The 288358-nt window shown below is 34.9% G+C and overlaps 1 protein-coding gene across 5 annotated transcripts; it reads left to right on the top strand.

Annotated features, from left to right (window-relative positions):
• The first annotated feature begins 78934 nt into the window (after positions 1–78934).
• Positions 78935–265889, top strand: LOC145692382 (fibroblast growth factor receptor 3-like). 5 transcript variants are annotated; one of them, XM_081767687.1, is made up of 26 exons: positions 78935–79469; positions 129191–129355; positions 163214–163337; positions 206035–206188; positions 208447–208646; positions 210193–210381; positions 212143–212338; positions 215109–215506; positions 217081–217269; positions 217591–217767; positions 218340–218522; positions 221457–221617; positions 222888–223026; positions 224971–225153; positions 227019–227207; positions 230326–230361; positions 232155–232342; positions 239819–239957; positions 241266–241383; positions 247859–247982; positions 250257–250491; positions 250945–251249; positions 251930–252123; positions 252502–252642; positions 257216–257321; positions 259543–265889. In XM_081767687.1, the coding sequence occupies exons 3-26, from the start codon at positions 163250–163252 to the stop codon at positions 259639–259641; spliced, it is 4131 nt and encodes a 1376-aa protein (XP_081623813.1). In that variant the 5' UTR covers positions 78935–79469; positions 129191–129355; positions 163214–163249; the 3' UTR covers positions 259642–265889. The 5 variants fall into 5 exon arrangements, with proteins under 5 accessions (XP_081623813.1, XP_081623817.1, XP_081623810.1 ...); XM_081767691.1 differs by lacking the exon at positions 129191–129355 and having other exon boundaries at positions 206038–206188; XM_081767684.1 differs by lacking the exon at positions 129191–129355.
• The last annotated feature ends 22469 nt before the right edge of the window (positions 265890–288358 follow it).

Below are 288358 nucleotides of genomic sequence, written 5' to 3'. Positions count from 1 at the left end.
CTCAGCTGTAAGGTGGTAGTGGAGCCCTACAAAGGCTCAAAAATCTTACAGTGCTACAGATGCCAGAGAGCGGGACACTCTCAAGCCACATGCTTTGCCACATCCAGGCGCTCATCTTACGAAAGAATGTCCAAAGAAGTCCAGAGGCACACCGGCTACCTGCGCGAACTGCAACGGCAGCCACCCAGCAGGCTACAGGGACTGTGAGTACTTGAAGGCGGGGAAGGCGAAAAGAACCGGACGCCTCCCAGCAGCGCAGTCACCAGAAAATCAGAAACGTCGGCAAGCCAGTGTACACAAAGCAAACAACCAACCGACCCCGCCCTCGGGAGCAGCAGCCACAGATAACATAAGAGCCCCTCAAGATAACATAAGACCAAAGAAACATCGAAAAAGCCTACGGCATCAAGCAGCAGCCGCACACCTAACCACGAGACCACAACAGGCGCGAGCCCCGGTCCATGTCAACAAGAGGCCAGCCAAGAAGAAGACAACAGACAGGAAAACACGAAGACCGCCACGACGCCATCAGAACCCTCACTGGCCTCCACTATTAGAGAAATAATGCAGCTGATCCAGGGACTAAATCTCCGCAAGTTCCTGGAAACACTAAAATCTGGTCTGCGGAAGATTCAAGTCTCCACCGATACAGTAACCAAAATGACCACAATAGTAGATATAGTAGCAAGTCTCCTTGATGATGACAAGGCCTAGATTTCAAATCACCAGACAGACACGACTAGCATGCTTTAATGCAAACTGCATAATGAAACAGAAAGCAGAACTAACGGATTTCCTAATAAGGGAGAATATCGACGTGGCCTTGCTGAATGAAACGCATCTCAAGCCGTTCAACTCACTAAGGGTGCGCAACTACATAATATACAGGACAGCTCGCCAAGGCCCCAAGGGTGGCACGGCAATACTAATTTAGCGAGACATTGCATACGACAGTCTGACTCTAACACCGCTTACATCCATAGAGGACACAGGGATCACGATTCATTCGCCGGACGGCCCTATACATATAGTAGCAGTGTACAAGAAACCGCCCATCCAACTGCAGTTTCAAGACCTAAAACTGCTACGGCGATTGGGACATTGCATCATCCTGGGAGGAGACCTCAACTGTAAGCATCCTGCTTGGAACTCCAGGGTCTCCAACCACAATGGAAGGCAGCTGCAACAACACCTCCGTCGGATCGACTTACTGGTTAGCACACCGCCGAATTCCACACACTTTCCCAAAAATGGAGGACTTCCGGACGTACTAAATATGGCACTGACTGTCAACGTAGCCACCTTGAATGGGCCACATGCAGTGACAGCACTCAACTCGGATCATATTCCGATGACATTCACAGCTGCTGTAAGCACCCAGGTGCCGACGACGTAGCTAATGGTCATCAAGGACACAAACTGGGACATGTACACAGCCACTCTTGCAGCAATGGTTTATCCAAGACTCCCTCTCAACACCCCAGCTGAGATAGAAGCAGAGCTAGAGTCACTCACCGCATCTATGCAGACAGCCATGAGACTCTCCACCATCACTGGGAGACCACAACCAGAGCAGCAAACCCCGGAGGATACCCGAACTTCTGTGTTGGTACACATAAAAGTATGAGAAAGAAGAAGATGGCAGACCATCCGTCACCCTGGATATAAGGCACTTTGGAATGCCTTGACCAAGAGAGTCAAAAACCGTCTACTCCGCTTCCAGCTGCAAAAATGGAATCAACGTCTCCAGGCCAAGGACAGACCGTTGAGGAACTTCTGGCGCCTACTTCGGAACCTGAGAAGCACAAACATTCCGCCCCGTGCGCAGCCAATCCGCGGACCGCATGGCCTAGTCTACTCTCCAGAAGACCAGGCCAACATCTTCGCAGACCACCTTCAGGACACCTTCACGGAGAAAACGACACCAGCGGACCCGAACACACAAGCAGCAGTGGGCCAATGCCTCCAAATCATCTATCAGATGCAACCAACCCTCCCGGCAGCAGACCCGACAACTCCCCTTGAAATTCAGCACATCATCAAGAGACTTCACAGACGACAAACAGCAGACCCGAATAAAATTCCACCCCTGGCACTGAAGCACGCCCCCCGGAAGGTTACGGTACTGATCAGAAAAATCACAAATACCTTATTCAGAACAGGACACTACCCACCAACATGGAAAGAGGCTCGGATTATTCTAATCACCAAGCCAGGAGCCAAGAAGACAGAAACAAAAAGCTACAGACCAATTAGCTTGCTGTCCCACATCAGCAAGATAGTGGAACGAGTTCTTGAGTGTCGACTCATGAAACACGTTGAGGATAACAGCATATTGCCAGACCACCAATTTGGATTTAAGGCTGGGCACAGCACCACGTTACAGCTTGTCCGAGTCACTGACCTCATTACCTTCCAGTTCAACGAAGGTGGTCATACTCTTGGGGTCCTCCTCGATGTGGGAAAGGCGTTTGACAGAGTATGGCATTCAGGACTTCTGCATAAAATGCATCGCGCTAACTTCCCAAGCTACCAGCTCAGAACGATCCAAAGCTACTTACGGAACCGGACCTTCCAGGTCAACCATTCTGGACACCTAACAGATACAAGGAACATAGAGGATGGAGTTCCCCAGGGATCATGCATCTCGCCGCTTCTATTCAAGATCTACACGGATGACCTACGAACCACAATCAACCCGTCACTGCAACATACGCAGATGGCACTGCAATTTTTGCTAGCCATACCAATCACAGATACGCCGCTCTCTATCTCTGCTGCCACCTAGCGCTACTGGAAGACTGGACTAGAGCCTGGAAGATACAGCTTAACGCGGAGAAGATTGCACTCGTGGATTTTACCCAAAACATTGCACCAAGGGACCATGCACTTCAACTGCAAGGAGTACAGCTTAGGCCGCAAGAGTACGCCAAGTATCTCGGAGTCATTCTTGACCGTCGCCTTACCTTCGAAAAATACCTGCCAGAAACTGCCAAGAAAGCACTGACTCGCTTCAGAGACCTTCTCCCTGTCCTCCTAATCCCGCAATTTACCCATGAAATCCGAAGACACATCCATCAGATGTGTATCCACTCAATTCTCATTTTATGCTCACCCAGCCTGGCAGCATACTTACAAATTCTACCTAAGACACCTCCAGGTAGTTCAGAACAGAGTGGCCCGCCCAATCACCGGACACTCCATGGAACCAGAATACAGCAACTTCATGAAGAATTGGAGCTTCCACCCTCCATGAGTTAAGACAACTGCAGTCTACCAGAGTGTGGAACACAATTCAAAATTCAAGAAACCGACTCATCTCGTCAATTGGCTCCCTAGAACCACGACAATGGATCTACCCCATGCCAGGGCCTTGACAACTGAACCCAAAGCTGACAGGACAACATCAAACGAGTAAGCGACAGTAGCTACTCCACAACACAAATACGCCAAGAGGCAACACAAACCGAAGCCAAGGTCACACGAAGTGCCCGACACTTCATGCAATAAAAAACCGCAAAGAAAATGCTCTGCTCTGCTGTGCTCAGGACAAAGGGCGTGAGTGACCTTGTTGGTAATCGAATGACGGGAAAATGGCTAAACCGATTGGGATAATTTTATGGATGTAGTTATCATCTACCTCGAACTTTGTGTTTATTATGTTACTTTGATTCAATTGCATATATTAAGAGTAGAGTGAGGGGGGTCATAATTTATGAGAAAAATTGAGTATCTGTCAATGACCTCAAGCTAGGAACATGGAACTCAGCGTATAAACTCCTCATTAAAAATAAACGAAAACATGTCTTATTATTTTTGAAAACTTTTCTTTGAAGGGGGAGAGAGCAAGGAGAATTTTATATCTATATTATACGTATATAAATGTATTATATGTGTATGTTCCAGTATAATTCTGGAAATCTGGAGTAATTTCCCAAACTTAGTACGCTTAATGGTTGCAATCTGGAAACAAATACTGTGGGGTAACACACCCCAAGAGGATTGAAAGGAGATGGCATATAAAAATAATTAAGAAAAAAATGATATTGATGTGGAATCAAAACTTTTCGAAGCCGCTGAGATGAATAGTGACACTCTGATGCTGTTAAAGTCCAAGTTCAGCTCCTTCGGCATAGAGGGTAAGAAGGAATGGCGGTGGAAGGGGTTACATTATGGATTTTTATCATTATGCTTTCACTGGAATGCGTATCCTAAGGGGGAAAAGAGGGTTCAAATGCTTTCCTTAAACCTGTTCTCTTCATCCGAAAAACGTACATTTCGAAATGTCATTTCAGCTAGTACATCGTATTTCCTATACACGATATGACCTCGAGGTTTATTACAAGTACTGTATGCGTCGCTGTTGGAACTATATCTGACATTGTTAGAAAAATGTATGTCACCGTTAGAAGACAGGGAATTTAATATAGTGAACATAAATGAATAAACAACCTACACTGTAAGAAAATTCATAGGTAAACTTACAAAAAATGGTGGCAATCTGTTTGCCACTTCACTATGTAAATCAATTTGCTCCTATAAAGTGAAGTTATTAATATGAAATGGTGTAAAATTACATTTCTATCAATAAAAATATCATATTTTCTTATAAATTTAATCTAAGAAATAAACTTTGAAATTTAATCTGAGGAAATGTATATCAACTTACAAAATGAAGGATAAATCATTTTACATTAATGTTTGGCAATTTAATTACAAAATTTTTTTCAGCGTATTTCAGCAGAATAAACATTATCAATTACTATGAAAGTGACAATGTTTATAACTTCGTACCTCTTGAACCTCGAGACCGATCTTGATCAAATTTTCAAAATAGATTAGCTCGGGCCTGTGATTCGGGTTTTTATCGTTTCATTTTGACAGTGGAACTTAGGGGAGCAGAAGGGATATATATACAGTGTGTCCATAAAGTCCGTTGCCACCCCGTATATCTTCGAAACGACTGCGAATATGGGAAAACGCAAAAATACTTCCATCATTATTTTAAGACGCTTAAATTTTGAGCTATAAAAGGTCCACCCCGGACACCCCCATATAGGGGCACGTGGGGTCAATATGAACATTTTAAATGACAAGGGGGTCGTGTTATGTATCGTTGGAAAGGTCTCAACAAGAGAAATATTTTCTAGACCGTTTAAGTTCCTATGTTGAACCCATACAAAATGGAGGGGGTTCACATTTTGTGAGCATGAAGTCCGTTGCCACTCCGTGTATCTTCGAAACGACTGCGGATATGAGACAACGCCAAAAACACGTCCATCATTATTTTAAGGGGCTTGCATTTTGAGATATAGGTTTACCGCAGACACTCCCATATAGGAGTACGTGGGGTCAACTTAAAAATTTTAAATGGATACGAAATATGAACCATATCATTTTGGATGGGGTCAACATAGGGACTTGAAACTTTCGGCAAAATATTTTTCTCTTGTCGAGAACTTTCCAACGATATATTAATCCCCTTTGCCATTTATATGGGGATGTCTGGGGTAGACCTTCTATAGCTCAAAATTCAGGCCCGTTTTGAGTTTTCTCATATTCGCAGTCGTTTCGAAAATACATAGGGTGGCAAGGGACTTTATGGACACGAAATGTGAACACCGCCAATTTTGATAGGTTCAACATAGAGAATTGAAACGTTTCACAAAATATTTTTCTTGCCAAGACCTTTCTAACGATATATTACTCGATTATCTTTGCTATTTAAAATTTTGAAGTTGACCCCACGCACTCCTATATAGGGGTGTCTGGAGTAGACCTTCTATAGCTCAAAATTCAAGCCCCTTAAAATAATGACGGACGTGTTTTTTTCTCATATTCGCAATCGTTTCGAAGATACAGGGGGTGGCAACGGACTTTATGGACACCCTGTATATATATATATATATATATATATATATATATATATATATATATATATATATATATATGTGTGTGTGTGTGTGTGTGTGTGTGTGTGTGTGAAAGGCTCATCCCTGCTCGTATGTAGAACAGAGGTGATACAAATGCTTAGTCCATTATGTATTACTAAAGAAGAAGGGTGCAGACTTAAGTATGCGTGTTGCATTATAAATAAATTTCCTTTGTAAAAATCATAAAAGTCCTCGCGCCTCCCCTGACAACCTTCGGCGCTTCCCCAGGGAGGCGCGCCGCACAGTTTGAAAACCCCTGTTCTAACCAGTCTTTCTAAATATAAATGAAAGTAGGGCACAATTAGAACTTTTATCCTGTTTCTATCCTGGATACATGGAAATAGAATAACATTGGCAAAAGATAGAAATGTTGAAGTGATAATGTCAAGTGAAGCGTACAGTTGACAACATCGCAGATTGCTCCATTTTTTCTCCTGTCCAGGTTGTCTCTTTAGTGATGGATGGATACAGTTCACAACAGTTCATCCATTTTGTGTCTCTGACAGAAGGGGAGGAGATACACATCCTCCTTCCTTCCTGGTTCCTGCGACGTCTGCAAGTATGAATGTGGTAAGAAACGGAGACGTATGTTGGCGACGACGAACTTCCCCACGTGGTTCATCAAGCATTCAACCAAGTCACACAGCGTCTACCCATTTTTAAAAAAAATTAATGTAGTATTCACGTGTACTGTACTGGAAATATTATAGACTTTTTTTCGCTTTTCATTTTCAACATAAACAGACTAAATTGATTTTCGATCATTTTAGACCCATTTCGACTAACAGTGGGCACAGTGGCTCAGTGGTAGAGCGTTCACCTCTGGTACGTGGAGTCCCTGGTTCGATCTCAGCTCGCGCCAAGTGGGTTTTGTGGTGGACAAATATCGTGTTCGTGGGTTTTCTTGCGAAACTTCCGTTTCCTTCCACTTCATTCATTCCACAATTGCATTCATTTCTCATTGGATGGATTACTGTCTCCTTTAGCCTAGTCGGCATAACCGTGAAAGATTTCATTTAATTTCATTTCCAACTGTAGTAACATGCATATCTGTATATTAAGAGATTCGAAACCATCATACAAAGTATAAAGCAGGTACTGTTACTATTGTTATTGCCTTTTCTCTCAGTTTACACGCAGAAAAAAAGTGATTCTAATAGGTCGTCTATCTAAATATTGTAGGCCCAAGTGACTGCTTTCCATATCTCTACAATAACAAATCCTCCGAGTAATTACAACTGATTGTTAACCGCCAACATTATAGCCAAAATGAAGTTAGATGTTCCATCTTACGGGGGCAGTTGAAACTTACTCTTTAGAGTTCATGGTTTTACCCACAAAGTACTGTGCAACTCTTTTCATATTTTGTGCAAAGTTACCCCTGCAGTGCAGTTACCCCGTCTTACGGTACTATTAATGATGTGATAGGCATTGAAAGTGAAATCAGCGAGTTCACATTTCCCCAATGATGTTGATTTTTCTATAATTATTCATTTTGAGATTTATGAAATGTTAAAATCTATTAAATTTAAATATCTGGAAAATTTTGGTTTAGGAATATCAGTATCAGTATTATCTATTATATTGCAAATGGGAACAGTGTTTCTGTTTAAGAGTAATTTAAAACCTATCTTGAACTATTTTTGTGATACTGTCAGTAGTATATACTTAGGCATATATCCACCGCTCATCAGAGATTGGTTCAGATTGCAGGTTGAAAATTTCCAGCACAGATAATATGGCTACAAGCCTAGTTTATTATTATTATTATTATTATTATTATTATTATTATTATTATTATTATTATTATTATTATTATTATTATTATTATTATTATTATTATTGATTAAATCATTACATGGAGTTGTGCAATTTATATTCTAAAGGGTAGGCGTAATAAATGTAACCAAAACACTAGCATTTTTTTTTTCAAAAACAGATCATGGATATTTCCTTTTTTGAAATAATCGTATATTTGCGCTTTCTTACTTGTGCCTACTCTAGTCAACCTCACATTACAAAGTTTGTATTCTGTACGTGCATAATTGTTTTTCCTTATAGTGGATTACATGGTTATAGCACTAGCGTTAACTATGCGATTTCTATCTTATGACTTATCTAGAGGAACGTCGCCAGCAGACGTTAGTTCCTTAGATGTTACACTTTATTTGTGAGTTACTAGATTTTTCTCGTAAAATTTCTAAATAAGGGTCCCTTTATTCCAAATCTCTATCTTCTCCACACCAACTTTAGTTTGTTTTCAAAATGTTCTATTATTTTGAATAATTTTATAGCCTTTGTTCTTATATACAGGGTGTTTCCGTGATGCTGTGTAAAACTCAGAGGGATAAAAAAAATGATGCCAAAAGAAGCAATTTAATGATTTGGAAATAGAGGCCGCCGACAATTTGTCGCAACGGTAAATAAATGGACATAGATAGAGAAGGAAATGTCGGATTAAGGTCAAGTCAAAGGCAGTGTGCATTATTTTTAACTGTAGATTTCATTAATGTTGGAATGGATTAAAGCAGGGACGACGCAAAAGTAGCCCCCAAAGAAATATAAGATAGTTCAAACATCTGCAACAAACATGCTGCGAGAAATTGATAACTGTGTTCATTACAGATGTTTCGGATTGTCATGATGCCACTAGCTTAATTATAAGCTGCACACGGGAGTATGCTGTGAAAGAAAGAGGTACGTACGTGATGGTGATTGTGCACGTACGAAAGATGGAAAGGAACGGTGGGCAAGCACAAAAGAAGGAATCCGAGGTGAGGAACTACTACTAGCACATGCGACAGTACAATAATTACACGGTAGGAGTGTGAAAGAAAGCCGTAACAGGACGGCAGTAAATGTACCGATCAAAGATGGAGTGGATCAACGAAAACGTGACCCATGACCCACTGACCCACCACACACCGTGACCTACGATCCACTCTGACCCACCATAACTTATAAATCGACTGACCCAGTCTGACTCACGAATTTAACATTGTACGAGTGGGTCAGTTGTCGTGGTGGGTCATGGGTCATTGTGGATTGCGTCATTTCTCTGGTTAGTATTATTCCGTTGTGATTCGTGGGTCATAGAAGGACTTAGGTTCTCGTGGGTCATCGAAATGAGTCACAACCCACCGACCTATGCTCAAATTTGTCTTATGAAACCCACGGCTACTGACCCACTCCAACTCTCCGCGCAGACAAACACAAATGATTCTGGTTAGTTGCATGTTGGTCTACTTGAAATTAGTTAATGTATCACAAAAGGTAGAGACGACATTTATCGTGTGTATCGACAAAAGCAAGTGATGCAATTATTTACTTACACTTAATAGCTGTGAAGACATTTTCTGTTTGAAACAAGACAAACACAGGGAGAGTAAGTAAAGGGCCTGTAGACGGCGTGCCAGTTGACTCCAACGAAAGCACGAATGCAAGCACGCCCTCTCTACTGCAATTCGAAAGATTCTCGTGTCTCTTCAGTAGCTGTCAGTTGCCTGTGAGGTGTTTCGTCAAATGCGGTTTATAAAGCGTGTTTTGAGTTGATTAGTGTTGTTAGACTGGTATCGTGTTCGTCCGGTTGTAGTTTGTGTGAATTACCTTTTCAGTGCAGAGGAGTTTGCGTTTGACGAGCTTGCAGATATGTTTTTTACATAAGGAATGGCAAATGGAAACAGCCTTGAAGCGGAGAGGTTATATAGTGCACGATTTCCGCAAAGAAGACATCCCACGAGTTTCATGTTTTGCACGTTTTCCAGCGTTTGCTGGAAACGGGACAGTTCCACAATTCACGACCGAGGGGGGACTACCAGGACGTACTCGAACCATAGCACATGATATGGGTGTGGCACACAGTACTGAGTGGAAGGTACTACTTGAACATGAATTACATTCCTACCATCCACAAAGAGTACAAACACTGAGTGCAGCTGATTTCGACTCTCGTGTCGTATTTTGTGAATGGCTTGTGCAACGCTGTGTGGCCGATCCTCAGTTTCATGCCTCGGTATTGTTCACCGATGAAGCCTATTTTATCAGAGACAGTGTGTTTAATAGTCGTAATAGTCACGTGTGGGCCGCCGAAAACCCTCATGCAACAATTGTATGGAGCCATCAAGAGAAATTTGCAGTGAACATATGGGCAGCATCGTTGGTGACTACTTACTAGGCCCCTATCTTCTTCCTCCACGCTTAACTGCACCAGTGTACGCGGTGTTTCTGCAACATACGCTTCCAGAACTATTAGAAACTGTACCGCTTGTTGCTCGACAGCAGATGTGGTTTCAGCATGACGGAACGCCAGACCACTTTGCTGCTGTTGCTCGAGCTTATCTCGATGAGACATTCCCAGATACGCAGATCGGGCGAGAGGGTCCTGTTGCATGGCCCGCTCGTTCGCCTTACCTCACCCCACCTGATTTCTTCTTATGAGTCTATACGAAACGTCTTGACTACGAAACTCCTGTAGAGAGCGAAGAGGACCTCCTGGCATGCATCCTCGCTGCTAGTGACATCATCCGAACCACTCCAGAGATATTTGCGCGTGTACGACAAAGCTTTCTCCGACGCTGTTATGCATGCATCGATGACAGGGGACGTCAATTTAAACATCTACTATGAACCTGCACATAGTAAGCACAGTTTCTATGTTTTATGTACAATACATTTACAGTGCTTACACGGTGTAGAGTTTATTTGGCTTTGTCTTACGAGCAGTGTCTAATGACTTTTTTCTGTGTCCCAAACGTATTCGCCTTCCTTCGGTACAATACACAAGGGATTTTGCAGCCATCTTTCTTTGTCGTCTTATTTTACGTTCCCTGCACACATTTGACGTCCTGCGCCGAACCAGTTTCCCAGAATCATTTGTGTTCGTCTGCGCGAGCCGTTCTTCTACAGCTTTCTTTCACACTTTTACCGTGTAATTATTGTGCTATCGCATGTTCTAGTAGTAGTTCCTCAACTCGGATTCCTTCTTTTGTGCTTGCCCACCCTCCCTCTCCATCTTTCCTACGTGCACAGTCAGCATCACGTACGTACCTCTTTTTTTCACAGCATACTCCTGTGTGCAGCTTATAATTAACCTAGTGGCATCATGACTATCCGAAACATCTATAATGAATACAGTTACCATGTTTGTTGTAGATGTTCGAAATATTCAATATTTCTTTGGGGGCTACTCATGCGCCGTCCCTGTTTTCAGTTCATTTCAACATTAATGAAATCTACAGGTAAAAATAATGCACACTGTCTTTGACCAGATATCAATCCGACATTTCCTTCTCGAATTATGGCCATTTTTGTACCGTTTGGGACAAATTGTCGGTTGCCTCTATCTCCAAAACGACGCATTTCCTGATACTCGTTCCTATCCTTAAATTGCTTCTTTTGGCATCATTTTTCATCCCTCTGAGTTTTGCACAGCATCACGGAAACACCATTTATATTGAATAACCTATATTTATTCGAGAATTTAAATATATATATATATATATATATATATAGGGTGTTTCAAAACAACACCGACAAAGTCTGAGAGGTGATTCCTGACACCAAGATAAGACAAAAAGTATTGACTAACCTGGGTGCACAAATGCTTCCTTCCGGAGTTATAGGCTACCAAAGACATAAGAAAATGGACTTGAAAGATTCACAGCTCCAAAACTATGAGACCTACCATAGTCGGGTCAAGACTTCACTTAGGAACTAATGTATGAGCTATCCAGAAATACATGTTTCAGAAACCTAAGATACTTACACAACAATTTTTATGGAGGCAGTTTGGATACGGGCATATAGGTTTGAAGTAATCACTAATTCTCTTTATAAAAAATGTTCCCGAAGTACCGCAGGATTCTGAAACATGGATATTTGGATAGGGGACATACTCACGGCATCTGTTAGCATCAATAAAGTTATATAATGCAAGAAAAACACAGATAGAGTAATATACGGTGTACATATGTAGTGAAAATGATTTTACCGCTTTTTGAGTATCACTATTTCGGAATTTTGCGTACTTTTATTCCTGGTAAAGCATGACCCCAAAATTCTTATCCATGTTGCCCGCCCTATGAAAATGTCTGCCCGTACTTTCATTTGGGTCGTTCAGAGCACAAGGGATTCAAGTCCAATTCCATACATGGAAAAGTAAGCATTGTTTTGCACAGTAGAAAAGTTATTTACAATATCTGTACGTCAATCTTTCAAGCACTGCAAGGAGCTTCTGCAAAATAAGAAAAAAAAGTGGATTTGACTCCATTGTGCATTGAGTGCTCCATTTAGGAAATGCGGCGAAAGATTAGAATTTAATTCTCTGTCTCTCTCTCTTTTTTTTTTTTTTTTTTTTTTTTTTTTTAGGTTGTACTATGAACCCTATAATAATTCTGTGGAGTACCCGAACTCCGGAACACTTTTAGAGTCAGCGCCCCTGTTTCGTTCAGACATAAAGTTTCTAATTCATCTGCACTAATTTTAAAATTATATTTTCTTTTATAAAATTCAGTTTTTCCACTTGTAATGAACCGCAAGCTTGAGACTGTTGTGCATCCTTCATAAACAAACAAACAAAAAAAAAAAAACACTGGTTCTAATGCATATATATGCATGTAGGATGCACATTAAGCTGTCATATATATTAGTTTAACATCCCACGATTATGCACCGAGACTAAGAGAGGCGAGTTTGAAATGTAAATTAAGAAAGTGGATGGAAATGGAAGAGCCTATGTACAGAGTGTTTGTCCATCACAAAGTTCACTTGGCGCAAGCTGGGATTCGTACTAGGGGATCCCACGCATCAAATATATGCCAATGGAACTTTAAGGAGTATGCGTAGGATGGTAAAATGAGAATTAGGAATAAATGTAGATTCTATAAAATAACTGAATGATCGTGGCTTCAATACACACTAATTTCTACTTTATTTCTGGAGTCTTGAAAATAAACTGCCTTTTAATATCAATAAATGTATTTCAATAACCTTTTCAAGAAAAAATAATCCCACTTATTTTGATTATAAGATTAATAACTTAAATATCAAAAGATGCCAAGAGGTAAATGATTTGGGAATTATCATCAATAATATGCACAGCATCACGGAACATGTGCACAGCATCATCTTTTTTTTTAATGAACATGTTGAGAAAGTATGTAATGAGGCTTTTAAGCTTTTAGGATTTGTAATGAGGAACACCAGAGACTGCCACAATTTCACTGTATTTAATACCCTTGTTAGAAGTAGACTTGATTATGCTTCTATAGTCTGGGCTCCTTATTACAAAAACTATATTAACAAAGGTTAAAGTATTCAAAATACATTTTTGAGATATCTGTATTATAAGGTCTTTAATATTAATTCTTATGAAGCAAAGCTATCGTACAAAACTCTTCTGAGTATTTTTGTTTGTAGTTCATTGGCAACTAGACACGAGCGCTCTCAGTTAATTTTTCTCTACAAATTAGTGAACGGAATTGTCGACAGTTCAGAGTGTCTAAAGTTATTGAATTTTAATATAAAATCAAAAAAATTAAGAAATCGATTACCTTTTATCTACAACAGAACTCAAACTATGGCACATTTAAACTCGCCTATTACGAGAGTTTGTCAATTATACAACAAGTTGATACAGGGGAATGTCGACTTAGATTTTGCTATGCCTTATTCAGTCTATGTAAAAAATCTTAAATATAATTTTTGATTATGAGATTTTTAATTCGATTGACATTGATTATGATTTTTTAAAATTAAAATAGTATTTCTATTACGTAAAAACATTTGTGCTTTTTGATAGAAATCTTATTTAAACATTTATATTTTGGATATTTATATTCTTGTTATGTTCTATTTGTTTTTCTTTCATTTTTGTCGTGAAGGACTGGGTTTATAGTCTTTACTAGGTTCTATTTGTATATTTGCATTTCTTATTGGAGGAATTAATACAATACTCACTTACTTGTGTTTTCTCATGTTTGTGCTGTAAATTGCATGTTCATTTTATTTTTTATTTTTGTTGTATCTTAATATTTATAAAGCTTGTAATTATGTAAGCCTATTGTAAATGGGAATATTCTTTTCCTGTAATAGGTGTCCAATAAGTAAATAAATAAATAAATAAATCAGTTAATAACGCATTATTTATATAAAGGAAACAATTAATGGATACAGTAAGGAGTAATATTAAAGAAAGACGGGAAACTACTGATACATCTCAAACCTCGAAGTTCAAACTGATACATCCAAAGAATTTATCTTCTTCACCAGTAATATTCGACTCTTTTATACATTAAGCAACTTCTGTAATTTCTAGAGTTATTTAGACACAGCTTATTCAATAACCTCAATTAGTGAATTTTCCTTTTCACAAAGGTCGTGTCTAATAATAATAATAATAATAATAATAATAATAATAATAATAATAATAATAATAATAATAATAATAATAATAATAATAATAATAATAATAAAAGCGGACCGTACTCAAAAATATACATTATATCAAATACGCTGCTAGACAGCGTTTAGTTAGATTATACATGGTGGACCAAAAGTAGGTATACAAACCTTCATCGATCAATTTAATAAAATGAGGGAATTTATTTGCTTCAGTCTGTTCCGAGCTTAAGGCATAACTGAAAAGAAATTAAGAACGAATAATCACTTCAATATTAAGAAGAAACTAAATTAATACATATATGGATAATAATACATAAATGATATAAAATGCCGTGAGCCGATCAGTACGGGACTGTATATCTACTTTTGGGCCACCCTGTATATAGTGAACATACGATTCTCATCGCAATTATTTCTAAATTGTTGAACTGGCGTTCGCTAAGTCCTATAGGTCCAACTCTAGTACATGTACAATTATCTCAGGGCGCTGGGTTAACGACAAAAAATTTGTGACCCATACTTTGAAACGAGGCTAGAATTGCACTCACTTAAGACAAATTACAAAAGAGCACAATGTATTTTGCGTAAAAACAAGCAGCAATGTTAATTGTACATCATGTAAAGGATTTTGGTTTATATGGCGATATATATACTTTCCCAATCAAAATTGAAACCGAAAGTGGTAATAGTAGATTTCTACCACTTCCACCCTTAGTAGAAGGTTTAATGCTATTTAAGTTCTAACATGAGTAGCAACTGTAGTTTCTAACACGGGAAGGTCCCACAAGTTGTAGTTCAAATCTAAATGCTACATAGCACATCTGATAGAGCATCATGAGAAACAAAAATGAGCAAAATTTAAGGTACTATGGAGCAAAAGGATAGGAGCTACGGGGATTCACCATCGCTTCGCGCCTGTTTCCTACATGCTAGGGATGGCCTTTTTCGAAAAATCTGTTTTTCGATTTTCGGAAATTTCATTTTTCATTTTTTTTCGCTTTTCAGAAAAAAAAATAGTTTTCCGGATTTTTTTTGTTTTTCGTTGTTTCGAAAAAATTTTCATTTTCCAAAAAAAATTTCGTTTTTCGAGAAATTTTTCGTTTTTCGTTTTTTCAAAAAATTTTTCGTTTTTCATTTTTCACTTTCGAAAAATTCATTTTTCGAAAAAATGTGGCCATCCCTACTACAGGCACAGCCCTGTACATTCCTGTCAGTTTCGTGCTGTCATGAAGTGGAATATGTACGATTATTGTTTGTAGTAACAATCTTGTAGAGGTTGGTGCATGCTTTTAAAATCAATAATCTTTTAAGGTACATCAGTTTGCAAGCATATTATTAATCTGCGCACTATTATTTAGACATACACCAAGATAATATTAGGGTATTATTTTAAGCAACGAAAATGAAATCAAATAAAGTAATAAAGTAGACGACAGCTCGTAAATTGCATACCATGCTGCTTAAGTAGTGATTAAATAAAAACAATACTCTTCTGTTATTCTTAAAACTGTAAATAAATAAATACAAATTATAAATTTAGTGTGTGTTTGCTACACTTAAATATACGAATTACATGTTATTCTCCCACACAAAGTACGCCACACTGTTCTTTTAATGTATGAGTTTGTAATGTATAGACATAAGTTAACATAGTTACCTAAGCAATAACATTATATCCATTTACTTCTGTAATTTCCATTTATGTGGCAGTGGAGTGGACATATTGTAAGGAGAAATGATTATCAATGGACCACAAGAAAATATCCTTATACAATGTGGTGTGACGAAATCAAACAGAACTACTGAGCAACGTGGAAGAGTTACCCAAGATTGCGAGGAAGAGTTGGAGAGACCTTCATCCAGCAGTGAATAGACAACGGTTGACTATGATAATAGTATATATACTCTAATATGAGACTACCATCTTGTTGGTAGATTATATTAGACTACAAATCAACTATATGAGGATACAGGACTTGGTCCAACAGATTAAGAAATACAGGGGCATATAGCTCTGTAAGGAAAAACAGATTTTTTTTAAAAAAAAATCTTTCATTACGATACACCAAACCTTCACTTCAGGGCATCTCAGCAACTTTTGTCTGTAGACATTTAAGCGTTTCCGAAATTCGTACTTATGACGAGTGATAAACTCTTGACAGATGAAATGCGGTCTGGTCTAGAAAAAAGATTGTGTTAATAAATTAAGGGTTCGATTCTCTATTGTTTTGATAGCAAATGCTTGGATGTGTCTGTGACTTATGTCGAACAATTATATGGGCCCTTATGTAGCACTAGACACATGCATTGTTCAACACGTAACATTTTCTTACTGATTGAAGAATAGTTTTGGCAAGGCTTCCCTCAAAGGCTGTTTGAGTTTTTATCATCAAAAACTCTTCGAGGAGTTTCACCCAATTGTTTAATTACTCTTCCAGTTATTAGAGACTTTTCAAGTCATTCCTTAATAGTTTTCCCATCAAGGGTGTCTCCTCCGTAAAATTGTCGGTAATTTCCTTGCTCTGCAATCACCATTTTGTCTGTTAAGATGCACGAGAGAATAACCGAAATTAGTCAGATGATCACAAATTATCACAGTTTACGTACTTCTAAGTACTAACTCAAATAATTGTATGACCCATGTTGTACATTGCGAACGTAAAAAAAACATATATACCCTATGTATTGAAATGAATTTTTAATAAATTTTCATGTGACGTTTCATTATACATTAGAAGTTTTACATTATAATTACCATCGGCACAAATCTTTCTTCAACGTTGGGGGGACGGATAAGACCGTTCCCATAATCTTTTCTTCTCTTTTTAAAGCGATGTTCAAAATATTTATGAAGTTGAAAAGCAATGCTGTGGACACCAAATCATCACATTTCTCTCTGAAAAACACATTTCAAATCGGATTATTAGGGAGAAAGTCGCCCCCAGTTTCAAGATTGGGGAACATGTCCCTTTCTCCTCCTCCGGGATTTCCGCCAGTAATAATTACTATGCCCTGGACCAAGACAGGTGAGATCGTACAATGTTGTGCTAATTCTTAATATATGTTTCGTTATAAACATCCGAAAGTTCATGGTGAGAATTAGAAATTACCTGGATCCTAACGATTGATTACAACAATATGTGATTAGTCTTGATGGAACATTTTTTTTTCTAATGCTATCAATTAAAGTTGCTCTAGTATTTTTAACTCACTAATTCGGTAAGGAGATTGGTCAAAGGTTTTCAAATGAAAAAGCTACAAATGAACAAAATTGATATAATCAGCTGTGTATTTCATTTCTCCATTTTATGCAAATAACATAAAATCTATTTTAAAATTTTATTGATTTGCACAGAAGCTGAATACAATGTGTGTAGAGAAATGGGGGTTGGGGGTGGAAGAAGAGGTGGATGAACCTTCTTCCGCATTGGAACACGTGCGTGAACTGAACAGGCAGCTGCAAAAAGATGCAGCTATCCTTGAGATCGAGTCTTTGGGGAAGTAACCTGATCATCTCAAGGCTCCCAGGTGCCTTCCTTTGAAAATACCATCGAGAAGTTGCATGGGGAAGAAAAGGGAACGAGAATCCGCTATGCACACCCCTTTTCTACTGGGGATTTCAAAGGAAGAAATTTACGTCGAGGAGGAACGTTCTATATTTTGCTTGCTTTCCCCTTAACCCTGATGCCATGTAGTTCACAAATAAACTATCATTCTTTGCAATTACCTTCCATCGAACCAAGTTACAAAGGAAATTTTTTTAAATGCACTAGTAAATTTGAGTGTCCTTTATTAGATGTATTCGAATTCTGCAGATTATTCGAATAATGCATGAGTACCATTAAATTCCGAAACTGATCATAAGTTAGGCCAGTGGTTCTCAACCTTTTCTGACTGACGACGCACTATATTGAACATCCAGGGCATCTTGACATTTTTGTTAGAAGTAATAGTAATATCTATTATAATAGTGAAACCAATTCATTTGACTGTACAGCACTCAGCATTATCGCTAGCCCTGGAGGTGTTGACTGGTGCAGTCTGTCTCGATTTTTAACTATTATTAAATTCTTCATGATTTTTAAATTCTTAAATTTCACGACACACCTTAGGGACTGCGTGGTACATTAGTGTGTTGTGACACATCGGTTAAGAACCACTGAGTTAGACAATAAAAAATACATAGCAAAGTGTGAGTTTTCTATTGTATACACATATTGAAAAAAGAACTCTTAGCATCAATACTAATTCAATATGTTTCAAACAAGAGGTCTGAAAGACATATGCCTCAAAAATAACATATATTCTATATTTTGATAATATTGATTGATATTATCAATAATATTACTATCGATAATATCAAATCAATAATATTGATAATATTGATTCATTTTATATTTTTAAAAAGAAAATTATCAATTGTTATGTTGTTTCAATGAAGAGTATAAAATTATATACGTATATAGACTACAACACCAAGTATTTGTAATTTTAAACTAATAGATTTTAAAAAAAACATTGAAATTTTGTGCGATGGAAATATTGACAAGTAAAAATTGTTTCATATACCTTGTTATATCATCATATTAACAGTGTTACAACCCATCATAAAGATGTATTTTTTAAAGGGACTACATTAATTTTTTAGGCCTACGTATTTCAAATCAAGCCCTATAAAGTATTAAACGAAAACTTACAATGCCACATTTATCATTCAGAGTTACAAACTAAGAATCAGTGCTATCTCAAATACAATAAAATATTACGCCTCAAATATAATCAAAAGAACTTTAGTTGATAATGTGCAGTCAAATTCATGTTTTGTAATATTCACCTACTTTTTACAAGAGATATACTCGAGGCTGTAGATGAAAATATGGGGAGGAAAAGATAAATACGTACCTCTTAGGAGACAACGAAGAAATTGGATTGAATATTGTAATTGTGTAAAAGAGTACGCGGACTGCTTTGGTCATATAAGTAAGGATTTCAAAATTTTCGAACATGACTATAGAGCAGCTTCCAAAGTTATTAAAAAAAAAAAAAAAAACGAACATTAGCAGAAAAATTTGATATGGCTCTCCTGGACTTCCTCTTTTACACATGAGGACAGTGGCGTAATTAAAGGCTTGGGGGCCCTCTCGCAGACAGCGTGGAGCTGGGCCCTTCTCTCCGTCCCACTTCACTATTTGGGGAGCCCCCGATGGCTTGAGGTTCCCCCGCAATGCGGGGTCTGCGGGGCCCTTATTTACGCCCCTGCATGAAGAGTATCATATATCAAGAGTTCGTGCTTCAAATCTTCAGTTCGTATACACTTTTGTGTTATGTACAATGTGCAACTTACAAGTTAGTGTCAAGTTTGTGATCTCAGACTCAATATGAAACTTGAAGTTTTCGATGTCCCCCTTCTCTCCACCCAAATAAGAACAATATATGGAATTTATCGTTATATAGTTAGGGTGACCAGATTTTTTTAAATCCAAAAGAGTATATATATTTAAAAAAACAAATAGATAGTAAGTATAAAGACAAGATGAATTACAGTATTTTATCCAATGCGCATGCAAATGAGTTAAATACTTCACCATCATTCATACTTCTGCGACGATCTTGCTTTCTTGTGTAAGTTAATGTCATCCTTTATGGTCAGTCTGAATGAACACTTCACAAGTCATGCTTACATTGAACTTCACTTTCATCACTTGTTCCAGTGTCGACACTGTGAGTTGACTTTTTCCTCACTCCAGTAAGTGTTAATAGCATTGAAGAGCCTATCACAATCAACATTAGTTCCCGGTAAAGTAAACAAGAATTGCACGAGTGGCACAATCACTTTTAAATTTGACCCAGCCCGCACTAAATCTTTGTACATTATTTTCCATTTGCCCATCATTGTCTCTCTTTTCTCTTCCCATTGTTCAAGGTGTTCTTTAACACATCTGGATATTGCACAGTAAGTGTCAAAAATATCATTATCACTGAATTCCAACGAACTGTCTACATGTTTTACCTGCTTATAGAAAAATGCAAACGGTTCCAGAAATTCTTCATAGGTAACTGATGTGTCAAGTAGTAAATATTTCATCTTGTTTACTTCTCCGAAAAAAAGTTGTGACCACATCTAAGTATGTTATCACTTCAAAGTAAAACCTTCTTGACACTGAGTAGGCATATTCCTCTTTTATATTCCCTTCTTTTACAAGTTTCGTAAGTAAATTTCTTGCAGAAAACGGAAAAAAGTTTTGTTCAATTCTATCCTTGTATTTCCTCAGAAGTTCAAAATATTCAACAGAAACTTCAGTCGCTGTTATATCCTCCCTTTCAATTTTTGTAATTGTTTCAGTGAACAAGATTAGCTGAGCATGCAGGAAATACAGCCACAACTCACTTGTTTCGTCTCGAAAGAAATTGACTATAGTTATTGGAGCATTTTCATCACTCAAAAAGTACCCCTTAGGTGGTACGTATAATTTTTTGACCACCATACTGACGTATAATTGTTTCTACACACGGAAGCAGAGACAAGAATCTCGTCTTTGAGTGATACAATAGATCCTCATAATGACAGCTAATGAACTCTCAAAAGTTTTTCAAATTTTCTGTCCTTACAGTAAAAATACTGAAATGGTTGTATATTTTAAAAACCAAATTCTCAACAACCAACAAAAATTATCCAACTTACCTGCTTCGGAAGTTGATGAGCATTCAGTGTCCGACTTAGATTTTATTTGTTGTTGTTTTTCATATTTGCCTTTATTTTTTATACCGTGCACCATACTTTGTAAACATCGTTACTGTGGGCCCTTTTAATGCAAGGATAGCTTATTTCAAACGCTTGATTATACTGACATTTTCCTGTTAATAAAAATAAATCCTTCCAATCCTTGAGTATACGTACGCACGTTAATTAGAATAATAATCACTGCGCGATTCCCACTACCAAAAACTGACTTACTTTGAAAGGAAAACAAAACCCCGTGCCATGAACTGTACGAATACCAGATATAAATTCCGAAAATATAAATCATTCCAGGTACTCAATCAATTTAATTAACAATTTTATAATTAAAACGTTCAAAGTTTGGATAAATCTATCACTTTAATTTTGCCGTCTTTACTATAGTTTTAGTACTAACTAATAAAAACAGTTTAGTTATATTATTATTTTTTCTTTTGCAAAAAGAAAATCTGGCAACCCTACAATGCAACGAGGACGAGAAACGCAGCACGGCGCAGCGGGTCTGCTACTACGAAGTACTAAACAGTGCTGTCAACGTCCAAGTTTTTACAGGAAAAAGAAAATTGCGATTTTCAATGGGAAAATGCATTAAACGTTAAATGAAATTGAAAATACCACAAAAGAGTATAATTCGATATTTTTGGGAAGAGAAAAGAGTATAGAGTATATGAACCTCGAAAAGAGTATAATACTCTTAAAAAGAGTGTGTCTGGTCACCCTATATATAGTATTTACGACAAACCCCTAAACCGTATTCTGGGGCCCCTCACTTTAGACGCTTCGCCTCTTCCTCACCGAGAGATCACAGGAACGCGTATCCTCTCCATTTCTCCAATCTCTAAACGTAATAAACTACTACAATTTGTTTTCTTTCCGTCCGTCATTCATTAATTAATTTATCACTTGTTTAGGCTTATTTCCATATATCATGTTTTAATTTTATTCAGATTAACCGAATGAATCATTGTGAAGTCAAGACCAGCAGCGAAGTGTATTGATTGCGTTGCTTGCTGCTTCGGTACCTCAAATCTTAATACAATGTATTTTTGTTAGTCGTAATGCTATAAACAAGTGTTACGTTCGATGTTGGCAACACTGAAATTACAAAAATAGCTGTAAAAAGTTCTGCTCCATTGATGTGTCGAATTTCTCATGTATTTTCAAGGTAAGGTCGTGTTTGTTATCCTGCTTTAAATTCAATGAGTTGATCCACTGCAGGACGTTCGAGCTACCTATGAATGTAATTGAAAACGAGAATGAATGGAATCTTTTGTCCACAAGTACTTCTTCCTCTGGAGGTATAGCAAGCGTTGCTGTATTTGTACTTATTACCTGTGATGCAAAAGGTCTTTAGAGGCGTCTTCAAAAGACACTGCTGCACCGCCTTCTTCCGGAATGTCACGTGCGCCTCTGACCTCTTCGAGCATGCTGCTTCCGTTTCTTTGGCGTTGTTGATTGCTTACGTATTGTTGAGGTCAAGTAGACGATGCACAAAAATACAATATGAGATGGCTATAGAAGACCAAATTGTTTTGAACCTCGTTTCTTCATCTTAGTTATTCACTTATTCCACTATTACATTTGCAGTCATACGAGAGAGTCTGGTGTCGCATTCAAGGATGCTTGAGTTTTGTTTCTAAGTGGAAAACACGTAGTCATTTTCAATACCATTAATGAATTGCAGAAAAAGATGCGCCAAAAAAATTAATTTTAAAATTTAGATTTACTGAAATTTGGACCACTTATTCACAACTCGTTCTTTCGATTTTAAGCAAAAATAGTCAACGAAATAAAAGTTTAAAATGCTTAAACGGTGATAGTTTGTCAATATTACGTTCCAAAACTCTTATTATCACACGATCTGGTTTAGAATAAAGACTTATTCAAGTTTCTTCACTGCCTAACTAGAAAATTTACGGAAATATTCACGGAAAAATCAAATCAAATGAAGAACGAAAATCAAGTATTATTATTATTATTATTATTATTATTATTATTATTATTATTATTATTATTATTATTATTATTATTATATTATATTATATTATATTATATCTATATATATAAAAGAGAACGTACAAATCCTTTGTCCGCTCATCACGCTAATACGGCTGAACCAATTTCTTTCATTTTTGGGGGGTTATTAGGATTTGGACCCTAGATGGTTTTTATCATATCACTTTAATTTTCAATTACCAGTGTCTTGAGATAATTGACCATTCAGGTGTCCATTACGTACAAATCCTTTGTTAGTTCATCATAGGTATAAAAATAAACGTATTTATATGCAACCCGCATGACCGTGTCACTCGGCGGGTTAACATAAATGACAGGCGTTATAATGGTTTTTATCATATCACTTGAAAGCGAAAAAGTAAAAATTATCTAAGTAACAAAGTTTATTGCGTTCGGGGGTGACCGCAGCGAAGCGGGGCGGGTTAACATAAATGACAGGCGATATAATGTTAACATTTACTGCAATCTTCTATGGTTTTTATCATATCACTTGAAAGCGAAAAAGTAAAAATTATCTAAGTAACAAAGTTTATTGCGTTCCGGGGTGACCGCAGCGAAGCGGGGTGAACGCTGCTAGTTATATTATATTATATTATATTATATTATATTATATTATATTATATTATATTATATTATATTATATTATATTATATTATATTATATTATATTTATTGCTTTTTCTATTTATGCAGCTGCAAATTACAAGGGGATTATTTTTAAATTAGAATTTCAGAAATTATTCAGCTCCATTTGGCCAACATGCATACCGGGTTCCATTCCTGGTGCTGACACTTACCTAGGATGCATATGAGTAATTCAGATTCCACTTGGAAAGTAGAGTCTGTTTCATTTAGCCTTAGTACTGAAAAAAGACATTAAATCAATCTGCCGACCGAGTATTCTTCGGGTTTTTAAGTAAGACCTTACAAAACAAATAAATTATGCACTCTAAAATGTTAATATATCCCAATCCCAAAAAGAAATGCATCAAATAATGCACTTTCCTTTCTTTCTTAGAAAACATAGCATTGTAGGAAGGAAATACTTTATTTCATTGATTACTATATTATATTATTTACAATTAGACACATTTGAATCTGTTCTTATTACGTATTATTATTTTATTCAGATCAGCAATATTATTGAATCAAAAGCAAAACTATATATCAGCGTAATTTTACATGGCAACGTACTACAAAGCACGTATATATAACTTTATATTCTATAAACACGATATTAATGTAGGCAACATATTGGGAGGTTATTATTATTATTATTTTAATGTTTCACGATTATGCTTCGATTCTAAAGAGGATAGTGATGATGATAATGAACGAAATAGTGAAATAAAGAAAGTGAATAGAAACAGGAGAATCGCGAGAATCGACGCATACGTGTTTGTCCACTATAAAGCCCGTTTGACACGAGCTGAGATCGAACCGGGGACCCCACACACCAAGAGGTGAGCAGTTTACCACTGAGTACTAAGAACTACGGCCTCATTATGAATTTATTATCATAAATCAAAAAAAAGAGAGAGAGAGAGTGTGTGTGTGTGTGTGAGAGAGAACAAACCGATTTCCAAGGCTTCCAATAAATGCATGTATTCGCTGAAATAAAGTTCTATGTAAATCATTCTTCATCGCTCGGTTAGTGCTTCCTAATTCGCTTAGTATGTAGCGTGTGTACATCAACACCTTTCCGTGAATATGCAATGATAGATGCTAGTATACACTTCATACTAATGAAGTGCGGCTTTTTTGGCGCTTTGATAGCTTCTGTGAAGACGTGACAACACGCTCCCTTTTCGGTCAACGATTGGACATCATCGAATGCTGCCAGGCGACTCTTTATGAATGACAAATCATCATCAAGCTCCATCCAATCTCTACCTTTTATGGCACTATAGTACAGCCTTCCTGTTGTGATGAGAAGGGATCATGATTTATTGGAAGTTCTACTAGAAGGATTGGTTGGAAACAGCGCATACAGGTGTACTAGTGGATACCTTGCATCGGCACTGTGGTTCAGAATTACTCGGCAATACTTTTTTTTTTTTAGTAGATACACTTTTTTTCGGTAGCGAAATTATTGCCGAAATAGGCTCATAGGAGGGAAACAAGCGAAAATACGTAATACGCTGAAATTTTAAAACACTGTATATCCCAAAAAGCATAGGTGTCGCATCTTGCATCTATTACGAAAAGGCACCCGGTAGTCAGTGCTATAGCTTCCATCTCTGTGTGAAAATACTCTAGCACATTCAAACCCAGAGAGTGTGTGCATGTGTGTAGGCATGTTCTCTCATCTTTCTCTCTGTCCTTTTCTACTTATGTAGGGTCAACGTTTCGGACGAGTGTTCTCCATAAAGCCCTGTCCCGGAATTTTCCCTCATTAGAACTTTCTCCCTGAAGTCATTCTTAACCATATCTATCCACTTCCATCTTGGTCTCCCTCTACTTCTCCTCCCATCCACTTCTGTTGTCATCACTCTACTGACCACATAATCGTTTGTTATTCTCATTAGATGACCATATCACTTCAGTCTTCTTCTTTCTTGGATCTTCTTAGATATTTATACTACCTTAGTCAATCTCCTTCCTCTTTTATTTCTCACTTTGTCTCTTCTTGTTATCCCACACATCCAGCGCAGCATTCTCATTTAGGTAACACTGAATCTTTTTTTTCTGTGCTTTCTTTATTGGCTATGTTTCTGCTCCGTAAATGATTGCTGGCCTAACCACTGTTTTAAGAATCTATTATTTACCGTGATTCTGCGGTCACAGCAAAACGCCCCTGTAACTAAAATATTAATTACTTCTATGGTACCGGAGACCCAGGTTCTATGGTTCGGATTCCACGTTAATCAGCAGATCCTAGCTAGTCTCATATAGCCTCGGTGTTGACAGAGACGCTAAACTCCAATCTATGTAACGAACGAAAATAGTAACTCTAATAAAGAACTATACTCCAGTTTGGTGCTATGACTCCTATACTCCAGTTTGACACATTGCATTCCATAATTCTATTAACTACATTCTACAGGAGCCCAAAATGGTTATTACAATTTGTGGTGATAGAATCAACATCCCATCCTCAAATCACTTTTATTAATACGAGTAATTATTTTCAAGCATAGTAAATACCGACTATCCAATATTTTCAATCAATTCGTAAGTAGCCAAAAATGGCTGACGATATTAGCTAATTTCAGTTGTAAGCGAAGTGGTATTGATAGTCTTATGTTGAACCTCTCAATCCGTTTAGCGAAGTGTTGATATATATATATATTATATCAACACTTAGTAAATATATAAATACAATATACAATATATACAATAAGTACTGAACACCTATGGAATTATTCTTTTTTTCCTTTCATATTGGATTTTTTTTTAAAAGATGCGGTTCCTTTCTGAATTTCTATCAGAAATATGTTTTTAAAAAAACTAAAAATATTCACTATTTATGATATGATAAATCAGATACGGGAGCCATTAAAAAATTCTGATCTGATCTTACCTGTAAAGGAATCAAATTAAAGGACTAATACTTCTTTTGTGGGCCATTACATTGAACATTGAATTGGTAAATATATTATAAAAAATATATATATTCTACCCACCACAGGCAGTCACCGTAAGGTTTTTCCTTCCATATCTCAAAGAACACAAACCAAAGACCGCCCTTGTAAGTGGAAGATAGATAGAGATATTATGTATGTTTGTTTAGGATGGTTTTATCATGATTTTTTTATTATCTGGCAGTAAAAAAAAAAAGTACCCACAGACAGAAACATTCTGCAGGCTAGGTCGTGGCAAACTGCAATCACTCAGTCCAAATGTCTTCACCTAACAAAGACTTTAAAACGGAATTTTTTTGTAGCTCATCTTTCTTCCTTCGCTGATCCTTGCTTCCAAGACAGACTCATTATTCTGGACCCTGAATCTGACAGCACTCATTGACAGCACGGACGGAATTCAGATTCCAGTTCTCGCTACTTCAAATAGATATTATTGTTATTATCTTACTGGCAGTTTTTTTTCTTGGTGTGAACAAATCATCAAGCTTTCCAAGACTGTAGGTAAATCAGAATAGGAATAAAAATCTGAAATGATTTGTTTCTGGGTAAAGAAATTAGGAAGAAAGATTGTCTGAGTTCAATTTAAAATAACATTGAAATGTTCGCCTGTCCTTAAAGTGACATTCAATACTCGTATGTAACAAGAAAAAAAACTAGGATAACTTCCGTGAAAATGGTCAGAGAAAAGAAGGGAGAGTAAAATGTACAAAATGTATTCGTTCGAGTAATTGTTCATGTTATTCCATTAACATTGTTGGAAAGTTCTTTTTTCATTCTTATTTATTCTAATAATTACAGTAAACTCTCGATTATCCACAAGCGAATTATTGGCGAACATACTTCCCTTTTTTCTTCTTTTTTGACGATGAAATGAAATGAAATTTTTCAGTTTAACGTCCTACCATTATGTCCGTTAAGCTAAGGGAGACGGATAATTAAAGCAAGTGAATGATGGTGGACGAATTAATGGAATGAGAATGTCGGAGGATCCCGAGAAAACCCATGGCTTTTTTTGACGATGTATCACTTTGTAACAAAATGTTCTTTTTTAAGGAAAACCTTCAATCACAAATATAAAGAACAGGTGTTTTAACATGAAAAATAATAGTTAAGCAAATTTTTATTGTAAGACAGAAACCAACGACTTGTAATCATGTAGAAAAATATTGTTTATTAAGTCATCATTGTATGTGTACGCTCCTTACTGTATGTGAAAATTGTTCAAAAGCATTTTTGTGTTGATTTGTGTCCTTTTTCGACCATTTTGCAGGTTATCCGCTATTCCTCCCCACTCAATTCCACGAATATTCGGGAATTTACTGTACAAATAGTATAAGTGTCACAGTTAGGAATGTGTGCGTTACTATTACAAGTTTGTGTGTCACTATTGATTGATTGAGGGTTAATGGGGACGTTATTGTGTGTTCTACTATTAAGAATCAAACAACAAGATATTATCTGGTACTTGGCAGTGTATTCTTTTTCATATACAGTGCATAAATAAAAATAAATAAATAAGCTACTCCAGCAGAATAAATAATACCAATTATTATTGCTAACAAAAGACATACGCTACAAAGTCGAGAAAAACGGATTTGTAATAGCATTAATATTACAAATCCGTTTTTCTCGACTTTCTGGAAAACTACGCATGAGGATTCACACTAAGTTTTTTTTTTTTTTAACTCAGTAAGATCTATTGATTGATATATGTCTCAACTTAAACTTTTTCTTTGTCAAACATTAATAACATTATTGAATTTAAGCATATGTTTGTTATTTGTATAATTATTCTAATAACAATTGGTTATTTGAAGAATATTTGAACTATAATTCCATTCCTTGAACAATAATTCGAACTAATGTTCAGTATTTGAAGTAATTATTCAAACATCCGCTCGCTATTTGATACTAGTAATTCGATTAAATAAAAAAATTGAGTAATTCACTAATAACTGTTGCCTATTTTAACATTAATTCAAATACCTGTTTGTTATTTGAATAATAATTCGAAGAATATTCATTGAACAGTAATTCGAAGAATGTTTCTTATTTGAATAATAACTCAAAAACATTCCTAATTTTAAGAGTAATTATTCGAACAAATTTTAGATATTTGAAATAATTATTCAAATATTCGTTCGCATTTTAATACTATTAATTCGATAAAATAATTACTTGAATAATATTGTAATAAAAATTGGTTATTTGAACAACAACAGTTCAAACATCTGATTGTTATTTGAATAACAATTCAAGAATAATCGTTACTTGAAAATAAATTTCAAGAATGTTTGTTATTCGAATTTTTCGTAATTTTAAATAATTATTCTAATAAATATTCAGTATTCGAAATACTTATTCAAACATATGTTCTTCATTTGGATAATAATGTAAACACATTATTCTTACTTAATTATTTGAAGAAGTGTCACTAATTTAATTAATGTTCGTTATTCGAGTAATACGAACAATTATTCATTTGTATCCTAGAACAAACTATGCAAGAAATTATTTTAATTCGAATAAACAAATAACGAATATTAGGAGGAAATGTAGTTGAAATACCGATTATTTGAAATACCATTAGAATATCAGTTTAATACCATTAGAATTGACTACATTTGTGGCTAGTAATTCATACTTATACTTTCGTTATGATGTTCAATAAACTATGCAGGCACACTGTTATCAAATTAAAATTAAGTCTCAGTTTCCTTTAAAAAAAATAATAAATAAATAAATAAATAAAATACATTCAACGAATTCGTTACAAAATCATTCTTTTTAACTTATTTTCCTTAAAATTTTCTAACCTTGTTCTCAAAATATAGTGTTGCCAGTTTTGTGTATAAGATATGTATTATTTCCTTCCGTTTTACTACCTGCTTCATAAGAGCACATGGAATTTTGAACGTAATAAACTTTTAAATATGGATTTATATATATACTCATTTAGTAACTACAAATTTATTTATTTATTTATTTTGTTTATGTTTCTTTGAAAAACGAACGAGTAACCTATTTCGTTTCATAGGAATTCATTCTAGAAACATTCAAAAACAGGACATTTTTTTGTAGACAACTATTCGTACACGAGAAAAGAGGTACTTAAAGAACGTGAGATATTTGTATACGGTCATGTTAAAATAACCACCTTATTTTAAAAGGCCAAAATTTCACTTAGAGAAGTGCAAAATATCAAGTAATCTAAAAAAGTATTGAGCCTTTTGCATACAAGAAGGCGTTAGTGTCTGAATTCTCAGGATGTTTGATTTGCAGAGGGTAAGGCCTAATATTATTAGACAGCTGAAGCTAATAGATGGGCAAAAGATGGAATTCTTTCAGACATCGGATATTGCGCCGTAAAGATGGTGAACTTTCCGCAAAATGCGTTTCATTTACAATTTCATTTCAGTAGAGGCGCAAATGCTGTGCAGTCTGTAAAAAAAATGCTGTTTATAGGTCAGATACGTTATCAAAAGCAACAGCAAAAATGTGGTTCTGTTGCTTTCGATTTCGAAATTTCTATGTCCAAGATGCTCCTCGCAGAGGGTGATCAATACAGAAAAAATGGATGATATTCTGGCACAAATCGAGCAAAACTGGCATATAAGCAATCATGACACATTACCAGTAGCCTAAACATTTATCACCAAGGATTCTTAAACTATTTGGAGTAAGCAAACTATATATATATATATATGGCCGGATTTAGGGGGTGCACCGGAGCACGTGCACCCCCTTCGTTCTGAATATACCCTATCTAAAGTGAGAAACTGGCAGTGGAAATAGCAATACTTTCCTAAAATTTCATGTCATGTTTCCGTTTCGGGTTTAAAAGAAAGCGTTTGCTAAACACAATAGTTTAAGTCAGTTCCTCACATTACAAATGCCTAAAGGCATTTTTTTTTTTTAAAAAAAATAAATAAATTTGATTCAAGTGTACTGATAGTTATTGGTGCACCCCCTCGACGTTTGGTTGCCACGTGATCTGACACAAAAGCATTTACACAATCGAATTTCTATCTGCGAATCTCTACTGAAATGTAACCAACTCAAGCCATTTCTGAAGCGGTAGATCACGCGTGATGAAAACTATCTAACCTACAACAATATGCGAAAAAGATCGCGAAGCGAGAAGCTCCATATTCTGTCGCTCAGAAAGGCTATGCTGTGTATTTGGTAGGAGTGGAAGAGCATCAAGAAAATACCCGACCTTTACTGTCGATAATTAACGCGAGTGCACCTAGCAATTCTAAATAAACAGCCGGAACTGGTCAACAGAAAGGATTCCGTGTACCACGCTGACAACGCCGACCGTATACAAATCTTTAACAACCCGTCAGAACTTGACTGAAAGGTTTATAGAGCTTTCTTTGGAACTGTTGAGTTTCGAAACATCATGTGAATCATAGTACTTTTATCCTAGATATCGTCCATTAGTTTAATCAACATTTTAACATGTTTATAGCTTTGGCCTTCGTGCTATTGAAAGGTGCAGTCAGCTTCACAGAGGTCTTTCGTCTCCTCAGACGTGGGAGCTGTGGAACAGCGGGATTCACAGCGGACAAATCAGCCACCCTACAACAGTAGCCGTATGAGACAGCAATTATATCCATCCGACTCAACGAATCGAATTGAACAAATGAAGGACCATCATTGTGACTTGTAAGACGAACAGCTATCCTCCATTTTAATAGCTACAGAACAGAATACGATTTAATGGCAAATAAATCACTCTACAACCACGAAAACAATTTTTTGCTATATTAGGATGATGCTGGGGACTTGTTAATTGTATTTTTGCTGAGATAATTGGTGAGAAGGTTTCACTATTAAATGAGTGTTTTGTTCATCTGTTTAGATCTCGAAGATAAATCATAATTTTAACAGAGAAGATAAAAGAATTCCTTGACACATTTATAGTAAGAAGCAGAAGATGATGCTAGATTGCATGGTTTATTAGATAATGCCCTCAATGGTTATATAAAACAAGAGAGAGAGGATAGTGATTTCGAGGAATATCCAGATCGATCACACTGCCTAAAGTTTTTAAAAGCGTTCTTTAGTTATATCGGTTGATACGTAGAATGTCATTAGGAATACTAGGCAATTTTATTCTTCCCCCTTTTCAACTGTCAAAAGAAAGAGATAAACTTGATCTGTGGAGAGGGGAGTTTTCAACAAAGGACATTACTATCAAAATGCTATTATTTAATTGAAAAGTAGACCTGCTTCCTACTTTTTAAAGGTATTCTCTAATCTGCCAATATGTTCCTTAGGAAATGTTAATCAATTATTTCCTCTTTTTCGTACTCCCTCATGATTAAATGATGTCAGTTCTTACTTTTGATTAGAGAGACATTGTTTCTATTTCCGATATGAGTAGATATGTTTTCAATCTCAGCTTAAACGTAGTTGCATGTTTCAAACAACCTCAGTGCTAGAAGAGTGTTAAAATGAAACAAAGGTTCAGCATCGGTGCTAAAAGTGTTAAAGCTAAGCAAAAGTTCTTCTATGCTTTCTTTCTTAATCGGTGGCTTAGTGATAGAGTGTTCACCTCTAGTGCAGGGCGTCCCTGGAACGATTCCAGGCCATGTGAGTTTGTGGTAGTCAACATCATGTCCATGAGTCCTCCCGTTCCCTCCCACATTCCCATTCTATCAATTATTTCAAAATCATTAACATTCACCAATCATCTGTCTCTTTTAGCTACAAGACATAACGGTGGGATGTGAAACTCCAGATTCCATTTCATGTTCAACATCGTACACGTTCAATCTTTAGTTTGTTGGAATCTTTGTTACAATATGTACTTTGGAAATATTCAGTTACAGTTCCTTTTACTAAATCTCAGCCAGATATCAATTAATAGTCTAAATATCAAATAGACCTGACAAATAAATACTACTAATTCTCCAAACAGACTCATTCTTATTTATATTCTTACCTTACCTCCACTTCCTTTATAACGCTTAATAGTGTCACACAAGCTCCTCACTTTTAACACCTCTAACAAATACTGATATATATACAGGACCTCAAATCCTCATCCAGCCATTTGCGCTATATATTTTAATCTCCCAAATAGACAAAAATAAAGCAATGCCATCTCATCATAGTACATGGCAACACAATACATGATGGAAATTTTGATAATGTCTAAACGGCTTAAAACCTATTTGGATGTATACCTTTGATTTAACCTCATAAGAGGTTTATATTGAAACAACATTAAAATTATATTCCGGATTTGCTTTCAACTGGAACTACCAATATCATGAAAGAATTAAGGACATAAATTATGGTCACAGAGAGCACAAGATCGACAAAACTAAAATAAAGCATAATGTCTCTAATAATGTCTGCAAAACTTGTCTTTGCCTTGCGAGTCAATAATACTTAGAAACTTGAACAGATTTGGCAAGACTAAAACTTGAAATATAAGAACAAAGCTCAAAAACAATGTGCCCGTTACTCGTACATCTGCTTAAGATTGTTAGATGCTTTTGACATTAATTATAAAGTATGAACAATGCAATTTTCTTCGGAGTATTAATCAAATGGCTATAGTATTTTAGTTGTATGAGTTCATGGATAACTCTTATTTTTAAACAGACAGATGGGCCCATATATACGTCTTGTACATCGTCAAAATATCAGCACGCGCACGTAATTTGCATGTAGGCTACAGAACAACATTCTGCACTAGAACTTGATGGGTTCTCATTTATCATCGCAGTCTTTTGTGATATGCAGGATGCTTTTGAGGTTTCAGTGCATTAAGACTATACGAAATCGTATTCATATCTTCCATCACGAATAGAACGTCCTGTAATTTTATTTAATGGTGTTGTTGCCTGCTTATTTTATACGTACCACAGGTCACGAGGCTGAAACCACACCAACTAATCCTATCCATATTTTAGTCTTCATACACAGAATAACCTGTCTCCAACTGGGATGATAGACAATCACACTGCAAAATTAACAGCAGCTTTGAAATATTGTTTCAATAATTTGGAGAGATAAATAGATCAAGGACGGGGTAAATGGTATCTGCGCAGAGTTTAAAATAATCAATTGAATCTAATCACTTTAAGATACTTTGAAAGAACAAAGCACAATAGTCTCACATACATTTTGTGTTTTCTCTTATGTTGTACTGCAATCTGCTGTTTATAAGGTTCTATCAAGACAATCGCAATACTAATTAACCCTCCTGAAATCTGTATTCTAAAAATATTCTAATACTTCTCTATTTAACAATTAACGGTACCTAAGTCATGATTATTTTTCTCAAGCCCATAATTTATATGGAGATTATTTTTCTGTTTTGTTTGAAATTCAATTATAAATTCAATTATATGATTTTACTGACTTCTTCCAGTGTAGTTAATGTTTCGTCCTTTTTCAAAATGAATTTGTATTATATATAAATGTAATATTACCTAAATTAGATTTGATTATTAAATACTGAAATTATATATCACGAAATTTAATTTTCTCGAAGCATCATCATAGGTATTCTGCCCTGAGATGGAGTGAGTCAGTGGGTCAACAGCATGTGACCCACTGCGACCCACCACCCACCATGATCCACTCTGACCCACCGATTCACTCTGACCCACCAACCCACTCTGTTCAGTGCATTGTAGACAGCATCTTCTGAACACTAGTGAATTTGTCTACGTTTTACTTTCAAGGCCTCCACTTCCCTTCTTTTTGCATTTGCTTCTGTTTACTTACCTGAGATAAGTATATCTAAGCGAAAAAAGAACTTCAGACACTTTTGGATACTGATATTTGCAATTGTAATAATAGCAATAGGACTTATACTACTACTTGGCTTTCGAGACACACAGCTTGTGAGTTTTTACAGGAGCTACAGCTAACTACTGGAAGAAACACATTTTTGAATCACTGTAATATATAAATTATTATATAAAAAAATTGAATGTAACTATGTATGCCTGATCATCACGGCCAAATTGCAAAGTCAAATGAAATGACTTTTGGTATATAGTTAGTCCAACCTTAATCCAAACTGGGATGTTATCATTTCGCTTTCATTATAATATATATCCTAATCGGGTAGTAGGGATCTGAACTTGCGAAAAATTAAGTATCTTGCAAGCCGTTCAACTTCGGGAGCTGAAAGTCAGTATGTTAACTCTTTATTGAAAATAACAGTGTGTGTCCTTGCATTTTTTTAAATTCTCCTTTATAGGGGCAGTTTCTACATATGGAAAATTGGTAGTGGGTTGGTTTCTAAAAATAATCGAAAACGATCGATATTAGTTGAGAAACAAATTCAGAAACAATTATTAATTGAGAAACAAAAATACAGTGCTTCGCTTCATATATCCATTGCTTTCCACTATAATACTTGCTAAAGCTTGTTTATTATATGGAGCGCATAGAGCACAGGGCAATCAACCCATAAAGTTGCGAGGAAAATAGACATAAAATTTGTACTGTAAACTTAATTACACGAAAATTTTAAGTTTGGACTGTAAGCTTATACACTTTTTTCCCCTTTACGTTGGGCTACTTACCTTGATTTGGGACTTTCAAATTTCATCTGTTTTCCACTGAAAAGTATCGATAATTTAACAAGGCAATTATATCATGGCAATTTAACCGAAATTCATCGTAATTTGGCCTTACCATTTTATATCGTAAAGGTCAGATCCACCGTTATTGTAACAGAGCGGTGGTTGAGCGATTGACCGTAGAAATTCAAACTCCGATAAGTTAGAATTTCATAGCCTGGTTTTATTACAAGTATAAACTCTTTAGTCAGTAGAGAAGAGACCGTGGATCATGTGTCAGAGTTGGTGACGATGGGTTTTGGTGGGCGGTGGGTCGGAGTGGGTCATGTTGGGTGGTGAGTCAGAGTAGGTCACGGTGGGTCGTGGGTCACGATGAGTGGTGGGTCAGTGAGTCGTGGGTCGTTTTCATTGACCCACGCCAATTCTGATCTGCCATTATTAGCAGGTCACTTGCTGCAACTGAGAAGTTTCCATGCTCCACGGTCTTCCGCTAACCTCTTCGTCTTCAAGTATGATTTCTCTGTTTTGATATTGTCCATTAATTGTAGTCTCCTTCGTCTCCTCCCTCTCTTTCCTGTCACCATACCTTCTAGCACGACCCTCATATGATACAGTTCCTCCTTAACCAATGTTCCAACCAGTTTCTCTTCCTCTTATTAATATTCAAAATTGTTCTTTTCTCCCCCACCACTTCTAACACACTCTCATTCGTTTTTTGCTCGACCTACTAATTCTCTCCATTCTTCTCTATACTCACATTTTGAAAGCTTCCAGCCGTATTCCATCATTTTTTGGGAGTAGTGTTCACGTTTCTGACCCATACATTTCAATACGCCACACGAAGCATTTTATGAGTCTTTTTCTCAACTCTTTATTCCAGATCCCACAAAACAGACTTTTCTTCCTCCTAAAGGCTTCTTTCTCTATTCCTATCCTTGCTTTTATTTCACGTTCTCACTTCATTTCATTACTAATAATACTACCCAGGTATCGAAAACTAGTCAACAGTTCTATTTTCTCCCCTCCTACTTCTACCTATATTTGACACCGAAGCAAGAAGCATTTAAATAGATTTGAAGAGGAAATCAGTAAAATCAAACCATTAAAAGTCCAGTACATGTCAATAAAAATAATTCCCTATGTAAGTCAATGTGCTAAGAAAACGAAGATGGCACAGATATTTGTTGCCGTTAAAAGTTAACAACAGAAGTTTTAGAGTAACTCTCGGAAGTGTATTTTTAAATAAACTGACGGATGTTGTATTTATTTTTCCCTTTCTCTCTTTCTTTTATACAATGATTCATTAATCTTGTTTACCTGGAGCCTCCCTACATGAGCTCTTGTTGTTTTATTTAATTAGTTCTACATATAATTCTTTCGTTCGTTTCGTTCTCTTGCGAGGAATCTTCATTTAATGCACGGGCATTCTATCCAAGTTGCCTATATATTCTGAAATTTAAAGAAAATTTAAGATGAGTCAATGATCATTATTGTTGCACTATTGTTGTACGAATACTGCAATCCTGTTTTTATTATTATTATTATTATTAAGATTGAACTTTTTGTTGTTGCTATAGGTTAGTTTGTATCCTTCAACTGTTGATTTAAGTTTTCTTTTTAAGTATTCTGTATTCCGTATGTAAAGCCATGTTGTCACATTACATGAATCTTGTAGCTGTCATAATCAAATCTTGTAATCCGGTCTTTCTATTTACTGTTTACACATTACAACTTTATGAAAGCAAGAAAGATATCTCCATCCATGCAGCACTACACTCTAGTGGACAAATGGTGAACCTCCTCATTAACAACGTGTATTTTGGCGCGCTTCCCTACCATGTCCAAAGAATCCGTCGTTTCGGAAGCGGCAAAACTAGTTTTTTCTTTATGTCAACGGGAGGGTGATAGCAGGTAGCAAGCAAGACTACCCAGAAAGTTGCACATGGTTTGACTCCTTGCAAGATGAAAAAACTGTTGTATGTCCCTTTCAAGACTATGTTTACATGGAGAAATATAGTAAGGTTGCAAGTTTTTTTATCTTTTTTTTATGACAGCTATACAAGATTCATGTAATGTGACAACGTGGCTTAACATTCTTGTTAGTTTAGATCACGGTTTCAAGAGGGTCGCGAGTGGGTTTCATGGGGATCGCGAAGATAAACGGAAGAGATAAATGTAGCCAGACTCTAATACCGGAAAATATTTTTAAATATTTTTAATTTTGTTCTGATGGGTACAACAACAACAACAACAACAAAAAATAGGTCTATTAAACATTTTCAAAAGGTGCAGAGTTGTCTAAAAATCAATTTAAATGAAAGAGGTACGATATGAAACTAATGAAATCTGCATATTGAAATACCAGAAAAATACAAATGCAACAAAACCTGCATATTAAAATACAATTAAAATCGAAAGCTAATGAGATACCTGAGCATGGAGTGACTTCACTAGTGCGGCATGTCCGGTTCAATTTTCGTGAAGCACATACACAACTGTTCAAGTTTATTTTAACCAAAATTAGAAATCACTTTATTTTTTTTATCATATGACCCAAAATTATTGGAGTTATGAACTTTTAAAATTTTCAAGCGGCCTCTATTTTGAAACAGTATGACGAATCGGATTCAATATTTGTAATATAAATGAACTGATCAAATTTGGTTTTCATCCATTCGCTTTTAGGGAAGTTATCGCATCCACTATATACAAGAAATGGATTTTACTATTATAGAAATAGGTGGATATCGTGAGATCTCCTCAATAGGTATATTAAAAAAACCCACACAATCTTATTACAAACCAGAAATTATATGGGGTCACTGGCAAGAGGATGTGATAAAACTGGGGTCGTGGTAGGAATTAGGCTGACAAGGGCCTGATAATAGCATTGCCTGATATATTGATAATAGCATTGCCTAATCAAACAATGCGCAATCGATAGAGAAGTGAAGAAAAGTGAGAAATCCAAATTTTTACGGGTAGACACCCAGAAACACAGGAGTTACAGAGGAAAAAGGATCTAGAATCATGTGAAGATAGCAATAGAAAAGGTACACTCCCACAGAGAGAACTTCAAAATAATTAAAGTAATCAAAATGATATTTAAACAACTATACTGAGCAAACATTGTACTTACAGAGATGCTCAATAACACAATACGTAATATAGTGTTGCCAACTGAGCACAAAATGAAGTTTTGTTAAATGGCATGGAACACAAGTTATAACATCTAGAACCATACCTGTGAAGTTATTCTTTTCAAGCGACCCTCTCTTCATAGGAACCAACATACTGCGGAGCACTTTATCAACAGCAACACTGAAAAACTGACTACCAATAAAGGAGATACAGTATTACGTGCATCAGAAAAGTGAGCCTATTAATCAATTGTCTATCCAAGAGCACGCATCATTTCAGTTTTCTGTGTTGTGGTGTTTGATGCTATTCTACTTTTCCACTTGGGCAAACCTGCTTTGACACTGTGCTTTGTCCCTTATTTTCGTTCTTCAATGATTATATTCTTGTTTGTGGTCTCATATTTTGTTTTTAACTAGTTCAAATCGTATACTGCACGTATGCACTCTTCTGCATCCAAGATTCGTATAGGAATTCATAAAGGCCTATCCTCAAACGTTGGCAACACTGTACATCAAGATTTCACAGGTATGTTTCTACTCATTATTAGATTTTCTAGATGTTATAATTTGTATTCCGTGACATTTAACAAAACTTCGTTTTGTGCTCAGTTGGCAACACTGAATTACATATTATGTTATTGAGCATGTCTGTGGGTACAATGTTTGCTTACTATACTGTTGTGTAAATGTCATTTTGATTACTTTAATCATTTTGAAGTTCTTTCTGTGTCAGTGTATCTTTTACATTGCTAGTGTACGAGGGACATGCGAAAGTTTTTAGCAGCGCAATAATCTAACATCACAGCAACATTTTGATTATTGCATTCGACACTCTGATATTTTGTTACTTTCAGCCATCAATGGCAACAATCAGTCTGTGATAGCATGGTCAGAGATAAGAGAGATAAGGAAGCGCGCGTAATCCATTGTCTAGTTAGCCATGGAGCTGTCAAGACGTGACTTTCGCGCTATGATTTCGTACGATTACAAGAAGGGCTTAACCGCGGATCAGTGCCTTGAAACTTTGGTGAATACTTTTGCGGAATCTGCTCCATCGCGAGCCAGTGTTGGAAATTGGTTTTGGGAATTTAAAAAGGGACGTACTTCACTTGAAGATGAACCTCGTTCCGGACGACCAAACACTGCAGTGACTCTCGAAAACATCAAAACATCAAACATGTGAGGCAAATGGTGAAAGATGATCCCCAAGTATCTTTTCTGGAGATCGAAGCGACTCTCAACATTGGGTCAACAGCAGCGCAGACAATTATGCATGAACAATTGGGTCTCAGGAAAAGGTGTTCTCGTTGGGTCCCCCATTTACTCACGGAAAGGGAAAAAGAGGGTAGGGTGGAATGGTGTGAATTTATGTTGAATAAATTCAACCAAGGGGCAAGTAGTGATGTTTACAACATTGTCACGGGTGACGAAACGTGGATTTATCATTATGATCCGCTTACCAAGCAGCAGTCGCAAGTGTGGTGCTTCGAGAATGAAAATCCTCCAACCAAAGTGAAGAGACCTCGAAGTGCTAGAAAGAAAATGGTTGCATCTTTTTTTCTCACGGAAGGAACATGTTACGCCTGTTGTACTTGGCAATCGGCGTACGGTGAATGCTGAGTGGTACTCAACAGTTTGTCTTCCCACTATGTTCAAGAAGAGGAAGGCCCAACATCCAAGATCAAAACTCGGCCATCTTCTGTTGCATCATGACAATACAAGTGTCTACAGTGCTGCAAGAATTGTAGACTTTTTGAACCAGGAAGGAGTCAGAGTGCTGCCACACCCATTCTATTCGCGGACTTGGCCTTGTGAGATTTTTTTTTAAGTGAAGGAACACTTGCGTGGATGTCGCTTTTTATCGGGTAATGATGCGATTGGTGCTTATTTGGAGTCTTTGGACAATATAGACGAAAGTGTGTGGAATGAACAGTTTTCTAAGTGGTTTGAAAAGATGCAAAAGTGTATTCGTGTCCGTGGAAAGTACTTTGAAAAACTGTAAATGTTTTGTTCCAGATCGATACTTCTTGTGTCAGAGCTAAAAACTTTCGGCATGGCTCTCGTATCTTTTACATTGCTATCTTCACATGATTTTAGATCCTTTTTTTTTCCTCTGTATCTTCTGTGTTTCTGTGTGTCGGCTCGTAAAACTTTGGATTTCTCACTTTTCTTCACTCCTTTATCAATTGCGCATTGTTTGATTCGGCAATGCCACTATCAATATAAGATGTTCCCTTGTGAGAAGCACTGGTGTAGATAATTTTTTATGACTGAAGTTAATTTTATTCTTGTTTGGATTTTCAATGAACTTAAAAAGATGTTTACTGAATTTTCTGTCCCTCTGTGTATGTCTGTTATTTGCGAATTTTTCAATTTTGAGCCCACCATTCGATAAAGCATCAAAAACTATCTAAAAGCAGTGATGGAATTTTTCGCGTCACTCTTACTGTTCCCAAAATATTGGTAAAAAAAAAAAAAAAATCGGATTTCGGGAGATTTAAGGAGTTAAGTCATATCTTGGGAACTATAAGTCATAGAGAGATGATATTTTACGAATTTGAGCCCTCCATTTTGAGCATGTGTCTTCGTAAAACAACATATCGTTGAATATTTTAACAGAACTCTTAAACAAAACATTTGGAAACAATTTTAGTACACAAGGAAACTATAAATGGATAAATATATTACAAGAATTGTTTATTGGGTATAATAGTGAAGTACATAGAACAATTGGGATAAAGCCCATAGAAATTATTAAGAAAAATTAATTCTTTTTAAGTTCGTTCTGGCAATACTCTTGGAGGATTCTCAGTTGGTTTCACATATGGATCTAGGTTTTTTCATACGTAAATGGCAGGAGATTTTTTTTTATATATATTAGTTCTTGGTTTTCAGAGTTTAAAATCGTGTTCACAGTAACTGACAATATGTACATAGTTTTAACGATTTGTTATACTAGTTCTGTTCTATTATTATTATTATTATTATTATTATTATTATTATTATTATTATTATTATTATTATTATTATTATTATTATTATTATTATTATTATTATTATTACGGAGATGACAGTTCTATCGTTGATTTTTAATAGAAATATATGTATTTAAAGTCAACAATATAATCGACTCGAGTACGTAATCATGCATACATACAGTTACTAAATAATTCAAGATGGCGGCTTTTCCTCAAAGATTTGGATGGCGGATTTTGAGTATGTTGGCCTCTAAACGGAACTGTATAATTTGGCACTAGAATTATTTATGGGAATTAATTCCGAACGAAATCCACAAGGGTAGCACATATTATTGCACGCGACCTACAAAATTCACCTGATCTTGATCAAATTTGACGTGGAAGTAAATTTTGACTTCCTTAGTATGAATCCATGTGAAATAGGTGTATTTTATAAAACCTATGTGGAACCAAATTGTAAACCGTTAATTAGACGTTAAATGTTAAGTAAATGCAGTGGATACTTATAAATGAAGATTTACTAAAATTAATGAAGGATTATTGTATTTCGCAATTGAGAAACTCACTGGGAAATAAGATTTAAGAAAAGAAATATTAAAAAAAAAAAAAAAAAACGTCAATACTGCTGTAATTTTTTCCGATATTTCTGGCTCTTAACTATTTTTCCCAGCTTCGTTCTTCAATTATTATTATGCTTCAAATTGCTGTTTTATTTTTACAAAACACGCTACTAGAGTAGTCAGCATTATCACCAGTCCTCATTTGAAAGAGCTGTGTTCATTCCTCAGCGAGATCACACGCGAGTAGAATCGAAGAATTAACTGTAGATGTATGCTTCAGGTAACCTCGGAAACATTAAATTGACCAATCAACTAATAATATATTTGTGGATTTCTAACAGGTGGTATCCTATCAATTTTTCATAGATATTAGATATTTCTTACACTTTCTTTGAATACTTTATGTCCTTGATCTTTTATTTTACACAATCACAATGTTTGACATTTGTAATAATTAATCATTCGATTTGTATTTACGTATGTTGTTCTTATTTTGTTTGGTATTTCTACACAGCCTGGTAATTTTGTATTTGGTGTGGGTATCCCCATTTTCTGCTTCCATTGAGGTCAGTTAGACTATAATACAACGTTCTTGCTAACTATTATGCTATTCGGAACTCCCTTGGAAATAATGTCGTATGTAAATTATAAACTTCCACTTAATATAATAAGTCTCGAAGACTAAGGAAAAGTATTTCCATTTTCTGTAACAACACACACATACACACACACACACACAATTTGCTTTCAAGTGTGGCTAATATAATTTCTATACTAGTTATTGAGGCCATGGAAGTCTGCAGCGGGGGCAAAGGATGGCAATTATTCACCTCTGGATTTTCGAACGGGGTTCAGATCTATTCGAAAACATTATTATTATTATTATTATTATTATTATTATTATTATTATTATTATTATTATTATTATTATTATTATTATTATTATTATTATTATTATTATTTACAATATTTTCAGTTCTGCGAATTGTTTTTCTATCACATTTCATCCTTATGGCTAATGGACAATGTGAGTCCTCTGGAAATCTGTTCTGTAGACACATACATCATAGGTAAATGCACAAAGTATTCAGCTACTGGCGAAAGGAATCCAAGAGCTTCCCTTTTGTTTTTAGATATGTACCATCTTCGAATATTCAATCTAAATTCGTCTTCTTGTTTCCGTAACTACAAATCTGTATGCTGATTCTTTTCCTCCACTTACCCTTCCCAAGAGACAGATCAACTGGTCGCTCCAAATGTGCATTTGCTGTTGAAGTGAAAGTGAGGGGGTCAATGAAGTAAATGACTTGAACGTGCTGGCCCAGCAGGAAAGGGCTTTTGTCCTAATTGTTTTTCCAATAGTGGTGGTTCCTCCAGAAGCATCTGCTAGTCCAGTTGCTGACGATGGAATGTCTTCTGATGGATTAGTGACAATTGATGTTGATGTACTGCTGCACGAACAGAAAGTGAAGAAAAAATAATCAATGTCTGTTGTCCAGATGCTTAAGCAAAACAGAATTCTCGTTCAATACCACGTATTTTGCGAAGTAATTTTTGTCAGTGTTACTATATTTACATACTTCTACTGGGCTTAGAGTTAACGAATCATCTCACTCCATAAAAGTACCCTCCCTAACCAGACACACAAAGCTAATGTGTAACTATAGTAAACTTATAAATTCCCATACAACTTTATAAATTCTGTATATCATTTTCCACAACAAAATAATTATACGAGTATTTATTTAAGGTATTTATTTCACTGTTTTACGCGGACATCAATACACTAAAAATATAAACAACTTTTGTACATCAGAAACAAATAAGATAATAAAAAATAAGCAGAGAATAATAATGACAAAGAAAATAAGAATTATTGATATATAGCTCTTTTAATAGAAAAGTAACACAAGTCAAAAATTACCCTTATTGAGACATATAATGTTGAAAATGGTCCTAAAAGTAAGCACTTTTGTGTAAAAACATTGCAGGTAAAGGTACACTCATGTCCAAAATTACTGTCGCATATCTATAACTGTCTTCTTGTAAGAATATAATATAATTTGATAATGATTTTGCAGGGTACTCTTAATACTAATACTATGTGTATAATCGGGAAATGTATATTTGTGGTAAATTTCATAGGAAAAGAATTATAAGTACGAAAATTAGAATGAGTAAAATAAAATGTTGCTAAATAGACAAGAAAATTTTATTTTCGTTTTATTGTTCTTATTTGCTGCTCTTTTGACACGAAATTTGTCATATACATGTCTTTGCCGATTATACACATACTAACATTGTAAGAAATACCGGTCGAATTCGTCATCAAATTATATTCCTACAACAACATATTTATAGACATCGACAATAATTTTGGATATGGGTGTACATACCCTCTACCAAGGTTTGAAAAACCCGGGTATTTTTGAAAAACCAAACCCACCTGAGCCAATATAGGTTTTTTCGGTATTTTCGGGTTTATTTTTTTTTAATGGTTCAATGTTTTTGGGGTAAAACTGTTAAAATATGATTTATATTTCAAGATTGCCATTGTCGCAACTTGCAACAGTTTTCTGTTCACTATTGTTTTGAAAAAATGACCGCCATTTTGAAATTTTACATTGGATTGCCGAGAAAATCTATACAGCAAATTTCGAATGTCTCTTGCTTCTACCCTCAAAATTTCAACTTAAAAGTCCGAAAATTGCACCCTGTAGCGTGGATACTCGCTAGTTGAAAAATGGCCGCCATTTTGAAATTTTAAGTTGGATCGCCGCCAAAATATATATACAGCTAATTTAGAGTGTCTTGTGCTTCTACTCTGAAAATTTCTACTTAAAAGACCGAAAATCGCGCTTTGTAGCGTGGGTATCCGCTAGTTTGAAAAAAAATGACGCCATTTTGAGGGATAACGTCCCCCGGCGTCGCCAACTCGGTGAACACACTAGTCACGGAAAGTATTTTCTAAAATATAAAATTGCACATTTTACTTAAATAGGCTATAAACACAATCGATACATTAATTTGTTTTATAATTATTTCAAGCTAAGGTAAACTTTTTTTTTAATTCATTCGGTGCATTTAGAACTTTATATAGGTCTAACGTTGAATGTTGTTGTACATACTTTAACATGAAAGCATCTAATTCCACCAAGGAAAGTCCAAAATCTAATAAAAATCACTTTCAATTGTGGATTTTAGTTTAGCGTCCCTTTCAGCAGCAAGGCTATATGAGACGTGGACCTACTGATTAACGTGGAATCCGAACCACATGAGCTCCCGCCGGGAATCGAACCCGGGTCTCCCACACCAAAGGCACTTTCAATTGTGATCTCTTTAGCTGTACCAGTAATATACTAACAAAAAGCACAAAAACCCAAGTGCGTTTTTTCAGGTGGGTCCAACCCGAAGAAACCCACCGGGTTTTTTCGGGCTGAGCCCACTTGGGCAAACCCTGTCCTCTACCCCCTTCACTTTATAACGAAATACTTTGGATAGATTAATAATTACCTGCACCTTGGGCAGAAAGTGCTCATACATAAGCAATATACTTAATAGAATGTTAATTTAATAATAACAAAAGAAGAATGTTTTTAATATATGTAAAAAAAGATATATATTATGGGATAGTGTTATGTAATTAGTTGCTATGTAGTTGTTTATGGATACCTAATCATCTTGTATGTGTGCATGACGTTTTGAATAAGAATACATAAAAGTGTATCAACTAATAAACCATTTGATACCGTTCATCGACGTTATAATTTTGATAGAAAAGGTGAGAATAGTAATATGTATAATTATTAAAGATATTTTTACATGCAAACTATTACTACCACTCAAGATATATATCAACGATCGAACCAGGTTGACGACTACCCTTGGTGAGTCGTTATAAAAATTTTGGTTTACCTCACCCGGGATTTGCTGTAAATTCATATCCCGAAGCAAAGTAAGGTAAATTTACTTTTGTAATAAAGTTAATGAATACAAATTTCACAAGACTGAGAAGTGGTAAAATAATTATAAGAAAAATGAACGGTGAGGCAATAGGAAATGAATCCAATGATGGTGACAACGGTGAACATAGTGTAGCACCAGGAATGACATCAGAAGACCGAATCTTGCTAGCCTTACAGCGACAATTGATTCAGATGTCTACCGAATTAAAGCAGACGATAGAGCAAAAGTCCGAAGAATCCAACAAGCAATGCGAAGAATTGAAGCAGACGATAGAACAGAAGATCGAACAGAAGTTCGAAGAATCTAACAAGCAATATGAGGAATTAAGTAGACGAATGGAACAGAAGTCAGATGAAACGAAACAGTCAATTGTCCAGGCGATGAATGACATCACCTCGCAGTTCGAGGAAAAGTTAAAAAGAATATCCGAGGATTGTCAGGATAAGCACAACCACCAAATCCAAGAAATCAGTGGTGTAAAAAAGGATTTAGAAGTAATAGAATCTTCTGTTCAACAGCAAAAGATTCAGGTCATCAATAATTCTAACAACATACGTGCAAATACGCAAATGATAGCTACTCTACAGGAAGAAATTAGAACGCTACAGGTTAAGGACAACACATACCACGATAATATGGGTAGTGATCGCTTGAATTTTCCCCACTCACCAGAGATGACTTCGCCTTCACCTGTGTCTGATGAGGATATTATTTTGGAAGAAATTCATCCGAAGAGGACAGATGGGCGGAAAAGCAGGGTTGAAAAAAAACATGTTTTTTTTAAAAAAATCATAAAAAACGTTTTTTATGTTTAAAACATGTTTTTTTTGTTTTAAACGTTTTTAACGTTTAAAACAAAGTACTTTGTTTTAAACAAGAAAAAAACATGTTTAAAACGTTTATTTTGTTTAAAACAATAATTTACATAAGCATATATATTACATTTTTACACTCTTAGGTACTGCTTGCCATCTATATTCAACCGCTAGATCAAATTTCGGGAACTTCCCTAATCTCGATCCGCCCAAATGTTCAATTCCGGAGAAAAAATCGGGATTTTCCCGATCTCCGTTCACAGAATATGTAGTTTAGTTTCTTTGTGTTACGTTCTACTGGTCGTCTGCATTCTTCATCTTTAAACTCCCATTGACACAACTGCTGTGTCAGGGCTTTAAACCTCAATGGCTCAGTCTTAAACCACAAATTAAGGCTGGAAGATGGTTTTGGTACTAATTTATTCCTCAAAGATGCAACTTTCCTGGTGTGCATTTTATGTATGTGGGAGGAGGGTCAATATCGTGTTTTTTTTTGTTTTGTTTTCAACAGTTTTTTGGGGGCCGTTCCCCCTCTTGGGGGATAGATTCATAAAAATTGTTACATGAAGCAATGAAGTAGGTTACTACATGGTAATATCGTGTATTTGTACCAGGGTTGGCTGGTTTAAACCAAAAAACGAAAAATGTTCCTAAAAGTGTAAGTGTTTGTAAAATCTTGATGAACACACGTTTGTGGGTTATCACGTTTCACTCCCGTATATTATTCGTATTATATTCAGACCTAAATTCCCCATTCATTACTCAAAAAGATTATACTGCATAAGCAACTTTATATATATATATATATATATATATATATATATATATATATATATATATATATATATATATATATATATATATATATATATATATAAGTTTATAAATGTTTGTTTTGTGATTTTTTTGTAGTTGTTATTATTGTTTTTATTTAATTGCAATCAAAGAAAAATTCTAAATATTGTTTCGTTTCAATGTTTACTATTGATAAAATACATCGAAATGCCGTACTTTTTGTGTGTGGGGGGAGGGGGGTCAGACCCCACGAGAGACATTTAGTGAAATGAGAAGTCTCTTTGGTATTTATTTATGTATAAATGAGTCTGAGCCAAAGTGGACTCAAATAATTCGTATCTTTATTCACTTTTCTTACTAATATGCAAATTAAGTCGTTGTATTTCTTTAATTTGGACCAATAAAAGTTGCTGTTAACTAACTCGAACTAAATTAGTTCTTCTGTACTCCGTAGTACTTTGAAATTGTCCATATGTAATTCTGTATAATGGTTTCACTTGTGCAACTGTTTATCTTTTTGTCCTTCTGAAATGACTCTTGACAGTTATATTAAGAAGCATGTAAAGATCAGTGCAACGTATTTTTATCAGGATTCCTTCGTGAGTGAGTCGGCAGACGTATCGCATTTGTGGCCAATTAGTCCTGGTTCCGAGTTCAAATGGAGGACAATTTCTCTCGGATGTAACTCGAGAAACGATTTTTATTCCGCTTTAAGCTTATGTAATCCCTTCCAGCATAACCCGGTTGTTGCATAATAACATCAAGGCGAAACAAACTTATTTCTGTCCATATATGATATGAATATATAGAGCAAATTATTTAAACCAAAAGAACCTGGTTTAAACCAAAAAAACGGTTTTTTGTTTTTTCAATAAAAACCATGGTTTTTGCCAACCCTGATTTGTACTTCTTGCTTATTATGGGGAGCAGGGAGGGGACAAAGTTAGCCAATTTTTGGAGTTTCAGTTTTTCGACGTAAATTACATTTATTTTTACAACAAGCATCAATAGCTCAGTCCTTAATTAAGCTAGAAAGGTGATTTGGTACCAAAGTATTTTTGAGAGATAAAGCTTTCCGTCACTTGCATTTTATGTATATACGGGGTACGTATGTACGGCCGAGAGAGGGAGGATGAAGTTTTTTTTTTCATCAATTTTTTTTCATCAGGTTTTGGCGGGTATTGCTCCCCTCTGTGTGGTACATCCATAAAAATTGGTATGTGAATCAATGAAGTAGTCCCCTACATGATAGTAACCTGTATGTGTACTTGTTGTTTATAGAGGAAGAGGGGGTCAAATTTGGTTAATTTACATTTATTTTCGGGACGGTCCCGTATAACACAAGATATATTTCACTGAAGTGGTCTAGAAGCATAATTCTTGTTCGTATACATGATGTGTGCAGCAAAAATGATTTGCATATGGACGTGGTACTAGTGGGGGAGGGGAGAGAATGTCTAATTCAATGAATGTTTTTCTGCGCATATTTTTTTAAAAAATATTTCCTACATAAAACGAATTCATTACGCAATGGCAGCAATGGCTACCATTTCTTATATTATTGTCACAAGTATGTGGCCTACACATTAGCATCATTTTGTCAGCGCAGGTAACTGTAAGGGTTGCCAGGGCCCCGCAAAGTCAATATTTTCATATTTTTAATGATTTTTTATGTCTGTTCTTTTTCTACGAATACGGCGGGAATTTCACGCATATTATCTCGTTGGAATTTGTGGTCTATAAGCTTTTCAATGGTATATATCTCATGAAATGTTCAAATACTTCACTTGAACTTCTGTTGGTTTAGTTATAAGCACACTGATGTGCAGAATTTCGTTCAGTAATTGCTGTTATAATAAGAATATAACTCTGCTTGTAATTTACTCCATGCACAAACCCTGCGGAGGATGGGTTGTTTGTTAGAAAATTAAATTAGCTTCTTCAATCTGATATTTTAGTTGTTTTAAACATGTCCAACCAGCATCGAAAAAAAACACGTTTAAAACAATTTGTTTAAAACGTTTAAAACAAACTGAATAAAACAACAGCCCTCGTTTTAAACATGTTTTAAACACTTGTTTTAAACATTTTGTTTTAAACATATCAACCCTGCGGAAAAGGGATGGTGCAACGACACATCAAGTCATGGATAGGAATTGTCACCCAATGAGTACACGGAATGATAAAAGGAAGGTAAAGTTAAGTGTTAAGATGAGTGAAATACGGGCTATGAGTAAATTCAGTGGTAAATGTAATGAGAACGCTACTTCTTTCCTGGAAAAATTTCAGGACGAATGCAATATAATGTGTATAGATAGATCACAATATATGAAATTAATCCCTCATGTATTACTCCCACCATGTTCTTTATGGTTTAAAGCCGTACGTGATCACATCAATACTTATGAGGAATTCAAAGCAGCGCTGATTGCGAATTATGAAAATGACTTTTTGCTTGCAAATCGAGATGCCACCATTAGAAATCAACATTTCAATCCTCGTTTTCACAAATCTGTTGTTGAATTTGTTGTAAATACATACAACGAATTAAAAGTCGTTAATCCTTTGCAATCAGAATCTAGAATAATAGCATCGATTCGAAATTTGCTCCCATTTAAGTTACAACAGATCTTGTTTTCTACACAGTGTATGAGTTTCAACCATTTATTAATGCTTGTCCAATGCTATGAAACTCAATACCATGCTATGAGTCAACAAGCAGGAGTAGGTAAAAGTAAAAATAATTCAGATCATTTTGTACCTGTTCGGAATCTAAATATCAGAAGTGTGAACGATACGGAACACAACCTAAGCCGAGTAAATTCTAACAATCAAAACGAACGAAATAGGCAAAGTTATGTAGGGAATCAGCCTAACCTAATTAATCGTGATAATCCTGATGTCAGATCACCCAACAGAAGTAGACATAAAAACAATCGGAATATAGGTCGAAATTACAAGAATACAACAAGCTACATGGATAGACGTAATTGGAGGTCAAGAGATGGCACTTCGTATCAAAATCCGAATCACGATGAAATACATGTACAACATATTGTTGAACCTAATCATGATTGTGCAGTACAATGTACTTTATTAGAATCATATGCAAGTACGAATGTAAGCTGATTACCGTTAATGAAATTAGGTTAAACCCATATCAGTTATAGATTCTTGTGAACTTTTATTTTCAATTTTATGAGTTAATGTTGATAATGAAAACGACTCTTATGAATACTTGAAGTGCTTAAATATAGTTTTAGATAGACTGGAAAGTTAATTTTCAAATGATTTTTATTTTTTTCTTGTTAATGTGAAGAATCATAATTCGATTCATAATTGATTAAAAGCAAAGATTATTTATACTAGATTGACTTGTGTTGAAAACTTAAATGCCAAAGATTAGGTTAAGTATAAGATTCATTCTATTAAGTTAATTATTCAACGACTATCTTGAATGAAATTCTTCTATATTTTGATGCCTTACTGATCCAATGTTTATTTTAAAATATCACCTAATATAATTATTATATAATGCGCCCTGGATAATGGTAACTCACGTTTGTTTCTTACGATTTTGACTTCGCACCCTTCAAAGATTAAATAAATAGGCGACGACGTTTTAATAATAAAATATAATAATAATGTAATGAATGATAATGAAATAAATATTATTAATGTAATAAAAAAATAAGTATTAATGAAATGAAAGATTTGTTATAAATGTATCTATATCTATGATATGTAATGAAGATACATACGAGGGGCGATCAAAATGTGATGAACATATGTAATGTAAGACCATTATTGTAAACGGACCAGTGGTTCTTGAAGATAAAAGCCAAGCTCGCTTATGACTTTTATATTCAGTCCAATTGTCGGGCGACATTTTATATAACGAAATACTTTGGATAGATTAATAATTACCTGCACCTTGGGCAGAAAGTGCTCATACATAAGCAATATACTTAATAGAATGTTAATTTAATAATAACAAAAGAAGAATGTTTTTAATATATGTAAAAAAAAGATATATATATTATGGGATAGTGTTATGTAATTAGTTGCTATGTAGTTGTTTATGGATACCTAATCATCTTGTATGTGTGCATGACGTTTTGAATAAGAATACATAAAAGTGTATCAACTAATAAACCATTTGATACCGTTCATCAACGTTATAATTTTGATAGAAAAAGTGAGAATAGTAATATGTATAATTATTAAAGATATTTTTACATGCAAACTATTACTACCACTCAAGATATATATCAACGATCGAACCAGGTTGACGACTACCCTTGGTGAGTCGTTATAACTTTTGCTAGGGTGCAATTGTGTTATTAGCTGCTAACTGTAGCGAATGTTTGTAGACAAGTGAAATATCTAAAAATGAAATGAAAACTTTCAGTTTTACGTCCCACGATTATGTCAGCTAGGCTAAAGGAGACGATGATGGTGAGAAATGGATGCAATGGTGGAATGAAGAAAATGAGAGGAAATGGGAGAACCCCGAGAAAACCCACACACGCGGTGTTAATCCACCACAAAGTCCACTTGGTGTGAGCTAGTATCGAAGCAGGGATCCCACCCACCAGAGGTGAACCCTCTATCACTGAGCCACTGCGTGTGAAACATTTAAGTTCCAAAGTTAGAGATATGTTGTGCTGACGAGGAATGCTTCTCAACTCGAAAAACGGAAAGAACGTGTTATTATTATTATTATTATTATTATTATTATTATTATTATTATCATAGTAAGTGTAAACAACGCGATCCAGCATGCAATGACTTTGATTCGTTATTTGGATTTTTTTTTTAATTAAAATCGAAACTGTATACACTTTGATCAATATCATCCGATTTGCTGTGTAGAAAAATCAATAATCAGAGAATATGTCAGAAGATTGCCGATCTACATAGGTTGTTTAGCTTTCAACAAACCTTGTCAGCCAGTTTTCCCTTTGGTTTGCTTTGCCAACGCTGCATCAACTATCTACTGCAAAATAAATGCGTCCTTATCTTTGTTTTACAATCGTTTACTTTTCTCCAATTGAAATAAAATTAGGTTTCCAGCATTTGTCATCGTAACAATTCTTTTGTGGTAGTTATTGCTTTGTTTCTCGAGACCTAAAACAGCGTCGTCGACGACAGCCACTTCCTCCTGTCACGAGACGCGATGACAACAGTCTGGCGCACAACACTATTGTTTCTCGATGTCTCTTGCCCGTTCATTTGGTAGATGCTTTCTATAATTCTGTCTCAGGTTTGTGGAGATTAAAATTAACATCTAGATTTCTTGTACCTTGTGAAGAAGCCTTGAGTCTTTTCTGTAGTTGAAACGAACGCTAAGCTCCAATTCAACTAACCACTCAAGTTCACCAATTAGTCCACCAACATATATATGGTGGAAGCCTCACAAAAAGGTTCCTCACCCTTGGTCTAGCGTATGTCCACCAAAAATTCTATCATTGGATCACTGGGTAACGAATGAAAGAACAAACCTTCTTGATAAAAGAACTTACTCTCTTCATTCTACTTATGAAGGTATGCTTTCACATTAGAGTTATTACTGTATGTACTTCTCAAGTTTTCGATATAAGCTTGCGAGTATAAAAAACTGGCGTTCACCAATACAAGAGAAAGATCATAGAAGAATTTATGGGATGAGAAGATAGAAAGAAACTGGAATATTCTGAGAAAATAATTTACATCAAGATAAAGTTATCTATCATGAACTCAGATGATTGAACTTTTGACCATGAAGAGGTGAGCACTCTTAACTAGACTTGTTAGTGGCAACCGAACAAAAATATTTTGAGTTCCGGTTTCTGAACTTAAATAAATGTTTTAATTAGGAATGCTTTGGGAAGAAAACTGTAATCCACTTCGACATATCAGTCCTGTTCACACATAACAACAATCATAAGTCGGCGAGTTTGCAGAGAGAGAGAGAGAGAGAGAGAGAAAATAAAAACTACATTTTGATGATATAATTTGTTCACATCGTTAGCTCCAGATCGTCACACGTTGCAAATTATGTTGAGTAACTGTGAAGTGATAATTTAAGAGAATCATCTACAGCAGCTCTGTTACAAAACGTATTGACTTTTTCTCAGTAATTTTATATATAACTTCCATTTCAATATCGATTTCCGTTTCAAAATCAGAAGCGATTTTATTTGGAAATCAATTTTGGTTATGTACCAGGCACCGATTGTCCCAGAAAATTGGCTTCAGAAAAATACCTCTTTTCTTTCATTTCTAAGTAAAATCTTCTCCTATTGGCTAACTATAATACAGAACCCATTTATGCCTGTTGATTTCGTTAACGTTAACAACTCCTTTGTATCAGTATAGAGTAAAAACCTATACAAAAGTTAACAATTCTAAGGAGACTAATTTTCATTTGTCTTAAAGAAATTCAAGTCATTCAATAATAAACTTGAAATACTACTGTACATATTCAAATATATATATATATATATATATATATATATATATATATATATATATATATATATATATATAGAGAGAGAGAGAGAGAGAGAGAGAGAGAGAGACGATTGTAATGACTCATTCACAAATGTTGCTGCAGTGTATTGAAAACTTATCATTACGGATGCATCGACCATTCACACAGGAAGCTTGAATGTGCATATGAATTGTGATAGTATCCATCACGCAGAATGCATTTTATATTTATTGTGGCGCCCTTTTCTTCTTCAGTGTTTACATTATATTTTTGTTTTACATATCCAAATGCTAAAATTTTGCCTTTAAAAGGATTTGATTTTGGTTTCGTAGAAATCATAGCGGAAATATAATCTCTTTATAAAATATTTATGATTATTGTTTTCCGTTGTCATAAATTAACTAGTTGTGAATTACATAATAAACATGTAGCAGAACAATAGTTCGTCCTTAAACCAATGGATAATGAATGAATAATGTTTTGTAACAATGTTCTGAATAAACTAATGTCTATATAACAATGTTAATCGTTGGATCATTTGAACTAGTGAATTGGAATATCATTGTATTTACGACTTGCGACTCAGAAAGTGTGCTGAAACTTCAGAAAATATTAACATCATTGTTCAACCCATATATAGATAGTCCTTAAAGTGACCATATATCCAATTTATCAAAAAGACAACACAGAGATGTAGAATTTTGCACCAACATGCAGGACCACTTTACAGCAAGAAAATAAGGAAATTTTTCTAACATGTTTGTTCATCATAAATAAATGTTTCATGATGAATCCTCATTTTGATACGGAGAAATCACAATGAAGACAAAAGAATACATTAGATTATCTACACAACTCACGTTCGGTTCTGGTATTTTTGGTAAGAATGAATTCGAAGCATTTTTTTTTTTTTTTAACATTAGAAATAAAATTTTAAAATGTGTGACACTTTTGTTATAAAGAAGTTTAAATTTTATAACTTGCTGGAGGAATGTAGAACATTTGTTCTCTATGTAGAAACATGCCACATTTGTTGGTATTTTGTTTTTCTCGTTCTTGTGAATAAAATAATGTTTTTTTTTTAAATTGATTCTATTATGCCAATCATTTGCTATTATTTAATCTCGTCCTTGATACTTCTTACAACCTGTTATCGTGTGAGCCAGATCAATGTTAACTCCATATGATTATGTTCATATTAATCATTAGGAACCGGATTTTAAGGTGCAAAAATGTGGTAGGAAAAACGAATAAAAGGTGCTGAAAAATCATTCAAAAAGGTGCAAGAAAGGTGCTAATAGGATATATAGTATACAATAGTGCTATAGTATACAGTTTCGGAACATTCTTTATTTATTACACCAGCAAATATTATTGAAAACTTGGCTTTAAACATTTAACATAAATTGAAAAATTGTTTTATTTAATCTCAAACTTGTACAACATTCAACATTGGTTTCAACCACAACTTTATTCAACATTCATTGTAATAAAGTTGTGGTTAAAACCAACTTGATTTTTTTAAACATTAATTTAGCAATATTGTGACTTGAGAAACCGTTACATATTACATGGGTTTCGGAAACTGGTTATACTTGATTATGCACAACATTTCTATGGTTTCGAATGTTAATTTCTGTCGCTTGGAGTTCAGGAGATCCTTAAACATTGCTCGACATCAATGGAAACCAGTAGTGCATATCTTGTAAGCACATGGACAGGAGGTTCAGTTGACGTTGCAAAGATTTATACATCCATATTGTTTTGCAAATTCAGTTCAAATTTGTCCCTAGCAAATCCGTCAAGATTGCCTCTCAATTTATGGAATATTATGTATAAACCAGATTGAAAATAAAACATATTGTTCTGCCCAAATTTAAAAAATAAAATAGAAAAAAGGGACAATAAAGGTGGTGAAGGCTAAAAGAAGTAAAAAAAAAAAGGAAATTTTATTAATTTAGCAAACAAGGTGCAACATTCACGAAAAAAGGTGCAACAAAGTGCGTTCATTTCAGTTCTTTTCATGCCCGGAAATACATATTTTGAATTTTGGTTGTTTGACAACTATATTTTTAGAAAAGGTGCTGTACCTTAAAATCCCCTCTCTATTAATCACATTAGGCTGTGCCACGATAATTCAGTGGTAAATCGATTACTTCTGATGCGTCGGATCCCTGGTCCGATGCCAGCTTCTGCCAAGTGATTTTGTGATAGGAAACACCGTGTGCAAAGGTTCCCTGGGATTCTTCCATTTTCTTTCATTTTCTTCATTACCTACCATCTCATTATCATTTTCTTCTCTTAATTTCGGAGAATAATTATGGGTCTTCTTAAAAAAAAAATACATTAGAAATACATATATTTTAATTTTACGTATTTTAATGCGGTGTAAGGAATTAAGTGTTCATTATCTCATTTATGGGTGAAAAATGTTTAGCTCTTCAAAATTCTCCATTAACAATTTTTTAAAAAATAATTTCAAATGATTTTTTAGATGATGCATCAAGGCTACGGAAGATGATGGTGACGATCATGAATATACTAAAACTGGTGGAATGAAGGTAGCTTGCATTGGATCGGACTTAAGTTTAGCGTTCCATTCAGCAGCGAGACTATATGAGACATGGCCTTACAGCTTAACGCGAAATCCGCACCATATGAGCTTCCGCCGGGAAGAAACGAAGGAAGTGAAAAAAAAACCGAGAAAATATACGCACATAGTATTTATCTATCACAAAACCCACTTGGTTGAAACTAAGATGGCAACGCTTTTGAAATATGTAAACCATTATAATGTTGTAATATTATCATAATGTGCAAATATATAAATCCGCAAATCCATTTGGTTATTAATCGTTATGGTAAAAATAAAATGTGTCATATGAATCTGATTTAGAATATTGGCCTGGTTGGCATAAAATTTACTTTCGATTTCTAAATTTCCGTGACACATCCTATGAGTCCGCACGGCACACCGATTGAGAAAGGCTGCACTAGCAGTGTTTCTTCCAGACATGTTTTTTGGGGGCAACTGCCTCCCCGGAGCTCTGAGAGTACCTTCCAGAAGAGAACAAAATAATACGTCTAAAATATAATAATATATAAAATAGTACCGTGTGAAAATAGTATGTGTCCCTCCGAATACTAAAGTGTGCCCCGGAACATATTTTCTGAAAGAAACACTGTGTACTAGAGTAAGATTATACACACTCATCTAAAATTTAAGCACATTATGCAATTATACGATCCATTCGATACAATTTTACTCATCATTTTTAGTTTTACAGAAGTCTTTACAGTAACAGATTTTCAATTGACCAGCTTGATTCCAGTATTTCAGTAATAATTATAAACAAGTGTAAGTAGGAAATGTAATTAAAATAAGCCCAATCTTATTCTTATCCAGATCTTTTTCTCTCCTTAGTTTGAGAATTCATTCCTTCCCAGGACCAGCTTTAGGAGGTGAGGGGCCAATTGGGAACAGTTTCGGTCAGAGCTGGGTTCTCAGCCAACTTACAACGTGTTATTTTTACATTACAAATCGAGAATATGTTACATAAACTCTAGTGCGGGGGGTCCCTTAGAAGCGGGGCTGAATTAGGAGCAACCCGTCTAATCGATCCCTTCGCATCGATTGTTTTCAATCTGAAGCAATTCTCAAAACAAGTTCAGGCTATGTTTCTTGAGAACTAGTTCTTTTTTTAAAAGTTACCATTAAACTTTATAATCCCGAGCAATGGAGCTCCCTTTGGCGTGAAGATCCGGGTTCGATTCCCGGCGGGAGCTCATGTGGTTCGGATCTCACGTTAAGCTGTAGATCAAAACCTCACATTGCTTCGGTACAAAAAGGGACACTAAACTCAAAATCATCAAATCCAACCGAATAATAGCGATAGCTCATAAATCATAAAGGAAGAACCCAAATCTTCCACTTTTTCCCTTCTTCGAAATTGATGTTTGATTTTTTTAAAGATAAGAGTAAACTCACCTCCCTTATTCTTGATTGATATGATCCCAAGCACTGGGGATGGTTGGGAAAAATTAAATCTTTAATTTAATGTCTCAAGGTTGTGCTAAAGGAGGCAGATGATTAATTAAAAGTAAATGACCATAGAAGAGACAGGAAACAGTACAACTCAAAAAAAAAAAAAAAAAAAGATATGATGTTGTTCACTAAACTTACATGACCTGGGATCGAACCAGGACTATACCATTGTGCATTGTGCCCCCCAGGGGATGATTGAAAAAGCTCATCAAAATATGCCATATTTAATCAAAATCGAAAAATGTGCAGGAAAACTATTTGCATGGATTTAATCCTTTCCCCCGTCATTCTTATCTGATTCCAATTCTCATTAATGACAAGTCTATTTGAAAAGCATAAAAAAAAGTACTCGTCAAGCTTAATTAAAATTGGACAAGTTTTGCCCACGAAACAAAATAGGCGAACTTATACATACAATTGCTTGTCATGTCGTGTTGAATCAGCTTGTTTGCGTTCGTTTCAATTACTAAGTCCATAGACTTTGATAGAAAAGTGACGTAACTCAAAATCATCAACTTTTCAGGAGACCAATTTGAATATTTACACTGTTCTACTAAAGAGACGGACAAATGGCACAATTTATTCTTGGAGGGGGGGGGGGCATACTTTACACAAAACTCTCCTAACCTCAAAGAACCATTTTCAACATACTGTCTCAATAAAAGTCATTTTTGAGTTGTGTCACTTTTCATTATAGGAGTGATTCTACTCGTATCTTCTATTCAATATAATCAACTGATATGATATGAAATATTAGATTTATTTTGTTCTTGCGACTTCGCCTGAGATAGAATTGCTGTGAAGCGTCTTCCAGACAGAATACACCATGTGAGTTTGAGAAAATCTTTGTGAGAGAAATTTCAAAACATTATTCTTGAAAAACAATAGCCTTAGAAGGAACTCGTGAAGGGAAGAAGTTCGTTGAAGCAGATGACATTGGGAACCATTTAAAATCAGCGCCTGTGGTCTTCTTTGTCCCTCCCAAAATGTAGTCACATGTGTTTCCAATCTACCTCCACAACTGAAAATAGGCTTGTAAATGTTCATCCTCGTATTTTCTGTCGACTGAATGTCCTTTTAGCATAAAACCAATACTGTTTCAATTTCCCCCACGCATTGTGCACACGACGTTGCTTATTCCAAGGAAAGACTATACACTGGAAGAAAATGTACTTCGGGAAGAAAGAGGACGTAAACTTATATTGATGTCAACTGAGACTCCAGATGAATAGTGCCATTCCAACTTTTCTAATTTTAAGAACCATTCCAGTCTCGACATATTGTTAATAAAGGTCATTTTCCCTCTGGAAAGCAGAAAAACTAATACAACTTGTGGGTTTTCACCCTCAGAGAATTACAGCATGAAATACCAAACATGACCCTACAATGGAACAGAGAAAACACAGAGTCACAATGGGTTTTGCAATGTTTGTAAACAAGCTAGAAAATTCCTGTTTTAAACTCCATTTTTTTAAAATTTGGAGTCAATGCGCTTTTTAGAAAACCAATTCATTAGAAATGCTAAATGAGATTTTATTTTAATTGATTCAAGCTTTTCGTGAAGAGTGGTTTTGTAACTCTGTTGCTATATGTTCGTGACGTAGAGATTGACTATACGTTCTATTGGCAATAACGTATATTCTTGTATAAGAAAAATTGAATTTTTGAGAAAATTGTTCGAAAAGAACTCACCTCAAAGTAGAGATGCAAAATAGCCGGCTTTTTTTTTTTTTTTTTTGGATAGAATTTACATATGTAAAGCCGGCTTTGAAAAACAACGGAAAATTTTGCTTTTTTATTACCTTTGAATGTTTTTTTCTTCGAGTACCATCTTCGCTCTCCTGTTTTGGATTCTACACTGTCCCGTTACAGCGTTTAGTATACTTGTGAGTTCTATGTTCAGTCATTGATTTTCAAACTAACATTGCAATGGTCACCTGAAAAGGACGTGCGCAGGGAGTAAGCCCCGGAGGTCCGGTCCCCTCCCCAAAATCCCGCATTTCTGTAAATTTAGTTTAATTTTAGAGATGATTTAAATTTATCCTCATATTGAATTTGTACTTTCCCCGAAAGCTTTGGACCCCCCCTCCCCTCCGAAGTAACTTTCTGCGAAACTCAACAAATCACAGGTACCATTTTCCAGGTGTTTAACCACTTTTCCATATGCCTGAATTATATATCTTATCGTGTATGTTTTACGGATTGCCTAAATTCAAATAGATAAGTAAGAAACATATATAAAAAGATATTTGCTTCGGTACCGGTATACAATTTCGTTCAGATCTTGTTCATTCGGTAAACATTTTACTGTAAGCTTCAGGTACTCCACTAGAAGCTAATCGTATGAGTTCAACTTACAAAATTAGAATCATAAACATCCGTTTTGGCCATGCTGTTAGTTTAACATGGTGTTACAAGTTCAATAAGCACAGAATTTTTTCTTTCTTTACTGTTATATCTTTACTGACACATTTATATTATATAAAAATTGTATTTAGCTCCTAAAACATATTACTAACTTAAGTTTTAACTTATGCATATATTGCAAATAATAATTCTGGTTAGTGAAATTTAATTATAACATTTTCAAAGCAATTATTCCTGTGTTAAACTTTTAACTAAAACACTTTTGTCCTTGAACATTACTACATCGGAATTTTAAAAAGTATCCAGAACATTTCTTACTTAAAGACCAAATGGAATATAATAATAATAATAATAATAATAATAATAATAATAATAATAATAATAATAATAATAATAATAATAATAATAACTAAATATATAATCTTTCATTTTACTTTCAAGTTTTGAAACTTTATCACACTTAGTTAAAGATAAAAATTTAATGTTTTTACATATATGCATGAGTAGCATATATTAAATATTGCTAAAATATAGGTCAGTGTTATAGCTCAATATTTAAATCTTGTAGTCAGAAGAATACTACTGTATTACTTTCAATTGAGAATACGTTGCGTGAATGCTGTTTCATATGAATATTTGATCTATCCCTAAGCTTTCAAAGCTACAGCATTATTGTAATGCAAAGAGACTTCAATTAACGCATGTTGAAAAAAGAAAATATTAAATTTACGTTATGTGAACACTCTAAAAGTGAAAGCTCTAAAATTTTATTCTGATGCTCTCTCTCTCTCTCTCTCTCTCTATTTTTTTTATAATTATTTATATCTATTCAACATTTGCATGTAGGAAGAAGAGCATCAGCCACGTAAAATTTTCCTGCGTGATTTTCTTGGCTTGAAGCCAACATATTCTTATAGTTTATATATATATATATATATATATATATATATATATATATATATATATATATATATATATATATATATATATATATATATATATATATATATATTAGATGATTCGGTTCATCCACGATTTTACGAATCTCGATTTAACGTATTTCGAAAGCAACGGAAAAAATCTGGAGGAGGTGATTCAGTCTGAAATACAATTTTAAACTAACAATGTTGACTTTACTGTATTATAGTGTATATTTATAGTGTACAGTCACCAGCATAAGTATCTCTCTCCTACACTATTTTAACTCCATTAGATCGCATCCATCATATTTGCTGATGCCACAAATTCTTGGACAGATGAAACCCAACTTAAACATAATATTTCTTACCGAAGAAGGGTTGGTAGTCTTGCATAAATCAGAACTTGATGATATTCAGTTGATGATACATAAAACATTTTTCCACTCTTAAGATAAATACCTATTGATTGGAGTGTTATTAATGAGTGACATGTACCAATGTCATTACATCTCGTTGTGTATATAATGTATTATTTCACTTAATACTGCATGTAAGAAGAAAAATAAATACTGATCATTAGTAAATGACTAATACCGGTATCAAATCTGGAACAATTTAAGGAAACAAGTTCGCAAATTTTGACCTGCCTCCATCTTACATTCAAGTTGGGATTCCAGGGTTTACATTTATAGGATTTCTTTCGCACAGTGTTTAAGCTGACGTTAATAACGTGTAGCACCTGATATAAATACACCACTGTAGTTGGCCCGTTTGAGTTGCCACCAGGTCAATGACTCAAAAATGCGATGAAGGAATATAGGTTCGGATGGAAAGAGAACTTCCCGAAAGACGACTGAACTATATGCAGTTGACTGTAATAACCGAATTCAAGGACTGTAGCAACAAACATTATATAGAGTAAATCGGGGAAATATGACCACTTGGGTAAAATGGGCACTTTTAAGGCTTTCCCCTTCATTCTCAGCCACTAAGAAATTCCGTATATGAATACAGTTCGTAACATTGTTGGAGTATGATCTACGTGAGTGCAAACGTGTTATCGGCTGTGTCTTGTTTTTGAAGGAGCAAGGGCATTTCCAAGGTAAATTGTGTTTCAAGAATGCCTCATTGTTGTAGGTAATGTTATTTTTCATCCTTAGGAAATAAAGTTTACCTAAATAAGTTTAGAAGTTGCACAAAAATTAGAAACATGGCCGTCACAACCAAGAGTTTTCAGAAATGTAATTCAAGCCTTGTTGACTCATTTTCGGCAGTGTTGCCAACTCCCTTGGGATGTTACATTAAGGCAAATATGTTCATTTCTAATAGAGGTAAAATGGGCACCAGAATCTCACTTACTGTTAATGGTTTCCAAAGCACTTGTATCTTTACTCTTAAACGAGATGCTGTCACAGATTACACGGTGTATATCTCCTTAGCTGCCCGTAGGTAAATATATTTCCAGATATCAAGTAGTAACATCTATGTCTTCCTCGTCAACAAGATCTTCACAATCACTAACACTAAGCTTGAACCAAGGTTTGCAAGGTGAAAATGAGGTACCAGTTTCATCGAAGGACTAGCCTTCATGTTATTATTCTGCTCCTAATGCAGCTAGGAAAAACCACTGCTGCGAGAAATACAAGATGCTCTCTTAGGAAACTGATGGGTCAAATTGTGCCAATCCTCGCAATTTATAAGCCACTTCCACGGAAAGAGTCGTCGAATAGGTGCTAAAAAACTGATATCTCATGATCACACTCAGGGAGTAAAGAAAAGAAGCTGTTCATCCAAAGAACGCTCGTAGAATTCTGTCAGCAGGAAAACGACTGTAGAGTTGGCAAAAACTTGTATCACGAAGACAACGAAGCCAAGTGTGGATTTCTTGCCAGGAATATTTTACTTGGTACACCCCTGTTCACATAAACTTGGAAATTCGTTCAGACACAAAGTCCAAAAAAGTGAGCCTAGATCCATCACAATTCCTGTAGATCTATACAGAGGGAATTGCATTTTCCCTCCATTCTTTATATAGACACTAGCTGCAAAACGTACATGTGCCGCCGGTAGCCAAGCGTTGTGAGGCACTCAGTCTTCATAAAGAACTTCTAAAACTAGAAGATCAAGGCTTCGAAAATCGATCTGACAAGGGAACATCTTATAGTGATAGTAGCGTTGCCCATCAAGTAATGCGCAATCGATAGAGGAGTGAAGAAAAGTGAGAAATCCAAATTTTTACGGGACACCCAGAAACACAGGAGATACACAGGAAAGTAGGATCTAGAATCATGTGAAGATAGCAATGCAAAAGATACACTGACGCAGAAAGAACTTCAAAATGATTAAAGTAATCAAAATGGTATTTACACAACAGTATAGTAAGCAAACATCGTACCCACAGACATGTTCAATAACATCATATCATCATATGTAATACACTGTTGCCAACTGAGTACCAAATGATGTTTTGTTAAATGGCAAGGAACACAAATTATAAAATCTAGCAAATCTAATTATGAGTAGAATCAGACCTGTGACGTCTTGATGTACAGTGTTGCCAACATTTAAGAATAAGCCTATATGAATTCCTATATGATTCTTGGATGTAGAAGAGTGCATACAGTATACGATTCCAACTAGTTAAAACCAAAATATGAGACCACAAACAAGAATATGATCACTGAAGTACCAAAAGAAGAGACGAAGCACAGTGTCGAAGCAGTTTTGCCCAAGTGGAAAATCAGAACAGTATCAAACTTAATAACCAAAACTTCATATAGGAATTCATATAGGCCTATCTTCAAACGTTGACAACACTGTACATCAAGACTTCACAGGTATGGCTCTACTCATAATTAGACTTTCTAGATGTTATAACTTGAGTTCTGTGCCATTTAACAAAACTTCATTTATGCTCAGTTGGCAACACTGTATTACGTATTGTGTTATTGAGCATGTCTGTAAGTACAATGTTTGCTCAGTATAGTTGTTTAAATATCATTTTGATTACTTTAATTATTTTGAAGTTCTTTCTGTGTGAGCGTATCTTTTCTATTGCTATCTTCACATGATTCTAGATCCTTTTTTCCTCTGTATCTCCTGTGTTTCTGGGTGTCGACCCGTAAAACTTTGGGTTTCTCACTTTTCTTCACTCCTCTATCGATTGTGCATTGTTTGATTAGGCAACGCTACTATCAATATAAGATGTTCCCTAGTCAGATGTTTTGTTAATTTATATATCAAACATGAAGATATGATGAAATAATTAAAAGTGTAATATTTGTTACACATGTAAGTGTCAAATTTAATGTTTTGGTGTTAAAACTGTTGTTTCTTGCTATATTGCTTTTTTTGCTTTTAGTTCTAAAAGAAATACTTATAAGATTTCTCAGTTTGAAATCTCTAGACTAATTAGTTACACTTGGATGGGTGTGAAATTACACTGAAGTAAATGCAAATAAGCATGTAATTAGACATGTATACATCGAACTAATTTTATATTCGATAAAATACGTTTCTACTGCAAATATATTTGATAACCAATTAAACATACAACTCTGACAAATTAAACAATTATATTTTAGATAAAATACACCCACAGCAAGGAAGATAACTTTATTTTCTTACTACCACGAATATAGTTATCCATCGCTTGCTGTCAAACGAAGAGATGTGCTCCCAGCTCGATGAAGAATTTCCATATCCTTTTCGCTTTTAGTTAATAGTCGTCCGTTATGACTTGTTAAAATGTTTGATAATTTTCTAATGAAAAGGGGTACGAAATTTCCACAGATAAGAAACAATAGATCTTTGCTGTGGATTAACGTGTGAATGAAAAGTTTGAGAAACCGTTAAAAATATAAACTGATCATCCTAAATTCAATCAGTAATTATCAACTGCTCTCTTTTCGAAAAGAACGGCTGCCAGGAAAAAGAATCCCAGGTTTTTTTACGTTGATATTCTCAAATTTCACTCACTCATTCTTGAAGAGAGGTATTTTAAATTGAAAAACTCAAGAAAATTAAGTAGGCATATATATATATTATTAATCACTCTCATAAGCAATCTTATGGAATCAAAATGTTACTTGTCTGGGGTGATTATGTGTTAAAGAACGGAACAACAATAAAATTATCTTTTTCGTTAAGTTGTAAATATTGTATGATTCACGAGCCAGGCAGTCCCGTTTTGAAATAACTTGTTTCAGGGCAGGGTGAGAACTAATGGGGCGAAACACGCTCCACAACAAACGTTTCCTTTTGCTATTGTAAATGCAATTATCATCATCAATAAAATAAAAGGAAAATATTCACACAAATAGTTATCACCACATATTTAATAAATGGCACCTCTAGAAAAAGTGGCTAAAAAACGGCCTCTGTTATACTCGCAGTCATACGCACATTACTGTACTTTCATACATGTTTTACTACGCTTATAATTATATCTATTATAATAAGGTTCGAGATGTGGATATGAAGAAGGATAGAAAAATCAGTAGGAAAGAGAAAATAAGACATAAAGAAGTTCTGAGAGAAGTGATTGGACACTGTCTAAGGATGAATTACCTTATAAGAGATACTTTGGAAGGATTAATGTCTGGAAGGAGAAAGAAGGGAAGAAGAAGGTGCCAGCTCTTGGACGATATGAAGATTGAAACTTCTGATCCTTAAAAAGAAACTAAGTATGATTTGTTGTCTTTATCACGATACATAGTAACGCCCTTTCTTTGGGTAAAAAATTTGTATTATGTATGCGTTATATTCATACTTTAACAAAGTATACATACGAATGTAGTAAAGAATTGTTCCTATTTACAAATTTTGGTTGAGCGGATATATGGAACGTGTTAAAAATAGCAAACGAAAATATTATTATTATTTCTAGCAGTAGTAGTAATAGTAGAAGAAGTTGGAAAAGTGAAATCTTTAAGTCTTACGTCCTACGATTATGCCTGTTAGGCTACAGGAGACGGTGATGATAAGCACTGAATGAAATGGTGGGGTGAAGAAAGTGAGAGGAAACGGGAGAACCCCGAGGAAACCCACGAGCACGGTAATAGTCCACCACAAAGTCCATATGGCACGAGCTGGGATTGAACCAGGAACTCCAAGCACCGGAGGTGAACGCTTTACCACTGAGGCAACACACCCCCAAGAAGTAGGAAGTTAGGAACAATTCCACAATAGCTAGGAAACAATAACGTTTGTTTTTTGATCAGACACATTTTTGATTCCTAAGAATGAGCCCTATGTATGCATCGATTATTTGCTAAACACGTTATTTTCTCAGACAGTACGAACCAAGGTTGTATACATAAAACGTCATTTTGTAGACACGTTAGTATTTCCCCTGTGAAGAAAGTTGTTTCAACTCTAAGACCGAGAGAAACTGAAAATTTCTCATGTTATTATACATCAGAAGTATCAATATTGCAAATGATAAAATTTTCCTTAATTACCTCAACAGGAATCGAATCCAGGACCCACAATTCGCGAAACTGATTCTTATGCCACTACGCTAAGACTGCATTATTGGACCACGCACTGTGAAGTCGCATGAGCTAACAATTTGGCTAAGCAGTAGTCACTACTTGATTTAGGAGAAACATAAGAAACAAGTGAGCTTCATTTCAGAGTGTGAAACTACGGCAGACTTCCAAACTTTAAGAATATTCGAACTTTAAGTAACACATTTATAGCTATTGGCTGCTATGGATTAATAAGATCAAAGATAGAACCTGTTCCTTGGACGCAGAATCAATATCAAAAAGTCATTAATCATTATTTCTTACTATTTTCGCTCTATGGCGATAAATATTAAAATTGGAAATGGTTATTTTCAACCACTTTCGGATTTAATAGAGTGTTAAGGGAGGAGATAAAACCTACTCTCGGAAGGATGAATCTATTGCAAAAATCTGCATTTCTATATCTCTTACCGTTCTTGCCCTACGGAAATTATTAAAACTAGAAGTAGTAGTAAATTTCAATACTGACTTTTCGTAGAATGTTTTTGATTGTGGTGGTTTGTTCCCCTGACATCCTGAATCGATTGTAGAAAATAGCTTGTTAATATATATTACCATTTTTGTTCTACGGCGATAAATGTTGAAACCGGAAATTGTTAATTTGAATTATTTCCGGATTGTATAAACGGTTAATGGTGTAAGCGGAACCTATTCTTGGGAAGCTGAATCAATTCAAAAAAAAAAAAAAACATCTCGATATCTCTTACCGTTTTTGTTCTATAGATATCAGTATTGAATATCGGAAATGGATAATTTGAATCACTTCCGGTTTGAATAGGCTTCATGAAGAAAGTGAAATATATTTTTGTAATAATATATTGCAGAAAACCACATCACAATAACTCTTACCCTTGTTCCTCTGTGAATATCAGTAACCATATAGGAACTAATATTGCATTTGAACCACATCCGGTTTTTGTGGAATGTTCGTGATAGTCATTGCACGTTGCCTTGAGACGCTGAATCATTTGCAAAAAATATTTATTGTTATCTGTTACCATTTGTGTTCTATGGCGATAAACATTGAAACCAGACATCACTAATTTCAACCACTTCTGGCTTTAATAGAGAGTTAGCGGAGGAAGTGGGACCTATTCTTGGGGCGCTAAATCGTTTCCAAAAGACCGCATTTAGCTACCACTTATCGTTTTTGTTCTATGGAAATCAGTATTAAGACCAATTTGAATGACTTGTAGTTTGAGTGTTAATGAAGAAGATGGAACCTTTTTTTTTGGGGGGGGGGAGGGACGGGACAATACATCAACTACAGAAAACTGCAGCTCAATATCTCTTACAGTTCTTCCTCTGTGGAAATCAGTATTGAAATCGGAAGGTATATTAAACTTGAACCACTTCTGGTTTAGGTAGTGTTCGGTATAGTCATGGTATATTACTTTCAGACTCTGAATCGTTTCAAAGAAAAAAACTGCTTCTCGCTATCTGTTACCGTTTTCGTTTTATGGTGTTAAACGTTCAAATTAGAAATGACTGATCTGAACCACTTCCGGTTTAAATAGTGAGTAACAGAGGAGATGGAATCTATTCGTGGTACGCTGAATTGATTGAGAAAAAAACACATCTCGATGTCTGATTGCCGTTTTTGCTCTGATACCTGTCGACAAACGGACAAATAAGGCCGTTCTATAAGGCTTCCGAAGTTCCGATTCTTATGCATAGCATAATTTGGAAGTCTAAAAGCAAATAATAGGCACGTCATGGACCATGGAGGGGATGGGCAGCGCAGCATCACTGCTTGACACTGTCGGAAGTCAGAGAGCTTTATATCGGAAGAATACTACTTGAAATGCACAAGCAGCTATCTGTGTAATGAAGCCTTAATCACACAATTCTGGCATATATGGTATCCTTAATGCAAATTCTTAATCCCGTTCATAATTACTAGTTTCCCATATCGCTTTTTGAATCATAGTAAAATTGGAGCACTCCTACCTAGCTACGTAAATGTGCTAGACTGTAAAACATAATCTTTGAACGTTCCAATGCAGCACATTTGTTTGTAACTCATCAGAAACGCGACGTCACACAAAATACAATATGAATAATGAAATGAAATTGTTTAGGTTAACATCCCACGGCTATGCCTTTTAGGCTAAAAGATACGGATAATTAGTGACTGTGAAATTAAATTTTTGAACCTTCCTATCGGGAATCGAATCCTTGTCCACATGCACCAAAGGTAAAGAAAAATCAATATGGCCGCCGGCTAAATGACATTTTAAATAAATGAAATATTTTGTGTGAACTATCAAATGAAACACCTTCAGTAAGGATCCCAAAAATTTCTAGTAAATGAGTGTAAAATAAATAAATAATTTCATTGAGAAAATTAAATGATTCTTGAAAATGCTTGAAGAAATGCCATAGTTTACTTGCAATCTTTTGTTCTAAACTGTGCAGAAGTGTTAACGTTTAATGGAAGAGAAATTTGTTTAAGGTGAGATTGATACATAAACCAATCGATAGATATCTTTCAATTGGTCAATATGATATGGTTAATTGTAAATTCCAATGCGTAGTTTTCGAGAAAATCGAGTTTTTTTAATAAGCCAAAATTGGTATTAGGGTCTATATGGTAGCCACGCCATCCATTAAGATAAAAGTGATGCACTAATCCAGTTTTTCATTAGAATACTAGAAAAATGGCAATATACAATATGAGAAATGAGAGCTCAATATTTGTGACTAATTTCATGGAACTTATTTTTTGATTAACTACAGCGTGGTCCGGAATTGGGAGTAACCTTAATTGGTGTTTTCTGACGGTTTTAGGTTTTACCCACATTTATTTGGCAACATTGCTTGGCATTGTCTGGCAACATTGTTATCCATTTTCATTTGTTTTCTGCGATTCACGTGCGTAATTACTTGAATCAGACGTTTCCTGGCCGCTGGATTGGAAGAGGTTGTGCATCTTTACCAGCTCCCTTTGCCTGGTCCCCAAGAAATCCCGATCTGACGACACCAGATAATGCTCTCTGGGCTTTTATAAAGCAACAAGTAAGAAACACTAGATATCACACAATTCAGGAATTACGAGCAGCTGTGGAACACGTCTTCACTCTCGTGACTCCGGAGTATCTCCACAAAACATCTGCGAGAACTTGGCGCAGAATTCAGCTCTGTTACGACATGGATGGTGATGGTGATCATACCGATGTTTATGATTCTTAAGACTCTTAAGACTTCAAGGTAACTCTGTACAGACATTCTACCATAACTAACACTATACTGTTGAAACTAAAGAAGGGTACGCCCATTTCCGGACCACCCTGTACCATGTTGCTCAAAGATAAGACATCATTTCAATTAGGCCACATCGACATGAAAAAAATGACATGATTGAGAGTAAATGACATGATTAAGAAACTCGAAAGAAAAACTAATTTTTATGGAGTTAGAAAGTATGTCATTCGTTGTCAATTTGAAGCAGTTGATTTTTTTCTTAGCTTAACGTCCCACGATTCCGCTCCGAGGCGAAGGGAAACGGTGATAAGACGGATAACAATGGTGGAATGATTAAAGTGGGAGAAAATAGGAGAAATCTAAGCACATGCACGCACAGAGTCTTTGTAGCTGGGATCGAACCAGGAACATCACACGGCTGAGGTGACCGCTCTACCACTTTTCTTTTTTGAAGAACTCTTATTTTCGCATGCTACCACTGTTCAGGACTACTGGACTCGACAGGGACACGAACACAAAAACATCGAGAGCAATTAAAATTCCACATGTGCTACTACAAAGGGACTCGAACCCCCAATGGGTTTCACCTCATGAATGCCTGAGACAGCTTGGCTACACCCACCGACCACACTGAGCTACAGTAGTCCCGGTCCCCGGCGGATACTTTTTATTCTGCTGAAGTGGAATACTCTTTCATTTATATAGTATACATGATAAATATACTCTTATGCTGATAGGTATCTACTGTTGTTTGGTTTCCCCTAATAGTGAATGACACACATACTCCTCACAGTGACACCATTTCTATCAGTAACGCATATACTACTTCTAGAGTAATTATGTTGTTGTTAATATACTTCAATAGATCAGCTCTTGTAAGACTTCTAACACGATTTGACTATTTGTTTAGTGTTAGAAAAACATTCCTCCTATTCAGTTCGAATTGAAAAAAAAAAAAACAGAGACGGTATGTTTTATTACGATTTTCACTCGGCATACCGTCTATCTAAATGCTGAAATGCAGTGAGGATATGTTACCTAAAAGATGGCATTTCTATTTACATAATGACTGAAAAACATTGGAGAGCTTCTCTGTAGTATCGGGGGAATATGGAAAGACTTTGATCCCCTTCCAATAACTTTCTAAAAAAAAATCCTCTTATGTTTTTATTATAGAGAATTATATACCAAAATGCTCAAAAACCAAATGAGGATATTAACAATTTCCTGAGGGAAAACTCCAGTTCCCCCCACTCGACTTGGAGTATTCCAAACTCCTGGAAGGTCCGCCCCTCACAGCAGACAATCCCTAAATCCGACCATACTCAAAACACGGCATTTATATGCATTAAGGCAAGAACACGCATACACACATCTAACAAAGAAACAATTTAATATGGCACATAAAATACAAACTAGGTAAACTTCTTTGAAGACACCTCATTTTAAAAACAAAAGGTATAAAAAATATAACAGAAATGTTGGTGTAGTCAACTTAGAAATTATTTCGGGTGCAATGACATTGCGCAAATTTTTCTAAAGATTAGATCGTTGATAATCTAAGTAATTTATGTCTTATTAACGAGGAGCAGAAAGTGCTGAAATTGCGCAAATTTCCGCCGCGACGTTGCCAACAACAGGATTTAAGGAATTGTGTGAAATTTTGCATCGAAATGAAATGTATAAAGCTATTCCTTTATGAGATATATTTTATTGCATTCTAATATTTACAAAGCAACATACTTATTTACAGAAAATTTCATTTTACAGTTTGAATGCTTGAAATTTAAATCCTACAGCTTTTAAAAATGTCATACGTGCCTTCTCATAGTTTCTCTGCGAATTCCTGAACTCAGCATACTTCCTCATGACAAACTCGCTCCTTTTGACTTCTGCTGGTCTTTGGGCCTTTGAAATTCCTTTTAATATGGACGTTATTTTCATGGCAGTTTCCGTTTGGATCTCTAACAAAGCAGAAATCACCGTATGAATATCAGGAGCAGGGAAGTAAAATTGACTATTATAATGTCTGTGAAAAGCTTCTGGTCCATTTGTCGTCCGACGCATCGTGGATGGTATAGACGCCCACATGACAGGTGGATACCTAAAATTAATAAAATAAAAAGATCCTTAGTTCATGCACACAATTATTGACAATTTATATAAAACACTAAAACATTTATAACACTAGATTCAAGAAATATTTATAGTCTTGGTCCGTAATTTGTTTACAACTATCAAAACCTGCATTTTAATCTACGTCTTACATGAAGACAGAAGAAAATTTCACTATAATTAAGTTGCATTGAGAGAAAATACCATATCAGCACAACCATTAATGTTGTGTTCAAACTAGGACAACAGTTTTTGCAGTATTAAGAGTTATTGAAGCATGTGCTACTATAGATGAAATTCAAAAGGAAGCTACTTACTTGCAACCGTCTTCTATGTAGTTTTCTAGGACGTAATCGGAAAATTTATGCCCTGTATCATCCGGCGTCATTGATATTAGTTGAGTAAAGGCATCTGATACTTCTGTTGGATGTAAATATGGCAACCCAAAAAATGCCTTTATCCATGAACCTGTAAGAAAAGCAATAATAATAATAATAATAATAATAATAATAATAATAATAATAATAATAATAATAATAATAATAATAATAATAATAATAATAATAATAATAATAATAATAATAATTTGTTAGAATAAGCAAGCATTGGGAAAGTAGTGAAATTGATGGATCTTACTGTTGGCTTTATAATTTCTTCATTTCGTACATTATTAGAACAGCAGTTTATTTGCTTTTAAGAATGGTGACTGAATTAAGATTCTTCAGTCAAACAGAATAAGATTCTATTTTCAACTGTATTCTGTATTAATATATAACAAAACAAAGTCCACATGGTATTATTAAATTAATAATAAAGAATAATAGACCATAATAATATCAATAATACCTAGTTCAGATTTTGGATCCATATATGCTTGTCGCAGATCATTGTCGGCTTGAATCCTCCGCCACCATGTTTGTCCCAAATGGAATCTGCAGCCACGAATGTCACAATTTGGAAACACATTCTTGATGGCTTCGTGAGCAGCTGTTTCAAAATCAACGTAAATGATTTTCAAGTCGAATCTACTGTCTAAGTTTCTTATCATCTTCCACATGGCCACATACGTATTCTTGTCTTTCTTCGGCAAGAAAAATGTATTCACTATTTCACTGGCAAAAATGTTATATCTTCCATCACCTTTTAACAAAGTATAGGTCCAATTGACTGACATAAATACTAATGCAGGCTTACTTATTCACTTACGAAAGTATAGGACAAATTGCCTGGCATAAATATTAAAATAGGGACTAGACACATATTTTAACAAAATATAGACCCAACTGACTGACATGGATATTAATGTAACTTTCCATTACTTAACAAAGTATAGAAGCAACTGAATGGCATAAATATTAATATAGGTTACATCACTTAACAAAATATAGGTCCAACTTCCCGACATTAATACTAATAGTGTGTTACATCTTTTAACAAAGTATATATGGATCCTATTGACTAGCATAAATACTAATATAGGCTTACAGAACTTACTAAAATATAGGTCAAGCTGACTACTGAAAATACTAATGTAGGCTTTGCATAACTTAGCAAGCTATAGGCTTATATACATGCAAAAATTATGTACTACATTAACTTACCTCCAATTTGAGCCTTTTTTTCCTTGGCGAAAGAAACGATACTTAAAGCCTCCCATTAATACACAAGGTACACCTTTTTCTGTTTTCGTCAATGTAAACTCCATTCTGAACAGGGTTGATATGTTTAAAACAAAATGTTTAAAACAAGTGTTTAAAACATGTTTAAAACGAGGGCTGTTGTTTTATTCAGTTTGTTTTAAACGTTTTAAACAAATTGTTTTAAACGTGTTTTTTTTCGATGCTGGTTGGACATGTTTAAAACAACTAAAATATCAGATTGAAGAAGCTAATTTAATTTTCTAACAAACAACCCATCCTCCGCAGGGTTTGTGCATGGAGTAAATTACAAGCAGAGTTATATTCTTATTATAACAGCAATTACTGAACGAAATTCTGCACATCAGTGTGCTTATAACTAAACCAACAGAAGTTCAAGTGAAGTATTTGAACATTTCATGAGATATATACCATTGAAAAGCTTATAGACCACAAATTCCAACGAGATAATATGCGTGAAATTCCCGCCGTATTCGTAGAAAAAGAACAGACATAAAAAATCATTAAAAATATGAAAATATTGACTTTGCGGGGCCCTGGCAACCCTTACAGTTACCTGCGCTGACAAAATGATGCTAATGTGTAGGCCACATACTTGTGACAATAATATAAGAAATGGTAGCCATTGCTGCCATTGCGTAATGAATTCGTTTTATGTAGGAAATATTTTTTAAAAAAATATGCGCAGAAAAACATTCATTGAATTAGACATTCTCTCCCCTCCCCCACTAGTACCACGTCCATATGCAAATCATTTTTGCTGCACACATCATGTATACGAACAAGAATTATGCTTCTAGACCACTTCAGTGAAATATATCTTGTGTTATACGGGACCGTCCCGAAAATAAATGTAAATTAACCAAATTTGACCCCCTCTTCCTCTATAAACAACAAGTACACATACAGGTTACTATCATGTAGGGGACTACTTCATTGATTCACATACCAATTTTTATGGATGTACCACACAGAGGGGAGCAATACCCGCCAAAACCTGATGAAAAAAAATTGATGAAAAAAAAAACTTCATCCTCCCTCTCTCGGCCGTACATACGTACCCCGTATATACATAAAATGCAAGTGACGGAAAGCTTTATCTCTCAAAAATACTTTGGTACCAAATCACCTTTCTAGCTTAATTAAGGACTGAGCTATTGATGCTTGTTGTAAAAATAAATGTAATTTACGTCGAAAAACTGAAACTCCAAAAATTGGCTAACTTTGTCCCCTCCCTGCTCCCCATAATAAGCAAGAAGTACAAATCAGGGTTGGCAAAAACCATGGTTTTTATTGAAAAAACAAAAAACCGTTTTTTTGGTTTAAACCAGGTTCTTTTGGTTTAAATAATTTGCTCTATATATTCATATCATATATGGACAGAAATAAGTTTGTTTCGCCTTGATGTTATTATGCAACAACCGGGTTATGCTGGAAGGGATTACATAAGCTTAAAGCGGAATAAAAATCGTTTCTCGAGTTACATCCGAGAGAAATTGTCCTCCATTTGAACTCGGAACCAGGACTAATTGGCCACAAATGCGATACGTCTGCCGACTCACTCACGAAGGAATCCTGATAAAAATACGTTGCACTGATCTTTACATGCTTCTTAATATAACTGTCAAGAGTCATTTCAGAAGGACAAAAAGATAAACAGTTGCACAAGTGAAACCATTATACAGAATTACATATGGACAATTTCAAAGTACTACGGAGTACAGAAGAACTAATTTAGTTCGAGTTAGTTAACAGCAACTTTTATTGGTCCAAATTAAAGAAATACAACGACTTAATTTGCATATTAGTAAGAAAAGTGAATAAAGATACGAATTATTTGAGTCCACTTTGGCTCAGACTCATTTATACATAAATAAATACCAAAGAGACTTCTCATTTCACTAAATGTCTCTCGTGGGGTCTGACCCCCCTCCCCCCACACACAAAAAGTACGGCATTTCGATGTATTTTATCAATAGTAAACATTGAAACGAAACAATATTTAGAATTTTTCTTTGATTGCAATTAAATAAAAACAATAATAACAACTACAAAAAAATCACAAAACAAACATTTATAAACTTATATATATATATATATATATATATATATATATATATATATATATATATATATATATATATATATATATAAAGTTGCTTATGCAGTATAATCTTTTTGAGTAATGAATGGGGAATTTAGGTCTGAATATAATACGAATAATATACGGGAGTGAAACGTGATAACCCACAAACGTGTGTTCATCAAGATTTTACAAACACTTACACTTTTAGGAACATTTTTCGTTTTTTGGTTTAAACCAGCCAACCCTGGTACAAATACACGATATTACCATGTAGTAACCTACTTCATTGCTTCATGTAACAATTTTTATGAATCTATCCCCCAAGAGGGGGAACGGCCCCCAAAAAACTGTTGAAAACAAAACAAAAAAAAAAACACGATATTGACCCTCCTCCCACATACATAAAATGCACACCAGGAAAGTTGCATCTTTGAGGAATAAATTAGTACCAAAACCATCTTCCAGCCTTAATTTGTGGTTTAAGACTGAGCCATTGAGGTTTAAAGCCCTGACACAGCAGTTGTGTCAATGGGAGTTTAAAGATGAAGAATGCAGACGACCAGTAGAACGTAACACAAAGAAACTAAACTACATATTCTGTGAACGGAGATCGGGAAAATCCCGATTTTTTCTCCGGAATTGAACATTTGGGCGGATCGAGATTAGGGAAGTTCCCGAAATTTGATCTAGCGGTTGAATATAGATGGCAAGCAGTACCTAAGAGTGTAAAAATGTAATATATATGCTTATGTAAATTATTGTTTTAAACAAAATAAACGTTTTAAACATGTTTTTTTCTTGTTTAAAACAAAGTACTTTGTTTTAAACGTTAAAAACGTTTAAAACAAAAAAAAAACATGTTTTAAACATAAAAAACGTTTTTTATGATTTTTTTAAAAAAAACATGTTTTTTTTCAACCCTGATTCTGAAAGTTTCACTTATGTTTCTCCAGTTTATTGCTTCCTGTTTATATTACCCTCCTCACTAAAACTTGCGATTAATTCTCGATCCTGATTGGCTCGTTGTGATTCTCGTTCCTCATTGGCTTGTTCTATTATTGGTTTATTATATCCGCAATTCGTTCGGGGTTTTAACAGAACCTGAGGAGGTCTGACATACAGTTGCTGGTGACATTTGGGAGAGTGCACAACGGAGAAGAATAAGCTTTGCAGAGAAGAATTGCTGATATGCATTGCTTTCCTGAAGAAGGTGTTCCAACCACAACCAACATAGATAACATCAGAGATGCATTAAAACAGCAAAACGTACAGTTCACGAACCTCATTCGTGTCCAAACAAAGGAGGGACCAGCACCCATCTTGAGAATGTTTTCAACATTTGCTCTGGCCATATCATCTCTTTATCATCTCTTTATGACTTATAGTTCTCGAGATATGACTGCTTAAATATCTAGAAATTCGAACTTTTTTAGTCAGTATCACGGGAACGGTAAGTCATAGAGAGATGATATCAGTGTTAATCCCTAATAGAACATTAAACATTTTCGTACTGATATTAATTGATGGCCAGTTGCACAGTGGCCACCGGTTACTATTTGCTACCAAAATATTTACCACCCTTTTAGATATTGACCAACACCAATATGACCTCTCTATGACTTACGGTTCCTCAAATAATGCTCCTTAAATCTCTGGAAATCGGCCATTTTTGGCCAATATCATGGGAACGGTAATTCATAGAGAGACGATATTGGTCTTAATCAATACCTAAGAGGATGGTAAACACTTTGGTAGCAATATTAATTGGTGGCCATTGGCCAAACCAGAACTCTTTAAGTTCGTTGAAAACCGCGGCGAGACACAACATTCGACATGCTGCTTTAGAATTCTAACTGCATGTAGGAGGTACACGTAGATATAAGTTGCTGCATCACTCAAGGGGGCGAGCTTTCTTGCCAAGGGGCCCTATTTATCTCTAATACACTGACCACTCATTCTTGTAACAATTTATACGATAATACCTAGGTAATATATAACAAATGTTTCTCACAGCACCTAAGAACAACTAAGACGCAAATGCAAATCTAAGTATCATTTATAGAAAGGTGAAAGGATAGTTATTAAGATATGTGGTAGACACACCTGAAATATGTATACAAGTGCTTGTTTCTGATTGGCCAAAACTGGAAGATATAGACAAATCTTTATTTCTGATTGGTCGAACGTCTGTTCACGATATTTCAAGAGAACTTCTAGAAATATTTATATATATTGTTTATTTTATATATGTTTGTTTTCCTTACAGTATTTCAAAACTATTTGCTTTCAATAACTATATTCTTACAGTTTTAATCTTACAGTTAGATATGATACGGAAAATGAATGACTGGGACACATTCCCCAGTCACCCTCTCTAACGACGCCATTGCACACATATAATATAGATGACTGAAAATGCTATTGTTATCCATTACTTTGTATTTTTTTTTTTTTTTTTTTTGTTAAAACGACTTGCATTTTGGTGACTGTTTTTATTAGTCGATATACTTATGGTAATGATGGCAACGTTGCACAAGATTTTTTTCGCAATTTCCAATTTTGTTGCCTGCTCATTAAGGCTTTATCTGTGTCAACAGATAAGCGTGGGAAAATTTGCGCAATGTCGGTGCACCGATTATTTCTACATAAGAAATAAAATCTTTTTACGTGGAAAGCTATTCCTCAATTACTGTGTTTAAAAATGGATTTATTAAAGGTATTTAGCATCTACTTTCCAGTGACGGTATGTTTTAATCATTGAAAAACCAAAGACGGTATACCTTCATCACTGTAAAACCAGATGCGATATAAAATACCAGTGCATACCATCTCACTTCGAGTGCTCTTATTATTTTGTTCGCGACGCTGATCGTAAGAGATTTCCCGTAACTTTAGCAAAATAAAAGCAACTTTATTTCGCTTAGACAGTGCCCACTTGATTCGTTGCGTGATGCTTCTCAAACAACCAATAGTGTTCCTTACCAAAGATGACGCGCTTCGTAGAAACTGAAGAGAGCGTGCTGTAGTTCGTGAAATCTCCGTTGAGCGGCACTAGGGTTCGTCTGGATTTAGGAGTATTTTGAGATCTTGTAAATTCGGCTTTCTGCTCGAGCGAAGCGCGGAAGTAGGTTTTAGTGCAGTGTTGCTCCAAAGAAAATTGTCTTGGCGCGATTGAGTATCGGAGACGCGTCTACACTTCCGGAGAAATGTGATCTTGCTTTTGTGAACAGCGAATACAAGTGATTTCTTTCGCAGTGGAGATTAACTGATTTATGAATAACTGAAAAATGAAATAATAATAAAACCGAACTTTTAATTGTGTATTTAAATATGAAAAAGTAACTTTATATGTTTAGATATAAAAAAAGCAGTACTTGTGTGAATAGCAAACTTTTTTCTCATTTATAATTTTAAAAAAGTGTGAAATATTTTTTTCTAGTTCCCGAAAACTGTATAGCTATTTCCTTTCCACAGGATAACAAAGCAAGTTTTTTTAAGAAGTGTTTTGTGAACTTTTCAACTTGAAGAAACTAAGAAGAATTGTTTGCTTTTGTTTAAGGCTTTCGTGAAACAAGAGCTTTATTGGTAAGTTTATAATAATTGATATACTTCGATAAGTTTCGCATCTTATATTGGGATATAATGAATGAGTGATGATTGACGGTTCTACTCTGCCCATCTCTAGTGGCAACTGCCTGCAACTCTGTTTTAAACTCAACTTCGTCTTATTTTATTTATTTTTTTTCTATTTAATGTTATTTGTAAGGTTGTATTTTGTACGATGGACTTTATTTGAAGAAAGAGACTATAACAATTATTTCGATTTAAACTGTAGAATTATCTCAAGCGAATACCTGTACCATGGGTGGGATTCGAAGTCACGACTGATAAGGAACATCTTTTGCAAGTTATACATCTCTCTCTGCCTGCTACTAGTCGTTAAAAACCAGGGCCGGATTAAGGAGGGGCCTAGGAGGGCTATAGCCCGGGTCTCCAGGTGGACAGGGGATCTCCACTCTGATCAAAATCTCAACTAGTTATCTAAAAGGAATCATGAAGATACAATCATGATCATAACATAAAATATGACCAAAAATATTAAACATATTCTCTTAACTTTCCTACTATACTTTTACAGAAATGTAGGTGAAGTCAGCAGGGACCACATATTTTTTGTAACCCCAGGCGTCCAGATAGGTTAATCCAGTCCTGTTAAAAACTATGTATTTGCTTCACATAATTTCTTTAGAATCGAAACGACTTTCAGTGATGCAATGCTAGAATTTTATTGAGGTATACGCTCTAGATCATGTTCAAAAATACAGTGTACACCATCCCGTATATGCTCACCCTTTCGTGAATTTAAGGTGAGTATCGTCGGAACACAAAAATATTAGCTGGGTGTAAGCCTCATCTGCTGTATACGCCCAACTCAATCCCTGAAATTATAGTAGCTAGAGTCACGTGTTACGAGTAAATATTTTATACCAGGGGTGCCCACAAGGGGGGGCTATGACGCAAACTGCGTCATTGAAATATTTGGGGGGGGTTAAAAATCTATATAAATATGTTTGACGGGGGGGGGGGTAAAATTAATCGAAAAGTTTTTTTTTTCATGGAAGAATACCTATGGATAGACAATTGCGGGGGGGTGCGTCATGGACATAAGGGGGGGTGGGCACCACTGTTTATACGATAGATAAATATTGCGTTTCTGTGACTAGAAGCATATTTATTATAATATTAATCAGCTCTGGAGAGACCCAAATTAATCTGTTGTTTTAGTTTTTTTTTTTTTTTTTTTTTTTTTTACTATCAGACTTGCGGTAACTCGGATCGCTAATTTTTTTACTCTGTTTAGGAAGAAAAGTTATAACGAAGAGAGCATATGAAGTCCGTTATGTTTGAAGTGCTGAATTCTACACATACATAGAGTTTGGTTATTGTAATTTTGAATGCAATGCGCATTAATTTTGAAATACTACCTTAAAAATGTCTATTTCAATATTTCAGACGGGAACAATACACGCACTGTTTTTTTGTTTTGTCTCTCGCGCAGTCTGTATGATATAAAGGAAGATGGAAATATGATGGAACTCAATTCATACCCTTAACTTCTAGACTGGTAAAACATTATTAGTAAAACAGCTTGTACTGCAGTGAACCCATAAGATCAGATTGTTTAGGGCCTCAATTAAGACTAGAAATGTTCAAAACTAGGAAGTTCTCGGACTTCGGCTGAATAATTGAGAGTGAACACAAGTACTGTCAATGGGTAGCGAGTCAGGGCCAAGAGAGGGCGAGTAGAAGCTCCGATGATAGTGATCGCGAGAACAAGCCAGTGCGAGCTTTATTGAGAATAGCGAGCGCGAGTCGCAAGCCTCAATGAGGATTATGAATCTGAGCCCAAGTGAACCTCAAATACAAAATGGACATTTCTGGTGGACTGGCTTTTGTTTTAAGTTGAACATCCTATGATTATGCTCCAAAGCTGAGGGAGAGATGATGATGATATGTGAAGTGGTGGAATCAAGAAAATGGGAGGAAACGGGAGAGTCCCTAGAAAACCCATGTATGTAGTGCTGGTTGTTTGCCACAAAGCCCACAAGGTGTGAGATCAAATCGAAGGAGAAACCCAATGCTATCACTAAGCTACTGGTATGGCTATTTTTGTAAACAAAAACTACAATTCGTTTCGTTTTCTTAATAAAAAAAATGGAAGATAATGCAACTGAAATCCATGATAGTTGCCTTAAAAATATATCACACTTAAAAACTCTGCGGCAGTAATATGATTTTTTGAATTGAAAAGTTTCGTTTTTCTTAAAATAGACTTCAGTTGAGTTTGGAACGGAAAGGCTTTCTCTTGATAATATTTGTGTTGTATGGTTAATCCTGTTGTTTGTCACTATAGAATAACCTTGGAATCATCGTGAGTCTGTAAACAACATTAGTTTACTTCTTGGTGTTTCTATTTTCTAAGACTTTAGTGTCCAGTTTGTGAAGAGGAACTTCAGCCTGTAAAATTTTTAAGATTTTAGAATTTTATTTCGCAAAATTACCTTTATCTACTTTTTGTTATTATTATTATTTTCAAGGAACACTGTAGTATAAAATTCTAGGTGAAACTACTAAATGGCGATTCCCAGCTATTTTCCTCTCTATGTAAATGTAGATTCGTTATTTTGATATAAATAATACTAATAATAATAATAATAAGTTTAAGGACTGACAGACATATTCGTTTCATAATATGAAGGAAATGCAAATATCAGACAATAAGCTACTAGGCTGTTTTCTGTTACGAGAATCACACAGGGAAAAGATTTTCCTCTAATATCAGATGCACATAATGTTATTCAAACTTCTTTTTGTGGTGTTTAGGAAGTTTAGTAAACATAGTAGTTTGTGTTTGCCGTGTAAAGCAAAAGGTTTTTTTTACTAAAAATAAATAAAAAAAAGTGGCATGTTCGCCTTGTTTCCATAATTTCGGATTATATTTGAATCAGTTTATCATGATGCTTGTGGTAGGGGAAAATAATGATAGATGAGTACTTATTAGCTTTGTAAATTCGATTAAAATAGAGAAAACTTCCTCTTCTCACATGGAACTTTTGAAAGTAAGCCAGATAATAGATTGAAGAATTACTTTCTTCATCTATGCTTACAGGATCATAACAAGTGAACTGCTAATTATTTTCAAGACTTTTTCATGTTGCACAGAAAAAAAATTGAGTGACTAATTCTTCAACATTATTAGCGTTTAACTGTCCCAAGATGAAACGTTATACCAATCTATAGATATCATTCAGCAGAACAAAATGATATGCGTAAGTGTAAAAATCTCATGCGTAATTTTCGAGAAAAATGGACAAAAGCTAATTTCTTTATAAACTTAAAAAAAATTGATGCTGTAGAATTCTGCCACCCACTTATTGAAGTGAAACTGATTCTACATTATATTACTAGCAAGATGACAGTGTAATAACTCATAACCTAAAATTAACAATAGCTTTTACATTTTAATTTCTGTTTAACTAAGGTATTGACCAAATATTTTTGTTCTGTAAATTACATTGAGATAATGAGGCAAGATTCATTAGGTTAAATTTTCATGATTAGTTCACGACTAAGTCTTTAAAAAAAACGCTAAAAGGTATGTGATTCATCGCCACTTTTTGTTTTACTGGAAGATGTTGCTCTTTATTTATGTTCGTTGTATATATAGCATGTACAATGTTAAATAGGTTCGGATCAAGCTCTTTTACCAGGAGGGGATGTAGAAACTTTTCCAAATAGGAAGATTTTTTTTTTTTTTTTTTTACACAAGTTATATATTAGAATGAAGGAATATTTCTCTGGAAAGAAAGAAAATCCGCTTTGATGACCCGTGGAAATTGCTTGACGAGAGGAGGAAATCCCTCATATCTCTCACTGATTCGAACCCTTCAATCAATGCTTAATTGGAAATTAATTGCAATTATTCATATCATTACATGTAGTGCTTTATTCATAATTCCATAGTTTATTTCTGTCAGCAACTTGCATCCCATTACTCACTCTTCACACGCTCTCCTTCCCAGGTTTCGAACCACTATTCTAAAACTACTTGCCAAGAGTTGTAGTATGATTTTTTTTTAAATTTTTATCGTATTTTCAAGTGTATCCTTTGTTATATCAAAAATAGTTTTGTCCTGTGTTTTCATTTCTGACTTTTAACATTCTCTTCTTAAAGATCTCTCTTTCAAAATCTTTTCTTTCTAATAATTTTTATTTTTATTTATTTACTAGCATATATTACCCGCTTCGCTGGGTTGAAATGAAAATTTAAATGCACAACTCCGTATCTCATGTGTTTAGTACCCGTGAAATATGCTGTTTTCGTTTTTAATGGCATAGATTTAAACAGCTCCGGAACCCCGAAAACCATGGATTCGACACTAATATTGGTCATTTTCGATCATTTCCCCTCCCCATGTTGCGGGCCATGGTATCGGAAGTGTCACCGTTCATCTCAGCGCCCCCCAAAATGTGGATTCAGCACTAATAACAGTCACTTTCGATCATTTTTAAATATCTCTTCCTCCCCCTCCCCCAAGTTGCGGGGTTGAATTTGAATTTAAACGGGATCGAAAGTATCACTGTTCATCTAAGCGACCCAGAAAACTATAAATTCGACACTGATAGTGGCCATTTTCGATCATTTTTTTTATATCTCTTTCTCCCCTTCTCCCAAGTTTCGGTGCTGATTTTGGATTTAAACCGGATCGGAAATGTCACTGTTCATCTGAATGATCCCGAAAACTATGGATTAGACACTAATATTGGTCATTTTCGATTATTATTATTATATATAGCTCCCCCTCGCCCTCCTCCGTGCTGCGGCACACGGCATCAGAATTGTCATTGTTAATCTCAGGTACTCCTAACACTATAGATTCGACACTAATATTAGTTATTTTCGATCATTTTTAAATGTTTATGCCCCTCCACTTCGTTGTACCCTCCATCTCCTCAACCATCAGGTCTGAACTTACAAGGAACCCTAGGTATCTATCAGAGCCCGATTTTCATGAAACTTTGTATATACAGAGAGTACCTCGGGAAACTCGCACAGCCAAAATTCTAGTTGCAGAGTCCAAGACGTTAGGGCACTAGGGCCCGAGAAAGATCAAAAGTGGAACCTCAGTACATTAAGGACATGGTGAGAAAATGCACGTTTTTCTTTAAAACTAATCATTGTAACGACACGAAATGAGCATACATGTATATGAGATGGTCGATATGATCTGTTAAAAGTTATAAAAAGAATATCCGCCATCTTGAAAGAGGCCATGTTGAAACTGGTGCGATTGGTGCAAATGAGAATAGGGCCACCCGATGCATTAATTTGAACGTAAATAGCCACAAATACCTGTTGGTGAAATCTGTTGTGAGATTACATTATTCCTGTGCTTCTGGTAGAGTGGTTTAGGTACAAGATGAGCAAAGTGTATCTTATGACACTCGAGCAGATGCAGATTATGGAGCGCTGTGAGTGGGATCAGTGGAACTAGAAAACCGAGCGAAATATAATTTTAGCACTACATCATTTGTGTCAGAGTCAACATGTAATTGGTGGGATGTGCTGGTATGACGGGTCAAATCTTCATAATAATATCATGGTTGACATTAACTTGTAACTTTTTATTAGACTTAAATTAATTCGAACAGAAATCAGAACGTCATATCAGTCCACCTATAGCGCTCCATACCCTCCATCTGCTCGAGAGTCATAGGATACACTTTGCTTATCTTGTACCTAAACCACTCTACCAGAAGCACAGGAATAATATAATCCCACAACAGACTTCGCCAACAGGTTTTTGTGGATATTTACGTTCAAATTAATGCGTTGGGTGACCCTCTTCTCATTTGCACCAATCGCACCAGTTTCAACATGGCCTCTTTCAAGATGGCGGATATTCTTTTTATAACTTTCAACAGATCATATCGACCATCTCATATACATGTATGCTCATTTCGTGTCGTTACAATGATTAGTTTCAAAGAAAAACGTGCATTTTCTCACCATGTCTTTAATGTACTGAGGTTCCACTTTTGATCTTTCTCGGGCCCTAGTGCCCCAACGTCTTGGACTCTGCAGCTACAAATTTGGCTGTGCGAGTTTCTCAAGGTACTCTCTGTATATACAAAGTTTCATGAAAATCGGGCTCTGATAGATACCTAGGGTTCCTTGTAGAGACCTGCACGGGCCGGGCCTGGCCCGAGGCCCGAAGCCCGGCCCGGCCCGCGGGCCGGGCTTGGGCGGGCCAACCCTGTTATTTCTTTGGGCCGGGCCGGGCTTGGGCGGGCCGACACTGTTATTTATTTGGGCCGGGCCGGGCTTGGGCTGGCCGACACTGATTTCTCTTCAGGTCGGGCTGGGCTGGGGCCGATCAACTACAATTCTTTAATAATTATTGACTTTCGTTAAACGATAATTGGAATAAAGCCAAATGTTGAAGAAGTGTGTCCGTGAAAAATGTTACAAAGAATGCAATAGCTATTTACAGTTTGTGTTGCTTAGCGTCTCCACTTTCACTATAGAGGATTGCAGGCATTATGCGGTAAATTGAGCTCTGACCTTGACCTTCACTGAACTCAAAATATAACAAGAAGGGGTGGGAATGTTTTGCCTGTCGCTAAACAATATTGCCATCTTCACTTTATGCTAAAAATCAATTAAGTTAGATTTTTGTTCAGGGGATGGAGTTTTTGTTCTGTCGGTGACAGGCAAAGTTCTAGGAGACAATGGTATCATTCGGGAGGCAAGCGTCAGGTTGTGAACCAGAGTTTAAAAAATGTTTTTCTGAGGGTTAGGTCAAGTTTAATACTAAATTTTGAGAAACATTGGAGCTCGAGCTAATTTTTTAAAAAAATTTATCGGGCCGGGGTCGGGCCAAAAACTTTTAAAATTTATCGGGCCAGGGCCGGGCTTGGGCCAAGAATTTTAAAAAACTTATCGGGCCGGGCCGGGCTCGGGCCGAAAATCTCCTAAACTTTTCGGGCCCGGGCTGGGCCGGGCCTAGGTACGTTCGGGCTGGATTGGGCTCGGGCCGAAAAATTCGGTCCGTGCAGGTCTCTAGTTCCTTGTTAGATTCAAACGGCATCAGAAGTGTCACTGTTTGTCTCATCGACCCCGAAAACTATGGATTCAACACTAATATCGGTCATTTTTTTTATCATTTTTAAATTTCTCTCCCCCTCCCCTACCCCTCCCGGTATATATAGCTCCTCCTCCCCTATGGTATATATAGCTCCCTCTCCTCCGTGCTGCGGCACACGGCATCAGAATTGTCACTGTTAATCTCAGCTACTCCTAAAACTATGGATTCGACACTAATATTAGTCATTTTCGATCATTTTTAAATGTTAATCCTCCTCCCCTACTTTGTGCCCTCCCCCTCTCCAACTATCAGGCTGGATTTGGATTGAAACAGCATCAGAAGTGTCGCTGTTTCTCTCATCTACCCCGAAAACTATGAACTCAACACTAATATCGGTCATTTTTTATCATTTTTAAATTTCTCTCCCCCTCCCCTACGTTGCATCGTCAAAGTGAATAGCCTAAAGTAATCCCTGTCCCTAAACTCATCTATGTTAAAAATTTGATTGTGATCGCTCGGGTGGTTCAAGAGTGATGAAGTCACAAATGCAGTCATTTTTATTTTAATTTTTTGTATATATCTCCCCCTCCCCCTCCCCTAGGTTGGGTCGTCAAAGTGAAACGATAAAAAACACCCAAGGCCCGATCCTCACATATGTTGAAAATTTGCTCGAGATTGGTTGGGTGGTTCAAAAGTTATTAGGTTTTGTTAGTTTTTATTTATACGTCCCCCTCCCCTAGGATTTACCGTTAAAGTGAAATTACAAAAATGTTTCCTGATCCGAACCTCATGTATCTTGAAAATTTGATTGAGATCGATCGGATAGTTCAAGAGTTATTAAGTTACAAAAATAGTCACATTGATTTTTATATATCTCCCCTTCCTTCTCATCCCCTACGTTGCTCCGTCAAATTTAAATCATAAAAACTATCCCAGGCCTGAACCTCATCTATGTTGAAAATTTGATCAAGATCGGTCGAGTGGTTCAGGAGTTATTAAGTTCTATGTATTTTTAATATCCCCTCCCCCGACCCCTCAGTTCTACCATTATAGTGAATAACCTAAAACCAGCCCAGCCTCGAACCGCATCCATGTTACAAATTTCATCGAGATCGATCGGGCGGTTCAGGAGATTTAAAGTTACAAACATAGTGATTTTCAAATTTATATTTATAGATTTACTTTTTAAATGCCATTGCTGAATCTATTGAAATACTAATGCAAGACTTAGCGCAATGAGAGCTTCACAACTAACCATTTTATTTCGTAAGTAGTCCTGTGTAAAATGTAAATAATAAACCTTACGCATTCCTGTCTGGCGAGTATTTGAGAGTATAGTACCATTCTTTTTCTTTGAAATTAACCTTTACATAACATTTTTCACCCCGAGTTGATGATGTTTATCACAGAAGGCACGTTTGCATGAAGTTATGAGCAAGCACGCGCTGTACTACTATCTTTGTGACAGTGCGGTGCAGTCGTGTATAAGGCGAGAACCGGCAAGCTTTCTGTCATGTTGCATTCTTCCGCCTAGGATTTTGCTTTTTTTTATGTCAACAACTCGTTTATTTCTTGTTCTCTGTTGATGTTGCGATTGTATCGTATTCTTCAATATTCTCTTACGTTAGTACTGGAGTCTCAGACTCACGTCTGCCTTGTATGAAAGGTTGCATTGTTTCGAAACAATCTTCTTGAGTGAATGAGCAATTTTGCGGATTCGTGCATTGAAGAAAGAAAGCGGGTGAACGTGGAATCGAAGGGGAAGTCAGTTGATGATACTGTGCTCCATTTCCCCTTTGTTTTCAGGAAACGTAAGGCATTCTAAAAATAGACCCGTCTGGACATAAAATTTACTTTATAAAGAAGGTTAATACGCAGTGCGGTTAATGCTGTTTAGTACTTTTCCCTCTAATAACCAACTGTAGAAGAGTTTTCATAAGTAGGTCTGTCACATTCCATGCTATCATATTAACTAGTACATTTCTTTTCAGGATTTTACATATATACAGAAATTTGAAAAGCAGGGTGCAAATTAGGAGAAAAATATAACTAACAAAGGCCTAGGGCATTATCAATAACCAAACATTCCCTGAACTTTAATTGCAAATGCATTTTCTTGACATATTACCACAAACACTGAGCTTTGTATTATTAAAAGAGATCACTTGAATGTTTCGGCTATGGAAGGATAGGAAGATAATGGTAGACTTTACAATAACGCTATATACTTCATAATTATTTTGATTTTAAGGAAAATTCGCCTGTTTAGTTGTCGAATGTACACGAAGTTTTTCACCTTGGAGTTAGCTTAGTGCAACTTGAGAAACGCTTTTCTTGGTTTCCTAGAGACTGATGAACCTGGACTTTGTCAGGACTGATGGCCTGTAATTCTATAAACAGCAATTCTTGGATTGTGTCTTCCTTATTCACAGTTCATTTCACTATGTTTAGACAGTTTAAACAATTTGCCGTAGTATCTTGAATATACACTAGTGCTATTAAAATTTCAATTATTCGAATATTTGAATAGTGGATTATTCGAATAATGGATCCTTCAAATTATTCGAATAATATATTCTTCAAATTATTCGAATAGTATTCGGATAGTTAATTATTTGAACAATTCGGATATCGAACAATTACTTGAACATTTATTCGAGTGTTGAAAACCAATGTTCGAATAACAGCAGAAAACTTTTTTGAATACCGTAATTATTCGAAAAACGAATATTTGAATAATAATTCCAATAATTTTAACACCACTAGATTATACATATGAAGTAACCATTCTATGACACCCAATATAATATGAAGGCTAGAGGCCGACGACAATGTTAATCTGGCACTGTTCAGTGGTAAACTTTGGCCACTTTGCTCAAGAAAGACTTTTCAGCAGAGAGTATGTTTTCGGGAGACGAAAAGTAACCCGATCTTGTTATGAACAGACAAGTCGTGGGTGACATTGCATCAAGTGTGCTAATTCCAAATATCCTAAGCCCATAGCTAGGGAGCCGGGCGGATCAACCAATACCACCTAGACTACAGGTGGTAATCTAGGTGGTGTTGGATCAACCCCCTTGCAGTCACCTTCATCCCCCTGAAACTTTCAGTTGCTCATTAGTATGTATGTATGATTGTAAAGTGAACTCAAATATGCCTCCAAAATACTATCTTGCCCCCCCCCCCCTGTCTTAAGAGGCCTCATCACTGCGAAATTAAAATACCGCTAATTTTACAGTAATTATGTGATATCTTCAAATAGAAAAAAGATAATCGAAAAGTGGAACAAGACCTCCCTAGACAATATTATTTTTCGTGAGATACCGTTATCAAGACTCAGTTATCTGCTTTCGATTTGCAGCCATTTAGAAAATCGGCATTTATTTTCGCGTTTCTAAATAACTGCATACGCAAAGCTACTAGATGACTCGTGATAACGCTACCTCATGCAAAATAACGTCGTCTAGGGAGGTGTTGATCCACTTTTCGATTATCTTTTTATCTATTCGAAGATATCACATAATTAATGTAAAATTAGCGGTATTTTAATTTCGCAGTGATGCCTAGTGTTGCCCACGAGACTAGACAAGAAATAAGGTTTTCTCATCTCGTCTCTGTAAATTTATGTACAAAATTTATGCCCTGTTTTTTTTTCTTAATTTCATTTAGAAGTTATCAGAATCCTTCGGCGTCATGAGAGGTACAGAAAGGGTGCGGTATAACAACATTCAACCCATATTTATTATAGGAGTATGTTGTGTAATGACTTAGGTACAATTAAACGTTGATAAATGTTTTTATTATGTTCGTACAATTACTTTATCAACTTATAGGTGTTATACTTGAATAATGTAACAGGAAAACATGTTTGAGATCTAAGAATAAAGTGAGCTAGTGTTGGCCACGAGATTTGAGAAATGTCTCGTCTCGACTCTTGTCTCGTTCTCTCGAGACAAGAAATATCTCGTCTCATGAGCAATACTAGTTGTGGCTACTTCGATAGATCGATTCGTTCAACATTGATTGATTTGTATTTTTCCCTTCCAGTACAGGCTCTTAAGGGAAATAAAACAAAATTCTAAATTTTATCGCTACAAGCTAAGGGAATAAACCTTACATAATGTACTGAGTTAATACTTGTATACTGCTTTCTGAAGCTGTATGAAGCTTTCTTCCCTTACCTTGTAGCGATAAAAAATCTTCACGGATATTATTTCTTTCAAGGGCCACCACTGCTCCCTTACCAGTAGTGAATAGGACGAAACATGTAGTTTAAAGTGAGATTTGGACCACTGTAGTCTGTCCGGCACTCTCCCACCAGAAATCGAATTCGGGACGGCGTGCACCAAGGAAATGCGCGCTATTTACTGTAGATCAACAAGGGGAGCTATTTCGTTCCGGATATTGGAACACATCATATCTGTGAGTTTTCTCGGGCTCGTCCTGTTTCATCCCACATTCTCATTCCACCAATTATTTCATAATCATTAACTTTCATTAATCACCCGCCTCCTTCAGCCTATAGAGTATAATCGTGGGACGTAAAATTAAAAATTCCATTCAAACCGAATGTAAACGGGGCTTCTTCCTTCAATGCGAATGTTGGGACTTTTCCTTGTGGGACTTTTTCCTTCAAAAGGAATGTAAATGAGACTTTTTTCCTTCAAAACAAATGTGAATGGGACTTTTTCCTTCCAAACGAATGTAAATGGGACTTTTTCTTGAAAACGAATGTAAATGGGACTTTTTCCTTTAAAACGAATGTAAATAGGACTTTTTCCTTCAAAACGAATGTAAATAGGATTTTTTCCTTCTAAACGAATGTAAATCGGACTTTTTCTTTCAAAGTGAATGTAACTATAACTTTTTCCTTCAAAACGAACGTAAGTAGGACCTTTTTCCTTCAAACCGAATGTAAGTAGGACTTTTTCCTTCAAAGTGAATGTAATGGGACTTTTTCCTTCAAAATGAATGTGAATGGGACTGTTTCCTTCAAAACGAATGTAAATTGGCTTTCCCTTCAGAACGAAAGTAAATGGGACTTTTCCTTCAATAGGAATGTAAATAGAACTTTTTCCTTCAAAGCGAATATATAAATGGGACTTTTTCCTTACAGAGCCAGTGAAGAATTCCTCTGATAAATCAATAAAATTTTAAACTTAAAAAGATATTTCGATCCGTCGAAGTGTGCGTTCAAGTGTATTGGCCATTACACATAAAAACGATTGACTTCCATCAAAGTGCGTTTCGGCATCTAAGGATCTTTGAAATTTTTGTAAAACAACTCCTGTGGTCGCTTGACAATAAAAAATACGCCTAAACGAAACAGTAGACGTGCAATGTGGATGTTTAGATGAGATGTTGAGGCAAACGTCCCAGTCTTGTGATTCAGCGACGGCACAGGAAGTTACAACATATACCCATGCTGCTCACTAACATAAGAAGAAGAAAGAACAAGAAAAAACAAAGGCGGATAAAAAAACAAGTAGAGGAGGGCTAAGTTTAAACAGAACTAAACCCATCAAGGTGTTCTGTTTTTTGGTTTTTAAAAGTTCAGTTTCTGTTGAACACACATATAAACACATTATACAGTTCCAAGCTACAACTTTTTCTCTCCATTTAAACAGAAGAAGAGAAAGAAAATTAGATTCCTTTTTTTTTATGATGTTATTCTGTGGACTGCACTAACTAGAGCCTGTGTTTTTCAGAGTCTCAGAATTAATTCTGTCTGAGGTAACCAGCCTGCCAGCTTGTTTACGATTTGAGTGTTCAGTCTGTGTGACTTTTCTATGTTTCATTATACTTATTGCTGTTCGGTTAATTTCTAAAAGAGAAATTTATCATGTATATAAAAAGAGAGCTAATTAGGAAGCGTGCCTATTCGTATATCCGTCAACAAGCAGACAATCTCAAATTGATATTCAAGTAACTCGCATATTAATAGTGCATTATGTTCGAAGAGAATACTGACTTATCTTTTATATACACTTTTAAGGAAAAAAGGCTTATCTTTAGTGTAGAAAATCCAGAGCCAAAATTTAGCAGGATTCTGCATTTCACACAAGTTTTTCTGTATCAGATTGCGTACGTACAAGTTTGTTGCTTAGCCATGACCAAACTGTACAGCCGTAAATAGACCGAAATTGAGCATGTCTTCTGTCGGCACTTACAGGATACAGAAAATCATGGTTATGTGTCTCGATAGTATCATACATAACAGATATATAACATTATTTGGTTGAGTACGGACGCTAAAGTCCCATTTTTGTGTACGATTTAGATTTTCCTTCTGGTCGGAAATAAAATAAACATGCAGGATAAGAAAAATGAAATGAAATGAAATCTTTTAAGTTTTACGTCCCACGATTATGCCGGCTAGACTAAAGGAGACGGTTGTAATAAATAAATAAATGAAATGGTGGAATGAAGAAAGTGGGAGGAAACGGGAGAACCCCCGAGAAAACCCACGCACACGGTGTTTGTCCACTACAAAGCTCACTTGGCGCGAACTGGGATCGAACCAACCTCCCCTGCATCAGAGGTGAGCGCTCTAGCACTGAGCCACTGACATATAATTTGTCATATGATATTATAAAAACAGGAAGTTACAGATTATACTCACCGCCAGCCATTAATTAAAAGAAGTACGCTCTGCATCTCATAATTATGAAAAATATGTTTCATCATCACAACCACTGCTCAAATAGCACGTGCTCTTAATTGCGACACGTAATCGCTATGTTGGGTTTAATTTTCATATTTAAAAAAAGAAATATGTATGTAATACGAGAGAAGGGGAGAAATGAAAGTATGTTCTGCTTAGTTTTTGGATTAAAATTATGATGGCTAAGCTCGTGTGCGTATGCTATCCCACGGTTCTTATCTCGTTTTACCAAAAAGGCCGACGATCTTCCCTTTGAGAATCGATCTTAACTGAAATTATAGACACATTTCCACATGTTTTCTAAACAGATTTTTTTCTCTTTCTCCGAAGAAATAAAAAGCTCCAGCAGCAGACATAAGGCGTGTACTTTTCGGATCCGCCCGTCCGCGCTTATACTCCAAACAGATGGCGTTAGTGCGGTTGACGCACGGCTCTGCTCGAGCGGAGGTTCTTTTTCTCCAAAAACTCCTGTCTTCACTTCTTTCTACTTTTTATTTTTTTATGTAGTAAGGGAAACTTAAAATATACATATCTATAATAACAATAGCAATCAACTATTATTAGTATTATTATTAGCGTGGTGCTAATAACTTCAGTCAACCAAGAAGAGCAGTATGACCAAAATTAAGAATTACGTACAGATTTGAGAACATTCAAAATACAAATAATTAATTATTGTTATTATCAGTGCTCTCTTTGTGGAAACGTTATTCTATGCACTATGATTGATCACTTGCGAAGTGTAACATCAAAATTTACATAAATGAAAAACAAATAGTTACGTGTGCATTACGTGCGGGAGTTTGGTTTGTATAGTATTGAAATCGGAAGTGGTAGTTGATTTCTACTGTTTCCGGTTTAAGTACAGATATTAGAGTGGAGATGGAATATATTCTTGGGACGCTTAGTTGATTACAGAAAACTGCTCCTCTGGAATATTACAGTTTATGTTCTATGACGATCAATGTTAAAATTGGAAGTGGTGTGTGCATTATTCAGTTTTGAAAAGATGATTATATTTTATTTTGTGTTTTACACAGAATAGAATACAAATACTGTTTCTTGCAATTTTACTTTCATGGTTGATGGAGTCTTAAGTTTTCCACTGGAAATTGAATCCAAAACTACAGCTCATAATAACAGATACTGTTCTCCGAAGATAGAAAGAGGACAGCTGTAACTTTTCGTCCTCCTAGTTGTTTTGCAAGAATAATGCAAACTGACCTTCCACGTAGAGTCGAACACCGAAGGAAGTAAACCTATGTAACAGTAATGAAAGAGTTGAGTTGATTTTGAGTTTAACGTCCCGTTCAGCAGCGAGGCTATATGAGACGTGGACCTATTGATTAACGTGGAATCCGAACCACATGAGCTCCCGCCGGGAATCGAACCCGGGTCTCCCACGCCAAAGGCGCGTACTCTAACCGCTTAGCCACGACAGTAGTGAAAGAGACGATTAGCTTAACCAATATTACATTAGAATCTGACGTAATGCGGCTTGATAGTTGTGTATACTTACTGATTTGCTCACAGCAGTGGTTAGCGCGTTTCATTATTCTTTCTTGACTTGTTCTGTCACAATAAAATAATAATTTCAGTGGTTACTATAGTTTTCAAGTTGATGTAACATTATAATTATAATTCAATGTGGTAAACACCTGGGCAGTGAGATAAATATCCAGATATTCTGTGGCCAATTTGACAGTACATTTTTCGCACCGCACAATCTGCGAGAGACTTTCTTTTTGTGTTTTAACCAGTAGTAGTATTTCAAACTATTCCAAATAAGATAGAAGTCAAGGAGAGAATAACGAAGTACTTGTACAGTCCACGACAAAAGTTCTTTCCGTTTGATGAAATTAGTTTTGTAAATAACTTCAAAATGGAAGTACGATTTGAGTACAGTTTTCAGTAAATTAAAAAGAATGTAATTTTCTGTATGTTCCAGCCATTAATTCCAAAATAAATTTTACCAAATGGAAAGAACTTTTGTTGCTGACTGTACATTAATGTTGAGGAATGTGTATCTCTGTTCCATACAAAACGTTATCCTCACTGTACAATTAATTAAAAATACAATAAATAAATCTATATATATAAAAGAGAACGCACAAATCCTTTGTGAACTCATCACGCTAATACGGCTGAACCAATTTCTTTCATTTTTGGGGGGTTATTAGGATTTGGACCCTAGATGGTTTTTATCATATCACTTTAATTTTTAATTACCAGTGTCTTGAGATAATTGACCATTCAAATGTCCATACGTACAAATCCTTTGTTATTAGTTCATCATAGGTAAAAATAAACGTATTTATATGCAACCCGCATGACCATGTGACTCGGCGGGTTAACATAAATGACAGGCGCTATAATTTTAACATTTACTGCAATTTGAAAGCGAAAAAGTAAAAATTATCTAAGTAACAAAGTTTATTGCGTTCCGGGGTGACCGCAGCGAAGCGGGGTGAACGCTGCTAGTAAATAAATAAATAATAAAATCACATTTCTACCTATCGTATTTATCGAGGTAAAAGTCGGTTGCTAATGCTTAGAGAAGAATAATGTAAGTGAATTCCTCGTATACCAACATGGAGTGAGAATACTTTATATTCCTATGTCAAAATTAAAAGTGAGAATTTTTACTTTCATTCAGAGATCAACTATAATCTGCAGTCCTTCTTATTGATTATACTATGTATATTTATGGAATCGTGGTTTATAGGTCCAATGTCCAGATCTCGGTAAAATAAAATTTATTTGTTTTAAATCTTACAACAGTAAATTATGAGCTTATTTTTGAAAGATGAACATGTTCATTGTTACAGATTACAAGCTAACATATTCATTCATACGAATTAGTCCTAGAGGCGACAGCCCTATTAGCGACATGAACTGTTATCTGTCCTATGAGCGACCGATTCATTTACATTGAGATGATGGAAGATGATATGATTCCCTCTCATAAAATATGTTTGCCTCTGGCGTTATTAGCGTTCAAACAACCTTGCTATGAAAAACGTACGTGCCAGTGATATTGTTCGTAAAATATAATTTTCCTTTACGGTGAGTCCAAATAAAACATATCTTAATTTTGAGTTAGATTTGACATGAAACATATCAAATATCTTAACGAGACAACAGGGATATTTCCATGAAAAATATATTCCTATGTAATTAATTATTGAAAATCCAATTGTAATTTCTCCTTTTTTGCTTTCTGTACTTAATTTAGTTAAAATCTAATTACTCACTAAGAAAAGCAATATATTTTATTCTGGAAAGCTTAAACTCGTAACAGTTTCGCCAATTATATACTTTTTAGACTGCCTAACATATTATGAATTTCTATAATAAAATGCAGCTTTTGAGATCCCTTGCTTCTGATAGGCTATTCCCAACCAGTCCCACAAATTACAATGCAGTGCACTCTAAACAATCCAAAATGTAAACAAACTCTTTAAATTACCGCCCTGCCTGTTGTAAGCTACCAAAACGTAAACTAATTGCTTAATTCGCCTTCCCTCTTATTTTGAGTGTCCATGAAAGCTTGTCGTATAGCAATCTGATATAATTCGTTTTATAGCTAGATGAACTGTTAAGTCGTGCGAGAGATGAACGAATCGGTCGCTCATAGGACAGTTAATAGTTTTTGTCGCAGATAAGACTGTCGCAAGTAGGACGACACCATGAAAAACTTACCCTTTAAAAAAATCAAGCAATCAGAACCGTTGTCTGTCATTGCAATGCCTAATGCCTTTCTTACTAGTAAATAATGTACGACATTTTCAGTGTACTTTGTTTCCAAGAACAAATTTCTTAAAATATGGATGGATGGGCATGCTCAAATGTTAGGTAGATTCTTTGAAATTAAATCAAATCGAACTTCTTCATTTCTTGTGCTATTTACGTAAAGATAACTATAGAATGTGACAGCACTACCTGTTATTGGATTCAACACCATTGCACAACCAGATTACAAACGCGGGTTGTTAAAATATGACCTTTTAGAATTTTGGGGGGAATTTATCCTTACTTACGAAGCTCGAAATCCGATTAAGTTCAGAGTTCTGCAAAAAATCCGATTAAGTTCAGAGTTCTGAAAAAAAATGATTATACACAAACCAAGATATGTTTACTTATCAATCACAAGATATATTGTGACCGAATAGTATATTTGGAATTTTAACTGTCCTTGATGTTTCTGAAGGAGGCACTGTGGCTCAGTGGTAGAGCACTTATCTCTTGTGCGTGGGATCCATGGTTCGATCCCCCGGCCAAGTAAATTTCTGGGGAGAACATCGTGTCCGTGGGTTTCCTCGGGGTACTCCCGTTTCCTCCCACTTTCTCATTCCACCAAGTCAACCATAATCATTCCTTACCTTAATTATCGTCTCCCTTAGCCCTAAGGGCAAAAACGTGGGACATAAAGGGCAATATTTTATTTCATTTTTCATGTTTCTGGATTTTCTGGATTTGTGACTCTGCCGTGTTGAGAAGAAAATGAAAGAGGATAAAAGTGCAATTTTTAAAAAAATTAGTAGCTAAGGAATAGTTATTGAAAACAAAAACCAAATGTCTAGTGCTTGCGTCTTTGATACATGTGGTCCTGGTTCGACTTCCGGTGGGAGGGTCAAAACTTTTATTTCACAATCATTCATTTCCATTAATCATCCGTGTCCTTTAGCCTAAAGGGCATACCGTGGGATGTTAAACGAAAAAAAAAATTGTGATTAGTCTGTTGGATGTGTTCACAAATAGTTCATTTTAGATTACCTCAAGTCCATTGTATTTCTATCAGGCATGCATATCTAAAATCAAATCTGTACTGGTACATGGTCTTTATACGAGTATCTTAAACAAGTAAGCGTCATCAATTATACTATATAAACAATGTAACAGCTTTGATTTCTTATTTAGTGCACTTAAATTCAGTGTTAATAGTGTATGTCTTATAGATTAACATGATAAGTATCTAAAGTAAACTACTTTTGAGATATCTGTATCAGATTTGTAAACATTTGGTTCCAAAAATTGGCCTAATCTATTTTACCACACAACTTGTGACAAGACATCCAGCACAGAACGGAGGGAAAAAAGTCTCGTTAAGTGAAGATTGGAAAAATAAAAGAACATACTTATCTTCTTCACTAACGACATGAGAAGAAAATTTGAAAATAAAATAAACATTAAAGTACCTGTTTTAGTGTGTTCGAATCGCATGTAAGACGTTGTTTTTGTCTCACTTCTCCTGTGAGCCCTAAAGATAGATGTGTTCCATTTTGTCTTCGGAACTCAAACTCCAATACGTTTTTGTTCGCTAGTCTTCTGTCTTTTTTTGGTGCACATTCTTTTGTTTTTTTCACACAAAGTCACAGGGTCTATCTTAAGTTTAACTCTTCTCTAACTCTCTCAAGTTTTGTGGCAAGTTCTTCCCATTCCGTAGCTGTCTGATAGGGTGGTTGAAAAATTGTCAAGATGCGCATTCTTTCAAAATAAAATTAGCCTTTCAAAATACATGGGAGCTGAAGGTTGCTTTCGTCACTGGCTGATTACTTTTGTTTATTTGTTTACGAATCTCATAAAGTAACAGAATATTACGCTGTCGGACCAAACCGAAGGTGTAGAAATATTACTTATCGATGATTACGATGACAATAAGTGAACTTTGTTTGCTTGTAATGTTAGTACGTCTTCCTGTTTCTCCACACAATGACTCTTGAACCAAAGTTGTTTTTTTTTTTTTTTTTTTTTTTTTTTTTTTTTTTTTTTTTTTTTTAACAATCCATAGCTAGAGCGAGTTCGTGGCATAGGTAACGATGACATTTACGTTCTGTATCATTTAGTCTATGACATTCCCTAGCGTCTATACAACCTGTACAACAGCAAAGTATTGTTGGTTGCTTGTGACCGCAGGATATGCAGCTTCTATTACTGAACAAAAAGAGTTAATTACCCTTCAGTTTTGTGTGATTCTCTTCATTTTACGTATCTAGTAGAGGTTATTATTATTATTAACCTATTCCAGAGGTACGTTAAGAGTTTTCTGTCACTTGGTACTTTTCACTATACACAACAAGCGGAGATCGTTATATGAGTTTCCTGAGTAGTGATGATATGTTTTTTGTGTGTAGTAACGGTCCGCGCGAGATTACAATACACTCTCAGCTTATCTAGCACAAACACTACAGCACATTGTTAGTTGGCTGGATATCTGGAACCGACTAAAATTCCCAGTTCGGCCCAATACCTCGTAAGGCTGCCCTGGAGCGAAGGTATGGTAAAGTAAAAGAGAAGGAGGAGAGCATCAGTTCGCAGTTGGTACGTCTAAACGGATAGATTGAGGAAGAATCTTACTAGTGCATGAAACTTTCTGAATTTATTGCAGTGAATGACCTGTCAGTGAATAGTTATAAAAGAAGGGTGCTTTTCAATATGGTGATGCTGATAAAGTTGGAATTGACATCACAGTACAATGCAGATTATGGTTTTGTTTTCCTGTTAGTTCGGATTTGGTAAAAATTTACATTTTTTTAAAAATCAAATAGTTATGCATCATTCCTTTTTCTGACCCAGTGTTCATGCTTCATTCCTTTCATTCATCTGGGCCTCGATGTTTTCAGTTTCCGCAAAATCCTGCCGATCTGACAGTAAATTGTTCGCATGACGATTTTCGTGTTATCTAATAGATTAGCCTTTGTGGATATTTATCGCTTAAAAAAATACATTATTTCGTCGTAATTTTTCAGTAACGAGAAAATATCAGATGTGATTATATTTGAACAATAGATCTTCACTCTACTGCAGAGATTATGACGCCTTTCCATCTTGAGACTGGGCTTGTAGAATTCACTGCATTCGTTCAAATTCTTATCAGAAAATAGCACCACTGTTGATTCACAGACACAGAGCAAGTTCATTAGAGGGTTCCGATAAATTAACAATAAATATTTTGTTTCACTTCAGTATGTTTGAAAATTATGGTGTAAGTCATCCAGCTGCACTAACGTCACGTGTGTTGATGCATTTTGCCATTTGAGTGCGTGGGTTCATGTCTTCTCAACATAGGCTTTGTTGTTTCATTTGAATGCTGGTTGATTGCACCATTGCTCATTCCTTATTGTGTGCTTTTCATCTTGCTTACTCTTTCTGTTTCATTATCGCCAGTACTAGTATTTTTTTTTTAATGTAATTAAACAGTCTTCAAAACGGAGTTCTTGCTTGCACATTTTATCTGGAAACCGGATGTAAGTGTTTTTCTGAAATTGAATGAAAGCAGCACTGTAGGATATTAAAATCGGTTAGTTACGTATAAACTTCAGAAAAAACTCATTACTGGAAGGGGGACTGGCGATTTTTTTTTGGAGGGGGGATGGAGTACATCTACAGTTTTCCGCTTCCACAAAGAGATGTGATTTCTCGACGCTAGAAAAAACTCATTTTTAGGATAACTGATTACGCATTTTCTCGAAATAGAATTAATGTACCATTTTTGGATGTGAAAAAGAAGTTTACCTCCGCCATCTTAGCCTCGATGAGTTTTTCGGGCAATCAAGACGCATCATGTGATTCGGATATCACATTAAACTGTGAGTCGACATCTCAAGTAGCCCCGGTGCTGAAAGAGACGCCGAAGACCAAATCAACCGAGTTCAAAAGCGCCAAGATGTCCATTTGTATCTGCAAAGAATAAATAGTTTACTATGTTGTTTTTCTTTTCTTTATCCCTTTAGACCAAAAGGAAAGATACAACAGCGCTCACGTGAGATGTTCAAAATGATGCTAGAGAACATTTTACGACCCTGCGTAACCGCACACACACAAAAAAGCGTCGTTATCAGTCAGCTGTGGTTGAAAGCAAATCGGTGTATTTTCTAACCTCTGTTCCAACAAAAAGGAAAACAAGTAGATTTCTGTCGATAATTCAGAAACTCAACCTTGACCTAAATATAAGTGGTTGACGAGTTTCACTCACCAACGAATTATTTATTTATTATTTTCAATTTCGCAAACTCAGAAGAAAAAGTACAATTACTCAACGTAGCATCTTCGTGCTATAAGTGCTCAATATTATAAGATTTTGCAAAAATGAAATGAAGTCTTTCAGTTTAACGTCCCACTATTATGTCATTTAGGCAGAGGGAGACGGATGATTAAAGCAAATGAATGATGATCAAAGAATCAGTGGAATGAAAATATAGAAGGAAACGGGAGTTACCCAAGAAAGCCCACGGACACGATGTTATCCACCACAAACTTCTTATTCGGGGATCGAACCAGATAGCTCATGCACCAGAAATAAGCGCTCTACCGCTGAGCCTTCCTTGTGGATACATTGTTTGCAAACGTGTCTTCGGCATGGGTTTCCAGGCGATTCTTGATAGCAACATACGTGATACATGTCTTTGCGCTAAAAGGAATGCCCGAATGAATTACTCATTTGATTATGAAACAATCGGAATTGAATTGATACTTGTTTCAGTGCATCACGAAAATATTATCGTGTCCATATTTTAGAAATTTATGTATTATACAAGAAACAAAGCACGTTAACTTTTACTATTATTTAGCCTTTGTATCCGTTTCGAATTACACTCATAAGCATGTATGTTAATGGTAGGTAATTGAATGATTTTTACAGAATCGACTCAAAGGAGAGGACGGTAGCTCGCTAAGTGGTAGAGCGATCATTTCTAATGCGGAAGATCCCTGGTTTGATCCAGAGTTTGTATTGGACAACATCGTGTCCTGGGTTTCTCGGGATTCTCCCGTTTTCTTTCACATTGTCATTTCACCAATTATTTAATTAATTAATCTGTCTCTTTTCTTGGTTCGATTCTAACTCGCGCCAAGTGAGCTTTGTGATGGACAAACACCGTGTTTGTGTGTTTTCTCGGTGTTCTCCCGTTTCCTCGCACTTTCTTTACTCTACCATTTCATTCATTTCTCATCATCACCGTCCCTTTTAGCGAAAAGACAGTACCTTGGAACGTAACACTAGAAATTTCAGTTCATTTACAAAATCGATTGAGAAAACTCAATTGAAGAAATACTCGTAAGTGAAGTAGTTTTGGCAGTAACAGGTGTTTTTCAGTTCTTGAATAGGTTGAATTCTTTGTACTGAGCAAAATATGTGAAGTTAAGTTAAATAATTCTGTATTAAGACATACTGCATATAGGACAATAGCAATTTTTTCCTGTAATATTTGTATTTCAAATAAAAATTTAAAGAATGTCTGCAAAGTAAAACATCATTGGAAGCCCAAAAGCCGGGAGATGATTTTGCAACGGGCAGGGGAGGACGTTCAGAGCCAGTTTGACCATTATTGCTGATGTGACTTCTCTGTAGCAGAATTCTAGAGCTCCTACTGTTCTCGATTCACTAATTCATTTAAAAAAAAGGTCCATGTTTCATGGAATCAAAATATTTTCTGTTTATTAAAAAGAAGTTGTTTAAATACATTTGTGCCAGATAAAAGTATTTTCATAATTTTCAATCCTGAAGCAATTGAGATGTTTGAATAAGTTTCAATTCCGGAACATACAGAGATTCGGTAACACTGCGTTCTTTCTACTTCATTTAAAATGTATTCAATTGATATAGTGTGTATTTGTGCTGGTGGCTGTACCTTCACAGCAAAAGTGTGTTTTACAGTTGTACATTCTCCGTCGTTGGGAAATTATTGACATGAGAATAATATTATGTTGGATGTGCTTTCCTTTTGTTGGTAACTATACAGTACAAAAAGAGAAAGAGCAAAGAAGTAAGTTGAAGTGCTTTCAGTTTTATTTTACTCATAATTTAGTATGCGTGAGAAGTGCAAATGGTAATTTTATACATGTTCAATGCGACCTCCAGTTTATTATATACGCAACGTGTGGAAATATGAAGTGGCAGATTTAGAAGGTAAAAACTGATGGGGGAGGAAAAGCCAGAACCTGGACTATGGTAGTTATATTGTGGATACATATATATTTAAACTATGTAATATAAATAATAGTTTAAATTATTTTTGTCACTCGCAAAACTGAGGGGAGACAGGGTCCCTGGCTCCGGTCTAGATCTGCCACTGGAAACATGGTAGAAATACCATGGTTTGGGAACAAGTACAAGTGGCAGTGTGACCACCGCTAGTACTTTCGTACTAGATCTAGTACCTTTTATAATATTTTAGTGTTCTAGTACGTTCACCAATAAATCTAGTACTTTTCTCCTCCTCTTTTCTCATAATTACAGTTGGGAGAGAAAAAAGAATCCCATAAAATTTTGGCAATGTACGAAAATTTCATTGTTCCTGGTAACTTTTTCTGTTTTTTTTTTTTTTTTCAACATTGGTACTTACAAGAGCAGAAGTGGGAGATAGGTGCCGTCCGGTCATCTCCTCCAACTAATAAATGACCGCAGTAAACAATATTACATATTTAGTGATTCGTTTAAACAGTAGGTTATTAAGAAACTAAAACCCGATTTTCTCAATAAGCCCATTTTATGATATTTCTTGTTTTCTCCCGATATCCTCTATATTTATCATACTTGTTTTATTTTAGTGGTTTTACACGGAGTTCTTATACAACAATTAAACAAAGATTCCGCTAGGAGTTTTTGTTTGGGGGTCTAAAGTCAAAATTTGAAGTGTGTAAGTGGTTTGCAAGGTTTGTATCGAATTTTGACTGCAAAATAAATAAATAAATAAATAAATAAAAATAAAAAATAAAGCTGGGTGTTCTTTCAAGAAAGTAGAGGTCACTCTCCCACCCACAGGATAAGGGGAGCTGCCGGAAACCTTCTAATAAGATATTGATATCGTAAAAATGTAATAAATAGGGTGAAACGGGAGCAGATAAAATTTTAGTACGGTACTTTTTCCCCAGATCTAGTACTTTTTCTCTGCATAGTTTAGTACGCAATATTTTTGCTGGGTGGTCACAAGTGCTGAACGTACAGGTCGGAAACTTCGGTTGAACGTGAATTGATCGTAGCAATTTCATAGCGCCCTGTCTTTATTGCTTTACACGGTTATTAGTACAATAGTCGTTTTTGAAGTTGAGCCATAAAAGATGAAAGAAAATAACATAAACTTTCTGACAATATTTCATTGTATAACAGTTGGATTTTTCCTCTTCCCTGAGAAAGTGAAATTCAAACTTCTGAAGATTCCTTCCTCCCTTCTTGAGAATGTTTAGTCGTTGTCCTTGGGAGCCAGTTGGGGGTGGATGGGATTGGATTGAAAGGTCGTTGATCAAAAGCTCCCAGTAAGGGAACGCGGCGGGAAAAGGACACAGAGGGAAGGAAGATTCCTTTGTTCTGTGACGCCTCCCTTCTTCAAATTTCGACAGGGCCATGAAATTTGAGAAACTAAAGGTTTTCCATGTACGATCACTTTTCTCTTCTTCGATGTTTTTGACGGGTTCCTCGTTTGTTTTTCAAGAAATATTACCAGTCTTCCCAAGCGAATAGTATGGTGCCAATGTGATTCGTTTCTGTGTCTTGCCGAGTAGTAAAATTCAACAAATATGAAATGAAATAAACCTTTACAATCTAGAAGTGATCATGGAGATGTTATTCGGTAAAAGGAGTATTCATTTCCTGAATTTGGAATTCGTAAAGTGTCAGGATGTCATTTGCCTGTTCATGTTAACTATCTCTCTCTCTCTTTCTCTTCCTCTAAAAAGTGATTGTATGAATTGAAACTTGTTTACAATTGCAATTGAAATATTTAATCACAAAATACAGCCTGACATTCAAATCCGGCCATGGATAATTCTGTTCTTTCAGATTTCAGGCATGGATTTCGGAGAACGTTTTCAAATTTATCGCGTTGACGCATCACTGTTTTCAGGAGAAACCTATCATGTTTCGAGGAACTGTTTAATTTAGTTGAATTAAAATTCTGGAGAACTATTTTATTGAATTGAACTAAAATTAATTCAGCAGGAATTTCGTCTTCACCCGGAGATTTATGTTTCTTTAATTTCTTTATAGCTGTTAGATTAGGTTCTGGAATATACAGTTCTGCTGTATGTATATATTTCACTTTCTCCACCTTCATTTGTTTTTAACTGCGTGTTGTGCAAATTGTCAAAGAAATTTTTCCATCGGTTCAAAATGCTACGTATCCGTGAGAATTATGTCGTCCGCTTTATCATTACTTTCCTTATTATGCAGACTTCCAGAAACTGTACATCATAGAATTTAATTTTGACAAAGCAGGGGACATGTTAAAAAAGATCTGAAGAAGAAATCGGTAAAAAAAAATCATTAAATTTCAAATTCATTTCAAAGAGAGAATATGAAATTTAAGGAGTCTTTTTTTTTTTAATGGCTTGGCTTGGCAAAGCATATAATCCAGTTATTAGGACTACGCTAGTGGATGTCATAAGATTGTAATGTTAGTACGTGTGACCGTTACTTCGAATGGTTTGTTTATTTATTTACAATTAGACAGCTAACATTAAAACTATTATTTCGGACGAGTTCGTTAATGAAATGGGGGGCGCGGTGGCTCAGTGGTAGAGCGTTCACCTCTGGTGCTTGGGGTCCCGGGTTCGATCCCAGCCTCCGCCAAGTGAACTTTGTGGTGGACAAACATCGTGCTCGTGGGTTTTCTCGGGGTTCTCCCGTTTCCTCCCACTTTCTTCATTCCACCATTTCACTCATCTCTCATCATCACCGTCTCCTTTAGCCTAACCGGCATAACCGTGGGACGTAAAACTTAAAGATTTCATTTCATTTTCGTTAATGAAATCAATCCGTTAACATCTTTACGAGTAACGGTGGCTATTCATATTTAATTCATGGAATCACGTTATTCTCTTTATTGTCTTTAGTTTTTCTTTTTAAAAGGAAGCTTGTTTCACAATTTATTGAATTATTTTAGCTAGGTCTTATACCTTTCGAGATGTACTTCATTTTTTTGCAGATTATATATTTTTGATAGATTATGTCATAGAGCGAAGTAGCTCAAATGGTAGAGCGTTTGCTTTGCGTTCGGAAGCTCGTGGGTTCGAATCCCGTTGCCGGCCATCCTGACTGGGGTTTCACAGGTTTTTCTCAGCCCTACCAGGCAAATGCCGGGATGGTTCCTACTAAAACAGGCCCTCGCTGATAACTTTCCAAATCCTTTCCATTGTTATTGTTGTCATTGTTGTTATATATCCAGTATAAAATGGCCTTTGAGCTGTATCTGGTGATTGTTAAATAAATAAATAAAATGTTTCGTGTGGAGTATTGTTCTATATAGGTCAGAAAAATGATGAAAAACGATTGGGGGCTTTTGAAATGTGGATGTAGAGAAGAATTGAGAGAATTAGCTCGGTTCAGTGGAAAACGAATGAGAGAGTTCTAGAAGTGTTGGGAAGAAAAGGACAATCTTAGACGTTATTAAGAAGAGGAAGAAAAACTGGTTGGAACATTGACTACGAAGAACTGTATCATGATGGATGTACTAGAATGTATGGTGGCAGGAAAGAGAGGAAGGGGGCGAAGGAGACTAGAATGAATTGACGATATTAAAACAGAAAACTCATACGGGCAAACGAACGTCAAGTGATCTGTCAGACAGAATATTTATGAATCTTTTTAGAACTCAAATCAAGTTTACAAACACTCTGTTTTACTAAGTTGTTACCTTAAAACGATTTTGCCATGTATTTTAATATATTGTGTTATTTCACCCAGAATGAAGTGTAGAACGTTATAATTTCTAGTACAGTTTAATGTGTTTCAAAACGGTTTTATGACTAGAGGAAGAACAAGAAAGCAAAAGTGAAATCAGAAGTTTACAAGTCATTGTTTAAATGTTTACTAACACGGTTTGGATCAGAAAATGACGAAGTGTGTTTTCAAGGACTTCGACCACATGGAAGTGATTTCAAGAAGTAAAGTTTAGGAAATAAAGAAGAAGAGGAAGAAATAATAGAAATATCTTTGTTGAAGCGAAGCAAAATTAAAACTAAAACCCAATCGTTTAGTGCTGGTTAATCTTAAATTATTTTTCCTCATTTAAAAATATAAACTATAATCATTTGACTGTAGGATCCTAACCCTTAATTGTTTGCTACTGGCAGCTTTTTTTTTTAATCTAAACTGCATTCATTTCACTTGAATCTTCGTAATTTAATCATTTATTTTATCAATTTTGATTAAATGAGTCTCTAAGCAAAATTACTCGTAATAGTTGACCATTTAGCTATTTTCAACAATTTAGCAATGTACGAAATATATACAAATCATTAATAGTAAGTTTTGAATGTCTATCCATCGTTCAGTTTGGTATGCTATACTCTATGAGATAAGTCCTAAGGAATATCTTAGGATTTAACTGAGGAAAAATGTTTACGACATATATGGTGGGAAATCCTACTCTTTTGTGGCATACACGTAACTACACTGCAAATCGTACTGATATTGGTACCAGGCGCTATATTGCTAAATTGCACACCTCTAAAAATAAAACAAAAATCAGAAGATAAATTAGCAAAATATACCTCATCAGTCCCTGCACCACTCTTCATTTAGTCGAGTATTTTTGCTCTTTCATCCACATACGGCTGGCATGGTGGAGAAAACAAATTTGTTTTCAGTTTCTCTCACCTGAAGTCGCTTAAGTCGAAATCTTACGAATTTTTTCCCGAAATAGAGCGTGCTCTAAACAAGAGAAATCTCATAGGATAATAGGAAATAACATGCGATATGGTGCCATACACGTTGATATTTTGACTCTAGGAAAAATCCTAAGAGATTTCTTAGGATCTATCCTATAGCGTATAGCAGCCTCATTAATTTTCGATTTTACTTCATTTTTTGATTCGACACTTGTCAAATTTTGAAATTTTAAGACTTTTAAAATGTGACCTCTTGTACTTTTCACTAGGTTGACTTGTGGATTGTCGATTTCATTTTCATCATTTGTTATTTTTGTTTTCGATATACCAATTGGATTTCAATATTAGTTATTTATATTGTTGTTTGTTTATCCAATCCGTGCATAATGAAATGCATGACCGTGAAAATTAAAGATCTGTATGTGTATGTCTGCTTAGAATAAAGCTCTTTAATATGCTCACTGGTTGCAGATGTTCACAGAAGAAGCCGCTGAACAGAGAGATTGCTCTACAAATTGGTTCAACGAAGATTGCCCTCTCATGAAATCAATCTTAGCTGATTTCTCGTTCCTGTGACGCAATATTCCAACCATGCAACCCGATTTTGCTCTTATTGATTAAAAAAAAATAAAGACAAATCATAATCGGTCTGGCTGTCCTTGAACTGAATCTTCTGCAATTGAAGACTCCAATAAATATTGCTTCAGTCTAGTGTTACCCACGAGACGAGAAAATTTCTCGTCTCGCCTTGAAAACGAAATGAGAAACACTTCTTTAAATGCGAGAGGAAATGATAAATTTCACGAGTCTCGTGTGAAACACTAGTTCACCCAAGTGTTAGAATTCAAACACTATTTTAAACTTAGTGTTAGAGCTTTTCTATTTCAAGTGTGACCCTTCTGGCGCTGCTGTCGATGTGTGTTTTCCCGTACCTCCCTCGAAAGAGAAGAGACAACTTGTTGTGGTCGAGAGCCTTCAGTAGTTAAATATGGACAAGTTTGTCACATTGAAACATTTCGAATTATTTCATGGGCGTCGCTGTACAGTGTCTTGTTAGCTATTCTAAGTAGTCTACGATATTCACTTAGCAAGACCAAACAACTGAATGACAAACTGGCAACACAGTTGAGGTCATTCACTTCTTTCCCCAAAACAAAGAGAAGGTTTCCTCACTGCAGGGATGGGACCGAAGTATGTTTCATATATTTTCCAAGGGTACACTTGCAATAGGAAGGCTTCTAGCGATCAGACATCCAAGTAGGGTTTGTATTACCTGGGACAAACACGAAATTCGGAGCCCCCAATTTACATACATATTGCCCTTTTAGGCATCCTTCCAACTACACGTTCGGGATACGTGCCGCGTTTGCTTCTTCCAGTTGCGTCCCTGTGCATGATTCATAGTATAAAAACTATAAATTGATAAAATGGTTGTACAAACACAATGAAAAGCATTTAACAACGTTTAAAGGTACGCAAGTAATTACACAATATATTTCAGTAACAAATATGGTGTAAATGTTGTTATTTCACACCCTTCGTGTATATCTCTTGTGGCGCGGAAGAATTCAAGATGAAATTAAGAACTAAATCAAAACATAAATTTACAAACCGAGACGAGAAAGGCTTTTTCGAAAATCGAGACGATACGAGACTTTTGCAGAATATATATGAGACAAAAACACATCATTTGTCGTCTCGAGGGCAACACTACTTCCTTTCATTTCCGCGAACAGTTAATCCCAAATCGAATTAGAAAAACAAGTCGATTCGATGTCTTTTCTGTTCCAAGACGTAGAATCACCTATATGGCCTTGTGTCACTTACTCTTCTTTTGGTTGGATGTCCCAATTCGAGACGTGTTTACAAAATAATAACTATGTTTGCATGCAACCTGTAGCTATCTATGTCCATGAACTTTTAATGTGTCTGCCTACAACTTGCACACTAGTTCTTTCTTTCATGGAGTCGCAAATGGTGATTGCGTACAGAAGCACAAGACCGCTGACACACAATACAATGTATGGCAGCAAGAGGAGAAGGGGGATTAAAAAAAAAAAGCGAAGCCGTCTGCTACAGCTGGACAGTAATAATTAATTGCGCTTTGTTAAGAATCGTTTCGACATAATTCTACAAGCATTAAGTAAATTCTTTAATCGTGTGTCAAGATGACATGGCGACATGTTGAAAGACAAATGATTTGGGAGTCAAGCTTCATTCACTTAGTGAATGAATTAGTTTCGTTGTTTTTACATGTTTGTGCAAAGTGAAAACAGAGATAGTGTTCATCTGTCCATCCAGTTGCCTATAACTCTTGAAGAGAAATAGCTAATAGTTAGTAGTGAGTCTTAGGACAGTTTTGTGTTGTTTTCTTTTTTTCTTTTCGAACTGAGAAGAAACCAAGAAAAGTCATGTTTTCCAATTTATTTCTACCTTCAAGACAGATGCAGAGATATTTTCTAGAAATTCCTTTTATGGTGGAAGTTTCATCTGTCGGAATGTGTACCTAGTTTCGGTACTCGACAGCAGCATTAGTTTCAGATCCCTTTCTCCAAGTAAGTTTGTGGTAGATAACATCGTGTCTGTGGTTTTCTTGGGGTACTCCCGTTTCCTCCCACATTATCATTACATCAAATTTCCCATCATGCACTTGCCTTAACCATACCTTTCCTTAGCCTACGGGGCATAATTGTGCAACGTTAAACTGAAATAAAGATTTTAGATTCCGTGATTTTATGTTAGAAGATTGATAGTAACGATTGGTTTTCCTAAAACAAGGTTGCTAACCTGTACAAAAGGAACAATACAATCCAATGACAGAGAAAACACTAAAATAATAATGATTTCTTGCTGAAGTTATTTGCTGTAATGTCATTGTAGAAGAAGTGTTAGTTTATTTTGTTGAATGTTGGGCTTGGTATAAAAATTTCATATGTGAACTAGAATCGAATCTGCATGACATTTATTTCGAAATTCAGAAGGTTTTTTTTTCTATTATTGTACAATACAAACTGACAATTTATTGCTAAGGATGCATTTGATCAAACGACTGTACAGAGCTAAACAAGTAATTAACGGAAACTGCATTTACGGGTAATCGAGGCCGAAATCATGGGTAAAAGATGAATTGTACTGATTTATGAAGCTTCATTTAGATTTTCATGTCTTGATATACATAAATTCTGTCATGTATTTGATAGATAGATTTTTAAATTGCCTTACTCAATATACCGTCAGATCCAAATTATTACAGTGTTGCTTACGAGATAATATGAAACAAAATACACTACGAAGGAACCAGGTATAAAGACTGAAAAGAAAAATTTTAAAATAAAAGATCATCTTAGCGATAATCATTTAGAATAATTTTGAGAATTTCTAGAAGTGAAAACGATCAACATAGATATTCTGCCATTTTTGGCAGATCACTTGGCGCAGCTGAGAAGCTTCCATGCTCCACGGTCTCCAGCCGACCTCTTCATCTTCACAATCAATCAGTTTATCTTCCTCTTTTCAATTAGCTACTGCTAAAATTATTGTTTTGTTCCTCATTATATCTAATACTATTATACTTCCAATTGAAGACAGACGATAAACAACATATTAATGCAAGACTAAGTGCACAGTTAGCATTTGGTGAAAAATAAAAAAAAAAAAAAGAAGAAAAGAAAATTTAAGTTCTGCATCCTACATTTGAGCCCTGTAGGCTGAAGGAGACGGATAATTAACGAAATTAAGTTACATTGAAAGAACTGGTAGGGTAGGAGTGTGGAAAAACTCTGGGAAACTCCATAGACAAGATGTCCACAAACTTGCATGTCCTGAGATCGAATCAGAGGTGAGCATTTCACCTACTAGCATTCAAGTGCACATAAAATGCTTATTCTTTATCATTACAAAAATATATACTGATACCCATTTAATATACTAACATTTAAAATGGTGCATATTTGGTTAAAATAGTCACGGATCATAGTGAGAGAATATTAACCCTTTCCTTTTAAAACTAAACATGAAATGAAATTATTTTTTCTAGTTTTAAGGTCTATGGTTATGCACCGAGGTTAAGGGAGATGGTGATAATAATAATAAATGAAATGGTGGAATGAGGACGGAGGAAACGGAAGAACCCCGAGAAAACCACCCACACTTGGTGTTTTTTCACCATAAAAAACACTTGGCACAAACTAGGATAGAGCCAGGGACCCCCACCTCCTTTTAAAATTAACAACAGAAAATTGGTTGCTTGGTTAATTGGAGTTGATGTTCTCTTTCAGCACCAAGATTATATTTATACTAGTAAAAGACAAATGTCCCCACTGGGGATCGAACCTGGATTCCCTTTCTCGCTTACCATCGTTCATTTGACTGAGTGAGGGATACTACGTTATCCTAGTAACCAAAACCGTTCTTTTATAGCATTTATTTATTTTCTACGCATAAGAAAATAATAATAGAAAAAAACAGTTACGGGATTTTAGTGGCAGAGGATATCTTCGTAGAAAAGAAGTTTTAAAAAATATTGAAACCATTAAGGTTAAGTGATTTAAGGGCGCATATAGTCCTGTTTCGAATGACTATTTTACTGTAAAAAAAAATCAAAGAATGTGAAGAACGTGTAAAACGATCCTTTCGAGGCACGAGCCAACATTACGATATGCGCATATCGGAAAGTGGAGGGGAAAAAAAGAGGTCAACGTGCGATCTGTCAACAATAATATATGCATAGGGTTCTATAAGGTCAGGTCCACCCACTACACGCTCGTACTACCACTTGGAAACCGAAAACACTCACTCGACATAGAAGTCTCTCACTTGGACGAAATAAAAAGGGAAAAAAAGCAACGTATCAATTACTTTAGTGACTTTTCGAGGTTGCCAATGAATTATAAGCCACAGAAGCCGTTATTCTCTGGTCATTCGCCTTTCTTTCTTCCAGAGTCCAGCTGAGCAGTCAACCAACTCCACTCTTGTCATGTCCCAAAAGTGTGAAATTAATTCCTACGACAAATGGGCTAAGAGGAAGGACCAATTACCTACCACCAGTTTCCGAAACCAAATAAATCTGACGGGAGAGAGAAGGAATAATGGTGTAATACGTATTTGGTCTTACTGCCGCATTTCCTTCTCTGAGAATTACCATATATTGTTTTCCACCTACGCGAAACAAGGGACACACACGGAGATGGAATCCCATAGTTCAAAGTGACACAAACTCATTTTTTTTAAGGAATCCACTAACAGCATGGAACCTCAATAAACAAGTGTTTGAGAGAAGCTGTATATTATTATTATTATTATTATTATTATTATTATTATTATTATTATTATTATTATTATTATTATTATTATTATTATTATTATTATTATTATATTGTGGTTTATTGTATTTTTTGCTTACACCTGTATTTTTCTTTATTTCACCACTGGAGTAATGTAAAGGCATGATCCTGTAATCTGCTCTCTTGCAAGCGAAAAAACCCATCCATATGGTGTGTTTGTCCAGCACAAAACCCATTTGACACGAGCAGGAATCAATCTAGGGACATCACTTACCAGAGGTGAGCGAGGAACAAATGGTTGATTTGGAGTTTAGCGTCCCGTTCAGCACCGAGGCACTATAAGATACATGGATCTACAGTTTAACATAGGATACAAAACACATTCGGAATCGAGCCCGGATCTCCCGTGTTGAAGGCATGTACCCGCATGGGAAATGATCTATTCTGTGAAGGCTGATTTTGCATTACAGTTCCACCCTCCAACATCATCGGATACAATCCCCAGTCGTGGTTCAGGCCCCACTTTAATTGTGGGTCCCTTCCTTTATAACCATATTGCGTAAGGACATTTAAAATAAACTTAAAAGCAGCCGTCCGGAATGGGGTGGTTCATGATTCCAGTCTTGATTCCGAGTGTGATAATGTGGCCCCGCGTAGCGCATTCGATGACGCTCTTTTCTTTGGTGCGTGCAGTCCCGGGTTCGATTCCTGGTAGGGACAGTCGGTGAAAAAATGTAAAAGGTTTTTCAGGCTGCCATCCTGGGCGAGGTTTTCCTAAATTTTCCTCATTCACACCAGGCAAATGCCGGGATGGTACCTAACATACAGATCCCAGCCTGCTTCCTTCCTTCCCCAATTCTTTCTTCCTTTCCTTTTCTCAGAAAATGTGATCACGAGAGACGTCATCCCTCATACGTGAAGTGCTAAAATGGCCATAGACATGGGCGTACGCAGGGGGTGGGTCCTGGAGGTCCGCCCCCCCCCCGAAATCCCGACTTTTTTTATAAATGGGGGTCAATTTTAGAAATGTTCATATAATTTAGCCTCAAATTATATTTGGACCCCCACCGAAACGCTTTAGACCCCTCCCGAAATAAATTCGTGCGTACGTCCCTGGCCATAGATGCCGAAAGCTCAGAAATCTAATTCCTAATCCTAATCTAAGTGTGGTAATTAATGTATCAAAATATCTCTGAGAGCTGCTTGAATCAAGTTAGTAAACTCTCAACAAGTTATAGGATAGGGATGTATTGTGCTAGCAGTAATTTTTTTGGTGTGTAAGACAATTTTGAGAAATTAAACTTGAAACGTAGACTCTGTAACCACCAGTGATCGAATCCAAGACTTTCACATCGAAAGGCAATAACACTAACTATTTAGCCATCCATAAAGATTGTTTTAACAGCGTTTGCTAACCAACTGCAAAAGCGTGAACCAAGTCAAAGATCTTTCTTGGATGTTTTTTAAGCTTTAGCTCAAGACTTTTCAGCAGTGAGATCTTTTTTCAGTTAAAGTCGATCGGAGACGGAAAACTATTTTGAAATGACAATTAAATAAGCTAAGAGACGGAATGATTTTTTTTTTCTTTTTAATTTTTATTGTGTACAATTTGGTAAGACAAATGGCCTCAATTACGAACAGAAGTCATCGTGGAAGGAAAGAAGGAAGACGAAATTTGATGTAAACATCGACTTTCACGCCTGTCCTTTGTTTTGATAACAAATAATAGAAAAAAAAAGTATTTTGGGTTGATCGGGAGTGCCAGCGTATAAATGTCTGATTCTTTTTCACAGCTGCAATTTCACTGATGTGTGTCTCCTCTTCTGTTTTCTTACACATTTCTTTTTAAAACGTTTGTGTTGGCATACAGAACAAACCTCTCCCTTATGTTTGGTGACGTAACGCTTCATTGGCCGTGGTGAAAACGTGTGCAAAACACATACGCGTATAGAGAGGTATGTACGCATTTTTTTCACTCCATCACGTATCGTGGACACCGCCAATAGGAGTGGGGAGAAACAGACATACGTAGTTTACTTTTTTTTTTTTTTTTGCCTACAAAACTTAGGCACTTAAAAAAAAAAGAAAGGGAAAGAAAGAATACCCAAGGACAATGTAAGCAAACATATTTGCAGAGTTTTTGGTAAGCCCTTCCAAGAAATTACGTTTCAAATATAAATTGATCATCAGTTGAAGAGCGTATATCGCAGTTTACCTTTTTGGATACTGTTATTTAATTGCTGTATGTGAAATGCTTTCTCCAGTCTCTTCTAAGGTGAACTTATAAACTAACTACTGTAAGAATGGAGCCCTCAAAAACACGCCGATCTTGTTTTGTTTCAACAAATTCATTAAATGTCTCAAAATAGAATTCTAAAGTTGTCAAATATTGTTCTGTCGAGATTTTGTAAGAAAAGATGAACTGTTCCATAGTCATTCAGTGGACAAGTATGTAAGATCGTACGATATTACTACCGTACTATAAAAAACATTATACATTTTACTCATAGCAACAACTCAATCGACTCAATCGTACAGAAAATCATCGACTTCACTTTCTTAAACAAGTTGAATTGTACACATTTAAAGTATTTTCCAGATAGTTTTATTGCTTTTAGCACTGAGACATTTCTTTTGTAAGTAGACATACATAATGCTGGCTAGCTTTTACCACCACTCCTTTACATAGGCCTAATATACTGCATGAAACGTACGCCATTGAGATCGTATTAACAAACTGAAAACCCACTATTGCAGATGATTCAAAGCTTGAATCATCTTTTGTTGGTTTGGAATTCAGCGTCCCTTTCACGACCGAGGCTATATGAGACGTGGACGTCCAGTTTAATGTGCGATCTGAACCACACGAAATCCCGTCGAGTGTCGAACTTGGATGGGTCTCCTTCACCGTAGGTGCGTACGCTAATCACATAGCAACAAGGAAGCTCTTGAATTACTTTCTGAACCAAGAAGTAAATGCAAGGTATTTCCATCGTGGAAAAGTAAGTGAAGCTTTACTGCCAAATTAAAAGAGCTTATGTCGATTACATCCCGCTTGATATCAAGAACTACCTGTACCATAAAAGACTTATGGAAGATACCTTTTTTTTAAGTACTAGTTCATTTGATAAAGTATGAAGCCATATTGTTTTCCGTACTTGTTTCAAAAGTTTTGAATGAAATGTTGTACAGATGTATGCTTTTTTCTGCTACCAAACGGAAATGGTAGAAGACGTAAAGAAGTATCTTTTGCTAACAGGATGACTATGTCAGGCTGCTGATACATTTGTTGCGAAGAAAGGAATGGAGATCCATCCAGCAAAAACAGATGGAGAACAACAACAACAACGGGTCTTTGCGTGTCGCGGGCTGTCATGAAGTCAGGGTAGGACAACTCGCAACAGCCGTTCCATTTGGAATGAGTGATTTGCGAGTTGTCTTCAGTTTGCCTTCCTTCCTTTCCAGCTTTATACACGGTAGCAACACATATAAAAATCTTAGCACAGGCAGATTGAAAATTTCTCGTAGATCCTGATATCCAGAACGCTTTACACACGCACGCGTAAACTCCTGGTACGCAAAACGTAACATCCGGAGCAGAAACTAAAAGGCAAACAGCCGGTCGATCTTCTCATTTCGTGTGATGTCTGGATGAGATTTTTTGATTCCTTGACACAGATGCAACCGCAAAAGCACAGGCCGAAAACCTAATGTAACAAATGTGACGTCGATATTCAACAGATTGGCACGACAGTAAGGGTCGAGAACTGGTGACTTCTCTTTTAACTTCTAAAGAGAAATGTTTTGAAAAGAAAGAAACGGTGACAAATGCTTGCTGCTGTTTCTGCACAGCTGAACTTTTATTCCGATTAACTCGGAGGCCGGAAGGGCATTTCTGTATAGCTTATTGCTCATCGTCATAATCGAGTTATTAACCTCTCTGTCTTCTGATTAAAGTGATTAAGCATACTGAAGCGCTAATTATTTTCACTAATTTTTAGTACTATTTTCAAATGTATGAACAAAGAACCTCCAAAAGATTTCCAAAAGTGTGTTGGTTTGCACCTTTACACAATTTGTCACCGTTATCATAAATATGACAACATTATTGTGTTTTCTAAGGACTTCCAACAAAACTTTTTATACCAATGTTATTAATCGTTTTAAAATTGTTTTCGCAGAAATGTACTCATTGGACTCTACTCGGTCCGGACCCCCTCCAATCTCTCGACTTAGACTCTCCGAACAAAAATTCATGAGTGTGCGTCTGGTCAACGACAAGAAATATTTACTTTTAAAAAAGTTCAACCATTTTCTCAAATCTTGGAATCTGAATTTAACTCATTTCCCGACGTCATGCAATGAAATTTCGCACAGCGATATAATTCAAGTGAATTCCATTGTTGCTTTATAAATTAGATCTCTTGTTTGATCTTAAATATCGAAATCAGCTTTTTCGTATGCAAAGAGATTTACTCTTGAGCAAAGCTGGATTATCTATTACGCAGGGGTTAAAATTCAGAAGTTCCAACAAAATTTAAAATGTTCACAATCTTTCTTAACACATTTGAAAACAAACCCACTAAAAAAATGCTTTAAAATAAATTTCGCAAACAAAATAGTAAAACGTACTTAAAGAAATAAATTTGTTTTGAAGAGAATTATTTTTTAAAAAAGTTTAATTTATCCATGACTTACAAGAAAAGCATGGAAGTGTTCTTACATGTAACTACTTGATTTACACGAGAATTGAAGAATTTATAAATTGATTGTATATAAGAGTGCTCCCCATGCTTTTCTTTTAAGTCATGCATAAATAGAAATTTTCAAAAAATGCTTTCCTTGAAAATACTTATTTTTCATTTTTTAAAGTATGATTTGTTTTATTTTGCTTGTTTTTTTTAAAAAAAAAGAAAGAAAGAATGTTTTCTAAAAAAAATATGATTTTATTATTCTATTCTAAGTTTATAGTTGCAACAGCTGCATGGTTCTAAAGATTTCACGTACTCTTGGATACATTTGTTTTTCGAATTTCTTCAAAATGAATTGGTCAGTTATACAACTACCTCATGTTCCAATGGATCTCATTTTGCGTACAAATTGCGGTTATCCAGATAAGTCTCTTAATGGGACTATATATCATTCTACATTTGTTCTTAAGAATTCCTATATTTTTCTTAGACCATTCTCGTTTCCTTCCAGCACGCTTATTCTGCTAATTATTTCGTTATCATATAATCCGTTATCATATAATCCGTTTTTATCCATATCATATAACCTATACGAAAAATATCATATTTACAGTAAAGATTTCTGCTCTCTTTCACTTAAAGTTGAAATCGTTGTTGGAAGTTATTGAAACAACGAATTGTATCAGGGAGTGTGTGATTTATACACTTGCTGTACCGTTATTATAAAGCTAAAATTGTGACATAAAACATATGGTTCTCTAGCTTCACTAATATTTATAAGTATACTAGTATTAACATACGCTCAAAAGAATTTTAAAACAAATGATAAATGTGTTCCCAAAGTAGGCTAGAATATTGTGGCCCGTGAAACATTCTGATTAATACATAAGCGATCCTCACTCGAAAAAAGTTCGAGAAGTGGTCTTCAGGCATTAGGCCTATATATATGAAATGAATGAAATGTAGAAAACAGCATTAGCAGTGTTTTAGCAAAATAACACTTTGAATGTCATGGCTTAGATTTTCAGAAAACCCTCTGTTAAAAAATTCAATAAAGACATCTTTGGTATATATAATTATAACTTCTTAAGTATTATAATGCATTTTCCTCTTACAACTCAAGACGTAGATCAGCACCAAAAATAGCCAATGTTTTCGTCTACTTCAACTTAGAGAAACAGATGCAGTATCTGGCCTCGTCCTCCCCTGCCCCAATGCATCGGTTGGATCCTTCGTTCATGCCTGTTCAGTGTCAAGTATTAAATATACATTTCAGACACATACACACACAGTTTTAAGCTATAACCCTTCTTCGCCTTTCGATTCTAACCATCTCTCTCTCTCTCTCTCTTGAAATTCATGGAAGCTTTCTTTCGTCCTATAAACTAAAAATAGCTTTGGAAAATAATTCATAGTTAAGAGCAAACCAGCACACGTGTTACTTAGGATCACCTGTTTCTTCATTATTCAATATTATGTTGTAAATAGTGGGTAACGTTACGGCAGAGGGAGAGAATGAGACTACGTAATGTAAACAAAGGTTGTTTGTAGGTATAGGTACTGTAAGAAGTTGCTCATGGTCTTTCATAGCGTGCTGGTCATGCACAAGTTAGGAAAGAATAAGTCTTTTGTTTATGTTTCGTACGGATCTTTATTTTTACTTCATTTTCTTTAATTTACAATGGTTCAACCGTGTCCTCAAACACTGCAAGTTTAATTTAACTTAACACAACGATGAAATTTTGCACAGCCACTTAACTCCGGTCATAATACAGTATTGCATTATTGTTTTTATAGATAGGGCTATCATGTTTTAAAGTTAGGTCTTTTGTTTGATTTTAGAACCCGATATCAGCCTTTTCGTATGCAACCAGCTTTACTCTTGAGTAAACGGGATTTTCTAGCACACAGGGGCTATCACTTATAATTTCAAACAAAATTTAAATTTTCATGATTTTTCGTAACACATTTGAAAATAAAATAAAGTAAATATTTTATTATTTAAAAAAAATAATAAACAAAATAAATTGTACAAAAAGTAAAAAAATAAATGTTTAAAAAATGTTTTCCTTTTTAAAAAATTAACAAACAGAATAAAACAAATCTATTTATACCTAACTAAAAAGAAAAGCATGGAAAGCGCTCTTATATACAATAACTTGATTTACATGAGAATGGAAGAAGGTATACATTGATTATAGGCTACACATGAGAGCAACCTCCATCCGTTTCATTTAAGTCATGCATAAAGATTTTTTTAAATAGTTACTTTCTTAAAAACAGTTATTCTTCTTATATTTATTAGTACGATGTATTTTATTTATGTTAAAAAAGAAAGCATGTTTCTTTTTTTAAAAAAAATCAACTGTATTTTGAATGGACCAGTGTTCAAAGTGGAAAATTAGCACATAGAATGTTTTTATAATGTTTTACCTAAGCATAGTACTGATTATCATAATGTTAACAATTCAGATGATGTGTTACTAGTAACTTCTCCATTTGCTGGGGAATGATGTTCGTCATATTTACAGAAGCTTTTTTAAATACAGCAAAACTCCATTTACCTGAACTGCAATAAGCTGGATCGTCAAATATCCTGGTTAATAATCAGGAAAAAATATATATTTAAAACACGTATGCGAACCATATGTATTTGTTAGAAAATAATATATATATATATATATATATATATATATATATATATATATATATATATATATATATATATATATATATATATATATATATATATATATATATAGCTTTGATATTCTTATTTAAACCAACATTAAAATTTCCATCTAATTAGAATTTTCTCTGTCTATGTCCTTTATTAATCGTTTGGAAGTGATCTTATGTCCAACATACATTAGGTATACCTTTCCAGAAACTATTTTAGAGAATTATTTTATCTTAACAATATTTCCCCAGTTATCCTGATTCTGCATATTCGGATTATGTTCAGTGGGATCCCGGGTTCCATCCCGGCTCCCGCTAAGTGAACTTTGTGGTGGACAAACACGGTATGCGTGGGTTTCTTCGGGGATCTCCCGTTTCCTCCCACTTACTTCATTCCACCATTTTATTCACTTCTCATCATCACCGTCTCCTTTAGCCTAGCCGGCATAATCGTGGGACGTAAAACTCAAAGATTTCATTTTCATTTTTTTCGGATTATGTTCAGAACCCATTAATTCTGCTAATTGGAGTTTCACTGTATCTCCCCTGTAAATATGCATTTTCCGTATATTATGACCAGCCGTTTAGTAGCGAACGATGCCAAACGCATTCTCCTTCAGTTTGTTTACAAAAACCTTGGCTTTTTATACTTTTGTTCAGCAGAACTCGGTGAAGCAAGTGTAATGATATTATCTTCTATTTTTTTTTCTTTCCCTCCAAGACTGAGGAAGGGGAAGTGTATTCAAGATAGGATGTTTGACTTTCTAGTGAATGCAGTAAATGAACATCGGAAGAACATATGGCTTTGTCCAGTGAAGAGGGATTACTATCACGGTCTCGCCATCACAGTTTTTACAAGAAAAGAACAGCTTGTAAAGGCATATGCAGACAACAATGACACTGACCTGCCCCTCTATACAGAACAGTTGTCCTTCCCAGATGGGCGCCATGTTGTTCCATGATGGATGAAAGATTGTTCTGTGCCTGGGTTCTAGCCTCAGCTCCTGGTGTGCGTTGATGGTTGGACTGGTTGTTGTGAACGTTGATAGTAAAAACTGTCCTGTCCTCCAGCTAGGGCTTTAAAAAAAAAACGGGGGAAGACTGAAGACAATTCCTGTTAACTGGTGAATGGGTGGGGTGTGTGAAGATAACATCGATTGAGGAAAAGAGTTTTTCTGGTTGACCCCACTCTCAACAGTACTTCCAAGTCTTCCATAGTCTTTATAAGCAAGATTGTTGAGGAACTTGGAATTGGTAATGTCAATAATATGGTACTGTATTTATAAACGAAAATTCATTCTCGGTTCATTCAATAAAAGTCGTGAACAGAGAATTTAATGTTTCTTTTCATCTGGACCAAAATCCAAAACAGATTTATATTCATGGTTTGTAGCACGATTCAAATATTAATCACAGTTCATTAAAAGTTACAAACGTGTGTCCACATTCATATAGATTTCTGTATTGCAACGCTTGTGTGCAACACGTGTGTATTTAGTGCACATGATCTCGCCTTCGATATCTAGTGAGCATTTGCGTGACTATGGCGTTTTGCCAGGTAGAAGGGGGTCATGACCCCTTCCAAGAATTGAAAGAACCTTTCAATAATTACAATTTCAGTGCCTGGTCCAATGAATTCCGAGGGAGGAGAACAATAATGCTCTAGGGGGTATGTATCCCTCTAATTACGCCAGTTACTCTAATTAGGAGCACAATTTTAAGTGCATAGTAGTTGTAAAGTTACATTAAGAAATAGTGAATTCCATTCTATAAAAGTAGAAGTAACGGGCAGGAATGGAGTCGATATGCTGGCCATACTGTTAAACTGAAAACGGACTGGCTGACCATAGATTTTCGTGGTCTGTAACATCAGGGCTATAACAAAATCATAGGGCTGTAACACAAGAAAGGAAAAATGAAATGAAATGAAATCTTTAAGTTTTACGTCCCATGGTTATGCCGCATAGGCTAAATGAGACGGTGATGATGAGTAATGAATGAAAATGATGGAATGAAGAAAGTGGGAGGAAACGGGAGAACCCCGAGGAAACCCACGCACACGGTGTTTGTCCACCACAAAGTTCACTTGGCGGAGGCTGAGATCGAACCCGGGACCCCAAGCACCAGAGGTGAACGCTCTACCACTGAGCCACCGCGACCCCAACACAAGAAAGGAGTTCACATTTCTAAAAGATTTGTAAATATTACCTGCAAAAGAATGTTGGAATGTGAATGGATCTTTGCAACACCCAACAAAATATGATGACATCGTAATAATGTGTTTTATTTTAGATATTTTCTTTTTAAAGGAAGTGACTAGTTTTCCTACATATGAAACTGGAAGAAGAATGAAAATCATAAGGAACAAAAATCAGTATATCAGTGTGTAATGATGTTGGAAGTACTGGCGGGAATACGTCATGTTTGATCCATCCATGGGCAAGCCCAGTGGTCCAAGGGACTGATAGATCTCAGTGTTGCAGTATATCCAGCAGTTTAAATGTTGTAAGGAGGCTGATTTCTTTGTGTTTATTAGGCAATATCATAGATTACACATGGTTAGCGTGATTCACTGTAGGGATGGCTCGTCTAGGAACCACCATTAGTGCAATGAGAGGGATGCTGTGCCATTTTCTCAGGTTAGCAATCTTTCGATTCGTTTGACACAATTTTCCACTCTTTCCTGTCGTGAGCTAGACTTTTTATTTCCATGTACCTTTTTTCCTATAAATTGTCTTATTTGGATTTTTCCTATAAATTGTCTTATTTGGAGGTGAGCATGGTGTAGAGCGTTAACATGAGATCTAAACCACGTGAGCCCCCACCGGGAATGATTGATAGAATTGGAGTTGTAGCTTAAGATATTGCACTTTATCTTGTTCCTACGTATAATCCCTGATACAAGCATTCTTAACAAAATATGATATTGGTGTATTCGAGTGAACAATTCAACGCACGAGAGGAATAAATTTTACAGACATTTTAAAAGTATCAATATATATATATATATATATATATATATATATATATATATATACAGGGTGGGCCATTTTAATTAATCCACGGAAATATCTGAAAAATGATAAAACATAGAAGAAATGTTTGAAGTACACGTTATATATTGCTAAGGGGGAAAACCAATTCCGCCAAAAGTACCCCTCCTCGCCCCCCGTAAATGGGGGTAACGGGGGGTAACTTTGAAATGTCAAATGGGAACATGGGTCGAGTAATACCTCGTTCGAAAGGTCTTGGAAAACTAAGTAACGCTGTACCAAAAGATATATTGTGCACCAGTTTCAAAATGGCCGCCATGAGATGGTTCGGAAACTTCAGCACCCGTAGTATGAAAACCATGGAAGGTAAATGAATAGAACAAAATTGAAATACGTAAATATCATAGGATGATCCCTGTGATCCCAGTGGCCTCCCTGAAGGGGTCTTGGGGGCTAACTTCAAAATTTCAATGTCCGACCGGACAACGGTTCGGGCGTACGCTTGACCTACCCAATGCTGTTTGGAAGGCAGACTTCATGGATAGAGAATTGGTGCACTGAGTTAATGCGGATGGCCACAGTTACATTTTGAGTAACTATTAGCGGCCTTTTGAGAACACTGCCATTTCACCTCAATCGTTTTCTCCTGCAAAATGTTTGATTTTGCAAGATTTATCGAACGAGGTACCACTCGACTCATGTTACTATTTGAAATTTTGAAGTTAGCTCCCAAGACCCCTTCAGGGAGACCACTGGGATCACAGGGATCATCCTATGATATTTACGTATTTCAATTTTGTTCCATTCATTTATCTTCCATGGTTTCCATACTACGGGTACTGGAGTTTCCGAACCATATCATGGCGGCCATTTTGAAACTGGTGCACAATATGAAACATCTTTTGGTACAGCGTTACTTAGTTTTCCAAGACCTTTCGAACGAGGTATTACTCTACCCATGTTCCCATTTGACATTTCAAAGTTACCCCCCGTTACCCCCATTTACGGGGGGGGGGCGAGGAGGGGTACTTTGGGCGGAATTGGTTTTTCCCCTTAGCAATATATAACGTGTACTTCAAACATTTCTTCTATGTTTTATCATTTTTCAGATATTTCCGTGGATTAATTAAAATGGCCCACCCTGTATATATATATATAGAAGGACCGACCCAAGGGAGGCTAAGCGGCTATAGCCCTCCTCTTGACGCTCAGGTTTACACTGGATAAAATGGGCTTCAATTCTGCTTTATATATATCATGGGGAAAACTCGCAGAATTATTGAAAAGAAAATTGAATTCAATGACTTCGTTAATTTTTAAAATATTTTGTTGTATTTTCGTACCGTACAACATTTTGTTCAAGTGCCTCTAGCTGATAATCATTGACTTAGAGCAATGGTTCTGAACCTAATTCCTATCACGACCCACATTTCATCACATCCTCTTGCCAGCGATCCCCTTATAATATCTGGTTTGTAACGATATTATGTGGGACTTTTAATATACCTATTCCGGAGATCTCACGATATCCATTTATTTCTATAATAGTAGAATCCATTTCTTGAATATAGTGGATACAGCAACTTCAATAAAAATAAATGGATTAAAACCAAATTTGGCCAGTTCATTCATAATACAAATATCGAATCCGATCCGCCATACTGTTTCAAAATAGAGGCCGTTTGAAAATTTTAAAACTTCATAATTCCCTTAATTTTGGGTCACATGATAAAATAAAATGATTTATAATTTTCATTAAAAAATTTGGACAGTTGTTAAAAAAAGTTATTGAATATTTTAAATTACTTGATAATGTGCGTCACAAAGATTGAACCGGACATTGCCGCACTAGTAAAATCACACCATGCTCACGTACTCCGTACTCATTTCAATTTTAATTGCATTTCAATATTCAGGTTTCGTTGCATTTGTATTTTTCTGATATTTCAATATGCAGTTCTCATTAGTTTCACATCGTACATCTTTCATTCAAATTGATTTTTAAACAACTCTGCACTTGTTCTTAACAGTGTGCATAAAAATAAAAAAAAATACCTATCAGAACAAAATTCAAAATAATATTTAAACATATTTTCTGGTATTAGATTCTATGTTTATGTCTTCTGCTTATTCTCGCAATCCCCAGGTTGAGAAACCCTGAATTAGAGGTAAACATTAAAACTGAGAAGGAGAGTGCACTACTGTTAATGAGTAACATCTTCTGTTCTACACGCTTCCCCGTAGACCAGTCAAGTGGGAGCAGAGTACCTATTGCATATATTCTGCTTTGGCGTAATTTTGGGAGGGCAGTGGGGACTTGCCCCCCTCTCCGAATTAGACAAATGCATACTTTCTAAATAATTATAAACTAATATACTTAAAAAAAAAAGTGTTACTCTTATGTCGTGGATAATTTTACCCCTGCAAGCAAAATCTAAAATGACACTGCTGCTATTCTGCCCCGATGCTGGCATCGAATTGAAATAGCTACCTACGTATAGTCCACAAGTAATAGATCTCTGTCATTTTTTATATAGCGTGGTTCTCACTGGTATACTCGGATAGAGGATATAAAAGAAATAATTCCATGTCACACCTTGTCAGTGAAATCTTATCCAGAGTTTTTCCGACAACAGAAGAGGCGCTTATAATGCCGTACACAAGGGTACTATAAATACGTTTTTAAAAAAGAAGAAGAAAGAAAATATTGGAGAGAAAGTGAATACGGCAATTAAAGAAGATGAGTTTTTCCTCATAAAATTCAAAGTCGAACAAGAGATTTAACTTCACATTCTGGGTGGCTGGTTGATGATGTGCGTGTGCATGCGTTCGTTTGTGTGTCTGCGGAGGGGGTTGGGGTGGATAAAAGCAGACCAGCCAAAGGGGAGATGAGTTGAAAGTTGTTGATAGAGAGCAGTGGTTCTGGTAAAAAGGGTTGGGGATGAAAGAATGTAAACTCCACCGCGTCTAACTCAAGGAGCAAAAAGAGCTTTTGCTTTTAGGTATATATGTATATATAGTTTTGGAGCAGAGCGACACGCTCTCTAACGTATACATACACGTGTGTCTGTATGTGCTGTATAATGTTTATTATTATTACGTAGTTTTTACCTATAACTTACTGGCAGCACGGTAACAGGAGCTCGTTGGTAGCGTCTCTTGGATGAGGATGGTGAGGCATTTCTTTTTCACTCACTGGATGTATAGATAACCTTTCGGGATGTTTAACAGTCAACTGAATAATATGCGTTTATATTTGTGAATGCATTAGCCTCCATTCACCTGATATTTACGGTAAAAATTTAGTCCAAGGCTTTTAGTCTGCTAGGGAATCTGTTCGAGTTCTAAGTAGGGTAAGCTGCTCTAATGTCTTTTACCATTATATCTGGCACAATGAGTTAGTTACTCAAGTCTCGTGTGTTCTTTATTTAGTTTTCCCTCACGCCGTTCTGTTAATGGAAACTATATGAAATATCTGAATGAACGATGGTAAAACAATTGCTAGAGATACGTCATAAAAATGACTCTTTATTCACCAGCAAGCGATCTAGGATCGAACTCGCGAACTCAGTAGAAAAATATATTTTTTTTAAAATTTCGTTACTGTAAAGCAGACGCACATCCAGAAATTTTTGTTGAGAGGCGCCCATTTTTTTTTGGGGGGGGGGGGAATACTACAGGCCACTAAGTCTATGCAATATTGAATGGGTAATATTCTGCACTCGAAACGACGAAATGATTATAGACTTCTACTTATATCTTTAGAAAAAAAAATATGATAGAACTAGATTGTTTTTATAAGAGAAAGAGCACAGATGAAATGGAAGGTCATAATTTTATGCTACATCAATCATTTCACTGTTAAAGTATAGTTTTATTGAGAAACTGTACAAATGTATGTTGAGTTAGGAAACTTCGGGGGTGTCTGGACCCGGTGTTCTATGTCGAAGCCACAACCACAGGTGCTTAAGACATGCGTATTAATTTTACACACTTCTCGTCATTACCTTCTATTTGTGGGCACCCTTGCAATCAGTATTTATCATTGATACAGTGGAACCGTTTAAAAAAGTCTGTTTAAGTTCTTATTTTTTAAAAGTGAGGATAGTCATGGTTCTTTGGTTGCATTAGTATTTAGCGACTCTTTTACCTGCGAGGCTATATGAGACGTGGACCTACAGTTTAACATCGGATCCGAATAACATGAGCTCTGACTTGGAATCATATTTGACTTTCCATGTGAAAGGCGCGGACGCTAGCCATTCTATAGCTACGGGGGAGTTCAATGAAAATAAAATAATGTTTGTTTCTGTATGTGCGTATGTCATCAACTTTTCACATAGAATGAAACCAGCAAATTTTATGTACAGATCTTCATCACATTTAATCCCATATGAAGCCATATCTTTTCTCAATTTTCGGCTCGAGGGGATTGGCGAGGGAGTATCAAAGTTTATTGACGTTTCTTGTTATTTCTTAAAACGCCTTGTCTCTGTGCAATCAGCATTGGGTATTTGTCGTACGGGCTTATATAATAGCAGAGGATAAATATCCGGAGAATGGAATGATTGGTCACCCACATACACGGATATTGTCAGTGTTTGCTATTAGCCCAACCCAATTCCCGTTTTAAGGATGAGAAGGGCTGACATGCAAAAATAATCGAAAACAACCAATATTACAAGTAGTGTCGAATCCACAGTTTTCGGGATCGTTAAGCTGGCTATAGTGATAGGCCCAATGACATTTAAGACCTAGTTTAGGTTAGAAGAGACATGGAAACTGGCAGGGGGAACGCCTGCGTTGCTGTTTATTATGTATTTATTACATTCATATTTACAGTCAGCGAAGACGTTGTTTTTTTTTTTTTTTAATATTTTAACTTATCTTGGCAGGGGGAACACCGAGGCGTTACTCTTTGTTATTTATTTTTTTATTTTTTTACTTTCAAATATTTTGCATTAACCTTATCCTCCCCGTACGAAGAACAGACATTTCAGCTAGTCATATAATTAATTCGTCGATATGAAACTTCTTTGCTGTATCAATAAGCTTTTAATTATTGTCCACTCTTACAAGTGAGTTTTGTAAAGTTGTTCAGCATAGTTCATAAAGAAAGTTGTAACTATTGCCCAGAAAAAAAGAGCTCTCTCGTGGCTAAGCGATTAGCGTACGCTCCTTTGACGTATTAGATCCAGGTTCGATTCCCGGCAGGAGTCCATGTGGTTCTGATCCCACATTAAGCTGTAAGTTCACACTTCATATAGCCTGGCTCCTGAAAGGGAGGCTAAACTCAAAACCAAGTCAAATTAAATATTTGTCCAGAAAGGCGTGTTGCGCAACTTAGTAAATCGCTCCTTTAATAGAAAAGTAAATGACAACTTGAAAATGACCCTTGCTGACATATCATGTTGAGGTTGTATTAAAGTTAAAGAGTAGTATATTGTTGTGTAAAAGCGTTGCAGGCAAAGATACTTGCCGCCTGTAGAAGCAGTTGTGTCATTTGCAGTTAATTGCAGCAGTGCAAATATTCAACTCGCTCTCCTGAAAAGTTGATGGTTTTGAATTGTGTCAGTTTTCTGTTACTTGGATCACTTACGTATTATGCTCAAATGTACCTTGTAAAACGAGTGGTATCCGTATCTTAAAAGATATCAATATGAATTGTAACTTTTGTCCTTTAATACATTTCGTGAAACGGTTATGAATGTGCGTTTAGAATATTTGTTTGTTCTTTCTTATAGGTAAGTTGGGAAGTGTTCTGGCTGGTCCAGTTGCGTAAGTGACGATTACTTTAGAACCTCATATTCATACATCACAAAAAAGAAGTCACATCATAATAGCTAGATATATAGTGGCCCTCAGAGTGAAGCAAGGGGCGATGGATTTTCTAAAGGGATTCGATTCTTGTAAGTACATATCAAAACATATTAGATTTGGTTGCTGATACACTACACTATGTTAATAAAATGATGCAATGTGCGGAAACAATTGTTTCTTACATGAAATATTGTGTGCATCAAGATGGGCGTGTCTGTTCGCGAGTTCGCTTGTGGTCGATCTTTTGCCCCTTCCCTGCTGGAAAACATCCTGCGGGCCTTACTGGCTGGTTATATCGCAATGTTAGCACTGCGAGTATGTTCTGTTTGTAGGCACACAGTATTTGTAGTTCAGCAAAGAAAGAAGAAAAATAAGTAAGGATAACTTTGTTCCTTTAAATAAATAAATAAATAAATAAAAAGTGACATAACTCAAAAATGATCTTTGATGTTGAAAATGGTCCTAAAGACCAGGAGAACTTTGTGAAAACATTGCATGTGAAAATATTTCCTTCATCACCACCAGAAAGCAATTGTGTAATCTGTCCACCCATGTTTATATGCAGCAGCGCCAATCTTCAACTCGATTTCGTGAAGACTTGGATGATTTTGGGTTGTGTCTCTTTTCTTTAAAGGAACGAGTGTGATTTTTCTTTTCTTCTGTCCTTTTTGTTTTTTCTCTCTTTTTATTTACATGTTTTTTTTAAACTTAAAACGATTGAACCGAAAGATCAAAATTTTTAATTTTAATTTCTCATTTCCCGACGTCCTACAATCATGAAAGTTTGCACTGCGACATAAATCGGGTGACAATACAATATTCCATTTTTGCTTGTAAAAAAAATTTTAAAAAGTTAGATCTCTTGTTTGATCTTAACTCTTGGTCGATTGCAGCCTTTTCATAGCGCAACCCGCTTTACTGTTGAGTAAAGCATAGTTATCTAATACACAGGAAGTTTAACAGAAAACGCTTAAAAATAGAATCACTCTCATATACTTACTGTATATTGACAGGAGGAACGCCAAGGCCTTACTCTTTACTATTTAATTATTTCACCCATTTAGACAGGGGCAACGCCAAGAGCGTTGTTCTTCATTATTCATTTATTTCACTTATTTCTTTACTTTGAAATATTTTGCATGATAATTACTTTATTTATATGAGAATTTAAAAATTTATAAATTTAATGTATATGAAAGCGCTCGCCATGCAGTCAGCATACATAGATTTAAAAGAAAATGAGCAAGATTCTTGAAAATTATTTTTTAAAACTTTTTAATACAATTTGTCTGTGTTTATTATTGCATCAAAAGATCCAATATATTTCAATCAAAAATTTTCTAGTAGGCTTTATATCTGGAGAACTACATCTAGTGTAGCCAAACCAGAACTCAGTATGATGTGCTTGTTCCGTAGAAAATACGAAAACTCGATTTAGAGGCCGTTCAAAAATTTTATGGCCCTGATTCAAAAACTAATTATTCGTCAAAATCGCAATCTTTTGATCCATTTTTAGTTTTCCTAAAAGCAAGCAAGTTTTTAAAACATTTTTATTTAATTTTATTTAATGCCACATCCATTCCTTCTTCGATTTTCCAACTTGGTGCTAGTTTAGTTCTGTTGCGCTTCGTAGCAATTATGCAGATACACCAAAATCATTGGTTAATGCTGTCTCCATAAACCAATGAACCCTGTATAACATGATAATTGAAAACTTGTTGAACCACACTGCTATAAATAAACAATATTAAAAATAAATCGACCATTTTTTTTCATAGTGCTTTCTGTACCTAGACCACTACGAATCCCCAAATTTTAGTAGCTACATTTTTTATCCTTTCCTAGTTTAAAGTTTGTAAAAATAATAAGTGTGAATCCAGAGATCTCTTCTTAACTATTTTTAAAATGGAAAACTATTAAAATCTGTAGAGTTGGCATAGTTTTCTTCTTGTCTCTATGTCTCTTTTTGAAAGTTGAACATCGAGTCACGTGCATTCAATCTTGACGTATCCGGTCACGTGACTTGGGTAGCTAAGGATAAATACGAGGAACTTGCTTGAAGTTTGAATCAACACCAAATGCAGGAGACGACGTTCTCTTCCCTACCATCATTCTGATGTCTCTATCCATTTCCTCCGCACCATTTGACAAGCAAGCAACCAGCTACAGCCAGTCATCATCTCAGCAGAGCACACACACACATAATAATAGAATGTATACCAAGAATAAACTGCCCATTTCAACCACCCTCTCACACGAAATGCTGGAGGAGTAGATGGATTGCAATGAGCTGGTGTTTGATTAAGGGGATACTGTGTGATTACTTGCGCTAACAAACACTCTTTTTTTTCAGCTTTTATTGGTATTTTTTTCTTTCTTACACAATTCCTGCACGCAGTTCGTCGCGTCGGACAATGGTGAAAAAAAAAAAAAAAAAAAAAAAAGAGAGAGAGAAAAGCTGGCATGATTACACGGAATCCATCTTCTTGTATAGATAGAAGTGACTAAAACCATGACGATATATAATTAGAATGTCAGAGAGTAAAATCTCCGTGAAAACATTCAAGTACTTTATTGGCCTTTAACGAAATATAGGCCTACTCTATATAAGAAGCGATGTGTTATTAGCTAATCATAAACTTGCTATAGATATGTACGACGATATTCTTTTCATGACGGATGAAGGAATGATCTGACAGTCCAATGCAATATGTTTCTGAAGAAGTAGTTTTTAACCTTCTTGAGCGAAATAGTCTAAACAGTATTTGTAAACGATTAAGGAAGAAAGCTTAGTTTTGCCTTTTGTACAGGATGTCTTAAAAGTCCCCTGACACAGGGTAACTCTGTTATTATCAGAGTTACAACTAAATGTAACAGGGCAAACCGTCTCCAAATATGATGTTTTCAATCTAAAGTGAAGGATTAAAAAAACAAAATCGGACAAGCAGTTTGGGCTGTACATTCTTTATGCGCCCAGTGTTAAATGAAAATGCAATGTTGTCATTTACCGGGAGGTGGATAAATTTTGTAAGAGTATGATGAATGGGGGCTGGCCATCTACACCAGCCTTTCCCAACCGGTGTGCCGCGGCACACTGGTGTGCCGCGAATGGTCCGCTGGTGTGCCGCGAGGAAATCGAAACAAATTATTAATTCTCTAGGAACCAAATTGCAAGACATAGGGGAAAATGTATATTTGTATTTCACATTACTATGAACCCCTACTATAAATCTACAATTTTAAGTTTCATACTTTTCTGTACATTTTTAATGTTGAAAAACGTATTTATCATTGTCATAACCATTATTGGTTCTTTATTGTTGCAGACTATTTCGTAACTTGAAATTTTAACATATCATTCAATAAATTCAGCAAAGCAAACATGCATACAAATGACCTACATTTGTGTTTTAAAGTTACAGGAGATTTGTTTATTTGTTCGTTATTTAGTGATCTTCCTTTTTAGTGAAAGGTTAGATACAGTTTTGGACAGAGAAAGTGGATTTTTAAAAACCCGAGTCCTATATTTCACTGCAATTGTTTTCTATTTTAAAATTAGAATGAAAAATAAGCATAATGATTTACTACGGGAGAAAACCAGTGATCGAGCTTTCTTCTCTGTAAGAAGGAGATCAGTAATCACAGAAAAATACCACGGTATTTTATATTTACAAATAATAATAATAATAATAATAATAATAATAATAATAATAATAATAATAATAATAATATATAATATATAATATGGGTGTGCCGCGAGAATTCAAGTTACACCTGTAGTGTGCCGCAAGTTGAAAAAGGTTAGGAAACGCTGATCTACACGTTAGTGTAAAAGACAGTAACTTTATTCGCTTATGTTGTGGGTCCAGGTAAATGGCAACGTTGCAATTTCATTAAACATTGGGCACATGAAGAGTGTAGAAAATCCTACAATTTAGATGAAAACATCATATTTAGAGACGTTTACCCCTCTTACATTTTGTTATAACTCTTATAATAGCAGAATTACCCTATGTCAGATGACTTTTGAGACACCCTGTATACAGTTACTTAAGAGCTCCCTTGTTGCTATATGTTTACCGAAGGCGCCTTTGGTGCAGATGACCCGGTTCGATCCCTTGCGAGAGCTCATGTTGTTCAGATCTCACGTTAAGCTCTTGATCAACGTCTCAAATAGCCTCGCTGCTGAAAGGAACGCTAAACTCTAACTCAACCAAGCAACTACAAGATTAATAAACGGGAATATTTCTGCGTTTTTTGTGAATTTTTCGAATATGAATGTTCAGTTCATGAACAGCAAATGTTTTGATTGTTGTTGGTTAAACTTGAGGATCTTCACTACACTCAGATCTATTTCTTGGTTTTGAATTTAGCGAATAACTTAAATGTAATTTAAAAAAAAAAAAAATAAAGAAATGAGCCAGATTGAAAATGAGCAAAATCATATTCAACTTATTCAACTAAGAACTGGGGCCATGGTGACTCGGTGGTAAAGAGCTTACCTCTGATGCATGTGGTCCCTGATTTGATCTTCGGCCAAGTAAGTTTTTGATGGAGAACACTGTATTCGTGGGTTTTCTAGAGGTACTCCCATTATTTCCCACATTATCATTCCACCATCACTCACTAGTCTTAATCATTAGTTTCCCTTAGCCTAAAAGGGTATAATCGTGCGATGTAAAACTGAAAGATTTCATTTTCATTTTCAACTAACAACTATTTCCAAATGTGTTCTTATAAACTTGCAATCTGGGTTGATAGTTTCTAATGGCGTGATTATTCGCTACTCAAATTCCTGCACTATACGAAAAGTCTAGAAAATAATTACTAGATTATTTAACATTTTGAAAATAGTATCCCGCTCATTTTCTAAATATTTTATGTTCTTCATTGTCTATAAATTATTCGTTAGAGGATTTTTTTTTTTTTTTAACTATCAGTGCCACAATGTAGCTACATCGCGGGAAGGAGTTTTGGCTTAATTTTTGGTAAATCTAACGCCTTAACAAATTAAATTTTACAAATTCTAGGCTTAAATATAGCATTGTACCTCGACTTAAAATTAAGTATAGGTTAAGACTAATGAATATTTGAAAATAGAAAATAGTTAAAGTTTTAGATTTGTAGAGTAGAAAGTCATTTAGAGTTCTATTTAGCATTGTATTCCACGGACAGATTACTACTTTGTATCCTGAGCATTATACTAACCCGTTAATCTCAACAACACCGTGGGCAGTCTATCAAACGAGGATAATATCTATAATTACTCCCTCAGAAATACATGATGTGCCGATTTTTGATTGTCCATATTTTGGGATCAATTGGATGGATCAAGAAACTAGATTCGTATCTTTTGACCCTCAACATCCTGGTCAAAATTGGTGGTAATCCAAGTAGTTCTTGAGAGTTTGTGTCCTCCGGATACACGGACAGACAGAGTAAATATATGAAAGTGTGTTTAAGAAACTAAACTACTTAAAATTAATCCCTTATGATTGAATTCCAAACGTAACTTCAATTACCCTTTTCAAATTGCATTTAAAACGCTATATCTTCCTGTAACTCCTTTCTGTTACTCTCAAGAAACGGAAACCTAAGTTCTGTATTCATTATTGCATAAAAAACAAAGAGTCTAGTTGTTACTGCTTTATTTTTAGATTTTCATTTCTGAAGTAGGTGTTAGTTTCACTAGCGAATAATGTCAGTCAGCACGTGTCCATTTTATTTTTATTTATTTATTTATTTATTTATTTTTAAGGATGTTACACACCCGTTTTCAAAAGACACTTCCTTCATTGTACGTAGACACAGTAGAGGCATCAAACTTTTTTTGTTTACGTATATAAACGCTTTCGTTTTTCTTTGCTATTACACCCACTTTCAGAATGTCTTAACATATATGCGTCAATTATGTAATATTTATTAAAGCATATCTAGTAACATTTTAGATACTTGTTGGTAACTATTTGAAACAGGGTTTTGCACTGTGAATATCCATTTAATTTGTCCGTGAGAGTTAGATGCTCTTTTTCTCTCTCACATAGAAAGACATTCAAAAAGAATTAAAGGAGCTGCCATATTTGTATTGACCTTGTTATTTACTAATGTTATAAACAAGGCGTGTGCTTTCTTTGTTTCTCTGTGTTTCAAAAAAACGTATATTTTTTATGTTGTATGTATTCTATTTATTACGAAGTTGCTTAGCTGTATTTTTCTTCTATGGTAGTTCACAGTTTGTTTCTGCATGCTGTGTGTTGGTCATAAAAATTAATACGGATTCTGTTTTTTTTTTCTTTTTTTTTTTTTAAATATGAAAACCGGTTTCAGTTTCGACAAATAGTGCTCGGTACATTCCTTTCATTGGTAATTAGCGATCGTTAGAGTATTGTTAGCATCTCGAACAATATAATATTATACGCACAATCGCTGACACTTTCTTTCCTTTCTTTCTAATTTTCTTTGATATTCATTTCAGTTGGAATATAGAACAATTTGTATTGTGGACTTGTGTTGCCGTTCAGAGTATATCCATCGAAGTTGAGAACATCATAGTTGAGAACACGAAAATTTCTCTCAACTGACTCAATTTTTTTCCCTTTTCTTATTAAATTTTTCCCTAGTGTGTTAAGTGTCCAATTCCTATGACGGAAGTTATGTGATAAGATTAATTTAGCTATATTAAAGGAATTGTTAACCATATTTGTTGTATTAATTTGCTTTTACTTCTTTTTTTTTTAAAAAAAATAAATATTTCCGTAATTTTTTACAAGGGACCGCGGTGGCTCAGTGCTAGAGTGTTCACATCTGGTGCATGGGGTTCTTGATTTAATTCCAGCTCGTACCAAGTGGACTTTGTGGTGAACAAACACCGTGTGCGTGTTTTTTCGAAGTTCTTCGGTTTTCTCCCACTATCTTAAATCCAACATTCCACTCATTTCTTATCATCACCGTCTCCATTAACCTAGCCGGCATTACCATGGGACGTAAAACTTGAAGATTTTCTTTCATTTTGCGTTTTTTTTTTTTTTTTTTTTTTTACAACTAAAGAAAAACATTCAGTTGACAATGGTTGCAAATTATGCTTCTTTGAATATACAGACAGACACACACACACAATCTATTGCTGTTGTACAGGTTTGTTTCTGAAGAATAAAGAGAAGTTTAAGCATTTATATTAACCAATCAGTCAGTGCAAAAAATTTCACTGACTTTGCACGTTTTAACGAAAAATTCCCCTTTTATTAAATTTACCTACGAAATTTCCCTAGATTAGGGAAATTCCCTCAAACTACGAACACTGGAACATCACAGTATGTTCTCAAATTATTCAAACCATCGTAGAAATTAATCGAATACATACCCCACCATTATGTTTTACGCAACTGATCTAAACGGGACATTATTTTTGTTTTCTTTGAAATGATCTTAAACTTTAATGGTGTGATTTTACTGACTTCTTCGAATCTAGTAAAATACCCATTGCATTTTGAAAATGAATTTGCATAATACCGGATGTATCAAAAGTTATGTACCATAAGCCAACCCCGTTATGGGCGAAGATAATTAAGAATGGAAAAAGAAGAAAGTTGTAGGAAATATATGGTTTTCACTCTAAAATCATGGACTTTCTCCAATTTTACCAGCCGTTAGGCTTCATACTGGTAAGGCACGCTATGTTAAGTGAAAAAGTAAATTTCCAGTTCAACTAGCTGTTCGAACGGAATTTAAGGGCACTGGAGTCCACCATTTTATGGGAAAATTTCACCATTTTAAAATGAAAACTACACATTTTGAGCGACTCTCTTCTCTTTCCATTGTTATCGTATCTTTCCTAATAACGGAGTTGGTCTATTGTCCTGCACTTAATAATTTATGTATTAATTTTACTTATATTAAACTTGATTAATAAATTTTAAAAGTATGTATATCATAATATTTAACTTTACTAAGTAAGGTACATAAGAAGATTTGAAGAGGAAATGAGTAAAATCAAAGTATTAAAATTCCAGTTCACTTCGAAGAAAAATGAACCCCCATATAAATGAACGGGGTAAATAAAAGTAAGTATTCGACACCGTTTATGAATTACTACAAATAGTATATTGCTATCTTGATTGAGAGCGAGGATTCGTTAATGAGGAAATGTGGGTTCCTTTGGAAGGAAACGAATTCCTTTCGGGGTAAAATTTGGATATTTGAACCAAGAAGCAGTATAGAAGCAAAAATTCTTACAGGAAGACATTTCTTCTCTCTTGTAGGGTTCATATTTCTCCTGGACGAAAATGTCGTTGAATTCATCACTAATTAAGAGTATGGTAATATATGTTGATGAATTTTTACAGGTAAAATCTATTAGTTCATAAAGAAGAATAGTATGTCAGAAGTTAACTTACCCTTACAAAATCACCTATGGAGAAGTAATAATACAATAATCGTAGCAATATAATGTGCGTCAACTACAATGAAATCTGCCTATTTTTAGCATAAACTAACTCCATGGCCTATGGAACCCGGAGGTTCAATGCTGCACTCACAAAAGCTCTCCATTGATCCAGCCATCCAATGTAGTGGATCCATTGTATTTCTTTCTGTGAGATCTAAGTAGCGAACGAGCCGAAGGCTTGAGGAGAGTAACTACTCACATTAATATTAATTCCATAAAAGTGAGTAACTCAACTTAGTAACGAAATAAAACAAAGATCAATACTTAAAAAAAAAAATAAATAAATAAAATGACATTCTAAATTAAGTAAGAGTTATCAATGTAATTAGTTTCGTATAAGTTCGTCGTAGTACTAACGTAAAATATTTTGCATCGAGTAATATCAGTGCTATGTTAACCCGTCTATGTCGAGCATTGAGATTTTGTTCGGTTAAAAGTAAGAGAATGGGCCCGCGCGGCGGATGAATTCGCTGTTACCTTGAAACATCCCTGGTTAGGAACAAGAAAGTGCTAGCATTACATACCGGAAGACATACATCCACATGCTCACCCTGTAAAGCAAATACGTTCATTATTAGGATAGCAAAGAAACAGAAATCATATTTTGAATGAAGACGTATGAGCTATGGTTTCGTATGTTAGTCATGCAATCATAATGTATTCTGATATTAAATATAGCATCCTGTATGAATGGAACAAAGAAAAACAATGGGTCAGGTACGTTGACAACGAGTTTATGGACAGAATGAAAGATGAATACATATTTATTTCTCCCCCTTCCATCAGGTGTTAATTTTGTATTCCTTCCTGGAGATTTCTCTCCAGTAACAATAGTCATCAATAATATACGTAGCTGAATGTTATTAACCCTCATTGTATCAAAAGAAGCGCCTTTCCGACAGTAGTTCTTCACTTGGGTGAGGTTGGTTTGATACTGTATGCTGTACAACAAAAATGGGAAAGAACTCGTAAATAATAGTTACTCATTTCATTCGATACTTCTGTGACTAAAATGCAAGAGATGTATATATATATCAAGTTTTCAAATGTATAGAATGAAATATTGATGTATACTACTAGAAGCTAAACTGTGAAAGACCTAATCATCAAGAGCGCCGATTTCTCTGTAACTTTGCGGGGGGGGGGGGAAGCATTCAGATGTGTGTTTGGTTGCAGAAGGCATATATGAGGATCATAAGACAAATTGAATTGAAATTATGCGAAATATTGTACTCGTATATTCATAAATACAATGCAGGAGCCCACATGAGCATTGGCGGCGGCCCTCCAGCATTGGCGCCGTTACTAATCATGATAAAATAAACAGTTTCCTTTTAATGAATCTTGGTCCTGATGCCATAAGCTGTAAGCATGCTATGGAAATTTTCTTATTTTCATTGTCTGTTAAAGAATTTCAATTATTTCGTCTTATTACGCCGTCAGCTCTTCTCAGGCACTCACTTGACAATGGTGAACCCCTCAGCCATATTTGGACAATGATGAAATGAGAGCCCCCCCCCCATCAGCAAGAACTAGAAAGTAGATGCATTAGTGACTAAGACAACGTGTCTCCTCAGTAATTTGTCGCCAGTTGTTTGATCTGGCGATCGGTACCCAAAGTGACAACCGTCAGTTTGCTCTAGATCGGACTTGTTGCACTGGAAGCATCAGCCCACTGAATACTAATAGTTAAAAGATCTAATCGTTTACATTTAACAAATTTGCTTATTTATTTATTAGTTTGTCCAGCAACCCATATGCGGCTACACATATTAATGCTCCAACTTAGATATAGTTACGAACCTTGTCGTATTTTAAAATAATTAAATAGTCACAAAGATTTCAAATTGGAAAAATCACCTGCACACCAGCGACATCTATTAACGTCAGATAGAAGATAACACAGGTAGCGACATCTATTAGCGTGAGGACTTATTATTAAGAGTAAATGCAACAAATTGAAACAATCCATTCATTAAATAATATTGTCAGCATCTGTGACACTTGGGTAATATTAGGAAATATTGTGTATAACAGAAAGTGAAATATGGTTGCAACAAGAATTACAATATTAATATGTTTCTAGTGGATATAACTGCAAGTACTGTACATTCCTCGTCAGTGATCTCTCCAAAGAAGTGCCTTCTTTCTAAGTATTCACGTGCGTTTCTCGCGTTCTTTCTAAAGTACTCATTTTGCTTTCGGTAACTTTAGAAGGAGCTGACTGGGGCACGAGCCGAAACTATTTCATCCAGTGACCGCAACGCATTATATTATTATCATGCAATGCACTTGTTCATGGCGCCTGCTATAAATCACTTCTATATGAATGAGTATCAAAAAGAACAAACATTCTCCAAAGAAAGTGGTTCTGTTGTTATTTATTATTATTTTTTGTTTTGTTGGAAACATTCTAGGACACGAAACGCAAAAAAGTGAAAGCTGTGTGTGGGTCTTGGAATTAAGGCGCCTCGTTGCATTTTATTTCCCCCTAAGAAGACAAGTCAGCATCATCAGAGCCATATGTTTGCTGATTCATAAAGTAGGCGTCGAAGTTGCCTTTTGTCTTGAAACAATGTTGCCAACCTAATGCCATAATTATTAGGGCGGATTCCAATCGTTGTAAATCATAGTCCTAATTCTCCTTGCCAAAGTTGCCAAGCGATTTGAATAAATAACGTTCACAATGGTATGAGAGGAGTATGTTTACCTTTCAGATGTTACTTTAAAGACACTGTTTTAGGTTTTTACTCAAGTTTTCATAATTTTTATCCTTTTATAAAGGATTTCGTAAAATTGAAGTCATTTTTGATGTAATGACAGATTTGGTAAAATAAAATATTAATTTGTGAAAGCTGTTATTACCGGTAAAAAAAAAAAAATGATCTCTTATTTTTTATGTGATGCTAAACGTTCTATATCGAAATCCATGCGATGCAAATGTAGGTCTATCCTATATGTAGTAGAGCATGCCATTAATCTATGACATTGCTATATGTCTAAGTAGACTAGATGGAACTATGTTTGACCTAGGTCAGGATAGCCTTACATTTACTAAATTTGCTATTCAGTGCTTATGACTGGACTCCTAAAGGGCGACAGTCGGAACTTAAAAACATATTGCAGCTATTTAGAGTGTTTCCTATGCATTTCGTTAATTCTTCCGAGAAATTAACAATACGAGATACCTTATGATAATGGTGGTAGCATTACCTGAAGTACTTTATTATTATTTTGTTTTAGTATCGTTATTTCAGGTTTCGCTGGGGGGGGGGGGAGGAGGCATAACATTCTCTACTATTGAAGTAGAGTTTCACTATTGACTAATATGTATAACTCAGGAGGGCATTTGCTCCTCTGACCTCCCAAAATGACGCCCTTGTTTTACTTAGTTATTTATTTTGATCTTCATGAAAAATTGAAGATAAAAATGTACTTCAATGACCCAAATATTATATATAGTGCATAAAATAACTAATAACTATGATTTAACGGAGAAAAGAAGATAAAGTACAGATTATTAGAAACAGAACGTTGCATATGCCACCAAACACAGTAATGGGTCACCTATGAATATAAACGGATCGTCATTTATTGTTGAGTTACTTTAAAGTTCCAACACGTATAAACTTTCAAATCTGCAAGGAAAGTTAACAAGAAAACATTGACAACATTGTCATATTATAGGCTTAAATTAACTTGAGCTTATCTGATGTGAAATAAAAGTAAGTATAGGAATGGCGGAAGCAGCTTTTAAGAAGAAGAAAAGTATATTTTGTGAGACCATGCATAAAGAGTTGAGAAAAAGGTTCGCAAATTGCTTGATGTGGAGTACTACTGTATTGTATTGTATGGGACAGAAACATGAACATTACGCAAAAATGGTGAGAAATAACTGGAAGCTTTTGAAATGTGGGTGTGGAGAAGAATGGAGCAAATGAACTTGACCGAGCGGAAAACCAGTGAGAGGATGTTAGAAATGGTGAGGGAGAAAAGAATTATTTTAGATATTATTGAGAAGAGGAAGAGAAACTGGTTGGGACATTGGGTAAGAAGACACTGTATCATGAGGGACGTGCTAGAGGGTATGGTGGCAGGAAAGAGAGGGAGGGGACAAAGGAGACTACAATTGATGGACGGTATTAAAACAAAAATAATGTACGTTAAGCCAAAGAGGTTAGCTGAAGAAGACAATGGAGCATAGAAGCTTCTCATTTGTGGCAAGTGACCTAGCAATAATGCCTGAATACCTATGATGATGATGATGATATCTAACAACAACACCAGTACAATGCTTATTAATTTCCTACAAAATATATGTGATTAAAGTACAATGATACGCCAACTCTCCAAATTGAAGATGAAATGTTACCTAGTTTAATATCCAGTGGTCGAAGTGAGACGGTATGCGGTGGTATGCCATACCGCCTCTGGTTTTTCAATTATTGAAACATACCATCACTGGAAGGTAGATGATAAATACCTTCATTGAAAAGTAGATGCTAAATACCTTTAATAAATCCATTTTTATACAAAGTAATTGATGAATAGCTTTGCACGTAAAAAGATTTTATTTCTTATGTAGAAATAATTTCTAAGTTAACAACACCGACATTTTTGTTATCTTTTTCGTACCTTTTGTTTTTTAAAATGAGGTGTCTTCAAAGAAGTTATCTATTTTATATTTTGATGTTCCATATTGAATTGTTTCTTTTTTAGGTATATGTATGTATTCTTTTCCATTAATGCATACATAAATGTCGTGTTTTGAGCATGGGCGGATTTAAGGGTTGTCTGCTGTTGGGTCGGACCTTCCGGGGGTTTGGAATACCCCACGATGTAGTGGGGGACCGGGAGTTTTCCCCACAGGAAATTAATATCCTCATTTTGTTATTGAGCATTTTCGTGTATAATTCTCTATAATACAACATAAGGGGATATTTTTTTTATTTTTTTCAGAAAGTTGTTGGCGAGAAATCAAAGTCTCTATACATCCCCCCTCCCCCCCGTTACTACAGAGAAGTTCTCCAATGGTTTTCAGTCATTAGTAAATTGAAATGCAATCTTTTAGGCAACATACCCTCACTGCATTTCAACATTTAGATAGCCGGTATGTTGAGTCAAAATCGTAATTAAACTTACCGTCTCTGCCTTTTTTCCACGTCGAACACTGTTAATATTCCTTCATTATGTTCTAGTCTTAATTGGGTGTAATGGCTGTGTTGCACTGAAATAAGTAAAGGAGATATATGACTAATATGTTCAAATGATGGAAGAAATTGTGAAGTGAAAATGGTAAGAGGAGAATTCCAAGAAAATCCACAAGTTCGATGTTTTCCGCTACAAGCTTCATGACTTGAATTGGACCAGAATCCTTCGTGCTAGAGGTGAGAGGATTCTATCTAATTCTCTTGGCTCTTTCTTATTTTACTTGCAAAATATTCCATGTAAAAGGCCCTGACATTCAACTTTCAAGTTGAATAGCATGTTAGTGTAACAAGAACACTTAAAAAAACATTAAAAGAAATAAAAAATGTATGGGCTCTCTCGCAGGAGGCAAACACACTTTATGATAAATTAAAAATGTCTGCTGGCAACATTTATCTAGTTGATCTCTTGTAGCAGAAGAATGAATCAAGAAAGCTTCCGTATTCCCGACATCAGTAGGAGTCCTTAGGGAGCGGTTCCCTCCAGCTTCTTCAGCCACGTGACATTTGACCTACTTGAATTTAATCGTCCTGTCATCTTACGTCACAAGTGGCTATAGCTTTTTATTTCTGTGACGGTTAGTTTCTAATGCATGTTTTCCAACGCAACTCAAAACAACCAGCTTTGTTGTTCGGAGTCAACACGAGCTAAGAAAGCAAGTGTCGTCATCTTAATTCAACCCTGCCCTGCTCCGTGTTGAATGTACAGGTGAAATGTGGTAAACACAAACAAGACAAGTGGCACCAATTTGTTTAACTCAACATGTTTTTAATTCCCACATACACAAAAATGTAATGGGGTAGCCTATATACCTACCTAAAGATTTTTATTTGATTTGATTTTTAGTTTAGCGTTCCTTTCAGCACTGGGGCTATATGAGACGTGGACCTATTCTTTTCCCAGCCTTAGAAAAAAGTAGATGTAAACAAACCCACCTGACTACCAGTTTGTCGATGACCAGTGATTGGTTGTTGGTCTCAGTGCACTAGTATCCTACCGCGATATAATCCCTACTAAAATAATAATTTCAAATAAAAATATCTGAATTTATCCTCTACATTTTGTGATAATAAGCGCACTGGACATATAGTATTTACTGGGCATGCGTATGCGTTCACGCGCCTTTCCCACTCATTTAAAATTATTGTAGAATGCAGTTTCGTAGCGACGATGTGTGATAATAATCCATTTTCGTCTCGTGTTATAAAACACAAAAGAGGACAACAGGAATAGAGACAATCTCGTTTTTATAAGGATTTAAGAAAATGCATATCTCCAACATAGCAGTAGTCAGTGTCAGTCCGTTAATTATTTACCAACAAACTGTAGCCTTTCTGGAAATTATGCGACGACAGTAAGTAAGCAGACGATCTTGCTGTTCACGTCTCTCGCTGCCGAAGCACGTATGAGCCGCGGAGTAATTCATTTCGCTTTGTTTACGCCTACTTTGTTCTAAGGCTGGAAAGACTTTACAGCTTAACGTAGAATCCGAACCACATAGACTGCCGCCAGGAATCGAACCTGGGTGTCCTACGCGAAAGGCGCGTACGCTAACCGCTTAGCCACGAAGAGATTTCTATGATTTTTGTAATGCAGTGTATACTCACTTTAACATTACGAAAGAACGGGCTCATACAAGAGTGGATATACGCTATATTTTTGAAAATGGTCGAGTGTATATCTTCCAAAAATTCTAGCTGTGCATCACTGCACATACAGCAGATGAAATGGAATTGTTTAAATCATTACGAGGTACATACTATTAAAACGTTCAGGTAGTATATATAGAGAAAAAAATAATTTTTCAGTTAAATTTCCTTACGAGAACGTTGAGTTGTGCGCTCTGTTTCGTATAGCTAATGTTCGGCTCTTCGCTAAAGTGCGCTTTGTTTCATACAGCTAATGCTAGGCTCTTTGCTAAAGTGCGCTCTGTTTCGTACATCTAATGCTCGGATCTTCGCCAAAGTGTGCTCTATTGCGTACAGCTAATGTTGGGTTCTTCGCTAAAGTGTCTGTTTCGTGCAGTTAATATTCGGCTCTGCGCTAAAGTGCGCTATGTTTCGTACGGCCAATGTTCGACTCTTCGCTAAAGTGCGCTCTGTTTCGTATAGCTAATGCTTGGTTCTTCGCTAAAGTTACCCATCTTTTTTATTATTATTTTTAGTGAATAACTTAAAGACAATGAAGAAGATTTAAACAATGTAGAAATTAAGCCAGATAACATTTACCAAATGTTATTAAATAAACTAATAACTGTTTCCAAATCTTTATAGACCAGAAATTTATTTAGATGCGTAGGTTATGATGATGTCAGCATTGTTGAGCAGCGAAATTTATGCATTATACGAAAGTGTTCCTATCCAACACACTTGTAAAAATAGGTACATACTTTGCCTGCCTGCTGTTGAAGGCAGTAGCTATGCCTGATTCTTTTCCGACTTCAATGTGTTATTGGGAAACAGAATAGACAACAGCTTCTTTCAGTTCCTTTCTCGTATGGCTCTGTGTCCTTTTACAATATTTCCTAATCACAATACAACTATTTCTTACACGTTACATCCTCAATACATATTGATATAATATTCACTTGGTTGTTTTACAGATGGTTAGTTCTTGATTCTTTAGCATGCAAGGTCGACACTCGTTGTATATGCAGGGGAACGGATGGTGATACCTTGAAGACAGGTGCTTGTCTATCTATATGTAAGAAAGGTTCAGAGGGAAGGAACTATACAATTCTTGAGAGGGTGGTGGTGGGTTTTAGCTTGGCTGGAAATGACGGGTGGATGGCGGCGAGGGTTTTCTGTGTCTGGGGGGTGGAAGGAGAAGGAGAGCCTTTATCGATGGTGGTTGTTATTCAGCACAACGAGGGTGAGAAAGGAAGTAAAATGCAAAGAAAGAAAAAGTTTTTTTTTTTTTTTTAATCAGCTGACTGACGTGACGAGCCTTCAGTAGAAGATCCCTTTTAAAAAAATACCATAAAAATGTTGTCTGAGCCGTACACGATTGGCATCTCTATGAGGAAAGGAAATGCACCGTCTACCACTAATGGTCTTTCAACTCAGGTCTTCATCTCTGTCGTCTTCGTGTTCTGTGAGTAGAAACGAAATGACTACCAAAAAGTCAGAGAACAGTGTATCGTGTACGATAGTATTCTTATAACTGTGGTCCTTTTATTAAAAAAATGAACATTAGTACAAAAAGCGCAGAAAAAATAAAATCAAGTAAATTATGTATCACACATTCAAACGAACCTCAAACAGGTATAGTTTGGTTTGATTTGAGTTCAGCACCTGTTTCAGCAATGAGGCTATATGAAACCGGGATTTATAGCTTAAGGTGGGTCCGAACCACATAAGCTCCCGGTCAAAGCAGCGTATGCTATCCATATGACTACGAGGGAGCTCTCGAAAAAAGCATATATGTATATAACAATAATCTATTATGCAATTTAATAAGGGAAATATTATACAAATTCTGTTTTATCTATTAGGATCATACAGTGAGACTTATAATATTTTGTTGTTGTACATCTGTCCACTACTATATACGATAACTCTTGAACGGATGCGAGTTTTAAAATTTTGTTTTTTGCAGTACAGATGGTTGATCCTCCTATATGTATCCGATTTTGACGTCTCACCTACCTTAGGAAAAACCACGGAAACACCATTCGTTGCCCTCAATGTATCTTGGTAATTGCCCTGCACCGTAACTTCCATTGTAGGAGGCTCCATTGGAGTACAGGAACGGAAATCTTGATCCACTCCTGGCAAGCTTTCCAGAGGTCACGGACAATGGCAATGCTACGAGATGCAAATGCTCTTTTTCAATACGCCAAACCCGTAAAAATTGGCATCAAGTGACTTCACTTCACTGGCATGTCTTGGAAAAGAATAGCCTGGATGCCGGTGTCTGTCGCCATCTATTACAGATATCTCTATGTAGAACTAGATGTATGTGATGAGGACTTATCCATATGCACACGTACGTGATTTGCATACAAACGGGGCAGATCTCTGTAGAAAGTGGTGTGTGGATATGTTGGTGACAAAATGTGGATTTGCTTTTCAGTTTTTAAGCATCTGCAGAATCGTTAACTTGAATTCGTAGCAGTATCCCACGACAACCAGAAATCCCTCCGAAAAACTTGTTTTCCGCTGACGGAAGAAGTCAGGACGGGTTTTTGCGTCTCTGGAGTGTACGTTATGGTTCACATTTTGCCGCAATCTGATAGACGAATCCAGGCTTCATTGAGTGTGGCAACAAACTTCCATTTTCTTCCGGATATATGACATTCATAGAGGCGCCTGTAGTGCATCTTTCCCATCCGATGGGCTGCAGTAAAGACATGTCGACGACTTTTAAATACCATCCGGAGATTTAATTTCTCATGTAAGGTTGCGGTTCATAGGTGATTGTACCACATACAACGTCTTGCCATCACACGTTGTGAAGGACGGTTTTCCTGCAGGGTCACTCAGCGCGACTTCCGAACTACATGTGAAGTCACCTGTGAAGGAGGGTTTTCCTGCAGGGTCACTCAATGTGAAGTCACCTGTGAAGGAGGGTTCTTCTTCAGGGTCACTCAGCGCAACTTCCGAGCTACATGTGAAGTCACCGCAGCACACGGTCGCTTTCTACTCTCCTTACTGTGTGAACGAAGCTCTGGAACGTCGTGATATTTACGCGAATTAAATGTGTTCTTGATGGTCGTCGATCTCAATCCACTTTCCAGTACTGTTTTTGAATCTGTCACGGAAAACTTGGTGAGGAAAAGTGCTAGAACGCGGCCTTTCCGAAACCGGTTCACGTTCGGAGCCATGATGCGCAAACGAAATTGGTGCGATACTGGAGGGCTTTGGCATTCTTTTGCTGTTTGAATCATTCAGATCGGTTGATTCTATGAGCACGAACTTCTGCGTGTACCACTGCATTTTATATAGTCTAGGTACTAGAAAGAGACGTTGAACTCTAACACTATTGCAGTAGTAATCGTAATTTGTCCTAGTATTAGTAAACCACGTCAAATATCCAATGTTGTCAAAATATATAAAGTTATAATCATAAAAAAATTCTCGTGTCAATTGATCCTAGATTCTAACTGTAGTTGTGTCAAGTGAGAAGGAACGTATGTGTGCGTTGAACACAGGGAGTCGTGTAAACAGTGGCACCCGACTTGTTCTTTTACTTTTTTTTTCAAGCATGTTGGGGGATTAGAAAGTGGGTGATAAAGGGTAGAAAGAAAAATAACTGTTGTTGAGGGAGAGTTGTTTTGTGGGTCCCATATGGGTTGGTTTCAAACTCAAAAATGCAGTTCGTAGTGTAGTTTTGTGTGGAAGATATAGGCTTGTAAAACTGCCAGTCAGAGCAGTCGACATTTCACACATGACTGTTTGTCTCTCGGGTTGGGGACGGAAGACAAAAGGCAGCGAAGAATGCGTTTTTAGAGTCATGGTGTAACCTGTAACCTTCCGCTTCCATAAAATTTGGAAGGAGTGTTTTCCATCTTGTTAGAATGATTCACTTGCATTGGTTTCGCAAATGAACGTAACACGTAGGCCTATATAGTTTTTCGTACAAATTTCTACAATAATATTAGCATGTAACAAAAATTCTGAAAGGTGATATAGTATAGTAATGGCCAATTCCGGAATATTTACTTTCCGGAATCCGGAAAGTATTAGAAAAACCCGGAGATTGTAAATAAATGTTTTTGTCAGATATGATCTTTTTTTACTTCACGAAATTTGCTAATTCTCTGTCTCTCCCTTTACGTACTTTGCGATGATGGATTACCATTAAAAAAAATACTTGTTTCTGTAGGATTATTATTATTATTATTATTATTATTAATAGAGAAGATAAGTCTAGCCAAGTATACTATTTTGCACAATCTAATGAATCTAGGCAGGGATAAAGGGAAATCTGAAAAGGTTGGGGGACGGTAAGTAGCAGCATGACGTCACGCTGTCCCCCTGTCTATCTTTGCCCATTGTAATTTTTTTTAGGAACTGGGGAGAAGCTGAGCATATTTTTTGGAGTTGGGAAGACGATGTCCTCCCGCGTTCCTCCTCACTTTTAGCCCTGAATCTAGGTCTAATAACGTTCGAGTACAGTTGAGTTAAGCTGGAAACAGTGGGCGCGGTGGCTCAGTGGTAGAGCGTTCACCTCCGGTGCTTGGGGTCCCTGGTTTGATTCCAGCTCGCGCCGTGTGGACTTTGTGGGGGACAAGCACAGTACTCGTGGGTTTTCTCGAGGTTCTCCCGTTTCCTTCCACTTTCTTCATTACACCATTTCATTCATTTTTCATAACCACTGTCTCCTTTAGCCTAACTGGCATAACCATGGGACATAAATTAAAAGATTTCATTTATTAAGCTGAAAACAAATAAGCTGAAATACTAAGAAATGACATTTTCTCCTTTTGTAATTTATGCAGTCTTTACATTTTACTCTTATGATTACTGTTGTTTTCAACTATTACTTTCTTTCTTTTTGCTGTTTTATCCTACGGACATAACCTAATCATCAAATGGATGATGGCCTATGACCTTGATCAGATCACCGAAATAGACTCCTTTGCTTCTTTTCAAATTCTAGAATTTCATTGCATACCAGAATGACTGCTAACAGCGAGAGGTCGTTTTCAACGATCTTCATATACACTTTTCTCTCTCACCCTTCCTTACGTCTGAACATATTTCGTTGTGAGGGAATTTTTTCTTCTTTTTCTAAACTTAAGCATTACGTAATAACACAAATATTTTAATTTTTCTAAATTATAAAAAAATCTGATTGAATTATTATTGTTATATAAAAGTACCCTTTAAATAAAATAATGCAAAAGATTGAAAAGAAATGTATTTTTTGTTTGATGTCCCTTAGTTGCGAGCATGAAACTAGGCGAGGCGGGTGATAAATGCGAATAATGAGAAGAAATCAAATGAAGACGGTGGGAAAAAAAGAGAAAAATCCTGATAAAACCCATAAATATAATTTTCTACCATTAGCACTTAACCTGAGATGTTACAACGCCCCACAATGCAAGTCGATACATTACGGGGAATAAAAATGAATAAAGGAAACTGAGAAAGTGAGAAATTCTTTCATTTATTCCTTGTTTCGGTTTCTGTCATTTACTTAAAAAGTAATATGAACACTATGCCAATTTTATTACTTATTATTATTATTATTATTATTATTATTATTATTATTATTATTATTATTATTATTATTATTATTATTTTAGTGCACTTGTACTTAACATTATTCTATAAAGATCGTCTACTCTTGGAAGTGGAATGATCGAGACGGTTGATAGCTCGAAAAGCCCTTTGACTGTTGAGGGATTCTGTTAGCATGAACAGAGAAATGTAAAACTTAATCTAACATTTCTAACAAATACTTTTTCGCTTGACTTCTTACAACGTGACTTTAACAAAATACATTTCTGGCATAGGGGCTACAACATTTTTGGATTTTTGGCAATTTAACAAGGGTGACTACATACACATGATTACCCACGTAAATTCCAATCATATATTTAAGACAAAGACAGATATTGCAGAGTTGATCTGGCTGGACTCAAGTTAAATGTTTGCAAACGGACACTTAGGTTGTAGCACACGGTGAGTTCCGAGGTCTATGATCCAGACATAGTGATAAATATTTGTCCTAAATCTATTATTAAAATGTAACATGGTCTCCTCATGAGATGGAGACATGGACGTTGATCATGGGAGGCCGAGAGGGCTAGGCTCCCAAAAGTTTTATTGGACCCACCAGGATCTGAATATATTTGCTTGGATCCTTGTTTGAATATCTGACGACGAAATACACCATGCTTCCCCATCCTTCAATTATACCACTGGGTGGAGTTGAAATTCGCGAAGTTACCCAGCGTTAGTAGACGTGCATTTTCTTGGTTTAGTTATGATTTGGTGAGAGCCAAACCCGATATCACATACAGAGCAGCAGTGCTTAATGATAGAACGTTCACCTCTGGCACATGGGGTGCTTTGTTCGATCTCATATTGCACCAAGTGGGTTTTGTGGTGTACAATTGTCTTGTGCCGAGGGTTTTCTCGGAGTTTTCTCATTTTCTTTATTCCACCATTTCATTCACTATATCATCATCGTCCACATTAGCATTGGTGCTTAATCTCGAGATATTAAATTAGAAATTTAATTTAATTTAATTACAACTTCGCTATTTACATTACGCCTTACAATGTAATATATACAAATAATGTTTATTGTTTTATAGTGTATACTAGGCCCGTATGCAAGAAAATACATCGAAGAGGGCTGATGTTTGAAACTGAAATATTAAAATAATACAACCCCAGGGGCCTTATGCAGAGTCGTTCTGACAAATGACTAGTGCCATACTAAAGAGTTCGACTAATATATGCTTCCTGCAGTAGTCAGGCTTTTAGTATCACGCTAATCATACGTCAAAATGATTCTGCATAAGGTCCCAGGAGTCTTATTAATCAGACTTGAAAATAATTTAAAAATTATTTTATCCTCAGGAAACTTGATAATTTAGAAGCAGGGTGCTCTTGGCCCTCAATACATCTTTACCTCTAACTTTTATTAAGTACATTAATGTTTTCGTTAACAAGCAAATGCCCTCCTCCCAATCGTGTATCTATAATGCACATGGTTCCAGGTTTGATTCTCGGTGTGAAAGCATTAATTAAACTTTGAACACATCACAGTAGTTCTGAATCCTCTTAAACGTAAATTGAGATAATGTCTCATATGGCCTCAGCACTGAAAAGAGGCGTTAAATTTGAACAAGCAACAATAACAACAATTTATCTATAACTCCATTTTGAAACAAACTGGAACTCAGAGCCACTCAAGTAATATACCAAAGTAAAAACTTTATAATTAGAATATTGATTTTCCTCAAATATTTATTGGCTGTGATGAACAGAATTTAGTCTTATTAGAGGCAGTCAATGTCTGTATTTTCTTTTAAAACACACCAGTAGTTCTTGCTTGAAAGTTGAACCGATCTGTGGCGGCCTCTGGTAAACATATTCTGAAGCTCCTTATGTTTACATTGGCAAGAGAAAAGTCAGCCTATATCATCTGTGTTTTCTTCCATTTCCATTCCATCGCAGCAGCAGTCAAATGCTTTTTCAGCACAAACGAGCTTCTGCTACTGGTGGTAGTGGTGGAAAATGGGGGAAATGTCTTCGTCTACCTCTTTTTTATTTTTATATCTGTTTGGGAACAGAAAAGAAAGAGGAAAGGAAAACCAATTCATTTTCTCATAACAGCACAAACCTAGGATGTGTAATTTGTGGATTTTTCCAATGTTTATAACAACTGCTACTGGAAGCAAGAAAAAAAAGTATGAAAGTTTCTGTTGATGTGTTAGTAAACACAGCAAGGATTGGACAAATATAAGGATTTGACAGGTTAACTAGTTAGTGTAAAACAATATTGCTCAACATTTTCGACCCTAGCACCCCTCTGGATGAATGCAGCAGTCCTGAGCGCTCCTATAATCTTAATCCAATCCACCTATGCAGAAGGCTGAACGTAAAACTGGGACAAAGCACTCTAAGAACCAAAAAGGCTTCAATTCTTATAAGCAGTTGTTTAAAAATAAAATCAGAACTTTTAATAATTATGCTGATAATTGATAACTATTTGATAATTATAATTCGTAAACTGTATAATAGCTTTTGTCCAGTAATAAAAGAAAAATCTAACAGGTCATGAAGTCTCAAACATCCCCGAAATAGTCTGTCTCCACCCTAATCGTCCCTATTTTTTTTCAGTAAACTCTGCGTGGCGTTAACGCCTACGTTTAGAACCACCGATGTAAATTATAACAATTTTTGATCGGACAAGTATTTCTTTTTCATATTGCTTCCTCGTGGAATGAAATGATATTTCTAATTTAACAATTATGGGGCTAAGAGAGGCTAAGGGTGATTGTAATAAAGAATGGAATCAGGGAATGAAGAAAGTACAATAAACGGGACAACTACGATAAAACTCACGCTCACGATGATTGTTTATCACAAAGCCCATTTCCTACGAGTGTGATAGAACCTGGGACTCCACACATCAAAGGTGAACGCTCTACTACTGAGTCACCGTGGCCTCTATTACTTGCTCGTGGATTAAAGCCATAACGATTTGGGTAGTGTAGAGTAAAGTCTATCCAATAAGAAATATTTTTTTACTGTTCGGATCCTACGTTAAGCTATAAATTCGGATCTCATAGAGTCTCGCTGCTGAAAACATAACACTCAACCAGTGCTTTTTTCCTAACGGCACTCAACGGTTTCGAATACCGGTATGTTTTACGGAAAATAAGACTGCGATTTCTCTAGCCATTTTTATTTTTGTATTTATGCAATATATTTTTCAGCTTAAATTGATTTGAAGTCTGGAGCAATAATACAGTCAATAGTTTTCAGCACGTGCTAATTTCATCCGTTTGTTTAGATTTTGACGCTTGTCTTCGCAGCCGCTAAAATTCCACTTAAGTGAAAGAGAAGCAGTTTGAAGTTTCCGCAAATGCCTTCAGGAAAATAGTTCCCGCCATACTGTTGTCTCTAAAGCACACTTTGACCAGAATTGCAGTATCTTCCAACGAATGTGTAAGACGCACGGGTACCGATCATCCTTGGGAGTGGTCAATGACTACAATGATCCACTCCCAAAGTTTGCTTGGGCCTACTTACGAGACGACACGGATATATTTGCTTGGATCTTTGACGGTGAAACGCACATATCGGAAGCGCCCCTATCTCAAACTTACAGAAATCGGCGTCTCTGGTAAGACGTGTGACTAAATAGTTAATTAAATAAATATTCTGACAAAGAAAAAAAGAGAATTAAGCAAGACTATAAGAAAAGCTACTTATCCTTTTATTGTAGGCAACCAGCAATACTTTGGTGATGTACTGGTTGCATAGAAGATAGGGACTGTGATGGATTTTAAGGTGGATCACTAGATGCTATGCTAAACACTGTTTGAATAGTGCGGCGTTGCCAGGTAGTGTCGAGTGTGTACTGGTGCCAGATAAGAAAGAACGTAATCATGGAATTCTGCTTGAATACTTTCTGGAGAAATTAGTTTTCGACCCATACTGCAATTCACAGCTAAGTTCCACTTCTCGAACTGCAACGCTAGAACCTAGGAATTAAACGTACAAATTTGACAACAACGCATTATGGCGTTCTGCGCAACCTTCTCTAAATCTATTTCCTTAAATGTAAATTAATATTTAAATAAAATGTGAAACATAACACGAAAAACGGTCAAACAATATATCTATTTCGTAATAAGATCGTTACTTATAACGTACTTTACACATTCAAATAAACATTTCATAAAATTAAGACTTCTAGTAAGATCTAACAGCAAGTGCCATGTTGTGAGCTCATTATAAAACGAATCAAATATTTTCTTCTATTTGTTACGTTTTGAATATCAGAAGACACAACCAAATGAACCAGTGTCTTGTGTTGTAGCTGAAACATAACTTCATCTTATAGTACAATATTTATAATATGTAACGCGTCATTGCGCAGTAGTTAAGGGAATGAGCTGAAATATGTACTGACTTCCGGGTCGTGATCCACCTTAAACTATACAGTAGCCTATGTTAAGTCAGTGTTACTTGTGAAAACATTTCCGAATTGACTCTATTAATGAACTTGGCCGAGATATTCGATCTAGTTATCTGTTGAAAAAAATAATTCAAAAATCCGCTTTCGATCAAGAGTTATCGTGTGGAGTAGCGGACGGACAGACGGGCGTGCTAAGACTCACTGCGTAATCCTAATAACAATGAACTATTTTTTCTATATTCGTGTGATCAATCTAAAATGTAGTAAACATACGAATCAAGTGTTTATTGCTATGACAATTACTTGCACAAAAGGTTTAAAACATCTGTTTTAAAAAGAAACGGTAACTTAGTAGTAAAGTATTCACCTCTGTAGCAAAAAGTTCTTTCGATTCTAATCCGTATGAGTTTGCATTAGACATAATCGTTTCTTTCACTTTCTCATTCTACTAATCTTTTTCTTTCATCGGCATGTACTTACTCCTATTTTTAGCCTACAAAACATTTTTTATGTACGTGTGAGAACGAAACACATATTTTTTTTTCTCCTGCATTGATGGATGTCCAAGCTGAAAAGCATAAACAAATTCGTACCGTATGTTGTGTCAACACACTCATCTAATCTCTAATTCTTGAACTGATGTCCAGCGCAATGAAAAAAAAAAAGATAAAACAGCTAAGGGAACGAAGAAGTTGAAGAATGATTATATTATAATGTATGCAAACAAAGTATAAATTACTTTTTTTCCCTAAAGCGTCAACTAAAAAAGAAATCTGAATTCTTCTCGGTTGCTATGATTGTTTTTCTTTTGTTTTTGTTTTTCTTATTTATTAGCTTGCTGTTCCTAACCTACATTAATACAATAGTTGTTAGCATCATTATTAACCATATAAAACAGAAAGAAAGAAAGAAAAATGAGAAACAAGTCTCCTATTAAGGCTGTGTAAAGTAATCTTAAAAATAATATAATAGTAGTATCAATATTTTAAGTTGTAAGACTTATAGCACCAAACGCCATCAGTAGTGTCAGAAATAATTATATAACAATATACGCAGTGGATCATCTATCTTGATACGCCCTTGCAACTTTTAAAACAGAAAGAAAAAACGTTGACATTTTGTAGCATGCAAATATCGGCAGGTCGTCATTGTTTGACATACTCTGCGATACAACGAAGATAACAGTGTTGCCAACTCAACATAAAGTTGTAGGCCTATATTTTAAAATATAACTTTACTACGTCAGATTATTATATATTCAAAGTTATATGTAAAACAAAAACTTACAATCCAGATCTGTTTTAGTTTTGCAATCTGAAGACGCTACAGTATCACAAATAGCATAACTGCATCAGCATACTTCATCCATTCCGGGTGATGATTTCAGATTTTCTCAGGGGGGAGGACATTTCAATTCATTGAGGTGAACAGTAATATCACGAAAATGCTAGAAATTGAGCAAGATAAGATATATGATCAGGGAGGATTTCATGACTGGGAGAAAATTCTCTCTGAGCCACCCTCTCAAATTATCACTGTCTATTCCTGTTGGAACATGCCGCAAAAGTGTTATGTTTAATTTTATATATAAAAGAAGTGAGCAGATAATAATGTAAAGAAGGTTAAGAATCATCAACTTTCGTATAAAGGCTGAAAATAAATAAAGCGTAGAAAGTTTTTAAAAAAATGTTTCACATAACAGCAGAACAACAGTGATCCAAGAATCCACAAATGGTATCCGCGTTTCATAATTTGTATGTGAGCGCAGGGGGGCTTAAATTGACGGGCGTGATCCCAGCAGGACGTCTGCTTCACACAATGGAACCGCCTCCTTATCATCCCCGTCTGACGAATTCGGCGCTTGACCCTGAAACATGGAAACAGCGGGGAGAAAAGAGGTTTGGTTGTGTATGTGAATTACTTATGTATGAACTTCCCTATACATAATTCAATAGCAGACAGAACACCCCCTCCCCCCCAAAAAAAAAGAAAAGAAAAATCATCCATAAATAACAAGTGCGACGAGACAGGGATCAATGCGCCTCGAGTTTTCAACACAACAAAATAACGTCATCGTAATAAATTTCTCGTTTGCTACTACATCTTTCACCACACATCTTCCGTATTACACTTTAAAATATGTAGGGCGGTGCTGCATTTTCCCCCTCTTTAGAAATCCAAAATTAAATAACATACGATTTATATCTGCGAAACAAGGGAAACCGACAGAAGCAAAAGGGTGTTCTTACGGAATGTAATTCCAGGATCTTTGTCTTATGCTTAATAGTGTTGTACGTACTAGAAGTATGCCGTACTTACCTATCTGGTTCGAAGACTTAAATATTTCTGAATGTTGAAAATAAAATAAAAATAAGACTAATAGTAGGTTATGTGAATCCCACTTTACTCAAAAATAGAGATGGAAGAGCTCGGAAACAAACGCCTTTTTTACGTGGATTTTTTTTTTTTTTTTTTTTTTTAACATTTCAGCGTTAATGAAGATATAACAGTACATTTCATCTTTCTTTTCTCATTATAACAAGATACACATTTAACAAGTACATTTTGAGAAACAAAATATATGAAAATGTTCAATAATCAAGATAATAATCTGTCACTTTCCTTTGATAGGAACGAAAAAAAGGACAAATCGATGAACGGAATGGGTTTTCTAGTTCGAGCGGATTGTTAGTAGAGCTATTAGAGCAGTGTTTCTATGACTAAAATATTTTAGTGAAAATTTAATAAAGTTTGCAACTACTCTGAAAATGTACTAGTTAGTCTCAGTAACACTGGCGCAAATCCCGGGGAGATGAGGGGGACATGTCCCCCAATCTTGGAACTGAAGAGACAGTCCCCCTAACAATCTGATTTGAAGTGTGCTCTTTTGGGGAGAAATGTGAAGATTTGTGTTCGACTGCCACTAAGGAAAGTGAAATGAAATTGATGTCCCTTGATGTACAGTACACAACAGGTTCACCTCAGAAATTAGATTCATCTACCGTAATATGTGTCTCATCTTCTCCCAGGCCCGTAGCCAGCCCAAAAATTTAGGGGGGGCCCGGTAGAAGTTAGGGGGGGCCCGACCCAATCATATTATACTTAATAACCATATTATAGTTCATTTGCAAGCCTACCGTGAAACTTTTAGGGGCCAGCCAAAATTTAGGGGGGGCCCGGCCCCCCCTAGCCCCCCCGTGGATACGGGCCTGTCTTCTCCTACCAGAATAAGCCTCAAATCCGCCCGCCTCCCAATGTTGAAGACAACTCTGCTGTCCTGATCCTGCACAGCACTTTTTTCAACTTCATAAATATTTTAAACATTGCTTTAAAAAATTGATTATGGCAACAATCTTACCCATTCCCTCCAATGTTGAAGACAGATTTGCTCTACTGCTCAGTAGAATAAAATGTCATTGAAAACTTCAGTTAGTAACGTTTTAGGAACTAAAGGCAGACACATTTTATACAAGAGTTTACGCAGACCAAGTTCATCTTTCAAGGCCGTTAAAATTCAAGCGGGAGAAGGGTAAGACGGTGTACCTAATTATCACATATCAAACCTATTAATATGATACAGCACTAAATTAAGAATACATTCTGTACTTTTCACATCCGTTAAACTAACATCATACCTAAAATGTGAGTTTATGGCTTTAATTTTGTAAACTGAACTTATAACCGAAGCTTACAATAAAATGTTTCCCGAACGGAGAACGAGAAGCTAAATTCCACACACAAGAAGAAAAAAGATTGTATCTGTTTCTTGGTTTATGATACTTCGTGTTATTTGCCACTTTGAGTTTAGGAAGCTGTAAAACATATATCAAGGTACATAACTTTCAGGCACATTGTAATGTCGTTAGTCAACCAACATGACCGTTGTAGTAAGTTTAGTTGCATATCTTACACTTGCATGCCCAGTGAAATGCCAGAAGTAATGATTGTTGTGAATGTACTTTTTGAATTGTAAAATCTAGTACAGGAAAGCAAAAGGTGGTGCTGGAATAAGAAAATCATAAAATGTCAAAAAGCCGGCTTTTCCCCCCACATCTCGTCAAGAATAAACTTTGTTGCATAAGAGAAGGCTGATATTAATCTTTTAATATCAGACAAGCGATCTAACTTTAAACGATATATAAAATAAAAGATTATATTGTGGCCCCCCCTTATGTTGATGTGCAAAATTTCATTGTTTATGACATTAGGTAAAGTGTTAAAGTTTGCAAGATTTGAGAGTACAATTGATTCATTGTAAATTAAAGAAGCATGTCAATACTCAAAGTCAGAGGTTCAACCATGTGTGGCCGTTTCAGAATCTGGGCTCAAGTTCGTGCTCACTATTCTCAATGATGCTTGCGCTCACTAATCTCAATTAGGCTCACGCTACTGCGGGCTCGCACTCGCTCGATCCCCGGGCTCGTCATGCTCATTAATCTCAATCAGGGTCACGTTAGTTCAGACTTACACTCGTTCGAGCCGGGGCTCGTCATCCTCATTAATCTCAATCAAGTTCACGCCATTTTAGGCTTGCAGTTACTCGAATCCGGGTTTATCATCCTCACTATTCTGAATTAGGCTTGCGCTCACTAATTTCTATCAGGCTCGTGCTCATTAATCTCAATCAGTCTCACACTACTTCAGGCTTGCAGTAGCTTGAGTCCGAGCTCATCATCCACACTAATCTCTGTAAGACACATGCCACTTGAGGCTCACAGTGGCTTGAGAGCGGGTTCAGCATCTCACCAATCTCAATCATGCTCACGCTATTTCAGGCTCACACTTGCTTGAGCCCGGGCTCGTCATCCTCACTATTCTGAATGAGGCTTGTGCTCACTAACCTCAATTACTGAGCTTAAGTCCAAGTGAGCCCGAGAACTACGATAGCAAGTTTGGATATACAGGTCTAATAGAAAGCAATTTTAGATAGGATATGCACCAGAGAGGGTTAAAATTCAAACAAAGGCTTGAAATAAATGTATTTCCTGTATTTGTCTGGTGGTAGTATGAGAGTAGTTTAACAATAGAATATACAGTAGAGCACAGACTATCTGGCCTAATTTGGCGTAAAGATCAGGCCGGATAGCTCAAAATTCTATAGACTCTAATTCTCGCTTCCTGCCCCACTCATTCAATTAAAAACACACACTTTTATACCAAAACCCTGCTCTTATTTATATTTTCTGATCTCTTAGACAACTATTTCGCAAATTCAGCTGTGATTTACTGTACGATTCAAAAATTCATTACAGAAAAAGGGAGTCCAAAAATAACAAAATTATACTAAGATAAATTCCATAATATTCAACTTAATTGTAGGAAACACAAAATGGTGTACACTGCATACATACATATTTAAAATAAAAAAACAAAAACAAAAAAATCACTCCAAAACATAGTCTTAATTTTCTAAATAAGTCTTAATTAATAAACATAGTCTTAATTGATTTAAACTTACTGTTCATTGATACATGTTTATGCAAATGTGAAAGAGTAAGTCTTAAGAAAAAAAGCAATTAAAACACACTTTGAGTTTTTGAAAAAAGTTTTTGATGGATGCATGCTTCTTTGCAAAGTCATGTGTTTGTGAAGGCGTTAAAAGTCAAGTTGATCGTTCAAAAAAGTTATTCCTCTTCTTGCGGCGAAAATTTATTTTGTTTTTATTTTATATTTTTTAAATTTCATTTTAAACTAGACCTGATAGTTGAGAGTCTAGTCGCACTTTAATCACATTTATACAACCAAATCGGGCTTCTTTCTAATTCCAATTTTAGAGGCAGATCACAAATTACAATACCGTTTGGTGATGATACTGGCCCCATTCCAGTTCCAAAATAGTTCTACCCCTTTAAAATAATAGAAACGAGTTTAATCAGTTCTTGGGTGCAACGAACTAGAATTTCCAAAATGATTTTAACAATAAGGATTTTAAGGTTAAAAAATTAAAAATTAACAATAATATTTGAATAAAAATGTAAGTCAATATAATTAAAAATATAAACCTGTATTTGCCTTTAAGGTTGGTATAAAGGGACAAGTTTTGCCAATAGATATCACTACAGTCTTCGTCTCTGTCTTATGTATTTTTTACCTTTCACAAAAATTTATAATTTCTCTTACAAATTTCAACCTAGAGACATGAAATTTTTGGAGAAGGAACTTGATAACCTATCGAAGGCAATAATTTGTGCCGATTTTTTATTTTGAATTTTCTTCATTGTTGAAAGAGTTATATTGTTAAAAGTTTGGATATCCCTTTCAACAAACAAGCCATTTCAGCAATGAAGAAAATTCTAAATAAATAATCGGCACGAATTGTTGTCTTCGATAGGTTATGAAGTTCCTTCTCGAAAAATTTGAAATTTCTAGTTTGAAATTTGTAAGAGAAATCGTGAATTTTCGTGAAAGGTAAAAAATACATGAGAGAGATACGAAGACTGTAGTGACATCTATCGGCAAAACTTGTCCCTTTAAACTAACCTTAAAAGGAATTATAGTGGCACATATAGAAAGTGGAAGAGGAAGACTAATGCGTAAAAGGCGAGTTGCCTTCCGTGATAACATCAAATAACTGCGTTTCTGACAGTTCTGGTGTCTCCTTTCACAATATACTGAATGTTCGGATACTGGGGCAAAATTTTCTCGAATTCCATGTTCCCGTTATGAGGCGTTCGGACTTAGGAATCAATACTGTAAAAGCTGTATGTCCTCAGCTACATCTCGAAAATAATTGAGGATATACAGAATTTCTATTTACACCTTTAGTCAAATTAAAATATTTATTTGAGGTTAATAAAGCCAGTTGTACAGGTCATTGGGAAGGAGATTGGAAGGAAAGAAACTTTGAAGCAAAAACTAATTTCCTCACTGCAAGGCTCCGTCACGAATCTCGTTTGTTTGGATCTCAATTTTTGGAAGCTCCGAACCTCTACAGTCGTTGATTGCTTGTGCGGGAGTGAATGAATGAAGATTCTCAGCGGGAAAGATAATTAATTTTCATGGTAATTAAACCTTTTCACCGTAACTCATTCAGAGTAACAATCTTTTTTAGCCGCATCGTGAGAGTGCGTTCCAATGTTTCCAAGTGCGCACAGGTGGATAAGATGGTGAAAGAAAGATAAGTGAACACTACAAATTCCTTCTGGTGATAGCTTCAACGGCTTTTTTCCCTAAAGCTTTTAACATTGTTGCTATTAAATGAAGTGGGACAACAAACTGATTTTCCGAGACTTCAGCAAGAATTCTCCTTTCGCTTTGCAAGAACCGTGTTCAAATCTGGCATCGAGTCCTTACTTATACGTCTGTATTGGGATTAACGCTCACTAAAGATCTTGATTCTTTAAGTTGCTCTCTCTTGTTCCTTCTATTTTCATCGTTCCGAATATAGCAACAAACATTTTGAATCAAATGAGCTTTAACATTTGTGCAGCTGCAAACCCAGGGTTATGTATTTGTTCCGTGTTGCTGCTGTACAATGGTACAGTAGCTTCGTGATCGACTTGCCACAATGCCTATGGAAAAGCTAGATTTGTTAACTTGTATGAAGGAAGTTTGAATTTAGCCTGTTTCCTGGCCATTTTAATTGATGGATAATCATGTCTGAAACGGGTACGGCACGTTGTAAGTTATGCAGCTTCTTGTCTTATTACGCTTAATTACGTAGGTATTATATTGATTTGATGTTTTGTTTATTAAATTCAAAACAACAAGAAAAGACTCCCATACTAATCTTTCATTTAAGACCAAATAAAGATGAATTTTCAACGTTTGTGGAATGAGTTTATCGCATATTTTCACCCTTTCTGTTAAGAATCTGACTTTTTAGTACTCTCGAGAGGAGTTTAGGGTGTGTTACATCGAAGTAAAGATGAAGTTAGCGAGCATCTATCTGTGTGCAATGAAGCATTAATTACTAAGTCATTCTGTTCCCAATCCTAATTCCCAATTTATCCCTCCACTCCAACTCCTAATTTCCAATATATCGTATACTTTTTAAAAATCACAATTAATATAAAGAAACTGACCAATTTACTACTCTGGTTTGCTAGCGTAGTAATCATACGTATAAAGTGGGTAAAAATCTCCTCTCGAACAGAACGCTCAAACAATATATGTTTATTGTACCATCTTATTCGAAGTATCAAAGAATGAGCAATATTATTTGATTTAGTCACTTCTGTATCAAAATAAATTTTATGGTGATCGATGGGGAAAAAAAATGAAACTGTAATCAGTAATATTTTATTCAGTTTCTGCTCTTGAGGGCAGTCATATCGGTAAAAATTATCACTACAATCTAAGGGAAGAAAGTTTCCCAAATGTATAGAATAATTAGTACATTAGATAAATTTTCTTCTCTAGGTTTGTATAGATACAATTTAAATTTTTACCAATGTGACTTCCCTCAAGAGCTGCCACTGATATTATTCTTTGAAATAATATGAAACAAATGCTTATCTAATGAAGACGTAGAGTGTACGACCCAAGAATCTCGATATAGGATAAAAAAAGAAAAAAGATTAAAAAATCAGATAAAGTATTTTTAGGTAACATTACCCTTTTAGCATCTTTTAATACCGCCTTCAAACTTACAAATGTGAGTAAATTGAAAGTTTTGGCTTAAATTTTTCCATGTCATTGTACTCCTTATTATTCATATAGTTCATTGTTCTGTCTTTTATTCTAGGACCTATACCAAATGAAGCAGTAGGCAGGAGACAGGATGTTGTGTTGTCGTGGTCTAACGCTGACCTTATTAGTTCTTGTGATTCATCAGGCTCGATCTACGAGGCGGAGGGACGGCCTTGAAGGTAAGCCCAAATTTCCAAATAGAAGTTAGAATATAATGATTGAGATTTAAAATGTTTGCTCGTTTGATTGAAGCTTAGCGTCCTTTGTGAGGAGAATGAAAGAGTAAGCAGAACAAACCAAAGTTAAAGAAATGCATCAGAAGATCCAAGAAAGAAGTTTGCAGTGGCATGACCGTCTAATGAGAAGAAAAAAAAAACGGCTGTGTGGCTAGAAGAGTGATGTCAATAAAAGAAGGAAGAAAGTAGAGGAAGAGCAAGAAGGAAATGGATTGGTATGGTTAAGAATTACTTCGAAGCGAAAAGTCTAGACACGGAAAGACTTTCGGGGCAGGGCTTTATGGAAAAGATTCGTCAGAAACGTCGACCTTACATAAGTGATAAAAGACGGAGGAAAGGAAGAAGAAGTCAGTATCAAGGCTATGTGCTCCGAGATGTAATGTTGTATCCAAACCCCTTGTATTCGAGGCTAGCACTCCCACCGGAAAATGAAGCCTGGGCCACACAAATTAGCCATTTGGCTATGAAGAAATGGTGCTTTATTTTCGAGCACTACAAATCTTCAAACCCCATTATGAACACCCTCTGGCCCTTTGTGAACAAGATATTCTAGTTTTGTACTCTTGTTTTGAAGTCAATTCTCCTTAGGACTTTAGCTGTAGAACGTTCGTAAAACCATGACCGCCTTCAGGTACCTGCGACTCGAATGAATGGAAGGGAGTGGAGAGTGGTGAATTGAAAGAGGTCAATACTCACTTATCGGAACAGAGAATTTATTTACTTATTACTAAGAATGTTGTCAACGCTGACATCGATATCATCCACTGTTGACTTCGGAGAATTTAGTAAAACCAAATTTTCTCTCCTCACATTCCAAAATTCCAATCAGAGTTTACACACCAAGTTTTAAAACTGGTTATTTTAAAAGTACTAAGTAAGAGAAATACCACATCATTGTTTCATTTCCGATGTATATTTCTTCTTGTAGACAGTTATATGATCATAAAGCTTGTGGATACCCGTGTGGAAGTCTGTATTTCAGATAGTTTAATTCGGTCATCGGAGCTTTGTAGATATTCAAAATAGAGTTAGAAAATGTTGATTTAGTGTGGATTTCACTTTCGGATGCAAACATTAATTAAAATGGATGAAATATCAGGCGAAGAAGAGTTCGTGGGTTCATGCATCGTGCCCACAGAATGGGTTACTGAATTTACATCATTAAAATGGCCTCAGTAAAAAAACAAAGGCAATAAAAGCAAAGTGATTGTTAAAAAGAAGACAGAGAAATTGAATGATTTATTTTGTTAGAAAGGTTTGAATTTGATTTAAAATGACATATTATGCAATGTAACCTTGAAAATTTTGTGGGATAACTTTGGGTTCAAATATACTCCTGAATGCAACTTTGAATTATATGGGTGAAGTGTTTCCAAGGAATGAATGAATAGCGATCGATTGTCACAAAAAATGAGAAATAACGCTAACATATGGCGAAAGAAATAGATTTTCACGATTTTCTTTTTTATTTCCATGGGATACAAAAGTGACAAGAAAATCCTACACGGTTGACGTAACGAATTAACAACATGGACGCAAATATAAAATAAACGAACGTGTGTTGACAAAATACAGGTAAACAATGGACCAACTTTAATCTGAGAATATTTCAAAGAGCTTCCTGCCGTTATATTATTTACTGTCGGCCTTCACACAATAGCCATTGAATAAACTCGATGGCCACATTATTTTTTTGTTCTTGGAATAGGGTACAGCATATAAACTGCGCTGTAGGGAATTGAGCAATTTTCGAGGGTTTTTAAAAAACAGTATAAACGTCGCCAAGTCTTTTATCTGCTGAACAGACGACTGGAGTGTGCGTGTGGTCTTCCTTGTCTTTCTCTCAAGATTGTGCCTGTTTCTGAATGATGTAAAACTCACAAAAGTTTGGCTTTGATGTATTCGCTACGGACTTTAGACAGTCTTTTTTTTACATTACAAACAAGATGTTTTGCCAAATCATGGTATGAGTTGTATCCGAACAAAGTTTTTTTTTTCCCTCAGACGCTTCCGCTCATATTTTAAAGAAAAATAGCATTGCATTTAAATGTACGGTCGAATTCTTGTTTGGTTTATGATAAAACTCGAATATTTTAAAGGAAAGTGAACAAACATTATTCGATTTTTTATTGCCTTTGAGGAAGGATAATATGAGAATACGACGCTCTCAGAATCTAGGTATCTCCCATCTTTTATCAGCATTTTGTCATTTTCATCATTTTTTCTTTTTACATTAAAATCACTAAATTATAAAGTAATTATTTACAACAAAATCTCACACGGGAGGGTCCCACAAGTTGTCACAAAGATCTGATTGCCATATAGCACATCTAACAGAGCATCATGAGAAATGAAAATGAGCAAAAATTAAGGTGCTATGGACCAGAAGAATAGAAGCTACGGGGCTCCAAATTTGAATATCCAAAAAATTATATCATGGAATTATGTACGTTTAAGGTAAATATTTTGAAAACCGTTAAAGCAATCAAAACAGAAGTTGCACAATTTAATGAGAACAAAATGCCCTATCGAAAACCACAAGCAAAGTTGCTACAGATGAAGCAGTGTTGCCTTCTCAGACTTCTCCATTGTACATTTTCAGCACACGTAGTTCTAACAGTGTGTAATACTGTACCACTACACTTCACTATTATGTTTAGTGATAATAGTGCGTTTTAAATTTGTGAACACTTGTATATGGTACTATTTGAAGCAAAATATTTTTATGCTGAGTAAAATGTAACTTCTGAAGGAGTTTGGTTGATGGAGGAATGGAGAGCTTGTGAAGGAGGAAGAAAGACCAAATCAAACTCCTTCACGTGGTGTACACTGTGACTGTTCTACTTGTTTGTGAAAAGATTAATTGTGAAAAGATTTTAGACATTGTAGAAATGCACCTAATGTATTTCCTTGAGGAATTCCATTCTCTACATCTACTCTGTTTGAATTGATATTATTATGTCATTATATTGGTCCATTGCATTATGCATTTCCTTTTCATTTCGTGTATCACATTGAAATAAGTACATAGTTAAAATTTTGTGGTCTGAGAGTTATGTATAACGGACTTGGTCTTTCGCTTCCAATTGACGTGTAGTAAAGGACAGGCGATCTTAACCGTTTTTGCCCATTATACATTCAGAGGGCACTTCATCCTGATTTGTATGAACATCTGTTCTCGCTTTCTGTCCTTCGTGGTTCGTATACATGGGACGCAGAACACATCTCAAACGAAGAAGGAATGTCAAGTCAATTACATGATGATAGTGATGATTGCGCGTTGAAGCAGTATCAATGATATTAAATGGGCAAATTGAAACAATAGAACATGATTAGTCCAGGCTGCAACTCCCTTCTGTGTATGAGAAAGTTCGTCCAGGGCCTTGGACAAGGAAGACTTCTCACTTACGCAAATAAGACGTAATATATAATGCTTGCTGTTTATGCTTGGATCTCGATTTCTTCTATAATAATTCTGAAGGGCACACGAAATTGCTTTTCAAAAGATCAAAAAATAAAGCCAAATAAAAATACAATATAACCAAAGTAAACACTTACCATTACTAATTTGTCTTACAGTTTCAGTTATATATTGTCAATATTGTGATAATAGAATATGCGTTCTTTGCACGGGGAGAATACATTTCATTTTGACTTAAAAGGGTAAATTTTGATTTAAACGGCATTTGAAGTGTCACTGTTCGTCTCAGCGACCCCCGAAAACTATGGATTTGACCCTAATATCGGTCATTTTCGATCATTTTATATCTCTCCCTCCCCCAAGTTATGGGACTGAATTTGGATTTAGATGGCATTGAAGTGTCACTGCTCATCTCAAAACTATGCATGTTCGTAAACTATGGATTCAACAGTAATACCGGTCATTTTCAACCATTTTTAAATATCCCTCTCTCCCTAAATTGCACCGTCAAAGTGAAATGATAAAAACACTTCCAGGCCCGAACGCCATTTATGTTGAAAATTTGATCGAGATCGGTCAGGCAGTTCATGAGGTATGAAGTCATAAACTTGAATGAAGTCACTTTCATTTATATATACATAGATATTGTATTGGAGAATGATATACAAGTATTACCAGTGGCTTTCAATAGGAATTCAACATTTCGTTTTACAATGTACTTTGCTTTTCTTATGTTTATTCAAATTGTACGTAGTTTCCAAGCTAGAATGAGTAACATTCAATATGGATGAAAATAATTTAAAGATGATTGAACCAAACCAAAGCAGTGATTGTTCACAGGGGCGGATCCAGGACGGACTTCTGGGGCGGCGGTGGGTTGTAATACTGCTACTTAGAGCTACTTTTAAAGAGCTTCAAACTATTGGATCAGTTTTATTTATACATAAAATAAAAAAAAAACTCTCTTCTGGGGGAGGCGATTGCCCCCCTGGATCCGCCACTGATTGTTCATACAATTAAAAAGAAGACAGCGATATTCTAACATGAGAAAAATGAAATGAAATTTTTCATTTAATGTCCTCGTTTATACCCTCTATTCTAAAGGAGACGAATAATTGAAGAACTCGGGGGAAAAAAATGATAACCCTCAAAATCGTGAAAAATGAGTGAAACAGCCTATGCTGTTTAACGTCGCGCCGGTGGATCTGTTATGTCTCGAAGAATTACCGAGTTTGATCAACAGATGACAGAGATATGGCCAATTCCTTACAGGTTTCTCAATAGTGTTCAATACACACCCAAACATTCAAAGCTGTATATCTCAAAATTATATCAGTGTGGGATATCATTATTTTCCCCCGAGGTCTTCAATTAATGAAATAATTGATGAAATGAAAATGTGGAAGGAAACAGGAGAAGCCCGAGTGGTGTTGTCCACCACAAATTGATATCGTCTGGGATCGAACCAGGAACCTTACATCAGAGGTGTTCTGCCACTTTATTTCTAAATTCGCCTCAACCAAGATTTGTCTCCATGGCCTTGGTCTTCAGAGGGCTCATATAGGAAAGCACGTATGCTATACATCTGTCTTACGTCAAAATATTAAATCACATTTTAGACCATTGCATCTTAGCTTATTTTAAAGATGAAAGATGATTCCAATATCGTATCTACAGTACCATAGTATATAATGGCTGGAAGAGTGACTCCGGGGCGTTGCACTTTAGAAATCAAAACTGTAAACTTCCAAAAGTTGTTTTGCCTAAAATAATAGTTAATGATACACATAGAGAGAGAATTTGTGATCGTAAAGAAATATTAAGAACACTTGAATCTTTGATGTGCTGTGGTCTTTATGGGCACATAAACTGGGACTCTTTGCCTCAACTTCTGACATGTCTTATGTTCTCTGTTGACACTTTTATGCGGACTCTTGAGACAGCCCATCTGGTACCCCTGCATCGTCTTCTTCGGAAGTAAAGGCTTCTTGTTGGTTTAGATAAACAACGGTTTTGTTTTCTGATGCTCTTCTGATATTTTGCTCTACAATCAGACAAGTTAATTTGGCATTTACTTAAAAAGTACATGAAGTAAATACTGTATCTGCTTCTGTCTAAGTTAGTAATGATAACAAATAGAGTAAACGTCATGTTAGTCTACCAGCAAATCGAATGTTTTTTTTTTTTTTTTTTCGTTTTTCTATTCTGAAGATTTGTGTATGATCTAGCTTGTTTTGATTTGCTTTGTTCCGATATTGTCACACTACAACTGGAGCAAACTGCAACTTAACCTTCACTTTGCACGTCTATTTGTTTAAACATTTATAGTTGGTACTCAAATTTTCAAATATCTCCAGTTCTTGTTCCGTCATGAGAATAGCTCTAAAATTAGTACTGTAATTTATTTAACATTAAGGTTAAGTTTAAAATCAGCATCCACAAAACTTGCGATGCTTATATCAACTGATCCTGAAATTTCTATAAAATCCAGGCTAATACTTCGTATCTTTTGGCTGTGATTCTGCACTAATTAAGAATCCGCGCGCTCTCCCGCTTATTAATTTTATTGGACTCGGACTCTATCCTTAATTAGATTCCCACGCACTCGAGCCTGGGCTCGCTGAGACTTGGGTTTTGGCCAGGGGCATCATTTGGGGGGGGGGGGGTAGGAGGAGAATGTCTTATGCCAATCATGTTCTTGCCACCCTCAAATGAAGTCTGATATGACGACTCTGGTTTTGGCCCGCTATCCACTTAATAAGCCTTCTGTTTAAATAGGCTTACACTCATTTGTAAAGGAGATATAATTATACACTTACTTGATTTCTACTTGTATGTCAAACCAGGCCCGTATCCAGGGGGGTCTAGGGGGCGCCTCCCTAAATTTTTGCTGGCCCCCCTAAAATTTTCACGGTAGGCTTGCAAATGAACTATAATATGGTGATGAACTATAATATGGTTGGATCCGGTCCCCCCTAACTTCAGCGGCCCCCCCCCTATATTTTTGGGCTGGCTACAGGCCTTTGTCAACCCTATGCTCCGTCAACAACCCATTTTACAGAAACCTATGCCCGCATTCGAACGAGAGTAGAGAGCGAGAAATTCATGGTGATTTCCATAAAGTATGAATAGAATATTTCACAGACAAAAATTAACATTATCTTTTGATTTTTGAAAACTTTATAGAATTGGGGACTTTTGAAAGGATTAATGAACAGTGCAATACTTTTAGTAAGGAAAGATGGATGAAGAATTTGGCGTCCAGCTCTTTGATCAAATAACGAGATATAACAAACAGGAATGTCGCTTTTATTCTTAAAAAAAAATAAAATAAGCTGTAAACCTCGTCATCTCTAAACAATATTAGCGCTTTTAATTAAATTAAAGGCGCTTCCTTTGTTGTTGCGTATTTTGCTTTTTTTACGATTCCATAAAGTGACCAAAATTCTTGCCGACAAACAGCTGCAGTTTTATTGGTGTACAGGTTACAGTTTGTTCCTGGACTCCCAAAAGTTTTGAGGAAGATTTTTTTTTTCTTTTAGGGTCAGGGAACTTCTTGTTATTCTTTAGAGAACTGGAGCCTTTTATCTCTAGGGTGCTCAGTTTTCCGCGTTCCCAGGCCTTCTTTCTCTCCCACATCATGTCTCGTTTCGGATGGGGGTGTTGCACTAGTTTTATGCTGAGACTTCAATCAGTGTAAGCAACTTTTTTATTAGAAATTGTTGCAGTAGTAACTGACGACAATGTTATTATTATTATTATTATTATTATTATTATTATTATTATTATTATTATTATTATTATTATTATTATTATTATTATTATTATTATTATTATTATTATTGGGTAATTTTAACAAGTTAACAAGAACTAAAACATGTAAAAAAAAACGTTAGGTTATAGGTTTTATTTATTTATTTTTATTTTATTTATTTGTGAACAACACAACAGGCAAAACCCAATTATAGTGTTGGCGTACAAAATAAACTTACAATAATTTTCTTAAACATACCACAGTTCATGTTACAGATATCAATTTCTTTGTGTTCGATGCATATTTTGTTATAAGAAGAGCATATTCCCCTGATTGGTGATTTCAATAATACGTTGGTCTTTATATATATATATATACAATAGAACAGGTCAAAGTTCTCAACACGAGTTTTAAGTGTCGCGACATGAAAATTTAGTGTCAATATTAGATCTGTACAATTAAACTCATTTTGTACTATTTTACGGAGAAAAATCAGATCTATCACATTTTGTCTTTGTTCTAGTGTAGGGATACAGAAGTTGTCTATTAATGTAAGATAATTTTTGAAAGATGGATAAATTCCAGTACTCTTGTATATTAAATATTTGATAAATTTGGATTGATTGATGTCGGTATTCTTGTTGCGATGGATTCCAGATCACAGCAGCATATTCCAGTTGTGATCGGACATAAGAGTAATACATTTTATTAGTGTGGTAATATTGTTAAACTCCTTGCTATTTCTAATTATGAATACTAACATTTTAAGAGATTCGTTAACTATGCTCACGATGTGATCATTAAATGTTAATTTTGTATCAACGTAACTCCAAGATCTTTCACCGAATTTGATCTGTTTAATACGATCTGATTAAATAAATAATTAAACTCTGCTTGATTTTTATTTCTAGTGAACGATAGAATGCTATATTTATTTATGTTTACACAAAGTTTATTAAGAGAACACGAATTAGCAATATTTTCTAAATTGAGACAGTCATGATTTATTTTTGAGGTCATCCGCAAAAAGCAATTTGTCACTTAATGATATGTGATTAGGGAGATCGTTAATGACTAAAAGAAACAATAACGGACCTAGATTGGAGCCTTGTGGAATTCCAGAGTACGCAATATAGTCAGTTGATTTAAACTATTTGTAGATAACGTTTTGTTTACGATTGTTTGAATATGATTAGAAGAACTTGATCAAGGGCGGAGGGAAATTATTAGTTGTTTAGCTTATGTAATAATACTTTGTGATTGACTCTGTCAAACGCCTTTTCAAAATCTATATGTATTACATTCACCTGACATCCGACATCTAGCGAGTTTGCTATGAAGTCTGTGATAATTGCGAGATTTGTTTCGTTGATTTCTGTGGAATAGAGCCATGTTGATAATGTAATACAGGTTAAAAGTCTTAGTTGATCAAAAACGGGTTAAAAACTGACAATAAAATATTGCTGTTTTTCTCCTCGTAAATTAAAACCCTCCCAAAAATTATGTAGCTTGAAAACTTGCGAACTTATACGATAACAAAAGGCATTGAAAACATACGATAACAAAAGGCAAACTTGAGAGAAGGTGCGAAGGGTCTATAACTCGATCCCTGACCACACGAATTTGCGGTGTGTTTTTCAGGGTTCTCCCATTTCCTCCCACATTCTAATCCCATCAATTATTTTCATTAATCATTTGTTGTCTTTAACCTTAAGTACATAATTGTGGGACGCAAAACTAGAAATTTCATATAATTTCAAGAGGCAGTATTTTCGGTACTAAGATTTTTTCATGTAGTTATATATAAAATTATCTTCCCCAGTGTTCCTTTATAGTATATGCAATTGATAAAAACTTGTTTCTTTGTTTCTAAAACTTTTAATTAACTTTTTGCAAGTTGTTCTGAAATTATTTTAAAGAGTTCGATAAATTTGTGCAAAATGGTAACACTGATCGGTATACATGCAGAAAACCATTTTCCCCTAGTGAGTTATTTTGCTTCATTTTTCGAGTGAAATCTGCGGGTGAAGAGCTGGTGTATTCAAAATTTCAAAAGGATATGTTTCAAGGGAGGAAAAAAGTGAGCAACGACTTGTTGTAGGAGGTGGTTGTATATTCTACGTTTCTGAATGCCTCAGAAGGAAGACTTTAGACCTTTTCTTCTTCTTCTTCTTTTTTTTTTTTTTTTTTTTTGCTTTACTACCTACGAGCTATTCACTTTTTGTGTAAACTATTCTTTCTATTTTTCACGGAGGAGTTCAATATAAAGCTCCATTCACTATTATTATTCAGTAATAGTGCCTTTTTGGCCACGAAGTTGATTGACAGAACAAAGAAGGTGAAACGCACTTGTTCTGGGTTCAATACAGCGTATTCGACGTTTATTTCACATGAAAATTTATTCCATATCCTTCTTTGCTTTTTTTTTTTTTTTTTTTTAAGTGTCTTACTAAACGCAGTTCAAACTTATTTGGATCTTTCAATAAACGTATCACAATATATTTGTGATCAATTTCATGCTTTGCAATTCTGTTGCATTTGAGGTTTTGCGAGACACTATACTCAGATAATAGACAGGGTGTTTAGAAAATTTCAGTTCTTCTATTTGATAGATCTGATCATTCTTGGTACTTTTTTTCTCTTTTTCTGGTGCTCACCAGTCTTTCATCTTTTATTTGATATTTTCTATACCCATATACTTCAGACTATTCGCTTAAACAACCATTCTTAGGTTTCTGACGTTAGTAAATGCGATAAAGTGCTGCTGGAAACGGAATCCCATAATAAACTAATTTTAAGTTTTCACCACTTTCAGTAAACCAGAAAATTTGGTTAAATTATTCAACAAGTTTAGACTTATCTTTGCTCAAAAGAAAGAAAAAAAATGGAAGGAAACTCCCCAATTAATTAAACTTGCAGATCAAACCTGATTAACGAAAACTCTCGTCCAGGGCAGAGAGCAAAATAAAGTAGTGACCCGGCAAGAATTCTGCGTCCTACTATCTACTTATCATTTTGAAAACATTCGCCCATGAAGGCCTTTCATTTTTTTCCCTTGTCGAGATGTGACAAAATGGTTAGTCTGATACATTCGTATAAGTCGTTACTCTGAAAATAAATTGATTTAAGATTCGAGAACGTTACCTTCCAAAGAAGTAAGGGGAAATATGTGGAACCAGCCGTTTTCTACATTTTAACCCTAGAAATACCAAGGGGGAGTCAATTTTGCCCGCGAGTTATTTTTTATTTAGTTTAAATGGATTAATGTGTATTCAGGATTTTTTTTTTTGTTATTGTTCCTTTTGATGAAAGGTTTATTTTCACTTTTTTTTTCAACCGGAATATACTGCATTGTTTTTCTATAATAATAATAATAATAATAATAATAATAATAATAATAATAATAATAATAATAATAATAATAATAATAATAATTCACGTTGTGCGGGTCTATTTGACCCCCATGATTATAGGTGCTACCCGTCTCTGTTTTCCCCAAAATTCCTCCCATTTGTTATTTTTTATCTACAACTTTTATTACTTTTTTAAAACGTTACTTTTCTCTTTATATAAACGCTTAGGTTTTTATAAAACTTGGCGAGGGTTAGTTATAATACTATAAGAAATTTGGTATAATGTATAAGCAGTTTTACGCACTGTATTTCGCTCGATTTTACAAATAAAAAGCACAAATTCCTTGAAAAGTTTATTTTTTGAAATTCAGTTCAATACGTTAACTCAAATTGAAGAAATATACTCTGAAAGCTACTTAAAACTAGCGCGGGCAAATTTGACCCCTCCTGGTCCTTCACGTAGCAGCGAGCATGGATTTTCTAGGGTTAAACTTGTGCTTCTGGCCATTTTCGCGATCCCTTCGCTATCCCCTGCTGTCGACATCGAGAAGTGTCCCTCTAAAATTTTTAATATTAAATACTTGAGATTAATTTAAATACTTGAAGTAAATAATAATTTAAATGCCAAAGGGAGGGAAAAAAGTTTCATGTGTCTCGCTGTCTATAACAACTCAATACAGCGTCAAAGGAGCATGTTTAGATTTCAATACTTGTTTATATTATGGGCCAAATGCATATTATTTATCATACAACAACGCAAGTTTCACAAAATTGCACTTACATCCTTATTTAAGTTTTCAATTGTAAATAAGATATTGACTTGTACCAAATATAGTTTACCATTTGGTAATATTGATGCTGGCAACACTACATGACCACCTTAGCGACAATTCTTTTTATTTATTTATTTATTTCCTGGGAGACTGATTTTTATAATACTCTTCTAAACCTTTTACAGACATGCAGAGCTAAGTAGCGTTACTTACATTTTCCTAAAGAGATTACTAGCTTCTGTGGGTTGTAACGAAGACGTTGGATTACATTTAAGAGAAGAAGCACAACACAAGAAATTATATTCAACTGAATGAAGAAGAGACGTAGGGGTCGCTGTACTTGATGTCAGATATTGGTTATTCTTCTGCCTCTTAATTTAATGACTTGAACGCTTGACTGTCACTTGTCATTCTTCATTATGGATTCAGAGTTTTAAGATTGGATTTATTTAGCTTTTTTTTGTTCACAGCACTCCCTTTCAAAATATACATTACATATATCTTTTGTCATTATGTTCTTGCTTTGCTTCTGTAAGCCGTACACATTCTTTGGTCTACCACGTAGGACTACGTATAGCCATCATTCAGTGTTGGTAGATGGCAGGAATGTTGCTCCAAACAGTGCGGAAATTTATCATTTGCAGGGATTAGTAAATAAGTTTCGTTTCACGGTGTGAAATTGTGATGGATTTATATACTGGAGATCAAATATTGAAACCAAAAGGTCTATTACTTACGGTTTTAGTAGGGAAACGAAGGTGAATGTCATGAGCGAAGTTAGGAATTGTCTGCTGGGGAAAGACCTTTTTCGTCGGTCTTAGAGGTCTGCACGGGTTCGGCCCGAGCCCTGGGGCCTACAAAGCATATATCTCCTCGGGCCCGGTATATTTCTCGGGCCTAACTTTGTAAATACTATACAAAGTATATTGCACCATTTTTTCTGGAGAAGTTTTAACGTGCAACTGCAAAATAAAACCTCTAATTGCCGTAAATAAAAATACAATTTTGCGTCAATTATTGTTTCTGTAGTTCGGACTTATTTCGGGCTCATTTGATTATCACACGAGCTCGGGTCTTAATGCTAAAACATACTTCGGGCTCGGGCTAAAAATTCTGGCCCGTGCAGACCTCTCGGTCAGCCTCGGTCTCGGACCTGTGGAATACTTCCTAGACGAGTGTAGAATTAATCTCTCAGAACCGAAATTCCTGTCAAAACAACCGTACAGTCTCGCAAATTTTGACAGGTCTTGGTAGGTGACCATCTTATAGGTGGCATTTTTATCTCTTGTCAATGCTCCCATAGCTCCGCCCACGGTGAAGGTGTTGCCAGCTTATTCTCAGAATGCTGAGTCTATACCAGGGAAATATTCCTCAGATGGGGTACCGCAGATGTGCGCATTGATGTTAGAGGTAATATTTAAGGTGACTCAATGAAACCTTCAACATCTTAAAGGCTAATAAAACAAAAAGTGTTGCAGAGGGAAACTTGTTTATTCGAAAATATAAAATTATATTGATAATAATTTGTAATTAGTTTGTTCTAATTTCATTACTCTGTTCTCTTTTGTGTTGAATCGACACATCAATTGACAATACAGTAATTTCAATAATATCCAATAAAAATCCACCACTTCTTTATCTGGTGTAGTGCTGTCAGTGAAAGGGCCAGAGGAGCGGTCATCCTAGAGACGGATCTAGAAGGTAGGGGAGACAACCAGAACCCAGACTATGATAGATAGCCTATATCATGAGTTTACTATAAACTTTCAAAAATATGTAAGTTATAGCTTGAATTATTTTTGTCTCTCAGAAACCTGGGGGCGTAGACCCCCGGCCTCTGGGTCATTCCTTCCACCCACCACTCTCCTGCTGTTTTTGCTCATCATTATGGTTTGTTCTGGAGATTACCGCGAGTATGAAGCCGAAATGTTTTTCAAAAGCAGGAGTTCTGTGATTACTGTGCAAAGAGCTTCTCGCTTGAAATTTGCTATTCGACGTAAGACTAACTTGCAGTGGATCTAGAATTTCTGAACAACGTGTTCAGCGTTAAAATAATAATAATAATAATAATAATAATAATAATAATAATAATAATAATAATAATAATAATAATTAATAATAATAATTAGCCGACTTAAAAGTGTACGTATGTCTGAGAATATCGAGCAATTACAAACTATAGCCTTCAGAAATCGTCTTCATATTTGTATTGTCAGTTGTTTCATTTCAAGTCAGAACGAATTGGTTACAAAATGGTTTGAATACCCTGTTACATTTCTGAATAAACATATTTCTACCTGCTATACTTTATGTTCTATTATTTTTAAAACGTGAGAGGTCATATTGAGTCACCCTGAAAGCTGATGTCCTGATTACATATTGCTACATGAAATGTTATTCCCGCAGTCTACCTAGAACAATAAAAAACTGAGCTGTCCTATTTTAGGTTTGCATACTTCAAAAGTGTTTCTTAAGGGACGAGTTACATTACTGGTTGTAGAAACACGTTAAAAGAGCTTACTTGATATAGGTATAAATACACGTTCAGAGGTATGTTACTAAAACGCCTGTGCAGAAAGCACGAACCAACTTATACTAGGAGACCACTAAAAGCAACAATTGTATCTAACCGAGTCAGGGCAGGAGCGCAGCACGGGAGCCCGCGAGGAAGCAAGTCCTTGGGACAATGTGGTGGTGGATATGAACCAAGTCAGTAGAAAAATAATTCGTTACTATGCCTTACGTGTCTTATACCTGTGGGTGTCTTACAGTTAAGAGATAACTCTATTCTTTGATCCGTGCGTAAGGTGTAATGATTTTACATGTTTCAATGGAAAAGTTTTTTTTTTCTTTTTTCGTCTTACTTTTGAACCGGAAGTGGGGACAGATTGACACTTGGTTAGGAAAACTCTGCTAGTCGAGCTAAACATTCGCAATGTTGGATTCAAGATGGCAGTGACATGCCCAATTCCGGTACATCTACATTTCTCACTATAATTTACAGTTTATGCTTTATGAGAATACAATATTGAAACCGGAAGTTGTTAATTATACAATTTCCGGTATCAATTGAAGGATAAGGACATGCCGGTATCTATTCTTGGGACGCTAAATCCATATCAAACCCGTTTCTCATATCATTTACCGTTTCTGTTTCGTGGAGATAATATTGGAATCGGAAATTGTTAAATCTGTCATTTTATGGGTTCAATAGAAAGATGTGGGTGGAGTTGAGAGTCTATCCTTGGAACACAGAAATATATATAGACGTATATGAAGTCGGAAGTTTCGGATAGAGTTCGGAACTCCAGTAAGAAATAGGCTATAGAGAGTCAAAGTGAGGTTAATTTAATCACTCTATATTATTGTTAATTGCTTAATGTTCTTGTAGCTCTTAATAGTTGTGCAATGACATCCAACATTTATAAAGAACACTTTTATCTTGGAGAAGTCTGCATTTTTTAGCCCTCTGACCATCACGTGAATGTTTGGCAGTAACCCTATAAATTCTGAATTTTTCTAAGACTGGATCCGGTACTTACTAGCCTTACCTTGCTGAACGAGCTTGGTAACCGAAATGTTAAAGAAAGTATTTTCATAGTTAAATCGCAATTCAAGTATATTATGAGGCCAACTATACTCTTCGTGTTACGAATGGAACTCTCTCTCTCTCTGTATATATACAGGGTGTTAATGAACTATACCGACAAACTGTAAGAGGTGATTCCTCACATCAAAATAAGATAAAAAGTTCATATAGACCTATGACCAAAAGTGAATAGTTTCAGAGCTAGGGCTATCCAAAATCGCAGAAAAGCCTAATTTCAACAGACCCTATTTCGAATTCCAGAAACCGTGGATGGTGGTCCTTATCAGCCTAAAGGAAGCCACGCATACACAATCCAAAAATGCATAATTCAACAATTTTTAATAGGTGTACAGGGTATTCACTATATGATGTAATTCTCAAATATTCTCTCAATAGAATTTTCAGATATACAATGATTTCAAGGAGGGTCCAAAGTAGGCAAGATGTAAGCCTTGACAACAATGGATATCCAATGCTTCGGAAGGAAGTTGGAAATGTTAGGAACCGGCAACTCAATGTCTTTTTATGTACAGAGTAACGTATGATGTGATGTATTTCCTCACGGTATATTTCACGTTTCCTTCACTTACAAGCGTGAAAGAAAACACCGTGGCATGCGTTTCCCGAGTACGAGAGACCGTGCTGCTGACGATTCTTAACACTTCCGACATCGCGCCAAAGGATTCCGTGTTTACTGCTATCAAGTGTCTTATCGTTTGCCTACTTTGGACCAATCTTAAAGTCAGAGCATATCTTAGAATTCGGGTGATGACATGTCTCTGAATTTCATTCTCAGAGAATATTCTGTACACCCATTGAACATTAATGAAATGTGCATTTTTGGACTGCGTATGCATAACTTCCTTTACGCTGATGAGGACCACCATCCACAGCTTACCAAATTCGAAATAGGGTCTCTTGAAATGTAGCTTTTTCGTGATTTTGGACAGCCCTAGCTCTGAAACTATGCACTTTCCCCAAAGGTCCATATGAACTTTTTCTCTTATCTTGAGGTTAGGAATCACTTCTTACAGTTTGTCGGTCTAGTTCATTAACACCATCTCTCTCTCTCTCTCTCTCTCTCTCTCTCTCTCTCTCTATATATATATATATATATATATATATATATATATATATATATATATATATATATATATATATATATATATATATATGAATAAATCATACTTCTTATGTATTGGCCGCCATTTAGCCGTCATTGATATAGATGCAGAAGACTGTGTTCATGTTTTTAAGACTTCTTCGCTTTAGAACTTACGTACGTCACTAACGAAAGTGCAGGAAGAGAACATCTAGGGCGGTCGGTTATGGTTAAGGTCCAACACGATTCTTTCGCTTATAAGAAACCTCCGTCGTGTGGACTATTATGTGTTTAAGCCACTCAATTTAATTTCTACAGAATAATGAGCGTGGGTGGAAAACGTTTCTGTGTGTAGTAGCGGGTTCATTGCACAAACAATATTGATTTAAAAAACTGTGTTGTGCTTTGTGTATGGCTTGTTTGTCCCGTGCTCATGTCGTCGTCGTCTCCTGCCAGTTGAGAGTTAAGATTTTAAGAATGGAGTGGGGATAGGAATAGAATGGTCTCAGTACGACCTGGAAAGGCGGGAGGGGGAGGGGGAATGGAGAGTTAAGGGGAGGAATTTTGGCAGAGACTCCAAGGGCCTATTTCTATCTGTGTGACCGTCAAAGATGGCGCAGGATGGCGGATGGGGCAGATCTATTCTTGGCGTCGCAGTGCCCTATGACTGGCATTTTATTAATCACCTGTGTATTGTGTGTGTGGATAGCACTGGAGCTACATAACCAACTCTCTACTCATGTGGCCAGTTCTTTCGGAGAAATTGGCTACTCAGATCAATGAAAAAGGTCACCGATTTCCTTTTCTTCTTTTTTTAAAAATACTTTTCCTTCTATTATTGTTGTTGATACTTAGAATTCGCCCCCATGTATAATCCATATAACGAAACCTATTTCCGACGCCTACGCACAGTTTCTTGGGGAAGTCCTTGCACTGTATGTAGCAAGAATATCGTGATGTCAGCCGCGAAATGAATAGACACAGACCTGGCGCCTTTATGCTTTTATTTTAAGTTTTTATGTTCTGTAGTGTCTATTCTGTACGCGCGCGTGTTTGGATGGTGCCCGCAGAGAGAACTAACTGACGCTAAAGCAGAGTTCTGTTGCTTCTGTACTGAATATTATTACCTACAATGTATCTTGAAAGTCTTTATGCATCAAAGAACTGAACTGAAATGAAATGAAATCTTCAAGTTTTACGTCCCATGGTTATGACGGCTGGCCTAAAGGAGACTGCGAGGACTAGAAATGAATGAAATGGTGGAATGAAGGAAGTGGGAAGAAACGGGGAACCCCGAGAAACCCCCTCACACGGTGTTTATTCACCACGAAGTTCACTTGGCGCGAGCTGGGATCGAACCAAGGACCCCATGCACCAGAGAGGAACGCTCTAACACTGAGCCATCGCGGCCCCTTGCCCCAGGGAGGAATTTTGTAGTTCTGAAATGACGTGTCTTTTCTTCGGCAATATCAGGCATTTTTTTTTTTTCATGGCGAAAAATTAAAATCGAATTCGAGTCTTTAACGGATTTTAAAATGTTTTATGATTCGTAGCTGCTAAAGGGGTAAATTTTCAATTTCTATTTATTTATTTTCGTATGTTTATCCACTCGGCAACCACTGAGTTACTAAGAAAGACATGCGATGCGACTTCCACACTAATTCCATTACCCATGTTTCATTTTAAATGTTAACATCCAGAGAACTGGAGTATAATACAAAAATAGTACTCTTCAAATCTATATTCGTAGGGAAAGAAAAGTTAGATAAAGTTAGAGCTGGGATCGACCCAGGGACCCCATTTCACCAGAGGTGAACGGTATGCCACTAAGCCACAGCGGTCCCATCAAAGAACTGAAATGGTTACCTAGGACCGGCTACTCGGAATTTCAAGAAGAGGGATTTAATCCCCCAAGCTCGTATCTTTCTGGATTTTTGAATATATGTATCATAGTGCGTTAAATGTTGATTTTACGTAATACCTTGTTAAAAGGTGGTTAAAACCAGGACCCCCTTTGTGTACGCCATACCTGGGGCAATCCGGGAATAAAGGCGGCAAACCTCAGTTAGGGTTGGGCGTCCATTGGGTTCAAACCTGGAATCTCGTGATGACCAAACAAGAACTCGAACCACTAGCATATGCATGTTCAGTTTACCTTTACTTACAGTACATATTTGATCATGTTCTTTCGTATCCAAAAGTTCTGCACAGTTCTCCATTCTGTCTATTTTTTAGTTTAACTGATTGGTTCTATGAATGTAATCTCTAAAATTTCATTCAGACAATTATTAATACACGTCGTTCATGAGCCGCTTTTCAACCTTCTTTCTCTGAATGAGCTACCATCCATTTGCTGGCAATGTGTTATTATACATTTTATTTAAATGGCTCTTTCGTTTCATGATTTAAATTAATTATCCCACATTTAGTTTTGATTTCGTATTTTGTCCTTTCTTCTGTCACTCTACTTAGGTACTTTTTCTATTACTTGTATCGCTCGAGTAAATAATATCTTTTATCTAACTTTTCTTTCCCTACGAATATAGATTTGAAGAGTACTATTTTTGTATTATACTCCAGTTCTTTGGATGTTAACATTTAAAATGAAACATTGGTAATGGAATTAGTGTGGAAGTCGCATCGCATGTCTTTTTTAGTAGCTCAGTGGTTGCCGAGTGGATAAACATACGAAAATAAATAAATAGAAATTGAAGATTTACCCCTTTAGCAGCTACGAATCATAAAACATTTTAAAACCCGTTAAAGACTCGAATTCGATTTTAATTTTTCGCAACGAAAAAAAATGCCTGATATTGCCGAAGAAAAGACACGTCATTTCAGAACTACAAAATTCCTCCCTGGGGCAAGGGGCCGTGGGGGTTCAGTGTTCCTCTCTGGTGCATGGAGTCCTTGGTTCGATCCCAGCTCTCGCCAAGAGAACTTCGTGGTGAACAAGTGTGTAGTTTTTCTCGTGTTCTCACGTTTCCTACCACTTTCGTTCCACCATTTCATTCATTTCTCATTATCACCGTCTCCTTTAGCATAGTCGGCATAACCATGGGGCGTAAAACTTAGCTTCCATTCCTCCCTGGGGCAATATTCAATGTGGGTTTCCCAGTACTACTTTTTGTCACCAGTAGCCTATATCGAAATCTCACCGGGGAGATTTTTGAAATTATCACTACATACGAGATCTGAAAGCGACTTATTCAATTGTTTCTGTAGCTTACGAGATAAAGAAAGAAATATATTTTGGAGAAAAAATAACTTGTGCACAATGTGACGACATTTTTGTTTTTAAAACTATGTTTGTCCTTGTAGTTTGGTAATTTTTTAAAAAATATATATCATGGGAATAGGTTTGCAAGCATCTCTAAAACCAAATTTTACAAAATATAGAAGCTTGAAACGAGCAAATAGAATGTTCACACACAAAAAGTAATTAATAAACATGTTTTATTACTCCAGAGGAGAAAAAGAGAGAGAAGGGGGAAGCAAAATTCACGGATATGTTTTCAATTATTTCATCATATATTATTAACAGGGTCAGTGTTCTCATAAACTTGGCAAGAATAGTCGAAATTATACTGTATGCCACAAGGTTGTAAGAGAGAGAGAGAGAGAGAGAGAGAGAGAGAGAGGAAGAAAGAAAGGAGGGTGAATTAGTGAAACTACAAAAACACTTATGACCAACAGTTCGATGAAAGATACATCCTCTTTGTAATTAATTCCAGATTTCTCTCGAAGAAAAACAGCTTCTGGAGAGCCTAGCCAAACTGTTCATAGTATAGCAGTCATTGGCGCCATACTGACTGTGGGGACCTCCACTCACAGTTAGATAATTTGGGCAAGGGCGTTCACCATTACCACCAAGATAAAGGGAAGACACCTGTGACGATACATCGTTCAAGTGATAGTCTTTTTAATTGCGCATGCGCGATTTGATGACAACAACAACAACAAAATAGTGCCAAGATTTAAATGAAGACATTGTGGAGAAGAAGGGAATCGAGAAATTGTTCTTTCTTGGCTTTGGCTTTGGTTGTTCGCTTCATGATTTGCGCACAGTCTCTCTTCTTTTGTATTTTTAGACTTTGTAGTTAATTTTCTTTACTCTTGCTTCTCGGAACAACTTTGTTAAAACCGTTCCTATTGTCTCAAACCAAACGTAAAGATACTACTTTGTAGTAAAGATATGTAGATATTAGTAAAAATATGTAGATTCCTTGAAATTCGAGATATTCAGTAACCAACTGTCTACTCAGCTTATATTTCGTTTATGTGGCCCCGATTCGTATACCTGTTACGACTGTTTCCAGTGTCAACGATAAAACTCCGGCAGACCCCTTTCCTCTGTATAAGGGTGCCGACACAACAAGTTCATCAGAGAATTGTCTAAGGTGCTACTCCATAAACGAGAAATTATATCGTAGAAATTTTTTATCTGATTTTTTTTCTAAGTAAGTCGTTATAATTGTATATTAGCAGTTGCATTCCACAAACTTAAGGTTATCAGTTTCTTTTCTTTTTCTTTAGTTAATGTCTCACAATTATACACTGAGACTAGGGAGAAGGTAATAATGAGATGGAGTGATAATGATGAAAAGAAGGAAGTGGGAGGAAACGAGAAACCCATATACACGGTGTAATTTGTCTTTATATTACGAAAATAGTACATCAAAACAATTTGTAAACTCAGGGACTTCTCCCGGGAAAGGGAACGTTTGGAAACCTTACGCTCTCATCATATTAATTCTTCATTTGTTCGTTTATTTATTGAAGTTTAACGTCCTCTTTTAGCATCAAGGCTATATGAGACGCTCACCTACAGTTTAGGGTGGAATTCAAATTCGGTCATTTTTTTTTTTTTAAAATCTCTCCTACCGGTAATCGAACTTCAGATCCCACTTTAAACTGTAAATTTTGCCCTATATAGTATCACTGGTGACTAAAGATATAAATACAGGGCCGCGGTGGCTCTCGGTGCTTGGAGTTCCTAAAGCCTGTGACAAACATCTTGGCATTTCAGCTAAACGAATAAAACACAAGCTCTGGCGCGGCGTTGCCAAGTAGTAAAGGGTGTGGCTATGACTAAGCAGACAAATTACAGCGCGATCAGCTGGCAGGAGATAGACGTGGATGTGTACAAAATAAACGTGGCAACATCGCTGGCCTCTCATTTGTTAGCAGTATTTAAAGGGAATATGTAGCGCCGCCTTCAGATGCCAAGATGTTTGTCACGCCGTTTAGTTCGATTCCAGCTCGCGCCAAGTGGGCTTTATGCCGGGCAAACACCGTGTGGTGGCCCTTCTGTGCTAGCGGACTCAAGTTCGATTCCCGGTGGAGGCACTCGATCGAAAATGTGTAAAAGCTTTTTCACATCAGCCATCCTGAATGAGGTCTCCCTGGGTTTTCCTCATTTACACCAGGCAAATGCCGGGGTGGTACCAACATATAGATCCCAGGCCGCTTCCTTCCTTCCCCAATCCTTTCTTCCTTTCCTTTCCCCGGATAGTGTGCTCGCCGAGGGACGTAATTCCTCATACGTGACGGGTTAAATGGCCATAGATGTCGAAAGCCCAGAAATCTAAATCCTAAATCCTAAACACCGTGTGCGTAGATTTTCTCGAGGCTCTCTCGTCTTTTCTCACTTTCTTCATTCCACCATTTCATTTATTACTATGATCATTGGTTCCCTTATTCTATCAATAAATTTCATATCTAATTGTACTGTGTGTATTGACTAGTCCAATATTCAAAAATAAATCAGAGATTGTGCTTTGTTGGTTGCGTTGCACCTACGTCCGGATGGCTAGCCAGACTAATAAAAGAGTCAATTTATGTATTGACAGTGTTGTAGATGCAGCTAGAAGTCCAATCTCACGTTGAAAGTATTGGAAGATGATAATGATGTCTTGAAAGGAGTACAGTATTTATACAGAATCATAGGATTTCAACCCTGAATTTTCTGATTGTTGGGCGAAAATATTAACCCATTTTTGCCTTCGAAGTGTTCTGACTCGGATCTACTAGTAAATCGTATCTGGTCATCCTTTTTTTATTTAGATTTACTTTAGAAGTTACGTCATTCTAAGTGCTTTAAATACAAATATTTGTTAAAGGACAAGCTGAAATTGTATAAGTAAGGCAAAGTTGTAATTAAATTGAGTTCCATTACATAAAAAAAAAGGATAAGTGAATTCTCTGTACAGTGATTTTGTAAATCGGAAGATAGAAACGTTATACAGCACGTAGAGTAAGTTAACAATCTTGCTAACTGATGGCGCAAGGTGTCAGATTAACTTCTTTCACTCATACTTTATCGAAGGACATTTAGTTCGTAAAGTGAATACCAAAGACAGTGGCGCTGGTAACAATGGTAGGCTATGCACTGAACAAAGATGCGATTGCACGTATTTGATGCATGTTGTATGTTTTAGACAGATTCCATCATTTTCTTTTAGTAACGCAAGGAAGCTATTGGAATGGAGAAAATATGTGTACGACTGCTAAATTTGCGTATAATCTCCAGCGTTTAGACAGTTATTTTTATTCCATTTATTTGTTGCCTTCCTTACTGGTTTATTGGCTTACGTGCATCTTTGGTGCGTGTGGTCCCGGGTTCAATTCCCGATCATTGAGAACATTGAATACATTACAGTGATTCGGATTATATCTTAACTGTAGGTCCACGTCTCGTGTAGCTTTGGTGCTGAAAAGGGACGCTAAACTTCAACAAAGAAATTATTTCATTTACTTTTTTCGCGAAAGAACACTTTCTATTTACTGTATAGTTCTGTTCTTCGTTCCTTATAATAAAAGAAATTTATCAATAATTATTCCTTCTAACATTTCAGTTTTTAACAAATATAGAAAAACCTATACCCTTCTTGATGAAAGTTCTATTATTGTCACGTGTGAGGTCTCCCTGGGGCTTGGAAAAATGGAAGTGTTATCAACATAATGGAAACATCTGTTGTTTGTAACATGTAATATGTGGTATGAGAACACCGAGGATGTTATATTTGATATTCACTGGCAATATATTCATATATATTATAATTACACGTTTTCATAAATTCTGTTCTTTTCTTGTCAAGTAATTTGCATGCGAATATAAGATGATTTAAGGAACTAACTTCATCGCACCAACACATATCTGTTTTCTTCTTATGTATGAAATTTAACTTGACTGGGAAGAAATCCTATATTAAGCATCAATCTATACAAGACAATATATTTTGGACCTAGACCAATTCGAGATAATCTTCCACATATTTGTATCATTAGTATTACTATAATTTTCCAATAACTTTTACCTGATTTTGTTCTACTTCTAGTTTTCCATTGCATAATTTTATGTTATAGATTCCTTGACGATATCTTTGAAGTTATAATACGGTAACTTAATATAAGAACTCTGTCCCAAGTCGATTGCTCTTTTAGATACAGTGTCAACTACCTCATTCGAAGTTATGGCAACATGAGCCTTGCAGTACAGAAATATAATGTTTCAATTGTTTACGTGTAACACTTGATAGATTTTTTAAAAACCAATAACAGGTTCCAAGGAGTTTTATTTGACCAATGAATATCATTTATTGCGCCCTAGCATATTGCAGCTGTTTTGAATTGAAAACAAGGAATTCAAGACAAACAGTGTAACAACACACTGAGTGATCCCTTTACAAATCCATATGTAATTTGAAGGTTCGCTTCGGTCACAGCCAGGTGATTTTTACGAAGTGGGCATACAAAACCTTGTCGAACGCTATGATAAATGTTCAAACAAATATGGTAACTATGTAGAAAAGTAGCTTAATGTGTAAAGATGAAATAATCAACAGAAGTATGGCATTATGTTTGCTAGTTTTGTTTCTACTGACAATCGGACCTTACTTTAAAAATAGCCCTCGTATATACCAAATTTCATACGTCTAAATCAAGCGAACTCTCGCTTTAATATAGTAAACCTTTCTTCTTTCTTGCCTTCCTAATAAAAAGTGTTTTCTGTCGAAATTTCAGATTTCTATCTATAGCAATATTACCTGGACGTTGCTGAGTATCCTACTTTACTGAATGCTCGCAGTCGGGTTTTAGGGCACAGGTTGCGCCCATGAGATTTTGTGTTTGTGTTTGTGTATGTGTGTGTTAGAGACAGAGAGAGAAAGAGTATATAATTTTTCATTGAAAATGACACAATTGAACTTTAATTACATGATAATGATAATTTTGAAAATGAATAAATGTTAGTCTTCAAAATAAGCTCTCTTAGTTTTATCACAACCAACTCCGGCCACTTTATATATATAGAGAGAGGAGAGGTAGGCCTAATAAATTTGGGAGATTTCGTCCAAGCACTTCACTGCTTTTATATTTATTTATTATGGTGCTGGCAAACTCGGTGAATAAAACGTTACTACGCATTATAAAGTTAGCAAAACACCTGCAGTTCCTTCTGCACTGAACTGATGAGAAATACGGGGAAAGAATTGTTTTGGCCTAAACGTGGATTCCCTTTATGATCTAATAGAGTCGTGTGAGAAAATGAACTCAGAAAGGATTTTTTTTTTTTTTTTTTTTAATGGCAGATGTAGAACCTGTGGTGTTTATCTTGACTCTCATAAAGAAGGCTCTTCTGTGATTCCCAATCTAAACAGAGCAATGTTTCCATTACTAGAACAGAGGCTAGCGGAAGTAGAGGCATCTGGTGGCAAAATCTGCTATAAACTAATAAAATAAAGGACTAACTGTTGAATACAAAGAATCTTGTATAACGTAGCGGGTACATTTAAATAAATCAAGTTATCTTTGCCAGGTAAAAATATTTTACCACGTTTGTTTTAAGACTCTGTTAACTGGGCGGAAGTAGGCATAAATTCAAGCTATAGCAAACATTTTTTTTTTTTCAAAGTACGTGAATTCTAAGGAAAAGTGCTTAAAAAAAGTTGTTGAATTTACTGAACAATAAAAGTTTAGTATCCCCTTGCAGGGCCACAACATAATGCAAGGCCCAATAGTGAGAATACTGCGCTGAGGGAAAATATAAAAGAATTGCACGAACTGTTTTAACCCACAACAGTGAACCAGAAAAGTAAGCATATAAACTATGTAAATTATGGGGCCTATTTGTCATGAAAAGTGATACTTTTTTCGCTTTTATGGTACTCACTAAAATGTATTAGTTAATATAAGCAACAAGAAAAGTATATTTCCTTAAGAATTTTATTGCTCTTGTATTAAGATTTAAGTTAAACATGGACTATAAATTATTCTTGTCTTGAGTTGAATACAAAGTGGCCGAAGTAGCTTGTATTCTGGTGAGCCTCTTGTGTGTTGTTTTGAATTAATTTCAGTTTTATAGTTATTAAAAATAATAATATACAAGCAATGCACCTGCAAGTAACTGTTTTTAATCTTTTAATGACTGATTTATCTTCTTCCTATTATTTTAAGTTGAGATTTGGATATGTCACTCATTTGAACATGTATTTGACCATATCTGAAATATAACTTCAACACTAACTCGGAAAGTATGTTTTAAGCATGTTACATTAATGGAACATTGGGCTGTTACAGTATATTTTATATTGGATTTGAAAACTGTTTTCAGTATCAGTATGCCTATTTTATTTATTTATAACTGCGTAGTAATTTTACAGTCGTATTGATAATGTACAGAAATATGTGATAAGTAAATTTGTTTGAATTCTGACACGCTATGCAGTTCATTTTCGAAAAATTTGTGTATATAGATCCTCATTACATTTACAAAGTAAATAAATTTTACTTTTCCTTTATTGAATTAAAATATTACGACATTATTTTAATTCTGTAATAAACTGAAAACCCAGTATAAACAATAGTGCAAAACAATAAAACGCAAAACAAACTTTATTTTTTGCACATGTCATTATCTTTCACTGTGTTTTCCTATGATACAAAGGAAAGCAGTTTTGATGTGATCTCTTTTACACTCTGCAAAATTTAGCCGTGTTCCCCTTGCGAAAAGTGCATCTTCCTTGTTTTCCCGACATTAGAAAATTGCTGTCAGACATTCTTAGCGCTTTTCGGAAGTGCACTCTTGAGATTGGTATTGACAAATCGTTTCTGATGAATCAGATATAGTGTAATCACTTTGTGAAACTCAATGTGTATCTTGTTATTGTCGCTGTCATGTCATTCTCAATGAAGCAACCATTTGTCACAAGTTATACTGCCATGTTTAGGACATTTGTGAACAGGTTCTGTCATCATCCTTTAACTTTTCAATCTAGGTGTGTATATATAGTGCTTGTTACAGAGATTTCAACAATATTTTCATCGATATTTCCATTTACAAAGACACTGAATCACCCATTTACATTTGCTGAAATTTCTTCTAATTGAAACGCACCGTGTAGCGGGCGGGATTATGCATTGTGGCTTTTATATCAGCCCAATGACTTCGTTCAAACAGTGGCTGATAGTTCTAATGTTCTGGCTGGTCAGTGTACTGTAGTAGATGGTTTTCCTTTAATTAAATGATTTCACCAATGTTCTGGAAAATCGAATTAGTTTGTATTTTATATCCAGAAATCCGTAGGTATTTTAGTACTTAGGAGTATATTAAAGGTCTAAAATAGAAAAAAAAAAATCTCTCGCATGTCCAAATGAAAGGCAGATAGATAATTTGTTACATGACCAACATACAGACGAACAGTCGTCTGGAGTATTGAACAAAAGAAAAGAAAACCGTTTTTAAAAACCTTTAGTGAACATTTGAATAGTCGTAATCGTGTTACGAAGGCGTACTTGCATTTAAATGAATTTTTTTAAACGTTTGTAAAGACAGAAAAGCAAATGCACACATGGACCAAAGGACACTTCCAAATAAACTTTTTTTTTTTTTTTTTGGTTCCGAATATAATTGAAGAATACTTAAACATGATGGCAGATAATTTCTGAAAAAAGTCAATTTTTATTAAGTGAGATTATTAATTAACATGGAAAATATTCTTGGTCTGTGTCTGAGATTTACATACATCAAAGGTCTATGAAGCATGTTATCTCGTGCTTTTCTTATCTCTACTCGTGTATCTGGATGCATTTGTTTGTCGCAGCGAAGCGCTGGGAAAAAGCCAAAAATTCCAACAAGATTCTCAATGGATCCATTCCCGTCGGTCATGAAGGTAACAAACAGCAGGTGTAGCGGCATTGGCTTGTTGTGCCATATCCAAAATGTGACAAATCTCTTTTCTTTATGGAAAGAATAGTGGTTTATGTTCCAAACGGGATAGTCTCGTGTTCAGTCAGCTAGGTGTTAGGTTTGTTACGAAATATATAATATAATTGTGTAATATTGTATGTTATTTCGTTTACTTGTACAAATTCGATTTCCATTACGCAGCACGTGAAGTTTCTTGAGAGTTCGGTGAGCAGACAGCTTCTTATAATGTGTGGAGCAGTGATGGGCACAAAACTGGTTAATAGGTTTTAGAAATACCAAAACCGGTTTTTGAACACTCAAAACCGGTTTTTCAACAACTGTTCAGCTTTCCAAATATCTGTTTCGGTTTTAAAACTGAAGCCGAGGAGAAAACGTGAACCGGTTTGGGGAAAAACTGAAATGCTGTTTTTTCTAGAAACTGGTTTCTGGTTTACTTGCCCATCCTTAGTACGGACAACAAATATAGCCAACTGGACATTAAGAAAAGGAAAAACTGTACCCGAGTGACTACCCTATTTCAATTCTACATTTATTACCACAATTCACATGAAAAACAACAATCTTTATTAAATATGACAAGCGGTTTGGAAGTACTTACATTTGTTGTTGTGAATGCAAGTATACTATCACATGAACTGTTAACCACCTGTCTTGGAAATCACGCACTACTGGTATTTGAGACATGACATATTTGGTACTGAAGTACTATTATGAATGCTGTCCCATTCTTTCCCCTTCGTACAATAAAGTTGCCCTAAATGACGGGACACCTTTATTGCATATACCTCTCAGCTGTCAGAGGTAGAGATAGAACAGGACAAGGTACCTTTGGACAATCTTGCATGATTTAACCTTCATTTCGCCTAACCAACTGTCTCATACAACCGACACAAATTACAAGATTTGTGTCCACCAGTATAGTGTAGGCGAAATAAGGATTCTTGTTTTGCTTAATCTTCACTTTAACTAAAATGACGGCCATTTAAAAAAAATGCAAAAATCATTAGAAATTACATTTTTCTCAAAATTGCGTTTTCCTGGTCTTTTAGACAATGAGAAGTGATCAGTTCCCAATTATATTAATCCTCACCATAGGAAAGTCAGCTTTCAATTAGTTTTCAGTCAAACGGGGACGTTCTTCTATTTAAGATTCTCTGTAATGTTAAAACTAAATATGTGATGTTGTTAATTGAGGTAGCCATCCGTAACGGACACAGAATTTTGGACGAAGGTTGGGGATGAATTAGACACAGAAAAAAATGCTGCATGTGCGTAATATGAATGTATACAGTATGTTTATGCATATACGTGTTTTAAAAGAACTCCATACATAGATACACATAATTAGTTGTAAACTATGAGTGTAATCAAGGAAATATCTGAGAAAATTTAAGTAGTAAGAGTACATATTTCACAACATAAACTACTTAAGTACACCCGGCGAAATTAAAATACCGCTAATTTTACAGTAATTATGTGATATATTTAAATAGAAAAAAGATAATTGAAATGTGGAACAAGAGCGCCCTTGACAATATTATTTTGCGTGAGGTACCGTTATCACAAGTCACCTAGTGGCTTTCCGTTTTCAGCCGTTTAGAAACGCGAAAATAAATGCCGATTTCAAAATGGCTCGAAATCGAAAGCAGATAATTGAGTCGTGATAACGGTATTTCATGTAAAATGATATTGTCTAGGGCGCTCTTGTTCCACATTTCGATTATCTTTTATCTATTTGAAGATATCACATAATTACTGTAAAACTAGCGGGATTTTAATTTCGCCGGGATGAGGTCTCTTAAATTCTTCAATGACACCTTCAATATTGATGTTGATAGAAATCTACTTTTTAACAGAAAGCAACATGAGCCAAATAAAGAAAAGAATAGATATCCAAAACTGAATGAATTGTAGGAAAAATGAAGGCCGGAGTTAATAGGGGGAGAAGCTGCACCTACTATACTATACTATGGTGTGGCCACCGATGGTAGTAATTAAGTGATTGTTATGGGAAATAACAGTAGGTTTCATTTCCAAGAAAGAAAGAAAGAAAAAAAACTAATAGCTTTTTCGTTTAGCTCATTGACAAACATTAAATTTTCCACGAAATTAAAAATATTGACCGGTGGACACTGTGATCAATATACAATTCTAAACATAAGGAATTTTCTTTTGTAATTTCCTTCCAGTTTTATACCCGTGATTTTTTGTTGTTGTCCGCAATTTTAGACGTAACGAGGATTAGCCAAATCAAAACCTTATCATTTCTCCGTAAATTGTATACGATAGTTGGGTAGGCGAAACGATGCGACACGCTTTAGGACAAGTGATATCTTCGCCTAGTATAGCTTACTTTCGGGTAGAACACTCGAGATAGAGTAAGGGAAGTTCCTCTAAGAGCGCGCGGCCTCTAAGAGTACGCTCAACAATTTGCCAGATCTGGCAACGCTGTACGATGTTTGTTTGTATACCTGCAGAAGCGTCGTTGTATGAAAGGTAGTTGTACGCAAGTTGTCTGCTGCCAGCATCTGTGCCCTATGTTTTGTGAGTAAGTAAATATTTTTGACACTTCCAGTGTAATAATTGAGTTCCCACTAATTAGTGTGTGTAGTTGAATACAGATATATTCTGTTTCTAAACTTAGTATCAAATATTAGGTGTCACAATCAAGTTTCGGCATAAGGCAGATAATACCATCATATCTGGAAATTACTGCACACTTGCGATAGATTTGTAAAATGAGTGCGATTCCTCTAAGAATACGCATTTTCTTTCCTTCAAGAGTACGCGCGCACTCTTGGGGACCGATGATGCCGTACTTTTGGAGGACTGTGTAGACAATTCAATTTGACTATCAGAGAAGAACACCTTGTCAGATTCTTTTCCAATTCTGACACTGCGGGGTTACTTTGAGGCAAAATGAATAGGTTTCTCTAATATGAACAATAGCAGTGTGCATCGCTGTTGATTCGCATAGCCCGAGAAAGTAGGTAGGCCTAGGTATGATGTGAGTCGCTGGCTATTTACATGGCTCACTGAAGTAATACTAATGTGAAATCACCAATGATTTACATTATAGCAATGTGAAATTACGCTATTCCTGAAGTGAATGAAGTAGGACAAAATCTCAGAAAAGTAGGTATGATTACTTTCAGGATCAGAAAATAACAAATTTGAACCTACTGCATGCGAACTAACCTCGGAAAAGAGTCAACTAACATACTGCAATGATTTTTTAATGGTTTTTGTTTAGCTACAGTTTCTTTTTTAATTTTTTTTTCCCAGAAACTGTCCCAGCGTCCGTGCGACAGATAAAGCCAACATTCAGCCCTCTGCAAGAACAAGAATTGGCTTAGTACGTAAGGGACCTTGATTCTATGCTTTACGGTATCACATGCCAACAATTGATGGACTTTGCGTTCGACTATGCAGAGAGAAATGAGATCAATACAACTTCAAGAGAGAGAAGAAGAAAGCCGGAAAGTATTGGATATAAGCATTTTGCAAAAGGAATAATAACATTGCGCTCACCGGAGAAATGCAGCCATGGAAAAATAATTGACTTCAACAAAACTCAATACACGATATTCTTCAGCAACTTTCAGGCAGTGTTACAAGACAAACAATTTCTCTCTCATAGAATGTTTAATATGGATGAAAATGGAATTTTAACTTTCCCAAATAAAATTCCAAAAGTACTTTCGCCAATCGGTAAAAGGCATGTGGGTAAAGTTGTCTAGTTAGAGGGGACAGACGATTACTGTTCTCTGTTACATGTCTCCAACTGGAATTTACGTGTCTCCAGCCATCATATTTCTCAGAAATAGAATGAAAATAGTGTTGTATGAAGATGGACCTGAAGGAACTTTACCTCTGGTCTCAGATTTTGGATACATAACCAGCGAACGTTTTTCGGATTGGTTGAAACATTTCCCTCACCTCGTGAAGCCAACTCAGAATGATGAAGTGTTGCTCGTTCTTGATAACCACACCACACACTGCACTTTGGAAGCAGTGCTGTATTGCAGGGATAATTACATTACCTTTCTTTCTCTTCCTCCGCATGCAAGCCACATGCTACAGCCCCTTGTCAAGGGGTTTGGACCTCTGAAGACTGCCTTTGCAGCTGAATGTGACAAATGGATGGTCAACAACCATTGATCACCCGTAGGAAGAATAACACAAAGGGACATTTCCGGCATCATCCACATTGCATACGAATGGATTGCAACAATTGAGAAAGCTTGGAGTTCGTGTAAGCTACAGGGATTCATTCTTTTAATCCTGACGTCTTGAGCGAAGTAGACTTCAATCTTTCGGCACTGATCGATCAACAACTGTGCTCTGCTGACAGCGAAGAGAATGGTGCAACATCAGATGTTCCAAATGAACCAGTAGCAGTACATCGTCAGCATGTCTGCCTCTTCCTAAACACTCAGGTGTACAGAGCAGGGAAGAAGTCTGATATTATGACGTTTCCACCGTTTAAAAACAAACTTGAAGCATCCACAGAAGCAACTTGCACGAGGAATAGGCCTAACGATTAAGTTGATGCCAAGACTGAGGGAAGATATCGTGCTTCTTCAGACCAACCACGATCTTCATCCGAGAATTACTTCTGCCCTGGATGTGATGAGCAGTACACGCAACCCATCATCGAGGTTTAGGTGCAGTGTCATGCCTGCAGGAAGTGGTGGCAGGAGGCCTGTTCGAATTATGAGGGCCTCGGGGTTTTTAAGAGTGACAGCTGCTAATGATCATAAAATGTCAGATTTTAGATGCATAATTTTATTTTAATGTTGTATTTGTTTTATTTGCGCATGTAAGTTTCTGTTTAGTTTGAAAGCAGTGTCAATTATACTTTGGTATAATTTGGCAGTTTTCAATTTTATTTTGTAATTGTAATTGTAATTGCAGTTTTCAATTTTATTTTGTAATCTAGGCCTAGGTTAATTGTAGGCTATCTTTTGGTTTCCCTCATTATCAAGAATTTGAATACTTTTGATGTTACACTTATATTTGTAACATAATTTATATCAATTTCTCGCAATACCAAAAAACTTTGTACCTCTTTTCGTATTTCTGTCATAATTTTCTTTGAATTGTGTAATATCAACTTCGTTTGCTGCCTTGTAATAGTATTATTTTCACATAGCAAATGCGTACTCTTGGAGGACACATTGCGTACTCTTAGAGGCATAGTCCTTCAAGAGTGCGCAACTGCATTGTTTTATAACAATGCGTCTATTGTTGTAACTATTGCGTCACTATCTTTATATTTGCCTCCAATTTTGACCTTAAGGAATGAATAAAGATTTGTGATAGAAATTATCACTCTGGGTGGTTTCCCTCTTCTTCGTTACGTGTTTAAAGACTAAGTGCGTACTCTTTGGGGAACTTCCCTTATATAAATGCCTAGGTAGTTCTATAAATATTTAACCAAATTGAGTTCGTGGAGAAATTAGAGAAGTGGCTAAATCTTAAACAGGTTTTGCTTTACATCATAGTTTAGAACTTTAAAAAGTTATTATTATTATTATTATTATTATTATTATTATTATTATTATTATTATTATTATTATTATTATTATTATTATTATTAATGCATATTGATGTTTCGGGGCCGCGGTGGCTCAGTGGTAGAGCGTTCACCTCTGGTCCTTGGAGTCCCGGGTTCGATCCCAGCCCCCGCCAAGTGAACTTCATGGTGGACAAACACCGTGTGCGTGGGTTTTCTCGGGGCTCTCCCGTTTCCTCCCACTTTATTCATTCCACCATTTCATTCATTACTCATCATCACCGTCTCCTTTAGCCTAACCGGCATAACCGTGGGACGTAAAACTCAAAGATTTCATTTCATTTTCATGCATATTGATGTTTCGTCTGGAAATAATTTTGGATGATTCTTTGGTTTAGTGGAAAGAATAGATGATTCGTCGATTCTTTGATTTAGTGGAAAGTAATGTGTTCACACACTACATGTGGGATTCGGATTGTAAGTCTTTTATACTAATTAGGCTACCTGCGCAATTTTGAAGTAAAAGAAGGCTGCATTTAGTAGGCTATAAGGAGATACAGAAAATATTTCAACCAAGTGCCAGGACACCCCCGCTTCCAGGAAAAACTATGAATTGAGTTCATTAATTAACTAAGTATACTAGGAACAAAATCACAATGGAAGGCCTGGCTATAGAAGATATGCTATATTTTTGGAGTGAAGATTATCTAATAGCTCGAAGAATGTTTGTTAGCATTGTTCCCTGTAGCTCGCTAATCACCTTGCCACTTTCTACCTCATTGTCGACTTAAGCGGAACTTAAACAAAGGTTCTGTTGTTTTCTTAAACAAAAGATATTGCTACTTGATGATGGATAAGTAGTGCATTTCGCTCGTTGTTGAAACAAGAAAGATGTACTACGTAGCTTCATTAAAATGTTCAGCTCAGAAAATAAACAAGAAGGCTACTGAATACATCAAGAATTGTTCCATCGTTGTTTCTTTTTTTACTTTTTTCACTTCAGAATATGCGTAATTGTTTTTGGGCCAAGTCCAAAAAACTTGATTCTTTAGTTAACTTTGGTTTCCACTCGTGGCTTGGTTTAATACTTTAGTCTTCATCTTCATCTTTGCATGCTTCTGCCCTTTCCTTCTGAGTTTTGTGTGTGACATTTAAGCTTCCGGAAGATGAGGTAGCCAGCCACTCACGTTTCGAGTTCATCTGCACTGTACGAAAAACTTGAAAGCTGCTTGTCGTTACGATCCGCTTGAGAAAGTAGGGTAAAATTTCCTAGAAATGGCCACGTGCGAGGGAGAGAGAAGAGCTTTCCTTCCATTTCTAAAGTTCCTGGGATCAACTGCTTCGTTTTCTACTCTGCAGAACACATGAGAAGAGGATGCTTGTGTAGGATCCTGAGAGCCAGAGACAAGAGGTTTATATACATGAACGTGTGTGTGATGTATGCATCAGCTGGGCTATACATTATTGCGTAATAATACAAAAAAAAAAAAAAAAGATTGTGTATGTAAATAAAGAGCCATGTTTCGTGCAACGCAAACGAAAGAAAAATAGCCATATAAAGTATTTATACAGCACTTTGATTTTTTATTTGATCTTAGTTTCACTATAGACTGAAAGGTATAGGCGAAATCAGAACTTTCCATATACGTAGGTGTGCACGAAGGTAGTTCGAACAGAACTTTTTATATGGGTGAGGACAATACAATTAAAGCAGAACTTTTCATATGTGTGTGCACATGGCAACTAAAACAGAACTTTTCATATAGATGTGCACAAGGTAATTAAAGCTTACCCATCCTCTCACGTGCTCATTTTATAGAGTTTTAAGTGCATTAAAAATCAGATAAAATGTTTCAGTCAACTGAAAAAATGCAAATAACGCAGTTGTAGATTGCATAACAATTAGAAAAAATCAAACTTTTATTAGGGTGTGTAGGAATTTCCCATAAGTACGCCTATGATCGAAGTTATCACAGATATGAGCGGCTCGAGTCAATGTAATGGTCAGTACCACTCAGGGGCGGATCCATTTGTGGCCATCGGGGCAATCGCTCCTCCAGAAGAGGAAACTTTCTTCCATCCAAGAGTTTGGAGCTCTTAAAAGTAGCTCTAAGTAGCAGTATTATAACCCATCGCCCCCCCCCCAGAAGTTCTTCCTGGATCCGCCCCTGGTACTACTAAAGCTGAAATTGTATTATTAGTGAAATGGGTTGGGATAGAACCACAGAACACTATGTAGGCGGTTTAATTTTGGAAATCTACTTGCAGATGGCAAAGGAGATTTGGTATGTTTCATAGCATTGAATTGCACGAGAATGTTGAACCTATTTTTCCAGTTTACTAAAAAGTTAGGAAATTTGACATATCATTATGTTCCCCCAATTCATAGTTTTTGAGGTCCCTAAGTTGATTAGTGACAGTTTTGGTGTTCTTTATATCCAAAATTAAACGTATTTTCCCCCGTGCGAAGAACGGGGACTTTGCTAGTATTTAATAAATCAATTTTCTAGAAACAACCCCATACTGTAATATGTCATTCCTCTGAGTAGTTTATTCTTGGTGTAGTTTATTCTTGGAGGTGAGTTTTCCTTTGGATTATTTTCTTTAAAACGACTCAGGTGATTTTCTTCGTATTTCATTAATAACTAGGCTATTTCTTTAATAACCTGATAATATGGCATAATTCATTAGTCGTGAAAAGGTATACGACGGGGGTAGTTTTTTCTTGAGGGTGAGTTCCTTCAGACAACTTTCTCAAAAATGACTGAGGTGATTTTCTTCATATTTCATAAATTAATATATCTTTAATAACATGATAATACGGGATAGCTCATTTGTCTTGAAAAAAGTTACGAGGATTAGTTTATTAGTGGTGTTTTTCGGACAGTTTCTCAAAAAAAAAAAAAAAAAAAAAAAAAGCGATTTTGTTCATATTTCATAAATAAATATTTCATTAGGAACCTTATAACATTGTGTAAATTATTCCTTACAATAATAATCACAAGAGGCAGTTTTCTCTTGGGGATGAGTTTATTTTCGGACTACTTCTCAAAAATGACACAGGCGATTATGTTCGTATTTTATAATCTATATTATAAAAGAGAACGTACAAATCCTTTGTTCCCTCATCACGCTAATACGGCTGAACCAATTTCTTTTATTTTTGGGGGGTTATTAGGATTTGGACCCTAGATGGTTTTTATCATATCACTTTAATTTTTAATTACCAGTGTCTTGAGATAATTGACCATTCAAGTGTCCATACGTACAAATCCTTTGTTATTAGTTCATCATAGGTATAAAAATAAACGTATTTATATGCAACCCGCATGACCGTGTCACTCGGCGGGTTAACATAAATGACAGGCGATATAATGTTAACATTTACTGCAAGCATATTTCACGGGTATTAAACACATGAGATATGGAGTTGTGCATTTAAATTTTCATTTCAACCCAGCGAAGCGGGTAATATATGCTAGTATGTCATAAATAAATATTTCATTATTGTTCTTATAATATTGCATATATCACGTCTATGAAAATATCCACTCTTCGAGTGTTTTTTTTTTTTTTTTTTGACATTTGTAAACTGCGAATTTGCATTATTTTATAAACAAATATTATATTAATAACTCTAACATGTGGCATAAGTTATTTCTTATGGAAAAATCAGTATGAGGATGAGTTTTCTTTCGGTTAAGTTTTCCGAAAATTTATTATGTATTTAGAATTTATTATGTACTAGCGATCTTGCATCGTTTGGCCTAATCCTCGTTTCGCCTAACCAATTATCTGACACTTTTATGACAGATAAATGATAAGATTTGTGTCCGCCATTTTAGGCGAAATAAGGATCCTCGTTTGGCCTAATCCTCGTTTTGCCTAAAACGATGGACTATAAGAAAAATCGCGGAAATAAAACTGGAGGGAAATTTCGAAAGAATGTTCCCTACTATATGAACAACTGAGAAATATTTGATTTAGCCATAACTAATTTGTAATTTAGAAAATGCTTTGAGAGTTGTGTTAGGTTATTTTTCCTTTTCATTTTGAGGACAGCTTATTAGATATACCTCTCATTTAAATTTAATGCTTTCACAGTGTGTATAGTGGCTATATTTGAGATGAGAGAAAACTAATAAGTTACACGTAGTTTATTTCCTGTTACTAATTTCGTTTAAACATGAGTGTTTTAGTTTGTAGTTTGTTTTCAAATATCTGATATTGTTAAATAATACTTACTGCTAATCAATTTCTGAAAGGAAATATAGTTTGCGTGAGTATAAACCGGAATATGTATTTTACATTTCTGTTTGTTTCGTTCTTATGTGGATGTAGAAGATATTTTATTGTGGGTTTTGCTGAGGATTTCATACTGAAAAGGGTGAGTAAGAGGGAGGAAAAATCGAAAAAAAAACACCTCTTACACGCTAGCCGTCAGAAGAAAGAAATGGGGATTCTAGCTCTAGACAGGTACTAAGATCGGACGGCTATCCTCTGAAGGAAAGGCATAATTATCTAGAAGTGAATTCGCAGAAGGATTTCTTAGAAGAGAGAGACTGGGTGAGGGAAGGTGATTAGGATATTGATAGAAATATCCTCATTTCGATGTATGAGATCAAAAGCTGACACTTCTCGATGATCAAGACTGATGTCCACAGGCTCGGCTCCTTGCTCTCTCAATGGCTCTTGTAGTCCGTTGAGAAACTACATAATTTATACGGTTTACTAAACATTCTTAGGATCACCAAATTTAGGAGCCTCGGGTGGGCAGGTCATGTAGCTAGGATGGAAGAAAGTAGGAACGCTTTCAAAGTCTTAACTAGAAGACCAACCAGAAAACGACCATTAGGAAGACCTAGGCGCAGATGGGAGGACAATATTAGGATGGATCTCGCAAAGATTGGAATACAAAGTAGAAACTGGATGCAGTTAGCTAAGGATAGAAGTCAGTGGAGAGCTTTTCTGAACGCGGCATTGAACCTCCGGGTTCCATAGGCCGTAGAGTTAGTTAGTTATTGCTGAAACTATATATTTTGCATTTCTTAATACTTCTAGGGAATTTTCTCTTGTAACTTCCCTCCAGTTTTATTTCCGCGATTTTTTTATAGTCCATCGTTTTAGGCAAAACGAGGATTAGGCCAAACGAGGATCCTTATTTCGCCTAAAATGGCGGACACAAATCTTATCATTTATCTATCGTGAAAGTGTCAGATAATTGGTTAGGCGAAACGAGGATTAGGCCAAACGTGGCAACACGGTACTAGCAGCGTTCACCCCGCTTCGCTGGGGTCACCCCGGAACGCAATAAACTTTGTTACTTAGATAATTTTTACTTTTTCGCTTTCAAGTGATATGATAAAAACCATAGAAGATTGCAGTAAATGTTAACATTATATCGCCTGTCATTTATGTTAACCCGCCGAGTGACACGGTCATGTGGGTTGCATATAAATACGGTTAGATTTAGCTATGATGAGCTAACAAAGGATTTCTACGTTATGGACACTTGAATGGTCAATTATCTCAAGACACTGGTAATTGAAAATTAAAGTGATATGATAAAAACCATCTAGGGTCCAAATCTTAATAACCCCCCAAAAATGAAAGAAATTGGTTCAGCCGTATTAGCGTGATGAGCTAACAAAGGATTTGTACGTTCTCTTTTATATATATAGATTTAACAAGAAAATATTTTATTAGTAATTGCAGCATGATCTGATTTAGTTTTAAGAATTAGAGTGAGAAAATTTAGTGCGGTGACCTGTACCTTTTATTTATTTATTTATTTATTTATTTATTGAAGCATCATATTTCGCAAAGCAAAACTTCTGTATTTATTTATTCTTTTAAGATTGAAAAACATTAGTAAACTAGTAATATTTTGAACTGCAAGAATATCAATTTGTCGGTGTATTTTAATTGAGTATCAAAATATTACTAAGGAAAAGAAATGGATATTTACCCGGTAGACCACTCGATCTGTATTTTGAATAAATGGAAAAAATAAACCAGGTAAATATTTTGTCGTCTACTTCATCTCTTTGAGCCACCTATTGAAAATATCTCTTCTATAGTTAAATTTAAGTATTGATTTTTTTTTAAAAAAAAATCGTTTTTCTCGTAAAATATTAGGTTTTGAAACATACATACCCAATTTGAAGTGTCACATTTTTTGCGAGGGAGCAAACCGTCGATAGGGGGGGCAAATCGATCCTAACCCACGAGACTAAAACCCTAAATTTTACACTCAGGCGCGGATCCAAGGGGAGGCTATAGCTCCCCTTGACACTCAGGTATACACTGGATAAAATGGACTTCAATCCTGTTTTACACTAAAGCGGCAAACTATTGTTTAGTCCCTCCCTTGATCATATCCTGGATCCGCCACTGCTGACACTGACTACGAGATGACGAACATGACAATTCTCGTCTCGTTTTCAAGATCGAGACGCGACGACAACTTTCACAAGTCTCGTAGGTAACACTAGTTCATCCAAGCCTTTGATCTCAAACACTTTTAGTGTAACATAATGCATAGTGTAAAACTATAAATTGATAAAGTGATCGTACGAAACTCTTTATCATTTTACGGACGTTTAAGCTACTTATATGGTGTAAGTCATTACACAATACACTCCAATAATAAGTATTGTTGTTGTATCACAGCCTTCGTGGACCACTCGTGACGTGGAGGGATTGTAATAAAATTATTTCTAGAGAAAATTGAGAGAAAAAAGTTTTAGAATGCGACAGAATGCGTTCCACAAAACTTTCGAGACCAGAAAACCTTATTTCTCGTCTCGTCTCGCGGGGAAGTTCAATGGACTAAAGATCAAAGAAACCGTAAGTACTTAACACCATTAAAGCAGGTAATTCCTATTTTAAGAGACATTCGCTCGGATACATGGAAGCTTCTCCATTTGCAGCAGGCAACCCAAGATTAATGACAGAATATTCATGAATATGATAATGATGATTATCCAATTTCCGCCGAAAAGAGTTAATTGCAAAATTTCTGTATTATTCGTAAGTACCTAGATATATTATTTATAATACAAAAAAAAAAAAAAAACCAAAATACATTATTAAAATTATTAAAGACAAGTGGAAGGTAAGATGATGATGAACAGCAGGAACTGCCTGTTCTGTTAACGTTATTTTCTTGCATAACCTCTGCCTTCAGCAGCGTATATGGTGTCTTATAATGTGAAATGGAGACTGTACATTTTCCACTGGACGCAACGCAACTTCGGGTAGATCGAGATAAACCGTTATCTTATGTATACGCATACCTAGAGTGTTTGGGTCTGGAAAAGCTCCCACTGTTTGCTGCAGTAGCGTTGTGTCATATGGTTGGCAGGTGAAGACGGGCCGAGTGATTTCCTTCCTTTAGGACATAGAGATGGAGAGTTTCCAGTAAGCAAGCGATAGATCTGGCAACCACATGGCCCCCTTTCCATCCGAGGGGAAGCTCTACAAACTTCCAAAGATGAACACGGATAACTGACGAGTTGTTCTCTCGACTTTTTACCATCGACTTTTCTGTTGACGTCAAGCTGCATACTATACAGATATACGGTATTTTCGAACATTGTACACACTTTTAGATTATATATATATATATATATATATCAATAGTCTTCTTAAAATGTAAATTGTTTATTCTAGAATAGTTTAATTTCTATGACACATTGCTCATGGGAATACATCACAATGGAAATAATTGCATCAAATGACATTCTGTTTTATTTGCAACAGAAGGGTCCCTCCATGAATTTACTGATTTTACTTTCACATATTTCATTGTTATTTGTTCCTTCCTACTGAATGTACCGCATTTCTGAAGTGTAAACTTTTCTCATTTTACCAAAAAAGTGTATATTAGGCCGATAAGTGCTTAAAATTTCCTTTTTTCTTTTTTTTTTTTTAGTTTAATGTCCCACACTTTGTTCCGAGGCTAAGGGAGATGATGGTGATGATGATAATGAATGAAATGGTGGAATGAAGAAAGTGTGAAGGAAACGAGAGAAGCTTGAGAAAATTCACCATGTGGTGTTTGTTCACCATAATTGTTTTTGATACAGTCGGCTTTGTTTGTTTGTTTATTTATTTGGAATCTACGTCCTCTTTCAGCGCCAAAGGTACATGAGACGTTAACCTCTACTCGGAAACGAACCCGGGCTCTTAACAAAAGGCAAACATGCTTCTGTTTATTCACGATGGAACTTTTGAACTTTTTGATGGAATCGGTGAATAGAAATTCGTTATTTTTTTCAATTGATGAAACAGGTAATAATTTCGTCACTTCTGGTGATTTCATCCCAATAGTTACAATAATTAGATTTTCAGTTCAAACAGTAAGGAAAACACATTTCATTTATTTTAATGGAACACGTTTCCTTACCTTTTTTAACCCTTAATCGGGGTTGTCTCTATAAAGTTTCTCGTGTATCAGAAATGTAAAAAAAAATTATAGTTCTCCCGTTTATTGTAAGGTTTATACAAGGTCAATACAAAACACAACCACTCTGCGTTCTATATGTAGCACGTTTCTTTGGAATCCATCGGAAACAAATACTGCTGGAGACACGTACGCAGGAATTTATTTCGGGAAGGGTCCAGAGCTTTTCTGGAGGGTCCAAATTTAATATTAAAATTTGTAAAATTTCTCCTGAAATTAGACTAAATTTACGGAAAAATTGAATTTTGGAGAGAGGGAGGTCCGAAGCTCCATGATCCACCTCTTGTGTACGTTCTTGGCTGGCTGGAGGTACTCTAAGAAATGTCGTCGTTTGACCTATCCATACCACTATGAAACATTTTATTTCTGATTATAAGTAATGAATGCTGTAAGACACAACTATCTTTTACTGAACTTTGGTTAATATGTTTCTTGGTGCCAGAGTGTTTGCCTAGGCAGAAAGATTATGCAATAGCCCAACCTTTTTCTTTTTCTTTCTTTCTTTTCTTTTCTTTCTTTTTTTTTAGAATTGTTCAATTGTTTGTCAATGAACCAAAATTAGTTTAAAGCGCTAACAAATATTTGTAACCATTATCATCAGTATCATGATGACTGTTGTTCTATAATTTTGCTGCACTATGGTCAACAGAGTACATCTTCGTCTTCACATAAGAAATACCACCATCAACTGCAATCTTCCACTCCTTTTTTTTTTCCGCTTTCTACCGTGTCTTCTGTTATTGGATCCCTAATGAAACTTCAAGTATTAATAATAATAATAATAATAATAATAATAATAATAATAATAATAATAATAATAATAATAATAATAATAATAATAATAATAATAATAATAATAATAATAATAATAATGTTCATAACGGTTTCTTTTCTTCTTCTTCTTCTTCTTCTTTCTTTTTTACACTATCACCAGTACTATTTTCCCTCCAGTTTTTGCCAATATTTCTTTCTTTTTTTTCCATCTAATTTTCTCCGTTCCGTTCGTGCGCCGATTTCGAGTGTTTCCTGCTATTTTCTGATCACTCTTTCGTAATGTCCAAGTGTCTCCTGTAAACAGTACTATAACAAATTCACACGAAAAAATTCTTTAGTAATTTTCATAATCATTTGTTCAATGACCAACAAAATAAGTCTTTCTTCCTCCTAAATATTTCTTTTGTCATTCCTATTTTTGCTCTTATTTCCCGTTTACCAATTCCAAAACAAAATTGTACTAATTTTTTGCATAATTGAGCATTACCAAAATGTCATCCAATATAATAAAAAGCCTTCAGCTGTAAGAGTATATCATATGCTGTGAGCTAGGAAAGAAGCTAAAAAATAGCTGCGCTAGTTATTATATTGAAATATACCAATATTTATTTCTGAACTGAAAGTATGTAAATGTCTTGAAAGTGTTATCTAAATACATTTGTTATTTGCTTTAATTTCAGCAGAGGACCAAGATATCCATGAAGTAGAAATTGGGAATAGTTTCAAATTCATCTGTGTTAACCGACCCGAGTCACAACCTTTGGCTGTGATTTGGTACAAAAACGGCCACGTGTTGAAGTCTACGCCACCAAGATTACGGTTTAATAGGAAAAGGTAAGAAAAATAAGTAATGATAGTGATATAAATAAATTTACTTTCGTTATATATTTTAAATCTTTATCGACAGTTCTTTTATTAATGAAGAGTATAGTCCTGAAAGATCATGATGTCTCAGCTTTTTTATATTATTTGATACTTATTGAGCAAAACCGCTGAGAGAATGGTTCGAGAGCTAACCAGCAGATGGCAGTACCAAGTTGAAACAATGAACGAGGGCGAAGCAGAAGTATAAAAATGGTGTCACCAGTATCAACAGTAATTTCATGTGTCTTTTTGAGTAGGAAGGGATATCATAAATCGAATAATATGACTCTGGTAAATCCAATAAAGAGAATCACAAAAATCTCACATTTATGAATGAGTCCAAGCTGGTAGTTATTAAAGTGGTCAGTATAATATACCCTCTCATTCCCAAGTATGTGTAGTTTTAACCTCAACAATATAACATAAAAATCTGTTAACCTCAAAAACACTGTTGCACATATATCCATGTATGGGATATGGATAGACACGATCAAAGTCGCCGTTAATCATGAAGATGTTAATGGAATTAATTCCGTTAACGAACTCGGCCAAATTAATTGCTCTGGATATCTATTGCAAAAAAAAAATAATAAAAATAAAATAAAATAAAATAAAAAAAGCTTTCAAAAGTTGACGTGTGTAGTAACGGATGTAGAAGGACGTACTAACATTACACTAGTGAGATCCTAATGAAAAGCGTATTAGGTAAAACCTAATTGTAGTCAATGTACGAGTGGAACAAGAAGTTTCGTAAGTGCTTTAAGTCTACGACAGGTACTCTTCTGTCGAGCATGTTGTGAGGGTGCCATCATTTCTTACACCATTGCTCCACCTTCGTATGATGTTCCAACTTGACGCTGCCAGCTGTCACTCATTTCTCAAACCATGTCTATCGCTGTGTAAACTTTTAGGACGTTTGCGCACTGGTTCTAAATTTTAGTGCACTCATTTAAAGTTTTCATTTGACTGTTCCTCGTATATTGCTAGTGTGTGAAAACAAATTGCGAAACACATCATGTTTTGCTGAGAAGTTTTATTTGCGTGTAAATATTTCCGAATTTTAACCGAAAGGAGAATAATAATAATACTGAAACTAAATTTACCAAAACTATTTTGAACATACTAAAATAATTTATGATTTTTACAAAGAAGCGAAATATTTCGAAGTTGTAAGTATATCTGTATGTATATACACAGGGTGTTCATGAACTGAGTGCCAAATATTAGATGGTGATTCCTTATATCAAATGAAAGGAAGAAAAATTGGAAATGAAAGGAAGAAAGTTCTAATAAATATGGATCGTGAACGCCTCCTTTAGAAGTTAATAACCACCAAAAAATGATAAACATTACGTTTTGGAACGCCCTGGTTTCAAAATTGTGCGACCTTTCGAAATTTGTTCAAAGAATTACACAGAAACTAGCATGCATTATTTCTAAATACCCATGTTTCACAGTCCCCGGTACTGTCGTAACGAATTGTAGGAAGTGTGTTGGGTACAGGGATACATTTTTAAGTAGTAATTGAGTACTCGTTGCTCGGGTACCAGAGGATTGTAAAACATTGATATTTAGATAGAGAGCGCATTCTAGTTCCTGTGTAGTTCCTTGAACTGCTTTCAAGAGGTCCTATAATTCTAAAACTAGAGCGTTTCAAAACGTCAGGGTTTCGCATTTTAGGCGGTTTGTGACTCTACAAGGAGGCGCTTTCAGTCCCATGTTTATTATATTTTCTTTCATTTCATATAAGGGATCACCTCCTAAATTTACCTATATGGTACCGAGTTCACGAACATCCGGTATAGGTAGGTATGTATCGTATTTACATACAATCAAGTGAAATGTTCCGTGAAACTTAACGTAATAGCTATGTTTTATTTTCATAAATTAATTGTAGTGACGAGGTAAAAGAAGTAAATATTCTGGACACTGCAGCACCCAATGGACACTGTAGATCCCAATATTGACAATAGGAATTGTTGTTGTCTTAAGACTTCTCCTGAAACGTGTCAAAATGATATCTCTTAATGACGGGAATACAGTAAACCCAAAAATGTTTGTGTTCTATTTTAAAGTGAGTCTTAAAGTTGGTTTTGAAAATGCTTAGTCTGTATGTTGTTCGGTGTGTTTTCTCATTTTAACAATACATAACTTTCTAATGGTGAAAGATACTGAATACATATACCTATGATTCAGTAATATAATGCATTATTATTATTGTCTTTCAGGATTAATATAAGAAATGTAGCTTTGAGTGATGCGGGTACATATGGCTGTCAAGTGTGGAATGACGATGATGAACACAGTTGGCATAATTTCACTCTTGTCATAAGAAGCAAAAACCCGTCATTTACGGACACTGCGAATGCTGTAATCAACGAGAGGAGAACACAGGGATCGGACATATCTTTCAAGTGTCCAGCAGATGGTATGTTCATATTTTATAGTAGTTATTGCTATCAGTGTCTTAAAAGCTTTTCAGGTATCACTTCAAAGAATAGAACGTCGCTGAAAATTGTTTTCCAGTCATGATTATATCAGAAAAATAGAAGCAACGCTACGATACTTTTATCTTTGAAGTTCTCGTACACCTATAAGATTAACAATGGATTTATCAAATATATTTGAAACAGACAATTAATGTAGAATTGTATTGAAGAAGATATTTATTTATATCGTATATCATCACCTTTATTCATCCATTTAATACATAATCAATTACATTTAGTACATTTAGGATGTTATGCTCCACTGCTTACAGTTTTAGTATTGTTGGCTTTTATTGCCATGTTTTCCAAGCGAAAAACAGTAATACTAAGATAATAACCTCCATAGAGAAAGTGAAGTTTCTTTTGAAACAGAACTACGTAGCATATAGACTCCAAAACAACACTACTGAATCTTTCTCCTCAAGTTAGTCTGTTCTTTCTCATAACTCCTAAAAAATTTAGTACAGTTTGACTAATCTACAGAAATTGAATTTAATACAATAGAAATACTTCTTGAGATCTACGAATAATAAAAGTTGAATGTTTTGGTGTTCTTTACATTTGCCATAAATTGGTTCTGAGATGCCCATTTTTTCAAACTTTCAACGGTGTTTCAAATTGCTTTCTAGTTCTATGTTGCTCCCTGTTACGAAGATATTCACATCATCAGCATGTAGTACAATATGTTGAGGATACATAAATTAAATAAGGTTGTTTGTATGGAGGTATGGAGTTTAAAAAAATGGCCCAAAAATGGAGCCTTGAGAAACACCAGCGTAAGTGTAATAACATGACATACAAACTCTAGTAATAGAATTATTTCAATCTCGAATTTTCGATTTTCTACTAAAGCCTTGCATTATCAGTTACGGGAAAGAATGTGGTGAAAAAGATTAGTAGGTAGTATGGAAAGAAATAAAAGGAAGTTTGCCGATGGCATACAACTGTATATATATATATAAAAGGAAACTGTCATTGTTACTTGTTCAAAGTAGTTGGGACCATGTAGTTTATAACTATTTCATGTTAATTATGATATGTTTCTTGCGTACAATCATAAGCTTCAATGTTTATTCTTGCAAGCTTGTGTATCAAAACGAAGACCTATCACTTCTCGCTAGTCTGATGGTATCTTGAAGTCCTTGGTTTGATTCCTGGTGGGAGAACATCGAACAGACAACAGTGGTTCAGATCCACTTTAAAGTGGTAGATCTCGTCCTATATATCGTTGGTGCTGACAAAGGACGTAAATACAAATCAACAATCAATCAGTAATCATTGCTATACTGGTACATGTAGAGAGCAGGTGAGAAAAAGATAAGTTTTGAAGTTTTTTAAACGTGACTGTACATCAGTGTGACTTAATTCTAAAAATTAAAAAATAGAAATAGTGAATAAACTGTATAATTATCTTTTTTTTATCACTAATGTTATAAAGATACATTTCTAAATTAGTTTAGTAATCTTTGTAATATTATTTTAAAGGAAATCCCACTCCAACTATATCTTGGTGGAAAGATGATGATCCTGTGTATGCAGAGAGGTCCAAAATAATTTTAGACTCATGGACACTGACAATAAGAGATCTAAGACCTGAAGATTCTGGAATTTATAAGTGTGAGGTCAGCAATGATCATGGAACTATTTCTCGAATGACAAGATTAGAAGTATCTGGTAAGTTACTTAACAAAAACTATATAGCTTGCTTCATTATCAGAATTAAATAAATTTGACATATTTTATTCTACGGAATAATCTAAGGAATATTTTGGTGTACTTTAAGAACTGCTTTCCTGCACTGAAAGGAACAAAGTAGTGTTAATTAATATAAAGCGGGGAAAAATTATTTAGGATCATATGTTTGCATTCCATTCCAAAATTTTCTAGAATTCATTAGTGGGTTTATTTATCTCGAGTACAGTAGTCCACAGGTGTATCATGAATAATGTAGTGAATAATGTAGCTCCTAAAATGACTGAAATGTCCCGATAATCATTCAATAATGAAACGGTACATTGCTTTAGTTGAATACGCCATCTCTTCTTTGGTACATTTTATCTTTGAAGAAGCGTAATATGTTTCCTAAGCGAAATTCGTTGTACTTTAAAGAAAAAAAAAAAAAAAACCTTAGGTCCCTATTTGTCCCGCTTAATGTGCACATTTTATTCTAGATTAACTACCAAAACTTGAACGGTGGTTGTTATAATGAGTCTCTAGTTTCGTAAGGTCTGCTTCATGACCAACCTTTCTTAACCGAGAGAGTTTAGTGAGAATTATGGAATCTAAAAACCGAATCCATGCGATATAATGTTAGCATCAGAAATCTAGTGGGACTTTGCTTCCATAGCTATCGAGAACTATGATACAATGCGTTTTAGTGCTACGGTTGCGAGTTCTTCGAGGGTAAAAGCGCTTGAATCGCATATTTTCGCGTCAGCTCAAGCGTCGTAACTCATGCGCATCTACGTGTAAATCCCCTTGGCCACAATTACATACACGTACATACCATTGATCACGAATGTCCAAAGCATTCGCTCCCTATGAGAACAGGACTATCTTATTCACGTACTCATTCAGAATAGTGCTATCGTACACCTACCATCATTCTACTCGAGGTACATCTGCACAGCTTTTTCGTAAATAATAGATTTGTATTTCTCTTGTATCATAAAGTATTACGAATAAGCAACCTGAATAGTTTAGAGGTTTTCTCTTAATGTTTTAATTATATTTTAGTATTGAGAAATTAAGGAGTAGAGATTCAGTGCTCATTTTTTGTGGTGATCGAGCCCAAGATTAGGTCGTAGACAACACCATAGCCTGAATTGTGCAAAAAGTGTTAGGAGGAGGAAAACATCCAATAGGATCGTGCTCTTTTTACTTAGTTGTTATAATTATTTTCATACTAAGTTGTTAACGTTCAATCCTCAAATTCACAGTTTTCAGTTATTAAAATAAAGGGTGCATAGTTCCCATTTGTCTCTTGAAAGCGAGGAGAAAGTGATTTAGTGATAGGCCCGTAGGAGAGGGTAAATGATCAGATTCCCTCCTAGCTAGGACCCTTATCTTACTGCATGTAATCATTGAGGAGATAAATGTCTTATCTGTGCATTTTCTCTGCCTCCATTGTCCACCTAAGTTGCCATCATTCCACCTATTCCGTTATATATTTTTTCTCGTGTTCTTGCACATAGAATTGCAAAACGTTTAGTTTCAGTTTCATTAAGAAGTAAGAATATAATATATAATTGTAAATAAATAATAATAATTGTAACATCCCGTTGCCCTAGATCAATACTTGAACAAAATGAATATTTACTCAGATTGACTTGAAAGATATACTAAGAGCTAGACAACGATATATTCTAGATTAATCTACAATAACCTGTTTTTGAAAAGTTGGTTTTAATGAGTTCTGTAACAATTTTATTTCAGCAGAGGACCCAAAACTGATACGACCAAGCAGTTTTGTTTCATTCCCGACAGCATCTGTTCGTGAAGCAGAGATCGGAAGTAGTTTTAAATTAATCTGTGATGATCGGCTGCAGTCACAACCTGAAACTGTGATTTGGTATAAAAACGGACATATATTGAAGCAAACGCTACCAAGATTAAGAATAAACAAAGACAGGTAAGTAAGATAAGTAGGTGGAAGAAGTTCATATTTGTTGTTCTATAGTTGAAACGCATCTTCATCTAAATCTCTAATATAAAAGTAATAAACTAGAACTAAACTTATTAGCACGAAGCCACGAAGGACTGAATCCGACTAACTGACGTTGATTATAATTTCTATCACTTGAGTGAACACGGTTCAAGCATGATAGAAATGCCTGGAGTGAATAAATAAAAAAATAAAATAGTTTTAACATGGGACTTGCTTAATTTTTATTATTATTATTATTATTATTATTATTATTATTATTATTATTATTATTATTATTATTATTATTATTATTATTATTATTATTATTATTACTTTATTGACGACAATAAGACATTAAAATTTTCTACATACCCTTACTGTATATTAGCAGCAATTTTTAATTACATGGCTGCATAATTAATATGTTGATATATGTCATCCTCGTTATCATCATCATAAGCATTTTGCCATCGTTGCCACAAATTCAGAAGCCACTATGGTCCTCACCTAACACCTTGTGTCAGTTAACCGTTTTTCCAACAATTCTAGTTTTTTCTCTCTCACACACTTTTACCTCGAGCTCATTCGTGGCTAAGCGGTTAGCGTACGCGCCTTTGGCGTGGGAAACCCGGGTTCGATTTCCGGCGGGAGCTCATGTGGTTTGGATTCCACGTTAATCAGTAAGTCCCGTCTCATATAGCTTCGCTGTTGAAAGGGACGTTAAAGTGAAAATCAACTCAACTCAACACTTTTACCTTCCACCACATTTTCTATATTATAATTCAGAGTACAATTTTTTTCTCAAATAATGTTCTAACCACTTTCTTTCCTCTTTTTAATTAAAATTCTATATTGTTTTCTTCATTATTCCTAGTGCTTCCTCACTGGTTTTCCGGACAACTTAGCTGATCGTCTACATTCTTCTCCACATAAGCATTTCAAAACAGTTCGTTTTCATCGTGTTTGCATAGCATCCGTGCCTTTTTCTTGTAGAGCACAATATTTTACATCAGGCATGTGCACGTTAGAACAGGTTGCTTGGACAACCACAGAGGACTTCCTGGCGTCTAGGGCCGTGCGAGAAAATGTATTCACAACAATTGAATAGTTATATTTAATGTAGAAACTTGTTCATTGCACACTAACATCACAGGAGGGGACGCGGTGGCTCAGTGGTAGAGCGTTCACCTCCGGTGCTTGGGATCCCGGGTTCGATCCCAGCTCGCGCCGTGTGGATTTTGTGGTGGACAAAACACCGTGCTCGTGGGTTTCCTCGGGGTTCTCCCACTTTCTTCATTCCTGCATTTCATTCATTTCTCATCATCACTAACTTTTTTAGTCCAACCGGCATAACCGTGGGACGTAAAACTGAAATATTTCATTTCATTTTTAACATCACAGGAAAACGAAGCTGTTATAAAATAATCAAAATATTTACATATTAAAGAAAAGCAGAAAAAATCGATTTATTTGCTATTTTAGTGGGAAACTTGACAATTTATGTTCTGAATTAATCTTTCAATGTTAGGTGGTACATTGGATGCTCCAACGCGGATGTGGATTTCATTTATCCAGGAAAAAATTTCAGTTCAGTTTAAGAGATTACTTAGGAAATAAATGTTCAACAACAGGAGGGCCGGATGAAACATTTCAGTGGACCGGTACTGGCTGTTGCACATGACTGCTTTACTTAAAATATTTGATGAGTATTCTTAGCGCTTTATTCAAAAAGCCATAAAATTTGTTTTTCTTCTTCTTTTGAAAGTTAGCTTGTGTCGCCATCTCTACCCTAATTTTATTTCTAGTTCACGCTTTATATCTTAGCTAAGAACAATACTACCTAGGTACCGAAAATTAAGACACCTATTCTACTACTATCATTCTTCTTACTCCTGCTAGTCAATTATATTTGATTGTTTAATTCCAATCATCTTTGCTTTTGATCTTCTTAATGTTTATTATCATCCCGTATTCTTCATAGCTCTTCCTCTTCTAATACCTTATTAATCGAGTGTTTTTCTTTCTTTTGTTTGAGAGAATTTTATTAAATTGTCATAGGAATGTATTCGAAAGATGTTCAACATTTCGACAAAATAATGCGCGTTAATAGGTTATGTCATATATCTGTTAGCCACATGTATTATGTGTGCCACTAAAATAATATTTTATAAAAATGTTGTTTATTTCATTGTTCGTTAAAAAAGAAGAAGAAGAATCTTGAAATTCATATCTAAAAGTGTCTTCTGTCTTGCATTCTCTCCAAAATTTTACACTCTTAAAACCATAGCTCACCAAACAGAGACTGCAAAGTTTGCAGACATAGTAGTTAGAGTAATGTCCTTTACAAGATAGAAAAGGCTCGGAAGTAGAGGAATGAGACATTTTCTTTCGTACAAGGTTTCAAGTTTTATAAAGACTGTATATGTTCATAAAATATATGCTGTAAATATCTACCAGTAAACTTATAACTTAGGAAGCTATTGTTGTAATTTCTTAAAGCGCGAAGAATATCATTAAGTGATTATATAGATCTTGTGCCCTTTCGACAGCGACTGATTCAGTGTGGTTAAAGAAAGTTGCTCTTGGAACCATCTAATAAGGGATGTTCTTTTCAACTACCTAATTAAAATGATTAACCTGAAGTTTTGTGTATTGTCTCATTCTTAACGCACAGTGTTTATTAATTGTAAAGCGCATTGCTTGAATAAAGAATAAATGGAAGTACATGATTAATTTAATTATTATTCCTTTTCAGGATAAATATAAAAAATATAATTGAGAGTGATGCTGGTGCATATGGCTGTTACGCATCAAATGATGATGAACACAGTTGGCATAATTTTACTCTTGTCGTAAAAAGCAGAGTTTCTCGATCTGGATCACATGAATCAGATAATCAGGATCATTATACATCTATGGTGTCAGTGGATGAGAATCACTCAGAGGTAGCAGATGATCCAGTTTCACCAACGTTTAGTTACCATCTTGATCCTGTAGTAGAAAATGGAATCGTAGGGGACTCGATACCAGCAGCTTCACGCTATAAGAAAGCAGTGGGGGCTAAAAAACCTACTTTTATAGACATTACAGACGGTGTGACAAACGAAAGAAGAGCAAAGGGATCAGAAGTATCGTTGAAATGTGCAGCAGATGGTATGTTGTTATGTCATATATACATACACAGTATGTTCTAGTAACTATTAAAATTTTCAGTCAAAATATGAACATAGATAAGTTCGTTTTTCTTTATAACGTATTACTTAAGTTGTAGGAAGGAATAATGCAAATTATACGTTTAGTCCTTAAATTGTTAGGGGATATAATTTTCATATTCTTCATTGCTTTATTAGATAATCGATTGACTTGAAATATTTGCAAGAAATAACCTTGAATCTTCTAAGGTTATCTGGGGATAATAATTAGTTTTATAACGTAGATATTAATGTCGAAAACCAATACCCCAAAATTATTCGAGGAATAATAACGTCAGTTACGAAGCCAAAACGTTTCTAGCTGAGTCATTAAAAAGAAAGTTGAGTGTTTTCAGCGGGAATTTTGTTTATCCCCTCACCTTGTTCTCTGTGTACACAGCTATGCTAAAAATTCTTTGACATTTATGATATGTTTTTTCAACGCACACTGGAAGCTTACAATCTCTTTAAAGCTATTTTATGAACTGGATAGAACTTGAATGACTTGTTCGAGACTATGACTGAAAATTATTTTTGGTATATTTATATGTGCATTGTTCATCGATGACGGTAGGACTGCAATTCTTGGATGTTTATCATTAAGAGTGTTCACTTGTAAAAGCCTCTTCCTGGATAAACTGTAATGTTACTTGTTTGGGTCACCATATCATTATATGTAGTCTATTCACTGTTTCCGTTTAGTTTTAATTAAATTCAGAGTATACAAAACCTGAAGGTCTTTTTTCTCTCTTTTCTTTTCTTTTTTTTCTTTTTTTTTTTTTAAGTTACAGCAACGGTTTGAATACAGTGTTTCCTTGTGACTAGTGCGCATGGTTCCGGATTCAATTGCCGGTTGGGGTACTTGTCTCAGACATAAACTCAAGCGTAGTTTGAAGTCTATTCAGTTTTATATAGCCTCAGTGCTGAAAAGGAGCATTAACCTCAACTCAATTCAACTAATCCAATGGAATGTTGTAGTATGCTATCAGAACTATTCAATTTCCTTTGCTTACAGTGGGACTTTGAGTTTTACTTTTCACCAAGTAGTTGTGTTGGTATCAAATAGGAATGGACTTTTTTTTATATAACTATTCTATCAAACCTTGTTTTCATATTGTCAAACTAAACACAACAATACACCAAGGATGTTATAAATAGAGGATCTGCCCATATGTATCTTCATCCTATTAAATCGGTGAAGCCAAAAAGCAACCGAGCATCGGCACGTCTGATTGGCTACTCTCGTTTCTACCATTGTCTGATTGGCTACTTTCGTTTCCGCCATGATTGTTGGCTCAAAACATTGCGATCCTATTGGGCGGAGTGGGCAGAGTAGGGATGGCGAAACTGTGACGTATGGCTTCAAGATTTTGTTGTAAGGGCACATCCTCTATTTTATAAGATCCTTGCAATACACTGAGCAAGGCTATGTGATAATATATATAAAATACTCAATGTGTGTTGTTTTTTTACATGAAACCTTTAAATAATTAATCTGTACAAATAATAATTTTTGTTTTATTGTTTTCTTAAAAGGAAACCCCACTCCAAGTATAAGTTGGTGGAAAAACGATGAACCAGTACATGCAAAAAAGTCCAAAATAATTTTTAACTCCTGGACGCTGACTATAAAAGAGTTAAGACCTGAGGATTCTGGAATTTATAAATGTGTAGTCAGTAATGATCATGGAAGTATTTCTCGTATGACAAAATTAGAAGTATATGGTACGTTGCAAAAACTTAATTTTCTTATATCTTGAATTATTATATATATATATATATAATAGCGGTATTTTGTATTTTTGTATGTATAATTTGTAACAGAGTTCCATTCGAAAATATTATTTTTTAAATCTAAATAAACTCCAAAGCAAAGAAGAAAGAAAGAAAATAACATTGACTTCAAATACAAAAGATTGTACAAAGTACTACTTACGCTCAGTAGCTTGTTGATGTTTTAATTATTTTCCATATATATCTAATTGTATATATTTCCATGTATATGTAATTATATATTCTTCTCTCCTGCATCTCCATGTGACGCAGAATCACTTGCTTTAATTGAACGTGAAGATATAGAAGATACCGATATGATACTTCCAGTGGGATCCTATAATAATACTCAAGAAACAACTGCCCCTAGATTCAAAAATCCAGAGAAAATGCGGAAATTTCTAATTAAAGCGACGTCTAAACCTCTCAAGCTTAAATGTCTAGTAGAAGGTAAGTGTTTGTAACTGAAATAATAACTCGCAACATTAAAGAATAAGCCTTTTAAGTTTTTAGTTTTATCAAACTTCTTGAAACAACACTGACAACGCAAGACATGACTAGGAACATTATTATTATTATTATTATTATTATTATTATTATTATTATTATTATTATTATTATTATTATTATTATTATTATTATTATTATTATTTAGATGGTTGTAGTATCGCCTTGTTTTTCTTCTTTCAAAAATGATTCGAATCTGTCGTTTTCCTCATATTATTTTTTGTTTTTAATGCTTCACAAGATTATTTATGTCAATCCTTCGAAAATTATCAATATAGTACTATATGCTGCTTTTAAATATTTACATGCAACAACAGTCTTTAATAATTGTTTATAAAATAGTGTAGAGTTTAGCTTCTAAATAAGATTTTTAATATGTAAGCTTGGATGTTCTTCCTGCTCCTTTTCATTGTTTAAAATTTCTGTTCTGAAATATTTGGAAAATATTTAATATATGTGTTTGTTAATATCACTCAGAGTAAGTAATACCATATCTTCCTTTTGTCTTATTATAGGAAATCCTGTTCCTAACATTACGTGGTACAGAAATGGGAAGAAACTTAATTTGTCATTGGATTTTACGAAACGATGGGTATTAGATGTCGATGAGATTCCTGAAGGCAATTCAGTGAATTACACATGCATTGCCGCAAATGACTATGGAAGTATTAACCATACTTTCAGCGTTTCTAGCGTTGGTAAGTTATTTTTTTAAGAAGTATCCAGAAGTTTTGATTTATAGCGTGTTTTTTATGTAGAGCTAAAATTCTTGAGAGGCCCGCTTGTAATCGCTTAATGCGTTTTTTAGACAATTGGTAGAGACAGTATTAGGTGCATTTTAATTGACTTTTAAAAATATTGTAAATAATAACAATGATTTGAAAATTTTGTCAATATGATTTGAGAATTTTGACAGCATAAAGTTCTATTGTCGGTTGTTTAATTTTCAAGTTGATAATAGTACATAATATTTTTACAGAGCGGATAGAGATACTATCGGTAACGCTAAAAAGATATTTATAACAATTCACTGGTTTTGCAGCCAATGATATGCTAGTAGTTGCTTTAGAATTGTACTAAAGTACGTGCTTTAGAAGTGCGTGTATTTTCTATACTGATCTAATAGGGATGCTTGTATCCGCACAATAAACGGATTTTCAAAACTGACACAAACATTTAAGGGGGCGCTTATATTCGAGGGGTGTTGATATTCGAGTAAATACGGTATGTGGGTAGTCTCTAATTTTCCTCTGATATTGATGTAGATTTAATTAACATTCTACTTGATTTGCAACATAAGTATACTAACGTACTTCATTAAATAAAATATTTTCGACTATTGCAGAGGTTTGTTCTTTCGTCGGCAGACCTATAGAGAAGGCTAATTTCGTTTTCTTCCGTGCTGTACTTCATATATCTGGGCATTCTTCATATAGATTGCCAAAAAACAAAATCAGCTTTCTCCTCGAAGATCAAGATCTAAAGGTTACCCAACCCTTATCATAAATCTTTCTTTCTAACCATCTTCCACCTTTGCCATTGCAAGAGAGAAAGAACTGCGGCGAACCCCATTATTGTTATCACAGTAGTATCATACTATCATACAGCTCTTGTTACTTCTAGAATCTGTAATAATATTAGTGTAATTCAGACGGACGAATATTTGGATAGCAAGGCTTTGGAGCTAGCCTATATCATTTGGCGACAATATATGAAAGAAATCTTAAATTCTACGATTTTTAATTGTAAAACACACAGTTCCTTGATGTAAATTACTTCGGGAACCATATAAATGTTATCGAGTAGTGTGAAACTCCTCTATTCCCGATCGAAGTCTGTGTTTTCTCCATGTACGACATGAAGGAGTAAGCAACACTTTTTGAAATCTGGGATCCTCTCACCTCGGAGTTTTCAATGTTTTAACTGATGTTTGTTGTACTATATGTCGATAGGCTGGAGACTAACCCGGTTTAAGCTTCCTCCCCCTTTAGCGCAGTATGTTCGATTTGTGGTTCGTCAAATATTTGGAAAAATAAGGAAACTACGTACCATATGTCGAGGACATCGAAGAAAGTTATCTTGTCTTGCAAAATGTTTTTGATGTGGATAACGATCATGTCGATAACGAAATGTTATCGATAATGATATGAATCAACCCTTATCAAAACGAAAGCGAGGACATGCTTTAAACTGTGAAAATGGGAAGTTGATATGGCTTATTTTGTCTATTTATATGAATCAGAATTTCGATTATAATGTTCAACCAGGTGTGGTCTAGTATTTTATTTGAGATTGATTTCAAGTTGCACAAATATATTAACAAGAAATAATAATAATATATTGATACGAGAAAAGAAAAAACTACTTCGTTGAATGAGTTGTATTTTATTCCTACTTTGAATATTTTTTATTGTTTTGCGACATTGCAGACTATTCAAAAGGAAGAATAGGCCAGTCTTACTTGTTCCCCCCGGTGACAGTAGAAAGCAGCTAACTCTTTGTAATAGTGACAACATCTGACTCATCGACAGACCGCATGGCTGCAAATGCCCTTTTGATAGTTTTACTGCTGATAAGAAAAATTACCGTCTCCTTTAGCCTAGCCAGCCTAAAACTTAAATATTTCATTTCAAAAATTAGTTATGTTTCTATGCAAACTGTACTTGTAGAATGTTTCTATGCGAACTGTACTTGTAGAATTCTGTGGAGTCTAGGTTCACTTTCAATATGATATATAAATGTAAACTTAAAATTTATATTTATTCAGGGGCGTCATTTAGGGGGGCAGGAGGGGGAAATTGCCCTCCCCCCAAGAGTTCGAGGAATACATATATTTTAATCGATTGTCTTAATATACTAGTACAAAACGTGAAAGTCTTAAGTCGGTGGTGCTCTTGCCCCCTCAAGGGAAGACTGAAATGACGCCCCTGTATTTACTATTTCGGTAGCACTACTGTTTCATAATATATGATTATTTGAAAAGAAACATTTGTAAACTAGTAAGTTTTATTAAAGAGTTTATGAATAAGCCACAGGCCATATCTAAAATGGATGTTTATATTATGTATCTTTTTACGTAAGAAATGAATTGTAAATAGATAAATTAAAACAGGATTTTAAAATAATAAGAGCTTCAGTATTTTGTTTAAAATAGAAGTTACAAGAGATTTTCTCCTGAACGACGTGAAGAGGTTTCATCAGAGATGTAGTAGTGCTCTGCGTGTATTACTATTTTAATTATACATATTTTCGCATTTGAGAGTAATACAGTTACTTACCGCATTTACTGATAGAAGGGCAGTAGTTCAGTTACGCTAATTTTGCTTACTTTTCTTTTTGATATGTAATTATTCAATTTAATTCTGGACAGAAAATTTCTGTAATGAATAGAAAGAAAATATGTTTTTCTACAGTATCAACTACCTTTGCATATATACTCATATACATATATATATATATATATATATATATATATATATATATATATATATATATATATATATATATATATATATATATATATATATATATATATATATATATATATATATATATATATATATATATATATATATATATATATATATATATATATATATATATATATATATATACATTTTTTATTGTTTTAGAATCAGATTCAGAGGTGCCTTATATCATGCCTGCCTTCCCAAAGAATGTGACAGCTACAGTTGGTTCTAATGTCTTATTTGAATGTCCTGTTGCTGGAGACCCTTCCGGTCTCAGATGGTACAAAGGAAAGGATATAACATCAAATTCGACTTTTAAAGAGGTAAGTATACAAATGATATTTGATATGAAATATATTGTTTTTAAGGAAATGAATACATGACTATTTTATCTAGATATGTTTTTCATTTCTTTCTTTCTGATTATCAAACATGATCACATGTGTCTGATTATCAAATTATCTTTATGACGGGTACATTATCCAGCGTTTTATCTGTTGTTATCAGATGGAAGAATGTAGGGTATAAGTGTAGTCAACATAAAATACATTCCTAATGATTGCAGATGAATGTGTATGAATAAAACGTTTGTAACAAGTAGTAGTACAAGAATAGCATAATCTACTTATCATTCAGTCGACAGAGCATTTGAAATCAAATGCCCTGTATTATACAATATTGAAAAAACAACTTTAGAGGACCTTTACATGGAATTTTAAATAAATCACCGAAGAAAACTTTATTCTTTGTATGCACATATACTTTAAAACACAGAGAAACATTTCTGTTCATTTGTTTTTCTAAAAGAAATAAAAAAGTAAATTTTACTTAATAATATCAAGAAAAAAATCATTGAACAAAAGATTTAAAAAAAAGCCTTCTGTAATAACATGTAGAAATGAAAATATCTTTCAGTTTCAGTGGAAAAAGTGTTTTAAAATTAGAAACGTAGACAAGGGACTGCTTCTTGAGATAAGTGTTAAGATTTGAATTTGATATCTGCCTATTGTAAGTTATATAAATTTGAAGTGAATTTCGATTCGATTTATTAAATTATATACATTTCTTGGTCACATTCGTAACAATTCCAGCCGCGTATTTCCTCAGGATCATGAGCGTGTCATATATCATAGATTATCTGATAAATATAATATTTTATATCATATATACTATTGTATAGAAACGGAAGCAATCAGAATATTTTGTAAAGTAAAAATAAACTTTCTGAATGTTATATAATGTATTCAGACATTCAAAATGTTATTCAGTTATAATTCATTCAAAATCGTGTTCAAGCAGCATTAATAAGAAAATTTTCTTTTTTTCTTCATTTAATATTTATAGGAAAAGAAAATGTTATCCAATATATATTATAGAAAAATAAAAGAAATAGAGAGAGATTGAAAAACAACGTACTTAAAGTAGCTACAAAACGCGCTCGTAAAAGATTTAGAATGACAACTCAATTTCTCTTGCAGCATTTCTGAACACTTCAGTAAAGTGCGAAGTTTCCAACTGTATGAAATCGTTGTGAACACTGCAATAAAATTAAATAACATATTTTTTAGTTTATTATTTATTTTTTAATTTCAGATCAAAATCGCTACAACAAAAGATCCTCAGATTTTAGGACTAGATAATATTGTTGATGGGGATGAGGGATGGTATACTTGCATTATATCTAGTCCACATGGAACCAACAAAAGCAGTGCCTTTCTGAAGGTTATTGGAGGTAAGTTTTTGTGACAGTTAAAGACCGAAGATAACGTAACTTGCTATACCTAGTACAGCTAGATGTTAAACTTAACTGTAGTGAAAAGTAGTATTTATATGTTATGCCAAAAGCAACATTCCTGTAGACTGGAATCTACACAGAAAGTAGTAAACCGTCTTTTGAAGATACTACTATACCATAGCCAGTCAGAAATATTTCTATCTTTTGTTTAAGGAAAGGGTTATGTCATATTATTGCTAAATACTATGCTATGTGAAATTCACTTACAACATTTTATGAATAACTCCCACTACTGTGACTTTTCTTCAGCAAATTTATATTCAATATTCCAAGACATTTCTTGCGTTATAACACTCTTAGTACACGTTATAATCATTTGATTGTTTTAATAACAGCTAAAGAGCTCGTATTTCTTAAAAACTCCAGATGGTAATTGGAGTGTTCAATTTTTATACATTGAAAGAACAGAAGAGTTAAAAAGGATCAAATGATTTTAAAAAGAACCAAAGTATGCAACTTGTAGGATTTAAAATATAGACTTCATAATGTGACAAAATGTAGCACTGATTTTTTTTTTTTTTTTTTTTTTTTTTAATAAAAGTTATTCAAGTACACAAATTTTGTCCTGTTCGTTGCAAAATGTCGATCATGTCGATTCCATTCATTAAGACTGCTAATAAGTTCCCCACCCACTTCTTCACAACTTTCAATAACATGCCACAAAATTCAAAGAATAACATATTCATCAGCATAATTTTCTATACTATTTATAAATACTATTCAGTAAAATAGTGTATGAAAGGTGCTGTTTGTTGTTGAGCATTTCGTCGTCATATCGTATGACTTCATAAATAGTTTGAAGACATATTTCTTAATAACGAAAAACATTCAGACAACACCAAATACTTAACTTCTAATGATTAGTTCGATAGAAAAGTATCGTCTGTATGTGTACCATTTTTCATTAATTGGACTTTGTCATATTACTTTTTCGACGTGAAATTGAATGCCATATAATAATCAACTGATAATATCCAACCTATATATACACATGTATTACTATATTCATAGTTTTATTTAAAAAGAGCAAAGAAAAGCATCAGTACGACATTTTCATTCAACAAATATTAACAAGGAGTGTAAACACTTGACACAATTTTGTTTTACTGCAGGAAACATCAAATGATAATATTCTTGTAGTATTTTTCTAATCAGAGAGCAAAACTTAAAGAAGTCCTGATACGTCGTACCGTTTCGCATTGCCAGGAAAATAAAGAACTGGTATAGTTATCACACCTACAACTTTATTTATTTATTTATTTTTTTAAGTGATAGAAGTTACTTATATGTAATAAAGTTATTCGAAAAGTTCTGCTTGAAAAGTACAATCACTAACTAGTATAGTCTCAAGTGTGGAATGAAAAGGTTAATCAAATCACATTTTTTCGTTTTCTTTTTCTAAATATGACGAGTGTAATATTTTATTAAAACCCTACAATCTAGCTTATAAACTGTAATCTCAAAATAAAACAAGAGAGAATTTTACCAACTAGCACTTTTGACCTAATTATTTGAGACTTAAAATTTATACATAATTGATTATTGTATATTATAGAGAAGCCACCAAGAGAAGGTCTCTGACAGCTCGCAGTGGCGTTTCCATTACTCACGTGCCAAGGCTTTTTTCGGTGTATCTATAATTAGTTAATTAATAGTGTAAAACAGAGTGACTGTGGTTTGGTGACACTAGTACCAAAGTAAGGGCTGCATTTTCTCCCGCCTGGGGTAAGAAACTTCAGAGACCATCTCTTGTTGGCCCTGCTATAGCATTTCCCTTTTGTATATATATTCAAGATATTGCACTGTTATATTCATTGTTTTAATGTAACAAACTGATCGTTAAATTTTTAAGTTGAAATATATTTCTTATTCTTTCTGTAGATAATCCCCAGTTTCAGTACTTGGTAGATCATGAAGATGTGGATGAAACAGGAACGTCTGAAGCAGGTTCTTACAACGATAGTCAAATAAAAATGGCACCAAGATTTAAAAATCCAGAGAAAATGTACTCACTTGTCGCCAAACCAGCTGGGAATGTTATTAAACTGAAGTGTGCTGCGGAAGGTATGTTTAGTTAGTACCTAAGTAATTAGTACTCTTGCCTTCTCTATGTGCGCTGTCCCAAGATTAGCTTTTAGGTAGTTTTTATTTTCCATTAGTCTTCACTATTTAATAGTAGAAAGTAAGCTAAGAAAATAAATCATAAATTTAAGTATCTAAATGATTGAAACTAATTATACTATGATTGAAAAAAAAAATGTATAACTGATTCGGAAATCAAATCTGGGTCTCCGGCTTAACATGCCGATGCGTTAACCACGACCTATCCAGTCCACTTCGTGAGGAGTCGTAAATTCTATCTTTTGAAGTCGGTACTCAGTCACTCTGTTCACATGGATTATACTATAAGTACTGGTTTGCATGGATAACCCAGTGTCTACGTTGCAGAGCACCTCTGATAGTTGCATTATATATCATATGTAATAAATAGTTGAAATAACCAATTTTACACCACACCAATTCCTCTGTAGAGAAATCGGTGTAAATTAAAAACGACTATTTATATATTAAATGGATGAAATAACCAATTTTATATCCAGAAATTGGTGTGAAGTACAAACGGTTATTTTCTCCATCCGTTTGAAACTATTACGCAATATAGTTACAGTCCATTGTTATTCTAAATATATTTATTAAATTCTAATTGGGAATTAAAAACAAAAATAGAGTCTTGTAATTTGAGAGTGCAAAATCAATAAACAGTAATATAGAAACGCCAGGCATACGTACAGAAGGAATCTCTCTTTCTTTGAACCAACTTAGACAAACATTTCCGTCTCCCACACAATTAATTCCTTTCTCACATTCTTTTCGTTTATGTTTGAGCTCCAGTGGACATTTAATTTATGCAAAGTAATAAACAAGTTTTTGTTGGTATATCCATCCTCGAAAAAAATTGCAATAGACTGTTAGGTAAGTATTTGTAACGGTTTATAGCAGAGACTTTGAATGATACCGTTTTGTTTTGTACGATCATTTCAACAGGTTTGGAGATTTTTTGGAATAAGTAGGGTTGTCGGGTTGTTTTGAGTGTATTTTAGAAGCTCGTGCTCTTTCTACACTGCGTAAAAGATATATATGCGATACTTGCTATGTAAATACTGTTATACCAGCGAAAATAATAAAACGATATAATGTAGAAAATGGGAATACATATTTTTTTCGCGATCATACATATATGCGAAGTAATGGCAACGTTGTTATAATTCGTACCTGGCTTTATGCATAGAAAAACACCTGTTAATCTTCAGTGTAATCGCCTCCCATCATTATCACCTTCTGCCACGTCGTACAGCGTCAACGCGTCCCTCTTTGTCGATGTCCCGTAAGGACTGTCATGTGACGCGGATAATGGCTTCTTGTGTGTTTTAAGCTTCCCGCGAAGTGGTTCCTTCATTTCGGCGAAAAGATTACCACGAAGTCCCTGAAAGCATTGTTGTGCACTTCGCCTACATACCACTTCAATCTTCATCCACGTTTGTTCGTCTTCACAAAACATATTGTTATGGTGCTTCCACTTTCCTCCTCTACTTTACGCCACTGCTGATTTTGATTGAATAACAGAGCCGTTACCACTCGCCACACTTCCTCGCTGCACATTCTCTTATCAGCGACGGGACTCTTGTAGCGCTGAGAACCAACTCTCTAACGTGAAAATATAGTTGCCACTACTTTTTATCCAATCTATGTAGTACAATTTCAAAACGTGCTAGTATCTTCGTTATTTTTATCATCTCCGTTCTTACTTTTTAGACAACAGCAAAAATGTTCCAGAGACTGGGATAATTTATGCTATAAAAATTGCTTTTTTTTAATTTTTCGGTCTGTTTTAGTTCCTTTTTATTAACTTTGGAATCGTTTCTTCACAGGAAACCCAGTTCCAAACATTACGTGGTACAAAAATGGCCAAGAACCTCGAAGACATTTAGGTACCATCACATACAAACGATGGATTCTAGAGATGTCAGACATTACTACGGAGGACTCAGGAAGTTATACATGTGTGGTTACCAATGAGTACGGAAGCATAAACTTCACTTTTACAGTTGATGTCGTGGGTAAGTTATTCGAATATAATGATATAATAATTAATTTTGCACTAATATGTGTCACACACTTTGACAACTACTGTCAGAACATGATGTACATAAGACATACAGTATGAGTATATAATAAAAGAAACTTATATACAATACAGTAAATTGTAGGTAAACCTACAGAAAAAATTAGGTAAACTTTCGCACGAATGCTTTATCAGACATGGAGAGGAAGACGCAGAAAGAAAATAAATTTTTAGAAAATATCAGTCATTGAGAAGCTTCAGGAGAGACGCCATATTGGCATCCACAAACACGTGATAGTATACAGATTGAGAGTGAAGTGTTTAGTCGAGGAAAAAAAACTCACGGAACGGTTTGACTGAGGATGTTGGAGCGAAAAAAACAATAATTGACTGATGGAGGTAAAACATATGTATTGAAGGAAATAAGTTTAATAATAATAATAATAATAATAATAATAATAATAATAATAATAATAATAATAATAATAATAATAATAATAATAATAATAATAATAATAATAATAATAGGAAGAAGACGAAGAATCAAAAATGTAAAATAAAAATCGATGAAAGAGTCTCGAGAATACTCGAGCGGAAGGTATAGTCGAATGTGCTTTTATGATAGGCTGTGTTAAGGAACAAGTAGAATAGAGAGTCCAAATGTATCCGAAATATTGATCGAAAGAAGAATTAAGAGTTACGCCAACATAAAATTTTGGCTAGCGGGTGTATATATAGGTGGTGTTAGAATACTCAAAACTACTGGCATGGTAAAATATGTGTGTATTTATCTTTATGGTGGGATGTTCGAATTCCATAGTGATATCGAATATAGGACAAACTGTACGTCTGGGATTCAGGCATTTCTTGGGGGAAGTTCATAATGTGGCCTCATTTGAGGTGGTGATTAAGGCATAAACAGCAAGATTCATGAGTTTCTGTAGGAAATGGAGGCTGGGATGGTATTAAATGAGAAAGTTCAAAGCAGTGAACTTTTACGGTTGTCCCCTTTTTATGATGAGATTGAAGAGTACCACCGGTTAGAGAGTGGGTACTGACAAGTAGTTGTTAAGAGAGAATGTGGAGAAGATACTGATTTTCCGAATGGTAAGATGAATGGGTCGGTACTGCATACTGTTGGCAGGTTTGGGGATGTCTTTTGTGAAATCTGACGTTCACATGATACAGTAACCAGTACACAACATTTGCAGCGTACAATTTGCACATTTTTCCCGCCATATTTGTGCATCTATGCATATATCTATGTGTGTGTGTGTATGCTTCACCAGTGTTTCACTGTGTTAAAGGCGAAAGTGACAATTAAAATTTATCGTTGATATTTATTAGGTATCCAAAATAGTTCTTTCAAATTTCCAGCTGGTGGCACTGCAAGAGCTTACTATATCTTTCATTTCCATGTGGCGATAAAAAGGAACATAACGTGTTAGTGAGTGTTCCTTTCGTAGCCTGCTGGTTGTAGTCATTACAGTTAACCGAAACTTCGGTGATAGCAGGTCAAACATGGGAATAGCAAGTAACCTGTATGTGTTACGAGTTTAAATTGGCAACAAATGTTAGTAACATTCGTTGTGGATGTGGTAAATAAGCGGATAGTAAAGTAACCAATTAAGTACTGTCATGAATATTTCCAGCACTACCTAGAGATAGCTATTCGATGTATCGATCGGTATTTTTAAATATCGAAATATCATTGTCAGAATTATTACTAATCGATATATTGATTATTTCGGTACCCCATATTTTAATATTTTTCTATATTTCAATACTTTTCAATGTTTTGATATTTTAATATTTCAATATATCGACCAAGTTTCGATGTTTTATCGATAGGCATTTTTGATATCCAAATCTAGATATCACAGAACCGGGGACAAAGAGACCTCAAGCCGGCCATTGAGGTAATAAGAGAAATACGGAGAAACATTTTCTTGCAGTCCAAAAAGACATTCGGTTGCACTTTCGTCGGCTTGAGGAAACGGTATAAAATGAAACAGTGGGTCTCACATGAGTTGACTGTGGATTGAAAAGCGACACGAGAAATGTCTGTTGTCTCCTCAAGGGAAAGATCCATTTCTGGTCAGAGTGGTAACGTGGGATGAGAAGGGAATTGTTTATGATTCTCTAGGGCACTGTCATGATTGTTTGCATCACGTGACTCCAGTCAAGAAATATCCAAAAGCACCATTGTGTCAACAGAAATTTGTGCTGTGTGTTTGGTAGTCTGTTCAGGGAAATCGCGCATGGCAACTGCTGCCACCTAGCTATACGATTAATGTACCTGTGTGTATTCGCAGCAGTCGGAACGTGATCATGAAAAACTGAAAACCATAGAGCCAGTGCTTGTGAATCGCAGAGATATGATCCTACTTAGGACAACACGAAACTATTGGTTACTAGGATCACCCGAGAGACCATTAAACTCTAATACATCCCTTATAGTTCCCAAAAATTACATAACCGGATTAGTGTTTGTTCTCTTCGTTAGACATCGGTTCGGAATCCTCGACAAGATGACCCACACACTAGACGATTCCTTTGGTTCACATTTAAGTTCTACTAGCGTGAAGTCCATAGTGCCGAGGGTTGGACACAGCCTGTTGCTGTTAATGGAGATTTTTCTTATTTTCTAGCTAATCCTTCCATCATGTTTATTTCCTTCCTTTCTGTAGGATCAAAATTTGACAAAACGCTTTTGGATATATAACAATGATTATATTTGTATCATATTTGTATAATTTTATACTGTTGCAACTCCTATATGTGCATTTTTAAAACATAATATTTAAAACTTAGTTGCTCTACTCAAAGTGAGAATAGAATAAGTTCACTTACGTCAAGTAATTGTAGAACTGGAGATTATCTACTTGCCTTGTAAACTCTTCATTAAAAAAGAAAGGAAAATGTTCATGAATTGAATTACAATGTGTCCTGTTAATTTCAATTCTACTTATTATAATTATAGTATGGGCATATACAGTATCATTCTAGCATTCAGCTATTTTTCTTTATTGGTAAGCATTGTAGTTGTCATAAGTTTTAAGTCCTACCTAGGTACAAAGATGAAGTATCTAAATGACTTAATATTCTTTCAGGGATTAAAAGAAAGAAAGAAATAAACTTCCTACTTGGTAAGTTGTTGATGTAATGTACACCGTTACTAGTGGTATTCGGTAATTTTATAAATATCCAATAAAACGGTATAGTAAATTTCCAGAATTTCTTAATTGTATAATTCCAGAATTGTATCTTAATTGTATAATATGATATATTTGGCACTATATGAACAATGGATGACAAATATTACAGTTACACTAAAAACGAAACTACATATTAATTATAAAACCTGTGACAATTATAGAAAACATTTCATATTTCTCTATTATTATGTCTACAGAACGGCTTCCCCATAAACCAATAATTGCACCAGGCTATCCTAAAAATGTGACAGCTTTAGTTGGGTCGAACGTAAGTTTTGAATGTCCAACTTTATCTGATAACGAACCGTTTATCCAGTGGCTAAAGGTCAGATATGCCACTGAGGAAGCTGAAGTTCCCAATGGAACTGTTTTGCAGGTGAGATTTCCTGTTGAGGTTCTTTCCAAGGTGGTGGGTGATATATAAGCAACATGCTAAAACTTTATACAATCTTTCCAAGGTGGTGGTGGGTCACATATAAGCTACATGCTAAAACTTTATAGAACCTGCTGTACGAAATATATATTGTGAAGTGAATCATCATTCTTGCTCATATCAGAAAACATTGCTGTATACCTAGGTATACACATATTTATTAAAATCAGATCTCTGTACTTGCATTTCTATTATTTGTTGATGGCATTTTGTTTTTACTCGCGTATTTTACATTTGATTATATAGTGACGAAGGATGAAGATACACTTCTTGAAATCATACTATTGATTTATTTGACATTCATTAGACTGTGTTGAAAGAACTTGTTGTTATTGCAGAGATTTTACAGATTGGAACTAAGATTGTCATTCGTTCCTAGAACAAATTATTTTTCAATAAATAAAAGACCGTGATTGGCAACGCATTGTTACTTTAATATTCGAAGTTATAATGAAACTAATATGATGTAGGTTAATTATAAAAACAGAATCAATTTACATATTAGCACAAACATCTTCAGCAAATTGAAAGATGTCCTTAGTTCCATGAATATTGATACTTTTTGGTTCTTTTCTTTTAACTTGACTGATACAGACATGGAACCAAACGTAGAATCTTCATTTGGAACATTGCACTAGAGTTTGAATGTTCTCTAAATGTTTCCGGAAATGTTTTAATAGATTGCCAATTGCAACAAATACCAACAGACACATTACACTAGCGCCGTAAATTGTATTCGTTGACGTATTGGGAGGAGACTAAAATCTTATCTTCAACAGCATTATGTCCCCTATTTTTGTGCAAAAGCAGATAATAGATGAGTCATGAATCTTTATTAGTTATATTTTGGCGTAACTGTCAAATATATATATATATATATATATATATATATATATATATATATATATATATATATATATATATATATATATATATATATATATATATATATATATATATAAACATGACTTTTGTATGCAACCAAAGAAAATAATAAACTTCACGTGTTGCCTTTTGGCTATGATTTTTGGAATAATCGTAAGCAATATAACACACACATTATATTTTATATGTTTGTATAGCAACAATTCGGACAATATCTGCAAAAACGAATACGAGATTATTTTTTTAAAAATAATATCCAAAATACATTAAACTTCAGCTTATAGTGCGTATACTTATTCTACAGCACAGTCCAGTGAAAGTCAAGCTTGAATAGGCACTTAGTATTAATAGTATGTATTAATATTGACATCATTATCATTTATATTACAATGTTTTTATTTTGTAGAGCGCATTAAACACAGACCTATCTTCACAACAGTCCCGGAGAACCAAACAGTGGTGGTGGGTGATAATGTAACATTTGTGTGTCAAATTCTTTCCGATCTCCACCCTCACATTGAATGGTATAAGTTGAATGAGTCTTATAGGGAAACAAAAGATTCCTCATCCTTAAGCAAATTAACGAAGGTGAAGGTTAGACATGGATTTCCTTTTCTATGCTTGGGCTGGCCTGCTTGCTGCTGCTAAAGATGAGACTGCATGATAAGTTGCCTTGCTGAATGAAAAGCTGTTTCAACAAAGGGAATTTTTATTTAGCTGTGAATGATTACCTACCAAAATAACTACTAACATGTGATGCTTACTTTACGTCAGCATATGATGTTACAAGATTTTCAATATTCATTATCTAATATATAGTTTGGCTACAGGTTAGAAATACAGATTAAACATTTTTACTTTCGAGCGAAGATAAAAGAAAAGCAAGTATAGTGGTCGTGAAGAAAGTCGAATTCGAGATTTTAGCGGATTTACACGTTTCATGAGTCGTACGTACCGTAAAAATATTTTTCTGTGCTCCTCTGTTTGTCTGTTGGTCCCGATGCAGTCGCCTATAGGCCATATCTCTCAACTTATCCGAACCAAATTTTGCATCAAACTTTTATGAGATTCTTCTGGAGAGAAGAGGTTCGAACTTTCTTGCCATTTCCAAAAATAAAAATAATGTACTAGAGAGTGAAAATAAAACTATGATAATTTGTCGAAAACGGCTCTTAATGAATTGTTTATTTTTTTACAAATCGATAACAGTTTGAAACGGTTCATTCTATTTTGTTCGTATGTTATAAATAAATATGTCATTAATACCTGTGCCATATGACATAGCGTTTCTCATGATAAAATTTACAAGGGATAATTTACTCTCGAGAATGAGCTTTCTTCAGACATATTTTCTAAAAATCCTTATTATAACTTTGTTTATATTTTACAAATTAATGTTTACGTAGGAACTGCAGCATGGCATAATTCAACTTAAGATATGAGAATAACAAAATTCAGTGTGCAGGTTCTTACCTTTTACTCTACTTCGTAATATTGTTAACTGCATTCCAGAAACCCACAGCAATAATCGCACAAATGTCTTGTAGATCAAGTTTGCTACGTATGTTGAAACTTTTTGCGCATATGTTAATCGGATTGCTGAAATACGGTTGTGTTTAGTTCAAAAGTAATGTAGTTTATATATAGCAATTTTGTGTGGGTGATACTGATAACACGATTAATATCTGACGGAAGACCATTGCACTTTTTCTGAGATACTTCAAATTGATGTTTAAATAATATACTATATTTAGGACTAACGAAACACTCCAGAAAAGCTGCTTTTGTTTGTGTTTAGTGTGGTGTATGTGACTTTTGTTCTGGCACAAATATAATAATGCTAATTCTCTTTTCCCATCGAATACTGGATTCTTTGTAAACCCTTTAATCGCACTGTCTTTGTTAAATATTGCCAAAGAGGATAAATTATTATAACCCATGTATGCATGTATGTTTAGAATTAAAGATGCTAAAAATGCATGAATGGTAATAAAATGGAAATGTAGAACATCTGATTTTGTACTATAGAATGTAATTGGCTTGGTTTGGTTATCGTTCTGCTTGCTTTGGGTATAATTACGGTGTGCACTTTTAGTTTAAACATCAGCATGCTTCCTACGTTATACGATCTAATAAAATAAATTTGTCAAATATACTAGATATTGTACGTAATGTGTAATCATGTTGAGAAATGTTCGATTAATTTCTTTTACCACTATTTTCACGAGACTACTATTTTGATTTTAAAAGGAGATCTTTTATAGTATTGATATCAAATAAGCAGTACCTCCATTTCTATCAATATGCAATTGGATCTTCTTTTTAATGAGTGTTTTATAAGTGTGTATTTCTGTATTTCTTATACATTTTTCTCTCTTTCTCCTCTCTTTCCAATTCTTACTGCATGTTTTTGTATAGAAGATTCAAAAATTACAGTCCCGAAACAGTTATTGTGTGCCTATAACCCCGGTCCAAACAAATTAATTTGAAGTTAGATTTCTTGTACTTTATGGACAATATAACTTTCCTTAGAAAAGACATTGAAAATAAGCATTTTGTTAATATAGTATTTATTAAAGAACAAAATATTTTCACTAGATCATTACAAATAACTTGTTCCAGGTAAATAATAAGTATACCCATGTGCCCTAATATTAGTTTATGCAAAGAATATTTGGGAATAAGTATACTATTCTGAATTATGGTAAATAAACTATAGAGTTTCATATCATAGAAAATGTTTTTTGGTTAATGATTTCTTTACACTATTAAAAATTAATTTACATTTATCTCAAAAGTTTGCACAGCTAAGAAATTAACCATACGTGAAGCAAGATATCAATTTAATCAAGATGTTCATAGAATTCTCGGAAAATAATAATAATAGTCATTATGAGGATTTTTTTTTCCTTCCTTGGAATAGTATTGTAAATTGTACTATGCAAGTATTAAAAATTGTGTGGTTCGGTTAACAGAATGGTAAGACCTAGTATAGGTCCACCATTTTTTCTATCGACTATCACTGCATAGCACCCAAATGGAATATCTAATCTTCTTTCTTCTATGAAAAAAAAAAAAAAAAGAAAGAAAGAAATAGCATTTCTATATTTTGCAATTAACTGCTGTAGTTTTCACAGCAACCTACGTTTATAATATTCGTCGTAGTTGTGCTTACACTTCATTCACCTAAGCTGCCCTATTGTTCTCCTGTCGAATAAACATTTAAATAAAGCAGGTTTTCTTGTCTTGCTTGCCCTGAATTTTCGCAACCGAATCAGAAATAAAATAACGAACAAGATAGAGCTGGAAATAGTGATTAGCTGATCTATTAACATTTAAACTATTAAACACTAATATTACTTCGTTTTATATTCTATAACATGCTTCCAGGACCTTACGTCTTGCAACAGGTAATTTGTATGCGCGGTATACTCATGTTTTATACTTGAAATAACTTGCATGTTAACTTAGGGTTCTGCACTTAATACGTTTTTTTATACATTCAAAGGTTTTAAACATATCGTAATCGGTAGTATTTAATACTATGTATGCATGATGAACCTAGGTTACTTTATTAATATAAGATTAGTAATAAAGCATTTATATTTGTAGTAATCATTCAGCATTGTTATTGGACATATGTTTATTTATGTATTTATTGTCCCATGAATAGAAATTATGAATACAGTTTAATCGAAGTCTAAAATAGAAAATAGCTCAATCATTTTTGTATTTTTTTTTTTTATTTGTTCCTATATTATCTATATTAAAGAGACGAGGCTTTGAGTCAGAGCTTGTTTATTCATGTCTCATGCAAAAAACATTAAGTATAAAAACATTTTTATAAGAGTACCAAAAAAAAAAAAAAAAAAAATGCCTCAGCTTAAATGCTATTATATATGCGCACAGAATCCATTTTAAACTACAGCTATGACATGCATTAAAATTCCGATGTATTGTTAGCCTCATGTGATTCCATGGATATGTTTTTTTTTTTTTTCTTTCGACATTTAACTTTTGTAAAAACTGTATGTTTATTTGTTGTCAAATTATAACTGTTTGAAATCCTCACAGTAAAATATTTTTCATATTTTTATATTCCAAAGTACCACCTTTTTTTCGTATGTGTTAATCATAAATATACTTTCCTAACATGTTTTTTTTACAAGAGAAGTTATTTTGTTTTCAGGTTATTTTGCATATAAGAATCCTTTTCTTCAAGTAACTTTATTTAAACATGCAGAATAAATAATAATAATAAAAAAAAATAACAGTGCTATAAAATTAGAAATAGATTTCGATCATCGACATAATTAGTAATGAATTTTTACCTCAAAAGATTGTTGTAATTACATTTCTCATCAACATATTGAAAGTCCTTACTGATCCAACTGGTACTAAGTCCTCGTTTTGGAAAAGTGATGGACACAGAGACACTTTCATTCGGTTTCCCCTTAGTTATTTAAGAAACGGCTAATGTAAGAAAAAGAAAATGAATTGGACCAATTTCGAAGAATAGAAAATTTCCTGTCAAATAGAATTTTCAGATTTTCCCCAACACTTATCATTTATAAATAACTTGCTTCAGGTAAATAATAAGTATACCCATGTGTCTTGGTATTAGTTTATGCAAAGGATATTTAGGAATAAGTTTGTCATTCTGAATTATTGTAAATAAACTGGAGTTTCGTATCTGTAGAAAATGTTTTCTGGTTAGTGGCATGGCTTCTTGGGTTCCTTTTCAATATGACCCTGATAGTAATGACAGGATTGTATAAATATTTGAAGCACTTATGTGTTTTCATGTTTATATATTTCAATTGAAACACAAACTCTATCTTTCATGGTAGAGGTAGTTGGAGGTAGGGGAGAACACTCCCCCAATTGTCAAGAATCAAGAATTATCTTAGAACTCATCCTTTACAATAAAAACATCTTTGGAAATTTAAATAATGGTCATAATCCTAAAAACATTCAACATTCCGATAAAATGTTACAATTTTCAAAAATATTTAAATGTAATTTCCTGAAAATGACTAGAATGTCTAGTAAATGGTGAGTCTTGAAGAAAATCATGAAAACCCTGTTTGATAGGAAAGTTTTTGCTCTTTCAAACTGATCCAGTTCATTTACTTTTATCATTAGCCTTTTGGAGAAATTAGCGGAAAATCAAATGAAGGTACGTTCTTGAAAAGACAGTGACCTTATTACAAGACGGTTCTGTAAGAACTTTAGTATGTCGATGAGGAATACAATTACAACAATACTATGAAGGAAAAAATCATTACTAATTGTGTTCACGAACACCATGTAAAGAGAATTCTAATTCAGCTGGTCAATACATTTAATTTTTAGTGAACAAAATTTTAAAAGCAAGTCAACAATTTGAAAGGAATCGATGAAATTGGGGCTTAATATGGCATAGTCAAACTCTACAAAATAGAAAAAAATACGGGGAGATATATATACAAGTAGTTATCAAAATAATGGAAACAGGCATGTACTGCAAAACATATCCTTTGTAGTTGAGTTGAGTTGATTTTAGTTTAGCGTCCCTTTCAGCAGCGAGGCTATATGAGACGTGGACCTACTGATTAACGTGGAATCCGAACCACATGAGCTCCCGCCGATATCCTTTGTAAGTTGTAACACTGAACATTTGTACATCACGACTGTCTTGTGTTCTGAGTAAGAAGTAGTGAGACTGTGTAGTACGAATTATCCCAAAGAGGACACATGGTGGATGCTTGGTTAGTTGAAGCAGGTGTATCAAAGACAGGTGTGTTAAATGTATTGAGAACAACAGTATTTAAGGGGATGATGGCACAGAATTCGTGGCAAGAGATCACTCGAGAAGAGAAATAGTGGGCGGAATCGCTGAACGCTGCAGAGAGTTATAAAGAACCGTAGAGCTTAGTGATGATTTCAGATGAATACCCTCGAAGGGAATTTCAATAGTCGAAGGATTAGTTGTAGTGCGAAAAATGCTCGTAATCCTTCTTAAGCAAAATCGAAATTTGTCCTGTAGGAGAATTTCGCAGCTTCAGGGAAGGGGGATTTCTCCACGAACAACTCCTTGAAATCATTACTGATAGAACTAATATGATACAACTGACTGCAGAACTCAATCAGTATATAGGATAGCCTATTTTTATAATAATCCCACTCCGATGAGAGCTGTACAACCTCAACCTCAAAGATGGGTTGCATTTTCGAAACCCCTTACCATAAGCACCAACGCGGTAGTAATAAACAAAAAAAAAAGTGTCTTGAACAACAAACATAGACCGCCGACGATTGGAAGAAAACAATGCAATCCGATGAGTTATCTTCCTCCTTGTTTTCAACAGATCGGCTTATGTATGATGAACAACCAAAGAGATATAAGCTCCGGACTGCCTACTTCCTACCGTAAATAGGCTGCGCTCTGTTCTAGCGTGATCCGCAATTTCATGTTTTTCATGGTTAATACTCTGTAAGAAGATTAACTGCCAGCGGTTATGTGGAGATTTTAGATAGCCAGGTACATCATTATGTGCGTATATATCTCTAACTACCACATAAGACTCCCAAATAACAATTTGTCAATACACATGACTAATGTTAGATCTGTTGATGTGTGGTTTGAGGAATATTAGGATCATTCAATTGCACCGACTTGAACATTATTGAATTGCTATAGTAAGTTGTTAGGGCATTGAGTCCAGTGCAGAGTTTCTCCTTCATCATCAGTGATACAACTGAATGTTGCACTGCTTGAAGAAAGATCCATACTTCTTCTGAAAACGATTCACGAATTATATGTCCCAATTCTACAACGAATATTAATTGTACTACAGGCTGAACGTGTGACCAAAGACAAGTTACATTTTGTTAAAATGTTATATAGTTATTTGATAACTATCTGTATATAGAGAATTATATAGGGTGTTAATGAATCAGACGGCAAACTGTGACCAATGTGATTCCTCACATTAAAATACGAAAAAAAAGCTTCATGGTAGTATGTCGGGAAAAGTGCATGGTTTCGCAGCTAGAGCCATCCAAAAGCGTGAAAGAATACACCGCAGCACGCATTATTACGCAAGGAACTGAGGAATTGGCGGTTCCTAACACTTCAGACTTCCTACCGACGCATTCCGTGTTCACTGTTGTCAAGGCTTACTTTTTGCTTACTTTGGACCCGCCTGTAAGTTTGAGTATATCTAGAAATTCTATTGATAATATAGCTGGTTATTATTCGAGTGGGAAATCCTTTGCGCATTGTTGAAATATGCATTTTTAGATAGCCTATGTGTGACTTACTGTACGGTCATATAGACCATCACTTCACAGTTCCTCACATAAGCTCACATAAGAAATAACGCGTGTTGAAAAATATTTTTTACACGCTATGGACGGTCCTAGCTCTGACACTAAGCACTTTGTGCACAAGTCCATATGATTTATTATTATTATTATTATTATTATTATTATTATTATTATTATTATTATTATTATTATTATTATTATTATTATTATTATTATTATTATTATTTTGATATGAGGAATCATCTCTTACAGTTTGTCAGTATAGTTCATAACATCCTGTATATTGACGCAGATATAGATTTTTGGTCAAGGAGAGTACACATGTCCATTTAATTTGTTTACGTATTGTACAGTACAATCTTTTCGTAAATTTTATCTTATCTAGTGTAAACTGGGGTCGCAAGAGGAAAGAGGATTATAGTCCTATATTCTCATAATTCTACTGGCTATCTTAAAACTTACTTGTCACCTTAATTTATCTCATATATGTAGAATCACATAGATATCACATAGATTAGCCATATGTTATTACTACTTAATAAACTGATAACTAAGAATAAGGTTTAATAGCTCCTGTGGACTTCACAAACTCATGAGCTTAAAACGTCACTGTCTACACTATGTAATATGAAGATATCTGCTTTCTAATAATTGTAAAGATAATTTTTGTGAATGTACTTTAGGTAAGGAAAAATATCATTATATGTTGAGGCTTTAATTTAAAGTGCAAGATTGTAGTTGTAATATTTATATATGTAGGCTGGAGCTGTGAATGTCAAGGATCCACAACTATTGGAGTTATATAATGTCACATACGAAGATGAAGGCTGGTACACTTGTGTAGCAGGCAATTCTCTAGGACAGGCTCATAGCAGTGCTTATTTGAATGTTGTAGATGGTGAGTATTAAGCTTCGAAATTACTCAATAAGTAATTGTAAGGATGCTTTTATTTGTGTTATAATTTATAGATGCTGTGAATAAGATAATTTATCTAGAAAATGTAAACGATTGCTAGAATTTTCGATTATCCATGCTACTTCAGTTAAAGAATACATTTTTCATACAATAAGTGAATACAATAGATGAGTTAATGTCAACAGCTGGTAGATTTTAAGTTTGATCGTGTGAACAGTATGTTTTGAATCGGTTCCAAAATCATTACTGAATTAATATTGATCAAGAAATCATATATTTGGTGGCTAATATAGTGCTTCTTGTTCACGAGGTCCCGGTTTCAATTCTCAGTGAGGGTATTTGGCTTAAATACAAACTCGAATGGTTGTTTAGATCCTACTTTAAGCATTAGAACTCATCTTATATAGCCTCGATGTTAAAAACGGACGTTAAGCTCTTAATTAATTGAATAATTAGTCAATCAAATAATCACAAATGGTAAGGTAGACTAGTTTTATCTATTTTGTATAGAAAACACAATTAGTGAGAATGTATCATAAAGAGAAAATGAAACTTCATCAATATTAAGTTTTTGTAATGTGTGAGAAGAAATGACATATATATAAATGAAAGTAACTATGTTTGCGACTTTATAACTCTTGAACACCCGACCGATCTCGATCAAACTTTCAACATAGATAAGGTTCGGGCCTGGGATGGTTTTTATCATTTCATTTTGACGGTGTAACTTAGGGGATGGGGAGGGAGATACATTTAAAAATGTTGAAAGTAACTGATATTAGTGTCGAATCCATAGTGCGATGAACAGTGGCACTTTCGATGCCGTTTATATTCAAATTCAGCCCACAATAGTAATATTTAATTTTTATTTATATAGATTACCTATTATTTTCTGAGTTTTCATTATATTTTCTTTGTTTCTATCGATTTAAGAGCGGTTCAGTAATAGTAAAAAGTGACTGACTAACGGAACATATTATTAATTTTTCTTATTTTAACCCAGTGAAGCCGTAATTTACACTAATATATATATATATATATTGCAAAGTATACTGCAGTTTTTATGTGAAAAACAGAATGTTAAACAATTTTCAGCCCAGGTAGCAATGTTTATCTTTCGCAATTTTGAATGAAGTTAACTCGTAATACATTGAAATCTGTTGTAGATTTTGTTTGTTGTAATAGAGCTTTCTAATACAGAGTAATTTGTGGAAATTAACTAAAGAAGGAAAATACGTATATTTTCAGTTTATTACTTAATTCAGTCCTTTTTTTTCTTTGCCTTAACAGAAGTTGCAACTCATCATAACCGACTTCCAAGGCCGTTAATAGTTATGATTGCAGTATTTACCGGATTTTTACTCATTGGTGGCTTTGTATTGATATGCATTCTTCGAAAATTAAACAAGTAAGTGACTTTTATTATATTTTTAAAACGTTAAAACAACTGCAATTTAATTTATTGATTTTTTAACAATATTTGAAGTCCAGTGTATATTGAATTGAAACTAATTATGAAAATAGAAAGGTAAAAGGATAAATATTAAAATAACATGGATATCAAAGTCAGGAGTTAGATTATGTAAATCCTACGTAAAAGAAAAATCAAAATAACTGGACAGCTCTGTAACATCGTTGAAGCGAAGTATCTATAAATGATCTTGTCCTCTATCAAAGAATTGTATCCGATTGAGGCAATATTGTTCTATGCATTTTTACTACTTACCAAATTCTATTAATTATTTTGGGTTTTTCATAGCTCTATGCAATACGAAAAGAGCTTTTATACACACTTACGGACATTTGTGTTTTTTAGGTGTTTTCTAGATTTATTTATTTATTTTTTCTTGGGGACAGAATAAGAGCTACAAGCTGATGAACGGGAAAATAGTCACTTGAATCAACATATTCAATTTCGGAACTTAAAAGGTATTCTTTCCTAATTAAGAGCCCAGCTGGCTGCCATTACCACACTTTGATGATACTGTAGAGTAGGGTTCGGTATAAGTCAGTTAACTGTCAATACTTTTATAGTTCATCCATAGGGTTCCAAGATGTTTACAACTCAAAAACGGGTTATTTAGGTAACATTGCGTAGTCAACAATACTAATTGCGTAATTGTTGTAGAATCCAATGAAATCTTGGATATGTATGCTTTTATATTAGCAGTTCGGACTTCCCAGTATGTGACTAGCTTGGGTATTATTATTATTGTTATTATTATTATTATTATTATTATTATTATTATTATTATTATTATTATTATTATTATTATTATTATTATTATTATTATTATTATTATTATTATTATTAGTCCAGCGTTCGATCCCGGATGGGGCATATATCATTCGAGTCCTATGATAAACTGTAGGTAAATTGCTGAGAATCAATTGCTATTGCGAGAAATTTTCTGAACGATTGCTGTTTCTCGTAGCGAGCTTGTGAAGTTTGTACTAGAATGTAAAGACGTTAAACTAACTTTTACTTCATATATGCTTACTTCCCCATCATTCTTGAGTAAGTGGATATGACCCATTATTTTTAGATCTTATTTCTTTTCGACGTACTTATTATATTCCAACTTACAGATTTTTTTTTTCATTAGACTTAATTCAAATTTGTTGGAAGCAAGATACACTTTGGTTCAGTTTTTTTTCTGTTGAATTCTGCGAATTCCTTCAACTTTCATCATTATTTTCTCTTTTTCACCTTTTCATTAAAATTCAAAACAAAGATGTGAAAAGAGTATTTCAGTGAGGAGAAACACCACTACTTGAGAGTCAAATTTTGAATTAGTTCGGGAATATTGTTCTATAATTTGACATCATTGAAAAAAAAATATCAAGGACATGTCAATGCTAACATTGCCTCCACTTTTGTAAGTATAGACATGAACAGTAGTTTACAATTATTCAATATACTAATCTATTATTTTAAAAATGCTATTACGAAAAAAATGAAAATATTCGCGATAAAATACAAGCTAAAATTAATTAGTTAACAAAAACTGAAAACCGAATGGCTCAATAATAAGGAATAGCAGGTAAACTTGTATTTATTCAATTTATAAATATTATATATATATATTACTGAATTTTTTAGTATGCACTAAAAAATTAACTAAAAATGTATACTGTTTAAACTACGGACAAATTTACCGTAAGAAAGGTTTATACGTTAGGTTTCCGAATCCGATATGATATCCGAAAATCAGATATATTCTTCGAACATTTGATATTCAACGACAACTGCTTAACAAAATAATTAAATACGAACAAAATGTTCCAATAATAAATATTTAAGTAACTGAAGGAGAATTTTTCCAGTTATTCTTCAGATATATTCGAGTAATTTAATTACATTTAGTTTATAGAGCAGAAAACTTTATAAGCTATTACAGAAATAATCATCAAGTATTTATAGTAGATGACTGTCTTAACAACGAATAAGTTCAAGATCGGTGATCTTCTACATTTTAAATGTGCGGTATACTTTCCCCTTATTCAGAATTTTGTTCAAATTGCAAACTAGAAAGCTAAATCAATCGTAATTTTATGGTCAACAGTTCAGAACATTACTAGGCTTCTTATTCTCACCAAATGTCATTTATTGTATTTTCAACACTTAAAAGCATTCATTATGAGAAAATTTAACGTAAAAAATGTATGTGTTTAGAATATGAATTTTGAAACGTACATTGAAAATAAAATATGTGTAGTCTCAATAACGGAACGTTCTTTGTATTTCTGTTTTGCTATAACTGAATGTATTTAGTCAAATTACTTTCAAGTATACTTGTTTCTTTTTCGTTTGCTTCTATTTCTAGGTTACCTTGTTCTAATACCTCAAATCCTTCTTCACCTCGTTCCTGCTCCCGTGGCCAGTGACCAATATTTCTTTCCGATATTTGTTATCCCAAATTCTCTTTATTTGCACTGCTGTTGCTGTTAAATGTAATTCCGTAGATTCACCTTTTTTTCTTTTTTTCCTTCTATTAGAAATAGTCTATTAGATTTCCTAAATGCTTAGCAATAGCAATATTGTATTTTATTATGTATTATGTTGAGACACGTTGCTTATATTGTTTTTTTTCTTTTTCTTTTACCTTTGGTTAGTTTAAGTTACAAATATTTGCTTGAGCACTTCAATTAGTCTGTGATATTAGCTTTAGTAACTCGAAATGCATATGATTTGCATTTTTTTTCATGTTTAGTACAACTAAATACTTTATGTTTGTTTTTGTTTGTAAATTTTACCTATAAGTAGCTTTTTCTTTATATTAAAGCATTTTTTTTAAAAGAACTTAACAAATGCGTAGATGGTTTTATGTTTCACAATATTTAATGAAAAGTTAACTTATCCAAGTTTCAGATTTTGTATTAACTTTCTCTTTACGGTATTTATTATAACGAGAAATCAAGGTCTTGCTTTGTTTTTCTTTGGAAGATGCATTATCAACTTTCTGTTTTATTCCAACTTCGTGACTCTGTAACAGACAACTTCTGTTTCTTTTATTGTATTGTCTATTTTAAAATTTCAAACCTCTGAAATGAACTAATAAAAATGTTCGTGTTTATTGATCAAGAATTTCTCTAATTTTGGCCTTTTAATATATGAATAACTTAAATTAATTCTGTTTTCTTGTAAACAATATAACCTAATATTTGTTGAGGCATTCTACATAAAGTTCCGTGTAACCAATAACCAATTAAAAATATAATTTGATAATTTTTGATAAGTTTAAATACGTCTCGTAAAGGTTTAAATATTTCAGTGCTTTACATTAAATATAAAAAAGAATCTTTAAAGTATTTTTAACGTGTACGATTTACTGATTTTTTTTTTTTAAATTGTGTGATTAAATTAATTTTAAATAGGTCATTGTATTACATATGGGGAAAATGTTTACTTCTTTTGAATGTAAATTACAATATTATTTATATGAAATAATTAATGTAATTTAAAATAAGTATGATAAAGTTAAATAATTACACAGTTTAATATGTGAAAGAAGTACTTTATCATTTTTTTTGCTCGCTTCACCTCAGATTCAACGTACGGTGGTTGTTTAATGCCCTTTTCCAAAAATCTTTTTTTTTCTCCCTTTCCATTATATATGAATGCAAGTATTGTAATAAATGTTTTATGTAATTGTTGTTCAGCGAGCTGTAACACCAGATCTCCGTACAAATTATTTTGTGTAAATCGAGAGATGTTAGTGAAAATTATAATATTGTTATTGCAATTTTTTATCTCAGAAAGTACGTTCGGTTTTCACATTGTTATTTTGTTGATATCGCATTGCTATTGCGTCAAATTTTACATGTGGAGAATATCCTTTAATGATAATTCATGCTGTGATTATTCGTACCAGAGTTGTGTAAGTTTGACACTTTCTGCAGAATAGACTACTAAGTCACAAATAGTTTTTCATTTTCAATTCTAGAAAGGTCATTTTAATTAAATTAGTTGTTATAATCTAGTAGAGCAGAGTATATACACCCTTTCAAATAATTTACTAAATCAGATTATAGTTTTGTGCACTTTCGTTTACTTGCATTCATACTTGATTATTTTCGAAAGAAACGTAAAATAAAGGAGAGAACAAAAAATCTTGAACGTACATGCATATATACATATATTTGTCTTATGATGATTTCCATAACCATAAAACCCTGTTCCTGTTCTCAATAAAGAAAGAAAGAGAATCTAATAAATGAAACGCAAATAAAATAACATAGTGTTCAGAGGTAAATTTGTTGTTAGCTGATGTAATAAAACTTCCAATAAGGGTCCTCAAAAATACCTATTCTATGTTTTCAAACTATGATCCTTTCAACATGTTTTCTGATAGCTATAATAATACCTGTTGTTAACTAACCTGGACTAGGAATTTGATTTGTGATCTTAATTTGCACATAGAAGCAAGCTTTTGATTTTATTTGTTATATACTCATTTTAACCTTTATTCCTTCAATATGGTTTTATCGAATCTTCTGATTACAAAAATCTTTAAAGTACTTTTTCACTCGTGTTTTCAATGTTTTATTCAATATAATCTACATGGAAGCAATATACATAATCTTATTATTACAATAAATTTCATTTTATAATAATTTCCGCTTTAAAATAGCAAAGAAACGTGCATGTTGGATTTTTTTTATTAGCTTGTTTTCTCATAAAAACATTCCTAAAGCTATTTTGCTAGCTAATGAAATGCAAATTTTTTCTAATCAACAGAACCTTGCTTTATGTAGCATTTTTTTCTATGCTGAAAACGAAAGAATCCATATGCCTCACCAAAACAGCTTTTTGTTTTGTCTTATGCAGCAAAGTTTTAGTGAGTCATATTCTTTTATTTGTTTATTTACGTTAAAATATTGTGTTATCAGTTTAGCGGCTGAACATACATATTTTTTTTTTCGATAAATTTTCCCTTCTCTCCTGTATCCTATACTTTCTCTCTCTCTTACTTTCATCATATATTCTTCCGTTATCTTCAATCCTTCTTATGGTTATGTACAAGGGCGGCGGATTCGAATCTATGTTTTATGTACGAGGGCTTCGTCTTTCTTCTGTCCTCTTTTCGAAGGATATTTTCCAGACAAGGCAAGACCTTGGTTATTTGTTACGATTGCTTTTATTATAATTCAAGTTTTTCTTAGGAATACAATTTTTTGAACATTTGAAGCATGCGTCTATTCTGAATTCTGGCATATGAAATATATACTCGTGTTTCTTCGAGGTGTGTGTGTGTGTTTATTTATTTATTTTTAGTGTTCGTTTCTGAAAGCATAACGAAGCTGTTGAGTTTGCATGAAGCAAATTGGGATTAGGGGCATGATACATTTCTTTTCTGTTACATGGTATATCCAAAACGTTTCTATTTTCGAATGTTTTAATTAATTTTAATGTTGCTTAGTTTAGCTGGAGGTAACTAACTTAAAGTTATAACACATTACAGTCAAGTTAATTAACTTCAGAAGTGACTACTACTGACTGTGAGTTCTTTTGTTTTATTTCGTAACTTCGTAATTTAAAATGTGTATTTTAGAGTGTGGTAGTGTTCTAAATTTTTAAATTAATTTTATATTTTTTATTAACAACAATACTCTGTGTTAAATTGTCTAACTTAAATGCAATCAGAAAATCGGAAAGCTTCGCTGAATGTGGAATTTTACAGACTAACGAGATATTATCCATATGATATGTTATTGTTAATTATTGAGTTTAAGTCGACATGTGAATGATCATTAATAAAAGTTAAGATACTATCTCTGCCTACTTCTTCAATATCATCGGAAATAATAAACATTTCAAGTGAATTAACAAAATTGATTAGAAAGCACTCTATTAGTTGAAATTTTACTGGTGAAAAATGAATGTGATTCTTAATCCAAAATTTCTGCGCTTGTTGTTCATAAAATAAAATATCACGTTTCCAATGACGGAAACTAGTACAAAAGGTTAAAGCTACAATACAAAAATGAATAAATTAACTATAATACAACTTTCGATTAAAACATATGTGTTTTCTTTAATTTGAAGTTGTACCATACCTAATATTAGTTTGGAGCTCTATCATAAAAGAAATGCATGGATTTCTGTGTTGTTTGTTTAAAAGTTTGTTCAATGTCTAAACTGATAGTGTAATGCATATATCTTCTTTATATATATATTCATCATTCATTAAGCAGTATTATTCATGTTCATACTTCTTGTTACCTGCTTTATCTGTGCGTTCCTTTTAGCAAGCAATCGTTGTTAAAATACTTTAATTGTCTTTGGTTATTCATATTATCTGTCTGGGAGTCCTTAAAAAGCACTGGCTGTTTTTATTATTATAATTTGTTACATTTAAAGTGTTTGAATCTTGTTCCAGGGAAAGAAGGAAAAAGATTCTAGCTATGGAGACAGCACGAACAGTGGTGATTACGCAGTGGACTAAAAAAGTCATTGTGGAAAAACAGAATTTGTCACCTTCCCAGAACACAGATGACTCTTTAGTAAGTTATTGATTTATTTAGCTTTATTGCAGATGATTCTTTTTCTTTTATATAATAAGACACTTCTTAGATTTGCATGCCTCTTGTGATTCTTGGAGGAGCATTAATTCAACTTCATGTATACACAAGATAAACATAAATTCCTTTTCTGTAGTTGGATCGTGAAATATTCTCATTTAAAAAAAAAAAAAAATGGTAAAAGTTTTAATAAACAAGGTTTAGAATATGTCTTCTTCGAAAGTTACAATAGGAATAAGCTTAATGAAAATGTGGAAAATTAGCTTTTAAATTATCTCAACTTGAAAACTATGGGACCAAATTAAAATGGCTCGACTTACAAGAATGAAAATAGTATAAACTTTATGTAATTTTTCATGTTTCGAAACCATGCAGATTCTGCTGAGCAGGTTTTAGAAAGTGAGATCAGACACAATTCGTTACTTTTGAAATTCCTCGGTGGCTCAGTGGTAGAACGTTCACCTCTGGTGCATGAGGTCCCGGGTTCAAACTCTGCTCCCGCCAAGTGAACTTCGTGATGGACAAACACTGTGTGCGTGGGTTTCCTCGAGGTTGTCCCGTTTCCTCCCACTTTTTTCATTCCACCATTTCACTAATTTTCATCCTCATCGTCTCCTTTACTCTAGGCTGGCATAACCGTGGGACGTAAAAGTCAAAACTTTCACTTCATTTTTTCCCCAACTCCATAGGATGATATGATTCATAATTTAATTTTAAAAATGAAAGCGAGAAGTGTTGTGGTCCGTACCTTCTACTTTTTCTTATTTTGAAAGAACTTCCGTTATTTAATTATTGAAAAGAAATTATTTTTTCTGTGTATAACAAGATTAGTATGGTCAAGATGTGTTAAGATATCCTACTCATAGGGCAAACTACTTTGTACTACGTATTGTACTTTGTTTAAGGTATGTGCTTTAATAGGATTTAGAAACAAAATTTATTTACGACGATAGTTCAATAGTGGATGGAGCCATAATTTTACTAATAAATTCGATTGATTTTGGGCAATTAGACAATTTAGAGAATCTTCATTCGAAATTTTCTTGAATATTTATTATAATAAAAATTGGTTTCGAATGGAAGTCAAGCAACACGTCGATGGAAAGACTAGAAACTGGCCTAATTTATGAAATATTGTTTTAATATATCTGAGAGTTCCTTTATCAAACTTGAGCCGAGGTTGTTTTCTCGTTACTTTCTTTGCATAGCCTTATTTTTATTTATTTACTTATTTATTTATTTAATTTGACAAACTACAAAATATTTTTATTTATTGTGCCTATAACTTCACTATAAATACTCTAATTATCTTGTAATGGAATGATTTCTTTTAAAAAAACGAAACTAAGAAATTTTATATAACGTAAACTATAAAACACTCACTTGGTTATTACTGAGAATAAAAATATCATACAATTTTTAAAGATCTAAAGACAAAAATTTACTTCATATCATTTCACGAACATGTCATATTACAAGTATACTAAATAATTGTATATAGCTTTGGTAGAAGTCAATCCGTTCTGGATAATAAAAATAAGAAAGCATGTCATACGAAATAACTTAGCGTTTCTCAACCGTTGTCTGCAAACCACAAATGCTCCTCGAAGTCTGTCCTTGCAGTCCTCTTAGATTGAACATTTATCCAAAATGGATAGGGAAAAAAAAAATAAATAAAATTTAAGTGATTTGCATATTACACACTATAGTTGAAAACAATGTACGCAGGAATTTATTTCGGGAGGAGTCCAAATTCAATCGGAAGATAAGTTATATTAAAATTTGTAAAATCGCTCCTAAAATTATACCAAATTTATAGAAAAGTACGAATTTGAGGGAGGGGGACCAGGACCTCTATAGTGTTACCCTACGTACGTTTCTGGTTGAAAATGTCGAACAGGTATAGGTTATGTACTGGTATGTTTGTATTATATCTATATATTAACGCTATTTGAAAAATGTAAGTATTCTGTTATAATGGTATATGCTCAATAATTCTGACTAATAACAGTGATCCCCATTAAAAAAAAAAGTTTGAGAAACACTGAAATAAGTCATAAAGAGCATTTGTAGATTGTAGGAAAGTCAGTGTTCTTGAACTTCAAACCATCTTTCTGCAGTTAAATCAAGTGTCATAATTTGAATTTGAACATGATTTTTCATGTACCTTTTTGACTTTAAAAAAAAGTAAGAAAAGGAAAGAAATTATGTATTTCATTTTATTACAATGTATCTAACTTTCGTTTTCATATACAGATGATGCCAGTAGTGAAGATAGAGAAACAAAAGTCACACAACCAACTTGGCTCAGAACCAAATCCGAATTCTGAGTATGAGCTACCGCTAGATACCGACTGGGAACTTCCAAGGGAAAACTTGACGCTTGGAAAATCTTTGGGAGAAGGTGCCTTTGGCAGAGTTGTTAAAGCAGAAGCGCACGGTATCTTGAAGCACGGTATCAGCACTACAGTGGCTGTCAAAATGTTGAAAGGTAAGAACTTTAGATTATTTCTTCTATAGGTACACAAACTAGTGTTGAGTTAACATAAATCTGCTTAGTTTTATTAAATTAAAATATTGATGTTTGTTGCGAGGTTTCAGCAAATACTTCTGAATGTGTAGTAATCGTAAACATATTTGAAGAAAACTTATGCATTAAACAAATTCTCTCGTAGGTTTTATAAAAAGTTATTTCGTAGATACGTTTTCCATAAACGACTTTAAACTGTAATGTGACACTTAGTCACTAGTTGGCAGAAAAACGTTAATTCATAGGTCCCGTAATCTCGTGTTGTTCATAAAAATAGTTTAACAAAACCACAAGTCTTACTGTGCGAATGACTAAAGAACTCCAATTTATATTGGTTATTGTTGAGGAAATCGTCTAAAATACAATAAAAAATGTGAAAATGGTTGCTGTTATAACAAAATTATTTCTTCGCAGAGGGTCACACCGATGCAGAGATGATGGATCTTGTCTCAGAAATGGAGATGATGAAAATGATTGGAAAACATATTAACATAATAAACTTGTTAGGATGCTGCACACAGGATGGACCTCTTTACGTAATTGTGGAATATGCACCTCACGGTAATCTTCGAGACTTTTTGCGACAGCATAGACCTTCGTCTGGCTACGAACCAGCGATTGGTATTGATTTAAAAGAGAAGAAGACATTGACTCAGAAAGATCTCGTTTCTTTTGCATATCAAGTGGCTCGAGGAATGGCGTACCTAGCATCCAGAAGAGTAAGTGATTTTATGTTCGTCAATTTTTTTTAATTACGTAATTTTTCATTTATTTATATACTTATCAATTATTTGAACATTACTTTAATATTTGTCTCCGAAAGTACCATAGCGCTTAAAAGAGAAGTTCTTTTACAAACATAATACCCAATTTTTTTTTCTTCTAGTATATGTTTATTATTAAATAAATGAAACATGTTTATTTGAATCAGTAAATATTGAGGCATTTGTTATAAAATGGAAGATATACAGTTTCATTTCTACCAAGATTCTTAAATTCTGTATTAAAGGGTTCAAGAATTACTATTTATTTTACTTATAATATTTTAATCTCCGTATAGCATAACTATACTTGTTAAATTTTAGAACACTAAATTATACAGCACAGAACTGAAAACATTCTTAATAAATTTGTAATTTTATGACTTTTTAAAGAATCTTGTAAACTTGCTACTAGCTTTCTGAGATAGTACGTTATGGCATAACACTCGTTGTACTTGTCAATTCTGTGATGTGCGTGTATATTCGTTCTTTGTCTCCATATAGTTATCATTCTTTGTTCACGCATATGATTTTATTTTTTTAATTACTGAGAGATAACGAATATTTATTTCAAAATAAATAAAAATTCAAATAAATACGGTTGAGTAAAACTATCTTTATTTTTTATTTATTTTCAGTGTATACACAGAGACTTGGCTGCTAGAAATGTTTTGGTTAGTGACGACTATATCTTAAAAATTGCCGACTTTGGCTTGGCTAGAGATATTCATAGTCACGATTACTACAGGAAGACCACAGATGGAAGATTACCAGTCAAGTGGATGGCTCCTGAAGCATTATTTCACCGAATTTATACAACACAATCAGATGTGTAAGTTTCTATATTGTATTTTATGACAATATTTTTATGAACACCATTTTAGCATATGATCTAATGTTGGATTGGATTTTTCTAGGTATTTCATTTGTCCATGCTCTCATTACTTTTATCGTTGCCTCGTAGTCAGAGAGCTTTTCCCTTTATAGTCCTCTTAGATCGAATATTTGCATAAGTGACCTGCATAGCAGACAGTGTTAGTTGAGAATCTCGGGTATAGATTATATAAGTAATAGATTATGTAATTTAATTGTGTAAAGAATTCTAAATTCTAATAGGCAGAATTTGAAATTCTAATTCTAACTCTTTTCATTAAACTAACCAACGATGAAATTTTTAGATATATTTCACATATATATATTTTTTTTACAGGTGGTCATTTGGCATTCTGTTGTGGGAGATAATGACTTTAGGAGGAACACCGTATCCTTCAGTGCCAAGTGTGGAAAAACTTTTCCAGCTTCTAAGAAATGGGCATAGAATGGAGAAGCCGCCGTGTTGTTCTCTTGACATGTAAGAATATTTCTACGTTTTTACTTAAGAATATTCGTTTTATATAAGTTGCAAATTGAAAGCATGTCATTTTTCATTTCAATAAATGTGTTACAAGAGTTGGGAGAAAATTAATGCTTCCTTAGCGCTTATCTATTGCTGACACTATTTATGCATTAAGGAAGAAACAAAAACAGCTAACAGTTCTGTGGCTTCTTGCCTGCCGAAAAATTGGTGGAAGTAAACTTATATCAAAGTAGTTATAATTCAGATAAATGAGAAATATGTTTATCTTCTACTTTCCAACATCTCGTATTATTCGGTTCGTGCCTACATAATTTAAATTAAAGTTTATTGGAGAAAAATGTCAAGATTCAATAAAAGCGAGTTGTCGCTTGACACATGAATCAATATTGTCTAATACTTCAGCAGATAGAAGATAGTACGTTTTGAAAACAACACCACAGTGGAAACTTATCTTCGATAAGCCTACGATTTGAATTTACGTATTTGATTTGTGTTTACAACTTTCTTCTCACATTTCAACTCTCTCTTTTTACTTTCCTTTTTTAAATAATTCTTACGTTATTTTCTAACAAATGCAAATGACACTATTTACAGATTAACGAACTTTGAAATATTCAGAGATAATTTTACTTCAGTAACGTAAATCACTACTGATTTGCTACCATGTGTAATATACTTCCATAGTGTCTTGCCTATGTACTCTCACTTTGCATTTTAAAATTTATTGTTCTCATTAACCTGAAGGGCATAATTATGGATATCAGGGGCGGCTATAGGATTTTAATTTTGGGTAGGCCCGCTCCCTCGCTTATGGATACATATACACATTTGATTGATTAATGACAGTAGGAAATTACTTTTACAGTAGTGGTTGATGCTATGTGTTAAATAATTATCTACCATTACTATAAAGAGTGGAAAATATATTTACTCTTTTAGCGTTTATATATTTTTCAAAATTTTTGGGTAGGCCCGTGTATACCCGGCCTACTCGCTAAAACCGCCACTGATGGATATCAGTCAATTGTCATGTCAACTAGGATAAATATAAGGTAGAGCCAGAAGCGCTAAACTTGAAGAAATTATCTTTCGTACAACCCCTGGTTAGACCTTATTTCAACCACCAAATACAACAGATTGGATCGATAAATTATCAAGAAGTGGGTTAGTTCTCCGAACAGAAGTTCCGTATTTTCTGTTCGAGAGTTTGAAGTACTTTTCACTGGATCTCACGGAAGTAAAATCAGTCAGATCCAGGTGTAATTAAAACTTTGTGAAAATACCATCATTCCACTAAGAAAAAATTAAATATATATGTTCAGACCAGAACATTTATTCGCATTGAAACTTACAAGCAAAAGCCTAGAGGGAAATTCAGTATCGAAATAAAGATACATACGTGGATTGTATCGTGGATTTCAAAGTAAAATAAAAGTAAATGTGTTTTTCGTTATAGTACTTTCTTGCATTTCTGTAAAACATGAAGTACATAACTCAAAATGTTATTTATCGAGATTTTGTTTTCTCTATGTCCAGTTAAGAAGTAAATCGTGAAATTTAGAATTGTAATTAATTGACAATTATTTTTTATTTAATTATTAACTTTTACAGATACATTACAGAATCCAGCTACAAATACATCTTTCTGGTTTATTTTTATTCTTAAAATTAATTTTAGTTTTGTAAAGTTAATTTTTCGAGCATCTTCTCTGTTGTTTTTCTTTCTTTCTTTCTTTCTTTCTTTCTTTTTTTTTTTAATTACAAATCAATTTGTCTGTGACTTATCGGATTTGCAACAATATTTCATACTAAATCAATATAAAATGCAATTCAAACATCATTTATTTGTTCCCTGAATACTTACAAAAAAGAAGTTACGTAAATATGCATTAAATGTTATTAACTTCTGAAATGGTAAAGTACATAAAAAGGTATTGTCTTTTTTCTTTCACAATAATTTGTGTGTATAGATAGTTGCAAAGCAAAAGTATCCTGTGACAGATTTCTTTTTGGTTTAGTCCATTTCTCCTAGTTTCCATACATTGATTACTTTAAGACGGTGGTGTCACACAAGCGAAGAGCATAGCATCTGCTCTTTATACCCAACCTTTCTTTCCAGCAGCCTTGCTTAATACTTCTGGTGCTATAACAGTGGTGCCCCCCCTTATGTCCATGACGCACCCCCCCAATTGTCTATCCGTAGGTGTTCTTCCATGAAAAAAATCTTCTTTTCGATTAATTTTACCCCCCCCATCAAACATATTTATATAGATTTTTAACCCCCCAAATATTTCAATGACGCAGTTTGCGTCATAGCCCCCCCCTGGCTATAATCCAAGAAGGGTCTCGTCACAAGGAAGCACATCGGCTAGTATGACTGGACTTGAGTTATCTACTGTTTATTCATATAGTTTTCTGATGTTTCATAATTAAGAATATCTCATCTTAAAATTCTTTGCACACTTAGAATTGGATCCGAGATCATGCTTATTAAAGATAAGTGTGCTAACGAGTGGCTACTGGAAAGTACCTTAATATGATAATAATATGATAAAGAAAGCTATGTGACAGTTAACCGTTATGTCTTTATAATTTCAGTGTTTTGTCAATTACATATAACATAGTATTAACTTTTAAATATTAGAATGTACTATAATCCGAGAGTCAGTTATAAATACCGTAATAAAGCAAACGAGTTAAAAGAGTAAGAGTATTAACCTTCTGTATAAGGTCCTGAAGCTTACAGATCTACTTCATGGGTGTTGAAGTAAAACGAAAAGTTGAAATATATGGCACTAATTTTACCTTTCACATCATAATATAATATGTAGGCACAAAAATACAGGATGATCCTAAGGTCATTATACACTTCAGGCATAAACAGATCTATTACATTATAGACAAGAAGTTAGTGGTTACTGGTTTCAACAGATGAAATTTCAATATATTTCAAGCTGATGATCTTTCATGTCTAGACACAATCCCCAGCGCTCGAGTATAGATAATATATATATATAAAATCTTCTACCGTAGGTGATGTAATTGCAGCAACTACGGCTCTATAATCGGTGGTGCTAGATGCTGAATGCTTTGGATCTTTACCTTGTATATTTTAATAGATAAACTTTCATACAAAAAAGTCTAAAGGTATAAGGCCTTGGAAACGAGAAGCCTACATCCTGGTTAAGCCATGATCAATCCATCTCTCGGGTAAAACTTAATTCAGGTACTCCTGAATAATTATGACAAAATGGACTCATCTTGTTAAAACACAACAGTATCCATAATCCTATCAGCTACCAATCGGGACTCCAAACATTTTTCTGTCATATCTAGGTGCGTGTTTCTAGTAACAGTTTGCTCTACAAAACTGAAAGGCCCGTACACTTTTGACCGCGTCACCGTCAAAACACACATTTACTTTCGGTCTATCTGTTTTCCACTCTTGCAGCGAATTTGGCTGTTACTGCCCAGATCCTACAACTGTATCTATTTACATGCCCATCACTAAACTCATCACTGAAATGCTGGCTTATAACTAAACAAGATGTGTCGCATCAAACTGTCATCTTCCACAGCTGTTGGAGGTAATAACACAGCTTGTTAAGCTGCATAATTCTCAACTTCAAGTTAGTGCACAACCTGAATGTGGTATGTACGTTTATGCAACTTGTAACGGAGAGGTCTCCATACAGTGCTTTGGGAAATGCCAAGTTCTCTGCTAAATCTCCTGATAGATGCAGTTGGACTACGTGTGATTGCTTTTTCTACACTTCCCACGGTTTCTGGCTTTATGGACGGTATCTCCGAACGTTCTTCGTCTGCAACACTACCAGTACGCTGGGTTTTATTGACAAAGCTCTTGATAATCCTTCGAAATTTAATGGTAAAGCCGTTCCGCATCTGTACATACGTCATTCCACGTAGACAGACAGAAACAGTGATGATTCGTTCTTCTTTGGTTAGCATTCTATCACATTATCTAAAAATATAGAACTCCTTCGTGGCTAAGCGGTTACCGTACGCGCCCTTGACGTGGAAGACCTGGGTTCGATTCCCGGCAGGAACTCATGTAGTTCGGATTCCACGTTAATCAGTAGGTTCACGTCTCATATAGCCTCGCTGCTGAAAGGGACGTTAAACTCAAAATCAACTCAACTGAATATATATCAATATTTCACAGAAATGTATAGTGATTTTAGAATCACCCTGTGTAGTGCGATGTGGATGTAGTGATTTCAAATTAAATTAAAACTCAATGGGTTCTAATCTCCAATATTATAGTTGTGATAAATAGTTAGTTAATTACTATAGTACTGTTCGAAACAATGTTATATTCTCTATAGCGATTAACACAATTGAGAGAATATGTCTTGTAGAATCAGATTTTATAAAACATCCTTATTTTATGAGAAGTTGCTACATAGTATTTATTTTACTGCTTGTGAACTCTTATAAGTAGGAACAAAGATTTACTGTAAAAGAAAGAAAAGTATGTAATCACGAGATATACGGAGAAGACAAAAACAGTATCAATATTATAACTCTTGGTTCTCTCTTATTTCAGCTACATGTTGATGCGAGATTGTTGGAATTCACAGCAAGATCAGAGACCGACATTTGAAGAACTGGTTGAAGATCTAGACAGAATTCTTACAATTACATCCAATGAGGTATTTATTATTTATTTTAAGTAATATGTTGTAAACTTTGTAGATGCATTTATGTCGTCACTTGTCAATAATCGTAGTAATGAAGGAGTGTTTTTAAGGGCCATTTATTAGAGATATACTGAGAAAACTGTGGATAAATGTCGATTAATATAGATAATTGTCATAAGAAAAGCATAAATGGGAACAAACAAACAAAAACAAAATTAAAAGGACATGAAAGTCTTATGTTGTTAGTAGTTTTTATGATATCTAATTATAATGTATTATATCTATACTATATTTCCATTTCGAATTGGTTTCCGCTTACTACAGAATATATTGAACTTTAATAGTATAACTTTTTAATATACTAACCGAAATACTATATAAAACTAACTCATTGCACATATTGATGTCGCAATCATAATGCAACGACCACCACGGGATTGGGTTTTGGTCGAATAACGAAAAAGTCGGTTAAAATAAAATAGCCCGTAAATTGTATAGCATCCCTATAATGGTTAGAAAAAGCGTATAGTAATATAATTCAATAAATTTAGCTTACCGAAGCAAAAGTTTCAACCAGAAACTGCTCCAGTGACACTTAGTTGAACGAAATACTGTTTATGGAATAAAGCACACTAGACTATCACACAAATCGCATACACTTATATACAGTTTATTCGTATTACTTGAAGAAAGACACAAAACCGAATAATAGGTTGAGCCTACAATAATGAATAAAGTAGAGTACTGTATTCTATTGTTGTTGTGAAGCACAGAGAACGGGTGATAACAAAAACGACTAATTTCTTGGAAGATGGGCAGTTAAAGAGAAATAGGTTAAAAGAGTCCACTGTAACAAAGTTATTGGTCAAAAGGAACTCCTGAAAGTCCAAGAATAAAGAAAGGCATAACAGACATAAAAGAAATAATAGAATAACGGAATGGGAAACACAAAATTTGTAAAGGAATAGGAAACACAAAATTTGTCCTACTACATTCCGTTAAAAATTGTGTTTTTTACTTGTGGATGCTCTGTTCCTAAACAGACTTCTACTTCTTTTTTTTTTTTTTAAAAAAAAGCCGTAAATAAATGGAAAATTAACAAATGAATGCATACCTGCATTACGAAAGCATAAAATATTTTCCACAAGTAAAGGATGAGACTTTCCGCTCTCGCGTTGGACACGTTCCGCTTAATACAAATTTAATAAAATGGAATTACACATAAAAAAAATTTTGTTATTTACAGATTTCGAGTAAGGAGACATTCTGATACGGATACCTTCATAGCTTTTTTTTAAAAAAAAAATATTCAGAATATTTTTTTTTTTACTGTCGTACAAAATAGGAAAATATATATCAAAATATATTAGCGTATCAAATACGTAAAAATCGAAAGAACTACATTGTATTATGAGAGAATAGAACTTGTTTTCTATTGTGCAGTCAAATAATCAGAGCAAAATAGTGTTTGGAAAAATGTGTGATTAATATTTATTATGATTGTGAAAATCTAATGAGTGGTAATATCAGATAATACAATGACTTTCTAATTAAGGAGAAGCTGACTGCTTACATTCTTCTTTCTTTCCTATAACACTGCAAACAGTTAGAGTATTTTCTGTTATATAAGGACATTTTTGCGTGTTATTCGTAGGAAGAAAAATAACTATGCGTTACAGTAGTTAAAAAATCTTACCTATTTGTCATTGTAGTGGGACCTTAGTTTCGATAAGTTCGTTTGTGGTAAATGTAACTGGGTACTCAGATACGATATGCTATTTATGCCTGAATTGAGCCAAAATTTCATTTCATTTCGTGTCTTAATTAATTTGACAAGCATACATTGTGTAATACAGTATTACATTTGGGTAAGTGGCCAAATTTACAGAACAAACTGCTATTTGGATATTCGCGAACAGTCTCTTAACTCGATATATGCATTAAAAATTATGTACCAGTTATCATATTTGAAATGTAACATCCTATCCAACATTCAGATTTTTTTGTTTTATAATCGAATTTTTTTTTCGTCTTTGACCTTTAGTATTTAAAATTAATTTTGTGGAAAAACAAAGTAAAAATGTAGAGAAAGAACAACATAAAATAGTTAAAAACTAAAGACAATTAATCATGTACTTATCTTTTCTTAGTTTATAAGTAAAGTAACTAAATTTTATTGGTTTCGTATTTATTTTCTTTCAATCTCAACTAAGTTCCTTTTCCATTCTTAAAGGAATATTTGGATCTCGGTCTCCCGCAACTAGACACACCTCCATCGAGTCAAGAATCAGTGGAAGCAGATGAAGACGGACAATTTCCGTACTTGTTATAATTCGTTCCACATGTTGATAGACCGTAATGTTATGTTGCAACAACAATTGAAGAATCTGCAAGAGAATTAGGACAGATCAAAAATAGGTGAAGTGTGTGGTGAATATAAAAGAAAAATACAATGAAAGGAACAATGAAACGTGACTCTGCTTTGGATAAGAAAGACGAAACCACATCTTCATGCGACTATAATACTTAGAATGCGAATATGGTTGTTTGTGCGGTGTTATTTGTAATCTGCTGCTTTCAATCTTATGGCAAGAGAGTATTTATTGTGCATATTGGTAAAAATGGCAGCTTTTACACAGTGCAGCAATTGAATTATTTTTGTGCCTCATTTAGCAATAATGTTCTATAGCTGGAACATTTTTATTAAGAACCTTCAAAACATAGAAGGTACGTGTACTTAAGAAACTTGTGCGGCGTCTGGAAATTGATATATACCTCAAGTGAATCATGTCCATATTATGCTGCGAACTAGAATACAGTTAACCTAGTCATTAACTAATAAGGATATGAAAACTTTTTTTATTATTATGACAATTAATATTATTCAAGTGTTGATATAAGTGTATATCAGTATTCAAAGAGAAGTGAGGGATTTGTCTCATCGTGTCGAAGAAGGAACGATATATATATACAAGAAATTTAGGCTGGATGTGTCTGTAGTATTAAGAGTACAAAAGCGAAAGGGTAATGCAGGATGGAAGTTTTTTTTTTTCCAAAACGATGATAAATATATATTGTATATTTTTTAAATACATGTATGTATAACTCATTCACTGTAGTTGATAGAAAATGTGTTCGAAATGAAATAAATAAATCAACGAAGAATATTGGTAGACAAGATGGAAGTGTGGACTACATGTCGATTGTTAGTACGAAATTCTGTATTCGTTACCTTTTAACCAGATTGATTGAACTTGTTTCACTTTCAATAAATTAACTATGTATAGTATTAACGTAAACATACATATTTACGTTGATTTATTTATTTCATTACTAAATTCAGTTCTTTTGCTCAGAAATTACATGACCTTAACCAAAGAGTTAAATTATCTTGTGCCAGATGAAGGCCCAGTACTTAAAAAAAATATTTAATTTTATTAATTATTTTTTGGGGGTTACCAAATAATTAGCAAAGGTTTATTCCATGACATAATAGTTACCAATTTTTTGTTTGTTTACCAATTAAAAAAATAAACTTAATATCAAGAATTGCAGGAATATAACTGCATTTATAATTTTTTCGAACGTGTAAGCTACTGTATTGCATTTATTTCGAAGATGTATATGTTTTTATTACTATTACGAAAAAAAATACTTTATCACTGCATCTTGTTAATAATACAATGTGTAAATATATACTTGTTTAATTCTGTGTTTGCAGATGATGAATATTTTTTAAGTTGTGAACAATTTATGTGAAGAGGTACTGAACATTTTTCTTTTTACATCAGGTAGTGTGATATATCATTATTTTATTTACTACTGAATATACTATGTAATACTTAAAAAAAAAGTGACATTGAACAGAGATGGCCTTACAACTTCTCAGATTACGAGTTTGATGGAAGTATAATTTTATCAAGAATATATTTTAACCATTACTAATAGCTTTACTTTCGCCCAATTTTTACTTGATTTTAAAACAGATATTGGTTACATTACTGTAGTTCCATAAATAGAGAATCTGAAATGAAATTAGAATAATCAATGTTGTTGTAATATTTACGTCTAAGACAGTAGTAATCTATTAGGATTTTTCAGCATTTTATTTATTTATTCATTTATTAAACCAGCGTAGTATACAACAACATAAAAGGATACCAAAGGAACATGTATAAAATATAAATAATGCATATATATATATAAACTTTAAAAAATGTAGGATCTGCATGTTTTGTAGACCTGTGAATACTTCAGTGTGTTCTTGTGAGAAACATGAACTTCCTCAAATATTTCAAGTTCTACAAAACGCTTCAATCCTACAATTTTTGTCGGTTTTCTGGGATTTTCTGTAAATGGACAAGAGCCGTTTTGCAACTGGACAACTCATATTTAGTTCGTATATATCTTCATAATGTGGAGCAAAACACATTAAAAAATGAAAAATAAAACAGAGAATGTAGCCTATGAGCCAAATAACTGAATTATTCCTATGCTCTGGAGACCAATAAAATTCAGGATACACTAATACTTCATTGGTAAACTGTGCTACACGCCTTAACATAAGTCGTAATATCAAAATGATGAAAATGGCCTCTGACACTTAACACTGTACATATGAGGAAAATATCAAATCCATACACTTTGAACAGCAATAGGTAATGTGGAGCATGGAGCATGAAAATTACTCCAAATACCACCTCAATCTTCCTGATGTAGATATAACATACGTACTATGTGAGATGTGAGATTAATTCTTCTCTAACTATGCGCAATATATGTTAGTGCTGCTGAACTTGCAAAGCTTAGTCGCATCATTTATGTATGGTTGAATGTAAATTTTCCTACATGTACAGACCAATACTGTATCGAACGCTGGTAGACGATCGAATACTACAGTAAATAATATCGCAGAAAATGGGCAAACTTACCGAATACCTCAACGAATAAAAATGGATGGAAATATAAAACCATTAGTATAAATCTTCGCAGTTGTATAAAGAGGTTGTATCCAGGCCCGTATCCAAGGGGTTCTAGGGGGGACCGGGCCCCGCTAAATTTTTACTGACCCCCCAAAATTTTCACGGTTGGCTTGCAAGTGAACTATAATATAGCGATGAACTATAATATGGTTGGATCGGCCCCCTAACTTCTGCCCCCCCCCCCTACATTTTTGGGCTGGCTACCGGCCTGGTTGTATCATTTGAATAGAAGCTATTGAAAACTTGTATATTCTCAAAATATAAAAGAGATAGGAGTGTGCTACACTATAAAAAGCGCGATTGAATTCCAAAGATAAAAGTACAGCTTACCTTTTATTCACTTGGAAGAAACTAATAATAGCTCGTATAGTCAAGAAAGCAGAATATACATTCCTATCAATAGTAAACACTGTGTCTTAATCCGACATGCCAACAGTTTTAAGTCATTATTAAGGAGCGTGATTCAACGAAACTGCTCCGGTGTTTTAGTAGAATTTCTTTTCAAAATCGATACAATGATACTGTCGTTTTGAAAAAAAAGGAGTTTGCTTAACAATTCGTTAAAAAATCTCCTTCAAAAGTGGACTCACAAAATCCCATGTCATTGTCTACTATCCTCAAAACTGTAAGGGAGTCTGCCTCAAAACTGTAAGGATTTCATCACTAGTAATTGGATCTAACAATTCAATAAGAGTGTGAATTCGTGCTTTATTAGGAATACAAATCACAAGCCACTATAAATATAAGAAATCAATTACATGAAAATTCAAATCAGACAATTGTTAAGCTCCTGACGATATATTGCATCAAAGATATGAAGCATCTCTCAAGCATCAGTAGCCTCTTCTTCATCTAGAGAACATAGTTTTTGAATATAACATGGCGTATTCTGTGTGTGTTGCTTTATATAATAGTAAAACGACACTTTCTCATCAGAAATCTGATTTGGAGAGAACTGCCTTGGGTGCATAATTCATGCGAAACATTATAATAATATAATTTCCCAGTTATTCTCTATCACGCGTGCCGTTCCGCCGTAATATTAAAAAACCGTTTATATTTGAGGTTTCAGTTAGTGAACCGCTAACTGAGTTGTCAGTTGCGTAATATTTCCTCCGAGTAGTTCACTATTGCCACTTAGACCTAATATAACATTAGATAATCCCTTTGTCTTCTAAAAGCGTAGCGTTTAGGAAAAGACTAAATATATTTATAGACATATACATAGGTACAACATTATATTTTGCATTTATCCTTTGTATAATATTTTCACTGAAGGAAAGTGACAACTACATCTTTGCCATTTTGCATTCTAATTTGCAGAAAATGAAATACTAATAATGTCTTAACGTTTACCAGTAATTATTGTTTTTTTGATAAATCATGCAATAAGAAACTGTAAAGAAGCACTCGTAACTCAAAAGTGTTAATGAATTTGATCTACAAACTTTCAGTTATTCTTTGTAGGGCCATGTCTGTTACTGAGTGATCTCCTTTGTACATACACTCCCTCAATTCTTAAGATATTACCTTTAAGTTACCAGTCAAAAGCAAAAGAAATTAAATGTACATAAGTATAATATTACTGCATAAAATCATAAATGGAAAAATAAGTAAAATATTCAGTTAAGTTTGTACACACGAAATTTTTTATGTTAATGATATAAAATTGCGTTACAATAGAAGCGCAAAAGTCATTAAAAATGATTATAAATAAGCTGAGACCTTAATTTTATATTATGTAGTTACCATTATCTTGTTGAAATACACAGCTTGTAGTGCCAATTTAACTTTCATTTTTAAGTCTTTATTTTGTACAATGTATTAGTGAAATTTCTAGTACAACACTTAGAGAACATATTGGCAGAATATATTTATTTTTAATTTCAAGTTTTCTCTTATTTTCTCGTCATTCTTGGCTAAAAGCAGGTGGTGACCATTATCTATGCCTAAAATTACATGCACAAGAAAGAAAAACAATCGAAACTAATAGAACAATGAAAGAACAGAGGACTAGTTTTTCAGTCCTATATCTCTACCTTAGGAAAAAGTAGAGTACAACTGACAATGTGAACAATATGCAGAAAAATAGTGCTGGCTCCGGCTTCTCAAATTCTTTGTGTTCAAAATCTTTTTCCTGTCAGTCAATCTTCAACGAAACGTCTATCATATTGTCGTAGGAGTTTTAAGTCTGTTTCACCACAATTTAGATAGAGTTTAGACCTGACACTTTCGACATTGGTAATATTCAAGAAAATATTATTTTATCATATATTTATTTTTCAACATCTTTTTTCAAATTTAGATTCCTATTCAATTTTTTTATCAGTTTATAGTAAAATGTCTGCAAATGTAATTTACTTTAACTGGATGAGAACAAATATATTAATTTTCTTTAATTCTTTTACTTTCTGTAACATTTGATGAAGATGAAGTTCTTTCCGAAACAATACAGGGTATTTTGCTACTCTGAAAGAAATAAGTTTGCAACGAAATGTCAGTATCAATAAAAAGTGTGTACGTATTTCAAGTACATTGTTATATTTCCGTGTTTATATAATGCGTACGTATTTCATATAAATTACATACTGAGCGGTTTCGAATATAACTAACAAAATTTGCTATTCAATATTCAAACAATAACAATGAAATTATAGTTTTCGTTATTAATTGGAAATTCTTTTGTTGGAAGTAATTCTGAAAAAGAAATTGAATATTTTGTATAAATATTGAACACGTATGTACACAGAAGAAAAAACTAAAATATAAGGTATTGGAAATTAATGTTTTATTATATTTTGTAAAGAAAGAAATCGTATATTTGTGTGTATTATCCTTATCAGTATTTCGAATATTGAAAACAAAGTTATTTTTTACATCCAAACAAATTTTAATTCTTCTCACAAAAAAGTCATTAATTTTCCTGACGCGAATATGTTCGTATATCAATCAATTGATATATATATATACAGTTCAAATAATGTAAAAAAAGAAATTTTTTTGTAGCTTTCTGACAAAGAATTCAGTTTTTTTTTCTTGTTAAATTTTCAAAGTTCCAATAATTAAATCATTTTGTATTTTCAGCAAATTTGTAAATCTTCTTGTATGTACAGCAAATAACTTGTTTTGTTCTTTGACCCATATTGCATTGGAACATTGTTATTCAATTTCGTTTATTTAACAATATTAAAAGAAAAAAGTAATGACGCGGCGTTAAGTATTTGCGATACAAATTTATCGTGTTAACGCTAAAATCTCGTGCCTCATGTTGCTTTATTTACACATCCTTTTTCGAAGAAAAAAAATAATGCTGCAAATACTTCGTTTTGTGTTTTATTACATGAATGTTTTAACTTTCCTCGAACAAAGTTAAGTGTCTTGTAAAAGAACAAAATTATTTTCTATTCATTTTTTTGTGTAATGAAAGATGATGGTCTGAATGTGTAAAATGTAAGTTGATGTGATTTTTTTTATGTAGTATAATATTTCTCAGCAAGACTGTACCTTGAAAACTATATTTCTTATCCTAAGCAGTATTTTTATGTTAAGGTAACAATGTACATAAAACAGAATTAATAAAAGTACATTGTAACATTCACTTGTGGTTTTGCTTTCATTTCTTTATACTCCTTTGGTCTCGTGAAGTTAAGCTACTTCCATCTTCTTTCAGTTTTATTAATTCTGTCTGATTAATAATAATACAGACTTGAATAAACTAAATATTGAAAACACACTCACTCCTAGATTGCAAAAGTCTATACTATTATCAGTTGGTAGGATAGTAAGAAGGTTTCTCAATGACCAGGACACACAGTAGAGAAGAAATGATCTTGGCCAAACCTGACCACAACAACACCAGACAGAATCTGAGATAGAGAGAGATAATAATTTTAATAATTTAAAAAATAAAATAGATTTAGTTCTAATAGCAGACAATGGAAATGCAGTCAGGCATTTTAAGCAAGTTCGCATCTAATACGCATTGACAGATTTGACCCATCGTATCTTTGGCCAACCAATGAAGATGTACTGAGCCCCTTGTTGCCTTTTATTGCAGATCTTGCATGAAGCTACTTTTCAACATGATAACGCGTAACCGCAAGTCGCACGCAATGCCTTACACTTCCAAAATGGACGCTATGTTCTACTGCTTCCTGGCCAGTGTGCTCACCTGATCTCCCGCCGATTGAACACTCTGGTCCATCATCTCTATGCTTATGCTTCGTTGTGTCACAGCAGTTCGTGACGCTTATGGTGGACTTATGATGTACCGATCTCTGGATTTCTGCTAGATATTTGCTACGCTGTCACACTCCACACGGAGCAGTAAGTGTAATAATTTTGCACTTAAATTACACTATGCAACAATGAAAATGTAAACTGAACAAAATCATCTAATTCTTATTGAGTTTGTGGTGCTGAAAATGAATTTGGAAACGAAAACTGAAAATTACCTCTCGCTTTTGTTTTATATTCCTGTCTAATAATAACGTTATACTGGTGAACATATTCGCCACGTTTAAGGTAAAATGACACAATGATGCTAAGTTTCTTTCCGTTTTCTTATCTCAGTTGTGTTCTGCTAGCGTGCGGAACAACAACTTAATAACATTTCTCGGTGTGTTTTGTATGGAATACTGCACATAAAATACGCGTGTTTGCATGTAAATTTGTGAGTAGTTTCTCAGAATTTCCCAAAAAGTGTTTAAATAAAACAATAAATCCCAAATAAATGTCGTGTAAACAATGCGGACACTTTCTGCTATGCGTGTGGGAAAGTGACATTTTCTTCACAAAAGCAGCATAATACCATTAATCAGAGAAGGCTATCATTGTTAGTTTGAGTGTAAAATCGGAGATCAAGATAAGCTTGAGCATCCTACATTGTTTGCAGTTCTTGTGCCAACAATCTAAGAAATTGGATAAATGGGAAGAAATGTTCAATACCTTTTGCAGTGTTCATGATTGGAAACGAACCAAACGATCACATCAGTGGTCATACTTTTGTATGGTTCTTCCTGTCCAGAAGAGAATTTATAGAAAGAAAAAGGGGACATTGATCTATCCTAACATTCCATCTGCAATCTGCCCTGTTTCACATGGAGAGGGACTACCCTTTCCTCACCAACCCAAAGAATAAGACCTTTCGTATGATTATGATCAAGAAGTTGAGTCTTTTGAGCTAAGTATTTCGAAGGATCCTGAATTTGTTGTAATCGTACCTTCAAGCAAACCATATAAATTAACTCAAGACGAGCTAAGTGATCTCATTAGAGATTTGGACCTCCCAAAAAAGAAAAGCCGAAATTTTATCCTTGGGGTTACAACAATATAAATTACTGTAGGAATTATAAATATTTCAGTGTATCGGAAGAGGGAGATGAATTTCATTTCATTTTTGACTATGCAAAACACACCTGTGAGATGAGTAGACGCAAATGGCAGACCCTCAAAATCAATTACGATCCTCGGAGTGGAGGATTCTTGAAAGACGAGCTTAAAAGCCGTGCTTTTACATACTGGAGCCGTGCTTTCCTCCATTCCGGTTGGTTATGCAATTCATATGAAGAACTCGAAACGTTTACTGCAAGCCATTAACTACTATGACTTTCAGTGGTTCATTCGTGGTGATCTTAAAGTAATAATGCTAGGAATGCAGTTAAGTTATACAAAACATTGTTGCTTTATTTGTGATTGGGACAGTAAAGATCTTGCCTCTCAGTCTTGAATCCTAATTTCAATCAAAGCACCCGTAAACTTTTGTAATTTTATTCTGTACGTGACCACGCAAATAGCACTTTAATTTCGATTGTTTTAATATCAGCAATTGAACGGGTTGAACTTGTTAATGATAGACTTTCTTTTATTACTCTCAGGGGTCGGTGGTGTGATACTATTGTTTTAAATCTACATGCCCCAACAGAAAATAAGGATGACGATATAAAAGACACTTTTTAAGAAGAAGTATCACGGGTATTCGAGCAAGTCCCGCGATACCATATGAAAATTCTATTAGTGGATTTCAATGCGAAGGTAGGGCGACAGCATGTTTTCAAAACGGTTATAGGGAAAGAAAGTCTTCATAAGGAAAGTACTGTCAACGGGGTTAGTTTCGTGAACTTTGGAACATCCAAAAATCATATCTTGAAGAGTACAAAATTCCCACATCGTGACGTTCATAAATACACATGGCCTTACCAAATGGAAGAATACACAATCAAATTGATCACGTTTTAGTAGCTAGAAGAAGGCAGTCTAGTATAATTGATGTTAGCTCGTTCAGAGGACCTGAATGTGACACTGATCACTATCTGGTAGCAGCGATAACAAGAGAGAGAGAGAGAGATTATCTTTGAATAAAGAGAATATTCAACATCCGAAAACGGAGAGGTTTAGTTCAAAGAAATTAGAGGAGAACCAGGTGAGAGGGCAATACCAGATTGAAGTGTAATAAATCTAGTTTTTAGAAAAGTTTTGAGAGCTCTAATGTTAATGATACTTGGGTTCAAATTAGAGATAGCATTAAAATTTCAGAGAGAAAAATTGGGGCCCGCGGAAATACGTAGGAACAAATCATGGTTTGACCAGTAATGCACCAAACTAACGGAGAAGGGAAAATAGGCAAATCGGCGTTGGCTACAAAATCCGAATGATATAACTACACAATTTCGTTAACATCAGGTGGAAAACTTCCAAAATCTTTAGAAGAGGGAAACGTGATTTTTTGAAAGCTTAAATTAATGAACTTGAAGATAATAGGGAAAGAAAAATAGAGATATGTTCAAGGGCATCAACGAATTTAAGAAAGGGTATCAACCTTGTGCGTATATATTAAAGAGAGACGACGGAACAGTTCTTACTGGTACAGATAGCATCTTGAATAGATGGAAAGATTTCTTTGACGGTTTGCTTAACACAGCCAAAACCTAATGTTCGTGGGGGAAGGGAAATGCACAGCAGAACTATAAATTTCAGAACCTAGCCGAAAAGAAGTAGAAATTGCAATAAAGAAATTAAAGAAACACAAATCTCCGGGTGTAGACGAAATTCTGGCTCAGTTAATTTTAGCTAGGGGGGAAAATTGTGGAACAAGATATACAAACTCATTCTTATTATTTGGAACAAGGAGGAATTACCACAAGAGTGGAAAGAATGAATCATTGTTCCAGTTCACAAGAAAGGCGGCAAAGCAGATTGTAATAATTTTTGAGGCATTTCTCTTGTGTCAACATCCTATAAAATCCTCTCAAACATTTTATTAACAAGATTGATCACATAGGGGAGAGGAAGGGAATGGTGATCAGTTGGGAATGGCGATCAGCCTACTTTGCCCTCTTGCGTGATCCGAGGAGAAGGCAAACTAGTGCTGCCATCTGTCTCTTGTAGCAGGGTTTCTTGTGTATTGTCGAGGAAGTTGTCAGTAAGACTGAAGTCTACTGCGCACTGAAACTTATTTTTGTTGATTTTCTTATAAGAAACTGCATATTTCAACTCACGATAGGTACAATTTAGATTGTAAGATCTTGAAGTTACTAAGATTCATAAAAAGTTATATTTACGCCTAATGCACGATACATAGTTATATTTCAAATAAACTACGTTTTAGAGTATAACCCGCTCAATTTTCAAAATGGCGCAATGTTGGGAATGCCGATCAACGTGATCGGTTTACTACCATGGTGATCACCATTCCCAACAAACTTTTGGAATACTTCTCCAGCCAAAAATTATAAAAGAGGTTAGACCTAAGATAGGTAATACGCCTACTTTAGTCAAACACTGAAACTTTGGCATCGGTGTAACCTTTGTGGATCGTGGGTGCATGCTGCCTGTACTGCTGTGGACTCACAACGTGGATATCTCTGTGACGTGTCTTTGAAAAAACGTCAATAAAACATTCAGTTGACGTTTCTCAGTCTTTCGAAGGCGCAGTTTAGCAAAAAAAAAAAAAAAAACTATGGAACTATGTGTGTTTATTAAGCTTGTACTGTGATCGCCATTACCAACATGTGATGGGAATGGCGACCAAAGTAGCAATGTGAGTTATTTCCATCGTGTTCCCGAACTGAAAGAATCATCCTCTTTTTTATTTTACACACTTATTGTAGAAGGATTGGAGTATGCATTTACAAATTTGTTTCAATATATTTTACAAATGAAACTGCGTAATAACCCATTTTTCTTAGGTGATCACCATTGCCCACCTCTCCCCTAACATCAATCAACTACGGATCAGATATTTACCATTCGACAAATACTCGAAAAGAAATGTGAATACAATACCTCGGTACATCAATTATTTATTGATTTTAGAAAGGCTTACGATTCTATTAGGAGAAAAATATTATGCAACATTCTTGCAGAATTTTGAATACCCAAAAAAAGCCAGTTAGATTAATTAAGATGTGTTTAAACGAATCCCAAAGTAAAGTCCGAGTAGGAAAATTCTTGTCCACTCGCTTCCTTGTCGAGAATGGCCTGAAACAAGGAGATGCGTTGTCTACATTATTATTTAACTTTATTCTCGAGTACGTTATAAGGAAAATCAAAGATAGCAACCAGGGTCTAGAGCTGAATGGTATTCACCAGGTTATGGCGTATGCTGATGATGTAAATCTGGTAGGAGAAGATAGGAGAAAAATAGAAAGAAATGCAGAGGCATTATTAAATACTTGCAGGTTTAGAAATTAATGCAGAAAAAATTAAATACATGGAAGTTCAGTGGGATTATAATACTGCAAATTGTGGATGCGTCAAAGAATCAAATATTTTCGATCAAGTGACTACTTTCAGGTATCTAGGATCAATATAACAGACCAAAATCATATCCACGAAGAAATTAAATGTTGACTGAAAGAAGGGAATTTGTGTTATTATTCAGTTCAAAATTTTTTGTCGTCACTAAGTCTGTCGAGGAATTTGAAGCTTAAAATATATAGAACGATAATCATGGATGTTGTTCTGTATTGTTGCGTTACATGGTCGCTTACTTTAAGGGAAGAACTCAAACTGAAAGTATTTGAGAATAAAGTCCTGAGACGAATATTCAGACTCGTGAGGAACGGCAATTGGGAATAGTGGAAACTTCATAACGAAGAACTACATAATTTACACCCTTTACCAAACATTGCTAGGGTTATCAAGTCTAGGAGGCTCAGGTGCAGTGGCGGCAATTGGATGTTAAAAGTGGTAGGGTAAGACATGATCTGAATATTTGTATATCAATGTTAGTTTTCCTGGTTGCTTGTAGCACTTTGTTTGACGAAAGGTTATATAACTAATAGGATACTATCTTTTTCAGTTAAAATAGCGTGTATCGTATTTCATATTTTATTAAGTAAATTGACAAGAGCAAGTCAAGTAGATACTAGCTCTTTGTACTCTTAAACAACGAAAGATAAGAAGAGATTTGATTCCTTGTTCATGAACATGTTAAAGTCCTGTCTGGAAAATTGTGTGATCAGATTATTTAATATCAAATTTACAAAACAAATAAATAGAAAGGATAATATTGATCATAGTAATGGACAATGAAGATTGTTTTATAGAAGTTATATTGAAACTGGGGATTAATGAGCAATTTATATTTTTAATTCCACATATGTCATTAAATGTATGTTATTACAGGGTCCGGATCTTGTTGACAAGTCAACTTTTTTCTGTTACGCATAGGACAAGGCAAGTTCAAATAAAAACGTTATCCATCAACTCTAGGTTCTAAAAATATAGTTTTTTATGGTCAACTTTTGGTCACTTTTTGCCGTTTTGAAATTTCAGGTCATTTTTTAATATTTTAAGGTAACTTTTAGGTCACTTATGGTCTTTTTATTCTTTTTCTTCTACATAAGGAAATCTTTAAATGAACACGGTTTACGAATGTGGAAAAGACGAAGTTAAATAATCTCTTTTCTTGCTTCTTGACTATTGGGGTGGAAAAACTGCATTATTAACAAGCTAATGAAAACTAAGTTGTAGCTGGTTAGCGAAAGGTGGGGGTTGGTAGGTGGCCAAACAGATAGTTTTGGGTTGTTGACCACAAAGGATGTGATCATGTGAATAACTGAAAATGGACACATCTCAAAATGAAACTATATACTCTAAGGGGTCACTTCAAAAAGTGACGGGGCAACTGCCCCCCCTTTCCCCCCCCAATCGCAGGCCATGCTCAGGTAGGCAGGTTGTGTAGCGAGAGTGAAAGAAACCAGGAGAGCTTCCAAGTTTTGACTGGAAATCCAATTGAAAAACGTGCATTAAGAAGACCTAGACGCAGATGGAAGGACAATATTAAGATGAACCTCGCAGAAATAGGAATATAACGGAAATCCAGAATGTTTGTATTTTGTCAGTATGTAAATACATAAAACAGAGAACAACTGATACGTATGCGCAGAAAACATATTCTGGCGATACAACTAGTTCATGGAGAAATGATCCCAATAAATTCATTTAAATTGGAAGCATTTCATGTCAATGGAATTAAAAAATCACTGGTAGTGATTAGTCTTTGAAAAAGACGAAACTCGTTAAGTTTTGACCCTTTTAGTTCCAACTCTACGATTTCGAATATGTTATTATTCCGCTTGTTTACATTCATTTTTAACATTCCCGTGCAAATAGCAGCTTGCGTGTGTTTCTTCACTCCTCTCATTTTCATACTTTCATTCACACCATCGTGATTAATCCGATTGGGTAAAAAAAACGTGGTTAACTAAGCAAACTCATCACCATCATAATGCTGAACACGTATTTCACTTTGACCGTTTCTGATTTTGAAAATGCTTCTGGTACACCATGTCATTATTCGTCACCTTGTATATCACATCGTCATTAACAAATTATATATATAACTTTCTTTATAACTTTCTTTATTCATTATAACTTTCTTTAAGTAATAAGTAAAACTTGTTGTGACTCTTATTGAAACGTTCGGGCTGCGAGCGGAGCGAGCAAGAAAATTTTTAACAAGTGTATTTCTTTGGAAAAAGGCAACAATATTGATTTAATAGGGTGCCAATTCTTATTAGGAGCATTGCGTCGTCTACTTTTTTCCAACACCTTTTCTTTCTTCTTGCTCGTTGGGCGCCCCCTTGCTATCAGCGCCTGGGGCAACCGCCCCGCTCGCTCCCCTTAGCTACGGCTCCGTTCGTGGATTAGGCTTACAGGGGACACCACGTAAAAAAAAAAAAAGCACCAATTGGCCTTTTCTCCCAATATGGTAAAGATCGTGTGGAAAAAGACCTTACAGACATTATAATCTGCTCTTGCGATTCATAAATCACGAAGCGGGAAACATCTTTATTAGCAAAGGTGATTTGAGTAGATAAGGAACATTTCTCTGCGCTTAAATACTCAAGAAATATTCTACAATTCATCTTTTGTAATAAAAAATCAATTAGAGATGAATAATAGTCAATTATTCTATAAAAAATACAATATTCCAGTAACAAAGACAATTCTTGGCTGATTTATAATTTCAAGACAGGAAAACTGACCACAATTTCTGGAGAACCATGAGTATTGAAGAAAAATGTGAAAGTTCTATTTAATAGAATATTTTTTGCGCTTTCAACATGCTCCAGTTAATTTTTTTCTAAAGTTAACCATTTTAGAGAAATTAGCCAAAAACCGAATGAAAGTGCCTGATCGTAGGCCGTTTATCCAAGATGGCGGCATCAGTACAAGTCGCATCATTCAGGACTTCTTGTATGTTGATGAGGACCACAATTACAACAATCTTGTGAAGAGAAAATTTCATTACTTACGAGCAATGAAAAAAAAAACACAAATATATCTTGAGGGGTATCGATGTGCTGACCACATATCACCTCACCAAAAAATGCCGTGTGGATGGTGATAGAATGCTTACCTTTTGAGAGAAATGTAAAAGTTCTATCTAATAGGAAATGTTCTGCTCTTTCAAATTGGTGTAGTTCATTTTCTTTCTAAAATTAACCGATTTTGAGAAATTAGCTTAAAACCGAATGAAGATGTGTAATCGTCCACCATTTTCCAAGATGGCGGAGTTAGCACAAGGTGGATAATTCAGAACTTTTCACTATTAGAACAATCCTGTGAAGAGAAAAATTCATTACCAATTATGGACCAGATCCAAAACAGCCGAAGCGATCACTGCACTAGAAGGTCCTCCTGTATGTTTGGCGGACTGCCAGTGGCATCATGCATCGGGAACTGCTACCAGCTGGTCAGAGCATCAATGCAACTACGTACTGTCAGCAGTTAAGCCGTGTTCAAGAAAAACTCAAAATTCTGGAGCCAGCATTTCTGAATCGCAAAGGGGTCCTCCTGTTACAGGACAACGCGAAGCCCCACGTGACTAGGATTACTCGGGACACCATTCTACGTCTTGGATGGGAAACATTGCATTCGCCATACTCCACGGACATTGCACCGTCCGATTATAATCTGTTTCATTCCTTGGGCCATTACCTTAGAGGACGCTAGTTCAAATCCCCAGTAGAGGTGCAAAATGCACATGATACCTTCTTTGCGTCACGACCCACGAAGTTCTGCCGCGATGAAATCCATGGCCTTCCAGAACGTTGGCAGAAGGTTGTCGATGCTGATGGGAGCTATTTTTTATCTTCCAGGTAAATGTTAGGTGACATATCGATGTTCGAAGGTGGTGGGGAAAAAGGACAGAACTTTCTTGGTTACATTTATATTATACCTAGTTAAGAGGCTATTCAAAGGCATGATCATAAATCCTGTAAATGATGCAGTGTTAACAACTCAAAAATGAAATTTTTGAGTTTTACGTCCCACGGTTATGCCGGTTAGGCTAAAGGAGACGGTGAAGATGAGAGATGAATGAAATGGTGGAATGAAGAAAGTGGGAGGAAACGGGAGAACCCCGAGAAAACCCACGCACACGGTGTTTGTCCACCACAAAGTTCACTTGGCGGGAGCAGGGTTTGAACCCGAGACCCCTAGCACCAGAGGTGAACGCTCTATCACTGAGCCACCGCGGCCCCTGTTAACAACTCAGTATGCACTTTTAAATTTCCAAATGGCACTACGTCATGTTACTACGTATAAAGATGAGTGCATAATAATGAACAAAAATACATGTCTATTACAGAATAATGTTGTAAACTTTAAGAGTTACTTGAGAAGATTGATGGATACAGCTTTGCTCCATGTGTTGCAAAACACACTAGAACAAATAATAGTTTCCGACGACAGTGGCTTCGTACACTGACTTAATAAAAGAAGAACAATAAAAGGTACAGGCAATTGCACTAAACTTTCTCGCTCCAATTCCTTTTAAACCAAGTCTTGTTGTGCTGCAGTTATTTATGAAACATTTTCTTGTGAAATAAAAACAAAAATTCTAAGGCGTTCTCGGAAAACTTCACCGAAAGAAAATTCATCCCCTAAAGTGAAGTACACCTGGTAGATTTTTCTATAAGATATAACTCATGCCATATGTTTGGGGCATTAATGAAATATTTGCTTATAAAATAATAATAAAATCGCATGAATTGTGTTTTACAGAATTGTCAAAATAAATAAATAAATAAAAGTACAAATAAAAAAGAAAGAAAAATATTCACTCAAAGAGTAAACTACCCCTTGTGGATATTCTCATGGAAATGATTTATGCAATATTATAAATTAAGAATAATAAAATATTTATTCATGAAGTATGACCAACATCGCCTGTATCATTTTTGAGAAAGTACTTTGAAAACAAACTCATTCTCAAGAGTAGACCTTTTGTGATTTTGTTTCGTATGGAACAATTCACAATATTACAGCGTTATTTATGAAATATGTATTTATAAAATATGAACAGAATGTCATGACTCGTCATTCAGAAGATCGTCTGAGGAAAACTCACCCCCAAGAATAAACTACCACCGTCGATTTTTTTTTAGAACAAATGAGTTATGTCATATTGTCAGTGATTTCGGTTACTAATGCAATATTAGTTACTTTTTCGGCTACTAATGCTATATTTATTTATGAAATAAGAAGAAAATCGCCTGAGTTGTTTTTGAGAAAAATCATCCAGAAAATCTCATATCCAAGAATAATCTACTCGTAGTACATTTTTTTTCTGGACAAATGAGTTATGCCATATTGCCATGTTATTAATGAAATATTTATTTGTGAAGTATGAACACAATTGTCTGAGTTGATTTTTCTTTCTTTCTTTCTTTTTTCTTTTTCTTTCTTTCTTTCTTTCTTTCTTTCTTTTTTTTTTTTAAGAAAATCGCCCGGAAAGTAGTAGGGGCCCGCGTATATGCAGCCGAGTCAGCAAAAATTTTCTCGATTCTGATTGGCTGAGAGAGGTCACGTGACGTTAGGCCCCGCCCACGCGGGAAATTCAAATTTCCAGGTCACGTGGTATGACGTCATGAGTCACCCCGCGGGGGAAATCCCTCACCCTGGATTTTTGAAATTTGTTCCCTTTTACGGGTAAGATGAGTGTTTATGATTGGTTGACAAATGTCACGTGATTTTAGACCCTGCGATATTTGAAATTCGTTCCCTTTTACGGGTAAGATGAATCCTTTTGGTACCACAATGCTGATTGGTTGATAGAGGTCACGTGATCTTAAGCCCTGTGACTTTTGAAATTCGTTCCCTTTTTACGAGTAAGATGAGTGTTTTGGTACCTCGATTCTGATTGGCCGACAGAGGTCACATGATCTTAGACCCGCCACACACCCCATGAGTGAAATATAGAGCGATATGTCGGTGATCACCCTAGACCTGTATTTTAGAATTTTGTTCCCTTTTATGGTTATCCTTAAAGTTCCCATGGAGGGTTCAACCTCCTCCTTAAATAACCCTTTTTTGGTATCATGATATTGTACTGAAGTTTACATTAAATATTATCGTTCTCTTTGACAGATAAGATGATTACCAGCTTTCTTACCTTGATGGAGATCCTGTCCTTGAATTAGTAGCCTATGTCTCTGGAAGTAACAATGGTGAAAGAGGGGTGTCGCTTGTAGATTTCTTATAACACATTGTTGTGAGTTTAGCGATTTTTTAAACGCTCAGTAAGCGCTTCATTAATGGAAACAGTGTTGCCAGATTTTTTCTTACCGAAACTGCTCCGATTCTTTTCGAAACGGTTCCGCAGAGTGCAAGAAATTTTAAACTAAAATTTTTTCGAACTAAAAAAATTTCAAAACTAAAAAATTTTAAACAAAAATTTTCAAACAAAAAATTTTCGAACTAAAAATTTTGAAACAAAAAAGTTTCAAACAAAAAATTTTCGAACCCCAAAAAAAATTTCGAACTAAAAAAAATTGAAACAAAATTTTGTCGAACTAAAACATTTTTTAAAAACAAAAGTTTCGAACTAAAGATGTAAATCACATGTAAAAATTTTCAAATCAAACTTTTTATCGAACTAAACTTTTAAAATTTTCGAACTAGAAATTTAAACCAAGTTTTAGAAAAATCCTAAGAAATGTTTCTCCAGGAATCGAACTCAGGTCTTTCAAACCAAAGATGTGTATGCTAACCGTTTAGCTATGAATGAATTCGGTTTTAATCGTGCTTGGTGGGTTTCGAACCATGGTTCTTGAAAAGGATACACATATACTTTAAGAAAATAAATCTGACAGTGTAACGCTTCCGTTCATGGATTAAAATAAAATGCTAATAGACTTTTTTGTGTGTAGACATAGAAGTACATATGATTGAAAATGCAAACGTCAGCGGATCGCATTACTTTAGTTTTACTACGAACGTGTCAGCATGATTCATGAAAAAAGCAAACATTGACATTTTCTTACGGAATATGAGGAAAAAAATGAAATGTCGTCACAGTTACGACAAGTAGTGACATGATCCTGGCAGAAGGGAATTGGCATCGGAATTGCGATACTAGATGTTGTAACTATTGAGAAACGTGAATGACGTCACGATCGATTGTTACACATCGTTTTGGTTCGTGATTCATGACAAAAGCAGCGAGCGTTTTGATTGGTTCGTTGTGATGTCATTTTATAAATTTCCTCGTTTCTGATTGGTTGATGATGACATCGTTTTCGCAGCGACCTAAATAAAAATCTAAATTTCATTTTTCAAATCCTACACCGCTCTCAACTATCGAGTGAGAAGGTCTGTTTTTTAAAAGTGTCTTCATTTAAGAAGTTTTACTGCACCGACTTTTTGTTCATTGAATTTGAGGTAAGTTCAGTGAGATTTTATTTTTCACACAAGATTCGAAAATCATTTTTATTTTATATTTGTGGGCGGATCACGAATACACTGTTTTACTTTTAGTACGAAATATTTATGCTATGAAGGAATTAGTGGAATGGGAAAGTGGGAGTACGAATCAGGAACCTCCACACATTAAAACTAAGCACGATAAATGATATGGTTTAGCGTCCCTTCAGCTTAATGTTGAATGTGAACTCCCGTCGGGAATTGAACCATGGCCAAAGATGTGTGCGCTTAGTTTTAAAAAGAATACATTACAAAATTTCAGAAACTATGCCTGAGAATAATATGGTTCGATTCCCATAAAAAGCATTATTTTAGTTTAGCGTCCCCTTCAGCTTAACGTGATATTCGAGCAATCACCCGAGATTGAACCTGGGCCAGAGGTGTGTACGTCAATCATTTAGCTTAGTTTTGAAAGAATGTATGATAACGCATGAGAATATTAAATTTAAAAAAAAAAGGGTTGACAGCGATCCGATGTGGGAAAGCAAACCTCACCGCAGATTGAACCAGGACCTTCCACATCCGAACCATGTACGCTAACCGCTTAAATAAAAAAGAGTGCATGAATATTTGGTTAAAAAGTTTTACGCTATACAGATTTTGTTTTGACAATTACGTATGTGTTACGTTAATGTTCGGTGAATCTCTTCAACTTGCAAACGCATCATTTAAAGGTCGTTGTGAGTAGAAAAAAAATGCTGACGCGTATTTTGTCACGTCTCAGTACTGTTGAAACATTCATTCATTCATGCATTCTTTTTATCACTATAGAATGGTAAGTCAGTTACATGCTGATGTAATGGTCTCGAGTTTGACAGCAATAAAACACACATTTCAGTAACATAATTATTTTAAAAAAAAAACTTTGATTTCTAGTACACTTGCTTTAATAATGAGATTCTGAACGCCACCGCCAGGGGAATCAAACTCAGGACCTTTACATGAATTACTTAGTTAAGAATTTATCATGAATGTTATGATTTCGTGTTTATCAGGTGATTAAGATTTTTCTTTCTTCTTTTCTTTTGTAGTAAATTCACGCTGCACAATTCCTTTTTTCCCATTACATATTTGTTTTACCGTAATTGTACCTGTTTGTTTGTTTTCATTTTTAACCATGGCCGAATCGTGTTTTACTGTTTGTAATGAAATCACTCGTCATTATAGACGATTTATGTACGTTTATGTATTATGAGGTATGTACGTCAGCCATTTAGCTTAGTTTTGAAAAGAATGTATGATAACGCGTGAGAATATTAAATTACAGAAAAGGCTTGACATGCCCCCGACGTGGAAAGCAAACCCACCGAGGATTGAACCAGGGACTTCCACGTCCGAACCATGTACGCTAACCGCTTAGTCACAATAATAAAAAAAAAATACACTATACAGATTTTGTTTCGACAATTACGTATGCGTAACGTTAATGCTTGGTGAATCTCTTCAACTTGCAAACGCATCATTTTAAAGGTCGTTGTGAGTGGAAAAAAATGCTTACGCGTACTTTGTCACATCTCAGCACTGTTAAAACATTCATTCATTTCATGCATTCTTTTTATCACTATAGAATGATAGGTCAGTTACATGCTGATGTAAAGGTCTCGAGTTTGACGACAATAAAACACTCATTTCAGTAACATAATTATTTTTTAAAAAAACTTTGATTTCTAGTACACGTGCTTTAATAAGGAGATTCTGAACGCCACCGCTAGGGATCAAACTCAGGACCTTTACATGAATTACTTAGTTAAGAATTTATCATGAATGTTATGATTTCCTGTTTATCTGGTGATTAAGATTTTTCTTTCTTCTTTTCTTTTGTAGTAAATTCACACTGCTCAATTCCTTTTTTCCCATTACATATTTTATCGTACCTGTTTGTTTGTTTTCATTTTTAACCATGGCCGAATCGGGTTTTACTGTTCGCAATGAAATCACTCGTCATTATAGACGATTTAACATTGAAGGTAGAATGCTCGAAATTCAATTCAACGCACCACCCGTAGGAACCGATATCATACAGTATGTACATAACAGTTTCCAAGCGATGCTGGACCATTTGTTAGCCAATGTCGACGATGAGGCGATGGTTGGTTTATCGGTAATATCGCCACGCAATACCAATAAACCATTTTGGGTGAGTTTTCGCCAAGCCCGAAACTTGACACTGGAAACGATGTGGGCCTCGTTCGAAAGAGTTTTACAAAGTAACAATGCATTTCTCCTGCACGAACCATTCACGGTTCATTTCCATCGTGTGGATATTCCACGTGGCTATGGCGGTGGTTTGCGGCAAGGAGTACTTCAAAATGAAGAATTGTTACGTTGCAAAAAAGGGATTGTACGAGTAAAAAATCAAGATTCAAGGTGCCTGGCGTACGCCCTTGTTATTGCTATTGGCCTGAAAAAATACAAGAATGTAGATGTAAAACGACATACACAGTATCAACATCAATCGAAATGTATTGTGGACCAAGAAGTCGATGCGTTATGTGCAAATGCAGGAGTCAATTTGGATCATGGTGCCGGTGTAAATGAAATACGACAATTCCAGTCATACCTCAAAGAATATAAAATTACTGTGTACACCAGTTTCACAGGCCATGATATCATGTACGAGGGGCCCAATGATGAAAATCGCACTCCCATAAATTTGATTTGTTTGGCTGGCCATTTTGATATCATCCAATCTTTAACTGCTTGTTTTGCAACCAAGTTCTACTGTGAGGCGTGCCATAAAAAGTATGATCATCGTAACAGACATGTGAAAAATTGTCCTGTAACGTGCTCCAAATGTTTACAGAGACCTCTATGCGATAAGAATCAAACGCTAGTGCAGTGCAACGACTGCAATCGTCAATTTAACAATCATCGTAATATTGTATATCATCATGGGGAACCTGTATGCAAAATGGTGAAGCAATGTACTAAATGCTACAGAGTATATTCTTTTGTACGAAGTGGACAACGCATTCATGATTGTAATGAGATCTTTTGCAATGTTTGTAAGAAGATTGTTCCAGGGTCGCATCAATGTTATATGCTTCCCGATCGACAATGCTTGAAACCTGGTGTTCCTTCACTCATGCACGCAAAGAAAGCCTTATTGATATTCTACGATATAGAATCTATGCAAGACACGAATATTGATGATAATACGTATGTACACATTCCAAATTTATTGGTTATGCATGTGTTGAAAACGCTAATATCGAGCAGTCTTGCAGTACGTGTGGTCAGCGCCAGCATATTTTCCAAGGAGAGGATCCAGTTTATGATTTTCTCCAGTACTTGCGGGAACGTCGTCCCAATATAAATAGGATTTTCTGTCTCGCTCACAACGCGAAGAGATACGATGGACATTTTATCCTAAAGACCATGGTCGAACAATGCCAATGGAGACCTGACGTTATATTAAATGGGACCAAGATACTGAGTTTAACCTTGAATAATCTGACGTTCATTGACTCTTTGAACTTCTTGCCTATGGCATTAAGTAAATTGTCAAAAGCGTTCAATTTACCCACAAACAAAGGCTACTTCCCGCATTTCTTCAACACCAAGGAGAATCAATCGTATATTGGACCACTTCCAGAAACAAAGTATTATGGTGCAGATGAAATGGCCGTCGAAGACAGGAACAAGTTCATGCAGTGGTACAACGATCATCATAATGACACGTTTGATTTCCAAAAAGAAATTATCAAGTATTGTATTCAAGATGTCAATGTACTGCGACAAGCATGCGTTTCGTTTATGACGTCATTTGAAACAGAAACCAAAGTGAATCCCTTCTTGGAGACGATCACGATTGCCAGTGCTTCCAATTTAGTATTCCGCCGGAATTTCCTTAAACCCAACACCATTGGAATTCTACCGGCACATGGCTATCGATGGAGAAGTACCCAATCGATCGCTGCAATGCAATGGCTGGCCTACATTGAAAAACAAATCTTACATGCGGCCCGACAAAAAGAAGTGTTTATTGCGGGATTCCATGTTGATGGCTACTACCAAGATCCTGAGACGTTAGAGGAGCACGTCTACGAGCATGCCGGCTGCTTTTATCACGGGTGTAAAGTATGTTTTACTACAGGCCGTAATCAGCCCATCTACAGCAATCCAGAAGACACCATGGAATTCCGTTATGAACGAACGCAACGAAAAAATGCAAGACTGCGTGAATTGGGGTACATTGTACATGAAATGTGGGAGTGCGAATTTAATCAGTTCTTGAAACAAAATCCTGCAATGGCGACGTATCTGAAGAATCACCCGTACATGAACCGCAGACCATTAAATCCAAGAGATAGCTTTTTTGGAGGAAGGACCAATTGCGTGAAATTGTACCACCAAGTCGACGAAAAAGCAGGGGAAGTAATAAAATATTTCGATATTGTCTCGCTTTATCCTTACATAAATAAGTGTGCTAAATACCCTGTAGGCCATCCTAGAATTTATCTACAGGGTGATGAAAATATACCACCAATAAATAAAGTCAATGGTCTGATCAAAATGACGATATTACCAAGTCGCCATCTTTATCATGGTCTCCTGCCTTACCGATGCAACAAGAAACTACTCTTTCCACTGTGTGCTGCGTGTGCCGAAGAAATGAACCCAGACCCTACAGCAACGTGTACGCACAACGACCAGGAGCGATGCCTCACTGGAACATGGGTATCATATGAAATACAGAAAGCAATAGAATTAGGATATCAACCGTTGGAAATTTTTGAAATTTGGGATTATGACATTGAACAATATGATCCCATCACGAAAACAGGTGGCTTGTTCACGGAATATATCAATACATTTTTGAAATCGAAAATGGAAGCGTCTGGCTGGCCTAGTTCCTGTGTGACCGAAGAAGACAAATCAAAATTTATACAAACCGTCCTGGAGCGTGAAGGTATTGCATTGGATCCGACCAAAATTGAAAATAATCCTGCACGAAGAAGTTTATCTAAGCTTTGTGTGAACGCATTATGGGGAAAACTTTCGCAACGTTCAAACTTTAGCCAGACCACAATTATTGATCGGCCGGAAGAATTTTATGAAAAACTCACTTCCCCCGACATTAAACTCCATCAAATTGTACCCATCAATGATACGATGTTATATGCGTTCTGGGAGTACAATGAACATGTGCCTGTTCAAAACCGAAACACCAATGTCGTGTTAGGTGCATTTACAACATGTCAGGCACGTCTGGAACTGTACAAGTACCTGGAAATGTTGCAGGAACGTGTTTTATATTTCGACACGGATTCTGTGATATTTACGGAGAAGCCCGGGGAGCCAACCATTGAACCTTCAACGTACTTGGGATGCTTATCGGACGAGATGGAGTCTTATGGCCAACGAGCATACATCAAGACATTTGTCAGTGGAGGACCAAAAAATTACAGCCTAGAAATATACAATCCGGACACCAACATCACCAGCTACATATGTAAAATTAGAGGATTTACATTAAACTACAATGCAGGACAACAATTAAATTTCAATACGCTAAAAGAAATGATAACAAATCAATGCCGTGGACAAGTCACCATCACTATCCCCCATAAGATATGCAGGACCAAAGACCATACCATCGTCACACGCAAAGAAGAAAAAATGTACAGTATCCAGTACACAAAACGTCGATTTAAAGAACTCAATTCCTACGATACGGTTCCGTACGGGTATGTTAAAAAACAGAAGATGGAACTGGAAAAAGAAGATGAAGAAGAAAAAACTGTAAACACCCAATAAGGCCGCCATTTCTTTTTTTCCTTTTCCTTTTTCCACTCCTTGACCACAAAGCAGCAACACCAAGAAGAAAAAATGAAGTACCCACAAGAGTTCATAAACCATCAACAACACCATCTGTGGAAGAAATGTAGTCATCTCGTATCCAAGGGGAAATGTTGACCATAAAGCAGCAACACCAAGAAAATGCAGTACCCAGAAGAGTTCATAAACATCCATCAGTGGTAGAAAAGCTGTCATCTCGTACCCGAGGAGGAAGATGAGCCTAAACAGATCCATCATTTACGAGTAAGTTTTATTTCTCTCTTATCAATATTGACTCGTTTTATTGTTTCAGGAAAAAAGAAATTCATAAAGTAATCCGTTGTTTCTTCTTTTTCTTTACAGGATACGTCTACAAGATTCGAAGATGATGACACGTCCAACATATTCATTAACTAGATCCTGTATTTATTATGTTAATAAATTGTATGAGAAGACCACATACCTTTCGTTAAAATACAACAAGTTGAAAAAAAAAATATGTTTTATTATTTCTTGAAACCCTGAACACTTGTTTTCAAATCATGGTAATCTTGAAATTTTAAGGTGGAAAATACATCCAAGATTTGGTTTACACGATTTTGTTCGAAAAATTAATTAAAGAATTTTATAGTGTCCAAAATTTGGTTTTTAATTTAGTTCAAAAAAAATTGATTTGAAAATTTTTAAATGTGTTTACATCTTTAGTTCAAAACTTGATTTTAAAAATTGGTTCGAAATTTTTTTTAAATTTTTTAGTTCGAAAAATTTTGATTTGAAAATTTAGTTCGAAAGTTTTTAGTTTAGTTTGTTTTTTCGTTCGAAATATTTTTCATTAATTTTTTTTAGTTCGAAATTTTTTGGGTTCGAAAATTTTTAAAATTCTTTTTAGTTCGAAAATTTTTTTAATTTGAAAATTTAGTTCGAAAGTTTTTAGTTTAAAATTTTTTGTTCGAAAAAATTTGTTTAAATTTTTTAGTTCGAAATTTTTTTGAAATTTTTGTTTCAAAATTTTTAGTTCGAAAATTTTTTGTTTTAAAATTTTTAGTTTTGAAATTTTTTTAGTTCGAAAAATTTTTAGTTTGAAAATTCTTGCACTCTGCGGAACCGTTTCAAAAGAATCGGAGCAGTTTAGGTAAGAAAAAATCTGGCAACACTGTTTCCATTAATGAAGCGCTTACTGAGCAATAAATCGCTTAAACTCACAACAATGTGTTATAAGAAATCTACATGCGACAAGAACGGGACCCTCTTTCATCATTAGAGAATAAATGTATCCTTTTAGAGACACGCTAATTCAAGTACAGGATCTTCATACGTAAACATACAAGGTAACAGCCATCTTGCACATAAAAGGAAACGATAATATTTAAGATGAACTTCAGTACAGTAACAATAAAAGGGAACAAAATTCTAAAATCCCTGGTCAAGGGTGGATCGCCATCATATCACTCTGAATTTCCCGCATGGGCTGGGGCTAAGATCATGTGACTTCTATCAACCCAATCAAAATCGTGGTACCAAAGTACTCATCTTACACATAAAATGAAACAAATGAGTGAGGGGATTTCCCATGTAATCTGTTCACCGTGTGGCGGGTCTAAAATCATGTGACCTCTATCAACCAATCAGAATCGAGATACCAAAGTATACATCAGAAAGGACACCCTAATTTCAAAAATCCTAGGACCTAAAATCACGTGACCTCAGGTACCAAAGCACTCATCTTACCCGTAAAAAAAACGAATTTCAAAAATCCCGAGTGATGAATTTCCCTGCAAGGGTAAAACATGACGTCATACCATGTGACCTGTTCACCGTGTAGCGGGTCTAAGATCATGTAACCTCTATCAGCCAATCAGAATCGAGGTAGCAAAGTACTCATCAAAGAGGATATCCAAATTTCAAAATCCCAGGGTCTAAGATCACGTGACCGCTATCAACCAATCAAATTCAAGGTATCAAAGCACTCATCTTACCCGTAAAAGAGAACATTTTTTAAAAAAAAGTCCCAAAGCCTAAGATCACGTGACCTCTATCAGCCAATCAACATCGTGGTACCAAAACATTCATCTTACCGTAAAAGGGAACGAATTTTCAAATATCCCAGGGGTCTAAGATCACGTGACAGCTGTCAACCAATCAGAATCACTCATCTTAGCCATAAAAGGGAACAAATTTCAAAAATCCCGGTCATAAAAGAGAGTGAGGGATTTCCCCGCGGGGTGACTCATGACGTCATACCACGTGACCTGGAAATTTGAATTTCCCGCGTGGGCGGGGCCTAACGTCACGTGACCTCTCTCAGCCAATCAGAATCGAGAAAATTTTTGCTGACTCGGCTGCATATACGCGGGCCCCTACTACTAAAACTTACTTCAAGAATAAACTACCTTTTGTAGATCTTTTTCAGAACAAATCAGTTATCACATATTGTCAAGTTATTAATGAATTTTGAATAAAATCGCCCGAGTCGTTTTTGAGAAAAATAGACCTAGTCCGAAAGAAAACTCACTACCAAGAATAAACTACATCTTGTCGATTTTTCCCAGAGAAATTACTTTATACCACATGATGGGGTTGGTTTTGGAAAATTGATTTATGAAATATAAATAAAATCGTTGGAGCCATTTCTGAGAAAATCGCAATATTTGATTTTAACCCTTAAGTAAAATACCCTAATTTTTAGATAGGAAGAAAATTTGATAAAAACTCTAGAGGATCACAAAAAAATATTATAGTTTATAATTTGGTTGGGATATGTTGAATAGTATAATCTCTAGGTGAGTATAGACCCTATATCAGGATAAACAGACGGACAGATGTCGAAAAATGACTTTTTCGGTATCAGACAGAGAGAGTTTTGTACAAAAAATTCTGAACGGAATCATTTTCAAACTAATATAACACATTTCTCATATCAAAATATTTCAAGCATAGAAATCTTATACCACAGTAAATTAAACAAAATAATCATCAAAGAATCACGCCAGGAAGAGAGTGATATCAAAATCACTAAAATGTATGTATACGTATATAATTTGGAAGAAGTTAAATTGCTCTTTGAAGTTCTATCATGAAAATACATTTGAATTAGGACAAATTTGGCATCCGACTTGAATATAGGGTAAGAACTACTAATATGAGGATAGGCACCTAAATTGAGACCCATACCTATCTTGTGAAGCAAGAGCTGCAACCTAACGGAAGCGAGCTAAAACAAAGGGAAATACCCCACTACAGCACCGGAAGTCACGTGAGCTCGTTTGTGGAGAGTTGTTAGTATAGTGGAGCCCCTACAAAGTTTTCTTAACGTTCACACATCAAGCACTGAAAATGGAGAAGGTAAATTGATATTCATTCTATCTTTACTTTCTTTTATACCAGTGAACATGCGTATTACAACATGTAATGAGTTACTGATTTTCTTTCACTTATATTTGAGATGGCGTTAGTAATTTGTTTATCGGTTGAATGTCTTATTATGAGACTTTTAACGGGTTCAGTATACGAGACCGGTCTCATAATGTGACCCGTATAGTAATATTGCGCCTTATATTAAAAGCTCATTTGTATCAACATTTCTGTATTCATAAAGTAGTCTCTTAGACTTAGTCTTGTACGTAGAGCCAGTGATTTCGTTGATATTGTACTGACATTTTGGACACATTTCTTCTCATTTGGTACATATTTGAACATTAAAAGAAGTGATCAAAAACCGTATCAGTTCATGCGCACAGAAAGTGTAAAATTTTACAGTGCGTATATTCTAAAATTGGAGAAAGTGAGTAGATTGAAAGTGTAACGTTTTATATTTTTGTGTCATCACAGAATTTGGCTTAAAGATAGTGTTGAATGATGAATTAATAAAAGAACTCTTGTAAGAGAACACAAAAAGCCGGGGTGTCTAATTAGGTATCCCTCATAAAAATGGCAGTGTAGCAACTTTGGTCACATTTTTCAATATAATTTTTTATTGTTATATTTTTACGTATTCCAATAGTTTGTATCATAAGTTAGACATTCCACAGAATATATTAAAGTAACAACAGTGTTTGTTTATGCACCACCAGT

Source organism: Thermobia domestica, chromosome 1 (genome assembly GCF_964235325.1).
Source record: "Thermobia domestica chromosome 1, izTheDome1.hap1.1, whole genome shotgun sequence".
Taxonomy (NCBI): domain Eukaryota; kingdom Metazoa; phylum Arthropoda; class Insecta; order Zygentoma; family Lepismatidae; genus Thermobia; species Thermobia domestica.
This window is presented reverse-complemented; position numbering and strand designations above follow the sequence as displayed.

Bases quoted from the DNA above. Each gene is read 5' to 3' on its own strand.
- LOC145692382 (XM_081767684.1), top strand. From the start codon at position 163,250: ATGTTGTGTTGTCGTGGTCTAACGCTGACCTTATTAGTTCTTGTGATT. The intron at 247,983-250,256 runs GTAAGTTATTGA...TTTCATATACAG, and splicing joins AGAACACAGATGACTCTTTA to ATGATGCCAGTAGTGAAGAT. The intron at 252,643-257,215 runs GTAAGAATATTT...CTCTTATTTCAG, and splicing joins CCGTGTTGTTCTCTTGACAT to CTACATGTTGATGCGAGATT.